Source organism: Amblyomma americanum, chromosome 7 (assembly GCF_052857255.1).
Source record: "Amblyomma americanum isolate KBUSLIRL-KWMA chromosome 7, ASM5285725v1, whole genome shotgun sequence".
Taxonomy (NCBI): domain Eukaryota; kingdom Metazoa; phylum Arthropoda; class Arachnida; order Ixodida; family Ixodidae; genus Amblyomma; species Amblyomma americanum.
Window position 1 is genome coordinate 19,389,587 of NC_135503.1, and position 288,358 is coordinate 19,677,944.

Consider the following 288,358-nt stretch of genomic DNA (forward strand, 5'->3'; position numbering starts at 1 on the left):
ACACAGTCGTGCGCGACGCGCGTTCCGCCTCATTGCTTCCACCAACTCGGATAACGTTGCGAAGGGAACTCGCCAGAGAGACGCACTTTTTTATGCCTCCAACGCAATTCAGCTTGCAAGACGCCATCTAGGTGGGTGATTGGCCAGAGAATATCAGAACATGAAAAGCAATTTTTGTTATTCCTCGTTGTACGAATTGCTGAGTATGTCATATGAAGGCTCCATTTGTTCAAATGCGTATGTCACAGCTTTCGAAGGGGCTGAGTACGCAGATTATTTTTTGACTCCTTTCATCTTCCTGACAAGCACTGCAGCCTAACTTTTTTTATCTTGAAATCATAAGTGCGAAGTTTTTTTATATTACGAAAACTCCGATTACTGTCTCGGATCCAAAAATAGGGAAGACAAATGAGATCAGGGTGATTTGAACAACGCGTCGTTTCTCAATCTCAATCTGCTTTTTTTAATTTTTTGCAGAAGTGAGAAATGGGACGTTGTCTTAGCACTTCTCTAAGATGCGTGGAGTAGCTGGAATAAATGATGCAGTGACACGGCGCAGTTCGCTTGTTCTAAACATGGCTCCATTATTGCTCCTTCGAAAAACACAACAGAAAGAGACGCAATGACACATTATGATATTTTCGAATAAGGTTTACCCAGAAAAGTGCGAATATGTCGACAGCGAGGCTGCCTTCTGCGGGCTCAACTTCCCTTCTGGGGAAATAGAGAAAGGGAAAGCGCAGAGAGCATCATTACAAATTAACACGGTTCCACGGAGGGCCCGCCATAAATATAAGCTGAGATCGAGATCCTGGGGCATAGCCTTTGCGGAACTGAAGAGCCGGAGGCGCAATGTAGTGCGCTTCCCGCCGACCCGAGTCGTCGCCGAGCTGGGCTCAAGCCTAATCTCAAGTTGACCACGGGGCTGAACGCTGTTGCACGCTTGGTGAGGTGGGAAAAAAAACAAAGAAAAGGACGCGGGGAACGTGTTTCTCGCCCCCTTGGAGCTTTTTCTGGGGTAATTAGCTCTCGGGCAGACGAACAATTATGCAAACGACGCGGCGGAGCCAGTGCTGGTCAAGCAAGCATCTCCGGCACCGTCACCACGAAGTCACAGTCCCGCTGACGCGAGCAGTGCAGTTGCCTTCTCACTCTATCTCCGAGGAATAAGAGACCCGAGTCAAGCACTGGAATGAGAGAGAGCCTGCTCTTCGCGCAGCCGAACATCGCGTTTTCTTTTCGCGACAATAAGGGCGTTGCGAAATGAATGTGTGCCATCTAGTGTGGCTTTCTGCAGACTACCAGCAAGCTCTATGCGCTTGGCTATTCTCTCCGTTGGACTTGGAGATTACTTGCGCTTTGTGATTGCGAAACTATTGCTTTCGCAAGAAGGCTGTATTCTTTGTAGCGTGAGAGACTCATACATACTTTTTAATGAAGGAGTTAGCGTAGAGGCCGTTGGGAAGATAGGGAATCTTGACTGCTTGAGTTGGCACTCATCGACGGAGAGCCAGTGAAAGCAAGGAAAAACGCAAGTTGTGAAAGTTATGCAACTAAGGGCATGAAAACTACATGTGTATGGTCCCGTAGAGGGGGCTTTATGCACCCGCGGTGTGCGGAGTGCGGGCTGAAGTGTGCAGGATTGTGATTTTTCTCTGTGTTTTCTCGCGTGGCCACCTGTGCGGAAAGTTCTGCACTTGCGATGAAAAGTGCTTTGTTGCCAGTCACCATTAAAGCTACTGTAAAAATCTATAGCGTACAGCTAGAACACCTAACGTGCCACACACAGTACGCATACACTAATAGGCAGTTCCTATTTCCCCGACATAAGCAGGCCTACAAATGCAGTTTCTGACAGTGGTTAGTATTCAAAACATTCTATGGTGGTTTTACTCAGGACTTCGTAAAGTACTGCAAAAAAAAGTTTCGTATTTAAGAATTCAACTACGCGCCATTTGGCGATGCACAATTGAGGCATAAATCAGTCCAGAAGTACGAAGAATGAAATGCACAAAAAAAGAGCTAAGCTATTGTCCGTGTCCGTGAACGCGTGCGTGTGTACAAGAGAGAAAGAAAGAGACAGAAAGAACAGGTTTTCCGCCTTTCTTCCTTCTTAGCTGTGACGTAGCGTCATTATCTCCTCCCCTTAACATTTATCGTCATCGTTTTCTATTCACTGCAGAGGTGTGCGGCTTTGAAGAACCTCAGGTTGTCTAAATTATTCCGAAGCCTTCCTCTACTGCGTACCTCACAGCCAATTTGTTGCCTCGAGACGTTAAGCCCCACAATTGTCTTTCTTATTTTTTTAGTGTTCTAGCTTTCATAGTAGCCGTTCTCTATATTTAGCCGTAGCGTTTTGCTATGTTTGTATGTTTGAAGCCTGCTTTGCGGCAGGCTGCTGACCTGCCCATCAGACAACTGCGATGATTGATAAGTAGAGCGAGGAATTGGCATCAGTCTGCACTCTAAACAGGTATACGCCTGTATGGGAGTAAAAAGGGGAGTAAGCTGTCCTCTAGCCCACTCCCTTTTAAAGCAAAAGCTTTACTACGCCAGCCAGCGAGCCATTTCGGCTCGTCGCGCACTTCAGCCTACCCGCCGCGGTGGCCAGTGGTTAGGGCCCTCGGCTACTGATCCGGAGTTCCCGGGTTCGAGCCCGACTGCGGCGGCTGTATTTTTATAGAGGCAAAACGCTAAGGCGCCCGTGTGCTGTGTGATGTCAGTGCCCGTTAAAACTCTCCAGGTGGTCGATATTATTCCGGAGCCCTACACTACGGCAGCTCTTTCTTCCTGTCTTCTTTCACTCCCTCCTTTATTCCTTCCCTTAGGCGCGGTTCAGGTGTCCAACGATATATGACACAGATACTGCGCCATTTTCTTTCCCTCAAAAAACCAATTATTATTATCACTTCAGCCTTATGCGCGGGCCCACGAACGATCTTGAGCAGCCGTTGCCCAGCAACGCCGCAGCCGCGCTCCAACAGAAGACGACGCCGCTGCCATCGCCGCTCGCTCCACCAGATGTGCTCCCCTGGGGTAGAGGGAGAGGAGGTGTCACCTCGCGGGGGGTATATATATATACGCTTCGCCTTAGTGCGGAGTGCTTGGCTTAAAGCACTCTGGCACGGGTCGGCCCGGTATTGCACTGCCTCCGGGATCGGCCCGGGGCATATTAGCGCGGCGCGTCTTTTCTTTCACTCAATACTCTATTATCCTTTACCCCCTCCTACTTTCTGCACGCGACAGCGAGCGGCTTGAGCCAGTAGGCAGGCCCGTGCACTTTCCTGTTCCTTTTGACTCTCGGCAACATCAGTCAGTCAGTCAGTCAGTCAGTCAGTCAGTCAGTCAGTCAGTCAGTCAGTCAGTCAGTCAGTCAGTCAGTCAGTCAGTCAGTCAGTCAGTCAGTCAGTCAGTCAGTCAGTCAGTCAGTCAGTCAGTCAGTCAGTCAGTGCATTGTAGTCGTTACGGAGCGCGCGAAAGGAACATAGCAACGGGAGAATGAAGCGAAGAAGATACAACGCGCTCAAGAGGCGCAAGAAGAACGCGCCGCATGACTCGAGAAGCGTCGTAACGAAGATGCAGCTAGAAGAAGTCGTGCCACGTCCCGAGGTGACTCTTCAAGTGCAGAAGAGACCGGTTTAAGTTCTCGAGAGCGTCGGAATGAGACGCTGCGTATACGACGTTCCGAAGAAACCATGCTTTAACAATTTAACTAGGGTTAACCAGAGCTAAACCAGAGCCATTTTTTTATAAAAGTGCTCTTCCTTTTATAAAAGGCAGTGTGGTAGAGCACAGCTTACTCCCTTTTTTACTCCTTTCTGTTTAGAGTGTACTGAAGACTGAGCTGCTCGTCGGCAGCTCACCAATGTAGAAGCACACAAGCCAAGCGCATTGCAGGCTCTTAGCGGTAGAATCTTATGTGCGAACGGAGTGAAGCTTGTTCTAAACTTTCACTAAGATATGCAATTTTAGACGTTCTATTTCAAAAACAAAAAGCAGGTTTTAACCATGGAAACCAAAGCACCACAAAAGGAAAGGCAAGGAATGTGAGCCAAAGATTTTTTTTTTTTTTAGATATCACCACACAAATCCAAGATTGGCCTGAGCGCGAGAAGTTATGTGCTAGACAGGCGTGAAAATGTCAGTGCAGCCAAAATATGCGCCAAGGTATTTTCAGTTCATGTGATTTGAACGGGATAGGATTTCACCTACACTGTAAACACCAAAAAGGGGTTAGAGTTTACGTTACAAAGTAATGTCTGCGTCACACACATGTCTGTGCACTATAAGCAATAATAACTGAGAGATGTAGCAATCAATCAATGAATTGCAGGAGCCCAAGAACAATCCTAGCGTCTTCGAACTGGTGTACCATAGACTAAGCAATGTAAAAACATATTCCCGGAAAGAAAAGTACCAAGGGCAGCAGGGATTGAAACTGTCAATAAAAAGAAAAAAGATTTGTGCGTAAGCATAACCTGTGCATAAAGAAATAGGCCTCACAAATAAGCAAAAAGCATCATAAAAAGATGAAGTGGAGCAAGGACCGGTACCCGACCGGAGCATAATTAAGGGCGCCAGCAAAAAGAAGGGATAGACAAAAAAAGGCATAATTCGCACACTAGAAAGGCACCTAAGGAACCTCAATTTTCAGTTTCTTAATAATAATAATAATAATAATAATAATAATAATAATAATAATAATAATAATAATAATAATAATAATAATAATAATAATAATAATAATAATAATAATAATAATAATAATAATAATAATAATAATAATAATAATAATAATAATGATATTATTAACAATAAAAGCGGTTGCAACCGGCATTTTAGCCGCCGCTGAGGCTCAGTGGCTATGGCGTTCGGCTTCTGACCCGAAAGACGCGGCTTCGATCCCGTCTGCGGCTGTCGAATTTTCGATTTAGGCGCAATTCTAGAGGCCCGTGTGCTGTGCGATGTCAGTGCACGCTAAAGAACCGCAGGTGGTCGAAATTTCCGGAGCACTCCACTATGGCGTCCCTCATAACCTTATTCGCTTTGGGACGTTAAACCTCCCAAAACCAAACAAAACCAACCGGAATTTTATACGACGTTTCATACCGGAGTATTATAAGGACTTATACTCTGCTGATAACTGCCGGATTTTTGCGCTATCCGCTTTCCGGGCCGTTCACGAATATCTTGATCAGTAAAATTGCCTTCGATACTGTAGCCTTCTTGTTGTCAGCCGGGGAGCGCTTATGCGCCGACGTTTCCCGGAAGCCTGATGTGGCAGCCGACTGAGAGCACGATCTTAAGCACTAAAGTTGACTGTCTTAGTAGAAGCAATTTTCATTACGAAGCTTCCTGGCTGTCAGGGCTGCTGAAATCGACTGGCGTAAAAAATTGTTTGTCTCATTCATCTCTTCATGTGTTCGCCAAATAACAAGCCCCCAGGAGAGAAGTCAAATTCCGTGGAGTTATGCCGGATGAAGAGGTTTTTCTGGTTCAGAGGAGCGGCCGTACGCAGGCGATGGCATCAAGACAGCTTGAAAAAAGCATAGGAAGACTATAAACTAAGTTTGGTGCGCAAGGACTGAGCGATCTCGTATAGGAAAAGTCAGCTCGTCGGCAGAAGCGCACAAAAAAATATCGTTGCTATTCAAGAAATGGGACCAGCAAGCGCTGATACGGCAGAGAGAGCAATGAAGCCATTTTAATCGAAAACGCCGATCAAGCTCTCAGTATATCGTGAGCTTTGTTGATTTCAACGCGATGAGATTTCGAGAAAGATAGAAGCATTGATTGAACTTGTTCGGTACACTTTGCGCTCAAAGTAAAGAGAGGTATCCCAGCCTTCAATCAGCCGACAACGTCTGCTACGCATTTCTTTAATTCAAATTTATTGCAGTATGTGCGTTTTTACAAACCATTTAATTAAATTTGAAAAGTTCACTGCGTTTTTTTATACCATACATTGTTTACGGCGCTATCCTGTGGCTTCTGAAGTCAAGTGAAATGTGAGTGCCTGATTAGAAACTGTCGAACTTGTAGTTATTCACCGTAAAAAAAGGTCTATGATGTCATTTCATGACATAATTTATTCATAGACCTGAGTAGATACATGATAAGAAAAAGTCTACGCACAACATTAATTGTAATTTTAAGCCCACGGTTTTCATATAGGACAAGTTTCTGAAGGCTGCTTCCACTAGGAATTTAGGAAATCAGGTTTGTGTTCAAAGTCACCGGGCAATGAATGGTCATTCCTGAACCACCAACAATATGGAAACATGTTCGCGCGACCGAAACCGGTGATGAGTCATGCAAAACATGGAGCAGCAATAGATAAAAATATGGGAGGAAAAAAAAGCAGTTGGCTCTTTTTGTTCCGCCAGCCCACAAAACTGGAACTGCAAGATTTCTGAGCAATCAGTTATTCGCTGGTCCAACATCTTCACCTCTAGCTGTACGAGATCAGCTTAATCGATTTGAGCGCAAAGCGATTCCATTCGTGAAGTTGATAGTGAAATGATTTATCGTCGTGAGGGAGGGGGGAGGGCAGTGCTGTGAGTGGCTGCAAACAAGATAGAATAAGGTCCGATTCTGTGCTTGTTTTTCTTCTCATTTTGCTTGCGCTCCGTGTGCGCTTCCGTTTCACTTGCTATGAAATAACACGTGCGAATGACGTGTGCACTGCGCTAGTGCGTGTGTGCTCGTGCAGACGTGCGGATACGGACGTGCGAGCTTCTTGTTTCAGGTCTGTCCCATGGAATACCAAGCCAGGGAGATAGAAGCACAAATATCTGTGAATGTCATTATCGTGTCACTATCTTATTCGACTAATGGCACAACAAAATCATTCGCCGCGTGTGCATCACTGTCACCCAGCGATGGCGAAAGCTTTCCACAATATTACGTAAAGAAAAATGACTAATCTAATCTGAGACATCTGACAGTGAAAACGAGTGTGAAAGGGTTCTCGCTGTCGCGAACACCAGACAGAAACAAAGGCGGGAAAAGAAATAAAGCTTGCCGCTTTTTTTTTCGGAGTTTGAGAGATGTTGCTTATTTATGACGCTTTATAGAGCCTCAGGTGACGCTTACTTTTCAGTGCGGGACTTCCACGCTAAGGCGGCCACCTCTGCTCGCAGCAGTGTGACACACGAGCCAACAAAAGCTCGTTCCTTTTTGGGCTCAAGCTAGTCCTTTATTTGGCTTTTGTTATCTGTTTGCGAAGCCAAAGCCGGGGAGTGCTCTTAGAGCAACAAAGCACAGACGATGAAAAGAAAGTTCATCTGGCAATGTTTCGCGATCGATCTGAGACCAGGCGCGACGGCTCTGGGCGCAATGAGATTTATTAGCACTCTATGGAAGCCAAACTCGATGCGTCCGATATTTCATTTCTCTTATCTATGATGCGTTTATTACCATGAGATGGTTGGTGGAACTCATTGCTAAGACTCAACTCTGCAAAAGTCTTGTTACTGTGCCTATCATAACGATGTGAGCTCCATTTCAAATGCGGAGGCGTTATTTATCAATGCGAAATCGTAGAAAAATTTGTTGCTTTTTCCTGGCTTAGCTACGCAGTTGCTGTTGATTTCAAAAGCTGGTCAACTCTCGATAATTTTGATTTCACATTGCCGTTCTACAGTTGTGCTTTTTTTAGACCTTGATGTTTATCTTCTGTTCTCCGAGGTGTGCACAAATTTCTGACCATTAAGGTGACCTATAGCGTCTGCACCTTGTCTAAGACAGCTGCTGCCTGCAAGATTTTAGACGAAGGTCGAAGACCTCCCCGCACCACCATCGCATCACCCGTGGCAATATAAAAAGAAAATAAAATGATATATCATGACTTAGGGCCAAAGAGATTTTTTTAAAATAAAAAATCTAAGCATGAAACGGATACGAAAAATGAATACCGGACTGTTGCAAAGGCAGAAACTTAAAGATAGTTATCAAGCAATGTTCTTGTGCTCGGCTTATTTAGGGTAAAATGCTTGTCAATGGGTCTTTGACCCGAGCTTGCGTAAAGAAGCAAAACCTTGTGGCATGAAGCTTTTTGGATTAAGCCGGATTTGCGCCATAAAAACCCATCGTCGCGATAAAATATCCCACAGTGATTGGGACTGATTATGGTGTCTCCTCTGCTTGCACCCCCCCCCCCCCTTTTCAAGTTTACTCGTTTGAATATGCATGATTGTATGTTGCTACTAGAGCACGGCATTTTGTATGAACGTTGCAAATGTCTGATATTAAAAGAACCCTAAAACGAAAACATTTTTTATTTCGACGTTTATGCAGTGCTCCCGGCTGGCAAGCTTGAGAAATATCAAAGACTAAAAAGAAAGCCATGCAAGAAAGAATTATTTAATTATTAAGAACCACCGAGCTGTCGATCAAAATAACAAGTTGAAGCCAGCGTTCCGCGGTACGTTGGTGTAAGAAAATAATGATAGAGAAGATGAATATACTAAGAAAAAACAACGAATTCCGGCCATAAAGATTGATGTGCTTAGATATTTATCGCGTCAATCCCGTATTCTTATAACCAAAGCTTCGCGGATGAATTTGTGTCCTTAATATTTGGTTAAAGCGCTCGGTTATTCGGTCTGATACATTGTCCTCAATACCAGACAGTTCTAATTTTCACGTTCATTTTATATGAGAATGCATGATACAACAGCGTTAAATTAGCTCTGATGAGCCTTCCCGAACGGAAAGACATGCCGAAAGTACAGAAATTCATCGGGTCAATGGCTGAACAGAATAAATCCGGCCGTTTTTCTTTTTTTTTTATTGCTAACAGATTGAAACATTCATGCTTCGAGCCCTGTCTCAACATCTTTAATCTGAAGAAATCTTGAAGCTCTAAAACAGAAACCGAAGAAATTATGAGGCAAGTAAAACGAGAATAAATGACTCAAATTTTTCCAGGTTGCAAAACTTAGAAGAACGGTCTTAGTTTAGAAGACCACAGGCCTACAAAATAAAAAATAAATGCCGGAGGCTTTATAAAAACACACAAGCAAACAGATTCAGCCCTTATGTTGGAAGCAAGTATTTTTGGTAATCAAAGTTTTCCTCTTTGCTCCTTTTTTATTTCTCGTCCTTTCTTGAGGGCGGAGAATACTTTAAAAAATAGAAAAAAATGCTGTTATTTCGGTCTTCCTTCTCTTCTGTGAGGGGTGATTTATTCCTAAAGTGTCATTTAATCACAGAACCATAGCACTTACCGTTGCATTATCAATCACACTTTATTAATCAGCCATGCTGCTACGAAATGCGTTTAAGGACGCATCATATGGTTTAAATAACTACATGATTATCACGGCCCTACAAGAAACGAAACATTAAGTTTTTTTTTTTTTACAATTTCTGCTGCAAGAAAGCTCATTCTCATCGAACAGCGCAACTACAATGCCGACTCAACCATATAATAAATGTAGTTTGCGGTTATTCATCAACAATGAAGCGCGTGTAGTCATGTTCTTTAACTTTCCACGCATAAAATGCGCTGTTCATTTTTGTCGTTATATTGCGGCATAATTGTGGAAGAGGAAACAAGTTCGCCACGATGGTTATGATTAAAACTCAGACTCCCGCACTACCGGCTATGAGGATGTTGATCCGAAAGCGTTAAAGATGCGAAATGTTTAACTTTTAAAAAAAGAAGAACGAGCTGCCAGTGTGACATGATAATGAGCATAAAAGACAGCGCCGAAGCCAAGAAACCTCGACGACAGGATTGCCGTCACGAGCGTGCTTTGTGAACTGTTGTCTATATGCGTTACGTGACTGCTGCTCATTTCCTTTTGTAAGGATTTATTTTGTTAATTTTATTTACCGTCATTTGAGTCGCACACCCTGTTTTGCTCTCTTTTCGTCTGATTTGTCATTCTGTAAGTAGTAGTATGGATGCAGAATAAATGATGCAAGAATAAGCCAATAAATATCGCAAGAAAAGAAAAAAAACCTGGCTAAGGGATGCATCTATGCCTCAACAAAAGCGATGATCACGAACAATGGCCTGTTATTTCGCGTCGCGGTGGCTCAGTGGTTAGGGTGCTCGACTACTGATCCGGAGCTCCCGGGTTCGAACCCGACCGCGGCGGCTGCGTTTTTATGGAGGAAAAACGCTAAGGCGCCCGTGTGCTGTGCGATGTCAGTGCACGTTAAAGATCCCCAGGTGGTCGAAATTATTCCGGAGCCCACCACTACGGCACCCGTTACTTCCTTTCTTCTTTCACTCCCTCCTTTGTCCCTTCCCTTACGGCGCGGTTCAGGTGTCTAACGATATATATGAGGCAGATACTGCGCCATTTCCTTTCCCCAAAAACCAATTATTATTATTATTATTATTATTATTATTATTATTATTATTATTATTATTATTATTATTATTATTATTATTATTATTATTTCGCGTCGCCCCTGGATTATCCCTTTTTCGGAAGCTACGATGCAAGGCTATCGCGAGTAAAAGAATGTAATGAATAAAAGCTAAAAGCGGTAAGTTTACAGCTGCGCTTACGGCTTGCCACAACTCACAGGACGCAGGAGTTGATGGAGAGGTTGCCGCGGAGGAGCAGGACTTGTCACTATTGCATGGCGCGACAGAAAGTACTATATAAGGAGGATAGGCTCAGTAGAGTACTCATCCAACTGATAAATTGACTGGTGGCAATGCTGGCACATGGAGAAAGAAACACAGAGGTAAAGAAGAAAAGGCAGTCTAACGCTACCCTGCTCTAGAAGAAAGGCAAAAGGACACACAAAAGAAAGAAGAAAAAGAAGTTACGGTTAAAGCTGAAAGATGTCAGTTAACGACTTCTATGTAGAGAGTCATAAGCTAGCGCTCATTATAGACGCTCCCAGGAAGCGGAACTATGTCTAACAAGCGTTCAGAGCTGACGAGCGCTGTGGCCGCAAGTTCGTGTATTTTCATCTCTGTTAGGTGGCGCGTATCAACACACCGCACTGAACAGCATAGCGATTGCCTACCGGCGCCGAATTCGGTCAACATAGGAATGCCGAAATGCTCTATCGTCTCCTAAGTCACAACCGCGGGTAGCGTACCCCTTCATGCGTCAAGCGCGCACAAGTCTGTAGACAACTTGTTTTGTGTTGGCTACGGTTACGGCAGCGATATACTGCACCCTGAATCGTTGGAACTTAAATTCAGAGGCATAGTCCAAGCTTTCAGGCCAACACTGGCCAAGATAAAGAAGGAACCTCGTCGTCCTGGCATTCCTGCGATGGATGAAGTGCTCTTTAAGAAACTCACATAGACGGTGGCGCCAGCATTCCTGCCAGGCCATTATTTAGAAACTCCATGACCACGGCAATGCTACTGACGTCATGTGGAGACACCCGCCCGCTACAGTCTGTACTAACGATTTTAGGACCAGGCAAAGATCAGAATAAAAAAATCGGAGCCTTATTCCAAGAAACGAAGCTGGCAAAGAAAGTAAATGCGGCTGCTTGCCGAACGACCTCTTGGTTACAATAGCTGCTCCAGGAAACAGATGCCATAATGAGCCTATGCTGAAAGCTGGAGACCGTTCACTTTCAAGGCGTTATTCCGAAGAAAAAAAATATATAATCTGCGACTGCGCAAACACCAGGAGCAATACAATACACACTGAATTTCTTTGTATAACGTGCGTATATTTCCATCTCCTTTCTGGGGCATTAACATAAGACGTTTAGCATTCTTACTCCACCAGTTTGCTTCTCTTTTTTTTTCTTTACGTTCCTTTGCACGCGATGCGATCAAGTACAAGCGCATTTGTAGGAATCCTATACAACTAGCGATCTTTGTGCTGCAACGTTCACTTCCGGAATAAACGCTATCAAGCATTGGCCTCTCGATGCAGCGTCTTCTGGGCGCGAGATTCGATTTAACGCCAGCCACCGGTATACTGAAAGACAGGGGCCTCGCCTTTGCCCATCTCCATTCCCGCTGTGCACAAAAAGCTGGTCATCTGCCGCTACCGACTGCGGATAACAGCCTCCTCCCGTTCACCCGGCGGAGGCACCGGCGTTAACCGACTCCCTTATCCACGCAAGCGCCATCTGTCGCGCCCCATTTCGCTCCCGCTGTGCCTCCGATGCGGGCCGTGCGAAAGCCTTTGGCAGACGGCAGCGACGAAGAAGGTGCCGGTATTGCTCCGTTATAAATCATCAGAGATTGGAGGCCGATGTCTCCAGCCGCATGGGTTGGCTTAGTGGAACACATGAGACAGCTTTGGCGCCCTAGCGGTAATATGCTTGATTGGAAATAAATTTTCTCACTGCAGCCTACCTGCTTTTTATTAATGCATGCGTTCTTTTTTGAGGCCCAGTTACCATTCTACACAGCAGAAAATTCGGACGCTAGGGCGGGAGCTGTCCTTGTGATATAGCGGTAGAAATTGTTTTTGAATTTTTGAGCAAACTTCGTAGTCATTTCTAATCGCTCTCCTGTCCTCCGCTTGTCTTGTCCAACTTCTTATCTTGGTTCCGTGTGGCTGCGCCTAGTTTTCATCGCACCGTTATTGTAAACGTGAACGTACTTGATGACACACCTACCTGAAACTAAAAGGAGAAAATTGACCACTGGCTGCAAGCATGAGTGGCCCATTCGCTAAAACACACTCGAAGACTAGAGTCAACCTGCAGGGTCAGTGCTGCACACCTGTGAAGTTTGTAATCTGCTTTAAGATTCCGTGTCGATTTAGTGCAGTTTTGAAAATGAGATCTATGAACGGAGGTCTAGGAACTTAGTGTGCGGTGATGACAGGGTTACTTGAAATGTCACTGCTCTTTCAACGGTACTTGTTCTCTCTTAACGGCAGAAAAAAATAATAGCAGCAGTTGACTAAACGCACTGAAAATCATGCACTGAACGTATAACTAAGGCAATAGCAGTGCAGCTGCGCAACATTCACGAACCAGGCGAAAGCGATAAAGAAATGGTCCAACCTTTACGCATTCCTCTGTAGCAAAGAGTTGAAAGCACTAGTGATGCCTAACCTCTTCCCCTGAAAAGGGGATCGCATGCCCATCACGACACACTCTGAAGAGTGTCCATTCCACGACAAAACTTCCTCATTGTCCAGCAGATTAACTTGGAAGTATTTGACTGCGACATCCTAAGCCGCGAACGTCGTTCACGTCACACAATGTTCCCCATCAGTCATTGGGTCTAAAACCGCTCGCAAGGTGCAGCTTTCTCGTGTTTTGACATTCGAGCGATAAGGTTGCAAGGCGCACTAACACCGGCTCTAACGACCCGAAATTCGGTACGCATAGCTAATAGCATCCGCCTGCTATACTTCTTGCACTGCTTGTACACGCTTACTTTAAGGCTTTCAGTAAGGCAGAGTTTTACAGCGTCATCTGTTAAGTGCGTCTTTCACGGTTCTGTGGTGTTGGCGTAACATTGTGCATGATGACAGGTAAACTTGCAATGCCACGCTGAGCGGCTCGCACAGGGTGACGTCGCAAATTACGCATAGCGACGTCATGCACACTCACTCAGACTTGCCCGTAACGCGTTACGGGCAATTGATCGCTTGTAATAAATTGAATTTTATTAGAATTTTGCAATGCATTTGATTATTTTTTTTCAAAGGTGTAACGTTCAAAGTAATGCAAATAATTTTTCAGCAAGGAATTACTAGATATATGTCATATCCTTTTTTTTACAAACGCAAGTTGGAAACAGTGGTATAGCTTCGAAAACCTGAACACGGTGGCAACCACTGGTGTAGCACGGAATTACCTCGTGTTCGAGCGGCAATGGTCGATCTGTGAAGAAGCCGCGCGCGCAATGATGTCTGCGCATGCAAGCATGAGCGGCCTGTATTTTATTGTCCCCTTGTTCCGCGCTTCGCATTTCACTTCGACGGCACAAAGGAATGTCACGTGTTAGTGAGCTTTGGCTTTGTCCCCTCAGAGCTGGAAGAAGAGCGAAGTGCGGCGCTCCGCATAACCTCGAGGTTATGCTCAAAGTCTTCAAATCTTAAAGCAACACAATGCTCTTCACCGCGTACATCTAGATTCTCTTAAATGTGATTACTGATGTGTTCACAAAGAAACATGAAAAAAATGCCGAAGAAAACTTCGAAAAACTACTGCATGTTAAACTACAAACGTGCGTACTGCAACAGACTATAGATCAAGCATACCGCACCAGCTCATTCTTGCCCGTGTATATTTTCGCTATGCTAATAAAGGATGAGTGACAAATAACGTAACAGTAATCGATTACTCCTGTAATTTTTAACTTACTTTTCATGGGCTGTAACTGATCACTAAAATCGGCAATTTTTGAGATAAACCTATTCCAATTGTAATGGGCTACTTGTTTTCTGGGACATGTCTGTCAAAAATATAAAATAAAAATAAACAAACAATAGTATATTCACCATCGCAAACAGCTGCGGCTTGGTATGTTTTATTGGGGCTTAACGTCCCAGAACGACTCAGGCTATGAGGGACGCCGTAGTGATGGGCTCCGGAAATTTCGACCGCCTGGGGTTCTTTAGAGTGCACTTGCATCGCATAGCACACGGACCTCGAAAATTTCGCCTTCATCGGAATTCGACCGCCGCGGCCGAGATCGAACCCGCGTCTTTCAGGCCAGCAGCCGTGCGCCATAACCACTGAGCCACCGCGACGGCCAAATAGCTGTGGCTGAATCTAGCGTTATTCAGTGGTAACAGTACTGTGAGTTTTTTTTTTCCCCCAAGTTTTGCCTACTTTCGTTTTCATAAATCTCAATTGGTATGACCCTTAATGGCTGACGAAGACACTCTAGGGACACAAATTGGTAATCTCCTTTTGCCCGACTTAGAGTATAGCGCACCTAACGCGCCGCTCAGCGTCCAACTTCACGCTGTACTGCAGTGCAGTCGATGGAAGCAGCCGCACGATACGGGTCCCGAGCGGGGAACCACTCACCCATCGACGTCTCCGCGGCGTGAAATGAGTCAGCGAGACTGCTAACACGGCCGGGTGATGAAATTAACTTATTAGTGTTGAAGCACCTGTGCTGCGTGATGAGGCTGCAAGGTGTGTAGAGATATTGCGGTGATGAAATTAAGTCGTTTGCGCGAATCGCATTCGGCTAATGATGCTAGAAGTATCGAATAACAAAAAAGTACTGAAAAGACCAGAGATGAAGCTTTGGATGAGAGCCTTCTCTGTGACGCAGAAGGAATACCGGCGTGAGTGGTCAAAAATGATACTCAAGAAGTGAAAACAAAATGGAAAAACCTTTGCTACGCTGCCATGAGCAGCTACTCGTTCAACTTCAGCACTGGCAGGTATGTTCTGCGTGTATAGGTGTAACCACCTTTGACTAAACACTGCATATAGGTGTCATCGTAGGTGCTAAAAGAGTGCGCTCACCTCTCGTGCGGGGTAACGCTTTGTTCAGCCAGCGACTACTGTGTAGAGCTGCGCTAGCATGTTTGTGTAAGAGAGTGAGAGAGAGAAGGTCTTTTATGGACCAGGAAAGGTCTGCCTGGTTGTCGGCCTGGCATGCTACTCCAGGACGCTAGCATGTGGTAAGCGCCCTTTACTCTCCTGGTCGTCCTCTATAGTGTCCGCCTCGGCCGCCGTAACATCGATGGGGCCACACGCCCTCACAAAATGTTTCGAGCAAAGTGCCCATTAAGGACATCGAAAGGAGACGTTGGTCAATTCATTCAGCTTTGAATGAACAGGGTAAGATGTGGTGCTGTATGCTCAAGCACACGCACGCACGCAGGCACACACGCAACAAGGAATATTGCACAATACACATCGCTGTTTATTTTCGCAAAGACAAACTCCTACAAGAACGCTTTTTAATGCGAAAGCACAACTTCTGGGGTGATAATAAAAATAATAATTGGTTTTTGGGGAAAGGAAATGGCGCAGTATCTGTCTCATATATCGTTGGACACCTGAACTGCGCCTTAAGGACGGGATAAAGGAGGGAGTGAAAGAAGAAAGGAAGAAAGAGGTGCCGTAGTGGAGGGCTCCGGAATAATTTCGACCACCTAAGGATCTTTAACGTGCACTGATATCGCACAGCACATGGGCGCCTTAGCGTTTTTCCTCCATAAAAACGCAGCCGCCGCGGTCGGGTTCGAACCCGGGAACTCCGGATCAGTAGCCGAGCGCCCTAACCACTGAGCCACCGCGGCGGGTCCGGGGTCACGCCAGCCAAGAATCTTGTGGTAACCCGGAATCTTGTGGCGTCTCTGACCATGAGCGCCCAGAAATATTGCCGCGAGCGGATTTCGAACCCTCGGCGGCGCGAACAGAACAGCTTCGCTGGTCCCTGCACGAGAGCACTATGGTATCGCCGCGGCCGATCACGCCTCGTGTTAAGCTGAGACACGCTCTCGCGCTGTGCATTGCACGTCGTCGTCTTCATCAACTTCCACCAGCGGTGCGAACAGGTCGAAGCAACTTAAAAGTCGATCAGTGCTTAACATGTGGCTAATGTCATCGCCAGACGTGCCGACGACCCGGCAAAGCAACACCGTGAGCCAACCAGGCTAAACACATGCTTTCGCACGTCTTCTCAGTTTAACTGCGTTGAAATCCTACCACTTTTTCTCCTGAATGAAAAAAAAAAATGAGAGAATGGAACGAACTGCTACGACTTCTTAACAGAACAGGTATTTTTTTTTCTGAGGCAAAGAGGCCATGAACTGTATTTCTAGTCTCAGTTTCTGTCATTTTTGTTGAGTACCTTCCTCACTTCTCACTTTTGTCTTTTGTCGTAATGCTCCTCCAAAAAGGGCCAAACTATTCCCCTCGTGTATCGTTAAATGAATAAGAAAGTGTAGCGCCCATGTAGGAGGAGGTGGGAAGGCAAGGAGGTTAACCAGACGAATAGCCGGGTTGCTACCCGGCACGGGGGGAAAGGGGTGAGGGGAGAAAAAGATGAAGGAGAAAAGACAGTTGCAGGAAAATAAGGTCACTATGTAAAGTCACAGCCTATCGTGCAGGCCACCAGTCTTAAAAAAGCGGAGCAGTGCCTTGGAGGCCTTCACCGCTTGACGACCGCCGCGGCCAGTGGCCGAGAATCTTCGTTTCCGTCAGTGGGCTCAGGTCGAGATGCTCCAGTGCATGGCAGAGAGACTGTCTTTCGGCGCTGTAGGCATGGCAGCCCCCCTGTGATGATTGCATAGTGCCTAAGAGCTGATCCTGTACTAAAGAAAGAAAAGGCCGAGGGAGAGAGAAGGACGGGGTGTTTCTGCACTTTCCTATTTATTTGGATTGCACCGTGTCGCACATGCAAGCAAAAAGGATAAAAAGGATAAGTAGTAGTAGTAGTAAAAACATTTATTTTCACAGAAGGAAGAGTAAGGGAGTAGGGTGTTGGGGATAGATAGAAGTGGAGCTGCAGTGGTCGGTATTCCCTAGTCCAGGATCCCGTTGGCCTCCGCCGCTGCCCTGGCCCTCGTCACCAGCATAAGCTGTGTGCTCGGGTCGGAGTCAGCCAGGAGGGCCTCCCACTGCTCTAGACTAGGGCTATTTATCTTTGGTAGTAAAGGGCTTTTTTCACAGCCCCAGGTGGCGTGGTACGTTGTGGCGTAGCCCCCACACCACACGCACTCTTTCGCATATCTGTTCGGCCACATTTTATGATACATGGCTCTGCTTGGGTAGGTGTCTGTTTGTAGTCTTCTGAGCGTGGTGGCCTGCTCTCTGTTGAGGATATCCGCCGGAGCCGAGTACTTCTTGCGCGCTCCCAACAACGCCCTCATTGCCTCCCCGTACGATTCTGGCGTGCTGAAGGGTTCGACCGGCAAACCCGCCCTCCGGTTCGTGAACCCTCGGACAACGGTGTCTGCCATGAGATTTCCCTCAACCCCAGTGTCAGGGACCCAAATGATGGTGTGTTGAATGTGTGTGTTGTTTGATCCATGTCTGTGTTGGTTTTGTGCGAAGAGAATCCTCGCGGCTTTTTGGCCGATCCTGCCATCTCTGTATGCCCTCGCTGCAGCCTGAGAATCCGTCGCTATCCAGTAACTCAGTCCCTGCCGATGGGCTTCAGTCAGGGCTAGAGCTATGGCGATCTCTTCCGCTGCTTGTGTTGTCCTTGTGCGCACTGATGCACCAGTAATTATCTTCCCATTGGCGTTCACTACTGCTACCGCCCTAGCGTTTTCCTTCGTTCTGTACTTGGACGCGTCAACATACAGAACCATCTGTTTCTTCTTTAGGAACCTGTCCAACTCCAATGATCTCGCCGCCCGTCTTCCTTCGTGGTTCTTCGGGTCCATGTTTCTGGGCACTGGTTTAACCAAGAAAGTGCTCCTAATTTGGCTGTCAATGTCTGTCTTGTCTTCGCCCTCGCCTTCTGCCGGGTATCCTAGCTTTAGCAGTAGTGCGCGGCCAGTGGCTGTTCTTTTAAGTCTTTCGAGTTGAAATCTGAGCATAGTTTCACTGTGCTCCTCATAGGTGCCGTACACACCCATGTTCATTAACTTTTCTGTCGAGGCGCAGGTCATGACGCCTAAGGCTTGCTTATACGCCTTTCTGATGCATGTTTCCATTTTGTTCTTTTCCCCTTTATTAGGTTGTAGGTACGGAAGCGCGTACGTCATCCTCGGTATGATGAGCGCAGAAGTGATTCGTAACGCATCTCGCTCCTTCACCCCTTTTCTCTTGTTCGTAATCCGGCTTAACATCCTGCATATCTGTTTCGTGGAGTGTTCCAAGAGCTGGATGGTATGGTCTCGTTTGCCTTTCTCCTGCAGCCACATTCCCAAGATGCGAAGCTTATGTGTCCTTCTTACGGGTTGTCCATCGATCTCTAACTCTATCGATCCCCTGTCCTCTTTGTTTTTGTGAAGTCTAATAAATTCCGATTTTTCTGGAGAGCACTGCATCCCGCTAAATAAAGCAAATTGACCGATCTCATCCGCCGCTCTTTGCAGTATTTCTTGCTTGTGTCCTGTCGATCCTTTTGTCGTCCACACTGTTATGTCGTCCGCATAAATTGAATGTTCTACATCTTTGATGTTTTTCAGTCTCCTAGTTAATCCAATCATTGCTATGTTAAAGAGCAAAGGTGAGATGATGGATCCTTGTGGTGTCCCTCTGTTTGGCGTCGTCTTCTTTTCTGACCTAATGTTGTTGATGCCGATCGTTGCTGTTCTGTTAGACAGGAAGGCCTTTACGTATGCGAAGATCCTCTCCCCACAGTTTGTTGTCGAGAGTTCTGCGAGAATGGCGTTGTGGCTGATGTTGTCGAAGGCCCCCTTGAGGTCTACAGCCAAGATTACGCCTTCTCGAGTCCCCGATATTTGTTTTAGTACCATGTCTCTTAACTGGAGCATCACGTCTTGCGTGGAGAGTCCCGTTCTGAACCCGAACATAGTATCCGGAAACAGACCGTTGTCCTCCATGTAGTTGCTCAGTCTAGTCTTGACCACTTTCTCGTATAGTTTACCAAGGCATGAAGTTAGCGATATCGGCCTAAGGTTCTCTAAACTGGGTGTTTTCCCTGGTTTAGGTATCACGATAATCTCAGCGTGTTTCCACTCCGCCGGGACCGTGCCCCTTTCCCAGTGCTCGTTGATTAGTCCGGTCAGGCTTTCCATTTGGTCATCACTGAGGTTTCTGATCATTGCATTGGTTACTTGATCTTTTCCCGGTGTTGTGGTCCTCGTGAATGACCTGGCAGCCGCGTATACCTCGTATTCTTTTATCGGGTCATCCAGCTTCGAGTTCCTTGTCCCTGAATATACCATGGTGCAGGGTGGCACCTGCGTGCTTCCGACGTACCTGGACCAAAGAAAATCTGTAATCTGGGCGTCCGTGCCCTGAAAATTGTGCGTGATACGTTCAGAAGGTGCGCCTTCTCTTTATGTCCATCTACTGATTGGCCTTAGGGAGTCGAACAGCCGGCTGAAGAGTGCTGGCAACCTTTCATCAAGCTCGTCAAGGAGCCTTTCTGAGAAACCTGCTGTGACTAGTATGCCAAGAAGTGGATTGTCTCATCTTTGCGAGGCCGGCCGAGATGGCAGAGAAGGCAAGAAAGGACACCGTGCATATCTGGGCTCCCGTGTCCCAATCACTGGAGGACCATCAGCAAGCGACGCACAGATGGACATCGCGTTCAGTGCGGCAAAAGCGGCGAAGTGCTGGGAGTATTTGTGTGCTTCGGATCATTTCCCCTTCACGATGAGTGTTCGTGTTTGACTCCATGCCGTTGGTGTCATAGGTGGAGCGCCCTCCTTATTTATGTTGCCGGGGTACACGTGCCTGGGATAGCAGCAACAAAGCCACTCGTTCTACACCTTCAAGGCACTCACAAGATAAGGTGTTTGTCTGCGTGAAGTAGAGGAAGCAGCTTTACATTAAGTTTGGGAGATCGCTTCCTGTTCTACGGTACGAGTGGAATTCGCATGCAAACTCTTCAGTATTTGTCGGGAGAATATAACTTAATGGCAGAACAAAAAATCTGCGCATGAGGCCAAAATACTCTGTGAAGAAAACTGCCTTAGTGTCGCCTATCTTGTTTCCATAATGTCTTTAGAAGATTGTCCAATTTTGCATCTCTGTGTAGTGTGTGAAGCTACTGCGTACGTGCGCGAACGATACATAATCCGCACAAAATCTCTTTCATAATAAGAGGCCTCATCTGTCGTGGTTGCTATTATTCGTAGCCGCAGAAAAGCAATGCTTCATAACCGCTGCGAAGAACTGGCTAAAAATCTTGCAGCTATGGAATACTTCCCTAAAATAAAAACTATCAATACTGAAACAGAAGATCTGTTCTGCTATATTTATAAGAGTAATTTTACTCTGGCATGGTGCATTGCAGAGAAAAGAATGAAAATAACGTTCAAAGTTACTAACAAATCTACGCCTTATAACTATAAGGAAAGAATTTAAAAATAAAAACACGGTAGCCTCCTTGATTCTAGCAAAAAGTTCGGCTTGCATGACGGTGAAGTAATTCCTGTGAGTGTAGAATAATGCGGTGGCTGCCTTTGGTAGTGCGGCAAGTTCATGAAATGCAGTATATATAGGCATGATCGACGCTCTAAGCGTAACGGCTCGCTACTCCGGTCTGCCCGCTTAATGGCCGCAGATGCCGCCGAAATGGACGACCTACCATGAGCGGGAGAGACAAACACTAACCCAAGCGACCACGCACCTCGAAAAGTACCCGCATCAGGGTTCGTCGTAATCAACAGCAGCGACAGCGAGTCTTGCCAGACGGTTAAGGCTCACCCACGAACGAGCTCACATGATCCACACGTAAACAGCTCGCCAGTGTATAAATCGCATATAGAATAAAGAAATTGTAATGGGCTACGTGTTTCCTGGAACATGTCTAACAAAAAGTAAAATAATATTAAATAAACAATGGTATATTTCCCATCGCAAATAGCTATGGCTTGGTTTGGTTTATTGGGGTTTAACATTCCAAAGCGACTCAGGCTATGAGGGACGCCGTAGTGAAGGGTTCCGGAAATTTCGACCGCCTGGGGTTCTTTAACGTGCACACACATCGCACAGTACACGGCCCTCGAGAATTTCGTCTCCATCGAAATTTGACCGCCACGGCCGGAATCGAAGCCGCGTCTTTCGGGCCAGCAGCCGAGCGCCTTAGCCACTCAGTCACCACGATGGAAAAATAGCTGTGGCTGAATCTAGCTTTATTCAGCGGTAACAGTACTGTGAGTTCTTTTTTTTTATTCCCAAGTTATGCCTACTTTCGTTTTCATATATCTCGTTTTCATAAATCTCGAGAGTTTTCATAAAACTCTCGGGACACAAAATGGTAATCTCCTTTTCTCGACTTTGAGTATAGCGGACCTAACTTGCCGCCCAGCGTGCAGCTTCACGCCATACTGTAGTGCAGTCGATGGAAGCAGCCGCACGATACGGGTCACTAGTGGTGGACCATTCTCTCATCTACGTCTCTGCGGCGTCAAATGAGTCAGCGAGACTGCGAACACAGCCGGGTGATGAAAATAGCTTATTAGTGTCGAAGCACCTGTGCTGCGTGATGAGGCTGCAAGGTGTGCAGAGATATTGCGGTGATTAAATTCAGTCGTTTGCGCAAATCGCATTCGGCTAATGATGCTAGAAGTATCGAATAACAAAAAGGTACTGAAAAGACCAGAGATGAAGCTTTGGATGAGAGCCTTCTCTTTGACGCAGAAAGAATACCGGCGTGAGTGGTTAAGAACGTTACCCAAGAAGTAAAAACAAAATGGAAATACCTTTGCTATGTTGCCTTGACCAGCTCCTCGTTCAACTACAGCACTGACACGTATGTTCTGCGTGTGTAGGTGTAACCTCCGACTAAACACTGCATCTAGGTGTCATCGTAGGTGCCAAAAGAGTGCGCTCATCACTCATGCGGGGTAACGCTTTGTTCAGCCAGCGACTACTGTGCAGAGCTGCGCTTGCATTTGAGAGAGAGAAAAGGTCTTTAATGGAACAGGAGAGGTCTGCCTGGTTGTCGGCCTGGCATGCTACTCTAGGACGCTAACGTGTGGTAAGCTCACCGAAAAACAGCGCGCTTACACGGGACACGAGAAAGGAGACACGCACACACACAGCGCTGACTTAAAACTGCAGGTTTTATTGCATTGCTCACAATAAATACTAGAAAAGAAAAAACAAAAACAGTGGAAGGCGAGGAAGAATTCCTTCTGCCGCATCATGTCGTCATAGTTATTCAAGATATTGAATCTCTTTCCTTGTCAATGCCATCGATGGTGTGCTAACGCATGACGCGGCTTTCCTATCTATGATGAAAGCTTCATACAGCTCGCGCTTGTGATTATATCGCCTCAAAATCTGGCTTCGTCCAAAGTTAGGTGTGCAGTGACAGCCAGACACGTGTTTTGGCAGCGTGCTGCCGTATCCCGTGCGGATGTTAGTGGCGTGCTCTCGTAAATGGTCGTTAATGCAACGTCCACTTTGACCCACATAAGATGCACCGCATGACAGCGGGATCTCGTAAATTACCTCCGTGTCACAGGTGGTGAACATTTGTTCATGCTTCTTACTGCACCGCACTGGTTTTGGGGCATCTTCGTTCACCAATCTGCAAAGAAAATCGTGTCCCGTGTAAGCGCGCTGTTTTTCGGTGAGATCATGTACCAACTGGCCCGGCAACTGTGCTTAATGTGGTAAGCGCCGTTTACTCTCCTGGTTGCCTTCTATAGTATCCGCCTCGACCGCCGTAACATAGGTGGGGCCACACACTCTTACAAAATGTCTCGAGCAAAGTGCCCATGAACAACATCGAAAAGAGACGTAGGTCAATCCATTTACCTTTGAATAAACAGGCTAAGAAGAGGAAGTGCTATATGCTGAAGCACACGCACGCACGCAACAATGCATATTGCGCAATAAACATCTTGCCTGATTTTCGCAAAAACAAACTCCTACGAGAACGCTTTTCAATGCGAAAGCACAACTTCCGGCGTCATGCCAACCAAGAATCTTGTGGCGTTCCTTACCACGAGGGTCCAGAAATACTGCCGCGAGCGGCTTTCGAACCCGCGTCGGCGCGAACAGACCAGCTTTGCTGGCCACTGTACAAGAGCACTACTCTATCACCGCAGCCGATCACGCCTCGTGTTAAACTGCAACACTCTCTCGCGCTGTGCATTGCATATCGTCGTCTTCATCAATTTCCATCTGCGGTGCGAACAGGTCGGAGCAACTTAAACTCGATCAGAGTTTAACATGTGGCTAATGTCATCGGCAGCCGTGCAGACGACCCGGCAAAGCAACACCTTGAGCCAACCAGGCTAAACACATGCTTTCGCACGTCTTCTCAGTTTAACATCGTTGAAATCCTACCACTTTTTCTCCTGAATGAAAAAAAAAATGAGAGAATGGAACTGCTACGACTTCTTAACAGAACGGGTATTTTTTTTCGGATGCAAAGAGTCCATGAACTGCATTTCTAGTCTCAGTTTCTGTCATTTTTGTTGAGTACCTTCCTCACTTCTCACTTTTGTCTTTTGTCGTAATGCTCCTCCAAAAAGGGCCAAACTATTCCCCTCGTGTATCGTTAAATGAATAAGAAAGTGTAGCGCCCATGTAGGAGGAGGTGGGAAGGCAAGGAGGTTAACCAGACGAATAGCCGGGTTGCTACCCGGCACGGGCGGAAAGGGGTGAGGGGAGAAAAAGATGAAGGAGAAAAGACAGTTGCAGGAAAATAAGGTCACTATGTAAAGTCACAGCCTATCGTGCAGGCCACCAGTCTTCAAAAAGCGGAGCAGTGCCTTGGAGGCCTTCACCGCCGACGAAGGCCGCGGCCAGTGGCCGAGAATCTTCGTTTCCGTCAGTGGGCGCAGGTCGAGATGCTCCAGTGCACGGGAGAGAGACTGTCTTTCGGCGGTGTAGGCATGGCAGCCCCCATGTCATGATTGCATAGTGCCTAAGAGCTGATCCTGTACTAAAGAAAGAAAAGGCCGAGGGAAAGGGAAGGACAGGGTTTTCTGCATTTTCCTATTTATTTGGATTACACCGTGTCGCAATTGCAAGCAAAAAGGATAAAAAGGATAAAGTATATAAGCCTGCCGCGTTCAGAAGGTGCGCCTTCTCTTTATGTCCATCTACTGATTGGCCTTAGGGAGTCGAACAGCCGGCTGAAGAGTGCTGGCAACCTTTCATCAAGCTCGTCAAGGAGCCTTTCTGAGAAGGCTGCTGTGACTAGTATGCCAAGAAGTGGATTGTTTCATCTTTGCGAGGCCGGCCGAGATGGCAGAGAAGGCAAGAAAGGACACCGTGCATATCTGGGCTCCCGTGTCCCAATCACTGGAGGACCATCAGCAAGCGACGCACAGATGGACATCGCGTTCAGTGCGGCAAAAGCGGCGAAGTGCTGGGAGTATTTGTGTGCTTCGGATCATTTCCCCTTCACGATGAGTGTTCGTGTTTGACTCCATGCCGTTGGTGTCATAGGTGGAGCGCCCTCCTTATTTATGTTGCCGGGGTACACGTGCCTGGGATAGCAGCAACAAAGCCACTCGTTCTACACCTTCAAGGCACTCACAAGATAAGGTGTTTGTCTGCGTGAAGTAGAGGAAGCAGCTTTACATTAAGTTTGGGAGATCGCTTCCTGTTCTACGGTACGAGTGGAAATCGCATGCAAACTCATCCGGAATTGTCGGGAAAATATGACTTTCGCTGTGAAGAAAAGTGCCTCAGTGTCGCCTATCGTGTTTCCATAATTTCTTTAAGAGATTGTCCAATTTTGCGTCTCTGTGTAGTGTGTGCAGCAACTGCGTACGTGCGCGAATGATACATAATCCGCACAAAATCTCTTTCATACTAAGAGGCCTCACCTGTCGTGGTTGCTATTATTCGTAGCCGCAGAAAAGCAATGCTTCATAACCGCTGCGAAGAACTGGCTAAAAATCTTGCAGCAATGGAATAATTCCCTAAAAGAAAAGCTATCAATATTGAAATAGAAGATCAGTTCTGCTATATATATATATAAGGGTAATTTAACTCCGGCATGGTACATTGCAGAGAAAAGAATGAAAATAACGTGCAAAGTTACTAACAAATATACGCCTAATAACTATAAGGAAACAATTTAAAAATAAAAACAAGGTAGCCTCCTTGATTCGAGAAAGAAGTTCTGCATGCATGACGGTGCAGTGATTCCTGTGACTGTAGAATAATGCGGTGGCTGCCTTTGGTAGCGCTGCAAGGTAGTCATGAAATGGTGTATATATAGGCATGATCGACGCTCTAAGCCTAACGCCTCGCTGCACCGGTGTGGCCGCTTGATGGCCGCAGATGCCGCCGAAATGGACGACCTACCGTGACTGGAAGAGACAAACACTGACCCGAGCGACCACGCACCTCGAAAGATACCCGCATCAGGCTTCGTCGTGATCAACAGCATCAACAGCGAGTCTTGCAACACGGCCAAGGCTCGCCCACGAACGAGCTCGCATGATCCACACGCAAACAGCTCGCCAGTGTATAAATCACATACAGAATAAAGAAAGGTATGTGAAAATAAATAAATAAATAAATAAATAAATAAATGAATAAATAAATAAATAAATAAATAAATAAATAAATAAATAAATAAATAAATAAATAAAATTTTGGCATGGGCCTAAAATATCGACATGGTCACGTCTGTTTGGTCTAGATTAGTGGGATTAGGTTAGAATAGTTCTCTCATCATTTCAATAAACCGCTCTCGGTATTTACCGAATAAAAAATTCGTATTGTCTCCAAACTTCTCTGTTATCTCTGTCCTTCAGGCAGCGTGTGCCATAAAATCTACTCAATTCAAGAAACATAAGTTACCGTAACTGCATATTTAGAGCATGGGCAACTGGGATCTCTTTTCAGTGCGTATATTATTCCGCACGCTGATAGTTTCTGTCATTGTCAACAAATGGACCGGAAAAATAGTTTACATTATTGTTGTGTTGCTTGCAGAGACTATAACCAGGACTTAGCATTTCACTGGCTTATCTATCGCCTTCTTACAATAACGAAAACTGTTACTGAGCACCCCACTTGTTACCGTTCACTAACTCTTTTGCTTTTTCATGAAATGTTTCCCTGAATACAGAGGTTATCACAAGGGAAGCATGCAGTAATCATGCAGTGTAAAACATTTTTAATCAGGAAGATTTATTTTTATTTTTCGAATAAACTTATTCTAAATGTCGGTGCGCGGATTTATCAGAGTAATACATCCCACGTAATGTTATATATGATACTGGGGGGAAAAGAGAAACATATGGCAATAGCTAGTACACAACAAGACAAAGTCTAGTCATTCCGTAGTTAAGAGGTAGACGAAGCTCTAGACGCAGTACTCCCGAGTGTATGCAGGATGCAGGATGTATGTGCTGCTTTTTAGATTTCGCTATGTTTTCACTGCTTCTTTATGTCTTTCGTTCCATAAAGTGTTGACCTGATTTGAATAACCAAAGAATGTTTTCTATGAAGTATATTTTTCTGTTGCTTTTTTCGTTATCGTTTTTTGTGTACGCTTCATTCCTTATTGTTTTTTCTAATGATGCGCCAACCGTTCTTGACAACCATTGTTTGTATTTTGCGTCGTTACTTGTGCATGTAATTGGCATGTTGACTGCTGCCTTGCAATGCATGCCGTGAGGGGTATATCAGGCCACAATTTCTAGCTTTTTTCCCTCGACCCTCACGATGTGCACATGGGAAAATAAATTAAATTGAATTGAATAAGAGATGGCTTAGTCTCTATGTTCTTTAACAGAAACCACAGATCTAGGACACCGCATGCCCCACATTTATGGAGAGCAAGCTTGCCCAGAGAGGGCAATATTTACTGCATTGGAACTAATGTCATATGTAGAAACTATACAATTTGCTTTCACTTTGGCAGATTGTGGGGATGTACCTGGCGCCTCAGCTAGAAAAATCAGTGCGCTTCACTTTAACCACTCTTGAAAGATTGCCTAAATACACCTTCTGGCTCTCGACATATCACTTTCTAATTTGGGCACCATTTCCTTCTTTTTAGCGGCATTTTCTTGTTCTCTTTATTTTAATTTGTACTATGTTGTTTCGAACAAACAGCGCTTATCTTTCGACTGCTCCGATCAGAAAATTAGACAACGAGTTCCAGGCACCTCAAGAACAACTGTTATTGATTTAAGTTTAAAACAATCAATATTTTCTCATTTTCCGTTCTGCGTTCATGGTTTACTAAGTGCAGCAATGTGCAACAAGTCCAGCTTTCTCAGGCAAAAATTTTGAAAAGTGGCAAATTTTGAGACATTGTTATGGAAACAATGAATGTCCATTATTCAGATATGTAGCTAAATCTTCCTTTTAAAGTGTTTCCAGCGATCGCATCGAATAATTAAAGCTACCATAGAAAATCAATAGCGAATTCTTTTGACGATATCAAAAACGTGAATAGAAAAAAAATACAACACTTGTATCGGGTGATTTGAGGTTATATTGATTGTTATAGTGAAATATCGCATTATATGAAAAAAAAATTACGTTCATAAACGGGTTCGCTCAAACATTATTTTGTCCACAATTGCTAGGTATAGTTAAACTGGCAAACAGTGCCTCTTCCTGAAGAAACTTTTTCTGCTCTTGCACCACCAAGGACGAGAAGAAGCCGCCTGGCTGAGGATAGCTCTGAAGCGGATAGCCCTCCAATGGCTGTCCTTTGCCCTGTAAGGGCAACTCCCTAAGGGCTGCCTCGTTTCATGTTAGGGGGTTGACAATAAATGTTTTTCACGACCACCAGCTCGAAAGCAGCGTTCCGATTGCGAACACACCCTCCTGCGCACGCGTTGTCGGCACGCCCCCAGGCAACCTCATGCACTGTCGCAGCCAGAAATAGTACTACTATTGCGCCGTCAGTCCATCACAAAGCTGTTGGGCAACCGCAAGCTGGAACAACGCTCGTAGCTATGGGAGCCACCGGATGCTTCGGCCACGATCAGCAATCGGATCTCATCCATTATCTGTCCCAATGTACAACACCCTATCATTTGATTCGGTTGCACAAGCAAGAAGCACACAGCTCGCGTGGACTGCTGTCGTCTGCCCACCAGCGATGCAGAAACTCAGCGGCGCAGAGTTCGATAGCTTCGGGTTACGAGAGATGCGGCTGCGATTTGAGCGACACGAAGGTCGATGCCTTTTTCCATTTTTGCCCCGTCCCTATGAGTTAGTGGGGAATTTGCGCCAAGCTGAATTCTTAAAAGTTTTGAAGCTCATATCGTGCTATTGGTGTTGGCACACAGCCCCTTTTATTTAAGTTATAGAGGGCGTCTACCTTTGCTGCGTGAAACTTCATAGAGGAAAAAAAAAAAAGCTGGAGTGCCCTTTGTTAATTTTTTTTTTATAAAAAAGGAGCTAATGTACGAACTGTGCATTTCAATTTTCCGTGAGCCACATGAACTTTTTCACGCTGTCTTCACCCCAGTTGAAATGTCCGGTACCTTCTGAGGGAACGCTCTCATGCTCTTGACTGAAAAAAAAAAGCGCTGTTTTCAAGTGCATTGGCCAAGCCGTTTTCAGCTCAGAAGATCGCGAAGACTGCAGCATCAATTTTTGACGCTCTGAGCTGCCTTCAGTTTGTTTCTTCAAAGATCCGTAACAAAGAATAAAACTAAGTCTTGAAACACTGCGCTCGTTTCAAAGACATAACTTGCGTACGTGACTTAGGCGAAGCTTTGTGGTTCTGGCTGCTTTTCTATGTCAAGAATAACGCTCCGATTGTGACCATCTAGCCCTTCGTTACGGAGATCATTATGGCTCCGGATAACCTCTAAAAGTCGTTCCAAGCTCGAAGACTAGCAAGACGACCGACGTGGTGATGTTTTCTTATCTCTGCCACTGACGGCAAACCCAGCCATTGGAAATCATTACCGTTTGTTCACACGTTTCTAGTGTATCTTGCAGCTTCTTCGTTGAAGCTTATGGGGTCACTCTGCGTCCAGCCGGCCGGGAAGGCGAGCTTCCGTGCAAGCTACACGCAGGCGTTATTTAAGCACGCAACACGTTTCCCCAACCCGTGGCGCAGGGTCGCAGCCACGGCAGGTCCGGACGAAATAGGCAACGGCAGGGCACGCTAGGAAATAGTTTATTATCCTAACGCGAGGTAAAGCACACTGCGGAAGAATGTTCTATCCGTAAAATAGCTGTTCAGTAGCTCACCAAGTCGTTGACGTCGACCGGCGTTGGTGTTCGGGGGCCGGCGGGCCTCGGAAGGGGTCCGTGGGGTAGTTAGGTCAGGTCCGGCGGCGAGAGAGGCCTTCCCGCCGCGCGATCACGCCTTTTATCCCCTCGGTCATTGCCTCCCTCGCAGCAAATCGTTACCGTCAAGCTTAGGCGTGCTACCCTCTCCGCAGAAGGCGACGCGCTGCCGTGACGTCACGTCAGTGCTGGGGCGGAAATGAGCAGAGTCGCGGGGGTGCCTTCTCTCCACATTCCTGGTGGCCAGCGCGCCCGTATAGGTCACGGTCGCCGCTGGCGCGGGGGACGAGGAGGGGATACCAGTGTATCCCACAAGCTAGGAGAGTCTTAGGCGGGTTTCGTGTCTTGCTTGAATAAAGTCCACACCTTTATATCTTCGTACTTCGCAGGACACTTTCTATATATTTCCCGAGAAACTTTTCACGCAAGACAACACAGAAAGAACGTAATAACGATCTCGTTCACCTGGTTTTCAAGAATAGCTTGTCTATGATGGAATACCGAAGGAAACTTGGCCTACAGCCATTCGCTGATACGATAGAATAGTGAACATCGACAAAGTGAACTATATTTTTAACATGCGCTTGCGACTTTATCACTAGCATTCGGATTCTGCCCGCATTGAAGCATGAAGATTGCGTTTTTGAAGGCAAATATTTCCTCAACGCGCCGGCACCGCTTTTATGGGTTTAGTTTCTCGGAATCCCCCTATGGCTTTCCAGCGGTAGCTCGGTTGAGAGTAGAGAAACGTCTCATATTTCACTGTGGTAGAAAAAAATGTGAGCACATAGCAAGCTTTGAGTGTACAAGAAGCTAAAGAAAGAGAGAATTTATTTCCGCTCCTTCGGGCTTTAATTTGCGTCTCGATTTCTGTTCAGCCGAAATACCCGTCCTCAGCAAGGTATCAGAAACATATGCAGCGTTCTTATCAAAATGCCGCGCTTCCTCAAACTGATCCCACCCACTGCGGTGTAGAGAATATCTTCGCTTAAAGCTGTTCGCTCACTTCACCGATCATAAGACGAGAAGAAATTTATATAATCTCCAACCGCTTCAACCCCTTCTTTGAAGTTTGCCATAAGCGTCGTACCCCCCCCCCCCCCCTCCTCCCAAAACAAAATGAAAAGAATATTTAGATAGTGCAGCCGATCGGCAGATTCAGACGACGGAAGTTTAAGGAAAGTTCTGCTTGGACACACCGACAGAGGGCGAAAAGCTGGGCGCGTCTTAGACAGGAAGACTATTCGACAGCACACTTCTACCAAAGACGCGACGTAGTGCGTTCTTTTACTTTGCGTGGTAAGGGTATACGCGAAGATCAAGCAAAGAGACTCTTTTAGTTGGGTTTGCCACGGAATTTTTTTCCTGCTCTGGAAAAACATCATACGCGGGCTTTATTTTTTTATCTGTTGAGAATTTGGCTTTCACTGTGTCTCTTAAAATGCGTAGCTGGTTGGACTGTGCATTTAAAATGTACAGTTTAAGTTTTAGGCTGTCGGGCTTACAGCATGTGTGGCCTTTACTTGACCTGAAAAAAAAAAACAGCAGGTCTAGCATGACAAGCGTTGTCTCGGCACATCTTAGAAATCCGATATCCTCAACTGAACGAAAAGAAATGACAAAAAAAATAAAGAGAGCGGGGGGAAGAAGGGGTGCATTCTTTTTCTGCATTTCTGCAATGCATCCACATCCCTTCAGCTTTACTCTACATTTAAGGTTACTACCTTGAAGCTGCATGTATGCATTCCCGCTCATATTTTAAAAACATCAATGTGATTCCCCGCCTTATTATTGCTCCCAATGACGCAGAGCAAAATGCTCGGACTGGACACCGCAACTGAGAGCCCTCAAGGCACACAAGCTACTGTTTGGATCCCTGACGGCGCCATGGTTGTGCGACAAACTCTGGCTTTCACGCACGGTCGCCCTTACATGGTATCTTTTCCCCTTCCCTCTCTTTTCTTTTATTTAATTATTTGCAGAAAAGCTGCGTCGCCTCGAAGGCATTATCGCAGGGGAGACAGTTTGAAAACAACGTCTACTTTTCACAGAAAAAGCAACAACATTAAGCGAGGTTAACGTCAAAGTAAAACAAAACAATCAGTGAACATTATTAAAGGTAAGAGAAAACTTGAACAATAGTAAGACAGGAGTAGATTCTCAGGAATACAGACGACAATAAAAATCGCGATTATCAAACACTGAAACACACTCTTCCGGCAATGAGTTCCTGTCTTTCACAGTTTATGGAAAGAATGATTTAGAAAAACTGTTTGATTTAGAATTGTATTCGCGCACCTTCGCGCACCGTCCTTTTACATTCCTTATTGTCTCTTTCCTATTGCAGGGTAGACAACCGAAACACCCTTCCGGTTAACTACCTCATCCTCTTTGGTTTTTGACCTCAAATCAAAAACCTGATTTTCAACGCAACATTCATTGCAATCAGATATAAGAAAAAAAAAGCATACGCCCGTCAGCTTTGTTTGCTGAACCCTTTTCCTTCCTTCGGGAATTTTTCCCAAACCTCAAGATTTACACATTTCTAGGAAACACGTTTAGGTTACGTGGAGCACGGTTGCTAAACGCGACACTGCGGCCTTAAAAAATGAAGTCATCTTTGGTACGACGCTGTCAGCGGGCAACCGCGAGATTAGCTCAGAGATTGTATTTCGTCGAAAAAAACGGCGAAAATGAGCCGTGGCATGCATTTTGGGGCATCTAGTCGGGGTCCGAAATGCCTATATGCTCTGCGTGGTGCGACCCACTCACTCGCTTTCCAGAATCACTGCTGTTGCTCGTGCAGGCTATAGTCATTTGCACCCGCACTGTTTAGAGCCATCCCGCGTAGCTGGTCTACGTCGAGAACCGGTCTCCCTACTCGGTAACTATCTCTGTAAAAGTGCGCAGTGTTATGGAAGGCACTCAGCTGCTGTGAAACCATCTGGAAAGCTATGTAATGCAGCGAGAAGCATCATTTCCTGGCGATTTAAAAACCTGAGTTCCCTTCATCTCATAGCGTTTTCTCAGCGCCGCCAATCAGCAAACCTGTTCACACTACTCTATTGTCAACTGCTTCAAAACTCGCTAAATGTTCTGATTGAATTAGAACAAGAGTTGAAAGCAGTGTAATTTTGGTGAAGAAAAGATTTGTTCCGAAGACAGGGTTTTGTAGGCTGCGTATAATTCAGTATGCTACTGTTTTGCGACATGGTCTGTCCAGTTTCCGCGATTACCACACGTAAGGTCCGTTCTGTTCATCCGAAGGAGTGATTTTTTTCCTGGTGATCCCACAATTAACTCGACCACACCGACGTTGTGCCGTAAGTGCAAAGCGTCGTATTCGAATTCTGTGCTCTTCAATATGAAAGCCAACGACTAGCGCACCAAAATGTTTTTTTAAGCTTTTAAAGCGATGAACCCTCCGGCTAAAAACTTTCTAAATGAAACTCGACGCTGTCATTAAGCGGTGCGGGACAGACTGGCTTTCTCCGCGCACCCCGTATTTCCCACAGCACAGCTCGTTTCTAACTAAACCGGGCGCGACGACACCATCCCACCGCTTACCTTCGACAGAGAGACGAGCCAGACGCTATCTGCTCCAGGCGATGGCGATGAGATGCCTAGCGAGTTCCAGACTGCGGCTGCAGGCAGACTATGAAATAGATTTCAACACTCAACGCCTAAATCTGTATATGCTGTTGTAGAGTGTGTTGCGTTCGAGCCGGGCAGCTTTAATTACCTGAAGTTTCGCTCAACCTAAAAGCGAGCTCTTTCAGTAACCTTCGATAATTGGAGTCATTTGAACGCCTCGCCTTAATTGGAGAAGTTGGCTGACCTGTTCGCCGGAAGGTCAGTGAACTAGTTTAGCGGCTCTTTGCGATAACTTATATTCGAAAACATTGAGGCACCTAAGCCATACAAGTATGTCGTTTTTTAATGTTATAGAGAAAACACCTTTCAGGCATTACAAAGTGAAGCGCAAGACCTTTCACGCTAACAGTACCAAACCACTTTCACGTCGACCTTCTCGCATCTTAAGATAGGAAGCAAAATGACAGGTGTGAGCATCAAGAGCGCATTGCGCATATACTGAGGTCGAGAGATCATAGACACAGATTTTCCTCCACGTAAATGTTAAATAGATTTACTACAAGGAAGAAAAACTGTGGAAAGAATCGAGCGACGAAGAGCTTAAAATAGAATAACTTCAACCATACCACCTTTCGTTGTGGGGACCATGTGATAAAAAGAGGGAGTTTTTTTTTTCGCTGTTAACAGTGTTGACCTACCAGCAAAGTTAGTGTCTTTGTTGTTCGGCTGCTGATCACGATGTGAAAGTTGGATCCCTGTCACGGCGGCCGTATTTCGATGGAGACGAAATATAAAAGTGTCCAAAGTAACACGAGGACATCAAAGGAAAAGTCGATACAAGGGGGTACTTTGCACTGGCCTGTAGAAACAATTGAACATCTTATACTAGAATGTGGCGGTATCTATACGGATGTCGATGCAGGCACAGTCCCTGAAGCCCTTGAGTTTAGAGACAACGAAGGATATGTGAATTAACCTGCGGTAGAGGTCAGCAAAAAGCTACTGGAAGGTTGCTGGTTTGGGTTAAAATTTTTTCACGGAAAATGTCGAAATTAAAGATGACACCGTTAAGTTCCACCAATTGCTTAAATAAATATAATTGTGAAAAAGAGAACGAGCGTGGTGGCTGGGTAGAAGATGTTGGCGCCCCCTTTGAAATGGGGTGGTGGCAATAGCCACCACCCCATTTCAAAGGGGACACACATATCATCCCTCCAGCCGTCAATGCATCCGTCCATCTCGCAGCATATAGAAAATAGATCTGGAAGCCGGGGTCACAAGCAGCTATGCAGAAGTGGCAAGAACGAAGGGAGTGATAGCAAGGAGACGAACAGTGAAAAGTCGACAAAAGTGGTCTATAGCAAAGCCACGAGTGGGAAATGACAAAACTACAGTCGTAGTGATACAAACAGCAGGCAGGCGGATGAAAGCAGGAGAGGTGGAGAGATTACACAGGCGCTTATCGCTGGTGACTGGAACAAGAGAGGATGCGCCGGTAAAGAGAGGATGAGCGAGTAAATGACGATGCGCGAATAGCACTCTGGATTTGCCCGAGGAGGACAATGAAGCTTAGTAAGGTGTGGGTGCGGGCTAGTTGGTACTGCATTGTAAGACGAAAAGCGCGAAAAAACACACGGACGCAAAGAAAGACAAAAGACAAGCGCTTGTCTTCTGTCTTTCTTTGCGTTCGTGTGTTTTTTCGCGCTTCTCGTCCTACAGGATAATGAACGCTGTGCTACAAGAGACAAAAAGCAAATTGTTGGAGAATGTTGCAGGGCGTAACTTGGTAATGGTAGCCGCAGGACTAAACGTTGTTCTCTACAGTCGCGCAACCAAAAGTTGAGGGATTAGCACTGGGTCTCCAATATACAGCACCGCAATAGCACGTCAACAGCACCGCAACAGCACCGCAGTAGCACCACAATAGCACCACGATAACACCACAACAGCACCGCGATAACAATAGCACCACACGGTCAATAGCACCGCTTGGGTCACACCAGGCGTGGTAAAAAGAACAGAGTACGTCCAGAGACAGGTGCGCCCAATAGGCTAAAAATTTCCGGGCTGCGCGTATAAGGCATTGCTTCACCTTGGTCGCTGAAGCGGGAAAATTGCTTTTTTCCAAGAAGCACGATAGACATAAGTCAAAAAACGAAAGTGGATCTATTACTTGGTTGATTTCCTTAGTCGGCGCACAGAGTGCCTTCTTAACAGCGTTAAGAAAAAAAAAACAGGGCCAGTTATTCCGGTATGGACCCTCGAGAGATAAATTCTCCCTTCTTCTTTTACAGGTATCTTACACTCGAAGCTATGCCTAAAAGCCATTTGAGCGCGCTCCACTCATCTTCCTTATGGGGCTACGATATATCTCCCATCTTTAATTTTTTTCTAGCCCGTTGTGTGGAAGGATGGCCCATACAGCCTTAATCTGTTTCGACCCACAACCATAAAAAAGTTTAAGCATCTTCTATTTCATCATTCCTGAGCAGTCTTCACAGCTACACTCCTGGGTTCTTTTACAGGATTATGCAGAAAATTAATTTCCCTTCTGGTGACATTTCCCGTTTCTTGTGCCCTAAAATAAAACTTGCCCAAAATTTTTTCTTGCTCTGTTTGTTTTATTGGGCACAAAAAAGTGAAATAATGAAATCTGCGTAAAAAGAAGGGCAGCATATGCGTCGGTCGAGCTTTTGAGAGCGCAGGTTAGTTCTCCGATAAATTTCGACCACCTGGGGATATTTAACGTGCACTGACATCGTGTGCTGTGCGATGTGAGTGCACGTTAAAGATCACCAGGTGGTCGAAATTATTCCGGAGCCCTCCACTACGGCACCTCCTTCTTCCTTTCTTCTTTCACTCCCTCCTTTATCCCTTCCCTTACGGCGCGGTTCAGGTGTCCGCCGATATATGAGACAGATACTGCGCCATTTCCTCTCCCCAAAAAACCAATTATTATTATTATTATTATTATTATTATTATTATTATTATTATTATTATTATTATTATTATTATTATTATTATTATTATTATTATTATTAATATTATTATTATTATTATCATTATTATTATTATTATTATTATTATTAATAAATACTGCTTTAGAAGTAAATTTTCTATCCACCATTAACAACTCGTGACCTCAAAAGAAGAAATAACACTCCTATAGTAATTTTAGAATTTACCTTAAATCACTGCAGTCATAAATGAATATTTACTTGCAAAGCGCATGCAAAACTTAATTTTGAATCACTTGCGGTAGCACGTAATAATAAAAATAATATATAGAGCGTACGGATTGCTGGGAATTTTCGGCTTGCATGTCGGTACGGCAGGAGAAAAATGAAACAGGTTGTTCTGCCTGTGCAGCATTTACATGAAATCGAAAGTCGCAATATTTACGTAACAAATTCTTTAGTTCTGAGGCTGTACAATATCATCGCTTTAACTTGCAGTCAAGTTTTACCTGCAGAATCTACTCAGACGGTAAAAGAAATAAGCAAACTACAGAAAAACTACGTTTCAAATCTATGTATGTAGCTAAGCTGATGATGAATGTACCATAGCTAAAACATTGTAGTGGATAACATTTTCTTCTGTGCAACGTTTTGCTCATCAAATAAAAGCGATTCTTTGCTGTATTCCTCTTCATGAAATTGACTTTTACAACTCATCCAAAAAACTAAATAAAAGCGTTCCTGTTATAGCAGGAGCGCTGTTTTGATCACTATTGATCACTACTGAATGATCACTATTTTAAGAGCACGTGCCGAGGAGACACGAATAGATGTAGTCTACCCGATCCGCATACTGCACTTGTCAGTTTAAAGTGCACATCAAGCTGTAACGGCTTAACTTTAAGCTTCTGCCCGTGTATGGGTGGAGCGCATCTAAGAGGGAGCAAAAGAAAAAAGGAAAATGTTAATACTACGTCTCTCACTAAAAGATCTGAGCTGGCTGGACAGCTTTTATAGTTTCTTGCCGCATACTTACTGCGCGGAGAGAAATGCTGGCGCGAGTGAAACGCTCTGGGCCAGTGTGTGAAACACGGCGTTTCGCTCAGCACCATGGACGACGCTGCCGCTTGCTGGAGCGCCAGCGGAATCGCTTCGCCCCTGACGACAGCTCCTTTCGGGCCCATCATCTCTGGAGCGGCGTTCGTTGAAACCTTGAAGAGTTTTCGCCTCCCTGCGAATTTGAGCGACGCGGCCTCGATCAACGTTCACGGAACGTTAGGCTCGCTTCGGTGCCGAATCAAGACTTGACACGTCAACATTTGGCGGTAGTTAGAAAATATTTCCACTAGAATAAAAAAAAAAGAACGACTTGCTGCTTCTCCGCGATCTTAGAGTTTCTGACCGCCTGCCGATATATCTAAAGCACTAAACATTTCTTACGCTTCAAAGTTTATTGACTGAACCAGGATAATCACGCGCACGGCTTGATTCTATTAAAATACTTAAGCGCAGTCGAGAAGCCTGCAAGTCTACGTGCCTCGTGCACTAGGCTTAGTCAAAGTGAGGCTTTATTTACTACCATGCTTTTCTTATTCTTTTAATTTGAATATTATTATTTTCTGAGAATCAAAGTGAGAAAGCGTTTTTTTTTCACCTCCAACGTGAACTTACAGTGCTCATAAGTGTGCACCAAGGTTTCCCGGCAAAAGATAGAATCCGGAGAAAAAGAAAGAAGGAAATAAAGAAAGAAAGAAAGAAAGAAGGAAAGAAAGGAAGAAAGAAAGAAAGAAGGAAAGAAAGAAAGAAAGAAAGAAAAAAAGAAAGTTTCGCACAGACAAACCTGGTCTGGTGGCGTCACCCCCTTCCGCAATTCGTATTTCAGCGGCCTGGTGACGTCACTGATGACATCACAACCAGAGAGCCAATGAGTGTATTTTATGACAGATGACACTGCATTTTTTCCTGACGAAGCGTTTGATGCTGTAAATTTAATAAGTAAGAGTGCAAAATGGGCATACGAGTGCATAGGGTGGGTGCAGGGTTAGAACTGCTAGTGGACAGATGCCTGACTACAGGTGAAATTCAGGTATGTATGGGGGCACGCAGACGACGAACCAAGCGCACGCTGCGAGCTGTTTTGGTGACTGTCTCGCGAGATAGCTTCCAGAGCAGGTGGCGCAGCGTTCTCAGTTAAAGGGTGAATACGCACATCATTCCATACATCACGCAGCTCGCACCGAAGGTAACTGAGAACGCTCCGGAGGTTTTCGAGAGGGACAACCTAGGAGGTACGACTTAAGTGGATCTCTTAAAAAAAGCTCCGCGGACAACTCTCACCCCAGTGATTGTAAAAATTCAGTGTTTTTGCGCTGATCAACGCCCTACAAGAAGCGGCAAGAAGCTTTTCGAGTTGCCCACCTCTGAAACTGATGTATTCGCAAAATAAAACAGAAAACGAAAGATAAAAATAGCTAACACGACGGTATCATTCCCTGGCTTGCAACGCAGATCAAAATAGTTTATAAATGTGGCCGGACTCTTTTTTGCCTAACCGTATATCCGCCGCACACATAGTTCATCTTGACACTCCTTCAAAATAAACGTGGCCGTACGTCCATATGACAGTTCAAACCTGCAGAAAATTTACATGCAGGCTTCCTAAATTTTTAACTCTTCCCACAAGCAACGCAAAAAGTGTGAGGCTCTTTATCAATTCTGCTGCGAATTAATGTGTATTATGGAGGTCTAAATTTCGCTGGCATTGTGAGCTATGCTGGCTGAGAACGCGAAGCGCGCTTGCGCTGCGAGGTTCAGGTGAATTCTCTTATTTTCGTGCAGTTCTTCAAAGCACACAGCCCAGTATTGTTCTAATGTGAAGCATGCACGTAATTATCGAGCTTCGCTTGCGTTATTTCTTACGATCCGGGACAGCACCAGCTCTTCCAAAAATATAGACCAGACAAGAAGCCGAGAAGCATGGCAGGTTAGAGCCGCCGACATAGAAAAGATGGGACTTATAGTTCGCTTGTCACAAACAGTACAAACAAGACAAGCATGTATCCTCCACAGTCGTACGCTTGTGGCGAGGAAAATTACCGACGTACGGGTTTTTAGTTAGCGCAGGTTTTGCCATGTGAAAGAAGAGAATGTAGGCTAAAGTTTCTTCTCAACTATCGCAAACTTGTCGCCATAATACATCTGTATCCTGGAAACGTTTCCCTCCTCTCCACTGGTCTCATTTTCTCAGCGAGCTTTAGTTTTCTTTTTCATTGTTTGTTTTTCTTGTTGCGATGTTTTAATATTTTCGGCGGTAATTTATCACAAAATATGCAAACGAGAACTCACGGTCCACCAACCAGAAATTGCTTTCAGCGAGAGGTTCATTACAGACGCTATCCCTCACTCTGTCGCAATAGACGCGAGTTGCCTAAAATTTTAATTGGGGAAGTGGAGGAGGAGATTGCCAGAGCAATAAAGGGCTTTGCGGAGAATGTGTACCGTATTCTGTCGTGCAGTTGGAAGTACACGAGAACCTTCTCAAGTTCCGAAAAATGCCGTGCGTTCTAGGAAAAAACCACCTCCTCGGAAACTTCCTCTACTCTATTAAACCATGCAGCCAATCAACCGTTCACTTATAAAAACAGCCTTTGAACTTAGCAGCCATCCTGCATATCTGTTCACTTGAGTGCCCACTTAGTTGCGTGACGTGAACATAAATTACATTTTGCATATTTTTTTTATATTCGCGTCTGCATTGTCGGTGACGAATTATACGTCCCGCAGAAGCAGGTAGCGCACCTGAAGTGTCTTATTCACAGTTACGAGCGATATGCATGGGGTCATTTCATTCGACTCCAATAACTTGATGTAATAGGCATTTTTAAAATTAAGGCGAACATCACCTGGAAAGAGTGGCAGACTTGAAGCGGAACATTAGGCCATGAATGGAGCTTAACATGAAGCCGACCTTATGAGAAACTCCGCCAAATTTGAAAATCTGTGGACCTCCAAAATTTGGAAGTTAGCGCAAGCCAGCAAATCCAATAATGTGGATTAGTGCGCATTAATAGATGGTTTCATGTAGAGTAGTTGGTCGCATTAATATAATCCCATATGATAATGCAATGGAAGGCACTAGAACAATATAGCAGGTGGCGACTCATGCATGCAATAAAAGAGCAATAAAAGCGGTCCGGTGCAAACCGGCATTTTAGCCGCCGCTGTGGCTCAGTGCTTACTGTGATCGTCTACTGACCCTAAAGACGCGGGTTCGATCCCGGTCACGGCGGTCACAATTCGATGGAGGCGAAATGCTTAAGGGCCGTGTACTCTGCGATGTCAGTGGGCGTTGAAAAACTCCGGGTGGTCGAAATTACCGAAGTCCTCCACTACGGCTTCCCTCATAGCCTCAGTCGCTTTGGGGCGTTAAATCCCATAAACCGAACCAAGCCTTCTGTAAAACACACTGAAACTTTCCATCCGAATGATACCCAGCCGAAGAATATCTCAGCCCCACGCTGAATTCAAACCAGCTTCGCTTTCTCATGTCTCAGACCACTTCTAAAACCTTATTTATGAAGGTCCCATGCCACGAACCCGTCATACATTCTCACACCATCATCGTCCCTCAGTCCAACGCCGCACCATCGCTGTTACAAATAGTCTTCCCTCGCACTGTGCTTTGGATATTGTCGTCTTCATCAAACATAGCTTTCATACGTTCGTTCCACGCCCCCAGTGTTTACGAAGGGCTCGGAAGAAAGGGCTAGCGTTATGGCACTTTAAACAGTTAAATATACCTCACAAAAGCAGTGAAAGACGTTGAATGCTTTGCCCTGTACCAAAAATAGAGAAGCGGCTCAAGGCACGGCACTGAAACCCCTTTAACGACCCACGTAGGATCGTTAGAGGTGGTGGGGCCACCAAGACCACAGCCACATTTACCGCGGTTCCTTCGACGTGGTATTCGGCAGGCGAAGGTGGTTGTTGTCGTGCCCATCGTGCGCTGCTGTGGAAACATGAACCACCATTAACCAGTGATGAGAATTAGCTTAGACGAACGACAGAATATTCTCTAGCGATGCAGCCACCACTGCAGCACACCTAGCATGCTGCTCAGATTTGAAGTGGCGCCTCAAACCTTTAATGCGACTGTTGCTCAGGGGCAAAATCAGATTTTTTTTTTTGGTTGGATGCTACGTCAGCTGTAATTTTTTTGTTAACATTTGCTGTAAGACAAATCTTTTTGAATCTCATAACATCAACGAAGAGGTGGCTGCTTATCAGTGATTTCTGTTAAAAAGGCGCACTTATGAGGTCGGTTGACCAGTCGTCGCACGTTAGCGAAAAAGGTGCGGGAGAAGTGATTGTTAGCGTAAAAAGAGAACATAATTAATCCAAAAATACCTTATTTTAGTCACTTAAAAGAGAATGAAGTAGCCGAATATTTGTTCAGCAGCGAAATAAGTAGCTGAATGTCGCATCTACATATCCTAGCATTGGACTGTGAATGTGAGGTCAGGGAGAACCGAGAGAAACTCCTCAGAAGAAACTATTTTTTGTCCTTATTGCATGAATATACACATCAATAAAATATCGTAGTTGCCATGCCCCTTGGCAGACAACCGTGTCTAATGGACTTTCATTACATCAAGTTGGTCCATCAGACTCAATACATCATCTGCATGGTGCTGCTGCTTCAGGACTTCTCTTATTTATACATATGTTCGACAAAATAATCACATACAGATCGTGCATCCAAGTCACAATGCCTAAAATCCATTCTACTCTTCCAAATCCAGTGAAGGCTCAATAACATAATCTGGTCATACTGTGCAACGTCACTTTCAGTGATCAGGAACCGAATTCCGCGCGGTGTCAATGGCAAGTCTTTTTTTAGGGTTCTTTGCAAACCATCCCAGTAGAACACCGCATCCCAACAATCCAGGAACACGTGTTCTACAGTCTAGTCACTGGGCACCTTCATATTGAGCTCATTTCTTCTCTTGTGTTAGTTCGGATGTGTACTCGCAGATGGTACAGAAAATCCCAGTGATGGCAAGAATCCATGTCGTTCTGTCTATATGACCTTAATGTGGCGCCAGTTTTCCCGACTACATTCGTACCAAAATGGTGAGCAACCGTTTGTCGTACAGCGTGCGGAGTGGTGTGATGCGGTTTCTTGTTGCATATACATTACATGTACTAGTCAAGTTAGAGGCTAGCTTGCGACAGGGATTCAAACCGACGAAATATGCACCTTCAGTAGCATGCGTTAACGGACTCATTTTATGTTTGTTTACATGCGCTGTAAAGTATATCGTAACTTTTGAGCTTCTTAAGCAAAAATGTAAAATTTAACATCAACTAGTTGAGGCTGCTAACTTCCAAACGTGTTGCACAAGAGGGGTAAAAGCCCGTTTGCGGGTTTCCCTGGTTCCCGATAACGATGGTTTTTCGTCCTGAATCTGCACCAATGCTGCACGGTATTAGCGAGAAAGGGAGTGAAGCGGAAGACTGCAGACAAACGGCATCTCTTCTGCTGCCGCTTACGAAAGTGATGCTTAGAATGCCCCCCCCCCCTTCCTTGCGCTTTACCGATTTACGGCTCTGTGTTTACGGGCCGGCGAGCTGTTGTACTACGCCTTCACCTTCACGGAAGATCCCTTTTATCTGCTTTTCTTCATCAGTGGTGCCTCCTTTTTGGAAAGCGCGGGATAGATCAGGAAGAGCTACGATAAATTTGACGGCAATGAAAGAGGGGTCATCAAGTTTTTACTGCAAATGGCGATCTCTGAGAAGACATGAAGAGCGCTTCTGGTCCTCGCTGCTGTTCCGGCCCGCTATTTCCTTCTTGTTGGTGGTTTTAGGCAACAGATAAACAAGCAAATATTCAGGTTTTATTATTTTTTTTGCTCGGTGGCTACACACCAATATGTAGAGAATACAGTATTTACATCAGAGTTACGGTTTACTGTGCGCAAGAAGATCAAAGAATGATTAGATATAAGTATACCGATATATCGCATTAGCATTTTATTCCTGCATAATCAGGCTGTGCGTTCCTTATTTCGTTCCTTCGGCGACTTTCTCAACAGCAACCGATAGGAAAGGCAACAAGAGACAAATTAACCTCTCCTTTTAGGCGCATATGGGGGCTTTTTTTGCGGATAGTCAGAGCGTAGAGGCACAACTTTTGGTTCTCCGTCAAAGCTGCCGAGCACATGGAAAACAAGTCTCTGCTTTCTAGGCCGTTAATTCTTTCTGGGTGCGTGCATCGCCTGCTTTCAAGGCGATAGCCTTTAATGGCTCATACTCGCGGTGACCGTCCGTCCGTTAGATCGCCACCTAGGTCACGTGACCTTAAGATCACCGAAATATCTATAATTTGGGTAGAAATTGCTCAAAAACGAGGAAACGTGGATGATGACGTCACATCAGACGAAAGGACGTCGAAGCAGTGTGATCCGCCTCCAAGCAACAACTGCAGGCGCGCTGCCCATGCGCAGCGTGACGTCACCGCTTCCTCTGCCACGCTCGTGCCAGCTGCTCTTCTCCTCTGTCGTAAAATTAATTCTAGCGCGCCAAATTCAAATCAGTGCGATGAGTCGCAAACGGCTTTCGCCTTCCCGCAGTTGAGAGATATCTAAGTGCCTCCAACGAATTTTTTTATTCATATACCTGGTCTTGGGATGCTAGGCATGGGGAGAATTTCTTGTTCTATATATTGAGGTTCGGGTTAATAAGCATACCTACCGTCCAGGTATGGTGCGTGGCTAACATCCCTTTTTCTGAGCAAAAACATTTCCATGTGTCGGATCAATTTCAAATCTTCAGCTGCTAGCTTTCTGCTCATGAACGCTACGTCAGTGCATATTCGTACCTAGAGCATTGTGCTCCTGTTTTGTAGCCTCTTGCCGAAAATAATTAGCTCTCCCCTTTATCATTCATCTTCCCGCCTTTGTCGTTAGAGTCAACCACTGGTGCTGCTTGATCGCCATCAGCCCTATCATAAAAAGCTGAAAAATAATGAATCAGAAAAATGAAGGTTGTCAAATGCAAGCCCCGGCTACGGCAAGGAATAAGGAGCCGAATAACACTGTTATATTATTCCAGCTCTGTGAGTTCTCAGAGCATTCGAAGCTTCCACGGTGTAGGTTTCGCAAATGTTGGTAGTCAGTGAACTCTAAAAGCGCATTCCAGAGGTGTCACCCAATGTTGACATGCTTCGCTTTTTGTCCTGTGGAAGGTGCTCAGCAGCAACTACACTAAATATCCACCGCTTAATTACAATTCCATTTGATTGCATTTGATATCCCACTTAATTCGATTTCATAACCAAAGAAAAGCGCCGAAACACTTCCAAGAACTTGACGCGGCCTAAGTTTCGTGCATACTATTAGAGTTAGTCCCGAATGAGTTTGCTTATTCGAAGCAAAATTTAGAAAAAGATAATGGTCATCGTCTAATTGCAGGTGGAGGAAATTTCTCACGTTCTTTACTGTCCGACTACAATACAAAAAGATATTCCGGACAGACGTTGCACAAGTCTGTATTTCTGAGGCCCACTTCCGGTGATGAGATAAACTTTATCACGAACTTTCTTAGTAATCGATTACAGCTGGCCATGAAGAGATTAAAGCCGCCCCTATTAAAGCAACAGCCCATGCCAACTCAAAGCCGCTTGCTTAAACCTGGAATCGAATACTGGTTTCTGGAATCCTTCCCTTGAAAGTGAAGGCATTATAATGAATTTATAATGACCTGGAAAGCCCAATCATGCCATCAGCTACCTCATCTTGTCTTAGCCTCATGGGCAATAATAAATCTGTATTGCCCGGGGGAGCAAATTAAGGACAGTAAAAATTAAAAAAAATACATTAGCCTAAAAAAGGGGGTGGGGGAATCCGCTTTTTAAATACATTTGCAGGTTCAAAAGGAATTGAGGCTGTCCCGCGAGCTCGACGATTTTCTGCATTGTTGCGGAGCTGAGTGCTGATTCTCTAAACATTTCAGCTTAGAAGATTAAAGGACGATGGATTTGCTGCCACGTTGAGTAAAGTGAGTGGACGATTTTCAGGGCATAAACGAAAGCGTCAAGAACGCGAAAAGCTGTGAAATCGAAAGAAAATCGCGAAGCTCAAATTAGGCAGTTTTCTGATGAAGCATTTTAATGAGGCGCTAATCTCCTCAGCCGAAACAACGCGCTGTGTATTGCGCGTTCTTCCCTCAACCCTCTGCAGGTGCGCTGTATTAGCCTTATTATTCTTAGCCACGCTTTATTTCGATTACAGCTAAAGAGCACGCAGAAGGATTCGAATGAAAGGTGCGTGTGCCCCAGGTTGAAGCAATATGCGTGTTTTTTCGACCGTTTGTCTACCTTTACCCTTTCCTTATAGTTTCTTATGCAAATACAGTAACCGCTCAGCCGCCCTTCCTGGCGGATTGATGATTGACACAAAGGTTCTTGTTAAAATAGCACTGTTCGAGAGAATAGTTACGTTCATTTGGCAACACGCGGCAATGCTACAACAAATGTTTAACAAAAAGCTAGGCTACTTAATGGGCAAAACAATGCCAGCCGGCTGCATGCAACCTGCGCCGGCAAAATTTCAGAATTAGCAAGAAAGGAAGAAGAAAACTACACCTTAACCCCAAGAGAATGGAGTTTCCATTTTGTATGTTTTACGAGAAAAAAACGCACTATTGAATATATTGCTCGATTAATCGATGTAGTCATTTCTTTTCAGCTTTCAGTGGTGACCTCCTCATCCGGCCTCCGCCAGCCCTCTGCATCACGTGTCACGATCGATGTGATGCCATCTGTGTCTCTAAGCGCCCTATGTGGAAGCACAGGAAAGCAGACCAAACAAGGGAGCCTGCTTTCATGAATACATTGCGATCCACGTTGCGGCTCCCCCTCCCCCCCCCCCCCCTAAATTCGCATGACGCAGTACGAACAAAGCGTGTACCTCCATATATTTGGTATTCCACAATGAAAATGCTATAGATGACGCAAACTACATGAGTTGTCAGTTAGCCGACAATTAAGGTACTGTAAAATCCACCACCAGTTACACCAGTCCATGCGTACGCCTGGTGCCGCCGTACTGCAGACAGCGTATCTGCTACCCGGCTTTATGAAAGGATGATAGAAAACTTCACTCCGATTCCAATTATCAGTGCAAGATTAAAAATCTGCTCACACGGGTGGAAGTGAACCATTAATCTTTTTCAAATATGCCTGAATCGAGCGAAAAAAAGGTGTACACGCACGTGTACAAAGTCCCCTCATTACTTCGTCAGTCAATCGAACAATGTATAAGCCATGAGAAAACCTTGTACATCATTGGGGCAAGTTCATGCGCAAAAGTGCGGCCTATCGAAACTCACCAACCAATAGCCAAATCGTCAAAGTAAAAGTGTTAAACTAAAACTATGAAAGCAAAAGCATCAGAGCAAAAGCATCGAGGGTAAATCCAACTGCCGTCGCAGCTTTCACGCGTCAGGTATCGTGATCGTCCAGCCAAATTATTTTTTCCCCGGTTGATAGATGGCCCATTGTGTTACCACCAAGCAGAGGCAGTGTTATAAGCCAGAGCGAGCGCTGTAGCAGAAATCCGGAAAACTTTTTACGGACTCCAAAAGCGCGAGTTGCAGGCCGCGAACAAACTTCTGCATTAAAATTACGGAATAAAGGCTCTCAACACTGCATCAAGCCAGCTCAGGTCTAGCGCAATTGCTTACCTGTTCACATTTCCATCAGTAGCTACCAAACGGCGTGCTTTATTTTACTCCACTGTTTAATTCACAAGAGGTGTCCACTTGCTTGGAAAGAGTCCGTGAAATTTTGCGTGCGAGTAAGTGCGTTTACTGTTCTTTTGTTCCTCAGCAGCACCTGCCTCTCTCGCTTGCTATAAAGATCGCTATTGTGAAGAACAGGAAGGTTGATTTCGCGTTTGACCCCGCATTCGTTTTCAATTTTTTCTCTCTTGTTGTCGCCAGCTTCTTTTGTTCTCTCCGTCCACAAAGTGTCGTGCGCAGATCGGCGTGCAAGCGTTGAGCACACCCTTAAGTACCAGGCTAACCTAATTACCACTGGGGGCAAAAACAAACTTGCCAAGAGTGAAACTCTGGTGCTGCGGCAAGGCACTGAGCGCTGGGCTCCTTAGCGGACAAGCGCATTTCGCGGACACCGGGAAACTCTCTTGGTCTTTACTGAGGTCGTTCAGGTCCCGCACTCTCAGCAGCCTCATTTCGTTTATATTCGCCGAGGCAGTGGTTTGGCTTTGCTCCTTGATTTCGTAATGCGTCGTCTTTTGCCCTCAACTTCTTTGTGTTAGTCTGTTGTGCCCTCCCTAACTGTGGCTCTGTCCGTTCCCGAAAGAGTGAAGCAGTCATGCATATGATATCATCTGTGCGACCAATACGGTCTGTGGCTGTTTCTGCTGTGTTGCACAAAATGTGTACTGCAGGATAAGAGGCGGTTGGGCTTCATATTTATGCGAAACTTTCGTGCCATTTCGGGGGTATTACGAGAACCATAGAATCCCAGATTCCGCAGCGGCTAAGAATCTGCGGGCCGCAGACAAGATTTATAAACCTTTTGAGGCCTTAAATCCAAAGCCCACAGCGCCTGGCAGCTCAAACTCGACATACCACAGAGGAGAACCAGTCCATCGCTGTTTCAGCATATATGGCCTCAATCTGTGTCATGACCGAGGACTTCTAAAACATGTCTATTTTATTCCTCCAGAAGCCTGCTAACAAAACATCACTGGAAGTGTTCATATTTAAAATGCCTTGTGGCCACACTCTCCCTTCAACTTTGCTTCTCTTTTGTCTCCAAGCAGGGCAAGGAGAGGGTCTAAAGGCTCTTCGCAGCGAACAGCCGCAAAAGGCACCAATATAGCTCCTGTGCTTAGTTGATGGTGAAACTAATGTGAGCGAGAAAATAACCAGAAATTCGTCAGAACAATAGAGTACTCGCTATATCTCGTTACTTACGGAGCGAAACAACAAAAACCTAGGCAGTGTCAAACCGCTTCGGTGTTGCTTTCTTACCATAGACCTCGTAACAATGGGCAGAGGGCTGGCCGCTTGCGCGTACAAGCACAAAGGGTAGAACTGAAGACCGGAGGCATAATGGCAATCCTGCGTTGTTCTCTCGGCGTGTTCGGTTACTCACCGATGCTACTGCTGCGCGGTGGAGTCCCACCGTCTGGTCAGCAGCGATAAAGTAGAGCGAAAGGGTGCCTTGCACGAAGGAGAACAAGGATGCCTTTTGACGTCATCACTGACGTAAGAAAGAAAGAGAATGGCCGAATGGCTGCAGAACAGAACGTAATAGGCTGCTATATTTAGCGGCAATGGATGTAAGCTGTCCCGACTTCCCGAATATACTGTTGGTAAGAGAATTTGTCGTTCCGCAATGGCTTCCGCTTAGCAATGCTATTATCCATCCTGTTGTTATTGTAGTGGCTTATGTCAACAAAAATAGACCGCAGTTCTATGCGAATTTTTGTCACTGGCGAAAATTACGACCAGGAAAATAGCTTTAGCTGTACGCGGTCAGAGAATGGTATCTTTTCAGCACAGTCTACAATGCACCATACTGTCCCTTGATTCTTGATACTACGCGCTCGATTCAAGGCGCGCATCTATACCGTATACAATACATGATTTTGATACTGAATAGCTATTATTATCGGGTAAAATTCGTAATATGCGGCTATTTTTCCAGACGTATTTTATACGCAATTTTCAACCTAATTAAGTTTGTGCAATAAAATGGACTTCCAGTGATGGCTAAACAAAACAGACAGGGCGATCATTAAATCTGACGCGAGAAAGCTGTGATAAAAGTAGGATTTATGCCAGATGGTTATTTTGAAGCTTGTACTCTAACGAATGCCTTTACTCAAAGCCGAGGCTTCACACACGCGACAGAATGTTTTTGCAAGGTGAAAGTGAGAGGCACTTTTGGAGCGTGGAGGTAGGATAGGGATGTACATAGGCCGTGGTGGTTGGTGGGTGGATAGCCCCCCAGCTAGGAAGGTGGGGTGGGGAATTGTCAGTTGGGTGGTTCTTCTGAGAGATTGAGGCTTCACTTACCGATGCATAACACTGACAACACTCGGCATTTCCGTCAAGGGCCGCTAGTACTGCTATCGCAGTAAAAGGACAAATGCGTACTTTGCTGTATACGGCACAACAGAGGGCTAAAGCTGTCTTTCAACCGGGGCCTTCCAAGCTGACGCTAAGAGCCGGGTTTAGCGCGTCACGTACCTAACCTGCTGCTCTCACGATAAACCGCCTATAACTGCGAACTATGGGCTCTGTTTCCCTTGCAATCGCCGGGGCATTAGTCTCGCTTCGCTGACTTCTCCCAACGCCCGGAGCGCGTCCCTTACGAAGGTGAGTGGCGAACGGCACAGAACTAACGATGCTGCCAGCGGTCCGATATCGATATCAAGCCATGAGGGCTTGACAGGGAAGGAGACCGGCTTAGGCAATCTATGACAGCTTACAGAGCCCAACCAAGCCTATCTGGTTTGAAACAGTTCCCTTTAGGAGCGCCTGTAGGCGAAAACGGAAGACGAAGAAACTGATATAAGAGTTTAGGGCTCACTGTGCTATCGAAGATTTCTATCTCTCATGCTCTGCTCTCCGTACAAAGTGCCCAGGATGGGCTAAATTATTCACTAACTTGGGCCCGAGAACGTCTACATTTTATTTTTATGAATAATGCTGGACTAATGAATTCATAGGGCATTTTATTGAAATAAACATGGAAGTGCTCGGCACATTTCTTTCGGTTATTTTTTATTTTGGTTATTGGTTATTTTTAATTTTTAATCATTTATTGCTACTATCTGGGTAGAAAAATTACAGAGGGGAGTGGGTTCAGTAAAAAAACACAAATATGCACAGTAAAAACAAACATATAAATAGCATGTAAGTTGTGGCGAGGTCCTCATTATAAAGAGCAACAATTGTGTATGCATATATAAATTATTGTAACATAATATAGGATAACACAGGCGCTAAATTCGAGGCATTTCAGAATACACGATGGCATATCCTCATGAACAAACATAAGAGAGGAAGATTTTACTAAATATTTAGGAATGCTTGCATGCACTATATTGAATACAGCAGAGAACACGTGAAACAGTGGCTGGTGTGAAATGGCATTATAATGCGGCTATGCTCGATGAACAAAAATGAACCTCCGGCCACGATTCCACGAGTACACGCGGCGAGAACTACAGAGCAGCCACACAGAATGCGGCAGATGTTTATATGGGTGGACGAAGGGCTGAAATCTGACGACGTTGCCTGCAACGGTTTCGCCAGCGTGCATGATGGATAGAAGCTGCTGGGATGTCCGATAGTTAGGGAGCTTAGACCATTTTGGGGTTGCAGTTTTGTTCCCTGCACGGGTGCCGCAATAGGGACCACTATGTCGAGAAGGGCACGATTTTTGCTTAAAGTGCAACTGCACCACTTTTTGAGAATTTCGCGATATTGAACGGTTTATATCTATATAGGCGTAGGCAAAGCATACCAAGCGTGTTTGCACTAGCATTTAAAATAATTACGTAATCGAGGATTGAATTTTGCGCTTCTTCTCAAAGCAGCAAAGTAATGTGGAGAAGTTCAAGGTGACGTCATAGTAGGTATGATTTCAAATTATCGCTGCCATCAACCACACCGTGCCATACCTCGTTAGATGGTGCCGAAAAAGTCTCGGCGGGCTTTTCCTTCGGTGGCGTTAGTTTTTTTGCCCTTCAAAGCAGGCTTTTATGCGTTGGAAATGTACCGATACCTTCGATGACGGCATCGTGTGGCCCCCCAATTGGCGTTGAGCGCTGCGGAGAAGCTTGAAGACTGTCGTGATTTTAATCGGCGATTAGGTCACCATTTCAAATGCTAGCCCAAAAGGATTTCGCATGCTTTACCTGCAAGTTTCACACATTCAAACCTTTTAACCTCGCCGATTTCTATAGCCTATGCAGTTGCCCTTTAAGTAACCATCCCACTCCAGAGTTTCAAGAAGCTGAAAACCACCACAATTATCATTCGCACCACAGAGCGATCGGTGCTACGTTAGAAATTATTAATCAGCTGAGTGTAACGCTTCTAGAAGATAATCAAATATATTCTTTTTTTGCGCTATAAGAGCAGCAGCCGATTTAACTTTGCTTACTTTGAGGACCGTATCAAAAACCTCGTTAGCAGAGGCTGTACATAAGCCGTCCTGGACAATACCATTCGATCAACGGGCTTTTCTTCTTACCGGTATAGCAGGGCACTCATGGGAGCCCTTAATCTGTAAATCTGTGTAAGGTTACACGAATAATTTTCCTCATCTTTCTGGACATATTGGTCTGTATAGGAGAGCCATAGGGACTTCAAGAAGCAAGACCCGTTGTCTGACACATGATCGTCGGTCAGTAATGGCTGGCCACAAGGCGGCAATAATATGAACGCGTAAGCCATCGTTTCCGGTAGGTCTCTGCGCTTCTGAAAAACAAACGCTTTAGAGACTCCTTCCACATGAACAACGCGATTTTTGCTCTTGGCAGCCACGAAGCAATTGCACAGACGCCATTCTCTCCTTGGCCATTAATGTCTCCTACAAACACTGCTGTATTTCGGTCCAGTCTGAGGATGCAATACCCAAGAATAGTTTGTCTGAATCAAAATTAATAAGACTGAAGCAGACCGCACTTCTTGGTACGCAAGCCGGGTAACCTCGTGACCACCAGGGATCTTCGAACGAAGATATTCGCTCCATCCGTCCGTAGACCCTGTTGTATATTGCATAACGCCACAATAATGGCTATAGTGCTATCGATGTATTTCCGGGTGTTTTGCATCCCTGGTTTCGACAGCGTTATCAAAATACCAGATGTGCTGAAAAAAAAGAAAACAAAACTGATCAGAATCAGGTCGCGCGGGTGATTACGTCAAATTAAAACATGTTTTGTCCATTTATTTCTATTTTTACACTCTCGAAAAAGAAGAGCTGGTTTTCCCAATAAGAATCGAGTCGTTTTTGTGTATTATAAACACATGACAATAAAGTTTTGGTTAGCCGTGCTATTACAATAACTTCCTATGTGATATGGCAACTGACAATGGTATATCATCGCTGGTAGGTGTAAAATGCTCCATTATTCATTTTGCATCCCCCGTTAAATAGTCGTACGTAGCTGTGGTCAAGCATGCCTCACGAAGAGCGGCTAGGAACACTCAAAGGGGGACCACAAAGGGCAAACTGACCATTCTCCCAGTGAAATGAGAAAAAGCAGAAATAACCCGCTAAAAACAGCACTGATCGAGGCGAGCGCAGAAGGGCCTTGCCAGCACAAGAGGCAGCTGGTAGTGAAGCCCCCCCCTTTCAAACCTGAGCGACGAACAACCAGAGGCTGCTCTGTATGTCATCGCTTGTACGGGGAAACGTGTGCTGGAAGCAGCAGCGGCCTGTTTACCGAGCAGCGTGTTGACAAAGGACTCGGCCGCTTGAGGCGCCCGTTGAGACGTCACTGGCGGTCTTGAACTCTCCCCCCCCCTCCCTCCTTCCACACACGCCCACTCGGCCTCGAGGCGTTTCCGTGAATGCCACGTTCACCATCATTGCGCAGGTTGGACCAGGGATCGTAAATAGCCGGAGCGTGCCCTGACTGCTATAGACCAGAGCACTTGATGCAATACGTCTGGCTGAGCACGTATTATTATTTCCGTTAAATAACTTCGCATGAATAGTAGTCATAATAACTGTACCACTGCTTATCCTCTGTGTAATTATCCATTGTTACTAACCACTCGCTTCTTGTAATACAGCTGGCCTTAAGGGGCCTTACGTTTCCCCCCCCCCCCTTTAAATAAGCCTACGGCGATAGTAATGACAATGAACCCAAAACACCAGTGAGCAGCGTAATTAATTAATTACAAACGATTTTGTACAGGCAGTTTCGGTCTCGGTTTGAGCCAGCACTGAAGCGCACTTTGAGGTCCTGGTCGACCGGTCAACCTGGACTACCACAATCTTGTTCGCGTCCATGTCGCCAGCAAGCAGTGGTTGTTCCTTTGAACAACAACTGTCTTCGGCGACGTTCCAGTGATTTGGGCAAGTGCACCTTGATGCCACTCGATGCGGGCAGAAATGCCGAGTGGCTTCTCGGACAACATTTACGATCATAATAAATTATCTTCCACTCAACGCCTGCGAATTAAACTTGCTAGAAGGCACTTCCTTTGGCCCATAAAACAAATCATGGTCTTTCTTTGCGTAAAAAATTTTGTGTTTGTACTTCTTTAGGTATAGAAGATTTTTTTAAGATTCAGCGGCACTTCGCGAGCGGACGTGGCTATTAGTTTACTTACCATTGCATGAAGAGGAACCTTCCGTGCCATGGCAGGGAAGTAAATTTACTTGCAAATAACTACAGGAGATAGTATTGTGATATTACACAAGACACTCCCATTTCGCAGGAAATATTTTACACAGCCACGCTGCTAAACTGGGAGCATTACGCCAAGGGTTCAAATCATGCTAAAAATTGTAAAAAGATATTCGTTAACGAGTAGATTTACACTAGCAGACGCCAGTTTCAACGATACAGGCAATAATTTTGTTTCCTTGATCAGCTGCCTCTAAAAGCTTGTGAAGAAAGTAAAAAAAAAATGAATGTGCGTTGTATCAGCACTCTAGCGCTTAAATAATCAGCATAAAGTTTTATTTATTTATTTATTTATTTATTTATTTATTTATTTATTTATTTATTTCAAAATACTGCAGGCCAGCGTTGGCCCAATCAGGAAGAGCATGACAAAACACCAATCACAACACAACAAAATTATACGCTATATTGAACAATTATCGGCTCTTGAGATAAGATCAATCTAAAATCGCACACACAAAAACAAAGTTTTCCGTTGTGTCAATATACAGTTTTTACTGGCTACAACTTTGGCGCCACTTGTTTATGCACCTAAGAACAATTTTTTTTGTGCGTGTTTTTTGACTTAGCAGTCCAGAAGTGGACGAGCTTTTTACGAATCTGTTCGGTACTGCAAGAGTGTGATAGGTCCGGACGCCTGAGGAAATTTTCGTGTTAGCAAGGCCAGCAGTCCAAATTTGCGCGCCAAGAAAATAAGGTCACTGCCGCCAGACGTCTTATTAAATAATGTGAGGATGGGCCCCGTGAGAACACCGCCTTTCTCCTCCGTCCGAGCCAGTTAATACGATCTGACCAAGGGGTCCAGCCTTTCACAGCGACGCAAGAAGGACGAAGACCCCGCAGACATTTTTGTAGACCACGGGTTCAGTGTTTGTCTTTTATTTTCGGCTCCCAGATAACAATGACAAGTGTCACATTGCACCGACAGTGTGCCCCGGGGGTTTTGCAAACAGGCTTCCTCAGGTCTCGCTCTTTCTTAGCGACTGGCTTTTGTTTGTCCGAGAACACCAAGCTACTTCTTTTTTTTTATTTCCTCAGCACCTTGGTCGGAACAGCTCATTCATTTTTTACGGCCCAGCGAATTCTATCTTAGTATGGACGTGGCTCACGATAGGGAACTCCTCGGTAACATCCTCGGTTATTGCTATAACCTATAACAAACTTCCTTCGCTCACATACACAGGGACAACAATAAGTAGTGTGTCCATTGTTGGCACAGGCTATTTTCCAGCACACAGGCACAACAGTATAGGTTTCATAGTTTGCTTCATTTTGCTACGTATTTTAGAAATTCATTCTAAAATGTGCTCTATTACACCTTGAAATACGCCTCTGAATTCAACTTAAACGGTCTCTACACATCGTAGATTTTGAACTGTTTAGAGGTGGCATAAAAGAACAGTTTGTTTTAATAAGCAGGGAGACCGCCCTGTATTTATTTCTTTTGTTATTAAAAATATGCTCAAGGCTATACGGCATTACAGAGGTGAGTGGTTATATAGATTAACAAAACATAGAAATATGAGCACAATATTAAAGAAGGTTGCTAGTTATAGAATGTTAGCTAATGCATTCTTGAAATAAACGGTGATCATTAATTAATGCCAGTAATGCGGGAAGATATATATCTTAGGAGGATGAAAAGAGGCACTGACGTCCACATTGACCTCATAACACGCGTCAAGGCACTCATTGTAATAACATGAAATAATTAAAATAATTTTTTTTACATTACATGCAAAACTAATTTTGGGGAGCTGAGACAAAACTGTTCGTTATAATAAATCTTCACAGTGTCTCTTACAGCTGCATGTAATGCCGACTAACATTGAAATGATATAATATTGATCACCGATGTGCGATGACAAAGAGGCCAGATTAAAAGCTCTGTCATACTGAAAAGCCTAGGGGCATTTTTTTATTGCTGTTTTTCTATGGAGTAGTTCCCAAAGCGACTGGCACAGAGGAGCTTAAGGTAAAGGTGACCCAATGCATAAAAAAATAATCAAATCAATCGTTCTTGACTGCTGTTCTGCTCTGGATGATATCCTGTCTGCCACAAGCTCACAGGCGCAATGCCGCGAAACACACATATTATTATTGTTATTATTAGTTTTCTTCCCTCTGTGGTGCCCAAGAAAATCTAGCGCCTCCCATATAAAAAGGAACTGAGAAACCCAGAGCGGTCATCTTCCGACTAAGGCCCTTTGGCTCCACACGACGATTTTCATTATCGTAACGTCCGACCTGCTTCTTTTTTTTTTTCAATAACCCACTCCTAATGGCTTTGTTCACGGTGCCTGCAGTGTGTCCCCGCGGTCAGGGACGTTTGCAATGACGACACGTAGCACGTAGCACAGGCCTTTGCCTTCCATTTCCGAGCATTTGCCAGACAACCTTGAGAAGGACTAAAAACCAGTCAAAAGACGGGACACAGCGAAGAGACGAGGCACACACACAACGACTGGACTAGCAGCTGTGCTTGTTAGAAGAAAACAGACTCCCAGGAAAAGTGGCAAAGTTGGCGCAGCTCAGTTAACAACAATCTACATCTAAAGATAAGCTGTGATCTAACGTCGTTGCGAAAGGAAGTCAAGTTCCTTCTGCATCAGGTAGATAGAAGTTCTGCTGATACAATCATCTCCTTGAATACTAATGAGGAACGCTTCGAGGATTTCGCGCTCAACTTTTCCCTTGCCTCTGCCGACAATACTAACATTGGAAAATAGCGGGTAGCAACCGCATTCCCGGCAATGTCGAGGCAAGTTAGCGCCGTCAGTAGGGGACAGGAAGTTGTGGTGTTCTCTTTGTCTGTCATTAATACATCGGCCTGTTTGCCCAATGTACATTTTTTTCGCAGAACACCACAACTCTCTGTCCTCTACTGACGGCTCTAACTTGCCTCGACATTGCCGGGAATGCGGTTGCTACCCGCTATTTTCCAATGTTAGTATTGTCGGCAGAGGCAAGGAAAAAGTTGAGTGCGAAATCCTCGAAGCGTTCCTCATTAGTATTCAAGGAGATGATTGTATCAGCAGTCCTTCTATCTACCTCATGCAGAAGGAACTTAGCTTCCTTTCGCAACGGCGTTAGATCACAGCTTATCTTTAGATGTAGATTGTTGTTAACTGAGCTGCGCAAACTTTGCCACTTTTCCTGGGAGTCTGTTTTCCTCTAACAAGCACAGCTGCTAGTCCAGTCGTTGTGTGTGTGCCTCGTCTCTTCGCTGTGTCCCGTCTTTTGACTGGTTTTACACCTGAACATGTACCAACTGACCCAGATTTCAACACTATTGAAAAAGGACACTAACCGTGAGAAGATTATTCAAAAAAGAAATAAGAATAAAATTATCTCAAAAAGTACAACGACGTATAGCGTGCTTCGACGGAAAAGGGGGGAACGGGCGAAGAGCGATCGCCCAACTGGGGTCCGTAGAAGCCCCCCCCCCCCCCCCCCCCCCCCGCCCCAGTGCGAATTTAAGCACACGGGTAGGGAGGAGGGGGTGATCTAATATGGATATTTAATCGAAGCGTTGAGTATGCCTTGGAGGGGTGTGTGTCCGCTCTAGTGTGTGCAGACAGTTCAGGCCATGAGCCAGAAGTTTTCACGGTGAACGCCAGCTGGTATACACAGTAACCTGCGCACAATTTGCATAGAATGTATGCTAAACTTCTCTAAATTTTTATTTTACCAATCCTCACCCGTCCCACCCGCATTTAAAGTGCAGAACTTCGGATGTTAGGCTTCTTTAATTGAACTGCAAGTTTTTCAGAAGACCTTAATTGGCGGCAGCAATCTTCTTCAAAATGAAGTGTAAGTTAAGCAAACAGGAAACGATAAGAAAATTTACCGGTGTAGCATTGCTAAGCGTGAAATATTGCGCGAAAGCGAAGAAAGCGCACCGCCATTTGTGAAAACAACACGTGTAGTGGCCATGCGCGGCATTGCTCGCACAGTCGTACCCGTTGACGACCACGCTTTATTACAAGCTGAGAAAGAAAGTGGGGAAAGTTATTTTCCCTTTTCTTCTTCCTTCTTCTCCCTTTTTTTTCTGCAAAGACAAAGAGGGGACTAATTTCACGACTGCATGAAGTACCCAAGCACGCTGGCGTCAAGTGGGTCGCCGCTCGAAAGAGCTTTGGGCGAACCGATAAGGAAAAAAGAGGCAGGGAAGACGGGAAGGGTGGGGAATGCTTCCCCATTTGCCGCGCTGCTGCTCTCCGCCGTACGCTCTTCTGGGGGTCGCGCGCAGTCAACGAGGCATCGCAAACGAAGCCGCTCGCTAGCAGGCAGGAAATGGCAGCGTCGTGTCCTCTGCCGTCATGCTCATGTGCCCCTCTCGTTGCGCCATAGTTTGTGAGTGCTCCCCCGTTTTCCCGATTCTTTTCTCTCCCTACTCCCCTCAAAAAGTGACTATACTGCTCTAGGGAACAGCAGCGGAACGCCTTCGTGCTGTAGCCGCTTTCTCATGTTCTGTTTCCTTTGGTTCATGTTTTTTTTCTGTCCTGCAGCTCGTGCCGCCAGCAATGGCTTCGCATTCCCACAGGAAGCACAGCCGGAGATGACGCAGCTCATTGAAGTGGCAGCTCGGAAGACCGGCTTGTTTTGGGGCACTGCTGACGCTGCAGTGCGGATATGGAGGGTCGTGTTAGGTCACTGCTTTAGTGATAAGAGGCTCTACACAAAGTGAACACCAGAAAAAATTGCAAATGACCTATCTCTGTTAGTGCAGTAGTTATTTCCGAAGGTAAGGGATGGATCAACTCTCAGTCTGTTTTATATCAGCCTATGTATCGCACTGAAGAGTTTTAGATACTTGGTATTTTTTAATTTGGCTGGCTGCCTATTTTGCCAATTTTGAGTGATCGTACGCGTTGCCACAAATTATAGGATAATTTTCAGGGTGGTATTGCGAGGCGGACACTAAACATTTGCTGTGGACCTGCCCCTCTTTGCGTGCCCTCTGGCAGAAACACCTGCTCCGGTGTGGACCGGCCTCAGGCCGTCCGCCGGTTGTAGAAGAATGAATTTTTGGACCGCACCACCGGACGTTACTGGACTTCCTTCGAAAGTCCAGTGTGTAACTATATCTGTAAATAATAATTTATGCCAGCAGGCACGCTGTCGCAATAAAGAAAAATTGCAGTCACGAAGCGGCCACTTTTTCGCTTAACCTACCTGCATTTTTCCTTCGCCAGACCTCAAGCAGAAAACATCTGCACTGCGACAAAGAGGACAGTGTGGCGACTCAAGAGAAGAAAAGGTAATCCGGCTTGGAAAACGATGTTCAATCGGCTAAATTTTGCTTTTATACAGTACACGAAAAAGCTTACAAGAGAACAGTGCTTTTCTTTCTACGCTAAACTAAGTGCATTAATGCAAAATGATGTCAGGCTAACGCGTTTCGCATCCTGGCGTTACATTTAAACCGAATGTTTACGTGTATTGTCGATAGAATTTGCCGATGCTTTAACTCAAGGACGATTACTTTCTTCTGCCGTTCTTTGCGTGGAATTCACCCCTACTGACATGGAAACTCTGTTCGCAATGAGATAGTTGCGCACTGCACTTGAGGGATTGCGGAGACGATGCGCAATAGTTCCTGATGGCGCGTAGGAACATGCAACCCAGCCTCGTGTCCCGCGTTCATCTCCTCGTGTCTTCTATCGTTGGCAGTCGATCTCTGTTCTCTACGCACACACTCGCTGAGAAACTATTCTTCTGATCCAAGAATATCGAGCATGCAGCAATACATTCAAATTAGCGTGTCTTACTAGAATCATTGGCGAATGGAATAAATTGCCGAAACGCGTTGTAGATAGCCCGAATATGAAAAATGTTTGTTGCTGTGTTGAGAGCTTCATGTGTTTTTATCTTAGTTTTATGTTCGTATCATGTGTATGCGCTTGTATGAAGTTCTTGTATGATGAGTTATGCTTATCATGCTAATTTAGGTGTTATTTGAGCTCACCTTTCCCGGAGTAGAGACCGAGCAACACCAACCAAAGAAATAAACCGATAAACTGCGTAGCTTTTCTCCTCCTTCCCACAACTCCACCGAGAGCCAGTCACACATGGTATCCTTCCACTCTCCGCAACGAAAGTTCTCTGCAGCACCACTGGTCCACACTGCTCGGCTAAAGCAGCCCTAAAGGGGCTATTAACCTGTCCATCACACCGTGCACAAGCTTCCCTACGCCCACACGTCTGTGACGGTGACTGCCGCGCATGCAGAGACGGGCATCAGGTCATTAAGCCGCCAGGAGGTCTGGGCCTTCTGCGAGGAAACAAAGAAAAGCGGAACCTAACAGCATTGCCAGCAGGGCTCGCTAATGGATGTCTGTGGGCAGCGTCCACTCTAACTACGGTACAGGCAAGCTGAGACTGCTCGAGGAAAGTTTAAACGCGAAAGGCGGAGCTGATTCATAGTCGCCAAAAACAAGCGCCGTAACCGACCTACGGACATAGTTTGATTCCGTAGGTCGAGACTCGAAAGTAATCGTAAGTTTTTTAGGATATTGTACGCAACTCGCAGGGACGCATGCAATAGATGCGATCATGCGTCGATTTAGATGGCACTGGGTCTAATTTTCAGCTAAAAGCAAACGAATTCATCTTGCGTGTAATCTACCAAGATTTACACGCACATCGAGATTTGTGGGCGCAGCCATAACGATAACGATCACACACGGCGTAGCGAGAAAGCTTTGTATTTTTTCCTCGAAGTTTGAAAGGGAACGGGGAATGGAACTTGAGCAGTGCAGACTTATGAGCTAGTTCTTAAGACACTTTTGAAAGCTAATAGCGCGTAAAGACAGGAAGAAAAGGGCAGCCCGCAGACGAAGCGCCAACTTGCAAAGGAAATTTACTGAAGAGGCTTTCCTGCATAGACATTATGAAATGGAGCAAAACTTAGAGTGGCTGGCGAAAATAAATATTTCTCAATAACGTAACCGGTCACAAGGAACTGCGGAAAGCGTCACTGAACAAGGGGAAGAGAAACGAATCACTATCGTAAAAATGTTAGAAAGGAATAACTAGGGATAACCGAATCAGGGATATCCAGTCTCAATGTATGTAACTGTCCTTGCGTCGGAAGAGATGTTTATTTTTTTACGAGGGCAACAGTAGAGGCGAACAGACAGGAACTGGACAAAGCTCCGAAGGAATATAGCCCACTTCTCGCGAATACCAGAAAGAAGTGCCTGCACATTTTTGAACATTTCTAGAAAGTATTTTACGTACCGTACTTCGGACTTGCGCTCCGGCATCCATGTTTGCAGCTAAGTTAAGCTCAGAGTGCTTGCTTTAAGGTGGATGTACATAAAGAATTCAAGTCGCACAGTTCTTGCCCGTTTGGTTCAGCCAATCGAGGCGCACTATGTGATTAAAATTCACGACTTGTGTCTTAGCACCCACCCTCATAATAAAGGTCTCATTCTGCGTGATTGTACAAATATAGCGCTAATAATGAAGTCCTCATCCTTATTCCCACAATTTGGTACAAATTTTGTTGAATATAACGGTAATTTAAAACCGTAAGAAAGTAAAAAAACAGGATGTAAAGATTTCATTTCTGGTAAGGAATTTGCAGTGACGCAGGCAACTTAAACTCCGACAAGCATGTGTGCGCAGCACAATCACACTTTGTGCTTCATCTGCACTTTCATCGCTTTGCTCCCGACCTTAGGCAAATCTCTCGGCGGGAGTAAAGACAGCAGCCAAAACTTAAAAGTGACAGCAGTGTCGTATATTTGTCTCTTATCACACTTCTGGCGATTAGGTCCGCTTCATAACCAATATAAGCTGTCGAATTAGATACTGCAGTGCTGGGCACGCAGGTTATGCATTGGGCTCGGTCGGTGCATGACTTCTTTTATTTTAGCAGCATGTTTCACGGAATGCGCATCGCTAGCGTTACTGCTACAAGTCATATACTTGCAGCCAACGCTTGTCCGCACTAAACAGTTATGCAGCGCCGCGAAAGATCTCACATCAGCAGTTTTTTCATACCGTTCTACCAAAGTTATCTGCTATAGCGGCGTGGCCCCACCCGTGGCATGACCGCTGCAGCTTGTTAACGCAAAAGCATTACTAGGCTATGTCCCCTGCTTCATGTGCGCAAAACCTGTCCACGCGATTACGTGGTTATGCGAAAATATGTGCAGACGTTTGATTGTGCTGATAGCGCCTGATGAGATCTTGCTGTGGGAAATGTTTGGTTGAGGAATTATGCTTAGTTAATTAATTAAACATGAAATATTATACTTAGGCGACACAATAGCCACGGATGTCGACATATCTGGACGTCACAACAGCCACGGGCTTCGACATAACACCTGGACGCCTTCCGATGACTTCACGGAGCGCGTACTGGAGTCTTCGGAAAAAACCCGCGCCCTAGAAAGTTCCATGACGTCACATACGCTTACGTGAGTGTATGTCTATACATTGAAGCACTTCCCGGCCACCTCAGTCGTTCTCTTTCCGCCGCAGACGACTGTACACATTCGCTCCTCGTGAGCGGAACAGTGTGATTTGCGTAATCATTGAGGCCTCTTGAAAACGACGAAGAAGTCACCAAAGACGAATTGTGGCTTCTAAAGTCGACTAAAGAGTCACCAATGTCGCCTAAAACCACTAATGTCGCGGTAACACTACGCTTGCGCATTTCTCCAATGTAGGTCGCCGCACTGATTTTAAAGTTTCTGCGTGCATAAGAGCAGATGTCTTGGCCCGAGGGTGCATGGTCAGATAAGATCATGCACCACTCGCCCAGTGGCACGCTTTGTTTACACAACCTCTTGCGCCTGCTCTACGTTTTTTTACGGGGGGGGGGGGGGGGGCACTTTTGGGAATTTAGTCACGGTTCTAAGTCCGATCTTTGCCCTGTGCACCTTCTTTGTCCATTTGAGCTGTATCTCGGCTGGTGCTGGTATTAAACGAGCTTTAAGATATGAATCATGCAGGAATGTCGGCGACAGAATGGCAGTTCCAAGCAGTATCGGGCAAAAAAAAAAAAGGTAGACTTTCTTCGCTTGAGCTATCCTTCCTGGTTCTCGAGAAATCCCATTCTTTTGAAATATGTATGAGTTCTGAGGCTGAAAACTATAAACAAAGCAACGACGATACGCTCCAACGCAAGGATATCGATCGAGTCACCGACTTAGCTCAAAAAGAACACTATGCCTGAAGAAGATCTCTGACTCTTGACGACATTGCGGATGCAATATCACACCTTGGCTGCCCACGCATGGACCCGAAGATATGCTGAGCCTTTGATCCTACCGTGCATCAGAACGTGGAGGATACCAAACGCAGTCAGATAGACTGGCATTAACGTGCGAAAAAAAAGGAAAAAGTATGGTGCTTTTACGAGAAAGCAGTCGCCCGAGATGCTAAGCCTCTTTGCATTATGGAAACGCACGCGTCTTTGACACAATATCTGGGTAAGGCTAAAAGAGCTTAACCTTTGCTTTTGTATTGTGCTTTTAAAGCGCAAAAAATAAGTAAACAACTGCTATGTGCTCGACTGGATACCCTTCTTTCAGAAATTCAGGGGGTTCGTGTTTCTCATTTTAAAACGCTTACCCCCGTGCGAATAATTTGGCTTTGTCGGTATTTAGTTTCAGCGCTTTCTAGTATTATTGTTGGTTTGTCTAGTTTTTTTCGCATATTAGACTCAAATACAGAGGTCACTGCTTTGTTCTTCGTAGTTTATTGTGCCTTTGATGACTTCTACGAGAAAAAATGTATTCCGGCGTCGTCGTGAAAGCAGTAGCATGCACTACGCTGTACAGCTGGACGAATTCTTTGCAGCGAGGAAAAAGTTCTAGCAAGACTGTTATAATGCGTTTGTTTACAGTATTAATACAATAATAAAGCACATAATAGGTTGGCCCAGCGCTATTTCATCGAAGTGGTAATGCTGTTGTCAGAACAGCACACCAAAAAAGCTCGTATGTAGTGAAGCCTTACCTTCCTTTACCAATGAGGTCCCTTGCTTCAGTTCTCATCACCTTCCCTCTTTCTGTATGGGATCCGCTGAAAACATTTTTTTTTCGTCAAAGATTATTTTTGGAGGAGATAATGGTCTTGTCTTTAAATGCAAAAAGGTCATCTTTCAAGTCTCAACTCTTTTATCTTTGTAGTTGTGCTCAATGCGTAGTAAACTGAAAGAGTTGGAACAATGTTATGAAGTTAACCCCAGCGAAAAGAAAGACGCAAGACAAGGTGAACAAGTTCATGCGGCAGCGCTGATACAACTATTGCGTTTATTTTGACAACAACCACGTATTGAAGCATTAATTTATGTAGCTATGTTGTAGAAGTAATAAATATCAGAGTGTTAAGGTAGTTAAACCTAGTAGACGTGTGAAAGCATACGTTTAGCCTCATTGGCTCATGGTTTACATTTCCAGGGTCGTCGAAACATCTGACGACGATATTAGACTAAGGTTACGCTCTGATCGAGGTTAAGCTGACCTGATTTGTTTGCGGCGCAAGTGGAAGTTGATGAAGACGACGATGTGCAATGAGTGTGTTGCAGCTTAACACGAGGCGTGATCGGCTGCGGCGAGAGCATAGTGCTCTCGTGCAGTGGCCAGCAAAGCTGATCAGTTCTCGCCCCCGAGGGTTCGAATCCCAGTCGTGGAAATATTTATTTCACTTATATACTTAAGGTCAGTGTCAAGGTAAAGGCTTCAGTGATGGCCGGCCATTTGAAACTTCGGTGGTGAAGTGTATCTCTCGCTCTAAAGAACTTCTTTTCGGTTTATGGGGGTTTAACGATCCAAAACGGCTCAGGCTATGAGGGACGCCGTAGTGAAGGGCTCCGGAAATTTCGACCACCTGAGGTTCATTACCGTGCACTGACATCGCACAGTACACGGGCCTCTGGAATTTAGCCTCCATCGAAATTCGACCGTCGCGGCGGGATCGAACCCGCGTCTTTCGGGTCAGCAGCCGAGCGCCATAACGACTGAGCCACCGCGGCGGCCTAAAAAAACTTCTGTTACTCTGTGAGGGTACTTGATCGTGTGCTTCATGACATACTTTTTGTAGAACACAAAGGCAGCTATCAATGAGCGCAGTATTGTGAAGGACATTTTGTCCCCGTCTCTGCGTGTTATTTTTTGAAATCTTGGTCGTAGATTGGACGCGTGTTTCACTCGCGAAAAACATTCCATCCACTGCGCTCACTAATGTTTTGATATCGTAACATGACTTTTGCACTAACGTTTGCCCGACGTTTTTAAGGCTCCTAGGACTCTACAGATTGTTAGCATGACATGCACGTGAGAAATTATTAAGGCATCCGACTAATGGTCTTCTGGTCAGCCACTATCAAATGAGAATGCATACACGCAGCGGTGACAACGCTAAAAGGAGAATACTTTCGTGATTTAAAATCAAAGGTGCTTATAGGGACGAACTTATGCTCTAAAAAAAACTAAATTACGCTGCGGGTATAGCAATACATCTGTCTATTCCTCTGCCGACGGGATTAGACGCTGCCCGTGGCTCTCAGCCCAGCTCGATTTAAGGGTTGCAAAAAAAACATTCAGATAACTCGCCGGAGATGCCAACACCAATATCAAGCTTCGTAGAAACGGCCTTGTGTGAATATGTTTTTTCTATGAAACTCCGGTCATGTCTCCATTAGGAAAGCGGCATGAGCGCGCATGCTGCTGCCGATAAATAACACAATGAAAGAATAAAGAAATCAAAAAAGCGTTTGCAGTAATACATGCGCTCTGAGATAAAGCTGGAGTCCGTTGGTTCTCCAATTATAGCATTTATAACAAACACTGGAGGAGGCTTTGAGGTAAAATGCTTTTTCTTATTAGGTAAGATTACGTTTATACTCGGTATTTATAAGGGATATTGATTTATGGCATGCAACCGGCTTCACGAGTAAGGCTGGGTTGAGAACTAAAATGCGATGTTGATCCCACCTTCAGCGCTAGTAAATGAGCAGAAAACCTAAAATAAAATCTCCTACGCTTTCTAGTATGAACACGTATCAGCACTTGCTCTGACTTTGCCTCTTTTTTGTGGATCATTCATCGTCAAACGCAACAAATTGAATCGAAAAAAAAACATCTTTTTTTACCATTAGAAATAATGCCAGGATCGCTAGACATGTAATGCCCACCAGGGACAATGCATTTCTCACGCATATACCGACAACGCGATAAATCAAATAATTCGCCAATAACTCCGAAAAGACCATCTGTCGTACTCTTCATGACATTTAACAACGCAGCGGAAGAGAAAAGACGAAACGAACGCGCCAGAACAAGACACACCACAATTTAGATCGATTAGAAACATCTAGGCCAGCTCATGAGGAATACATTGTTCAAAAATGTCCAGCGTTTTGCATAACGCGAAAAAATATAACAGCCAGCGACTACGGACTCAACAAGATAGGAGAGTAATGTAATACAACGGAGCCGAGCAAGACTCCTTCGATATCAGCTTCATAATAAATAGCTTACTCGGACGATTTCCACCCAAGCGCAGCCCACTAAAGGCATATTCCTATTCTAAAATAGACCAGAAAACCGTCTTCTCCGTGGACAAAGTTCTTGATTTATCGCCCCTGGTGGGACGGGTTCCTAGCTCTTGTGATAGCATCTCGAGAGGCCATTGATCGCGCTCTTGCTTTCATAGTACTGCTACGAATTGAAAACATGGAACCCAATGGAAATAAATCGCGTTCATTTGAAAACGATTTCCAGCGCACCAACAGCACAATATTTTTCCGGAATTGACGGCAGCCTAGAAAGCTAATACGCTGAAATATCAACTATACGCTGATAATCCTTCACAGTTCACTTTACGGTCAGGAATAGTTTGGGGAAGGCACCCAATTTGTAGAACTCATAGTGTATCGGTGCGATGCGGCGCAAAGGACGAGCAAAGTTGAACATATGTCTTTTTATACTTTAGTTATTCCAAATTTGCTATTCCAAGTACTTTTAATCTCCCATTGATAGAAAATTAATACATTCCGCTCGACTGGCATTAAAGTAACTGCAGCTTCAGCAACATTAACAAAAATGACGAATTTGACAAAATGTATCCATCTGCCGTGGTTCCTACTATTTGTTCTCTATACAATTCCTTCTCTTCGACTGTTTGCTTGTTTGTTTTCTGTAAGCAGTTTGTATCCGCTTTGGTGTTGCTAGTGGAACCAAGGCTTAGGCGCAGTCGCACAGGGCAATCGAGCTGTCAGGTTTAGTAAGGCGTCCCACAGTTTTAAAAAGACACATTTCCTTCGTTAAGCAAGACACTAGGTGTTTTTATTAAAGTTTTTCCCCTCCCTGCGTCCACAGCGTGTTGTCTACCTCGACTTAATAAAAATAAGGTGTCCTTAAGTTCTGTTCACCTCTTAATATCATGTGTTGACGATGTCTACACACAGACCAGGCATGATTTCTCCTGTCTAGAATGGAAATGAAATGCGGGATATGTCTCTGCTTTAATAATACAACTCGAAGTGAAATAACCTTTTGTATTTTTTGTTCTTTTTTAAGTATACTTACTGTTTTCCAAGAACAAACTCTGGGGGCATCATATGTTGCTTTTTCAGGTTGTTACTTTTAAAATTGCAGTTGAATGACGCGCAGGTTGCACCGGTTCTGTCGTGGGCGTTTTCGAAGTGGAGTTTCGTCACAGCGGGTCGGCCTTTAGGAAGTTGCCGTTGTACTCAATGTCACTGCCCCAACGCACTGTTATTTATTTCCGCCGGTCAACAGCTTTTGCTAAGCAGCTGCGGTGTGAACTGGAGATTTTCTTTTCCTTTGTACCTGCTTACAAAGTGGCAAGCAAAGGAGCAAAGTGGCAAAGTGGCAAGTGGCAAGCTAGGAGCTATGAGGCATGGTAAGAAGAACTTAGTACTTGCCAGCACAGCTGTATGCTTTCTAAAACGAACCGGCAGTCGAGCGAAACTACTGGCAACTGCCGAAGTACTTATTGCGCCACACACACGGTACGTCACCTCTTTGAGTGTCTTCAATGATATCTAGATTCAGTGTGTAGCCCGAGCTTACACATACTAATGCAAATCATATCTGCAAGTAAGCGCAGATTAAGAAGCCGTTTAACACACAATAAAGCAACACCTAGTTTTTTAGCCCCTTGGCGACATTCTTAACATTCAACGTCGACCTTCTTTTCGCGTGAGAAAGGGGGCTTACATCCGCGGCTTTCTTCCTGCTCTCTTCAGTACCTTTTCCTCTTTCTTTGCTTCCAGCGTCATTAGCCGAATTCGATTGGCGTTAATGCCGCAATTTCATCACCACAATACCTCCGCACACCTTGCTGCCTCGCGACGCAGTGCAGCAGCTTCTAAGGTAATCACTTAATCTCATCACTGGAGCCGTCATTTGGAGGCTCGCGCGATCGCTTCGTGGCGGACAGGCGTCGATGACAAAGTGGTTCCCGGGTAAGGGCTCGTAACGTTCGGTTCCTTCCACCCCCCGCGTTAAAGCAAGGCACTAAGGCGGGCTCTGTACAGCAGGTTTGGCACACGTTAGTCGCGAAAGGAGATTATCATTTCGTGTCGCAAGAACGACTACGTCAGCCTATCAGCGTCACGTCAGTCGGGGCTGGTGGAAGCGAAAGAAAAGCAAAAGTCAGCAAAGAATTCGGCTCCCAAAGAAGCGAAATCATTACCGCAGGCGCGTACGAATACAGAAGGAACTTGATGGCGGATGCAAAAAACTGCGCATACCGAAGTTAGGATAAACGGGGCCGGTATTGGGGAGACTTACTGCTGTACCACTGGAGCTTGTTCGGTTTTCTGGCAATGGCTCGCAGTGAATATCCTTTACATGCTTTGCGAGATCCGCCTCGTGGTAGGTCCTATCTCTAAACTGCCAAGTTAGTCTGCTGGCAAACAGCTCTACAGAAAGAGCCTTGAGTGGTCATGCAGTCTGTGTGGATCACGGCGGACATTTCTCTTCCTAAGGGGACATAGGCGAGACAACTGGCGCTGTGAACACTTCGTAGCGGATGAGTGCAGAGAGTATGTATTATTTTCTTTTAGTTTAGGGTGGTTTGCATGGACCTAGGCAGCAGTACCGCCTAGGTAGTAGGTTCGATGCATGGTAGTAGGTTTCGTGGATGATAGTAAGTTCTGTGCCTAGCAATTCCTGCCATCCTTTCTTTTTCCACTAGCATGAGAGCAACCAAATACCCTTGAAAAAAAAAAAAACCTCAACTTCCTTCATCCTCCATCGTTAAAAAAAAACAGAAGAAACCGTCGTCCCGATCAACTATAGAATGTACTAACGTCTGTAAGACAAGTCGAACCAGGCCCCAGTGTGAAACATGACCTCGCGAAAAAAAATAAAGGAAATATATATATATATATATATATATATATATATATATATATATATATATATATATATATATATATATATATATATATATATATATATATATTCCTTGAATTAACTATGCGTCTAGCGGCAATGTAGAAACAAAAATAAACTGCGCTGATTTAGCCATAGGTTAATCCTATTTAATTATAACATGCGTGAATTTATTTTTCGCAGGAAGGTACCCAACAGAGAACCCACGGGCAGCAGGGACCTGCAAGTTTAAATAGCGTGAATAGATAACGCTGTACAATGTGTATAGAGCTAGATCGATTTGATAGACACGCATGAGAAAAAAAAATGTTGAATCACGCCTAAATGAAGGCAAGTCCTATTGCCGACACTTTATGTAGTGCACTGAGGCTTCCCTGCGGCCGCTTGTTCAGTTTAGAGCGATTCATACTCCCATGACCAGGAAGAGAAATTTGCGGTGCGTCGACTCCAACCAGTCTCAACAGACTGGATCTGCAATGAACAACCCAGCTGACTGATCCTTGCATTTTGCTAAGCCCCCTTCATAAATGAGCGCGTTTTATACATAATAGCCGTCTGCACATTCCTTTTCGCGGTAAATTACCTGCGACGGGCAAACTATATCGTGGCGGTCTAATTTCTTCCGGCACTCCGCGTACGTTGACCAGGCTCCGTGGCGAGGCCTCATTAGCTCCGCTTCATCACGCATCTTCATTAGCGCGGAAAGAATGACAGTGTAGCATGCCCTGAGAGCTTTTCGCGCCCGAAAAGCTTCGCGTGATGAATTCTGCGGTCGAATCCGCATGCGCAGAAAGGCGTTTTTTTTTAATAGCAGCAGCGACGGCCATGACAGCTCAGGCGCACGAAGCAGTGAGCGGAGTAGCTTCGTTTTCGTTATTCATTTATATAAAATATGGAACTGCGTATTAGACGCTTTCCTGCATAAACCGGATGGTCTAAGTTCGGAGTTTTAGTTCTGCCAGAAGGCTGATCACACGAGGGGTGAGCTTCGCATAAAAGACGGAATGTTCTTACTTTTTTTTCACATTGGTTTTTGATACAAATAGTAGCGGTAACTACAAAACATAGATGCATATTAAGATGGCGATTTGCATGTTGTCCGCCTTGAAAAGGAAGTGTGAAATACGACAACAACACAAGTAACACAACAACGAAAAAAAAAACGCCGGGACATCTAATTCCATTATGTGTTGGCAGTGCGTTAGCGTTGGAAGCTGTTGATGCATTTGCCGGAAGTGCCTGGTGCAGCTAGTGAGACCAACAGTGCTGTTTCCAAGTAATGCTCTTCCTCACCTCTTTTCGTACACAACTTGCCAGGCTTCACAAATATTAGCCTGGACTGGTGACGTCACTGGTCATTTGACGACATCACTGCCGGTCTAGTGACGTCACTTTCATCAAGCCAATAGCATTCTATAGCCGGGGGACATCATGTCCCTTCAGCCAATAGAATTTCACCGCTCTGGTGACGCCACTCATGACGTCAGTGCCCGCTAGCCAATGAGAATTTTCCTGGACGACTCGGAAGGCGCCGGTTTTTGTTTTGTTTTTTCCGGTGTGGGTACTATGCTATCGCATAAAAGTTCAGAATTCCTCACGCAGTTAGCATTTTTTGCTTGCTATAGTTTTTATTAGCAGAACTTGTTCAGGTCTCATAATGGCGTTAAGAATGACTTCTCTGCTAACATCTGGGTGCTTACTCATATATGAGACAAATGGTCATGTCACGACACGCGTTGCTAATTCAGGAGATGTTCTTTTAGAATGAAATCGTATCCATCATCGCCCTTCATTAATTCTACCTCCCACTGGATTTCGACAAAATTGAAGTTGTCTACAATTTTTTACTTCGTTGTTTTCTTTACACGAGGTTCACAAAAATTAGAAGATTCCAGGGCCCATGTAGACCGTTTGGCCGACGTCATTTGTTGGTAATGCGTGTTTAAGCGAATAACGAACACTCCAGATCAACTACAAAGTGAACGACCTGATTTGGCTTATTTTAAACAGGCCAACTAAGCCAGCTCTGTCGCCACTGCAAGATCCATTCTAAGAAACGAGGCCGTCCAAAGCCGTGCATGCCCCTGTTTAAAAGGATCAAATTTATCAACCGCTACAATGATAAGCATGTTAGAGAGATTATTGAGGCTCTGAATATTTCGCTTGCAGTCAACAAGTGTGTGAGCGTGCCATCACTGGCCCTCTCAGCAAAAGAGCTCGCTTTTCTAAATCGATGGCAACCAGAGAAACGCTGAGTTGTATAGCTTGTATCATCTGACGTGGTGGCTCTGTCCCATTTCATGCTGCGGTTCTTGTATTTACATGTAGCAACGGCAAGAAATAAACCGTTGACCGTTAGCGCTCGTGTCGTTCTGTGTTCCTCCTCCTTTAGTCCTGTCTTGTTACGCGCTGCTCTATTATTATGGCTAAAATCCAGAGGCTCCCCCTTCCCTTGCTCAGCTTGTATTGACAATAAACTCGTTTATTTTCTCTCTCTCTACCATGGTCCTTTACGGGTAAGGCACGCTGAATGGACGGTCGATAGCACCAAAGGTAGCCAACATGCTATGGCCGAAATTCCGCTGCTGTAGTTTAGATATGCAAAACGAGCGCCGAGAGAGTTCTGAAGCGCTGAGGGCATCCATGCTCGTATATATTTTTGTACTTTTCCAACGACAACACACAAGATTTCTTTTCTGATAAGAAGGTTTTTATCTACGACCAACGCATGCACACGTAATGATAGGCCCAGACAGTGTCGTCGTAAGAACAGTACTCGTTTTTGTCTATTTTTTTAAGGAGGAATTTATGAACTAGACTTGTCCACCGAACGCTGCGAACGTCCTATCGCAAGCTCTTTGAGCCTTAAGGGCCTCCTCTTATTTTCGAGAAAAGCCAGTCATTATTGTTTTCTAGGCAGTAATGCGATCAGCGCACCGCAGCGGTGGCCTGGTCATTTAAGCATCCGCCTCGCAGGCGAGAGGTGCTGAGTTCGGCACTCTGTGCTACCGGGTACCCACCGGTGATACAATGGGTACAAGTTTTACCTTGGTCCGGTGTCCGGCTTTTTTGAGGTTAGATTGTTGTGAAATGAGACTTTGACCCCGCCTTGAGGAAACATAACAAATCTTGTGCTATGGCACTCGTTGGCCACAAATGCTCTTGCGCGACAAAAATACATCATCGTCAATAATGCCTTTGGATCGAAATCTGCAAAAAACAACTAGATACAGCGCGCACTGCATTTTGCTCGTCTCCACTGCACCGCAAAATGCGTGCAGGCGCGGCTGCGTAGGTCCAGCGATACGTGTTTCCAGGCAGCCGCTATCTCTGAAGTCGAAGTGCTCGCACATTCAGGCGATTTTGATTCGCACGAGTTGTCTACTTTCGTCTTGCCCGAGAAAAAACGGTGAACCGAGAAAAGGACGCGCTGTCCTCCTCGTTCCTATTTCGTGTTTTTTTTAGCTCGCGCCAAAAGAAGTGTAGGGGTGCAATGCAGGACCTTTTTGGAAGCGAGCGACGACACATCGATCCTTTTGCTGCTCGACAACTCTTCGGTTCCAAAGTTGGCTAGAAGTTTTTATAGATCGCCCCTTGAGTGCGGCACGCGAATTCAGAAGGGAAAAATAAAGCACCTACACCTGCAAGCTGAGAAAACGAACTAAATGTGGGGACAGTTCATTTTATTTATTTCAGACGAAAAGCAGGCGTGATAGCGGGATGACAGCAACCGCAAAGCGCTGTCTGCAGCCCTATTTCTCTCTGGGGCAATACCTATTCGGAAAAGGTTTGGAACTCGTAGTTAAGATTTTTTTGTTTTCAGAACCGCAAATGCGATGCAACCTCAGTTCAGCATAGTAGAAATTCGAGTGTGATTGCTTGGTAGTCGGTTCCCCTGAACAGACGTGGTAATGCAGTGCGTAACGAATGTGAAATGAGATATCAAGAACGGCATGAATGCTCGCTAAAAGCAGTGACATTTAAAACCTCCAGCGGCGATTGCACACGCATATAACCTAGATGGTTCATTTAGATATCGTCTCATCTTGGGCGGCGTATTAAAAGGGGCTGATCGATCCTGAGCACACTGCGGGTTGACTTCGGAAAAACTCACTCTAAATCTTCCCGCCCACGTTTAGGCTTAGTGAGTGATGGCCGCGGCCGCACGTTGTACGGCTGCGCAATTCTTGCCGAGGCTCACCGCTTGGCTGCCTTTTAAAAAACAAACAAAGAAACGCCTGTTAGGCATGTAGGCAAATATTGAACGCTTGTGCCTAGAGATACAGCACAATAATTGTATTCCTTGCAAATGTGAGGATAGATTTATATTGCTATCATCGCTAAGTCTCGTCCTCCTGCGTGGTCCTTCGTATAAACCTCGTCCTCTTACAGAAGCATTTCGCTGGGCTTCTTTATGCTCTGTCACCCGGCGAGTCATTAAATACGACCGGCTAGCGTGCACACGTCTTTTCTTAAGCAACCTTTCAGGCAGAAACTTCATTTCGGCGACAGACGCTCTTTTTCGCGCTAGGGACGCTTAGAAAACGCCCAGAACGGACTCTTACGGGTGACGCGCGAAAGTAATTTTGCCTTCTAGGAGATGGGTCTGGTTTTCAAAAGTCTTCGCACTCTCCTCTTTCTTCTCTCAATCTCTTCTTCCATTTCTCCTAGTGTTAAAGTGGGGTAGCCAACCGGAACACGCTTCTGGTTAAACTCCCTGCCTTCCATTTTCTCTCTCTCTCTCGCTACTTCGCATTGTTGGCAACTCCCTTCTGTGCGCACTCTAGATTGCTCTCGTTATTTGTGCGTCGGCCTCGACTAACAGCGTGGGCCCTCTTTTCAGCCGACGCGAAGAGCAGTCGCGCCATCGCGTTGCCTGGGCTGCGTCCTGTTAAACCACGCCACCAGTCGCGGGCACTCAATCTATACTTGGTCTCCGTAGTAGTACCGTGCACCATAGGGGACCTGGAGGAATGGAATCAGTCAGCTCATCAATCCCAAGGATAAGATACCTCAAAACTTAACCATATACAATGCTTGGCATGGTAACCGAGACCAGTATGGGGACGTAAAGGGAGAGGGTCAAAAGACGCTTTTAGCATACCGGAGATGTACTAGCGGAGGCGTATACCGGTTTACTGGGCCCCTCTGCGCATGTGCAGTGGCATTGCTGGGGCCAGCCGGGATCTCTGCGTGTGTGCAAGAGGGATCCGGTAAACCAGCGTAAGTATCCGCTAGTACGTCTACGGTGTGCTAAAAACGTCTAAAATCGGGAAGAAAAATCTTACCTAGGTCAATTGATGACCAATGAAAAGGCTCTGTAGAGTTCCTTCTCTTCAGACGTGAAAGTGACTAGCGGTTGGCTGACATTTAATCTAATGCAGTGTTATCATTTCTTATTGGCCGGTGCACGTGCCTAGCGCATTCATGAATGAGTCATACAGGCGAGGAGCTTTGCGAGGATCTTATTGTTTGAGGTCAGTCTTAGCTTCTGCAGTACTGCATGGTTATTGGTGTGATGGAGTTCACTAGTTGAAGGTGGGAACGCTCTTTGCTTCCTAATTGCTTCACTCTGCTTTCTTATTTAGTTCTTAGTAAGTAGTGTGGTGTGTGTTTTCCGCTCTACTGACTGCAAGTGCAATGTATCACAATTAGGCGCCGTTTCTTCTTCATTAACTTGTTCTCAGAGTGGCGAGCTATAAAAATTATGCAAGCAAATAGGAGTCTAGGAAACGTAAAAGACCGGGAAAGGCAAATCAGATCAGACTTTCACGCGGCCGCAGAAACTACGCTCTGACTTCTTTACTCTTGTTCTGTTTGTCTGGTGTTTTTTCTTTTAATTTTCCTGCTTCAACGTTTCTCGAATTAAAATCTTTTGAGCCATGACTGGAACCACGAATGTCTCAATATTGAAGAAAAAAAATGCCGATTTTAATTCTGTTCAGCTATTAACCCGAAAGGTTTCTCAATGTTCGGCATGTTTTTATTTTTTTATTAATAGAGGCTCATCAGACTGGCTGACCGCTGTTGCGTCATGATTGCGCATATAAAATGAGAGCGGAGCTTAAGGCCGACTTGTCTAAGGACGGAGTATCGAACCGAAGGACCGAGAGTTTCAGCCTAATATTGAGGTTGCAAGTTCATTCTTGAAGACTGAATATAAGAGTGTGTGATTTACACCTTAAATTTCTAAACGCATCTATATTCATAGCTACGAGTCAGTATCACATTTTTTATCTGACTGAAATTCGTCTTACAGTTTTCTTCAATCAATGGACGGTGCCCCAGCCGTCTCTCTACATTAGTTCGTGACGCAAAATAGCGTACAAAGCTACCTTCCACTCGCCACTTAATCGACAGCTCGACGGCACTTCGAACTCAGTAATTCTGCACTGTGTGGGTTCGCTTCACATTTTCGACATTTCTAGTGTTTTCAGGCAACATAGTTAAAAGCCTTTCCGTCTGAGCTCTCTTAAATATAAAAAAAATTATTCAAGTATAGGGTGTATCTACTAAAGAAAGCAATGCAGTTCATTGAAATTATTACGTTTCGCGTGGAGGGAGGAATTTCACCGACGGCCTTAAGCTGTTGGCTGTTCCAGCCTTAAACACACGATCAGATAACTTGGACATTTAGTAACATCTTAGTTGCAGGCGAAAGTAACATTAAAGCTAGATAGTGAAGTAGTTTCTTCCTGCGCTTGTGCATTGAAAAATAAGATGTCTGTTTTTAAAACGAAACTCACGCCCTTGCGATGCGTCTATCAACAAGTCTCGCAACTTTGAGTCTGAGCAGTTCTGCCAAAGAATCCACAGTGATAAGTCCATCATGAATAAGGCAAATTAAATATTGACGATGATGATGATGATGATGATGATGATGATGATGATGCTGTACTCAGGCAGAATGGCACATACCCACGGCGGGGGATATTCCAGGGTGGCAGAAGTACGTATCAGCTTCGTCTTCTCTTGAGTGCTAATAAATCTCACTGCACCCGGAACAGTTGGCATCTGATCTCAGATCGATCACCGATTATCCCCGACCAAGTTTCCTCTTCGGTTGTGGTGCTTATTTTTTCCTGTCGCACTGCGTCGCAAGCAGAAAACAGAAGGTAGCTAAAGGCTCGCCCGCAGTGCCAAGAAGAAAGAGCTTTTGTTCAGCCATGTGCCATACAGCTCCAATGCTATTGGCGGGAGCCTTAGCACAGAAGTCGCACATTACCAAGGAAACGTAATCTTGGACCCTAGAAAGCAGTTATAAATAAAGATCCACTAATAATCTCCGAAGAGTTAGCTGCTGATTTTATTTCATTCTCTCCGCCGTCGTTCACATCTCGCATTCGAGACAATGGGAACTCTTTTGCAGCCATTTTCAGCGTTAGATATCTAAAATGGGATGAGTCATTTCTCTTAATGTAGTTGTGCTGGAATGTTTCTCCAACGTCGCATGACAGTGATGCGCACGTGGCGAAAGTTTTTTTCCCGGCACCACTTGAATAAAGAGGCTGTCACGGAAACGACATCGACATTAGCCGGGGCTAGCAAAAATCTTTTCCTTCCTTTTTACTATTATTTTAATAAAAAACCACTACCACTACCACCACCACCAGCATGTCTATCAACACGCCTGGTTTGCTATTTATTTCCAACAATACAGTTAAGAAAAAGAAGCCGCGTACGCACGCACGCATGAGAGCACACACTGACACAGGCACACTTGCATTCGCACTCGTTGCTAGCTCAGAGGAAATGAAAGGAAAGGGAAGATGAGCACAAAACAAAATCGGAAGGATAACAAGCAGAAGCTTAGCCACTATTCCACTTTGATTGCGGCCACTTACATTGTGGTCGGCTCAATGTCCTCTTAATATCAACGTCACAAATGGCAATGGCACGCGTTCATTTCTATACTATTATTCCATAAAGCATGCACTTATCTCAGGCTTCAATTTGCCGCTGTGAAATCCAGTGATTTTTGTTTGATGGTGCAGGCGAAACAAAGCGGAATAAACTGCTCTTCTCTTGCCTCATATTGTTAGCTATGGTTTTCGGTTCACTTATTATATAATTGCTTTCTGTAGCGTGTAATCTGCTCGTTATCTTTGTTGCAGCTAGAATAAGCATCCTTCATTTCATTCATTTTTTGCTGTCGTTTAATTCAGCGGAAATATTGTAATCAAGCATAAGTTACTGCTTGCGTTCCCTGGTAGCCTTTATTCAAGTTTTGGTCTCTCTGTACCAGCGTGTTTTTCGCACTTCATTTAGACAATCTGTAATGCCGTAGCAGTTAGCACACCTGCCTAGTGTAAAGGAGGTGCGGAGTTCGATCCCCAGAGCCCTGCTTTTCTCGTGTCTCGGTGCTCTGCTTATCTCACGGAAAATGCTTAGAAAACATATCTTCGGCTCCATCATGTGTTCTGCACAAAACTTCTTGCGCCATAACATTCTTTGACCAAGAAGCCCTTGTGCCATTAGGATATCAGATTACTAGCGTGAATTTTTTATGCCACAGATTCATAGTGAAAGCGCCTTTTAGTAACGCACCCTATATATGAAATGTTCACTTCGAATTATAAGTAATTAATGTTCTGCATAAACATTTCCAATAGAGCACCGATACTGAGCTGAATCGGATAATAATTGATTGATTGATTAAATGCACTACTCGGATAATTCGTGTGATCTGGTTTGGTTTAGTTTGTTTTATGAGGGTTTAACGTCGCAAAGCGACCCAGTCTATGAGGGACGCCGTAGTGAAGGTCTCGGGAAATTTCGACCACCTGGGGTTCTTTAACGGGCACTGACATCGCACAGTACACAGGCCTCTAGAATTTCGCCTTCATAGAGATTCAACTGCCGCGGCCGGGATCGAACCCACGCCTTTCGGGACAGCAGCCGAGCGCCATAACCACTGAGCCACTGCGGCGGCTTAATTCGTGTGATCTCGTCTGATTTCTGGTTTCTTCAAATTCCGACAAAGCCCGTCTCCCTGGTTGGCTTCCTGGTACTTGACCGCCTTTCTGCTGGCTTTTTCTGTGGTGAACCTGTGGTGTAACCACATCGCTTACCTGACGATGCCGGGCCACGTCACACAAGCCATCATTGGCTTAGATGGGCCCGTTTCTTCTGTACTGATTTGTGGGTGCTTTATAAAGATTATTATTATTATTATTATTATTATTATTATTATTATTATTATTATTATTATTATTATTATTATTATTATTATTATTATTATTATTATTATTATTATTATTATTATTATTATTATTATTATTATTTATGAGCCTCACCTCGACCATCTGACGCCCATCAAGTTTCAATAAAGAGATGTACAGCTAGTTCTCAGCTTCAAGCACCTAATATGCCAGGTTCCGAACAGGGTCCAGTCGTCTGACTTCACGACTGGTTCAGTCACTAAACAGAGAGGTGCTGAAACTTTGTAGAACTACTGTAGCGAGCTTTATTTCCATCGCAAGGCTATGTGCTGAAGAAAACAATTGGCAAGAAAGAAGGCAACGAGTAGACAGGAAGAGGGCGACTACCCAGAAAGGAACCCAGTTTGTTGCAAGAAGCAGAGTAGGAGAACATTGTGCAAAACGGTTTGGGAGATAGGCGGGTGAAGAAAAACAAACACATGACTTAAGCTAAGTTTACACTATATCATTAAACCTTTCGCAACTTTCTCTTCAGAGTTGCACGTTTGTCGCCACTGTGGTGCCAACGAATTCAGGTGTGCTGTTTTTGTGGAGGCTTCCATTGTTTTTGTACTTTTTGCGAATATATATATATATATATATATATATATATATATATATATATATATATATATATATATATATATGTATATATATATATATCTATATATATATATATATATATATATATATATATATATATATATATATATATATTTAAGAGAAGTGGGCACTTCTACAAAGACACTTTTATTTATCAACGTTTCGACCGCGGTGCGGTCTTCTTCAGGACTGTAGTGGTCTCGCGTCAGATGGACGTTTTAAGTTTGTGAGCTCAAGAGGAGGGAGAAAGGAGTGTTACACGCAAATAGCAACAACGGTTCAAAAAACTGAAAAAAAGAAAATAAAGATGGGGGTGCGGGGAGCAGACCGGGACAATATTGGGGGAGGAAGCAAAAAAAATAGAAATAAAAGAAAAAAAGGGGGGAAAACTAGTATAGTAAGGAAGGGTGGGGTACAAAAGGAGATGGCGAAACGAGAGAAAGGGAGAGCAAGACGGTGCGGGGGACATGGGCAGCACGGAAACAAAACACACAAACAAAATGCACAAACACAAAGGGCGCCGCTGCAGATGCGTGGCCAAAGAGGAGCCGCTGCGCAAATGACACTGGCAGTGACGAACAGGCCAAACCAGGCGCCTTTTGGGGGTCTCACTAATTTCCGGTGAGCCGAGGGCTAGAACGTTAAGGAAGGAGTGGGCTACGTTAACGAGCACATGTCTAAGAACTTACTCACGGGGTCTGGGTTTCACTGAACGGTGCACCCCTCTCCGTGGGTAGGTCGTTGAACCGACCTCGCCGGGAATACTTGTTTGTAGGGGAGGAGGGCTGGGCTAGCTGTGTGCAAAGATTTCAGATTGTCGGAAAATGTAAGGAAAGAACGTCAAAAACTTATCAATACTGCACGAGGCAGGATAGTGTAAGTAAGGAGGGGTATGATTGCCTGGGATATACACTAGGAGTTATAAAAGGTATATCTGAGTTAGCCAATTAACGAGAAGTGTAGTATTATTTTGTTTGGAGGTCGTGAATAAAAGAAAGGGTACCAGGCTTTTCGTTAAGACCTTCTTGAATAGTATTAAACTTGTGGATAAAATAGGATTCACGTTGTTCACGTTCTCGCCTGTTTTTGAAGCCCCCTTGGATAATTGTAACTTTTAGTTGGTCAAATGGGTGTCCTTCTGCGTTTACATGCTTGGATAGGGGAAGGTTTGGGAGAGACTTGGCGTGTGCGCGGTGATTGTTAAATCGAATGCGGAATGCAGTGTTTGTCTGTCCTATGTATTGCTGGTTACACAAAGTGCATTCAAGAAGGTAAATAATGTTTGATGAGTCGCAGTCAAAGTTACCGTTGATTGAATGCTGGAAAACTGACCTCGTACTAGTTGCGGAACACGTAGTCTGCATGTGCTTGCAAACTTTGCAGCGACCCTTACCGCAGGGCTGGCATCCATATTTTGGGGTTTTGTGTTCCTTGGAGTGGACTAGGTGGTTCTGAATGTTTTTGGCACGCCTGTAAATCACGCGGGGTGCGCATGTGAATATTTTCGATAGTCGTTGACTTTGCTGGAGAATGTTAAAGTGCTTATTAAGAATTCTGTTTATGTTCGGTGCGTTACTGTTAAATGTGAGGATAAGGTTTGTAGTGTAATCATTTCGGTTATCTATTTGGTGCCCCTGGAGTATTTGACTACGGTTAAGATTTGAAGCTCTGCTTATGGCGTCATCAATAAGGGAACGTGGATAGCGCTGTGTTAAGAGCACGTTGCGCATGTGTTCGGAGTTTTCATGAAAGTCTAGGTCGTTAGAGCAGATTCTCCGAAAACGATGGGCCTGCGAATAAGGGATGCTGGTTTTGCAGTGACGGGGATGGGCGCTTTGAAAATGTAGATATTTTTGTGAGTCGGTTGGTTTTCTATAAACGGTTGTACGAACTGACCCCTTGTCCACCAGAATGTCAACATCAAGAAAATTGATTTGACTGGCTGAGCAGGTGTGCGTAAACTTTATGTTTGGGTGCACGGAGTTGAAACTGTCAATGAAATGGATAAGTTGTTGTTCTGTGTTTGTCCATATTATAAAAATATCATCCAAATAGCGCTTGTAAAAGTACGGCTGAATTGTACAAGAAGAAAGAAATTTTGACTCTATATGATGCATGAAGATATTGGCATAATTTGGGGCCATTCTTGTTCCCATAGCGGTGCCACTTACTTGCAGATAATATTGAAGATCAAATTCGAAGCTATTATATTCTAACACAATTTTGGCTAGTGTTCCTAACACGTTTGGGCTTGGAGATTCATGAGGTTTCTGCTGTTCATAAGATTCTAAAAGGGCTGCAATGCCGTCGGCATGGGGAATGTTTGTGTATAAAGATGTTACATCCATGGTCACAAGAAAGGCTTCTTCTGGTAATGTTATATTGTCTATCTGGCGGAGAAAGTGGTTTGTATCTTTGATGTAGGATGGATGTGTGGCTGGAATGTGGCTAATTAGAGTGTCAATGTACTTTGATATTGGTTCTGTGAGAGTGCCGATTCCTGAAATTATTGGCCGTCCAGGAATACCGGCTTTATGTAATTTAGGGAGCATGTAGAAACGCCCAGGAGAAGGATGGGTAGCCGTGAGTGCCTTGCATAGTTTCGGGGAGATTTCATTGTGTTTTATGAGGTCGAGGAGAATGTCAGATATAGCTTTTGAGTGCTCGTCGGTGGGGTCGCCATGCAGTTGTTTGTAAAAATGGTTGTCAGAAAGCTGTCGAATGCCTTCTGCTATATAGTCATCCCTGTTCAAGATAACAATGCCTCCGCCCTTATCAGCTGGCTTTATGATGATGTCGGTACGGTTGCTGAGCGCCTCGAGAGCAGTACGTTCTCTTTTAGAAAGATTGTCTGCTCCTAACCTGCGGTTCTTAAAATTTTCAACAATGTCATTTTGAACTGCCTTAATATAGATATCCAAGTGTTTTTCCCGCCCGATGTTGGGAGTCCAATTTTGGTTTGCTGGGTGGAAGTCCGTGTTTTGGTGGGGGTTTCCGGGCTTATCAAAAAAGTATTCTCTCAGGCGAAGTTTTCTGGCGAAGTCGTCAAGATCTTTCAGGAGTTGGAATTCATTGAATTTGCCTGTGCGGGGGCAAAAAGTCAGCCCTCTAGATAGGACGGCTCGCTCATACTCTGTGAGCGGTGTTAGAGATAGATTGGTGATGTTGTCTACACTGTGATGGCCCTGTTTTGAGAGTGTTTGCCCTTGGCTGACCTTTGACTGAGTGATATCGGGGTTGGGAGAATTCGATCCAACCGCACTTAGTACTTCTTTCATCCATTCGTCATGGGGAACTTTGTCCCGTGTAAATTTTCTAATTTTGATTATGCCAATTTCTGAAGTTTTTTTTGTTTTGAAACGTTCTAGTTCCTCGGCCTCCAGCGCGATATATATATATATATATATATATATATATATATATATATATATATATATATATATATATATATATATATATATATATATATATATATATATATATATATATATAAACTACAGTGTTCTCCGCGTACTGCTCTGGCAAGTGAGCGTAAAAAGTGTGCAGTGAATAGGAAGAGAAAATTTAAGTAGCCTTGCTATTTGTGTGCAAAGCACAAATTTGCTGCTGTTGGCGACAACAGCCAACAATAATTTCTGCTAATTCAGAGCTCCGTATGATGAATTGACGCAAAAAAAATTAGAGACTTTCAGCGATAGCTCCATAACTCTGCGCAGTTGGGGCTGAGTAGTCTCCGCAGTCTGAATATGTATTTGCATCGTGATGTAAAGATGGATCAACCATTACGCGAGGCGGCCACTAGTGCTACCTCTGTGAGCTTTTCTCTCCACCACCCTTCAAGCCAACACTGCAAAACTTGCCAAAGGCAAGCAAAATTTAGAGCACATTTTTTAGCACTTTACGCAAAAACATGGCAGCAGTTGTGACGCAACAACATACAGGGTGATCGAGACGACCTAAAGCACCTGACAGGCTGTCCCGTAGAGAAGCTCCTGCTAAAGGGTTTAGATAGGCTCTTGTGAAAACCATGCAGCACTGTAGACACCATAGGCACCACTCTCGCTAATTAAAGAGCTCACAACGCTGTTCGCAAGCAAGAACGTGCCTCTCACTGATCCGACCAATCACGACTAATGAGAATGCCCATTGATGGCCACGTTGTCGGCCATTTTCGAACCGTTGTTGAGTTCGATCGTTGATCAATTTTATGAGCATTAGTTTCTGCTTGGTTGACATCAGGTTTGGCTTTCCAAACAGTGCACGTTTATGACGAGAAAGAGCGTAAGGTACTGTGGCCGCGGGCTGACGCAAGTTGGTGAACGTGACATTGCAGAGAGCCAGAATCTTGCTGCGCATAAAGTGCGTTTTTGGCATGATGCGCGCACTCGTCGGGATGGCCTGTTGCATCACGATTGGGTGCACTTTAAACGGGGGCACGTCCGTACCGAACTTGCTTATCGCTGTTTAATTTTTTTCTCCTGCACGCTTGACTGGTGTTTAAGTCGGCTAAAAAAAAGTGTTACGAAAGCTTCGTTCCTGCTTTAGAACCTTCTATAGCCTAGCAGCAACTGTTCGAGGAAATTGATTTACGCGACAAGGTGCTTAAGACAACATATTCTTGAAAAGTTTTGCTTACACTGGCTATGCCTTTTTTAGTCTGTGGTTTTTTCCGACCATTTTTTTTATATCAGCTTAATGAGTGTGTCTCCGAAATTGGCTAGGTGATCTTGTTATTCTCTAAAAGAAAGAAGGAGGAAATTGAGGACAGGAGCGAGTACGAGGTGGAGTTGCGGCTATGTTTGCATCCCAGTTTTTTTTTTCCTTTGAGTCCCTAACGCATGGATGGCCATCGGCCTTCGTAATGAAAATATCCTGACCTAAATGAGTCCGTTCTAACGCGTGAGGTCCTGCTCTCCGCTGAGTGCCTCATCAGGCTTCTGGAAAAATGTTGGCGACTAAGCACTTCCTGGCTGACGCCGAGAAACGCTTCATTAACGAGGACAGTTTCACTGATCACGAAATTCGTCAGCGGCACGAACAGCGTGGTGCGAGAAATGGAACGATGTTTGTAAGTAAAATTTAGCTTTAGGTTTATGGGGGTTTAACGTCTCAAAACTAATCAGGCTTAAGGACGCCGTAGTGCAGGTGTTTTTAAGTAAAATGAGGTATCGGCTGTCACACTGGCGGTGTTTCTAAGTACTCAGTTTGTAAGTAAAATGGATACTTAGAAACACCCCAGTGTGAGAGCCGATACCTCGAAGTCCGACGTCACTCGCTTTATTTACGTAATTACGGTTGCGATCTTTGTAACGTAACAAGGCAGCCATTTTACGTTAGGCAGCAGTCAGGTTGCGCTATTTTATACGTACATAGGAGAGCAGGGTGCATATTTTGCAGGCACGTAATTTATATTACGTTTCCCGTCAAAACTTTTCCCCACCGTCTTCAGAAGAGGAGTGTGCCTTTGGAGTGAATAAAGAAACGTTTTGCGCAAACAGGAACACACAGATTCATTATTCTACGTTGAAGTGCGTAGAAACGTAAAGCAGCTCATATTTTCACGTTAATAGGTATACACGTAACGCATTATAGCAGGTTATTCAGCCATCAGTGTCGCATCAAAAGCTGTATTATTAATTACTGCCGGTTCGTGCGGCAGCTTATTGTGATAGCACGTCGCTTCCTTTAACCACCTCTATGTTCTATGGGCCTTCTTGTTTCTTTTTCTGTTTTTTTTAGGTAAATGTATAAGTTTGAGCGGGAAATACTCGGGAGGATCCCCAAAAGCTTACAACATGTCTAACAACGCACGCTAGTTTTCGTTTGCAGACTCAAAATAAATAAGCTCGCGCACTTTTACTCAAACTGAAATTCGTGATCGGGCCTCTCTCTGTCGTTCTCAAATGTAGCGTCGCTTTCGGAGGGACGACGCTAGAGGCAGGTGCACTTATAGCGTTGGCCAATCGATGCCGGCAGACGGTGAACACAGATTTGCCTCCGTGTCCTTGTTACTATGCGAGCTCCCCAGTGAGCAGCCGGTACTTTGCGATCCATGATGCACCAAGCTGAATTACACGTATGCGCTGAAGACATCAAAGGAGGTGCCGAACAGTAGAGTATTCCCAGTTGCGAGATGACTTCCGCAAGGAAACGAATAAAAGGCAGAATGGTTATCTCGATGTTATGCTACAGTTCTTTGAGTGGGAGCCGTCTGAAAAGGCATCAGCAGAAAGCGCAGCCAAGAGCTCATGGAGCCTGGCGCCCGGCTTCCCACTCAAGGCCTGACTTTGTTCGCAACACGAAGCACCAAGCCCTGCGCATTCCGACGCCCTGGGAATGGAGCAGACTCGGTTTGGATCTGATGTAGCAAGTTGTGAAACGAAAGCAGACCTTATGGGAGCCGTAACTAGTTGTATAATGAGCAAGTTTTTTTTGTTAAGTAGTGTGCAAGAGTGCCCAAATTCTTTTGTTGCTTAAATGCTAGTTTTCCAACATTAGAATTGTCATGTTTTCTTCTGCTTTTTGTTATTAATAATAATAATATTGTTATTAGGAGTTAATTAGTTACGATTAATATTAACGTTTAAGACACTCGTGTTAAGCTGACTCATTCCTGACACTTGTTTTTGTGTTCACAGAGTAAGTGGAGCTCGGTCGTTCAAGTCGAGCGAAATTTTTTGGAAGCTCCTGATTTTTTAGGCTAATCAGCACACATCATTTTGTGTTCTGCACTACCTTGAAATTGTGTGACTAGTTTTTAAAGGTATTCAATGGCCCACCTTATTTCCCCTCGCCGGGTGTGCCGCTTTGGTTCCAAAGGTTACAACGTACTTCTCGTGTTCGGACTAGAGCGTTTTATGTTCACAGTATATAGTAGGAGAAACCTTGAGGAAAAGTTTTGTGTTTTATAAATTCCTGTCTTAACGTTAGAGCCTGCGCATCTCGCTTCGCTTTTCTTTCAACTGCTGGCGAGCGCCAGCTAACCATTACTAACCTGATCGAGATGCATAAAGCCTTGTTACTTTCACATTATGGAAAAAACGCATTGTTATTCCGTATATACATCTCATATATGTGTGTGTGTGCTTGTCAGTGTGTGAGGACGCAGGCCATAGGCTACGAAGCTGGCAGATTTCACAGAGGGTAGTGTTTTTGACATCAACTACGAAGCGGAATACCCCTGGCGCACGAGAACGACTCCTGTTGAATGTCGGCCAGATCAAGAGGGGAACCAAGTCAATATCGCGGTGCTGCCGCTGTAGTCTTTCAGTGAACTTAACGATAAGGACTAGATGCCTTCCAAGCACCGCCTCTAAGCTCCGTTCTTACGGCGCTTTAAACCCGTGGCCTCTCGTAAGGGTGACCGCAGTCCAACAGTCGTGCCATTCTCTGGCGCCGTGTCGAACGTCAAGCATGTGCGCACGCTATCTGTCCCTGTAAAAGCCGCGCTCTTACAAGCCAGCTCTTCCGGTAGCACATAAGCGCTGTACTGGACTTTCAGTCAGTCAGTCAGTCAGTCAGTCAGTCAGTCAGTCAGTCAGTCAGTCAGTCAGTCAGTCAGTCAGTCAGTCAGTCAGTCAGTCAGTCAGTCAGTCAGTCAGTCAGTCAGTCAGTCAGTCAGTCAGTCAGTCAGTCAGTCAGTCAGTCAGTCAGTCAGTCAGTCAGTCAGTCAGTCAGTCAGTCAGTCAGTCAGTCAGTCAGTCAGTCAGTCAGTCAGTCAGTCAGTCAGTCAGTCAGTCAGTCAGTCAGTCAGTCAGTCAGTCAGTCAGTCAGTCAGTCAGTCAGTCAGTCAGTCAGTCAGTCAGTCAGTCAGTCAGTCAGTCAGTCAGTCAGTCAGTCAGTCAGTCAGTCAGTCAGTCAGTCAGTCAGTTTTTATTTGCAGGAAAATCACATCATCCTGCGGGTGGCAGAGACTAAAGGCATGGTTGCCTGACGAGGTCTCTGCCCCTGTAACAAAACAAGCAGCCTTCGGGAGTCCAGTGTGTACCTATATTTGTAAATGCTTTATGCCAGCAGACACCCTGTCGCAATAAACAAAAAAACTGCCGATCTGTAGATTGCCTCTGTACTCATACCGCCGCGGTGGCTCAGTGGTTAAGGCGCTCAGCTACTGATCCGATGTACCCGGGTTCGAACCCGACCGCGGCGGCTGCGTTTTTATGGAGGAAAAACGCTAAGGCGCCCGTGTGCTGTGCGATGTCAGTGCACGTTAAAGATCCCCAGGTGGTCGAAATTATTCCGGAGCCCTCCACTACGGCACCTCCTTCTTCCTTTCTTCTTTCAATCCCTCCCTTATCCCTTCCCTAACGGCGCGGTTCAGGTGTCCAACGATATATGAGACAGATACTGCGCCATTTCCTTTCCCCAAAAAACCAATTAATATTATTATTCTGTACTCATCTGTGAGTGAGTCATACCTTGACGATTAAAACCGAATAGGCAATCATGCTACAATGAATAAAAAAAACGATAAAGAGAAATGGGAACACAGAGAAAGAAACAAGATAGGAGAGGAGAGAACGAACGCTTCGTGCTTTTCGGATGGTGTATAGCTCTAGTGAATGCACCAAGGACTAGATAATAGTTATTTTCTTGGGAGGATTGGTTGTTTTAAGGTTAGGTTCTTTAATGAGAGAACTCTGCCGCTATGGGGCGACGTTTTTTTATTTATTTTTTTAACATTAAGTGGCGCTACAACGTAGCAAATGCCAGGAGTAATCGCAACGTTGGTGCTGCGTACAGCTATATCTACCTCGGCCTCGAGTCTTTGTGTATATTGACAACTGACTCTGACTGCAATAGTGTACCTTGGTGAGAGGAAATCTTTATAGAAGACTACAGGAAATTACAGCGCCTAGTAATGTATGCCTATTGTGTGTTAAACGTCGAGTGTAATATAGATCATCACTTTTTTTATGTCAAAATACGCCTTTGGTGAGCATTAACTTAAATACTTTGCATCGCCCACTCTGTGCAGGTTTGCGAACTGGTCGTCACCCTCGTAAATATAAAGAATACTTACCAGCCCATAAACTTGTATTCCACTTGTTCACATCCCGAGTACTCAGCTCCTCTACTGAACCATGTACGTCTTGTTTTAATATACGCAGTTGCTTAACTCACATTACTTCAATCTTTTCTTGCTTCTGCTAATTACCCGTCGTCCGTACTAAGTTAAGCAAGCAAGATTCCTTCTCTTCCGAATTATCTGTCCGCTGACTCCGTCATTAAAAGTGGGCACGCGTCTCAGACACAAAGATGAGTTCAACCCTATCGCAAAAGCACTAGTTTTACCTACGCAAAGCGCAAGAAACCTCCTAGTCTAGTGGAAAGGATATCCGAACGAACAGATCTTGCAGCTTGTCGTCAACGCGCCAGACTGGATGGCGCATATTCGTGTCGCAACCTGGCAAATATAGGTAGCGAACAAAATACGTTCCATTTCTGCGTCCGCCGGCAAAACAGGCCCGCCGTCATTCCAGTGTTGGGCTCGGGTCTTTCATCTTCTAGAGAGAGAGAGGGAGACAAGGAGGAAGGGAGCGAATGCAGCGTTCGCGTCGGCCCTGGCTTCCCACCGACCATGCCGGAGACGCTTGCACGGTACTTGCTCGGTCGCGTCGTCTGCATAATTGTTCGAGTGCCCAAGAGCTGATTACCTCGACAAAGCTCCAAGAGATGGGAAGCACGTTCCTCGCGTTCTTACCTTTTTTTTTTCTCTCGCCTCGCCATGCATGCAACAGCTTTCGGTCTGGAGGTCGACTTCGGATTAGGCCCGAGCACGGCTCGACGACGCCAGTTGGGAAAGATGAGGAAAGAAGAGGGAAGAGAGGACACGCGCACGTCTCGCACGTACGACGCACTTCTCTCTTTCCCTCGCGCTAGTCTGCACTGCTGTTCCCCGGAAAGTCCGCGTAGCGGGATCGTGGCCTCTCTTTAGTTTCATCACGAGGACTTCGTGGAAGGGCGTTAATTTGTAACAACGCTCTTTCTGCTTTCTCTTCTCTATTTTTCCACAGAAGGTAAGTTGAGTACGGGAAAGCTAGCCTCCGTGTCGACGGGTTATCACTTGTCTTGAAAAAACTGCATACGAAAACCTTCCTCAATACAACCATAACATCACTTTCTCTTATACCTTCCAAGAAAGCGAAATTGGGGGGCTTATTTTACCGCGAAGGCAGTTTCGCGTAACTGTAGCTTTTATTTTAACTGCTCCATGAAACTTTGAGAAATATTCAGCGAGCGTCAAATTTCTCACTGCGCCAGAGAATTTAAAGGTTGAGAGGCAGTTAAACAGCGCCTCGCCAACATCTAACTTGTTTTTACCGTATACAGAAGGAATAAAGCAATCCAAGTAGTGAAAACATCTAAAAGGTCTTCGTACTTGTAATTTACTAAAGGACAAAAATAGATGGAGATACTCGCTGCGATACTCGTCGGAAATGACAGTAGTCAGGAAATCGGCTCCCCATTCGGCTCCCCACGAAAGCTGTAGCGTACGAGTTTGAAGAAATGGCATCGCCATACGAGACTTCAGGCAATTCGTACGACGGGGTATATGATAGCAAGATTGACTTTTTATGCTTGCTGTTTCCAACTATATCGACCAGCTAGATGGCGGCTTGCGAGATGCATTCTGTAGGAGGCACCGAAAATTGCTTTCCTCATTCAGTTTCCTTTCGCGACGTTATCCGAAATGGTGAGACCACTGAGGTGGGGCGCAACTTTGCGCACGACCGCGGCGGGAAGACCACAAGCACGATCGATGGAAGGAAACCAAGGTAAGAAAAACAAGATTAGGAAAGCATGGTGATATACGCCCTACTATAAGGCACATTGGCAACTGGCATCCGGTGAGGATTTACGGTGCTCATTTCTCTCTCGGCTTTTTATATATAGTGTATGCAGTAGTACCTGCCGGGCTGTGAAACATTGCGAAAGCTTTGAAATCTGAATGCCTAACCGGTGGCCCTCTTGCCGACATTCTGAAATTTTTGATGCCTGTCCTCACGAATAATTCATAATTGAATCCTAGTTTGTTTGAACACAAGTTGACGGAGAAGTAATAAGTTATGTCGTAGCTCTGAACATAAATGCTGACCCAACGGCAAGGATGCACTACCATCATAGCCGCCGTCCAGGCTTTCACTACGCTGCCTGGAATTAGCTTGGAGAGGCTTGGCGGGGAAGTGAAAAGTTGTCGTTATTTCACAGTCATGGATGCTGGCATCTAGGCATTTCCGCGTCCGACTGAAGCGCAGACTGGGTCCCCATAATAAATTTTCGCTGTAAAAATGAGGGGCCACTGGTGGTGCCTTTTCTAGGCAGAAAATGTGAGAGCTGTAGTTGCATCTTCATGCATCTTTCTCTGTCGCAGACAATATTATGCGCTAATACGTGCTTAATAACTGTGTCTTATAAAATAATTTATAATAACATTCCGTTCGTCGACACGTACACATTTGTGATTGCGTTCCGTTATAACCTAAAACGCCTACTGTGCTATAACATTTATTTGGGGTCGATAAACAAAACAACCCGTGTAAATCGCTTTAGCGAATCTCTGGATGGCCCTGCTACTTCTTATTGTTCTGCCGTGTTCTTCCAGAACGCCCGAACACCATGCTCTACAGTCTCTGCAGTGGAGGCAACAGCATTCGAGAAAAATTGGATTTTTATTGCACTGCACGGCCTCGAAAACGAGTTTAGCTTGGACACAGCGAAAGAGGAGAACCAGTCCTCTTGCTTAGCCTAATGGGAACATCGACTGTACAGCGGCCAACACCGGGCTCAATTTGTCGGCGAGTGGCTTCGTTTGCAGCCGCTCGCTGGAGACATGGCAATGCTAAAGCGGCAGCTGCGTTCTAGAAAGAGTGGGAAAATCGCTCTAATGCTGTGTTAAGGGCCAACGCACCGTCATTGCAAGCGATGACATAGCTGTCGCTCTGTCTTGAATACTCTGTAATGCGAAACACATTAACCTTAGTTCGTCCTTTCCAAATAGCACTGAATACAACTATCCGCTTCCTTCCTACCCTCTATTCCTTGCAGCTGTGTGAAGGCCTAGTTATTGCATGCACCCCCCGCCCGCGTTATTCTTCTCCGGTTCATTTCTTTCCTAGTCCTTCGAAACTGAAACAGAGAATGCCCCGCTTGTGAAGCGTTGATATTCGTAGCTACACTGCACCCTTCCCAGAATCGAAATCAGTTTATCGGTACACAAAACAAATTATAAAATCGACAACTTTATTCAGGTGGAGTTCCTGGGCAACTGCTGTACGGAGACCTCCTCAGTGTTCACTGCCAAGGTCAGTGTTCTGATCAGGCGCAGTCTTGTGGTAAACGCTTGAATAGTAAAAAGGTAATTAAACAAAGAATGAGAATTAAGCGTGAGAGAAATGTAAACATCTGCGAATTATGAAGAAAACCTGCAAAAGCAGTTCTCACCGCAATTGCATGATGGTTTCGCATTGCCTTACGTTGGCTTACCGACCACCCGTTGCTGTTTTTGCTGCGGTTGAGAGCCACAGTTAGCGCCAGCTAATGACATTTTTCTTACTTTTCAACGTTTGCGGCTCGTCAAAGTCGTTTGTCACTAGCCGGTGCTCATTCTAACTATACGATAAGCTTGAAACTGCTAGGTGTTCACGCTCTGGTGCATAACGCCGTAAACTCAGCGAAAGCGGAATGATAATACGCTATTATAGCGTCGCTTTGCGTAAGATGTTTAATGTAGAAGGGCTGCCTTGCGATCTGTGAAATGAGCACTTATGTATTCTAACTGCTCTACTGCGTGCGATGTCATCTTTTCAAATTTCACAATGATTCGCAATGCTTGCAATTCAGTGTCAAGATCTGTGTAAACATATACCGGCTATTTCACCTAAGACGGCCTGCAATTTTTAACAATGGGTTTTGTAGTTTGAAGAGCACGTTTTTCGGCATTGAACTGTCAGCGGAATAGCGCATCAGAATTAAGATAAGACGTGCGGACTAGTTGGCTGGTTAACTCACATTGAGTAGTTAACTTTTCACTACTACTGTTAGTCTCCTTATTTATTGAGAGGCGTGTAGCCTACCCTAAGCGATAGCTACATCTGTTTTTGGAATTTCCAAAAGGCACTTTCCGTGGGCGCTGTGGTCCAAGAAATTCTATGTACATGCATGTCGCCAAAATATGTGCGCTTTAGACAAGCTTGCAGGCAGAGCAACCTACCTGATGCAAGTAACTCGTCGAAACCGCCAAATTTGTGGAGCATCAGCGCCAAGGGTAACTGCATTTGCGAAATTAAAAAAACTGATATAGATATTATTTACATTAGGCTTCACTCATCTCAGTGAATATAATAACAATAATAATTAAAAACTTCACTACTCAATATTCGTTAACCAGCCTACTAGTTAGCACGCCATAGCTGTGTTCTGATGCGCTACACCGCTGACAATGTTATGCTGAAAAAATACGCTCTTCAACCTCAAAAAGCCTATTTTTACAAATTGCAAAACATCTTAGGTGAAGCGCCCGGCATGTGCGGTTGTAGAAGATCAAGCTGCTCGCACCTGAAAGTGCTTTGCCGGAAAAAGCTCTATTCTAACTTCAAAAACCTATCTTTAAAAAGAGCAGAACATCTTACGTGACACACCCGTATATAGTTTGATTGCGCTTCACGAACAAACATCAATTACGATGAATTACAACATGAAGTAAGGAGTACCAGTCGAATCGTGAGTCGCTTCCCTCCTGCGATGAAGTGTCAAGCATTAAGAATAACATCCAAAGGCCTAACTGGAAGAAATATATATTTGTAAAGTGCTTTTGCTTCTTGGACGATGTTTTCTTGATGGTTTTTGTATTCTCTATCATAATATTTGTTCTTGACGCTTTTTGGATCTTAAGATTTTAGTGATATAATTAACAGATGGCGCTCTTTTTCTTTCTTTGATGATCGGTTCCTATTGTTTTTATGAACTCATTTTTATTAGTTATATTTAGTTGCCCAGTAGACGTGCGGTAAACGTTTCTTGTGACCAGGACTTCTAGTACGTGCCGTTCACTCCCCGATAAAATGCACAAGCAAACTCACAAACTCTAACACCAACAACGCGCATGAATTGAACGACAACAAGAGGCAAATAAGTCAAGTTTTCGTCATTTTTTTCTTTTAATGCCTCACTGGATTGTAAATTTCCGTACTACGTTACTGAAAGAGCTTTTGAAAACACTTGATATCGAATTCCTTTTAGGACGCTGTTTTGCATTGCAAATTTTTCTTTTTGTCGGCAATGCGATCTTGCAGGACTCCATTTGACCGAAGCATGTGGGGTATTTTGAGACCGCTTCCTCAGATTAAATCAGCAGCCTAGTCTTGGCGAAAGTAAGTACGGGTCCTTTATGTTTACGCTCTTATACAAAAAATAAAAACCAAAGAAACAAGAGAAAATTCGAGCTTATTGTCCAGAACTTATTTTGGAAAACTGTCGAAAAGTCTTTCGAGTAAGTTGAGAAACACGGACTAAACTAAGAGATCTGAAGTAAGAGCAATATTTTCCGAAAGCGCGCCGTCTTTCAGTGGGCTACCCCATCTTTGAAGGGGTAATGCGGCGTAAATGGTCTTTTGTCGTGGCTTATATGCGCGATTTTGCTGACGTGTACAGAAAACCGTGGCTGTCTGTTTATTAAGAAGAGCTTTAGCTCGCATCGAATGACGCGGTAGTCAGACAGTGCATAGAGTGAATTTCTTTTAAAGCTGCTATTTTTGGTGAAAAATTAGATAAAACAAAGAAGCAAGCGAACAAATACACACACAAAAAAATATTTGGCTTATCTGCGCAAAACGTGATGAGCATAAAACTCTAGTAGTAAGTACTACTAGAGTTTTCGGCTTCATCCTGCAGGTGGTTCGCATGCCGGTTCATATGAACGCTATTATTTGCAAAAGCTTTCATACTTGGTACATATAGGTCCTGCTTACTTGGACTGAGTGATGCAATGGGACCCCTTTCGATAAGAATTCTTCTGACAAAAGTAGGCCTTTGTTTTTGCTGAAAGATGTCCCAGCGCCTGCTCCATCAATAAAACGAAAGCCTCTGCTCGTTGCTATAAATCTGCCATATTTGTAACAGTAACGCGAAAAGAACAAAGAGGAGAAAAGAAGAGGAGGGCTGTTCTTACATTTAAAAGGTAATTGTGAGCGCAGCATTTGGACAGTTATGTTTTTCGTGTTTGCGCGACACCGTTTGAAATGTATCGCGTGTATGGTAGATTGCTATGATCTTTGAAGTTTACTAGGCAGCATCAGAGCAAATTTTCAGGTGTGTTGGTCATTTCCCTACAGTTCCAATTCACTAAATCCAAAGTTAAGTGGTACAAGTCCTCTTGATGACGTAGGTGTTGTGGCGGATAGCAAAGTTTAATCATTTTAAATTGTCCTTTGCTAATCGATCTTTCCTTTCGAGATAAGGGCCTGCCGTTATCTCGCCTAATATCTCGCCTAATATCATGCCTCACCACCGCGCTCATGCACCCTGGCTCACCGGTCATACGAATGATTTTTCATGCAGCCAAATATCAATAAAATTGTATTCACACATAGTCACGCTCAGTGACCGGTATTGTACACCCATTAAGTATCTGATGAAATTACAATCAATGCGACGACTAGTTCAAAAAGTAAAACTTGAAACAAAAGCAGCGAACCGACACAATTTTCGTGCTTCTAATCTCTGGAGCGTGTGCCTTGCTTGTCGAAGCTAAACAAATCGCCATTATTTTTTTTCAGTTATTGTTAAGGGAATGTTTGCCGGATTTCATACTCTGAGGTCATAGCTATTTTCGAAATACAGTACCTGCTTAATTAGCTGCCCATTTTCACATCAAACAGTAGGAAGCTACATTTCAACAGCTCTTCCGTGCCTTCTTCTTGAATGCGCTTATTTTATTATCATTCCAACAAGGTGCGCTGTCCTTTCAGTAGAAGTATGTTTAATCTGTAGGTGTTCTTAAAAAATGTGATAAAATTTTGACAAATGTAATATCTAACATGCAACCGGAGCCCATTCAACGAATCTGAGTTTTAATTTTGACTCCATTTACGTTAATGCACATCTCAAAACAGACGAAAAATTACATTATCTCGACTAAAGTGCTTGAGTGGAGGCAAAAAGCGCGACGGTACCTAGGAAATAATTGCCAACTGTTACCTATCCATCCGTAGTGCGACTCTCTGCTATGAAAAACAGCAGACTCCAAGCGCGAAGCAGCAATTGCGGTACAGCAAAAAAAAGGCAGGTTAAAAGATTCGCTTTATAACGCACACAAAACATTTACTTAGTGTTCACATAATGAGAGTTTCGCCTAGCGAGAATTGGTTTAGCGCGAGAGGCAAGTTTAAAACTTGGAGGTTCTGTTCCCCTTTAGATATCTACAACTGTACGCACGGATTGTAACTTATGTTCGCAATTGAGAGTGCGCAGTTGTGTTTTAAATAAATTGGCAGACACGCAATATGTGGCAACGGAGCTGTCATTTTAATAAAATGAAGTTACTAAATATGCTGCTCGTCCATTATAAAGTTGCCAATTAATAAAAATATTTCTTTGTTCTTTCGAAACTGCTTCGTTCAACCCTTATTGGAAACTACGCTTGAATATCTGAGCAAAAAGGTGGCGTACTTTCCATTTCGCTGAGTCGAGAAATGGGCCAAACACAGGCATTGATGCATACAGAAAATAATAAAAAAGGACACTGGAAACAGTCAGATGCAAACGCAGAGCAGCATACAACGCACTAGTGAATTTCGCTTCACTGAGCGTCAACAATGTCCGCTAGGAGATCGATTCTACTCCGCTGCTGACGTCAACTGAATACCAAGAGGCGCGCCGACCATGAAAAAGCCGACTGGCTTCTCTGGAACCACAGTGAGATGCGCGGCGATGAGTCTGCCTTATTCTCTATTCTGTTTTCATCGCCCAATCGATTACGCTTAGTTGAAGTGGCTGTTTTTCTTTTTCCCTGGTTTACATATTGCATTCGGCCAGCGTCTTTCGAGCCGAGTGAGTCAATTCCGATGCGAAGAACGCTTTTTGCTACTCCTGACTGCTAGTGTCAGGGACAGAGGACGCTCCCTTGCGGCACACATGAGATAACAACTGAAAGAGGACATGAGTAATTACTGGAAACCGTAAGTTGCTGTCTAATAGAAAGAGAGTTATGGAGCCATGAGAAAGATAGAGAGCGTAATCTGAGTGCAAAAGGCATATATATAAGGCGACAGTGGGGTATGTCGTTCAATGTTTTTGCGAAGTCGAGAAAGAAGTAATCACTTTGTAAGTTCATGTTGAAAAGAATCTCTGTAAAGAATTCCTATAACTATTAATCACAGGAAAAGAAATTCCTAATGCCTTGTTGGTTGAGAAACATGAAATTATTAGACTCCAGGTGACCGTAATTATGATGCCATGTTTTCTGTGGAACGATAAATTACCAACATGCCCAAACTTATTCACTATCATGAAAGCGAGACAAGATAATGTGCTCAAGCTTATTGCAAAACAAAATAATAAAGACGTGCCCTTTTCCATTTATTCGTTGCAAAGAATTGCCTACTAGAAGTCACTTATAAAGCGCAGAAAACGTAGGAATACATTCCAGAAAGCAAGAAGGACGTTCCCTTCAAATTTTTCAGGAAACGTTGCCCCGTCAACATGAAAACGAATGATTCGCATCGCATTGCGCATTACAGCAGACTCTGGAGATACACCAGAATTTCCTTGTCAAGGCGTCCTGTTGCCACTTGCTAGAAAAAAAGTGGCACAACAGAACATACGCTTGCGCTTTTGCACTTACTCACACAGTTGGCGCGCTAGATCATCTTAACTTGCCACGATACTTGTACTAAGTCCAATTTGAAGAAGATCACTCTTGATGCAAGAAATCGACATTTTGCTTTACTTTTTCCGGGCGCTGCATTCCTGTAATGAAATTCACGCATCAGACCACCGCGCTTAAGACGACTGAGAAATGAAAGTGTCAGAGCAACTCCGCTAGCGCCTCTCAACATCCGGCTGCCGATATATCCGCCTAACGTTTCTTCAGCTTGGATGATTTCTTCGCCCTGTACGTGTGAGAGCGCACGCACTGTATAGGGCACTTTTATGCTTGCTGTTTTCTTTACTTGATTACTCACTCAGGCTTTCCTTCATGCATTTTTCATCAGGACGATCCCGGAAAAGCTTGAAATCTTCGGTGCCGGTTTCACTGCGACTTCTGTGAAACATAAAGTTGATGTCGCAAAACACGGATCGAATGCGCGAAGCTTTTCGTAGTCAAAAACTGCCTGTGACTGGCTGGCACCTTGTACACCATGCCACACACCGTGCCATTGGCTGTCCTGATCGACTAGAACAGAGGCCCCGGCCAAACATCAGGCGACCTTACGTGTCAACAACTGCGCGATTTGGTCCTTCATTCGCTGATGCTTCTCCTAGCTTGTGCAATGCTGCATGAAATTAAGGAGACAGGATATGGAATTTCCATCGCGGAATAAATATATCTGAAGACGGTTAACTGACCCGCCAACAGCGAAGCTCGTCGAGCAAGCGTGTTCCGCAAGCATCACCTGTCACTTTTGGCGAAACGGTTAACTCCTCATGCTCAGGTTTAACGCTACGTGTGACGCCTTTTGCAGTTTTCTGATATCCGATCTTTTTTACAGACAAAGCTGTTAAGCGTCCTTTCCTGTGTTACACTTTGGTTTACTAGTGGCAGTAGTAGTAGAGAGCTACCACGGTGTCTTTCCACCACCACCACCACCACCACTACCAACAACAACAACAACACGTGCACCTATGAGTGGAGAGAATGACCAATTCCGCATATATGGACGATAACCCGCTATCGCAATCCGAATAACTGCCATCTGTGAACACTGGGTCTGAACACCGGAACCAAACGGAAAACCGAACTGCTAGCGCACTTAATTCCCATCTGTCCTAACTACGCAAATGAGCCATAATTTTTTTCTCATTCAGGAAGCACCATAAAAATGCAATTCGAATTCCAATAGAACATTATAGGGAAAGTACCGATGTGACGCAGGTTCACAGGCTAGGAATTTATCCGGAAATGTCTATCGGTCCGGTGTTCATATCTTCTGCGCCAGAGCTCGTTGATGCTTTAAATGGGGGGTTCAGTATTAAAGTGGTTAGAGCCCGAAGCCTGCTCGATGCCTGTTTCCGTATGAAACATAAGCGCGAAAGACGAACAAGAAAAGAAAGTACACCGAACAATGCTTTCGACGAGAAACTGCGCAGGACAAGTCCTTGTCCTATGTACTTTCTTTTCGAGAGCATCTTTCGCGCTGGTGGTTCATACTGTGTCACCAACTCGCTGGTCTCGCTATTGTGTTGAGCCTGTTGCAGCTATGCTGACCTTGCTCGGATATTTATATTCTTGTGGGAAGCAAAAACCAAAAGACGCAGTGACCTTTAAAAAAACTTCAGCAAACGCCAGTGGGGCGTCTGTACGCCAACACTAACACTGAAAGCACCCTGACAGATTACGCTTAACTGCAGCATCGGCATGTGTGCTATGACGGGAACAATGCTTTCTGTGTCAGCCTGCCTGAAATTAAAAGGAACTACGAACCAACCGTTAGCTCTCGATGGCAACGTGTTTTTCACATGCCGATTAGACTTATTTCAATCGTATAAGACTACGCCTTTAATTGGTAATCGGTTTGTTTATGTATAATCCTTTTAAGCCTGCGCGCTTGATTTGTCGCCCTTCTGAGATAACTTAAAAATGTTCTTGAATAAATAGTTAGTTGAGCGCGACCCTCAACGTCGCTGAAGTGCACAGCGTCTGCGATCAGAGCAAAAGACAAGGTCTGTGTAAGCAAAGATAAAGAAAAAAACTTTTATGAAAATGTCCGTCGTCAAAACATGTTTAGTTTTCTCCAGCGGGAGCTTTTCAATCATCCTCGCGATTTACTTGCTTTTCTGTCGTCTCTAATAGTGATCGCACGGCGTTTCTCCCCGTTACTGGCTCGATCCAAACCAACAAAGTCTGAAGCAAGGCGCTGGTCATGCAAATGAGCTTGTTTAAGCAGAGATTCTTATGCAGAACTTTGTGTTCGATCAAGCCAAGGGAGAAACATGCACGAAAGAAGCTTTCACTGGAAGCGAAAGAAATGAATTCTCTTTGAATGCACGGCCTGAAAATGCAGTAGGAGCACAGGCACGAGTTGTGGAAGTGCTTCATTTGTACGACGCGTGAGACTGCTTTGCTGCCTCGAGCTCAAGCTTGAAGGATAGCGCATGGTGTCAGCAACCCGGATTATGGAGAACTCTGATATTTCTTGAACTCAGCTTTATACCGTGGTAATTTGTAGTCTCCCTTCAGGGCAGGCTTAGAGCTGCAGTTAAAAGAGATCTTCCAGAGGGCTGGTATTTGTCTTGTAATTTACGACATAAGATGCTTATGTGAGCGAGGACATCACTGTTTTAGCCCCTTTCAAGGACAAGTGTATCAAAGTTTTGCCGGTGGCTTTTCAGCGCTGTTTTGTCAATGCGATTTTTACACCATTAAGGACTCATTATTAATTATGAAATTACTTGTGCACAAAAAGTGTGAGCCAATTACGCGGTGCTGGCAACCAGAAGAATGAAGAAACAAATTGGCATGGACGCTATGAAAGTTTTCCAAACCTGCAGGTTTTCACGTACCAACCTCACAAGAGTGCACAAAATGAAACACAGTACATTGCGATGTGCTCCAAGCCTGCATATTTTCACGTACTAGCCTTACAGGAATGTACACAATGAAACATAGTACATTGCGATGCATGTGCCCAATCCTGCACTAGATCTGTAATATTCCTTTAGAAATAAACATTTGTTCTCAACATGAACTGCAAAAAAGTCTTATAACTTCCCTCCAAACTCGGCGTTGCCGTGTGAGACGTCTTACTTTTAAGTGCGAGCGCTGGCTTCCGCTTTTAACGTTACCAAAAACAGGCACATCCAATAGACGCTTCCCAGCATCCACCCTGCTATTTGAGAGCTCATTGCAGCAGAGCCAAACAGTCGAAAAGAAGAGTGGTCCTCGCCTCCCCGAGTTCGGAAGTTCAAAGGACCTCAGAAAGAGGATTAAGATGAGTCCTGTGAAAAAGAAGGGGTGATACCAATGGGAATCTGCCATGAAGACACTCAAAACGGAGCATGTTCACCTGTGGTAGAGTCCGAAGTGTAATAAGCACTTATAGCGACATCGACGTGTTGGCCGCACCAAAGATAAAAGTTGTACACGGACGCTGCCAACCAAGGTAAAGTGCCGAGTCGTGTCTGACCAGTTCTCTCCTCTAGCTTCGTTCGTCGCGAGATAAACGCGTATTGTGTATCGCTTTGTTGCTGTTTTAGTGGACGTCATTGGCGGTAATGGTGCGTAGATTACAATCAACGGCCAAAGAAGACAGTGCAACAGTGCCAAAATGCTAGAAATATAATCTTAACTGCTAATTCGCTCGTTTTTTTTAATCATTTGAGCAAAAAGCGCATTGTCCGAACTTGCGAAGCACCGAAAATGGATAACCACAATGGGAGTGTACTGAATGTTACCGGGTTAATACACCCAGAAATTAAGCCATCCTAATAGAATCGGAAGGGTTTAGAGTCAACGAAGGAAGCCGTAGAATCAAATGAAAGGCACTTTTTGCTGCAGGAAATCGCTCCGTGTCTAACAATTTCTAAAAGGACTTACTCAGGTGCAGGATATAAGAAAAAACAGTGCTGTCAACTGTCTGTGTATGCAGTGCAGTGGCCGATAACAAAATCGCGTCGATTTGCGCCTTCTTCTCATATAAACGGAAGGCAGCTTAAGGATCTGGTACTTTTAGCAGCTCTTTGTTTTCTTTAAAACTCTCCTCCACCAGCGACTCAATCGCTGAACGGTATAACTTAAAATTTTCTCCTTGCATCAAGCTCCAGGTGAGACGCTGTTGCATGGTTGACAAGTTACAAGAAGTTTACGTCCCAATTATTCCCCACAGTGTTGGGCGACTTACTTTCTCTTGTAACTAGATTATACAAAGGCACTTTAGTATTTATCTATTTGCTGGTTTCGTGCTCAGCCTTATCAACGTGCGTAGTCTCCGCTGCACTTTAGCTCTCATACATTCTTCGCACGATAGGCAACCCAAGAAAAACTAAATATACAGAGCCAAAATAAAACGCCTACTTTTTTCGCAACGCATTCAATAGCAATGTCTGTTTAAGCAAACGCTTTTGCGACTGTGCAGGCGACTATTTCAAAAGCAAGCAGAGTAACTCGTTGCCTTACGTGATGACAACCCATGTCCTTTGGGATGAGAACGAATGCTAAATCACATTTGAGCCGTATCACAATGGCTGACGGCCGGGCCGCTTCCAGGAGAGAACTCTACGATACCATATATCTCTAGCTTGCAAATCACTATTGTATTTTACTTCATTCTTGGCTCAGCATATATTTCTGAAGCTGAAATATCCGAAATGACACTTCACATTGACAGCTCCTCCATGCATGACACTCCCGTCTTTCGCATCACTGAATACGACAACGCGACAGCTGTCAAACAAAATGTTGGTATTGCGTTTTCAGCGCAAAATTCAGGAAGGGGGTGGGGGGCATGTCATAACATATGTCAGATGTCGTTTGATAGAGTGGCGTAACGCGAGTTGACATGCCCGAAGCATATTGCATACGAAGACAGATACCCGCCGGAAAAACAGCCAGCTGTTGGCGTCTATCTTAAGCCGCCGAAAAATTTGTTGGGCACTCTCACGGCAGCTTCGTGAAAATTCGTGTGCTCCTAATGCGACTGGTCGCTTTTTTAACAGAAGAAAGAATTTCGATTCTCGTCTTAGGAATATAGCGCCTTCTGTACCTGCTCCAAGAAATAACGTGTACATTAAAATGTCACCTATAACCAGCAGCCTTTCAGCCTTAAAGTTAAATAAGTCGCCGATCTACCTGAGAGAAGACTGACGCCAACCAATCTTTATTTAACTTTACCCAACTTTTCGGGACGAACTCGGTCCCTTCTTCAGGGGTGACTAAAGTGTGCCAGCAGCAGCAGAGGGTTGCTGCCTTCGCTCTCCCTTTGCTAGCACGTGGCGCAGTCCACTAACGTACGCGGAGGGGAGCGTTCCTCGAGTCCTATCCATCGCCTTCCTTGTGAGCCGGATGTGCCATGACTCCACGTGTAGCCTCTTGAACAGCTTTGGCTCCACGGCCAAGACGCTCACCTCCTGGAAGGCTATCCGGTGGTCGGCTTGCTCGCAGTGGTAGGCGAGGGTGTTGGATTCAGAATTCATTAGCCGGATGTCATTTTTTTTTTTTTGGGGGGGGGGGGGGGGTTGCCTTATCTTTGGTGGAGGTTTTTTGTTTCGCCGATGTATGAAGCCGGGCACTTTGAGCATGGGATTTTGTAAACGGCACCCGGTTGTTTTTCTCGTTTACAAAATCCCATGCGCAAAGTGACCGGCTTCATACATCGGCGAAACAAAAACCTCCACTAAAGAATAAGGCAACACAAAAAATACTGGCTAAACCAGGCTAGGAGTAAGTTTAAACATTCGGCAAGACCTGTCATGTCCATTTCTCTCTTCACGACCCCATCCCTCCATTTTCTCTTCTTTCGAATTCTTTTCCTTGTCTTCTTTTCTTTCTTCTTCTTTCACTCTTAGCTCACTCGTGACTTGCCTCACACAGCTACCCTAATCAACGAGGTGCTCATATGCTTGGAACACTTTAGTATTCGTAAGAGGCATTTGAAAAATCTGCATTGTTGCATTTCTCCGAGATGTGTTGTAGGGTTGGGACCTTACCGAGGGATTTAGTGGTTAGTGGTAACTACGTAAAGCTATCTGCAGGTGCTCGTGCAACGGATAAATATTGTTTGTGTGTTTTTAATGTTTAGTGACTGGTTGAAGTCATTATCTGTTCTGTTGGAGTAGAACCCAGGTTCCTCGATGGCATCTTGAAAGAAAATAAAATAAGTGCTGCAGCTGGGTAATGGTGCACTTTGAAATAATGGCACCGCGATCGGGCTACATGGTTTAGTTTTGGGTTTGGATATTTACTTGGAGATACGTGCTTCACACGTCAAGGCGAACAATAGTCGACGTAAAATAAGCGACCGTGTCGAAAACCTCGGATCGCCAAACGATGGCCCGGACCAAATTTTGTAACTGCTTCTTTTGCGAGTAAGACTTTTGCATCCTTGCTATTAGTCACCAACACCCACAGCCTTCATATAGAGAGAGCTCCGCCGTTGGAAGCGGAATATATTTATCGCGCCTCATTGCTCGCAACATCACTTGCGGTATTAAAGTGCGCGGCAATTCCCAAAACAGAAACATTTTAAAGTAGGGTCCTATCAAGAATAAATTGCAACTGAAATTAAAGCAAGTTCTTAAAAACCCAAAAGTTCCGAACCTACCATTCTGCTTTGAATAGTTTAGCGACGTTTATTGAAACCTAGTCTACTCTTGCTCCTCGTCGTGCATTCCGGCCCGGCTTTTGCTCCGTATGATTGTTCCTTCATATTATAATTCGTGTTAAGGTGCACGCGTTGTAATAATGGCACCGGCTATTACACCCGCGCTCTTGCCATCCGACAGAGAAAATTACATACCCTCTTCCCCTTTTATAAATAGAATAGATGCGGCAGCTATTGCTGCAGTGCACATCATTTGCACTTTTTGCTAGGAAGAAAACGCTTAGTCGGCGTCATATTTTCCCACGAAAGGGCATCATTTAGGAAGCCTTGAGGGCTACCATGCGTTGAAACAAGCAGGCGTTCGCCATTAGGCGCGCAATAAATGTTGAGACGGAGATAATGAGCGTTCATTACTGCACCAAAATGCTGGGCGTCCATTGTTGCTAGGCCTCATCCTGAGTTTACTGATGCAATGGCCGAAATGTGCTCCGGTGCATTGCAATGCGCTCTTGAAGACTGACGCTTGGATGCCACGCATGCAGCCTTTGAAGTACCTGAATGTTTGCGTCATCATAGCGTTAGTCTGAAACTCACTAATTCCAAGCATCATTTATAAATAGCCCGTATTTTAAGGTACTTCATAATTTAAAGCTGACAGTAATGACTCCTTTGCGTTTTCGTGTTCTGGCAGTGCGTTTTTTTATAATGAATTGTTGTCTGCGCTTGATTGCGTGGAATTTCATTTCTTTTTCCTTTTATTGTTTCTCTGCTGATTGACATCTCGGGAAGAGGAAGCTCACGTCGCCACTCAAGGCTCACGAGCGGCGGCACCTGTCACAGAAGGGTATTGGCTTATCGCTTAACCACTGCAGCATTGCACCAGAAGTGGTACGAGGGCTCCCAGGGATCTATGAATGTGAAGCAGAGAAAGCAATTGCGCATATATGGGAATTAACCCATAACCCTATCGCATCCTACCCTTAAGGAGGAGATTAAGTGTCCCTACATTTTTTTTTTTTTGCAAATTATGTGAGCTTCTTTTATAAATCGGTTGTTTTAGTTGCGGCACAAAAACAAGAGCACCAACTTTTGGAAAAAAGTTGCCTGTTAACCATGAACGCGAGCAAAATACAGAGATATACACCGTTAGAGCTTGGTGTTAAAAGTACGCGCTGACAGAAGTGCCAAAATCTTGCTGTTCTCGAGCAAAGCAATGTATTTTGAAGTCGCCTTGAAGAGTGGAATAACTAGCGCAAGCTTAGCAATGAATACTTGTGTTTCAAAGCGCTGCACTTCTGCCTTCAGTCATTTTGTTCTCAGAACTAAACCATATACGTGGTGCTCCTTTTTATTGAAGTGATTCACTACGCCAGGTAAAGTAGTCTTCGGGTAGGCAGCACAACGAGCACGAACGTCCTTCAGCCCAACCAAGTATAGCCGTGTATGACCATATCCCTTGACCCCTGACCTTAATTCATAACCTTTAGTTGCCCTTGACCTTTAACCTTTCATATTTGACATTGGGTGACATTTGGGTTGACCTTTGACCTTAAGAACATCCTGTGGGGTGATCTGAAGCCACGTGATGACATCCGATGGGGGTGTCGTAAGACCATGTGATACCACGTCATGGCCACGTGGTCGTGTGGGTGTATATAAAACGGCTGTCGCGAGTGTGTAGAGAAGTTTCCATGGACGGGCCTCAGACGCTTAGCAAGCGTCCTTGCTTTTCGCTGAATTCCAGGGTGAGCCAAGTTAAGCCACTGCCGATTTTTGTGCTCGCGGGATTGGCGGAAATAAATGGGTCTCACTTTTGGGTCTCCTGTTCTATGCCAACATTAGAAGATTCGCCAAACCTGAAATCACAGAGTGGAACTCAAGAAACGCCAGGAAAGTGCATGACACTGGTTAATGGAATAATTCCAAGGAAAGAAATATGGGGAGTGTCAGTTACTCCGGGGGGTGATATGGCGCCAGCCGGTTGGAAGAGAAAATTCTTGGAGGCAGTGTCCGATCATCTAAAACGAATCACATAGATTCTTTTACTTTACTTTACTCAAAGCCTAGAGAAAATCAGAAAAAAAATCTCCTCTTCGGGCATCTTTTCTTGGTTCGCCTTTCGCGTGGGGTTGGGTGGGCCCTCCATTTTGCTCAGCGATTTCATTTCAAGGCCCACACAATTTAACCATCTCAAGGAAGGTTCACGTGCGTATATCTCACAATGCGAACCCGCCAGGCGCTCCTGTTTGAGCGTAGCTGTTCGTGCGGCATGTGCTCACCTTAACTCAATCTCGCTAAAACTGTGCAGTGCTGTGGACTCCACGTCTGTCATGCGCCGCGTGAACGAAGCTGTTTGCAAGTAAAGAGGGTTTATGAATGACCGGCACATTGTCCGTTATATTGCTGAATTAGGTGATTAGCTTACGAGTCACTTTATCCCGCGAAATAAGTTGAGAGATTCGGCCACTGATTGGCCGGCGGCCGGTATGTAGTGCCCGCTGCACTGCACGGTTTTAGCCAGAACAGGGTACACGGCCTCTTTGCGTGGTGTACTATACGTCTTTGATAACAGTGTACTCCTACTTCTCGAATTGACGTCGCATTTGAAACAGCTGTGATGCTCTTCTTAAAAACAGCGATTGGACGTTGTGAAGAGCTTGCCGACTGTTTGAGCAATTGGGCCATTTCGGTGCTCGGGCTTTGGGGCAAATATCTCAGATGGCAAAATATCAAAAACGGTATAGACTGACATCGAAGAAAGCACGAAGGTCTTGGAAGGCAGGGTAGGGCAAGTCTGGGCACTCTGAAGAGATGCAAGGCGATGGGAACCGCCAACAAACAGTGATCGTGCTTCCTTAGAGAAGTAAATGGGGTTTATTGCGGGAGCCGTTGCCAAGTTCGCATTGGTTTTCTATTGACCAACCGCTCGTTCTCTAGGCTAAACTGGTTATTTACTCAATGTTTGCATATGTAAGGTAATAATTACTTGTGTATTTGTTATTCAGATGAAACAGCTGTAGCCTGGGATGCGGTTTCCTGTTCAGCTGCATAAAGACAATCTCACCGCGAGATATGACTCTCAAATACCAGCAAGGCGAAAGGCTCACATTCCAATCAGTCGGCCTGCAGTAAGTAATAGAGCTTTGTTTGAAAACTGCGGCTGGATGATAAGCGTACTTTGAAGAACTCGATCCCGACTTGACTAGGCTATAGAATGCGCACTGCGCCATACTCGCTTGTGGCCTTTAGAACAAGCTCCACAGACTGCGACATAATACTAGCGTTAAAATACAAAGGGCAAAGAGCAGAAACACACAGGACAGACGCTAGACTTCAACTGCCGTTTATTTCACACGTAGGAGAAGAAATCACTATGTGCATCTGCGCATGCCCGATATGCAAGATAAATTTGATTAACACGATCGCTGGTTATCGCCGACATATAGAGTACAAAAGAAATAGGAAAGAAAAGTAAATTCACAATAGATTAAAGCGAGTGCTTTTTGCCAAGTATGCAATCTCTTTACTTTGGAGGGCTATTGAAGGGGAGCTCACGCATTTCTCTCCTGATTTATCGATACAGAAAGCCTCCAATATTAAAAAAGCCTCAAAATTATCGATACAGAAAGCCTAAAATTTCTTTTCTTTTTTTTTGTACTCTATATGTCGGCGATAACCAGCGATCGTGTTAATCAAATTTGTCTTTTATATCGGGCATGCGCAGATGTACATAGTGATTTGTTCTCCTACGTGTGCAATAAACGGCAGTTGAAGTCTAGCGTCTGTCCTGTGTGTTTCTGCTCTTTGTCTTTTGTATTTTAACGCTAGTAATATGTCGCAGTCTGTGGATCAAAAGCACCAACTAGCCCAACTTAATTCTTTAATTAGAACAAACGAACCAGCGGAACGCTTGGTCGCGCATTTGCATTTTTTTGTTCTGTCACATGCCTATTCTAGATCTCAGCTCAGCAGGAAAACGTGATATCTTGAATTTCACAGAGCTACTTTCGGAAATCGCGAATTTTGTTGGGGGGGGGGGGGGGGGCATAGTTAGAAATGTGAAGTTCAATGCTGAGGGGTACATCAAGTTCAGTTTCGAATGTGTCGTAAACCAGAGAGCAGAATCTATATCGTTGTCTTAGGTCCGAGAATGTAAAGAAAGAATGTTCTTGAAGTGTTTTCTGGTCATTTTGGATTGTGTTCATAGCAGGTTAGAATTTTGTTGCTTTGCTTCTAAGTCCACCTAGGAAACATTGAGCACTGGTACGAAAATAACTGCCTCGTGCGAAGAAAAGAACTGGTCCGCGCTTGATCATAAACCACGTCCAACACACATGCTCTGCATCTTTACTGCAATCGTAGCTGGAGCAACGGCGATGAGAAATGGAAGCCTTCATTGAGTCGGGTCTCCCGGTATGAGGCACGGGGTCCTGCAGTGACAGCTGATCAGACACGCTTGGAACTGTCATGTAAGACAAGCTGTACATCGTTGTTGCTTGGCTAGTTGGTGCATTCTGACATAAGTCATCATCATAGGCAGTCTGACTACGCCCACTGCAGGGCATAATGCCTCTCCCGTTTCTCTCCAATTAATCATGTCCTTCGCCTGCTTCGCTCACCTTATGCCTGCAAACTTCTTAATCTCCTCCGCCAACCTAACCTTCTACCGCCCCCTGCTACGCTTACTTTCTCTTGGAATCCCCTCCGTTACGCTTAAAGACCAGAGGTTATCCTGCCTTCGCATTACATGCCCTACCCAAGCCCATTTCTTCCTCTTGATTTAGACTAGGATGTCGTTAACTCACGTTTGTTCCCTCACCCACTCTGCCCGCTTCCGGTCTCTTAACGTTACGGCTATCATTTTACATGCCATATCTAGCTGCGTTGTGCCTAACTTGAATGAAGGTGCCCGAATGCGAAAGAACGGACAGGAAAGAGCGCTGAACTTCCCAGCGATCCATTCAGGCTGTTGGCTGTAGCATGCTATACGCAGCGCGTCATAAAGGCGTGTTTCATCCCCTACGGTACAAATGGATGCTCTCGTCAATATCAGCACATGTTCAACATGCCGTGCCAGGCACAGCAGCTTCTGCCTTAAGAAGGAATCAGAAGGTACCCTCTCCAATAAACGTTCTGTTCGGCGCAGTAGAGTCTTCATTTGGCCACGCAAAGAAGGTGTGTAGGAATTTACGTTAGGGGCTGTGGAGGCTAGTCCGACTCTTTTATGACGGTTTGCGTGTAGCATGCTACCGCGAACACCCTTAATGGATCGTCGAGAAGAAGTCCAGCGCACTTTCCAATGCCCTTCTTCGTTTTACCTTCGGGCACCTTATTCGCGCTGCTGATATATATTGCTTCCGCATTTTGCGTCCACTTCTTGCGGACAAGTCAGCTGCCGATGTAGCCTAGTAATGCTTTCGCATTAGTAAGTCATACTTAACAAATTAAACTGTTTGTGCACCCAGTCCTTCTTTAAAAATTCAGCAGAAGGCAGGAGATATTGGGCGCCGTATTAGCCATGAACAGAGGCCGGCCCAAAGCCGTCTTCATGCAGGATTGGAAGCAAAGAGCGAAGCCAGGGAATGCCCTGGACGTTTGAAAGCCCTGCTTTTAAATATGCAGTGGGCTGCAATACACGTGCCGCTGGGGCTTTAAGTGCCCAAGGTGCCTTAGAACGACGGCGTCTTCAGAGATGGCTTTCGCAGTGGTAGAATATACGCAGTTGGAGAGGCTTGGGAATTGACCGAATCGGCATGAGAGCCCGAGGTCACGAGATTACCGGGACGAATTTATATTTTCAGTGCTTGGTTGCTAGCATTCAGTGTCACAGACGGATAAAGATGATAGTTGACTAAGCTGGAAGTGCATGAAGAGGGACTTAATGCGAAAACAGTGGCTTCTTAATTTTGATAATACTCTGGTTCTTCGGCGCAAGGCGCCAATCTGACATCGTATATCAGTGTGAGACCGATAACAGTGCGTTAATGCATTGAATTAGTTTTAGCCGTATCTCCAGCCTCGACAGGCTGATTGCAGCACTGCAGTCTAGGACATAAAAAAAAATTGAATCTATACTACGGTCCCCTCGTTACCTGCAGATGCACGTCTGCAATATCGGTGCAAGATCTTAAAAAAAAACGCCAATAATGTTAACATTTTTGGCGTTTAGATTATTTTCTCTATGCGGTGTATTGTATTTCGTAGATATGCTCTCTTTTACTAAGAGTTCTGTCGCCATTTCTAACAATTTCCGTTCCTATGTGAACAGTAGTAGCCTGCACCGCTGTCAGGCACTAGCCTCTCTTTTGATGACAATTTTGATAATACACGAAGAAAAACAAAAAATAAAGTATATTCAAATATTCATCGTAGACTTCTTTTTGTTGGTCGTTCTCTTCCTGAACGCAACCACGCTGCGCCGCACAAAGTAAATTCAGTCACGTTGATGCAACGATGAAGGCAGCCGAGATCAATCACTAATTCATTTCCCGTGTCTTAGAAAACGAACGCAGAGCAGGAATGTGCGCCGAGAATGTAAAATAGGTCATTCGCAAATGAAAAAGAGAAAAAAATCGGGACTATCTGTTGGGCACTAATAGCCGGGCTGCAGCTCTGTGCGCTTGCGTAAGTCAGGATGTCGGATGAAGTTACACGAGAAATTTGCGAAACCTTCGCAAGGCAGGTTGCAATGGGTTTGGATAGTGTGCAGGAAATCTTTTATTCCTATGCATGCTTGCCTTCGTACATCGACTGAATACAAAGAAAACACTCAAATTTGATTTTTCCTGGAAGAAAATGACCACAGCAGGCTGAAATGTATGTGCATAATGTTGACGTGCTCCATCAGAGCTTTTTGACAGCAGTTTTTCTTTTTTCAGACAAGGAATAAGCAATGCTTTCCACGAAACAAAGTAGGTCAGCTTTCCCAAAGTTCACTAGTGGCGTACATATGACTGCCTGCGCCGTTGTTTGTTCACTTTTGCTGGGTAGTTAGAGCAGATGGCTGAGGCACGTACAATGTGTGCAATTAATAGCTACAGTGGCAAGCAACACCTAATAAAGTGAACAGAAAGATATCTACTCACGTAGAGCTTTCTCCCGATCTCACGAACTGCAGTAGAAGCTGCAAGCACGATCCATAACTTACTTGGTCATTGTCACTGGCTCATGACATACCCAACAATTCTGGAAAAAAATCAGTTTTGAACGGGAAATAGATTAGAAACGAATTTTTTCATGTATTGTAACATTTCACTATAACAACTAATATTTCCGCAGATCTCCCATCAGCAGCTTGCATTTCTTTTTGCTGTCAACGTTTTTTTCTGTCGTCAAAAGCGTTCCTCATTGGTTTTCTATGGCAGTCTTAACTGCTCGATGCGAGCAATGAAAAAACTTTAAAAGAAAGATGTTGCTACGCATCGGAAGAATAGACCATTATATTCAATATTTCCATAACAGTATATGACAATTTTTCAATATTCAAAATTTTGTCCTAAAATGTTGGACATGTAACTTATGAACAGCGTGCTTGTAGAAGCCTTGCGCACATTGTTTATACTGCAGTGATGCAAAAAAATTGTCCTGCACTACAGCGACAAGCAGGCGTTCAGGTTGGCATGATGCACCTGAACAAATGCGGGGTCATTTAGAATATATCTTTATTTTAAGTTATTTCAAATGTTTATTTCATCTAAGATAACATGCTGGGCTTATTTTCTTTTCCAGTGGTATTAGCAAGAAGGTGATTGTCCTTGCACCTTATCGTGATCGCTCGAGCTCTTCTTCACCCTTTAAAAGTTTTGAAGTGCGAGGTCTGGTGCACTAGCTTCCTTACCCTTCCGAGAACCAAGCCGTTGGCATGAAGAAGACAGTAATATAGCCACGCAACTTTGCTAGAACATGCGAGAATAGATGAGAATACCTGTTATACGCACATAATTATCAAACAAGAGTCTCGGGCTAATTTTAAAAAGCACCCGCTCACGGCCGCTTACTATTCTTCTTCGTTAATCGCTAGCACAAGACTAGAGCAAGATAAGAACGGTCGTGACAAGCAACGCAAGCACTCTTATCAGTCGTTAGAAATAATAACGGCTGCAAGTTCATTAATGTTCAATGAGATGCATGCAAGAGACTGAGGCCTTTTTCCGCTTCACTCCCATATCCGAAGCACTGCACAGCTCACCATAGCAGGCACTGTTCAATGGTTGAACCAAGGTCTTAATGTATGAATACACAGCAAAAACTATTCGAACAAAAGAAAACATAAATAAGATTTTTTCTCTGCAGAAGAAAGGCCTTCGTCACGTAGTCAACATTCCAAGTGAAAGCCCATTACATAATACCTATTATGAATACAAAATTATACTCTTTCCAGTATTATATGACTTTAACCTGTCGATGAGATATAAACATAGCTTAAAAACTAATAACAATGCATTTTTGTCTTTATGTAGTTTAAAAAGCCTTCCTGACAGGGGGTATGTATTTCGGAATAAAGGAACATGGCACGAGCCATTCACTAGGCTAACACACGGGCTAGATAGCGTCGAAAATCGCCTTCCAAGACTATTGAACAAATTATTAATGATGGAAATCGACCTGCAAACAGCCACTAAATGTAATATAAAACTTCATTTCATCAACCAGTTTCATGGGGTTTAACAGTGTCAACCATCTTCATAACCAAAAACAGAGCTTTTGTAACACGTCATTTCATCCCAGAGTACTCTAGTTGTATGTATTTGTCTTTACTATGTCTTTTCTCTTATATTCAGGCGAGTTTGTTTATTAACATTGTCATTTTTCAGGTCTGCTATCACGCGAGTGTTTGTTGCATTTTTGTTGTATTTTTTATATTGTAACAAGACTGCATTTGTAACATTATTCATTTCCTGCGCGAAAATCGCATGTGCTGTGAATTGTTCTCTTTTAATCATTCAACATTTCATGCATAACTGCTGCACAAACTGCCATGTAAAGGGGGTGGGGACCCAGTCAAGCTTGCCTTAGAGCAGCTTTTTGTCCCCACTCCCTGCATTTTTATTTGTACTAAAAATGCAAAATAAAGATTGATTGATTGATTGATTGATATCCGAAGAGTAAACTGCGGCAATGCTGCATTCCTCAATCGATTCCGTCAACAAGCAGAGCATAAGCTGACACATGCTCAAGGAAGACACACAAGATATAAAGCGAAATGATTACGGAATTTCTTATTACCCTAATTGACAAACAAGGGATGGGACGTCTGTGCACTAATAATAAAAAGCGACTAGTTCCCGGTTCGGCATCCTTTTTTTTTTTGCCCAAGAAGTCATATCCAGAGCTCTAAGCAAATGCGAGCATTAGCTGTTAGCGTGAATCCTCTAGACGATATCTTATCTGCAGCGCTGTAGCGCGCAGCCTACGTCCACCCGATTATGTTTAATGCAACGGCAGCTATTTATACCATTCAGATACAGCATGGATCATTCGACTTAGCTAACGCTGCGAGTCGGTCCGCCACTCAGTTAGTGCATAAGTGAGTGAGTAAATAATTTTCCGGCCTGTAGGCTATAGCCGGTATTGCCGCATACTACGAAAAAAATACTAAGAAAATCGGAGAAACGAACAACATATCTACGACTTACACGAGACAAGCCTAACGCGCGGCACTCACGCTTTCTCTGGTTGGCCGAGAAGTTTCGCAATCATAACCCTTGAATTGGAGCTCATCATTTTTTCCCCGTTATGGTGGCCAAAAAAAAAAAAACGAGCCGATGTTGAGCATTGCTTTTTTTTTGCTACGAAGCTTATTAACGCCTCCCTGAAATAATTCCGGTCGTTCCCCGCATACAAGGAAACAAAGCGAACAAACCCCAAAGCGCACAAACCCCCAAGACGTCGGCTTTAAAAGAAAATGTTTGTCTTAAAAGATAGACGCCTGGATTCGGGCTTCGGCTCCGCTGGTGCTCCTCTTTGAATCGCCCCGCCCCGTACGCGTCTCCCGAAGAAAGTCGCTTCCAGCACAGTGTTGCCAAACTCTAGAAACCTGGCCTGGCTGGATTCAGCGCACCAGTGTTTTGGCTGCGCATGGTCACGTCGGAATGGTCATAACTTTTCGCACCTGGTATCCCAGTGTAGTTCAGCATAAACACAGTAAATGTTTTGCATTCAATACCACGTGCGCTTTGTTCGGCCTCAACCTATGAGAAAGGAGGAAGCCTTTACGACTGGCCAAAAGTCAACAAGAAACACGATAATCACAAGCAAGCACGCGGAGCGCACCTTATGTTCTTTTCAAGCTCATGTCTCGAGTGCCCTTCGCTCTCCGTCTAAGTCTAATAAAAAAGCTGACTAAAATGCATAGCCCTTCCTCGAGAAAGTGTACAACCTCTAATAAAAACAGTCAACCGCAGAGAGTCCCAAACTTGGTCACAAACTCAGCTTCATTCGCAGGTTGGACCAGGGCCACTGTTGTTTTCGCTTTGCTGTACTGAGTGCCCCACCCATTATTTTTTTTACGTCCTCCTCGGAGTTGCTGTGTTTAGAGAGAGGCGGGAAAAGCGGTATTGCACGACCGTGACACTGCTACTTCCATCCACTGTTTTCCACGATACCCGCGATAACGAAGAAAACAAGGGCAAGTATATCCCTCCAAGGAAACGGCAGGAATAGGATTTGACTTCACTCTGAGCCGAGCAAGGGTCGTTTACAACGCCCAGAAAGAAAAAAAGAGAGGCCCAAGACAGAACGAGGGCAACAGCTGTTGTTTTTGTTGTTGTTGTTAGCCTATCAAAATAGGGCAACAGCTGCAGCGAATTGCACCTCGTGCAGAAACCCACATTGTCGTCCTCTTTTACGGCTCACCTATTAAACCAACGGGCATCTTAATTCTTTGAGCTCCGCAGGCGCGCACCTCTCTTAATCGTAAAGTGAAATGTCTCTCCGCCCATTCCGTACGTGGCTTGTGACCCACGCTTGCCCAAGGATTCTAAGTTTTGGAATTCTGTACGTGCGAAAGAGCATCTGTTCGGAAGAGTTAAATTCCGGAAACAAGCAGCAGTTGTACGCGTCTCGTCTGCAATGAGCACAACGAGTCCGCAGTGAAGTCGGCCCTCTAAGCCGCATAACTTTACCAAGAAGGCGTTCTACTCTGGAATTTTTCATACATTAATCATGCATGAATGGTTTCTGAGCTAAGCCAAACAAACATCGTTGAGTATTTAGGTGTAACACTTACGCTTTTATGGCAGCGAGACGTCCATATTAACAACACGCGTCCAAAAGCAGTTCAAACGATGATTTTTACGATTACAATTAGCCACGGCACCTCCTGATGTCATGCTGAAAGCCCACAATGCCCTAGTTCAACTATCTTTAGAGTAAGACATCGTAGTCTGGAATCCTCATTAACAGTACCAAAAAGATAGGGTTAATATGGTTCAAGATAACGCACTACGATTTATGTGCTTAATGTATTTTCAGTATGACAGTGACAGTGCCCTCAGAACACAAGCAGGCACCGCCACACTTGCCAGTCTACGTCACGTGGCCGCTACGACTTTCGATTTAAGAGCGCTAGCTCTTACTCATCGCGTTTCGAGATTTTGTGGGGTCTGCTACCACCCTTCATCACAGCGCTATATGTGGCAGCAACTACTCATCACGTTTCGAGATTTCGTGAGGTCTCCTACCACCCTGAGATCAAAGCGACATCTTTGGCTGCAACTAGAAAACAGCGCATCTCGCATTGAGATTTGTTCCGCTATATATATACTCCGACAACAACGGGCCAGTTGTGTACCGAATCTCGTAGGCAAATAAAACCCTATGGGTTGTGGTATAGAAATAAAACCACAATAAAATAATTTGTAAACATTGCACACATGCAATTAGTAATTGTGGCGTTACCATATCGCACTGCAAGTCGAATTCTACGCCCACCTTGACTCCCAGACGAAGGAAATTCTGTTTGGGACGTATCTTGAGGGGGTGCAACTCGACAACGGGTAGACGTGCATCGTAATTTTTCTAATAGATGGTGGTAGGTGGCGATCGTTCCGCTAGGCAGCGTGCGTGCACGCGTAGCCGAGCATGGTGGGAAACCACCCCGTTTGAAAACATTCCGTTTCTCGACACGAGCGCTGCGTTCTTTTTTGCTTTCTTCATCTAGTAAACCAAACAGCTAACACTCGTTACTTCAACGTCTTCCAGACGGTGGCGGCAATTTTTTCATGCTGTTTCACGGGTACGCCAACATCAACAAAGATCCGTGCCTGCAGCAACCACACCGTGACACTAAACGAAAAATTCGGGATAAAAACATCAAAACACACGCCCCGCTTTGCAATACGTTTAAGTTTCCTTTTTTTCTTCAATCGTTCATCAATGTTTGGATTTTTTTTTGCCACAGTATGCTGTTGACGGCGATCCTTCGAGTAGATTTGTCACTAACCATGAATCTTCCTTTCATTCGGCGCCATAACGGATAATTTTTTTTGTGTTTTTGATCTTTTCCAATCTAGGTAAAATTATATGTACGCTTCCGTTGTTACTTAATGTGCTATAATTCTGAACAGCGTGATTCTCAATCCACACCCTGTAAGGGCCAGTTGAGGTCCACAGTACTGCTAAATAAACAAAGTGAACCAATAAATATAAATAGCCTTTATTAGGAAAATACGCCCCTTAAATTGGTTCTGCAAATTTATGAAAGAAAGCGTATAAGGTACTGCTTCTTTTTTTCGTTTTTGAAGACATAAGCAGAAAGCATATATTTCCATGGCAAGTAAAGGAACAAGAGCTTGGCATTGCCAGCGGCGTAGCTCATCAGAATACAGCTAAGACATGCTAACTAATAGGCTGCTAATAGGCTCTCCCAAGCAAGTGGAAAGAGAGAAGGAGAAGAACAGGGCGGTTGGCAGACGTGCCAGTTGGCAGGTGTGACTATCCGGCAGGCGTGACGGCTTCGCTCACCGTGTTTCCACATCAAAGATGATTTTATGGTGTCGCATAATAACCATTTCCTGGATAGAATGTAAAACCAATCTTATCTTTTGCATCTGCCCCGGATCAATGCATTCAGTGCGAACGATGTGGCGTTTGCGTAATGCTTGAAACCATACACAAAAAGAAACCCATCGGATTGAACTAAAACTCTTTACTGTTTGTGAGAAAACGCATTTGGCGTGGACATACAGCCCTAACAAACCATGGCCCGGGCATCAGATCAGCCTTGCGGGATGCGGGTTCAGAATACTCTTGCCGTCTTTCTTTCAAGTTTAAAGGGCATTTCTTATCCAAGAAGCTACTGGACAGCGTACAAAAGTCCGGGTTCATAGCGGCTTAGTAAGAGATCAAGAGCTTAAGCATCTATTGCAATGATGGACCTTGCGAATGAGAGCAAAATGAATGAAGGCAGGCGACGTTGGGGTTGAGGACGCAGAAAACTGGCTGTGAAGAACTGGTGCAGGGACTCGGGGCTACAAAATCCAGAAATAATTCGGGTAATCCTCCGCTTTTTCTTCGCTCCGCCATACAGGGCTCTGCCATGAAGGACTAGTTCATCCGACGAAATCCTTTAGGAGGGAGGCCAGATTTACAGAATGGACGTAAACAAGAAATGGTTCCGAGGTCTCCACCGGATCTCCCTTTTGTCCGTGGGTAAACGTAGAGTAAATTCCAGTTGCAATAGGATAAAAAAAAAGGTATGGGCTGACGCGACGGGTAACTAGGCTTGTCGACTTATTTCTATTGAAAGCAAAATGGACAGCCGGCATTGATAGTATTTACAAGATAATAGAAGTGGTCGAGTGAGAATAACGCATGGGCTACTTCTATGGGTGCAAACACGAATTAAAAAAGCTTATGAAGTCAAGGGTATGAGCGAGTCCCGTGTGGCATGAGGGACTCATTAGCGAATATTACTAAAAAAGGTAAAATCGAACTTAGCTACAACATCGTTGAAACAATCGGCGTGAGCTTAGCTACAGGCATGCTTAGATAATAATTTCGTTCTATTTTTTTTTTCTCCAAGAGGGGATTCCTTTTTTTCTTCCCGTCGTCATTCCTTCTTGTTCTACGTCTCTTCTTTCCATTTTTCTTCTATCTATTTTCAATTAGCTTGCCTCTTGACTTGATTTTTCTTGACCTGATGCTAGTCCGCTGCAGCGCTAAGAGGAACCAAGAAAGAACAACTATAGTGGGCTTGATTTACACGCCTCCGCAGACTACGTTACCATTTGCGGCTGTCGCCGTAAAATCACGCATGCCGGTTTCAGCTGAGTTAAAACGGAGTTGTTTCGTCTCCCAACACAGGAGCCTTGTTCGCGGTGAAGTGAACACCAACGTAGCCCGTTTCATACAGTTTTCAATAATGAAGCACATAGTGGTTCGTGTTTCCACCGTTACGATCCAACTTGTGAGGTGTGGGTTGTGTCATAAGAGATTACAGATGCTGCCGTGATCTTGTCGGCCTTTTTTTTTTCGACGATTTCTGCCAAATTCCAGTCCATCCGATGGCTTATCGCGACCAGGTGCCCCGCGAGAACTTTTGTACGAGTGTTTTAGTTTTCGGCGTCGTGAGCATACTGTTTATAGGTCATTTTTTACTTCACTAGTGCGCAACTCACGGGCACGAAAACCGGACGCAAGAACCACACATACAGACAGGTCGCAAACTATCAACTGATTTTAATGCGCGGAAAATTCATTTTGTATGTGTACCATAATTAGCGCACTAATAAAGTCAAGCATGAAAAACCAACTAGTCCCATTTGGAAGTTCACTTAAGTCCTTTCGTATAATTCCCCTACTAGCCAATGTTGTAGCCTGCGCAGGAAATTCCGTAAACAAAGCGGGGGCAACTTTCTTTTGGTCTATTGTCCAGCGCGCTTACCAGCAGCTGGCACGTTTTACTGCGACAGAAGTTAACGAGTGCCCATCGTGATTCTATATATAACTGAAGCCCGTAGTGGTTCTTTTTAGTTGGCTTCGCTTGACTAGGCTTGGCGCACAGCGGAGCGGGATGGGGGGTGGCACCGGGGAATGTATGCCGTTCTTTTGAGCTGATGAAGGACCTTGGGCATACACAGTGTACGAGGTTGCTACGTACAGTCCTTAGCAATGTGAGAGGGAACAAAATTTTTGCATAAAATTGCGAATTTACTTGTTATTTCCCAACTAAATTTGAAAGTGACTTTCGTGTATCATACGCCAAGAGCTAAACTAGTCAGAAAAGAGAAAAAAACTGTGCTGATCACACATAATTACGCAGTAATCAATAAATTATTGCACAAACATAGTTCAATCTCATATTGTTCTCCACTGTAGACTTTAGGGATGGCAATCTTTGTAGAAGCAGACACAAAAAAATTCTGGCATTTTGATTGTCTATATATTCTGCGCAGAAATCTGTTATAAATTTGGCCTTGAGCTGCGAACTCAGTCCCAATGTGAATAACAATCTTAGCGTATTTTTTTAAAAATCACTCAACCCCATATTTTGTACACTTCGACACATGTTAAACGTCAGTAGAGACTATCATTTCACGACGTAATAAAGAAGTGCTAGATGACCAAAAACTCATAACAGAGCACTGTTCTTCAACGCCGTTAATTGTGCTTTGAAGCTGACAAAACTCGAAGGTATCAGTTGACTGAAGGTCTACAAAAGGTCCAGTAAATCATTAAAAAAAAGAGGATTTACTTTTTAACTTCACTGAATTCTGGCTGCGGAATTGAAGCACCCGTCCTTAAAAAAATTTCAACAAGCCCTTACTGCTTTTTAAAAAATTGTCTAGAGTCTTTACAAATAAAGGAAACGTTGTCGATCTCTTGAGAAACAAAAGTATCTTCAAATCTCAAGTGCGCAAGCAACCTTTCAAGTAAAGATTGACGACCATAACCACGGGATACAGAAGCAAACCTCTAAAGAAAAAGGAAGCAGCACACCTGGTTTTAACGTCGTTTCATTTTACAGAAAAGCAGTATTTCCTAAACTGAATTATATTACTTACCCACCAGAAACCAGAAGAAATAATGACTTTTCGGAACTATTGCCGCCAACAAAAATGTCAGCCGATTACTAACGTGGCCTCTTGGCAAGGACGGAAATAGAGATATCAGTCGCACTATTCCCGGGTCACGTACAACTAGCCTCGCTGCCAAAGTTGCGACAAGGTTCATCTTGTTCATATGTGTTTAGAAAGAAAGAATCTTCATCGAAGCAGAGCCCTCAGCTCGAAACGAATGGCTCTCAGTGTAAGGAAAAGTGCATCAAAAACAGCGGCCAAGAGGAACAACCGTGATCGGTGTATTATTCAAGCGAGAAATCGTCCTATAGAATCTACCAAGAATTGTTTCCACACACCATCCAGGTTCTATTGTTATCTCAAACGGCATTTTGGGGTCAAAGAAAACGTAACAGAGAAAGAAAAACGCGGTATCTCTCTGAAAGCGTAAAAATCAGTGAAGGAATCTATCTACGGCGCAAAAAATGCGAAGAAACTAGGGAGGGCCTCCAGCCCCAATGTGTTCGCATTTCCTCGCGGTTCCTATAGGCATCATAAAAAAAACTTAAATGACATGTATAACCAGGGCCGACCGAAAAAGTGCAAATTATATGGCTTGATAAACTACAAGCAAGGCAAGGATAGGGGGGAGCAAGGGTTGGGACTAAAGGGGTTAGTCAAGACGTGCCAATGAAAGAAGCCAACAGTCACTGAAAGCAAGAATAGCGTAGTCACTGTCTTGCATTTATATGCAAGGCAAAGACTTCCATCAGCTATTAACTGTTTGACATAATATACAGCTGCCTAAAGAAACTACTTCTTTTGTCTTACTGTAAATCTCAGTAAAGTTCTGATTTTGCATCAGTGCACCGCGGAAGCAATATTAATCTTTCGGACGAAGTGACCCGCAGATTGTCTTAATAAAACCCTGGTAATTTTTATGAGCGTATAAAAGCGCATTTTGGTGCCTTCCGTTTATTCCAGTGACGCCTGTATTTGAGCGGGGGGGTCAAGCTTACAGCATTTGTTTGAAGAACGATGCTTAGAATCCCTCTGCATAGAGCGATAAAAAAAGTTTATTCCTCAAACCAAGTCCATGAATTAATCCCGAGCCGATTTCAATCCAGCACGTTCAGTCATTTTTTACGCATTCCATGTTTTGCAGCCCTTAAGTTTCACCAGCCGAAAACAACTGAAGTATGCAGTGTTCTTTTTCCTTAGCACGGCACATTCAAGAAAAAATGTTTTCAGGAAAGCGCGTGCATTACTTTGGCCATAAAACCTGCCCGTACTTATTTCTAATGTAACGAACACGCTATGAAACTTTTGTTGAGTCATGTTTCTGCCTTGTGGATTGAAAGGCATCTTTTAACTATTTCAATCTCTGTGAAAAGCAAAGGACGCGTAAAGACAATTATTAGCGCAAAAACAAGACTATTGGCAAAAGAAGACACAGACAATGCCCTTAACTGCCCCAGAATGAAAGCACCATCAACGCAATCGGTCAGTGATTCAAAACCTAAACACAACAACATCATCATCATCATCATCGTCGTCGTCGTCGTCGTCGTTGTCGTCGTCGTTGTCGTCGTCGTCTTCAACATCATCATCATCAGCTTGACAACGCCCACTGCAGGGCAAAACCTTTCCCATGTCCCTCCAATTAACCCTCCTTTTTTTTTCAAGCTGCAGCCACCCAAACACACAAAGACAAATAAACTGAACTTCACTCAAATAATGTGTTCTAAACACCTTAAGCTGCCCTTTCTATCCACTTTCTGCGTTAGAACCTTTTGGAATCGCTATTTCAAATGCCTTTTTTATTCTTGCTTTTCAGCTTTGGTCATCGGTGCATATCTAACCTCGCAGACTGCCCCGCATTAAAGCCCTATTCCAATTATTGATAGAAAAGAATTCTTTCTCCACCCCCCCCCCCCCCCCCCCCCCCGCTCCCAATGTCCGGCAAAGGTGCTACTTTTCGTTACTCAGAAAAATGGAAACTCTTATTAGATGGTTTTTCGCACTGAGGCGAAATTTTTTATTTTTGGGCGCAAGATATGACACACTCTTGCAATTTCTTCTGACGCACTCTGTTCATGAACGACACTTGCCGTCTTAATGCGGTATTCCTTTTTTTTTTCAATAACGATGTTTCATATCCATACGCGGTTATGGGAATGGCGAAGCGTCGCTGTGCGATATAAATACCACATCTTAAACTTCAGTATTGGGCACCGATATTTGCGTTAACCACATTTCGCGCTTTTGCGTTTCGTATACCTTTAGAAACTACCGGTTATCACTATGGCAGAGTGCACAAGCGTCAACCATTTGGTGAACGGTTCATTTCACTGAACTAAAAGTACCCCAGCGTATTAAATGCTGTTAAAAATATCCACTTCGTGACCTATGGGAAAGTTGGGCACTCTGGTCTTTACGACAAGCAGAATTTGTACTTTCTTTGAAGACGACACTGTTGCGCCGCGTCTGCTGATCGAGCACCTTCGCCTTCTAGCTGCATTGTTCCAAGAACCATCACTATGCAATGAGTCTGTTGTAACCAACGCAAACAGACCCAGCAAGTGTGCATAAAACTACACCGTTCGCCACCATTTCCATTAGAGCCTACTAGTATTATCTTTGCAGGCGTTATGCAAACCATTCGTGTAACTCAGGTCAATATCCTGACTTACGTAAGCATACGGGACAATAGCAGGGCTCGCCGTGGTAAATATTACACACTGGAATCCTTTTTTTTGTTTTTTTTTTCGCGCCGATAGCATGTTCGTCGCACACTCGGGGCATATTGCTTCACCGAGTCTGTTTCCCGAGAGACGCGAAATGAGTAAGTGATTGATATCGGCCGGTTGCTGCTTTGCATCGATAAGAACTTTTTCTTGTTGCGCTGGAACATGTGTGACCTAACGTTCAGCAACAGTGGCCACAAAAGAAAAACGCATAAAACTTCTGTCTTTTCTCTAAGCGCGACTTGCCGTAGAAGAAATGTCGTACTGAACCTTTTTTTTCCCTCGGTTTTTCTCGTGCTTTAGCTTCCATAGCTGTCGAGTACAGTTTCTCTTACCTCCTTTTATTTTATGCCCCATCGCTTCGCTCTCTCTCTTCTTCTTTTTTTACGGTAGCAAGCTAGTGCGTCTTCTGGGAGCAGCTACCTGCCTGTTTTGTTTTTCTACTTTTTATTGCGAAGCAATACTACTTTAGGTCGCACTTCAGCCCGTTCCGTGGCGAGGCGGTGGTAGGCACCATTGACCTTTAGCGTGACCTCGCTGCGTGACGTCACACCACGTGACCTAGAGTGACGTCACACCAGCTGTGTAAAAACGGGGCCCCATCTCACGCCGTCGCGAGGCGAGGCGGTAGCCACCAACGGCGGCCTAATTCCCGCTCCTCTCACCAGGGGCGCTACGGTCAGAGTGACGTCACACCAGCTGTATAAAACAGCTCCGCTCCTCTCACCAAGGCAGTCATACAGCCAGATGTTACGATGGTGCCTACGAACAAGGCAGCTTCGCAATCACCAGGCTTAACCAAGCTAAGCCACGGCCGTTTTTAATTTTCCTGCGTATACAGAGGTTTCCAAACTTGATAATATTATTAACTGCTGAACTTTAACTTTTCTTCCATACCGCAATAAACTGCGGCCGGCGTCAAAACCCTGGTGGTGCACGAGATGCCAGAGGTAGTGGAAGGTGACTGCCACTGAAACCTAGTGTGACACTGTCTGCGTCTTGCAACAGCAAGATCTATGCGCCCGAAGAAACTGCAAGTACACTTCAGACCACCTACGCTCCAAAAAAAGACATCCGCCACATGCCGTCACCAGTGGGGGAAAGTGGTGAACGCGCTTCTCAAACGTCATCACGAGACCGAATCAACGGAGGATTCACTGTTTAAAGTTACAAACAATGCTCAATTGTTTATTACAGTGAAAAGAAAGGAACCACATGCCGGTAGAATAAAAGCGCTCTCAACATAATAATATGTACACATCAGAAGCTTGTGAACGATAAAGAGTAAGAACCAGCTAACACTGCCATTGTTCTTGCTCAGGCCATCTCAGAAACGCGGCATTTCTCTTCAGTATTTGAGTCTTCGAAGATCTAAGCCCAACTTGGAGGAGCCAAAGTGTATTTAAGGCCCGTCCGCCCTCATCTATCTTAGTTCGTGCCACTTAAGGTACCCCGATGAGCACGCGTATAACGGGACGTGACTCGCAGTCTTCCTATCCGGCGCCGCCTCTTTATTGCCCAGGTGAGGAAGGTAATCACCACAACGTCATTTGATGAGCTTGCCAGGAACCGAAGGGAACACGTGTCTCCTTGTACGAGTCCGCCAGTCCCGCGTACGTCAGCGCCTCAGCGCTAGCGTTCATCGATGAACAGAACGACGTGGCTTAACATCCTCCCCCGGCACCGCAGAAAACAGTGTAAAGAGACGGCTGAAGCGCCGACGTGACAGCAATTCCGCCTCCGTCTTTCCATACCTTTCATTGTTGTACGCTTTCAGGCAGGAAGAAGGGCTTGCCTGCAATAAGACAGGAAGCGAGTAATCATCGAAATAATGGCGCCTTAGAAGAGAAGGCAGCATGCAGCTTCGTCTTACGGGATGTCGACTGCGGTAGCTCTGCTTAGCTCATTAGGGCACCCGCTAGTGGTAGATGTGGTTCGGCTTAGGACAAGCGGAAATGCATCAAAGCGCTTTTCAGAACATAGCTTTATGGTGGATTCTCTGTGGAGAAAGCAGCATTGCTGTTATCGAAGAGCGTTTTCACAGAGTGTTATCGCCGACTGTTTTTACTTACTGTTGTCCGGGTAGAACTCGTGGACAAGGTCTGAGCCCGGAATTGGCTGCTTTCGAGTGCAGGCTACATCTGGTTTTATGACCAGGGCGTCCTTGCGACCGGGCGTCTTCCAGGGAGCTAGGTGTCGTATAAAACTATTGCGGTTGCTCTTCTTGCCGAATTATGTTGAAACGTCTTGGAGGTTACTGCAAACTAGCTCAGCTAAGAAGTGGAAGTTGCGATTTCGTGAACGACAAGTGACAACCACGAGTTTAATAAAGCAAGGAGAAAAATGACCCGCAATTTACTTCGTTGAACTAAATGTACGTTAAAGGTCCCCAGGTGGTCGAAATTATTCCGGAGCCCTCCACTACAGCACCTCTTCCTTCCTTATTTCACTCTCTCCTTTATCCCTTCCCCTACGGTGTGGTTCAGGTGTCCAACGATATATATGAGACAGATACTGCGCCATTACCTTTCCCCAAAACCAATTATTATTATTATTATTATTATTATTATTATTATTATTATTATTATTATTATTATTATTATTATTATTATTATTATTATTATTATTATTATTATTATTATTATTATTATTATTATTATAAATCTGATAGTCATATTCACTTAGTTGACTCTCATGGGAATGAAATTCGGAACGTCGCTGACGGCTTTGCTCAACACTTTTCCTCCGTGTACAAATCTCCATGTTGCGATTCCGTATGCCTTCCAGCTGGCGCACCTAATTCCGTTCTTCTTGACGAGAAGTTAGTAAGTGAGAGTCTTAAGTGTTTGAAACCATCTTTGTCCCCTGGACCTGATGGCATTCCAGCCGCCATAATAAAAGCCTTCAATAGTACCTTCGTCCCTGTTTTAACCACGATATTTAATAACTGTTTGAAAAATTCTGCCTTTCCCCGCGTGTGGAAAACGGCGCGTGTTTTCCCTGTCTTCAAATCAGGAAACAAATCTGATGTTTCGAACTACCGCCCCATTTCTCTTCTTTGTGCAACCTCTAAGCTTTTTGAATTAGCTTTGCACAAAGTACTTTCCTTCCACCTCAAACATGTAATCATACATAATCAGCATGGTTTCATAAAAGGTCGTTCTACTACAACTAACCTTGTGACTTTTATGACGTATACATCAGCTGAAGCCCTTCAGAGGAGTCAGGTAGATGCTGTGTACTGTGATTTGAGCAAAGCTTTCGACGTTGTTACTCACTCATTACTTCTTCAAAAGCTTCTGCTGCTTGAGATCGACGTTTCAATTGTAGCCCTCTTACGCAACTATCTTCTTGATCGGTCCTGCTTTGTCAGTGTAAATGGACAGACCTCATTTGTTTACACTCCAACCAGCGGAGTTCCTCAGGGCTCGGTATTAGGCCCGCTTCTGTTCTCTGTTTTTATCAATGACGTTTCCTCCGTGGTCAAAAACTCCTCGTTTCTCCTTTATGCGGACGATATAAAAATGTTCAAGGCAATACATACTCTTCATGATTGCTTGTCATTGCAATCGGACATATCCGCCTTCTCTGATTGGTGCTTGAAGAATGGGCTCACTCTCAATTCATCTAAAACCAAGGTTGTCTCATTTACGCGTAAAACGCACAGTCTTCTCTACTCTTATTCTGTGAATGGTAGGCCGCTGCCCAGGGTTGATGAAATTAATGACCTCGGCGTACTTTTCGACCGTAGCCTCAGCTTCTCCTCTCATACAAAACGCATTGCTCTACGGGCTATGCGTACACTCGGCTTCATCTGCAGGCTTTCGAAAGAGTTTCGATCCCAACTCCCTTTCTTAAAGCTCTACCTCTCCATATGCTTGCCGCTTTTGGAATATGCGTCTGTTGTTTGGAGCGGCACTTGCCAGTCGAACTGTGAAAAAATCGACAGAGTTCAGATAAAGTTTTACGCATATTTCAACATCGGTTTTCTTGCAAAACTTCTAGCTCTCATCTGAGACGGAGTAACTCACTGCAGCTTCCTTCTCTTAGCTGCCGTCGCGTGAGGGCAGATATAATTTTCTTGTATAAACTTCTTCATGGTCACATTCTATGCCCTCAGCTCCTAGCGCGTATCCTTTTGCGTGTACCGCGAAAGAGCATAAGGGAATTCAGTCCATTTCAAGTTTCTGCGCTCCTGCACTCCCTCTCCCCTCTGGACAGAATGCAAAAGTTGTTTAATTCTCTTTGTCCTCACCTTGATATATTCGAAAATTCTCTCCCTTCCTTTATATTGAATGTCCGTGACGTTCCACTTTGAGCACTCTTTTTCTCATACATAACTTCCCCTTTCATGCATTTTGTCTTTACTACACTTCTGCGTTTGCACCGGTATTATATTGTTTTTTCTCTCCTTAATTGTACATCACGTGTACTTGTTTTCATTAATATTATTTCTTTAATACTGTGTACTCACGCCTGATTGTCGGTAACGCGTTCACTAATTACATTTCTTATTGTGTATGATTGTATTTCTAGCTTGTATTTCAGAGATCTCTTATTCGTTCATATTAGTATTGGCTTTATTCTTGTTTGTATTTCGATATATGCTGTACTTGGCTGTTATCGGTCGTTCTTGTGTTCATTCTCTTTGTTTATTGTTTTATTAGTTATTTATATGTCTGTTGCCTGTTCTAGCTGTTTTCATTTACCGCTGTTCTCGCTGTTTCCTTGTTCTCGCTTTTTTGTTTCATGCTTGCTGTCGCGCCTAGTTTATGTGTCTTTTTTTTCTATCGCTTTGACTGCTGCATTACCTCCCCTGAGTGTCTTCCTTTGTAGTGAAATAAATGTACATTTTGTGCGTGTGAATGGTGTACCAGCACCAAGACCTTTGGGTTGTTCCTGGGCACCGAAAAATTAAAGATTGATTATTATTATTATTATTATTATTATTATTATTATTATTATTATTATTATTATTATTATTATTATTAATATCATTATTATTATTATTAACTAAATGCGACGTAAGTGATCTAGCGCAATATTTTATTTATTTATTTATTTATTTATTTGTACATACTGATAATCCCATTTGGGATTGTTGCAGGAGGGCAAAATAGGGTTAGTAATATAGTAATAACCGTTCAAAAAATACATCACTTTGGTGAAGATCGTAAAATAGACAACTAATAGTAAGGGTAAAGCTTATGTATGGATCCTTCGCATAGCTAGTTACTTATGGCGGTTTTACAAACAATGTTGGGGGCAGCTGGTGCGACGCGGTTTCTTTTGCACTTGGCTGCATCTGCCGCGAAACAGGTTTACCTCCTTTCCGCTAGGCTGCAGCAATGCTCTACACTCCGTCCCACTTGGGTGCAGCTGGCCTACACGGGTTTCGTCTTTTGCACGTGGCTATAGCTACCGCGAATAATATTCTTAACCTTACTCCTCTAAGCCGCTTTGATAATAATGTTGCTGTGAAGTCATTTTTATAACACTCATATATGAGTTCAAAAAACCCACTAGAATATTAAGCTGCGCCTATCAGATTTATAAGCGATACAAAATGACGGTCATAACAGTAAGAAGGGCAAACGCTTTTGGTTTCCTCTTTCCAAGCGCGCTCCTATCTTGGCTGTCATTAAAACTCCTGCAAAGGTTATAAAAATTCGTGGAAAGCTTTAAGAACCCTACCTAGTATGCTTGCGATGAAACTGTGCATGTGAAAGTAAGTTTCTACCCCAATTTCTCTGCATTGCACTGTTGTGCGTGAACACTCTTTTGAGTCTTTTAAAGGTTAGAGAATAGAAACGTATACCAGAGGGTACTAAAAAAACGATTTGCGTACCCAAGGTGCACTTTCGGTGGCGCTGATAACTGGGTCCAATTATTATTATTATTATTATTATTATTATTATTATTATTATTATTATTATTATTATTATTATTATTATTATTATTATTATTATTATTATTGGACACAATAATCAGCGCCAGTGAAACTACACCTCGGGTATGATGGTTTTAGATGCACAAGTTGTGAACCTTTTTTCAAAGAAAAAAAATCACCAACTGTATTAACTGAAGAATTTTTGTTTCTTTTTACTGCAATTAAAAAAAAACCTTCCTATCTTGGTGCCGTCTAGCACCCCCTCTGTAACGCCCTGCAGGCGTTTAGGGTATTGTAATAAATAAATAAATGAATAAATGAATAAATAAATTAATAAATAAATGCACATCAGCAATCCACATGTTGCTGTTGCAAATGCAAAAAAAAAATGTGAACATGCTTCAGTTCACATCCATTTAGCTATAAAATAAAACCAGACGTATATGCATGAAAATTTCATTTGTAAACATTATTGTGCCACCTTCTTTACGACGATATTTTATCCCCTCCAGAAGCATTACTGCACACCAGCAACGCTTTTACACTCACCGTGCTGGCCGCAGTACACAGACATTTCTCTTTTGAAGCAACAGTATTACAGCCGTTTCTGAACGGGTAGCTGTTCCGCGCGATGGCTGCACCCCCGTTATCAGAGACGTGCGTTATAAAGGTAACCATGCCCTCTTTCACCGTGCAGCATTGGCGAAGGCATAACTCCCGTCTGACAATCGTAAGAAAGGTTAAAAAACCTCCGCGCGCGCCGGAGACAATCGTGATTAGCCTGCGCACGTACGTTATCAAATCACAGTAACCTAGAGCGTGACGGGAAAGACATAGAGCAATCGCAAGCTGCTCTCATAAGCAACTCGCTTCGTTGTTTTGCTCCCTGATTTGCATGCCCTGGGCGTAACAAACAATGCACTGCACATATTTAGCGAGACGAAGTGGAAACCTGGGGCGTGTGCAGTCCGAACCGCGCCGCGAAAGCGGGAGGGCGTGCTCGCATTTCCGGATACTTGTGTGCAGTTTCCTCGTCAAACGTGAATTGCGCGCGTCGCGAAACCAAATCGCCGAACTAAATGGGGCGCCCGCCCAGCAGTGCGCGCGAAAAATAAGCTATTGCCCGGGGTACTTGCGAAATGAAGGTGTTTTTTTATTTTTTTTCGGCCAAGACCAGAAAAATGTGAATAAAAGACACTCTACAGCGTCAGAAAGGATGGAACATTGAGACTAAGGTCTTTACTCGCATCGAACCGCGCTAGATGGGCTCTTAGTGCGCCGTATTCTCCGCCACATTTTTGTACAGTAAGTATTCTCTGAAAGGTTCCCTTCAATCATGCATCAGGGCCTTAGCGTGTCTTGGAAAGTCGCCGCAGGACTGCACAAAAGAAAAAAAAACAAAAGATTTTTTTCGCCACACTCGCTTTAGAGCAATTTGAGAGGCAACTGCCGGACATCGAGGACGACGACGTCCCAGGCACTTCATCGTCATCATCAACGTCATCAACATCATCATCAGCCTGACTACGCCAACCGCAGGGCAAATGCCTATCCCATACCTCTCCCATTAACCCTGTCCTTTGCCAGCTGCGCCCGCCGTACCCCGCAAACTTCCTAATCTCATCCGGCCACCTAACCTTCTGTGGCCCCCTGCTACGCTTGCCTTGTCTTGGAATCCACTCCGTTACCCTTAAGGACCAGCGGTTATCTTGCCTTCGCATTACGTGCCCTGCCCAAGCCCATTTATTCCTGCTGATCTTGACTAGGATGTCATTAACCCGCGTTTGTTCCATAACCCACTCTGCCCTACCGAAATCCGCCATAGGCGGGTACCACAAGGCCACAGCTCGATTCAACGTCTTCAAGCCCCCGCAGCACCTCACAGACACCAGTGCTGATGAGGTCAACGAATCAACGAAGACCACTTCTACTACTCCAGTACAACGAAGACTTTATGCAATTGGCTTGACTCTCGATGGGAAGTGCGTAGCGCTACCATTCAATATCTGTTTCCTTTTCCTTTCCTGCTGAAACGAAAGAGCATGTATCGATATATGAACAATAGTCTTGCTAAGTGGAGAAACCACGCTGTCAAGAGAGGGCGGATACCTGATGCACATCACGATGCCTCGCATTTGCCAGAATCACCCTGTTCTGCATTCGACACTGGCGCGGCCCGAACATATAATATCACATTTGATGTGTGTGTGTGTGTCGGACTACAACGAATCCGTGCCCAACACATTGCCCCGGATATCCGCTGCTTACAAGATTAGATTATGCGCCCGAACTCTGCTGGCGCCAAAGACATGCTCCTATCATTTTTGGGCCTTTGTGCACGCTATCGGCCGCTGAATCCGACTTCTCTCCCAACTTCATCTCCCAATAACTAGGATACTGATCTATCTTACTCATAATAAAGGATTTCAATTAATCAATGAATCTTCGACCAGGACACCACGAGCCGCGCGCATAGATTTTGTCTCCACAGAGAAATAAATTGCGTCTCTTTTGAAAACGAGGTACTTACCCTCGACTGTAGCAGCTATTATTAAAACACGCAGTAAACGCAGGTGTTTATTCACACGTGCACCCAGCGTCGTGTCAGGTTTTAGCGTCCGAACTGTGCCACGCAGTCAATATATTATTCATTATTTTGGGCGCACATGTGCAGCACTCTTGGACAAAATTTTTGTATATTAGAACACCCTAAGGCACTGGTATAGAAATATTAAACCTAATTAACCATTCTTCCGATAGGCAGCAAAATCTTTCTTATAGTATTTCCATCGCTCACATTGAGCAGTTAAATGAGTAAAGACAACTAACTTTTGGGTGCGTGTTTTCTTGTTTGTAATGATGATTTTGTAATTATTATACATGGATTAGTACCTGGTATTCTCCTACGACCGCTAAATAGTTGATAATCAAATTTCTCTCTCGTTCTTTTTCGGTATCGGTTTCAACAGCTGAAAGGTGATTGTGACGTCCGAGAGAGGTTATACGTCACGGGAGGAATGAAAATCTGCTTTATAATCCTGGTTCCTCATTCGCTGTCATTCCGACTCTTGAAGAAGGCTGGCTTCAGCACTGTAGTGAGTTAAAACGGTGAAGCAGCGATTATATCGACGTTTTTAGATGTCTCACGTGACATAAAACCACCTTTTGACGTCACAGCCATTGTTCGGCTTTTGAAACCGAAACGGAAACAGCTTGACAGAAAAGTACGATTATAATTCATTTAGCGGTCGTAGATGAATACCGCATGTTGATTCATGCTTGCACGTCATTGTAGGGAAGAAAACATGCCACCAAAATTAGGTGTCTATACTGCTTAGGACTGCCATAGAAAACGAATGGGGAACGCTTTCGACTCTAGCAAAAAGACTGATAACAAAAAAAATCAAGTCTGCCGACGGGAGATCTGCGGCCGTATAGATTGTTATGAAGAAATCTTACAACATACGAAAAAAATTTCGGTCCTAAACTCTTTCCTATTCAAAAATTCTTCTCTCCAGAATTGTTTTTTTTGCATGGATATGAATATATAATTGAATTTTGTTCAGCATCTTACCCCTAATTTCATTTTTTGCATTCCGCTTATCAGTTTGATCAAGTTTGAGGAAGTAATCATCGTTATAGAAAGTATGGCTGTTAGGTAGTCGTTGTTTGTGGCCATGTGCGCTAGCCACATGGACGCCAGGTTTGGAGCACTCACTCTTGGATTCCTAAAGCCCGGAAAATTATTTATGTTTCTGCCAAAACAAATTTTAAAAGCCAGCGTAAGGCATTTTGTTTTTGCTACGTTAAATACGCTTCTAAGATGCCTGAAAAGATTTTCAAATTAGCTGTAGCAGACTGCACGACCACCGAAAACTAAGCACCAAGGTATAGCTCCTTTTACTCCTGAGCCGTTACTGGTTTTACACCGACGGTACTTTACAATTTTCTAAGCGTGTGACTTGAGACTCTGATAACAAACTGTAATAAATAACGTGAGAAAAAATGATATTGAGAATGCCCGCATAAAACTTTTCTAAGCCGCGTTAAGAAGAAAGGAGAGTGCGATAATAAGTACGCCACCTTTTTTGTATTTTCGGCAGCCAGTGCTCCGCGTACTTGGCCTCGTTCAGCCGGCACAAAAAAAGACAAAAACAAGAAGACAAAAGAAGATAAAGCCGCTTCTATGCTCGGCTGCGTGACAAACAACCCAAGTCGGATGCACTCCGGCGCCTTTCGAGCGAACCTCTGAGTGGAAAAAAACTCCAAGCGAGAAGAAGGGTGTGCTGCAAATACCCTCGAAGCAGCGGGCCCTACTTATTCCCTGCGCCTTATTCATCCATTTTTATCTTTGGTGAATTGAGGGAGAGGTGCAAAGAAGGTGAGCTGAGAAATGGTCGGTAAAAGTAATGGAAATTCGAGGAAGAACAAGTTGCCTACCAAGCTTTCGTGAGGAAAAGATCGCCTTTTCGATTAATCCTGGTTGCGCGGCCCGCCAGGTGCATGGCGAGGAATTCCTTGCATTGCCGCTGAATGTGCTCAGCTGTTCATTGTTTGGCACATTATTTCTCGAAGGGCAAGCAAGGGCGGTGGAAGAAGAAGAAGCGGGCGTAAGCCTAATGTGAGCAAAATATGCAGCGTGGGCCACAAGTAAGTGCATGCAGTTGTGGATTGGTCGGAACAGTGACCGTAGTGAATCTATAAAGCTCAAGTGACAACAAACCTGATTACTTCGTGGCTGCAAGCTCCAAAAAAGAAGAACGACGAAGTTTTTGCAATGCTTCATGTCGTTATGTTTTCTTTCATTTTTTTCGGTTCGTTTCCGAAATTGTGTAGCCTTTATGACTGCAACGCTATCCGTCTTATGCTATCCGTCTTATGCTTATGTTTCTTATGCTACCCGTCCGGGGTGGAAATTTTAGGCAAGCCTGACTTATTTTTGAAGTACTAATTACTAAAACACGTCCACGAACATTCAATAAAAATTTCATGGCGCAAAAAGAACAATTTTTTGGGTGTTTTTTCCTCATCCTGATGCTAACGCGACTTGACGGTAATATCGCTTACATAAGATTGTTTCATACAAAATACCGCACATAACAATTTTCAGTTTTCATGATTAATTTTTAGCGCTGACCTCATAGAAATAGAATTCATTGAAGTCGTCTGCTGCAGGTGCTTCCGCCTGACTCTGATGGAGTTTTCCTTCCTGGTACGCACCACATTTTCTTCCGACATCATGTGCAGAAATGAGCGTATCTGTTAGCTTTAGTTCTACACGAGAGAAAGACGTGGTTTGTTGAATGCGAGTTTCGCAGTCCAGTTTTGCTTCCTGCGATAACTTTTTGATGATATATCAATAAAAACCTTGAACTGAAAACTTTTACGCCTAGAAACCACGCCAAAGCGAATGCCCCGGAAGTGCTTTTTACAGTAAGGATAGTGTGAAAATGCACGTTCCTTTCGGAGAGTCTAGAATTACAACATCGATTGGAAAAAAATTTATTTACATATCTATGTTAAGGTTACCGAACAAATTGACATTCACAAGTAGGCATGACACTAAGCATGTAAGGCGAGCCGATTAAAGGGGTACCATAAGCATCTTTGAGTACCTAACAGGAATTGCTTGTGAGCGATTTAAGACGGGATAGCATACCTATTCACAGAATAGTGAAACAGCAATAGTCTGACACGAAAAAAAAAAAAAGACCTCAGCGCCAGTTTGGTCTAAAGACCAGAACAAGACTTCGTAAACGTGTATTTAAAGTGGAAGAGGGAGATGTGTAATACCAAAATCACGCCAGTTTTTGCACGTTCATTTTTTTTCTCTTGCAAATACTGACTACGTTTACGATCACACACAAGCACGCGCATACGTTTTAGCGCTAACATAAATTTCCGTCAGTAAATGCCTCCGCTTTACGTCGGGCACAAAATTTGAAAAACCCGATCTTTATTCTGCTCGGCACCTTTTCCTGACGTGATTTTTATTCCGAAGTTTCAGGATCCAATCATGGACTTGCTTCAATAGCAGCAACTGCGGCCACCAGAAGTCAGCTTTGATGAAAATACAGCTTGGCACCACACCCGCCCCGGTGGCTCAGTGGTTAGGGCGCTCGACTGCTGATCCGGAGTTCCCGGGTTCGAACCCGACCGCGGCGGCTGCGTTTTTATGGAGGAAAAACGCTAAGGCGCCCGTGTGCTGTGCGATGTCAGTGCACGTTTAAGATCCCCAGGTGGTCGAAATTATTCCGGAGCCCTCCACTACGGCACCTCTTCTTGCTTTCTTCTTTCACTCCCTCCTTTATCCCTTCCCTTACGGTGCGGTTCAGGTGTCCAACGATATATGAGACAGATACTGCGCCATTTTCTTTCCCCAAAAACCAATTATTATTCATTTACACCGCCGGGATTGATCACCTCATAACGAGTCCTTTCAACTAAGGACACTCAATATTTTTCTTTCTGATAATGACACATCGGCCCTTTTCTTCAGACTACTACTGACTAGTCGATAATGTGCGCCAGCGGTGACATGCAAAGGTATCGGCTTCAGCCCAAGGTCACGCTGAAAACTACTAGGACATCACGTCAGGGGAAAATTTCGATGACTGATCATTTTCTGCCTAGTCTAACAAGGAAACAAATTCGGTACTGCAGCCTCCTTTGTGCACATTAAAAATCTTGACAGGAGGAGATCATGTACACCTCCCCTCTGTCCTCTTCCTCTTTTCATCATAGTCAGAGGCAGCAGCGGTAGTAAAATAATTGCTAGCAGTATATAATTAAGGGCGCGTCACCATCTTATTATAGTGCAGTTGCGAAGCAACTAGGCATAAAACAGCAATCCAAGGTAGGCTAAAATCGGACCGCTGGCACAAAGGGAATGAACACTGGCCCGGCTGAATGCTATGACATTAGAATGCCTACGCGGTGAAAATGCATCCTAGGTAATAAAATTCGCCCATTGGCTGGAAGAGAGTGACGTCACTGGACCATTTATTGGGTTCATTAATGTTGACAACGTTGTAGATCCCGTTGATTTTCACGAAAGGAAAGGCGCACAACTGGCTCCTTGGGTCAGTGGACACCTCAATCACGCTTTCATGTACCATGTACGAGGCGTTGGTGTCCAACTGCAAAAACCTGCTTTGATTGCGTTCCGCCCACTGGATAGACATAAAGTAGTGTGGGCCATAAGAAGAAACAAAAATAATAGTGCCCAGCCCGCACCACACTGGATAGACAGCGCGCCCACCCTGCCGCTCTGGCAGGTAGCAGGTGACAGTTAATGGTCGATCGCGAGAGGCTGGTCACCCAATGAACGCTGCGGCCTATTGCTGCAGTGCCGCATGTCTGCCACAACGTTGTCGGCGCCAATGTATGAAGCCCACATCTCTCTCTCACCACCGCCACCACGTACCTTAAAGCGCGATTGAGCCGTCCATTATGCCAGAGAGCCAGTTATGCGCCCCCTCCTTTCCCAAAAAAATGCGGCTCCAATCTACGCTAGGAAGGTGGTTGGAAACCGAAGTTGTAAAACTGCACCCAATTACCCATTGCGACGTCACTTGAAAATTCGCACACGTGGCTCTACAAAGAGTGAAACCAGTCAAGTGAAATGTCCTTGAGCTATTTGCTGTATGCTTGATTTCAAAGGAGTTTGCATTTAGCCTGGCGTTTTTTGCGTACGAGAACGACGCGAAAACGCAATCGTAATTTTTACTGGGAAACACACGCGGGGAGAAGGAACGTGCTTCGTATTGTTTGCAGGCGCCGTTATCATGCATTAGGCGGTTTGCACTTCACAGGAGGGCTTCGAATGACGTCAAGCCCTTTCGGAGCAGCTGCAAACCTAATGTTTACCAGAACGCGTAGTCGTAATAGTCAGCACCCCGTATCGGATACATTCCATTATGGCGCGGTTTTGGTGTCCTCCGAGTTACGTGAGAGCGGCGTCATTTCCTTTCCTCAAAACCAATTTTCACCTCATTTTCCTTGCCTTACAGCCCGGTTCGGGTGTCCACCAATATATGGGCAACAGGTGTCATTTCCTTTCTCAAATTGTCCAACGGCCAAGGCGTCGCGCCGAACGGACGATGGCGTTCCGTGGACCCCTTGGCAACGCTGTAACACGCGGTCGCGTCCCGCTCTTAAGGACGAAGCTTAAGCGTCCTCGAGTTCTTTGAATATTTTTAATAATAATAATAATAATAATTGGTTTTGGGGTAATGAAATGGCGCAGTATCTGTCTCATATATCGTTGGACGCCTGAACCGCACCGTAAGGAAAGGGATAAAGGAGGGAGTGAAAGAAGAATAGAAGAAAGAGGTGCCGTAGTGGAGGGCTAAGGAATAATTACGATCACCTGGGGACCTTTAACGTGCACTGACATCGCACAGCACACGGGCGACTTAGCGTTTTGCCTCCATAAAAACGCAGCCGCCGCGGTCAGGTTCGAACCCGGGAACTCCACCCGCCGCGGTAGCTCAGTGGATAGGGCACTCGACTACTGATCCGCAGTTCCCGGTTTCGAACCCGACCGCGGCGGCAGCGTTTTTATGGAGGAAAAGCGCTAAGGCGCCCGTGTGCTGTGCGATGTCAGTGCACGTTAAAGATCCCCAGATGGTCGAAATTATTCCGGAGCCCTGCAGTACGGGCACCTCTTTATTTCTTCCTTCTTTCACTCCCTCCTTTATCTCTTCCCTTACGGCGCGGTTCAGGTGTCCTACAATATATGAGACAGATACTGCGCCATTTACTTTCCCCAGAAACCAATTATTATTATTAACCCGGGAACTCCGGATCAGTAGTCTAGCGCCCTAACCACTAAGCCACCGGGGCGGGTGCGTTTTACGCAGAACCCACTTTCATGAGCTGCACACGCAATGCCGGCAGACGCTTTCCCTCTTGAACGAAGGTCAAGGCCAGCGGTAATCGTCAAGTCAAAGGGACAAAGTCGAGATAATAGCTTTAACAGTCGTTGGTGTCGCTGCTATAGCTGACGTCATGTGCCGAACCTGGCCATCGCCATGCTCATGATTTTTTTTTTACCTATAGCGACTTTCAAGGTGAAACCTGCGGCCCCGCTGGGCTTTTTGCTTCTAAATTTTCTGCGTCTAGAACGCGTCTAGAACGCTGTGATCGCCAACGCCAATGAACACCGAAAGCTTTCGCTTTGTATATCACTTCACTTCACTTTATTACCTTAAAGACCCCACTTTGGGGGTGTTACATAAGGGGTGGGAGTACAAATATGGGTTGAATATGATTGCTTACATGATATTTATGAAATGCATATTTAAATTGTTCACAAAACTTGATTGGCAGGTGATGGCACATTGTTTTCTTTTTTACTGTGGTCCGCGTGTCCACCAATAAATGTGAGGCTGCTACTGCAGCACTTCCTTTGCCCAAAGACAATTTCAATCTTAGTTACTTATGCGCCATAGTAAACCATTGACAGCAACACGATACGATACGGTACAACACACGAGACCAGCGCTAGATATCCGAAATGGCCTAGGCGATTCGTGCAGAGTACACCTTTATTAACGCTCGTAACTGCGCAAACAATCTGGAAAAGATTGCGTCTGTAGTCTTCTTTGAGAAAGGAAAAAAACACGGAGTTCAAAGTATTGAAATGCGCCTCCCTTTCCACGCATATGTTTTAACCAACTATTTAAATAACGATATACTGTGTGCTAAAAGAGAGGCTTTCAGGTCGAAAAAGTATGCACAGCATGGCGCAGCCCAAGGGTTAATGAATAAACATGACCCCCTAGCCTCAAAAAATAGGGTTTTTGACGCAAGGGAAAGCGTTTTTCGGCACTGTAATACCACGTTTAGAGGGCGCTAAAATACACGCGAATCATGTTAACTAGTAAAGTAACTAGTTTCTAATAGTTACGTTTTAACTATTACCAATAGGCGCACGATTGCAATTACAGATTTCTAGCCGACCGTTAGTCATAGTAAAAGGAAAATTGGTTTTCGAAGAAACGAAATGGCCTAGTAATTGTCGCCCATATGTCGGTGGACACCCGCACTGCACCGTGAGAGAAGGAATAAAGGAGGGAGTGAAAGAAGAAAAGAAGAAAGTGGTGCGGTGGTGGTGGTGGTGGTGGTGGTGGTGATTTTTTATTAAAATAATAGTAAAAAGGAAAGAAAAGATTTTTGCTAGCCCCTGCATCTGCCATCGATACTGAATCACCTGAGCTGGGGCAGCGGAAATAAAGGATAGCAGACAGAATGAAGATATTAAATGAAAGAGGTGAAGGGACAGGAAGAGAGGATAGGGGGAGAAGTAATATGTACAAACTATTTATACAATAAGAAATCTGTCCAGGTTGTGCGCGTGATTAGTTCATTTTAGAGGAATTAAATCACACACGCGCACAGCACTGTGTTGGCTACAACTAAAGTGGAGCGTCCAGTTTTTAATCGTTCAAGGTAGAACTCCCGGAGCGTTCGGTCAGTGCGTGTAACTACCTGACGTAGAACAGACGGGACGTCAAGCCCCTGTACTCGAGGAATGCACAGAGGCTCACCAAACTTCGCTCACGAGTGCGCGCACTGCCCTGCGGCCACAATAGCGTCTTGATGGAGTCTGGTAGTATGCCTTGCGCCCTATAGGCCGCGAGCATATTGCGACGAGCATTGGCGAACGCGGCACAGTGAAGGAGCAGGTGTTCTAGTGTTTTCACTGCACCGCATCCGTCACCCACATCACTCGGCGCGATTCCGTGACGCACCCGTTGTTCCCCGGGCCACACGCAGCAATGTGCGCGCGGAGGACCATTGCACGTTGTGGCCGTGAAGTGCGCGACAGCCGGTAATTCTGCCGATGCGCTCACCTCCCGCGATGCGTGGGTCGGGGTGCTGCTTTCAGAGATGGTCGTGGATGTCCGCACGCACGTCCTCCAGCGCAAGGGGCAGATCGCTGGCAGGTGGTTGGTGTGCCCTAGTGCAGGATCCGGAATAATTCTGACCAAATAGGGATCTTTACCGTGCACGCCCCCGCCGCGGTGGCTCAGTGGTTAGGGCGCTCGGCTACTGATCCGGAGTTCCCGGGTTCGAACCCGACCGCGACTGCTGCGTTTTTATGGAGGCAAAACGCTAAGGCGCCCGTGTGCTGTGCGATGTCAGTGCCCTTTAAAGATCCCCAGGTGGTCGAAATTATTCTGGAGGCCTCCACTACGGCACCTCTTTCTTCCTTTCTTCTTTCACTCCCTCCTTTCTCCCTTCCCTTACGGCGCGGTTCAGGTGTCCAACGATATACGAGACAGATACTGCGGCATTTCCTTTCCCCAAAACCAATTAATATTATTATTATTATTACCGTGCACTGACATCGCAGTGCACACGGGAGTATTTTGCGTTTCGCCTGCACCGCGGTGGCTCAGTGATTATGGCGCTCGGCTACTGATTCGGAGTACCCGGTTTCGAAAACAACCGCAGCAGCCGCTTTTCGATGGAGGCGAAACGCAAAGGTGCCCGTGTGCTGTGCGATGGCAGGGCACGTTAAAGATCTCCAGCTGGTCGAAATTATTCCAGAGCCCTCTACTGCGATGCCTCTTTCTTCCTTTTTTCTTTCAGTCCCTCCTTTATTCCTTTCTTGCATGCTAGCAGGGCTTCTGGGAAGAAATAGGTGCCTTTAGAAAAAGGACAGTTTTCAAACGTAAACCTGAGCACGTTAAACTTGCATATCTAACAACTCCAGGAAAATCAGAACAGATGATGTCTGGCTTTAATATATTGGCTGCTAATATGAGGCACAACAATCTAAAAATTAGATTGTAATATAGCAAGCCAGCGCAGTCCCAATGCAAGCTACTGCCGAAGAGGAGAAAGGCGGGTGTATTCAATGCGGGAAACCTGCCCACAGAGGAACATAGCATCAAAATTTCGGCTCTTAATATGCAGCACAACGATTTAAAAATTAAATTGTAATATAGCAGGCCGGCGCAGTCCCAGTGCAAGCAACTGCCGAAAAGGAGAGAAACAGTTGTGTTCAATGCGCGAGACCTGGACATAGAGAAACATATCTTCACTATGACCAGCCTGCGGAACTTCCTTTTGAAGTAACTGGACGTCACGCTGACGTCGCCTTGATCGCTGCCTTGCCGCTCCCTTCTGGTCTTTGCCCAGAACCCCCGAGCCCACTTACAATATGTATGACGATTACACATTCGTAGTAGTGAGGATGATGAGCGCCAGCTGGTTTCTCATTTGGGCGAAATCGTGGTTTTGTGTAAACCGTATGTCTATATGATTTTCACGCGATGGTGGTGGTGAAAACTTTAATAGACACAGGGGAGTTTAGGACACGCAAGTCCTTGGCCCCCGGCACGGCCCCACTGCACTCAAACGTTCACGTCCCGGAGGCTCATGACGCTGGCAGCCCGGCCTGTGGCGATGGCTTGCTTGGCCGAGTCCTCGGAGAGCAGTAGGGTGTCCCAAGCCTCCCAAGTGGTAAGGTGCTCCAGCCTACACGGGGGAGGATCCGCCGGGCAGAGGAAAAGGATATGATCTAGAGTGGCTTTGAGGTGATGGCAGAGAGTACAAGAGGGGTTTGTGTGGACTTGGTGACAGCACGAGCGTATATAAGGGGGGGGGGGGGGGGGGAGGAGTGTTAGGTACGTGTTCGGATCCGCCTCTGAAGTGTCTGGTGATAATTTTCAAGGTAGGGATGGGGTGGGGGGTAGAGCCGACGCTTGGCTTTGCAGGCCTGCGGCAGTTCACAGAATTAATGCATGCGCTCTCGTGAGACCCCTAGATCAGAGGCCGCCGGTGCCCGGTTCAGAGAACCTCGGGCTAAAGCGTTGGCAGCCTCGTTTCCGGGATTCTCGGAGCGGACAGACACCCATATGAGCTCCATGTGGCGGGGCGGGTGCGCGGCGAGGGAGTTCAGTATGTGAAATTCAGGGACGTGAACTCTCCCACGAGCAAAATTTAATATGGCAGTTTTAGAGTCTGACAATATATACAGGGTCTCCATGCGCATGATGGCTAGGGCAATGGCGGCCTCTTCAGTCTCCTGTGAAGTGGCAGGGGTGGATATGTGAAGGGTGGCAATCGGTTGGAGGAAGGGGTTCGTGATGGCTACAACCGCATCCTCGCCTGTGCGTCCGGCATCCACCCACACAGCATCCGGTTTCATGCAATAGTGTTTGTGTAGAGCCCGTGCGCGAGCTCTGCGGCGGGGTTCGTGGTAAGTGGGGTGCATGTTTTGATGCGAACGCAACACTACGCCAGCCAGCTCGGCTCATCGCGTGGTCGGACTTCAGCCGTATGCCGTGGCCCACGAACGATTTTGAGCCGCCGCTGCCTAGCAACGCCGCAGCCGCGCTGCAACAGACGGCGCCGCTGTCGGCGTCGCTGCTGTCACCGCTCGCTCCACCAGATGTGCCCCGCTGAGGTGGAGGTAGAGGAGGTCTCGCCTCGCGGGGGTTACATATATATGCGCTTCGCCTCAGTCGGTTCTAATCGTTATGAAGAGCGCGAAAGAGAGGCAGCGACGAAAGAACGAAGCGAGGAAGAGACAACGTGTTTAAGAGACGCCAGAAGGGCACGCCGCACGACTCGAGAAGCGTCGCAACGAAGATGCGGGCAGAAGTCGTGCCACGTCCTGGAGTGACTCTTCAACTGCGGAAGAGACCGGCTTGAGTTCTTGAGAGTGTCGGAATGAGACGCTGCGCAGACGACGTGCCGAGGAAACGGAGAAGGAACGTGCAAGACTGGTGTCACGGCGGCTCGCCGATGCAGCTAAAGGAGCTCGCTTGCACTCTGCGGTAACCGAAGAAGAACCCTCAAGCTCAGCATCTTTACAAGAAGCTAGACTTGCGAGGTGCAACGAAACACAGAGGAGGCAGCGTGTAAAGAAACGGATGAAGAGCGGGCTGCACGTCACGAGAAAAGAAGGAAGAGGCCTTTGACCGGTTTAATCGTTGAGCCTGGAGACGTCCAAAGTCGTCGCCGCGCAGACTTTGAACAAATAGTGAATGAGCACGAGTCGGCCACGCGAGTTTCACCGCCGCTTCGCGAACAACCCCTTTCGAAATGCGTCTTCTGTGTGCGACCGGCCGCGGCTAAAAGACAAGAACTCTGCCAAGACAAGACAAGAAAGATAAAGACATGAACTCCTCCTTCGTCCAATCTGCAGAGGAGCGGATTCTACTGGATTTGAGCAAGCTCCAACCTGAAACCAGCTTAGACTTGGTTTTACCCAGAGCCTCGGCAGATACAGAGCACGTCGTCAGCAGAGTGCAAACCAAGTCCCACCACTTCACTGATCATCGCAGAGTCTTCATTGGTATAACGAATAAAAGCCTAGTCGTTACCTGACCAGTTGTCTTGTGTCTATACAGTAAAGCTAAACCAAACGCTTAACCACAAGCCAACACCACAAGCGTAGCCATGCAGCTGTTGCTTTCCCAATTCAACTAGGGTTAACTAGTAGTAGTAGTAGTAAAAGACGTTCGCTGGTACCCTCATCCCCCACTTTGTATATTTCAAACGCGTTGCCTTCCGGTGCCGTCATAAACCTAAGCCTCCCACCTGCACCCGTTGTCTCACTCTAGGCCACCGCGCCCACCAATGCCCCCAGCACAGCGTTCCGGCAAAGTGCCGTCGCTGTGCTGCTCCTCTACCCGCTGACCCTTCCGTTCATGTGTGTGCCCAGCCCTGGTGCGTTCATTGCCAGGTGAACACCCACCCCTCCCTCGACCCCACTTGCCCCTTCCTCCTTGCTAAACAACGCGAGTGTGCTAAAGCTGCTTACCTCCGACGCCTAGCTTTGCGCCGGGCCACTCAACCCACCACCCCCTCCTCCTCCTCCTCCTCCTCCTCTAAACATGAATATCCATCAGCTCCGATCACGTCACATCCACGCTCCTTCGCCGCCATAGTTAAAGGATCCTCGGTGCCAGCGTCCCTCTCTTCCACTACACCACCCTCTCCATCCTTGACTGACGCGAGCCGCTCCATCGACCTCCGGCTCGCAATGCTGGAACGCCAGCAGCGAGAGCAGCAGCGCATTTCCCACGATCTACAACAGCAGATGCATGCCTTGACTCAAACCCTCCAGACAACCACCTCCTCTCTTACTTCCCAGCTTAGCAAGCTAAATGAGCACCTTGCCACGTTCCCCACTCCCTCCTCCAGCGCCCAGGTCGCCCCTTTGGCTGACCTTGTCGAAACCACCACACAGGCACATCACACTCGCTTGGTTCAGCTGGAAACTTCGGTTCTCCAGATTCTTACCACCCTTCAAGCACAATCAAAGCAATTGGAATCTTCAACATCTATGCTCCAATCCGTCCATGAGTCACTGCCCCCGGCAAAAAAGAAGGAACACGTACCATCGCGTTCCTCTCCACTCTCATAATGGTGTTTGGCGAGGACCTCGAAATTGTGCAGTGGAACTGCCGAAATCTTTGCCACAATAAGACCCCCCTCCACCAGTATCTACTCACCCGCCCCTCTCTGCCTCATTTCCTCCTTCTCCAGGAGACCCGGACGGCCCGCAATGTCCCAGGCTACCGCGCCTACCATGCCACTACGGCCAAACCACTTGCGTCTATTTATGTACGCAGTGACGTGCTCGTGGAGCAAATTGACATCCCCTCCACCCTCCTTAAATATTTAGTTTGTGTGGTTTATTACCACCCTTCTTCCCGCATCTCACTCGTCCTTTTGTCTTTTTACAACCCCCCTGTCACTTCCTCTTTATTCTCTGCTCTGGGCAAATTCCTTCACTCTCTTCCTTCTACCTCCCATCTCCTCTTTGGTGGTGACTTTAATGCCCCTCACACACTCTGGGGCTACCCACAAACCCTCAAACCCGGCCGCCTCCTGCATTGTCTGGCCCAGGAACGCCACCTCACCCTTCTTAATACTCCTGGCTCTCCTACTCGAGCGGGCATTGCCTCACAACGCCCCTCGACACCCAACCTCACTTTCTCTCGGGGTTCACTTTCCTTTCACTGTCAGGGTTAACTAGAGCTACACCACAGCCAATTTTTGGGGGGTGAGGTTTAATCAGTAGTTCTCGGTGAGTGTAATGGGGGACCTGGAGCTGTGTGGGATCCGGGGCTGGTATCCTGATACCGAGGGTGTGTAGGATGTATCTGCCGGTGGTGGTTCTCGCGAGACGTTTGTATTGTGTCTGTCGGTGGGCCTCGATAAGCTGACCTATCGTGTTGTGTAGCCTTAGCTGGAGGAATTTTTCGGTTGAGGTATTTTTTCGTAGGTGTAGTGCTGTCTTAAATGCTGTTTGGATCATGGCATCCAGCGTGGAGATTTCTCTTCCCTGGAGTTTGATGTAGATGAGCGTGAAGAGAAAGCGGCTGAGGAAGAACGCATGAATGAGACGACATAGGTCATGCTCCTTTATGCCCTGGTGGTGTCCAGAAACTCGATGGATTAGGTGGGATATTGACACCGCCGTCTGTTTGAGTTTCTGGATGGTAAGAATGTTTTTCCTGTTGTTCTGGATGTGGAGGCCCAGTACCCGGAGAGTGTGTACCTCCGGGATGTACCGGTCTTCCAGTGTTACGGTTATGGGGGCTGTGGAGCAGTTTCTGGTTGTGGGGATGAGTATGAGGAGCTCCGACATATCCGGAGAGCATGAGAGTCCGATACTCCGCGCATGTGTTTGGGTGAGGGTAGGTGCCGACTGCAGTATATTCTTTATGTCTCCATCACATCACTGCCATGGGTGGTCCATAGCGTGATATCATCAGCATAGAGTGTATGCCGAAGGTGAGGGATGATTTGTAGATTACGGGCAAGGGGGATAAGAGTGACATTGAAGAGAAAAGGGGAGAGGAGAGACCCCTGGGGGATGCCAGTCCCACCTTCACGGGAAGCTTCAGCTTGGGAAGCCGATACTTGGTCTTGCCATCTCTCACCGGTGGCTTGGAGCTCGAGATTCCGCGTCTTGGTGCTTGAACGCGCCTTAAACTTCACCTCGGTCAATGTATTGTGGAAACCGAGGCCTCTGCACTCTATCGTAGCGGAAGGCTCCGGACTATTTTCGACCACCCGGTGATCTTTAACGTGCACTAACATATCGCACAGCACACGGGTGCCTTTGCGCTTCGCCTCCATCGAAGCGCGGCCGTCGTGGTCGGGTTCCAATGATATATTCCTATAATTGCATTCCATGTTTACTCTTTGAGCCACAATAATTGCTAAGTACGAGCCGCCGCGGTTCCTCAGTGGTTATGGCACTTGGCTGCTGTCCCAAAAGACACGGATTCGATCCCGGCCACGGTGGTCGAATTTCGATGGAGGCGAAATTCTAGAGGCCCGTGTACTCTGCGATGTCAGTGCACATTAAAGAACCCCAGGTGGTCAAAATTTCCGCAGCCCTTCACTACGGCGTCCCTCATAGCCCGAGTTGTTTTGGGACATTAAACCCCTTAAATGTAGATTTAAAATTCCAAAGTACAACCAAAAAATTGAAGGCATGCTGAGGTTCCGCCTTAAGGATATGACGCGGTAGCGTTGAACGGGTAATGCCCGTATATGCGGAATTGGTCATTCTCTACTTTACAGCCAGATATCTCTGGGTGTCCTCGTACCACTTCTAGCGCAGTGGTGAAGCTGCTTAGCGATGCACCACCACCCTGCGACGTTTGGTGCTGCCATCGGCGGGGCTTGTGAGACCCAGGTTTCCCTTCCCGAGCAACCTCTTGCGGCCGATCAATAATTTTGCTATCACCTGCCACGGTCGGCAGTTCGCTCACAATCGGGTGGGCGGGTTGTTATGACGCCAAGAGGTCACGTTACCTGGTGGCCCACCTAGGTTGGGCCGCTCCGGCTGTGAGCTTTAAATGGTCGCTGACGCCGGACAATTTTTGTTGTTGTTAACATGGGGTACTAAAGAACTCGCATTAAAACGTGGAAGGGTGACGGGATATCTTCGGTTTAGCAGTTGACGAAGGAAAAAGAGAAATAAACCGTAAATAGAGTAGGAACAGCGTCAGCATATTCTGCTGAACAGGCTTTGTTTCGTCGCAGGCTTCTTTTTTAGGCCGCAGGAATGGTCCCGCATATTATTGGACTTGTAAACACCACACTCTGTCTTCCTTGAGCCTTTCATGTCGCGGCATTTCTTACAAAGTGACACTTATCGATAAAGCAGAAAGTGAGGTCTCATATACTGAAACCACATCGTAACCTTAGAGAAACGCCGTAGTGAAGAATTTCTTCAGCGCTTCGTTTTTCATCTCGCATATTATGCGCGTGAGAGCTTTGAATAAAACACAAACTTACAGACTGCTCCATCAGAAGTGTGAATTCGAAAGCTTACAAACAGTCTAATAATAATAATAATAATTGGTTTTTGGGGAAGGGAAATGGCGCAGTATCTGTCTCATATATCTTTGGACACCTGAACCGCGCCGTAAGGGAAGAGATAAAGGAGGGAGTGAAAGAAGAAAGGAAGAATAGGTGCCGTAGTGGAGGGCTCCGGAATAATTTCGACCACCTGGGGATCTTTAACGTGCACTGACATCGCACAGCACACGAGCGCCTTAGCGTTTTTCCTCCATAAAAACGCCGCCGCCGCGGTCGGGTTCGAACCCGGGAACTCCGGATCAGTAGTCGAGCGCCCTAACCACTGAGCCACCGCAAACAGTCTCCCTCCTGTAAGTTTCATATACGTTGCTTCTTAAAGCTGTGATTTTAATAACTCAGTTTCTGAGCGCAGCGGCCTATCCCACCGTAAAGTAAGGTTCCTGTTGCGGTCAAAGGACCGAGCGACAGCCTTCAGAACACAGAGGGGACTTTTATGAAGCGTTCCTAGGAATGCCCAGAAAGGTGTTTATTCGGCTCTAGACATCTGTGTACGTCCAGCTCGCTCTTACTGCAGCGCGCTTTCGTTTCCGTGAGCAATATGCGTCAACTGCGCAGGAGCATCGCTCACCTTCTTTCACGATGCTCCTCATGTGCCAGATGTTTGGACACACTGACAGGCGTGCCCGCCTGTGTGCATTGAGCCAAGAGGCAATATCGATACTTCAGTTGACAGAAAGCGTGTTTCAAGTGGCAGACTGAGCTCTATTGGTGTCTCCGCATATGGAGACTGTCAACGTGGAACACTATTTTGTTCTATTTGGACATCACGTCATTCTTCTAAGCAAGACGGTTACGCTTATTTGATCTTTGCGCACTATCAAAATAGTCGCTTACATAAATTCGGCATTTCTGATGAGAAATGAATCAATCAATCACTCACTCTTTCAATCAGTCAATCAATCAATCAATCGATCGATCGATAAATCAATTAAAAATTTTATTTGCGTCAACCAAATATTAGGGAGCAAACAAAAAGATCGTCCTGGACCTTGATGGCGCCTTGATTCCCCCATACAAGATTACAAATATTGTTAAATATCATGTATTGGCAACAACATAACAAATTGCATTTGAGGAAAGATAAGCGACAGGCTGCGTACTCGAGAAATGAGAGATGAACCCATTAGAAGTAGAAAAAATAATAACAAAAATAAATATATAGTTCATGAGACAAACTTAACGAACTGAGCACTTCACATCCGTAATTGGTTCGTATCTGGGAAATTAACCACTCATCGTGATTTTGCATGGCAAGACTACGTTCTCTGCGTTTTAGTTGAGACAATAAAAACAGTAAAAACAAGAAAAGAAAGAAGACAACCGCGTTTCTATAACACATTTTCGAATACAGTGACCACTTTACGTATAATATATGTAAAAGAGCTGTATATTAACCCACTGTATCAACCCCCTCTCCTATATAATGCTTACAAGGTCAAATGAAAATAAATAAATAAATATCTATGTGGAGACAGAGCACATGTGTTGAAGGCTTCGTATATAGTAATATTACATGAACAAAAAGATGCTTTCAAATCATTATATTAGCAGAGTGAACAAGGCTGCCTGTCAAACGACTGAGTGAATAATGTCACATCAAGTGAAAGAAGTTATTTTCTTACATTCGGGTTAGACCTCCAAGCTTAGCAACGTTAATTCACTACACAGTAATCGTCCAGAGACGTCTGTTGTGGGCAGTTTTTTTTTTATACGTCACATTTATGTCTTCTGTTCCGCGCCCTGTTCCTCTGAGTAACATAAACGTCCAAGATTCTGCCATAGTTTAGAATAAGTGAGATGATTACTGACAGCGCATCGGCACTGACGCATTGCGTCCTTCAGTACGCACTATGGAAGTCGTTTCGTTTTTAAGCAAACATGAAGAAAATATTAACAAAATTCAATTCCAAAGTACGTTCAGCGCTACGTAATGCTCGAACACCGTCGGGATCAACGCCATATTTAAGAACTGTGCTGGAATCAGGTAATTTATATTCTTTAGCAACGCATTTGAGTGACCGTTTAAGGTGTGCTCCCGTCCTTCAGTCAAAGTTAAAACAAAGCCAGATGATTTCATAGTTTGTTTCTTTTGCCTTGCTGCAGGCAGTGTGTGTATGTGGATAATCCAGCGAGATCCAGTTTTTTACGTACAGTTGCACGATCCATCAGTGATTGCGTGCTCCTCCTACTGTGGACGGCACTGTATTCCGGCACCAGAAACGATATATCTTCTTGTTGGAACAGCACCGAGAAATCAATCATGTCCCGTCCGTTCACGCCCAGTACATCTCTTTGGCGCATCTGTCTTTATCGTAAGCGCATAAGACGAAACACAACACAGGGAGCACTGCGCTTTGCATTGGCCTTATCAGAGCAAGATAAACGACGGCTGCATAAAGTATAGAGGCAAAGAAGAACCGACTAAATTCCTATAGTTTTTTTGGGCCTTCCTTCAGTTTTTTTTCTTACCTTAAGCAAAATCAATTACCAGATGCGTAAGATGTATTCAGGCAACGCTACATTCAGGAAAGTGGGGTTTATGCAACGCCTGGCAAACATCTTAGATCCGAGGCTATTTGCTTAGTGACAGCAGCCTTTCTTGTCGCGTGGGTAGAAGTGTGAGGCAGCGATCGTTGGCTGATTGCACGCCCGTCAGCTCAGGGCTGAATGACTCACTACAGCTTTGAACCACACTTCTAGTATTTGTTTCTTCGCTCCGCCAATTGTTATTGATTGGTTTGTTGAAAACTTTATTGGGTGAAATAAAGGACTTGAGGAGTCGCTGGTCGGTATTCTTATTTCCGAGCGTTGGTGGCTGCCGCAGGGGTCTTGACCCAGTCGATGATTTGGCGCTTATCTTCCGGATCAGTGCCGGACAACGTTGCTTCCCACAGCTGGAACGGTGCATGTGGTGAGATGTGGAGAGTGCTGTGTCGTTACCACACAAGGGGCACGCATTAGGATATTGGTTATAGAAAAACGACCTGTATGATTCAAGTTGCGATATGAGCTTGTCGAGATCTATCATCAAGATAAAACTTCTTCCGTGGTAAGGTATTCATGAATAAGGTCTGACTTACAACGCTCGTAGATGGACTTGTCTGTGTGCCGTTTCTATGCGTTGCACTACAACTATTCGTCATGGATGACGAAAGAGCCCGTATCCTTACTGTGGTGAGGTTTTTATGAGGTGGGGAGCAAAATCTTTTGTTTAAGTATAAGGTTTTTACGTTGTCCCCGTAGTTTGGGGAGAGCTAGGAGATGATGAATCTGGTCCACCCGGCTGGTTGCCTCTCGAGGTAGAGCATTCGCCCCCTCGTTTCCTTCTAGGCCATTGTGTCCAAGAACCCAGATGGCGATGTTTTTCGAGAAATCGGATGGTACGACCTCACGCTAATCATCAGGGTCACTGCCACTTCCGGAATTCTGATGTTTGTGGAGCCTCAGCAGGCTTGCGTACAGTCTGAGGAAGTTGTTAGGGATCGTCCGGTCGGTTCCCCATGGGCGACGGTGAGAGAGATAGCTGCTGTCTCTGCCCTGTGTGCGTTACTTCGGGCTAGGGATGCGATGATTATCGCTTGGTTTAGGTACTTGAGAACCACCACCGCTGCCTTGTTTTCTGGACAGACAGAGGCGTCCGCGTAAACCACATCCGAGTCGGTTTTCAGACGCCTTGGTTGTCGTATTCTCACGTAGTCGCCATGACTTCCAGTGTGAACTTCTCTATGCATGAGTTTGCGGATTGGGGGATTATGCTCCTGGATTTTGAGGGAAGCGAATTGCTCCCAGCCATTAATTTTTGGCCCACAGGTGAGCCGATTCACTGTACGATTGTGTGCTTTTCTTTTGTACTTTAGAGTGGGGCCTTCTCAGATGATAGGAGATATCCCTTAATCTTATTAAAGGTGCTGGTGACACTAAGCGTTCCAGTCACTCGTTGGAAGTATCGAGAGGTAGCCCCAGCGCAATTTAGCTAGCGCATCTAAGGATGGTCTCCGCTTGATTTTGCTCCGTTTTATAGTGGCTGCGGTGGGGAAACCCTTATGCTATCTTAATGATGACCAGAGTTTGAACGACCCTGTGTGTGTCTCCTCTTCCTGGTGTTGCGCCTGACCATCCATGTGGTCTGCTGGGTGGTTGCCGGGGATGATGATGGAGCCTTACGGAGTGCTTTTGTGGACATTTTGAGCTTTTCTTAGCGCCGATATGGGTAGGATTTGGAAAAAAGTCCAGCGGAGCGTGGCGCTCACATGAGAATGTCGCATAATGACGTTCGGCATTCTCCAGGGCACGTGGTCATTGCCAAGCAAGCATGTGTGTTTTCGGGCAAGTCACACTAAACTACTGGCGCTGAAGCATTTCTGACTATGTGACATCTGTTGACATCCTCATGAAAGTCCTCAGTGTGATCTTATCCCCACTGATGGTATGTTTCCTTCTTATAAGCTTCATCGGGAAGGAAATGTATCGTCGATGATTATGTTCGCCCCTTGGCTGGAGGGAAGTGATGGCACCAGACCGGATAACTCCCATTGGCTTTAAGAAACTGACGTTACGAAACCGGAGGTTGCGCCACTTCTGCTAGGGCATCAATAGCTTCAACTGCAACCGCATTGCCAACAAAAGTTAATTAGATGACCTTGTGAATTTGTTTTTTGCATGTGGCACGCGCCAACAACGTGAATGGGGGGGCCTCTGTTCTGTCGGGCTCTATGGTAGGCTCACAATGCATGGTTGTTGGATCAGGAATAGTTTATAAAGCCGAGGGTTGTCTTTGGATCGGGGATTCGCGAGGGAGCGAATGCACTCGTTCAGCAAGATGACGCCAGCCTACAGAGCCTCGCGCCAGCTCTACCCCTCGCCCCACCGCTCCCTAGATAACAAACACACAACACTCTGGCGCAAACTACAGACAGACACACTCCCTTCACCCCTGACCCTAGCAACTATCACCCCTCCTTCCCCACTCCTGCCTGCACCTTGTGCCCAGAACCATCCGCCTCTTCCCTCCACATCCTCTCCCTCTGCCCGGCGGACCCTCCCCCGCGCGGCCTAGAGGACCTCAAGACCTGGGAGGACTGGGAGACCCTGCTGCGCTCGGAGGACCTGGCCGTGCAGACAATCGCCACCGGCCGGGCTGCCAGTGTTATGGACCTTAGGGACATAAACACTTGAGTGCAGTGGGGCCGTGCGGAGACCCAGAGGCGTGCCCTGACTTCCTCTCCAACAATAAAGTTTTTCTCTCTCTCTCTCTCTTTGGTACGAAGCATATGTATGATGTGTACGGCAGGACTCGGTGATGGGTTCGATTAACCCTGATCTTTCAGGGCACGCCCAAATCTCAATTCAAGTGCGTTTTCGCAGTTCTTGGACTTCATTGGAAAGACACCGAAAGAAACAAGGAAAGGAAAGAAAGAAATACAGAGCGAGAGAAAGAGAGATATAATGAGAAAAGAAAACAAATACAGAAAAGGAAGGAAGCAAAAAACGAGCAGAAAGAAAAAATTCAGGAGAGAATAAAAAAGAAAAGGAAAGGATGAACGAAAAAGTTAAAAGTATCAATAGAAATAAAGAAAGAAAGAAAGAAAGAAAGGAAGAAAGAAAGAAAGAAAGAAAGGAAAAGAAAGACAGGAAGAAAGTAAGAAAGAAAGAAAGAAGGAAGGAAAGAAGGAAAGGAAGAAAGGAAGAAAGAAGGAAGAAAGAAGGGAAGGAAGAAAGGAAGAAAGAAAGAAAAAGAAAGGAAGAAAGAAAAAAGAAAGAAGGAAAGAGAAAAGAAAGAAGGAATGAAAGAAAGGAAGAAGAGAAGAAAGAAAGAAAGAAAAAGAAAGAAAAAAGAAAGAAGGAAAGAAAGGAAGGAAGGAAGAAAGAAAGAAACAAAAGGAAAAGAACGGAAGAAAGAAGCAAAGAAAGAAAGAAAGGAAGGAAGAAAGAATGAGAAAAAGAAAGAAAGAAAGAAAGAAATAAAGAAAGAAAGAAAGAAAGAAAGAAAGAAAGAAAGAAAGAAAGAAAGAAAGAAAGAAAGAAAGAAAGAAAGAAAGAAAGAAAGAAAGAGTGGCAATCAATCTGCCGCATTGCTACCACCTCACCTCGCAAGGTCTCCATTGACGAGCTTATCCAAGTGCGTCCACTAAGTCTGAAACCAATGTGAACAAAAAGAAAACAGCAAGAAACATAAAGCATTACACTCGCTTATTTCCTGACGCCAAACGTCGCTGAGTCCTTTGGGGACACGACTGAGCACTCCTGCCGTGGACTCAGATTCCGATAGCAAACTTTCTGACGCCGATTCTGTGAACACCCTCGGTCACGCTGTGGGTGTTTGTTACTTTTCCGAATCTCCTTTCCGAAATGGCTCTTCGCATGGTTTTCCTAGAGCCGTCCAGTGAACTCCTCTTATTCATTCCCGCAGAACCCATTCGAAGATCCTGAAACTCTTGAAACTTCCGCCTTCGGGCTACATCGGTGACTATTCGCTTCATCTCTTTTCGCGTCGCTTGAACAAGCGAGTGGAGTGAGGGGTGTAAGCACGGTAACATACCCATAACAAGTAGGTACCTAATTTTGGGAGCCACAAGACAGCAGATAATGGCCAGTTTTGGACACGCTATGGGAAGAGGTTGAGTTCAAAAACTGTTAAACCCTTTCTATATTTGTGTTAAGTGTACTGGATGTCTCACCTAAGTTGTTCAATTAAAAAAAAATAGAATTTTTGAGTTAGACGAGCGCTTTTTCGGCATAGCACTGACAGCGTTGTAGAGCAGCAGGATACAGCTAATACATGCTAACTAGTAGGCTAGTTAACTTGTATTGAGTAGTTTACTTTTGAACTATTACTGCCAGTCTATTTATTGTGAGATGTGCTGTGCACCGTGTGTAATAGCTATATCAGCTTTACAATTCCGAAAACGCAATTATCCTCGTATCTGTGACTCAATAAATTTTACCTACATCGCGCCGAAATATGTGCGCTTACGAAAGGCCTGCGGGAAAAGCAACCCATCCAGTGTACGAAACTCGTCGGAATAGCCAAAATTTGCTGGGCCACAGCGTCGAGGGTTACTGCGCTTTTGAAATTATATAAAGTGACATGGATATTACTTACGGTGGGGTACACGCCTCTCAATAAATAAGGAGACAAAGAGCAATAGTTAAAACGTTAACTGTTCAATATAAGTTAACCAGCGTACTAGTTAGCACGCCCTAGCTGTATTCTGATGCACTACATCGCTGACAATCCTATGGCGAAAAAATGCGCTCTTCTAACACAAAAAGCCTTTTTTCTCAAACTGCAGAACATCTTGGCTGAAACACCCAATATGTGTAGTTTTTCAAGATCGAGCTGCCCGCAGCTAATCAGTGGCCGAATTCCGTATGCTTTTGCCGCATAACAATTTTTCGTTATTGGCTGATACATTTAATAGTTCACTGCTGCAGAAAGTGTGTGTGGTTTCTAACACCACCACAATGCACTGCCAAAAAATAGCCTCCATGTCTTTCGCTCCCGGGGAAAGAATTACTTGACAAGTTTTCTCCGCAGTTTGATGAAGTACAATGTTGCTGTCCCGGGCATGTGTTGAAAAAAAAAAAAAAGCTCATACGTATGAGCAGCGTCTCACTTTAAGCGCTAGTGGTTGTGCAGGCTCCTGAGATAGATAGCTAGAGAAAGGTGATACCACACCATCACTGCTTTAGAAACAACAAAAACTGGGCCTCACGAGTTTGAAAATTCTCCGAGGATTTCAAGACGGCTTGCCCGCTTCCCATGTCAAAACTTTTCTTTTGTTTTCAACTATGCCTACACTTGAGAATTTTACTTTAACTCTTAGCGCTGAGTTGCATTCTTTGCGGAAGGCGTGAGTTGCACTGATTCTGAACGAGTAGAAAAGCTAAGTGTCCAGGCGAAAATTGTTCATAGTACAAGGGATAATCCCTGGGCAGACGACGTAGAAGAAGTGCTTCGGTGGTGCGTGCGCTTTGTCCGGTGCTCCCTGTGATCGGTGCTCTGTGCCTTGGATGTGCTTGCCTCAGACTAGCCTTCGGGCAACGTAGCACTATGAACGAAACGTTTGTCATGGTCATCGCCCCTTGTAATTGCAGGCACCTTACTGGCGTAACAGCAGCACGGGGCTGTCCATAGTTTAAAGTTTCTTCGATATTCCACTCTGTTTCAAGCTGGTAGGTAAGCATGACAACGATGACATTCTAAAGCGCTCAAATGGGACTGTTCCTGATATTTTGTAGCGAGAGCTACACTACGCTAGCACTTCAAGCCTTCAACGTGGCACCCTTTGAGCTCCGTGGCTTTCCTTGAGATCCGTTGCCGCGCCGTACTGCGCCATTTCCTTTCCCCAAACACCAATTATTATTATTATTATTATTGGTCACGTGATTGGTCACGTGGTTGGTCACGTGGGGAGGAGCAGCTACTTCTTCCGGCGGCGCGGCGCGCCAGCGAAACCGAGCTGCAACAGCCGTGCGCATGCGCCGTGTCAAGTGGGGGGAGAGAGAGAGAGAGGGGGGAGAGAGTGAGTCCACGCCCAGGGACGAACATGAAGAAGGAACGTCCAGCGAAACGTAGCAGCGAATAACCGACTTTGCAACTTGACTGAGCGAGTTACACTGGGCCAGCTGTGGCTCTCGCGTCACTCCAGGTTTAACCAGAATTAAACCACAGCCAATTTTTTTTTGGTTACACTCAGACTTGTTTACAATGGTAAGTTGCTAAAGATACGTAAACAATTTCTTGTTTTCGCTTTATTCACAGACAAGAGTGAAGTGTGTTTAGTGTTTTTGCGTAAATAATGCGAAATTAAAATTGGTTTTGAGGACAGGAAATGGCTCAGTAATTGTCTCACATATCTCCGTGGACACCGGAACCGCCCCACTACCCGGAAGGTAGGAAGGTGGGAGTGAAAGAAGAGAGAAATAGGTGGCGTAGTGGAGGACTCCGGAATAACTTTGACCATCTGGGGATATTTAACGTACACTGGCACTGCACAGCACAGGGTGCCTTTTGCATTTCGCCTCCATCGAAACGCGGCCGCCGCGGTCGAGTGTGAACCCGGGTACTCAGGATTAGTATCCGAGTGCCCTAACCACTGAGCCACCGCGGCGGTAAACTATGCGAACAGCACAAGTTTTTGTCCATGTTAAATTCACGCAGAAAGTATAGAGGCTGCGCATTATAGTGTCTAATAACTTCGAAACTAAACACTACAGCTCAAGCAGGAATTCAAAGCGGAGAAGGAAGTATGACGTCAGATTATTCAGGATGCATATCTACTTTGTGAACTTGTTTCAGGTCTATGCTCCATCCAGAAGGCTGTTCGTGCTTTAACATCGCGTTCTGGCAGCGGTACCTGAATACGGGACGTCGGAGGCATTCACGAGTCTCGGCGTTTACATAGAGGGAGGGCGGACGTAGATTAACCCCTTGAGCTCCACCTTCTAGCGCTATGTCAGCATCTGCTATAATACACCCAGAACTACCGTATCGTGACGCAGTTCTGCTGATGCTGCTGCCTAACTGCTTCGTTCGACGACAACATGAGAGTGACGAGCGGTAAAGTGATCCGCTTGAAAATCTCACCGCCTTTGATGGCAGTGGGGCAATTTTTACTTCGAATCAACAGGATGAAAAAAACCATCCTGGTATTCGATAAGCTTGAATGATGCAATAACTAGCTGAAAGCGCAAGTATGCGCGCAGGAGCTAACACCACCTAAAATGGAGAAGCGACGTAAACGCTGGAGCATCGACGACGAGAGCACATACAAAAAACCAGCTTTCCTGTTCAGCTCAGGTAACCGGCTTTTGCTTCGTTAAAAGTGATCAAAAGTTCATGCTGGGCTCCATTAAATCGAGTTTTGTGAGAGTTTCGAGGCACGGAGTGGTGATGCTTGAACTTCATTTCACGCCACCGTGAGAGAAAGAAAATCAGATATTCAGTTTTTACGCATCAAGAAAAAGTTTGTTCAGATAGGTCGAGATATGAATATAAAGAAAGAAGAACAGTGCTAGTGCAGGAACCTTCAACAGAAAAGTGAGAGCAAAAGTACCTGTTTTGATATGAAACCATTTTTTTTCTTATTTCGCCTGGGCAACAGCCGGCCTTGCCGAGAATCTTTCCAGTATCCCCAAGGTCTGCAGGTACGCGGAAACTGACAGGAAACATTCGAACCGCTAAAGTTTGGCAGATTTTCTTAAACATTGAAAAAACAGAACGGTGATACTTTAATCTATGTATCATAGGCATATCGAATTTCAAGCATTACGGAATGTCGGTGAGCCCTGCACTCGGAATAGCGCGTCTGGAAGTTGAGTAAAAAAGAGTTAGTAGTTTGTGTGTCCTTGCTTAGAGCGAAGTATAGGGCACACTGGGAGAAAAGGACACAAAGCAACTGGTTTTATAAGAAAGGACCGAAGAGATATGTGAAATATTTAGGCGCGGGCACTCTGGCCCTGCAGCTGTGTAGAGTTCGTAACCATATAAAATGACAGTTTGTTCACTGCAGTCATCGACGATACAAAATATGTGGTTCTTTTCAGCGCTGTTCATTTTGCGACGACATTACTGAATAGTGCAGCTGCTATCAGCATTATCATCGTTTCTCTTTATATTAATGAGCTCTCAATCCAATTATCAACGAATGGGAAGTCGTTTACGTCATCACCTCGTCAATTGTGTTTGTTTCCGGGACATGATTAACCCATGCTAAATGCTTTCATCGCACACTACAATTATGCAGACATACCTACATACCACTGTGTACGCCCACATCTATCCCGAAGGCTGCATCAATGTGTGTAAGCTTTGCAGTGAACTTGCAAACCTAATCCACATTATATAGGAAGGTCCGCAAATATCAACCCTACGCTGCAATGTCCATACCACACAGGAGTGGGAGGCGCTTATTCAGAGCTCCAGTCCTGCCGTTTAAGCGGTGGTGGTGGCCTCCGCTGAGTCTCAAGGGCTCCCGGCCATCTGATTCACATCATGCTTACTTTAATTGCTGATAAAAAAGTGTTCATTAATCAATCAGTACAAATATGAATATGTAGAGCAAGTAGGGTTCTTTCTTACAGTTGCGTCACCTTGTATCCTGTAGGCAGACGTCATGCACCAAGAAGAATTTATGATTGATCTCTGCGCAACGCTATGGCGCCCGTGTGCTGTGCGATGTCAGTGCACGTTAAAAATACCCAGGTGGCTGAAATTATTCCGGAGCCCTACGCTATGACACCTCTCTCTTCCTTTATTATTTCACCCCCTCCTTTACCACTTCCCTTACGACGCGGTTCAGGTGTCCAACGATATATGAGACAGATACTGCGCGATTTCCTTCCCCCAAAAACCATCATTATTGATGTCTGCGTGAAAATTAAAGCATAAAGGGTGTAGAGTCCAGCTCAACCTCCTAAAAAAATTTTAATTTACCTATTTCAATGCCGTATGAATATTTGCTGCTTGCTCGGCAATTATACGGCACTGCTATTTACAGATCTTAAATACCACGCCATTGTTAGAAACGCTTGCTGTCTGTATTTATGCAACAGATTGATGCTCTTCTCGCATAACGCCGATCTTGCCACGAGAGTCCACAATGTCTTAGGCGTTAAACAAGAAAAAGTGGTCACAACCTTTTCATAAAGCTGGGTTGCCTATTTGATTAATCCACGTTTGATCGAAGCTACTGTGGCCTCTTAGGTGGTTTGAAAGTTTGTTGATGGAGGACCGCCATTCTCTCCTTCTGTCTGGAGAGATAGTTTAGAAAAGACAAAGTACGCAACAAAAAAAAAGAAATGCCATCGGCTCAACGAAACACAATTTCTGAGGATATGGTGTTCACCTCCTTCAGCTGGAACGTAGCCAAGTGGTCATTGTTGAGCGCTTGAATTTTGCACGCATTTTAGAGCCCTTTTTTAAGGTGTCTGAGATAAAAAGCTGTCTGTGAACGAAGTACGCCTTTCAACTTTTGACATTTTTAGGCAGCTGAAGCTTGGCGGAAATTTTTAGCCAACTTTTGCAGACACTTTCTCAAACAAAGTGAAAAGCTGCTGCAAGCATGCTAGTGCTCTAGTGTCGTCGCTGGCGTCCCTGCTGTCTAGGTTCTTTTTTGACTACGCAACATGGTTGGACTGCATGTGCCCATCGTCTATAACTGATCAATCCATCAGTACTGAATGCACCGAAATATTTCTCCAATTGAAAAGAAGTATAATAAACGGGCTCAAATTAGCACTGCAGAATAGAAATGTTTACTGAAGATAAGGATGGTATTCCTTCTATTTCTTTCGCTCCCATGCACCTCAAATGATGCATCCTCTTCGCATCCAGGCTAGACAGGGAGACATGCAGACTGAGACTCGAGACAGCATGAATTAGCACGGATTCTCTATTCTTACCATGAAGCCAATATTTTCTCTGGCTCATACCCTAAATACCCGCAGTGTGTACGTTTGCAGTATCTTCAGAGCCTACATTGTTTTACCTTTTACCCCATGATAAGCTACGTACGGTTGTCTTGATCACGAGGGCTTTCGATGGCCGTCTTTATGGTCCTAATGGCGAATCTTCACTCTTCCAACAAACATTATGATTAGCGTTATCAAGATACAATCTCCTCTTGATCTTCGCTGCAGTATAAACGAGGGGCCCTGAACAATTCAGAGCAAACACATCGCAGCCAGCGCCCGCGTGGTGTCACAACTCCGCCAGGACCGCGTGTCTGCCTCCCGCAGTACATCTTTGAAAAGGGGTTTCGTAACCCGCATTTTCGGGATGCTCTGACGCACATTGGCGATCGATATAAAGGCGTAATTTAGCCTAGCACAATGGAATGAGTCCCCCCTCCCCACCTCTTCCCCAGAGTATGCAGCAAAGCACAGATACCCACACCTCTGACTTTCTTCTTCGCACGTGCCACAGGCACGTCGAAATGGAGTGCTTTCCTGCAGCCTCCCCAAAGAAAGAGCCGACGTCGGGGCTTTGTCTATTTCTTTTATTCAAATGCGCACTGTCGGGATGCAAATAGATCGAATTCTCATTTGCCTGAGATCGAGAGCGTGTAGTGTTTTGTAGAATATACGTCTGATAGGAGAGGAGAAACGAGATGAACTCTTGTTTGAAAGGTCAAACTGTCTAGTTGTACAAAAAGAAATGTTCAAGCTAGGAACACCAAGGTAAGGAGAGAACTAGGTCAAGGAGAGAAGCCGTAACCCCTTGGACAACAACTAGATGGGAAGGAGAAGAGCTTTCTGCGGCCGGCATTCTTGAGTTTCTTTATTTTCTACCATGCATTCTGGAACGATTTTTGCCTTGCCCTATCCGTGTTTTGGCGAATACAAACTAAATATCGAAGTGGCCATGGCACAAACGCGATGAAGATGATGTAGTTCTTCATTTGCTGATAAAGGTACGAATTGTTTTTTTTTCTAGTTATGGCGCTCGGCTGCTGGCCCGAAAAACGCGGGTTCGATACAGGCCGCGTCCTGTATCGAACACGCTTGATGAGTGCTGTCTAACCAGGTACGCAGGCTAGACAGCACTCATCAAGCGTGTTATATCTCACATCCTTTTGCACTTTCTAAAACTGTTTCCTTCGACATCGGCTCATATTTGAGAGCAGCGAGGCTTGGCTTGATGTTGTTGATGGTTACAGGTGGGGTTAGCCTTGCGTTAAATGAGCCGGCATTTGCTCCATCGCAGTGACGCATTAAATAATATTGGAGTACAAGTGTTTGTGACACAGTCCTGATGCCTGACTATATGCAAGCGCGCAACCACAAGACTAAAAATGCCGCTGTCACTATTCAGAGTTTAGTTCAGTATTCGGAGCGAATTGGAGGAGAAGGCGCGCAGCCTCCGTCTTAACTGCACCGCACCCCTGCACTCCTGAAACAAGGCGAGCAGGACCCGCCACTCAGCGTCGTGTTCTTATGAACACATGAGATAAAGGTGTAAATCACCCCAAACACCGCAGGAAGAACACAGCGGAGAAAATGACAGTACTGTCTTCGGTCTTACGCCTTCACGCTCTAGTACGAGCAGAATCCGAAAGTGTGCGGTGTAGAACATTAACTTCAGGTCTCTTTAGCACCTGGTCACACAGGGCTATTTCGGTGGGTACCACAAAGATTTTAAATCGCTTATCATTAACTCTGTGAAGAAACGCCTAAAATATACTGGCACTTTTCTGAATGGCTCAGAAGTCTGGGTTTCATGGACAAGACTGGCAGCCACCTCTTTTCCCAAAAAGCCTATATATATGCGAAGAAAATTATTGGAAATGTTTTGAAAATCTTATGCGGCGCAGTTCCTGGACCAAATGCACCGAGCTGATGCAGAACGCGATAGTCCTTGTCGTATTCTTTTCTCATAAGCGTTTAAACTAGGCAATAATTCGTAGTATTGTCAGCATTTTGTGTGCATGTATTCCAAACACGTATAGAAAGCACGCAACAAAAGGTGTAGATTCCTGTCGTCACGTGAGAAAGAGTGTAACAACAAGCAGCACAGTGGTTGAGTAATATAGGTGCGATGCGGATGTGGGGAAATGGTCTACTCATGAATGAATGAACTTAGAACTTAGGTACACGCTCTTAAAAGTAACAACATCGTCGATGTCATCAGAGCACAGCGTAAATACTTTTCTCAGCTGTGTTTCATATGTGTTGGGCACTGGCAGATATGATTGTTCGTTTTATGCGGGTAAAATTCAGAGCTTAGATGTATTGTTTGTGCTTCAAAATTTTCTTGTCTTATATTCTCGACAATACTTTCTATGTTGTGCTTTTTTTCAAGCAGACATCGGAAAAGCAGACCACCTCATTGAAAGTCATGAATATCAATTAGGAACGCGCCGACCATGCAACGATAATTTGGCGCCTGTATAAAATGAGGTGACATCTACAGGGTGCTTTAAAAAATTCAACTCCCGGCGTATTTACAATATGAATCGCATACTACGCAAACACATGGTGTCGATACAGCATGCAAAACAACAGCGAACGCAGTATCTTAGAGCCTTTTCTTTTCTCGATGATATAGACGAGAAATAATTATGCTGAACTAAGCCATCTATAGCACAATCAATTTCATTTTTTTCCTAGCTTCTTGTTTAAGCTTGCTTACTTTCATGCCAGCGTAATTAGCTGTGTTCTTCCGACGCTCGCCCTTATTATGCAGCCCATGCAAGTAAAAGGGAGGTTTTGGAGTGCAAATATGGAGGAACATATTTTTCCGACATTTAGTGCAACACGCGCTAATGCTGTGCATAGGAATTTTCAGATCGTTCACACGAGAAGCAGTTGTGAAAGCGCCCTCTCTCTCGCCAGCTTCTTCCCCGTCCGCAATGAATGCACTTAACCTTGTTTACTCGAGAAATTTCTCGCATACCGTAGAGCAACAACTAAGCGCAATATATATATATTTTTTGCCAATACACTCTAGACATCCAGGACCAGCAGGATGAGCGAGCGCATTAATGGGAGTCATCAAAATTGCCTCCACAGTACTCGGAAAAAAATTGCGTTTGATGTCCACTTTGTTCTACGTTTAAGTATGTTTCTATGGAGCTCTAAGCTAGGTAACATGTGCATTATAGTGAGCAAAGAAGGTTGTTTCGATAAAATGCGTGAACGTTTCCACGAATACATACTTCGCCTGGCGCAAGACACGGAGACTTATCAACTTCCGCGCACCGTTAGAGGCGGGAGAGAACATAAGCCCGCACAGTGAGTTGGCGCATTGCAGGGTGCACCTGGAAGCATAGTGAGTCCATGATTTGGGCCAGCATGAACTTTGGGACACAAACGAAGAGAGACAAAAGTTCATGCTGGCCCAAATCATGGATTCATACCAACTGGCCCAGAAAAATGCCATTTTGCAGCATAGTGAGAAAGTAGATACCCCCCCCCCCCCGCCCCCAAAGAAAAAAAAAAAGAAACTCAATTACGTGTCCCAGGTCCTTTTCTTTGGATTAACGCGATACGACGGTTGTCCAAACACGCAGGTGATGGTGGCCACAAAGATCAGTAGATCATGGTGGGTTAAGAAGTGTGCACACTGATGTTCCAGGAATGGGCAAGGCAGTGGGAGAGGAGGTTGCGGCTTAGGCAGTGCTGTGATTAAGAGGCACGTAGGCAGTAAGAATAACAGGTAATGCTGAGGCATGTGCCTATTTTATGTGTTACATATTCTGCTTATTAGCGTTTATTGTGCGAATGAAGGGTGAATAAACCCTAGGTAAACAATATTATGTTTTTTAATTTATCGTTCGGTGTTAAAATGATTTTGTCGCCTGGGTTCCTAGGTTGTTTCTTTCATTCGCATTGTATTTCACTAATGCTAGTAAAGTATTTAAATTAATTAATAAATAAAAACACATCAGTATTCACTGGGAGAGACTTCGGCCGCACACAGCGTCATGCTACACTTCGTAATGCCCAAAGTAGCGGTCTTGCAGTTTTTTTTTTCCAACAAGCCTGGACGGCGGAAAGGCTCCTCAGCCAAGCTTTGTCGCCGGGCTTATACTCGACGCATCGGTTCCAAAGGCTGTAGTAGCGTGCAATCGTGCCCAGATGCCGTCTATGTGCATACGCGTAAGTAGGCGGCTTTTTTTTTTACCTCAACTGTTTCGTAACCCCTGCGACAACACCTATTTCATAGAAACTCACGCCTGTATCTCAGTTAATCTATGTATAGACAGTCAGCATCTTGTCCATCGCGCGGCGCTCTTTTGTTTCACGTTTAATGTCAGCCAGCAATCTTCATACAGGGATCGGAGCTCGCGCAGGATGTCAAAGACGAGCTGAATCAAGGCTGAATGGTGAGCCTGTTTGTAAGGCATGCTGAAGAATGTTTTGTCAGCCAAAGAAGACGCATACACAGGAGAGAACCACACAGGACAAGGGCTGGACTAACAACTGAAAACTGGGTGGCTGCGCAAGCACCGAACTGAGGTTGGCGCCGGAGAGGGCGGTAATCTTGCACGGCATTGTAGCAGATGCCCCAACAAATATTCCCCACGTTTTTTTTTTATGTTTCCATCCTTGGTGAATGCAAAACACGTAAGGCACGAGAAATTTATGAGGCCTTCCAGATAGCGAAACATGGCGATGCGTGTATCGGTTCCCCATCTCTTGCTATCACATATAAGGAATTTGATTTTTTGAACGATGTCGTCTACTTACCGGTACTGGCTTGGCGCATGCGTTGGTATATTACTGAGGGGTTTGTTTCCAGTAAAAAATTTCAGTTGTTAGTCCAGTTCTTGTCCTGTGTGGTTCTCTCCTGAATATGTGTCTTCTTTGGCTGGTAAAATTTCTTCCCCAGCTGATTGTTCCTAAATCTTTAGCTTTTTGTTGTTATCACTCAGCGCAGACGACCAAGTGTTTAACAAAGTTCAGAACAGTACCTACTCCTGGGTGCTGTGCATGTGCTCACGGAATAAAGGAATCTAGAAATAATTGATGGCCCTTTCTCAGTTACCATCCCGCAATAAAACGCTTTCTTTAGAGACGTACTACTGCTTTTCAAAGTGTAGCACCTCGGAGGAATCTGAGCATCTGGCAAACCGGTCGTTGGGTTCGCAGAAAAACCGATGAGTAACAGTTGGTGACGGAGTGTGAACCCAATACCTTCAGGTACGAGAGGGAATCTGTAATATTAGACCTTTAGTTGGGTGAATTTCTTCACCATTCTTGCCCTTCTACTACTACTTTAAATCTGACACATTTAAACCGCGAAGAGAAAGTTATCGATCTTTCCTGCTTTGCGTGTGATGCAACGTACTGACGATTTTCTTGATGCGGCTGATCCTAAACATTAGTATCAGGATAATAGCATAGCAGTGCAATGTTTGTTGAAGCGAACGGTAAATCTGTAAGATAAAAATAGAGGCCAAACATGAGGTTTGCGTAAGTCCGCATATTCGTGCATACAAACTGCAACAAAAGAGTCTGGAACGCAGCACTGCGCCTTCAGAAAAGGCACCCCATGGAAAAATTGTTCTCTTGCACCAGATTCTCTCGTTTAGGCAGCGCGCCACAGTTTGCTCGACGATCTGGACGAAGAAATTAAAATGTGATTTTTCGATTTATTTTTATTCTATTCCTTTGTGTCGTGGTACAAATCTCAAAGACGCGTATTTGCTTTTGCTGAGAGAAACTGAGAAAGCCGTTTCGAAACTGAAAATCCTCTTCAGTCGCCTGGCGTTTGTATAGTGGGCATAGCTATACAAAAGGAGAACTGGTAATGGAAGCCTGGAGGCAAGACGAATCAATTTCAAGCGTCCTTGAAAGGCGCTTGTGTAAGGAAGTGCTGAAAATAATCGCGCAGAAAACGGACCGTCAGCGGGAAACACGAAATCGGCTACTGTGCCATTTCAGCTTGACAATGCACCATTTTTGTGAAGGCATAGTTTGCCGCTAGTAACATTACGAATTTCTGCATTTCCGAAACATAAACTGATTGCACAACAATCTTTCCTAGAATTTTAATATTGCTTCATTTAATAATTATTATGCCACTGCGCGCAAAGTTATGCAAAGCCCTGCAAAAAAATTAATCGCTGCTGTACTGCGCTGAGAAACAAACAAATTGTTTTTTTTAGGTCTGAATCTACTATTTAAACCGAATAATGTTTCGTTTGGATGGATGCATAAAATGGCTTCTGAAAGGTTTAAGAAGGGTTCAGGGACGGATGCTACTCTACAACACTGAGAATTTGTGGGCACCTGGGCGATGTACAATTTCTTCCAAATCGACTCCCATGTTGGAACATAAAGGAAAGTGTAAAGAGCGTCGTTTAAAATTGGCGCCCTTCCACTAAGGGTTCGCGATGAGGGAGAGGAAGAGATGCCTGGACGCAGTCTTTATTAAGTCGCAGTGCTGCAGACACAGACTAGAGTGCGGGTGGGAAGGAAGTAGGCTGGGCTAGACTTGCGCGCGTTCTATGTTTCCTCTTGTGTGCCGGACCGTGCTCGGGCTTGACTCAATGTCGACCTCCATGCATACCTCTATTGTACGCCTGGCTAGGCAAGAAAAACAAAATGTTGCAGGGAACGTGCTTCCCAGCACCCCAGCTTTGTCGAGGTAATCACCTCCCGGGCACTCGAACATTCATGCAAACGAAGCGGCAGTGGACACAGCGCTGGGCAAGCGTTTCCAGCCTGGCTGCCCCCGAAGCCAGAGCTCTCATCAACGTGAGCGGTGCACTCTCTCTCTCTTTCCCATCCTTTTTGTCTCACTCTCCATGGCAGACGAAAGACCCGAGTCCAGCACTGGAATGACGGCGAGACTGCTCGGCACGCGGGTCGGCTGTGTGACTTTTTCAACTCGCAACATTAGCGACGTTGCGAGGCAAGTATATGCCAGACAGCTTTGCCTGTTACAGACCGAATGCCTGTGAGCTTATAGCGCTCGGCTAGTCTTTGCGCTAGATTTGGGGACCTCTTGCAGCTTTGTGCTGAAAGAACTAATGTTTTCGTAACAGTTCCGTGCCCACTCTCACGTGGAACGCGTGCAGAAAGAGTTATAATCATACAGCAGGACAGTAAAACGAATCTTGCTTACTATGCTTTGAACCTGACTTGTAGGTAACAAGTTAACAGCAATTGATCACTTGAAATAAATTAAATTTTCTGCGCTTTTTGAAAACCGGCGGTTGCATTTTGTAAGGTGCAACGCTTTCGGTAATACGATTATTTTCGGGTAATCAATTAATTGCATTTTTTTGCTAATCAATAACAGAGATAGGTGACGAGAGGGGTTTAAATGCTTGTGCGGGTGCATTTAGGTAGCGTTAAACCGCATCTAAAACGCGTCTTTATGGCTGCTCTATGTGGGATGGTTAGCAAACGATTGAGTTAGATAAAATAAAGCACTAAACTAGTAACCCCAGAGTAGTGAAAACAATGATCGCTTTTCTGCCCAATCGTTTTGCTGCATACTTATTGGTATCCTTTTTTTCACAGCAGTGAATATACTACTCCAAACTCTATACCTGTTTAAGGCAATCTGAGCCCTTAAACTCACCTTTCGGGACCTTTTGATCTCTAGACAATCAATAAGCGTTCCACTGCACCAGTGTGAAGCAAACCATGCAGCCTGGTTACTAAAAGACGGTCCATTTTAAGTCAACTTGATGAGCAAAAAATAGGTACATAAAGAGATGTACAACTTCACCTCGTATGAGTAATGGCCACATTGCAGGAAGCGAATAAATGTTGCATCTATACATGTGGGAGATATCTTCTACATGCTTTGCAGATTTCGGTGATAAGGAAGAAGAGTATTGAAAAGTTGAAGCGTATATACTGCTGCATGCGCTGGAGGCAACCTGTGGCAGGTGGGCCTTGATTCTCCCGCCCTTTTGATGTGCCCCCTGCCCCCTACCATTCCTGCCCGTTGAATGAACGCGCTGCAGACAAAAATCCACGCGCAAAGTTTTGCGATCAAAACTCTATCCTCAGAATGCCTGCTGTAGACAAAAATCAGAAAAGTGCAACCGCCAAAATCCTTTATTGCAGCTGCTAAAGTCGTTCATGACGTAGTCATAGTAAAGATGTGGCCAAGGCAACCAAGGAAAGCACGTGAAGGTACAGGGAGGTGATCGCAGCAGCATATTGGCTAAAAAGTCATATACTCGTGATCAGCTACTTCTTGAGCTTTTGAGCTTTTCGGGTGATTGGGTCGAAAAAGCACGTGCTGTTATGCTATTGCCTTTCTGAAGACAAACAGCAGTGTATAGCTCGTTTGTGCGCCTCAGGGCTTCTCGCTGTGCTCAACGAGTCACGAATGCGCCACTGGTTGAGTTTCAAGCTCCACGTGTTGTGCACTTGTCTACATTTTGGGCCGTTGCTCTTTCAAGAGACGGACTGCATACTTGAGATTCTCGTACAGCGTTGGGGGAATGGTGTATGGCGTTTGTTTTTAGTTGGTTGTCTCGTAAAAAAAAAAACTGGAAATACTGCACCGTTCGGCAAAGTCCTTTGATCCGTTTAATTCGCAAGTGCCGTTGAGCTCTACACTCGACGCATGAAAAAGCACAGGTACAAAGGTTGCCACGTGTTTTTGCCTTTAAGCCAATGAGCGAGGCTCAGCGCTTGCCGCTGCATCGATCGGTTGGCTACACGCCCGAAGTATGCAACTTATCCGTCGTCTGTACTTGAGCAACGTTACTCTCGGGAAGCGGAGAGAAAGACATCATTTGTACTTGTAGTTCGAGCCGAAGAATGCAGGACACTCACCTTCTGTTTGAAGCTTGCAAATTTAACATAATACAGTCCCTCTAAAAACATGATTATTGGCACATTGATTGAAAACAAGCCGCAAGGCATTGTTCCAACGCAAACAGTAAAAATAGAGCAAATAGATAAGAACCAGAAACGCTGGGCGAGCACTGTCCCGTTTTTCAGGTGTTGTTCACTACAATATTTCTGTCGCCAACCAGCCCAATTTGCAACTGTGGTGCAAATCAGCATGACTATCGCATGCGATTTACTTGAAAGCACAGCAGGTATGTTAGTCACGTCGCGGGGTGTGCTCTCGGCATCGTGAATGTGGCTAAAATAGGTTAAATATTATATACCTGCAGCCTTTAAACAAGTTGTTGGTTTTCATTGTCATCTACTAAGCCATATATGACTATCACATATTGACATGTTTACTCACCGAAAAACAGCGCGCTTACACGGGACACGAGACAGGAGACACGCACACACACAGCGCTGTGTGTGTGCGTGTCTCCTTTCTCGTGTCCCGTGTAAGCGCGCTGTTTTTCGGTGAGATCATGTACCAACTGGCCCGGCAACTGTCCTTAATGACATGTTCAATCACGTGTTGTGAAGCCTTTCAGTGAGGTCGGTGTTAATGACTGAATTTTTGCCTCTCTGATGGCCCCTGGCGCTTCTTTTAATGTGTCCTGAGTGCATTCTGCGTTCTGGTTGTGCCGTCATCAGTTACAGTTGTTCACTTTCGGAATATGCTTCAAACTTCGTACAAACCATATATCGCTATAATACACTGCGTTTATTCTTTTTTGTTCATGTACTCACTTTCTGCGTAGTATTCAGATTCTTTGTTGTAATCATTCAGTAATTATCAGTAGGATTTGTTGGATAATTAAACAGTACAAATAAATGATTTAGATATCTTATCACTATTCGTTGTCTTATTATTGCTCTAACAGTACTGTACTCCTCTGTTTAGCTCTGCTCGAGGAAAAGGACGAAGTACCAGATGAGTCCGCCACGCTGAAGATAGCAGCAGGCTGGCTCGTGCGTCAGGGTCGACAGGCATGTGCTTTGCTTCCTCAATAAAGCATGTCTGCCATTGAAGCGGATCCGCTATTGTTAACAAATTTTGTACACAAAGCCGAATGGTTGCTAAATGCAAACGGGTCGATTATTAGGCGCTGTCATCACAGTGTGTTGCCAACAAATTCATCTTTCTTGCTGCCCCTCCTTCCATCAGCCCTTTTTCAAAGCGAAGATCGATCTTTTGCCGGAAACGCGATGACCTGGAAGTAAAGATGGCTGGCCGCGTTTTCTCTGAACGATTCGGGCTGTTGAGATATCTTTGCTGTCAGAGAGAGAGCGCAGATAAACACTTAAACCTCATTAGCATTTGGCGCACAATTTGAAGCTTCTGCTCTGAACTGTTATTATGTTTACGGTCAGACAACCACGAGACAAAATCTTCTCGTTACCCTTCATACCTCAAACATATTTGTAAGGGCAATTTACCTGTTGAAAACTGGAGAACAACTTTTGTTCTGTGACATGCTGCCTAGTGAATACATTTCTCGCTGGAAATTTTACAAAGCTAGGACGGGATAAAGGAACTAACCATATTCCTCGCAGTACGCGCGGTTTTAGGTCACCACAGAATGGGATTTAAGGTGCGGTGAAAGGAATCCAAATATCCACAGCGGTGGCTTTAGACTAAAGGATTCTACAGTGAAATAGTTACGAATTGATAATTAATTACGTGATCATATAAAGAAAAGTTAACGATCACTGTTCATTTACTACTCCCGCGGACATAACCGCAGCCCTCAACATACTTCTTTCACAGCGCACACGTGTGCGTGCTACATCTACACCTCCTGGCTATATACTTTCTCGTACCCTCTCTTTCCTCTTTCCCTCGTTTTTTCCACATTTTCCTTGTTTGTTTTTGAAGGGTATGGAGGCCAGAGTCTGGTTAGTGACCTTCTATTTGCTTTAACTTCCTGATTTCTTTTTTCATTGTTGTTTTCACGTCTAGTGAGGCAGGCTCAACCAGAGCTGACGTCATTGCTGCTTCCATAGATTAAAATGGCGTTGTATTATATAGTCTACCATTAGCTATGCTTTGAGAGTTGGTTCCAATTTTTATTACAAATATTACTAATAATTTAAAAATGTAGGTCTTCTTTATTTTTTTCTCCCGCAACAGCGCGAATGCGCAAAGCAGTTTGGCGCTGTTGGACGCGTGAAACTGTTCGAGGTGTTTTACTTTTCAAAAAGTGCCGTTTCATGACCCCTCTTGCTGATCTTGTGCCAAACAATTTCGGCCTATTCGTGCCTTTTTACCTCCGACTTCTGGCTCTTTTCGGTCATTTGACGGTCTATTGTTCATTTTATACTCAAGAAAAACTCGCCCAAGATTTCGAAAACCGGTTGAGTGAGTAACTGAATGAATGAAAAGTCATAAAGCTATGAGTTTTACGGTGGACACGGTGAAGCTCTTGTTCGAACAAACATGCGACATCAAAGCGCAAAATGGTAATCAAACAATTTTGTCAAACGGAGCAAATTATGCCGGCATGCGGTACATAAAATGTAATCCCGCTAAAGTTTACTTAACGACACTGAATAAAAGTGCACACGCAAACTATAGTTATGCTTGCGAGTAACGCTTCCTTGATAGCCGCCTTGTAGGCCGACAGTCCGGTGGGCGTATGGGATTATGAAGCTTGCGAGGTGAACGCGGGCGCAGGTGGCACAGGACGGACTTAATTGGAGGGCAATTAGGGAGGCATTTATCCTGCTGTGCCCGTAGTTAGGTTGATGATGAACCCGCTTATTTTTCACGAGTTGCTGATAGCGGTCGGCAGCAAAAGGAAGTGTTGTTAAGAAATGAGCCGTGTTTCGAAGAATTAGCTGAAATTAGCTTTATTTAATGTTAGCCAGAATTGAAAAAACTCATATTGGACGAGAAAACTATGTCGTGATGAATTAAAGTGAGGCAAAGAAACATACAACATCCCGTAAATGTGCCAGAGAAGAAATAATTTATATTCGGCATTATGGTTTATGGCTTATGTTTTATGGTTTATGGAGGTTTAACGTCCCAAAGCGATTCAGGCTATGAGAGACGCCGGGGTAAAGGGCTCTGGAAATTTCGACCACCTGGGGTTCTTTAACGTGCACTGACATCGCACAGTACACGGGCCTCTAGAATTTCGCCTCCATCGAAATTCGACCGCCGCGGTCGGGATCGAACCCGCGTATTTCAGGTCAGCGGCCGAGCGCCATAACCAATGAGCTACTGCGGCGGATTTATTTCGGCATTAATAACACCTGACAAATGCTAAAGAATTTTTCGCGAAAAAAAGTTTTCTTTTTGTCAAGCTACAGCTCGCTCTTATTTTTACTATGCGTGCATTATGTTTCACGAAGTACTTATAATCAGCTCAGAAGGAGGTTATGAAGTTATTTTCCTTATCGACCTTTGTATTTTTTCCGAAGAGTGACGAAATTGTACGCTCAAAAGCTTACATTTCAGTGCATCTGCTACATAAAAACGTAGTGTCAAAAGTAAAGGTAGACTCACATGCCTGCTCCGTTCCCTGCGTATACAACTCCGTAGCAGTGCCAAAACTATCTTCTTTCTCTTGTCATCAATCCTGGCATATTTGAATACGAGTACACGTATTCCCTTCAGAATTTTGTCAGAATATGAGAATGGACGCAAAAATTAGGACAAGAAAAAGTCTACCTACATTTGTTGTCAAGTAAGTTCCGCGTGCGCAAATGTAAGATTTTTTGGATCGTGTACCCACCCTACACCGTCCGTATTTCGGCCTCATTCCCTAGCAGACCGGTATTAAGTTCGCTTTGGCTTTTACTCTTTGATTTCAAACTTGAAGCCAAAGGCTGTCGATTATCACACCAGAATGAGACGGGGGCGGTGCCAAGGCAAGCGAAAGCTACCGCCCACCACGTAGCACTCAGTGACTTGCACTTTCTAGACGGCGAATAAAGCAAGTAAGATAATGCACAGAAGGAAATATCTTATGTAGGCTCGGACGCATACTTTTATCTTTTGGCACAAAATCCACTTCAGTAACCATTCTTCATGCTCCGAATGTCAGCAAGTTATTTTGTAGAGAAAAATAATAGGAAGACGAAAACAGCAGAAAAGTTCCCTCCCTGTCTATGTTCCGTAACAATGAAATAAAAAAAAATTGAAGGGATGGTAACCAATGGTTAATGCGAGGTTCGGTGACAGCTGTCAAGGTATTTACACTTTATAGTATGTGTTGGTTGCGAATATACAGTGACCTCACATCTGCACACTTCTAGGGCACTCTTTTCAGTTTTACACAAAGGCTTCTTTCGTCTAAGTCTCCTCTCATGTCCGCATCTCTAGGGTCGTCGCCCATTGGATTCTATACGGCCGCCGTAGTTCACCAGGACCGACACATTAACGGCCTCTCATATAGAGCTCCAAATACAACGACAGCCGAGGAGGTAGTCATTGCGCTTGCCGCTTCAAACCCGAATTCGAAGGTAATCATCACAGATTCGCGTACAGCCTGTGAACACTACCTGGCTGACGAGGTTTCATATTTAGCCTACCATATTCTAAAGCTGGCAGTAAGGGTATCGGACCCTTAACCCAAACGCATAGGTAGGACTCCGGGTCATCAGGGCCTTAGAGGTGACGAGGCTGCGGACGCGGCCGAACGAGCACATACCCACCGGGTCCCTCATCCAGGCTCCACCGGCTAAGAGATTAAGCAACCGCTTCTGCGGTTCAGGAAAATTCTGGAATTCTACTGCGAACGGCATCGGCTTTTCCCGGTCCCTGCTAAGGGCCTGAGTAAAGCCGATGAGCGAAGTCTCAGGCGCCTGCAGACCAACGCTTAGTTGTGTTTTGCAATAGCAAAACAATTTGACCCAAAAACTGGTGGACGCTGCCCTCACTGTGGGGAAGTGTCCGATAACTTCCACATGGCTTGCGCCTGTAAGAAGAATGCTTCCCCACCCCCAAAACCCTTCCCCTTGCCGAGAGGCATGGGAGGCAGCCTTGCACAATTGCTCGGGGCTGGAGTCTCAAAGCGCTCTTGTCCAACGGGCACGAGTAGCGGCCTCGTCCGTCGGGTCCCGTACTAAGGACTCCACCTATGTTAAGGGCCATTTTTGGCCTGCGGACTATCTTCACTAAATAAAGTTTTCATCACCACCACCACTGTAATAAGCGGCGCACGCCCTTGGCGTGTTTCGCGAGCTCCATGTCGCGTTGCGGCTTTGCCTCGGTCGCTGTCGCCGGCTCTTCAATGGCATCTGTCACTCTGGTGTTGTGTTCCTACAAGCGTTAATAATCTCAGGTCAGCAACAGCTTCGTCACTGTTAGGTTTTGTGCCCGTGACCTTCCAAATCCTCTCCTTTCTCGTCACCTCCCCGCCTCTATTTTGTGACCTGCGCGACGTTCTGCAACCGTGAATCGTCTGGTGTGTCAGCTTGTTACAGACGACGACAGTGGCTGTGATGGTTACCTTTGTGCTCGTGGCTTTCGTGTGCGGTAGGACTCGTTCACCATTTCACCGTGAGACGAGGAAAGTGTAACCTGTCCCGCGCCGCCTTCAATGACCACACTCTAAACAGAAGTACACCTATATGAGAGTAAAAAGGGGGTAAACTGTCCTCTAGCGCACACCTTTTTTTATAAAAAGAGAGCGAGCTAGAGGACAATTTTACTTCCTTTTTACTCCCTTCTGTTTACAGTGCCAGCGTCAGCGAAGAGCGGTGTTTTGTTCCGGACGGCGTCGCCTCCGCTTCTTCCTTTTTGCAAAATATTGCATGGATACAGAGACACAGTAATCAAATTAGGCACACAGAAGAGCTGATACGTCGTAGGAGGCTGAGCGCAGTGATGCGAGTGTATGTGCTCAACGGCAACAACAGATGAATGAAAATGTATACATTTCGCTTTGTTCTACTGAAACGTTTTGCAGTCATGGAATGTGTGCAGTACTTTAGAGCGGATACCAATGTTATTTACCATGAAAGTCCTGTCTGAACCAGTGCAGTATGATATTCAAACAACTTAATTATGTTTGTTCATTTGTATTGCATGCAATTTCGCAGTGTCACCAAGGAGTGTTAAATTTGTATAGTTGGATTGAGTAGTTAACTTTTCAACTATTACTTTAAGGCTCCTTAGTTATTGAGACGCGTGCAGCCCACCGTGATTAATATCCAAATCAATTTGTAGAATTCTAAAACGCAGTTGCCCTCGGCGCAGTGGCCAAACAAATGTTGGCTAAATGGCGCCAAAATGCACGCGGTTTCGAGAACCTTGCACGGAAACCAATTTCTGCAGCGTACGTAACTTGTCGAAATAGCCAAAATTTGTTGCACCACAGCGCCGAAGGTAACGATAACCGCGTTTTCGAAATTCTAAAAACTGATATGGATATTGCTAACGGTGGGCTTCACGCGTATCGATAATTAGGAGTCTTAAAATAATAGTTCAAAAGTTGACTAAAATATTAGTTAACCATCCTGCTAGTTAGCACGTCTTTTCTGTCTTCTGATGTACAACACCGCTGACAATACTGTGCCGAAAGAAGCGCTATTCTAACTCAAAAGCTTTTTTTTTAATTGTGTAAAACCTCAGGTGAAACACCGTGTATTTTCTCGACTCATAGCGAGGAGAGAGAACCGCACATCGTTTTCTGCCGTTGCGATCGTCCTGAAGAGAGCACGGTGTGTTTGCATTCACCTGCTACTTTTTAAGCTCTAAATTTCTAAGCTTTAACCATTGTGCCGTCACTTGATCGATGGCGTCTCGCTGGCGCTGAATTTTTGTTTTAATCCCACGTGATATGCTTCTCGGTAAGGGCCGTCTTTGAGATAAGTACTCCAAGCGCTCTACTAATACAAGAGGGACACTTTCTCGCCACGTGACAAAGCAGTGAGAAAGCAAAAATTAAGGCACAAAAAACAACGATCCTTAAGGCGGTCACCCAGTCTCATTCGCTCTTCGGTACCAGGCTGCGAAAATAACTGGAAATTCAGCTGCTGCTGAGCTTCAAATGGCCTCATTTTCAACCTGGAAGCTGCGCCGTCTAACCACTTCCCCGGCGCGACTGCCTCATCTCCTCTTATTTTTAATGAAAAAGTGGAAAGAGTGAAATATCTTTTTTTCATTTTTAGGGGAGAGGAGGAAGAAGAAGAAGGTGGGGCACGTGCCAGGGGAAGAACTGAGAGGGTGGGAGGTCCTGACGCCTGGCGGAGGAATAAGGAACATGAGCGTGGTTGACACGGGTGCAACCCAGCGGGTGGCTAATTTGGAAGGTGTAGGGTGAGGCGCTGAGAACAGGAACTCAGATAAAGCACTGCGCATGCTCCACACAGTGAACGTTAGCCTGAAAGGTCATACAGCCGCCAACCAACATGGCCCCCTTTTTGGAATTCCTTTTGGCCTCTCTCTTTGCGTTGAGAACAATGGAAGCAAAAAAAAAACAACCGACAAAAATTTACCCCCATATTATAATGCAGACGTTGAAAATCACGCCCCGGTTGTCGCTTATTCTGCTCCCTTCTTGCTTTATTCCTCTTACTTCTAAACTGCACAATGATCACTGGAGTGCACACGACTCGGCACATTTGTCACGCTACGCTGAAGATTCATTCTTTGCTTTTCCCTTTACTCCGAAAGACCTTGAAATTAGCCCCATAAAATTCATTAAAAGAGAAAGAAGGCTTTCTCCTATTTTGGCTTTCCTGCTATTTTTTCTTTTACAAGTCCTGAAAGAATCCAAACCACGCTCTTTGCTCCCCTTTATAGGCACGACTGAGCGCAACAGCCTTTTTTCGACTTTTCGCTAAATAATGGTGGTAAGGATTCTACATAGCATAGAAATTCCACCTTGCCTATGCTTCTCCCTGGGGCGGCAAAAGAAAGGAAAATGGTTGTCAGGATATGTTAACCCAAGTGTATTAGACGGTCTGGTGAGCTCGCCCGAAATTTCTACTCTTTCTTTTTTCTTTTACTCTGCGATCGAAGGCTGTATTTTTTTATATAAATATAGATGAAAGCAGAAGCTGCTAGCCTCTTAAACAGTTCTATTTTTGCCCCCATCTGTTTTTTAGGGGTTTAGGGATCCATTTGAAAGAAGACCGGAGTTTTCTGTCTCTGACGCCTCGTAGACGGGCTAGATTATATTAGAGAGCTAATTGTGTCGATGTCGTTTGTGCCTGCTGGCCTTTAGTTACAGCACAGAACACAAGCAACGGGCACGATAAAATAAAGTTCTATGCGTTTATTTCGTTCGTAATTCATTGCTTGATCAGAAAACGTAGATGTCCTCCTTCAACTCATTGAATTCTATAAGCACCTAATAAAAGTTAGAGAACCTTGTGTAATAATAAGCAATAAGAGATTACTATCCTAACCTTAAAACCAATCCAACCTTCTGGCAGCGCCCAATGTTAGGAACAGAACTGAATTTCTAACGACCAGCGCAGGAAGACCGGAGTTGTACTGTCTCTGATGCCTCGATGCCTGATAATATATATCAAGCGGTCACCCAGATAACATGCCCGGCTTATGAAGAGCGGCTACCTTTTCGTAGTGCCCAGATGTCATTGTTAGACCATCTACTGGAGTTGTTCAAAACGGATGCAAGTTCAATATAAGTTTATAGGGTGAATACATTAAGCATAATTTTGCAGACTTGAAATGTAATTTGATGCACTTGGCTGTTTATAGCATGCTTTTGATTTATGTAACCAAGTTTTTCGCTGTATAATGACTGTCCATGAAAGCAAGGTCATCTGCTTTGGCAGTAGCATGAAACGGTACCTCTTGGTACCTCTTTCTATGATTTGGGGGCACCTGCACCAGGCAATGAGCTTTAAAATTATCAGCTTTCCCTTTTCTACTACTTTTCTCTACGTCCTTATCCGTGTTTTTGATCAAATAGACGTGTTCGTTCAAATGGTGTTTTTGAGGTAAAAGAAACGAGTAACACTGTTCTTTCTTCTCTGCACTGCGAATTGTAAACGTTGGCACAGATTAAAATCCGTGCTGTCCCTTAAAGTATGCATCTGTCGGTATCTTCTTTCTTGAAGAATAAACTTCAAAACCTCCGCTGTGTATTCGGTGCCCGAGTTTTTTATTCAAACTTCACCTCAGCAGTTTTTTTAGCAGATTCGCTGTACTGATTTCATGTGCTTATATGGAAAAATAAGATTAACTGGACTGAAAATCAAAACTGATAAACTGCCGCTCTAATTTCGACAGGCTTCTCTGGCGTAAAAACGATATGTTCAACTAACCTTGAAATAGGATACAACGTTTAAAATTCTCACACCTTACTGAATTCCACGCCGACTTGGCTGCAGTGGACTTCCTTTCCTTTTGCCTCCTCTCTCTTAAACACAAAGCAATAGAGATCAGGGGCGAATCACAGTATGATCTTAATCTGAAGGCAGTCGCAAATAGGGCGCGACCAGGGGCTGGCCGAAGGAGCAAGGCTACGAGAGTGCTTTGAGACTGTCTGCAGACTGAGATAAGTAGCGTAATTCGGTCCCTGCGCAGACTAATACATGTCTGATGCTGTTCGTGTTTCTTCATCTTTATAAGAATAACAGTGCGCACGAAGGTACGTATCATATCAATGAATAAACGAACATTGCAAGGCACAGAGCTGCTTGTGTGCCTGCTGTCTCAGCTGAGAAAACTTGATCTTCTGCTTAGCAGTGCTCTCAATGGGTTCGCTGCGCATTATCTGTAAGAGTTCACTTTCAATTTTCTCCTTATATTCCTGAAAAATAGTCATAAACGCATGATGTTAAACGTGAGCACATGCTGCTTGCGAAGTGCGTGTGCTTGTGCGTTGCTACCTTATCTTTGGCGAATGGAGCAGCATGCCATGCGTGCGGCCAAACAGACATTTCTGTGTTCCGTCATCGTTTCTTTTAGTAGCTTTAACCACGACAGAACAAATTTATTCTCGTTCACATTACTGCCTCGCATCCCTTATGCAGGTAGAGTGCTATATTCATTAAATTGTACGAGGAAAACTAACCATGTGATTTTGACCATCTGGAGCTGAAAATGAGAGCAAAATTTTGGTCCTTTCTGCAAAAGCAACACCCAAACAGTGGTATAAAAAAAACTCACGTGCCATTCTTCTAAACGTAGGACCTTATTTATCACCACCTTCCAAGAGGTGAAGATAACTGGCCACGTTGCCTTGTGGAACGAATACGCTAAAGGTGCTCCCAGCTTGATGGTCATGGGCGCAAGAGGAACAAAAGCTATTTTCTCCTCAGGATACGGCTAGACCATTAGCCGGCTTTTGCTTCTTGCTTGTGACGAAAGCAGCAGGAGTACGCTCAAAAAAATTGAGCAGTGATGCCGAAAGGAAGCTCGTCCAGCAAAGCTCCGATACCGATCTGAGACGGGCGTCATGGCTCTAGGGAACGATGTGATTTATAACCACTCAGAAAAAGTCGAACCGGATCCGCACTTTTTCTTGTAATTTTTCATTTATCTCATACGCGGCGCGCATACAGTCACGGGACACCTGTCAAACTGCCAGGTTTAAATTCTGATAGGTCGTTATACTGTAGATACCGCAAGGGGTTCAGTTTGACTACGCAAACGAGCATGACATTTATTATTATCAACGAGCACTAAAAAATCTATGCGTGGCCTTCGTTCTGCCATAACTTCCCCTGACAACATTGAAAGCTGGAATAATTCGGGCAATTATGATCTTACTTTCATCTTAGAGAATTGCAATTTTTCTTTGAGCTTATTTTACTTCCCTTGCATGAGTTTTTTCCAGGATAGGTATGAAAGCTGGCTTGAATATTAGATAAGCCTTTGGTATACTCACTACTTCTTGTTTCTTAGGTGTCGTTTCGTGTGGACGTGAGGGCATAGGGGTACTCAGCGGAGTGAAAAACATGCGCACAGGCAATGCCCCGAACCAGCCACCACTTACCGTGGATCCCTCATTTGAATGCATTCATTCTTTGTCTCAAGAAATGTAATTTCTAGCAATACAACGAGTATTACAGCGCAAGGTTGTTCAACCACCTGGAAAACGTTCTGCAATAAAGAAGCCTCAGCGTAAGAGCTTTTGAAAAGGTGATGCGTACGGAGCGTTCCGTGCAAGGCAGCTGGAGAAATGTGGCAGATGTTTCACTAGAACCAAATAGGTGGGAAACATCAAGTTCGGAGAAACGTTGAGCTGTCCATCAAAGCAGCGAGTTGGAGACAGGTTCGCAGAGTAGTTTGTGCTGACAACCAAGGCGAAGAAACAGTGCGGCCATGGTTTTCTCTCGGCGAAAAAGAAACAGAAAAATGAATGAATGAATGAATGAATGAATGAATGAATGAATGAATGAATGAATGAATGAATGAATGAATGAATGAATGAATGAATGAATGAATGAATGAATGAATGGAGATAAAAATTCTAAGGACAATTATTATTCTTCCTAATGCGAAATTTGAGCACAGCCCTGTAGGTATCTCAGGCTCTGTAGGCTCATTGTTTTTCTTTGCAGAGTCGTTGGCATGTCTGGCGACGATATTAGTTCGCTAATAGTATAAGTTTAAGAAGACGACGATGTGCAAAGCACTGCGCGTGAGTCTGAGAGCGAAAGTTTCTTTTAAGTGCATAATCAATTTTAGTCTTCAATGTCATAATGACATTTGAGTCAAGTTGCGGCCTACTAATAACAATTTATCTTATGTTTTAATCAATTTCAATTCTGTGTGACGTCATGACCCTGCCTGTAGACCAACAAGGGGTTTCGTTCTCCCAGCAGCGGACCTGACACCGAGCAAACTTTCGTTCTCACACCGCTGTCGCTGCAGCCGAACGTGTTCTCTAACGCTATTGCGTTAATATGCATGCTGGAACAGCAACGTCCCCAAGCGAACAGAGATAAGGATGATTAACACTGGCTAGCCGCACAGTTCCCGCGAAAGGTTTAACTCGATTTGTTACGCTCTCTGCCCGCTTTCCTGGTAATCTATAAACCATAACTAACTGACCGAAATTGTTCGCGCAAGGTTTGTGATTCGCCAGTGTGAACCTTCCTATAGGAAAGCTGGCGTGCCAAGTGTATAATGCAAGAAATGTAGAAGCATAAAAAATTATTAGCGAGCAATAAAGCCAGCCAAAGTAGAGTGAAATCATCGGCGCGTCTTTCATGCAATAGAACGTGACAAAAGAAAAAAAGCATAAAAAAAAGCGTCAAAGAAAAAATTGCAGGCGATTTAGCTCTCCTTAACTGGTCAAAAGCAAAAAGCTGCATCTCCCTGGCTACTTTCGTGGTCGAGCGACCGGCGGTTTTCATATATAGCCATACTGAAACACACACACAGTAGTAGGCATTTTTTTTTATTTTCACATCTTGCTTTGTTCTAAACGACATAAACTTCGCGACCATAACAGCTACCGCAAGCGTAGAAGCAGTAACTGCAACAAGACCTACAATGGTCTTGGGCACGACCTTTAGAGCAAACGTTCCAGGTGCTTTGGGAACCGTGCTTAACGTGCTGTTAACCGCCTGTATGACTGCACACGCAACCCCCTCTATGGCCCGCTGCTAGATGCAGCAGCTGCACCGGCAACGTTAGCGTTGCTTAGCGCAGTGTTCGTCACGGCGGTAGCCACGCGTACAAACTTATTACACCATCTCTGCTCTCCACGTCATGCATCGCATCGATCATACCTGGCGTTCCGCTGAACGCATCAAAGTGCATCGGCGTTTTATGGAGAACTCACTTTCATGACCTGCCCATGAGATGCCGGCAGACGCTTTCCCGCTGGACCGAAGGTCGATGTCGAAGGTCTAGGTCAAATGTCAAGGTCAATGGTCAGTGTCAAATGTCAAGGGTCGAAGTCGATATAGTTGGTGTAACAGTCGCTGGTGTCGCTGATGTAGCTGACGTCATGTGTCGAACCTGACTACCATCAGTTCTGCTCATGGTTTGACCTCTACCTACATTCAAGGTGAAACTTGCGGCCACCCTGACCTCTGGCTAAATTCAAGGTCAAACTTGCGGGCCCGCTGACGGCTCGAAAAGCTCAGGCAGTGAAGCTTTTCGCTTCAAAAAACATAATCCTAAAATTGAATTCTCGGCTACTGATCCAGAGTTCCCGGGTTCGAACCCAACCGCGGCGGCCACTTTTCGATGGAGGCGAAACGCTAAGGCGGCCGTGTGCTGTGCGATGTCAGTGTACGTTAAAGATACCCAGGTGGTCGAAATTATTTCGGATTCGTCCACTACGCCCAACAATATATAAGACAGATACTGCGCCATTTTCTTTCCCCCAAAAAAACCAACCAATCTTTAATGTGCACTGACTTCGCACAGCTCACGGGCACCTTTTGCGTTTCGCCTCCATCGAAACGTGGCTGCCGCGGTCGGGTTCGATCCCGGGTACTCCGGCTCAGTATACTCCATGAAAATTCAGCCGCACAAACCTGGTGAAGAAACTGCGAGGTTCGCCATATGTTGCTTCAAAGTAGTTCGGCAGGTGACATTCACTCTAATCCTTCTCCGCCCTTCTACCCTGGTCTCGCTGTTTACGAAAGGGCATCGCCAAATGTTAATTCCTTTCGCGCACAATTTCCACCCCTGTCCACGCTGAGCACAGCTTAAGGAAGGACAAACCTCGGTAATTCGGGAAACAAATGGCGTTTCAACACGGCGAAGAAGATCAGAATATACACAACTAGCGGCAAAAAGAAGTGAAATATAGGATGAAAGAAAACAAAAATTTGGAGGACGCTAAAACTTCGCCTTTCAGTGGAACGCGACAGCGTGTTGCTGCACTGCCAGGGAGTCTACGGAACGTCATCGCCCGTTCGGCGCGACGCCTTGCCCGCTGGACAAATCGCTCTGCTATGTACGGTGAAACGGACGCGCGGAGCGGCAAACCACGTAGAAGCGCTGCCAGGCGCCTTGCCGAAAAGCGCGGGACTTAAGTTGCAGTCGTAGTTCGTCGGCACATCGTTCTCAACAAACCCGATGCCACGAACGCCAGCATAGCTTCCGCGCCGAACGAACGGGCAGCAAGCCGCAAGCTTCTTGGTGAACGCGCTTTGGATGCGCGCTGCGTTGTTCTCCGCTCACCGCGTGATTCCCACGTGCCCGCACGACCCCACTGCGCCCGAACGATACGAGCGGGAGGCGCGGCCGTCACGCGCTATCTAGGGTGCCTCGATGCCAGCGCCGCCTAGGTGGAAACAACTTCAGCGGCACCGCCATATTGAATCACACGGGATCAGCGGCGCTAGCGTTTATAACGCCGCCGTTCATGCTCTCGGCGCGCTTCAAAGTGCTTTAACTTGAATGGCCTTTTGCAGCGAGAGCTACACTGGGCTACCAGTCGAGCATTTCGCGGTACATGGGAGAGGCCAGTTGGGATTCAATATGGCGGCGTCGCTTGTCTCCACCCGGTGCTGGCATCGAGACGCCCTAGCGCTGTCTGTTGGAGCAGTGGCGTACATTGCGAGGAGGAGGAGGAGGGAGACGAGGGATTTTTCGCTCACGGCCAACGCCGCCGACCCCGACAACACCGGCTTTTCTTCGACACAGGGCCCTTAACGCTGTCGCGTTAAAAACGGGCACTTTCCCTGCTTATGACCACTGTACTTTTAGCAGCAAAAGCTGTGCATCCTGGCACCTCCAAAAACTTGGCGTAAGCGTATCAGGTGCTGCGATTCTTAAAGCTATTAGTGCGCAAGGCCATCAGGCGTTATTGGACGGCGCTTGTGTGCTAGTCAGTAACAAAAGGGAACGAAGCATGACATCGATAACATGAGAACCCTTCTCATATGAAGAAACATTTATTTATATTTATGATTTTCTTATGCCCTATTTTTGTTGGCGCTAGTGAACATGACACGGGCGATTTCCTATTTTTCCTTCCTATCATTGGCTTTATGCTCCTCTCCAAATTTAGGACGCCCATTTGGAAACCTTACTTGGGATAACCTTTCCATACTGTTTTTCTTCTATTCTTTACGAATGACCCTAATAAGCCAATTGTTGCCAGGGCTTCAGCTCCCACGACGCTGCACAGTTTTGACGAGGCATAGCATAGCAGGACCATCCGCGTCTGGCGGTGCGATTTAACAAGACACCATTAGTTGCAACCGGACGCCTACGCATGCCAGACACCACGGCAGCGCGCGTGGGGTTAGCGTTGGTGCAAGCGACGGTCTGAGTACCCGTTGTGGCCGACGCATAAACAACGGGAGCAGTCTAGACGATGAAAAAATAAAGGAGCGGGCTGAGTTAGAATAAAGCGAAGTTCACGGAAAACTTTTGCACAGAGCCGCCACTTCAGAGGAGGCGAAATTCCATTTTGAGGCTACCGCTAAATGACTCATAGTGGTATTTCGTGTTCGCCCCCGGCGAGAAAAGGAATTAACGCTGGTACCAAGAAAAACGCCACGGCCGCTGCGGTTTCCTATACAAAAAAGCTGCGGCCTGAGCCCGTAGCTTTCAACGGGGCGTTATACAGCCGCTGGGCTCAGACATGGGTGGAAGTCGCTCGCGATAGCAAAAATCTAGCTCTAACTAGGAAACTAAAGCCATTAGTGCGCTAATTCTGGTGACCATGGAATTCTAATCTGCCATAATTGGCAGTTTTCTTCGTCCAAAGGGCATGCAACCAAACAACGAGATTAAGCCGGCTTAATGTTAATGAAAGCTTTGCATACACATTGGGAACCACCCGCAATTTACGAGGAAGACGATGGCAGTTGCTCATACACCACAGTGGTTATCCTGGCGTGTCTGACTTTTCTCTTTCAGCTAGTTTTACCACAAATGCGATCCTCGACAGTGACGGTATACAATTAGTCTGCTGCTTTCTTTAACAGGTTGGTTTGGTTTGTTTTATGAGGCTTTAACGTCCCAAAGCGACTCAGGCTATGAGGGACGCCGTAGTGAAGGGCTCCGGAAATTTCGACCACCCGGGGTTCTTTAAAGTGCACTGACATCGCATAGTACACGGGCCTCTATAATTTCGCCTCCATCGAAATTCGACCGCGGCGGCCGAGATTGAACCCGCGTCTTTCGGGTCAGCAGCCGAGCGCCACAACCACTCAGCCACCGCGGCGGCCTTTTAGCAGGTTCAGTGTATTTAACATAAAAACTACCGAAATGAGCAATAAGCATCACGGTCTTTTATTTATTTATTTATTTATTTATTTATTTATTTATTTATTTATTTATTTATTTATTTATTTATTTATTTATTTATTTATACACAGCGCCAAGCGACATTACAGTGTGGGAGGGTATACATCAAAGAAAACATGACATATGTAGCGTCAGCCATGAAAAGAAGCCAAACTCAAAACATATATGTTCTCTATAGCATAGAAAAAAAACATTATCGGACATAACACAAGCAGTGTCTGAAGGCGGTTTGTTCCAATCGCGTATTGTTTTTGGAAGAAAAGACAATCAAAATTCTCCGGCTTTTGTCACCATAGTGCTCTACGTCATGACGAGAGTACGAGCGCTGTAAAATACGCATAGCTAAAACGGCTATGCTCAACCACCAAAGCCAACACTATCACCATCATTCACATCAGCCTGGTTACCTCCATGGCTCCAAAAGGGCCAGCCGCAGTCATCCTTTCTCCGGAAATTTTCTGATCTCATCTTATACCCTGACACTTTGCCGCTCTTGGCCACGTCTTCATTCCCTTGGATTCGTCGTGTTCCCCTAAGCGACCATCGATTGCCGGCCCTTAGAAAATGACCCCAAGATTATTTGCTCCTATTGATTTCGACTAAGACACCGTAAGTTCTGGTTTGCGAGCAGTTTACGCTTTCTTAGTTTATCTCTAAACGTTACCCTTATCCCAAAGGACACGGGTGAGCCGGTAGCGAAGGTGATATTTATCAGTCTACGTAAAACTATAAATTATATGATATATGCAAGATAAATTATATGAATCGTACTGCGAGCTTTTCTATATATCGTTAAGACATTATTCTGATAATAAGTGTGTGAATAACGCGGCAAGTGGAAAACAATTGCATTTCCATTGCACATCAAAGTGAATAAGAGAGAACAAAAGGACAATATACTTTGGGATGGGGAAGCCAAACGAGCAGACCCATCCTCAATTCGGGCACTAGTCAGAGGCGATCAGTAAACTGGACTCTTCAAGAGAACACGGACCGCTTGATGTCAGGCCATTGGACAAATCCCGCGTTTACTGGGCAGCCTTCACCTCCTTTTTGTTGCGAGTACATTGAGAAATACCACCTGCGAATGTTTTTCTCAAAGTGAAACAGATTATCTTTATTTAGCTGATTAAATGAGGATTTAATAAATCATAACTACTGTCGTAAAATTTCATTCAATATATTATTCAAAAAGGAATTTAAACTCGGAATGACGTCAAATCCTAGCAAACTTCTAAAACGTAATAGTGCCGTCTGCCTGGACTCCTGACGGCCTTTCAACCTCAGCTGGCATTTATAACAATCTCCAATGATAAGTCCCGTTCACGCCACATAGTAGTTAAAAGACGTGTTATACAGAACTCGTGTAACAGCTTTTTAAGGCTAACTTCTTAATATCGCAGCCGCTGCTCCAAAAGAATAGAAAGGAGCGGGATCCACACTTCATGTCAAGGCGATATGACAAGAGAGCCAAACGGTCTTTGTTGTCTTCACCCTCATTCCTGCTATCTGTTATCAATCTTATCAAGCCTATTTTCCGTCTGTAATTGAAAGAAAACAATATTAACAACCACACTACATTCTTGTTTTTCTCTGCTACCCGTTGTACTACTGATTTTTCTTGTCAGTCTTCAACTTGTCACTCGAGCTGTTAAAGAAGAAAACGCTAAAACACGGGCTTTATTAAGAAAGCGAGTTTTCTGATAGGCGGCAAAAAGAGGACTGGTTCTGATCCGCTCTCTCTGAAAGGGCGTGACATGGTGCATTAGGCGCCTTGCGATGCATGCTCGCGAAGAGAGGAAGAAGGCATCATTTGCTTTTATCGTCCACAATTTTCCCTCTTGAGAGACGAAGGTGGGCAACTCGTATTGATCGGCACTCCGTGAAAGCGAGAGCACTTCCACATGGGAGTGAAGTGCTCTATGGGAACACGTGTCCCGAGATCTGCGCGGGCACGCCTCCTTGATTTGGGGGACACACGGGAACTAGGACACTTCTTTTGAATAGAGTGCAGTGCACTCCTTTTGATTCCAGGCTGTTCGAAGATGGGGAACAAAAGATATTCCTTCATAGGGAATAAAATTTGGGGTCTGTGCACGGAAGAAAAGACCGAAACTTGAGATGAAAGAGCGTGGATCGAAGTCAGCAGTCGGCCTCACCGATAGTCGTCCATTTAACTCAACGCGGCAGACATATTTCAATTGCTCTAGAAGAAAGAGATAGAGAAACGAAAGAAAGGAATAGCGGTTTTTGATGTCGCTTGCGCACATATCTGCGTCTGCATGGATTGCTCGTACGCAAGAAGGTTAACGTTTCTGCAAATGCATTTGTCCCTCTGCTAGAAGAACTGATTTTGATCAATTTTTATTGCGCAAGAATATCTGTTTCCAAACAGTTCCGTGGAACAAGGTGTTTTCGATTACTCAAGGCAGGGCCGAAGATTCATTTCCCAAGTATTTCACCGCACTGAAGCTGAGCATCAGGCCAGGCTAAAGTTTGTACCCATTGTAATACCGGTTAGTATACCCGCCGGACTGGGGAGCCCTACTCCTCCCTCCTCCCGCATGAGAGGCGGGTGCTCAAACCACAAGGCCACGGCTGCGGCAAATCTGAAACTAATCTAGCCATGAGTATTCGCCATTGTAGCGACTGTATCGGCAACAGATCCACTGACAGAGTCATTCGAAAGGACGCCACAATAGGCGCACACTGTACTCACCTCCTATCCTCAAGAAGGGCGCCAAGCTTTCAGTCGTGCAGTTTAACCCAGCATAATAATTTGGTTTCTCTTCCGCACGCTCTAGTATCTTGTTTAGTTGTGTGCAATATTGCTGACAGCCAATATTTAGCACCTATGACCAAGTTACCATACCTACCGTACCAAGCCTACCGCAAGTTCGGTCGACAGAAAATTGCATCCGTGTTTCTCGTTAAGTGGCTATCCAGCAGTATTGTCTTCACATTTCTTCGCTGCTCTGTTTACACATCGTCTACTGCGTTTTGACAAGCGCGAGATAGGCTTTGCAGAAACAGGAATGATGAAGCGACAGTTCACAACCTTCATAAAATGAGCTTACATTCACTGTTTGACAAACGCGTCTTCTCGATTTAATTATCTCGATTTATGTGTAAGCCTTATTGGAAACTTAGCGAAACACATCAAAAGGAATGCTAACACTTGATCAAAGCAGGGCGTTCAACTAAAATCGCAGAACACGCGAAAACCTTACGCCCGTAACAAGTACAGTTCGAACAGTGATGCAAAAATAAGCACAGAAAAGGAAGCAAATAATAAATTCGTTACAGAGACAGCACCCAAAGCGACTCAAGAATCGCAGTTAGAAGAACTGAGTCAATGGTTGCCATTTTGGCTGGGAGAATCGGGAAGTGAGTGGTGTTTATTGATATATTTGCTTTTACTCTGTTTAGCAATTCAGGCTGTCTGGACTCGACTTCGCTTAATGGGGCACTTTCTTTGCACTCGCGTTTTCCGCGGCTTCTCTTCCACATTTCATTTACACCTGTAAGTGAAAGTTCTGGTTCCTCCATTTAGCTGCTTTCCTCTGTCACAAGTTAAGATGCATTGCTCTCATTTGCCGGCTTTTCGTCTTTCTTCAAGCAGAACTTGTAACGTCAGTGGACACGAACAAGCCTTTGGGAACTTAAGGTGTCGAACTAATTTCTCTAATCCCTTAAACTGGCACCACGAAGGAGATGTTGGAAGTTCTGGGAGCGAGTGCCCCGTGATAAACTTTACCGTTAGGAACTCACCATAAAAAACTGGAAGCGCTTAGGAGAAAAACTGGAGCGTTTGTTGAGCTTGTGCTTTGTTTTCAGAAGAAGAAACCTTAAAGGCACCACCGCATCCCGCAAGTGTTGCGACGTGACTGCGAGACGAGTTCACGGCGCCAGAAATCACAAGCGCAACTTTGCCCTATGTGTTTAGCAGTCCATTACCACAGTGAATTTCTTTATTTCTCATCGTTACTCTTTGTCATATTTTTGTGAAAACGCGCAGTTCTGAAGTTTCACAGTTGTGAATACGAACCTTACCACCACTCTAGACGGGTCGAGTCTTCTGTTAGTACTCTCTTATGGTGAAGCACAACAAATACTGCTCACTTTGTTAAGAGCATTGGATGCAGCTTCCTTCGGGTTGAGCATTTATTGAAGAGGCCGCATAAAGAAAAGGATTAGCTCGCTTCCGGTAGAGATATCATTAAACTTCACATAAGAGGTGGCAGGCCGAATACGTTCTTGGTGCACAGCTGACTGAAAAATGTGGCCAGGTAACGCGTTCAGGATGCTTAACCCTGAGGCTATCATGTTCCGTGCTCAGTCAGGTGCCTTATAAAAGCAATTCTTAATATTGCAGCGGACAGTCGACAAGGACAAAGAGCACACGTGGCACGTCGTCGAATCTATGTGCGTCATGCGGGGACGTTGAAACGATATATCACTTCGTCCTCTGCAGTCGGCGGTTTGCACGGCAGAGAATTCAGCTTTTTTTCAAAATCTTCCCGCCCAATTAAGGCTGCCGTTTACTCTTCCCGTCCCCGTCTCCTTCGGTGCAACCGTCAAAGGGCATGCCATTAGGCAGATGTGTCGGCTTCTTCACAAGTATATCATTGAAACCGGGAAATTTTTGTGTTAACTTCTTAATGCCTTTACTTTTCTCTCAAACGTATTTTCTTTCTGATTATTTTATTAAAATTTAGATATTCAACGCACACCGCTTTGTTTCCTCGATTTTTATTCCAATTTCCTCAAGTCACCGCTTTTTGCCGGTTTTAGCGTAGGAAGAGTTCTTACACATTGCCTGCCGGTCTGCTGAAACTCATTAATGTCCCTTTGGAACTTTTTTATCGCGTTGGCTTCGACCTTCTCGGCTCTTTTCCCGCATCTCTGTCCGGCAGCAAGTGGATCGCGGTCACAACTGATTTTGCGACTCACTACGCTATCAGACGTGTTTTGGCGACAAGCTGCACTACAGTTGTCGCGGATTTTCTTTTACAAAACGTAATTCTTCCGCACGGCGCTCCTCGCTATCTACTCACCCACCGCGGGCGCCATTTTTCGTTGAGAACCATTGACAACGTCCTGCGTTTGCATCCCTCACGGCACAACCTCGCAACACCGTACCACCCACAAAAGAACAAGCTTATCGACCGGCTCAACCGAACTTTGACAGATATGTAATCTATGTATGTCTACCTAGACCACCGAAACTTGGACATTGCATTGCCTTATGTGTCCTTCGCATATTCCCGGCATGACACAACGAGCTACTCTCCTTTCTGCCTTTTGTTTGTTAGGGATTGTACCTTGCCCTTGGACGCTCTCATGCGGTCTTTTTCAGTCCCCGCCACCATTTACGCACGTGACGCCATCGCCCAAGCCAACCAGGCGCGTCCCAGAAGTCCGCCTACGACCTCCCAAACTGTGAAGTCGACTACGAATCCGGGTTCCTCGTCTTTCTGTGGTCCCCTTGTGTCACTATGCGAAGCTTTTTTCTCTCTAGTGTTCCTTACCGTGTGGCTCGTCTCAGGACCCATGTCAACTCTAAAATCGCTCCCCTTGCGTCCTCACCATCGTCCACTAGCCGACACCGGCGTCATCTACGTAGGCTGCCTTAAACCCTACATCGTCGTTCATACTCCCTCACCCTGACGCCGGGACGGAGCTTCTGCCGCCGGGGATCATGCAGCGGGTAGGCGACAACGATTAATAGGACCCATGCCATAAGTCGAAGGAGGATTTTATTAATTGAACTACAAGTATAAGTTTAAGAATTTCGTAATCCGCACCAACCTTGGCCTTTTCATCCAGAGGCGGTGCGAGCAGGGCAACTTTTAATTAATTCTTTTTGTCTTGTCTGCCTACCATTTAATGAAAGATGTGAATACGTTTAGTTTCTGGTGTGCGCCAAATGTGTGCTTCCTATAAGAAGCTCACGTCCGAAATCGGGAGCCTGATCGGAGAAGTAGTGGCTGCTCTCCCGAAGCACGCTGCTCTAGTGTGATGACACGGTGGACGCTGTTCCATCAGAGGAAATGTTTGTACCTTATCTGAAAAATTTTTCGGCCGCTTCGTATGAGGACACTTCCGAATGTCCTCTAAGCCACGATGGGCATCCCCACTCACTGCGCTCATAACTTCTCAGTCCTAAGCGGTGCTGGTAAAACCACACTGGGTTGCGTGAGCTGAAGCTGGTGACTGCAAAAGTGGAAACCGGCTTCTGGGAACCCTGCAACCATGAGCAACTGCTGACAGAGGTTCTATCTTGTGGACCTTTGCATGGCTTCAGGTAAGATAAGTAGGCCGTCGCGGGCTTTACTGGCCATCGCAAAATTAACAGAGAAAAAAGGTAAGACAAAAGAAAAATTGAAAAAGATAGGTGCTCAAAGCGCCGTGCAGCACTTCGTTAGACAAACACTCGCAAAATATAGTAATAATGAACCGCTTCCTTGTAGGTCCTCTTAGACTGTTTTTTTCTTACAATTCAATACAACAACGCGAAGCTCTTTTGCACGGCAGAAAACTGCATCAGGTTTCTGGACATTTCTTTAGTCAAGAACAAATATTTGTTGCACCATAGAAAGGGAACCGTAAATCGTGTATTTCTGCCTTATTTAATTCGTGCGCCGTCAGAACTACCCCTGCAGACTTCCGGATCGTTGTTTCATGCTAACTTATAGCGTTTAATTTTCTTTTTATTTTTGCAATACCTTCAGCATCGCGTGATGTACGCCACAGTGTCGAGATTCATAGCAGCATGGCCAAGAACAAGACACGCGCAAATATTCCTTGTAAGGACAATCCCCTTACGTGACGTCACTTTGTGAGCTTCAAATAGGGCTTGCAAGACAAGGAGAGCACTGCATCCTACCGCATCTTCGCACTGGTTGCTGTTCAAGCTGCACGAATGAAACAAAAATAAAAAAAATCAAAGTGGAGAGAAAAGGCCGCGTTTGTAGTGCTACAAAAACTGTGCGTGATTGTGAAATCCAAAGTGACAACACAGGGACGGGTGTGAATGTGAGCGAAGAACGTTTACTTCTCCGGCAAAGCCAACAAACAAACTCCCGCAGCCTTCACCCTTTAATATAGTAGTTGTTGTTGTTGTTGTTAGCCTATCAAAAGATGGCACATACCCACACTGGGGGATCGGCCAAGATAGTAGTGTGGACGCTATAAACCTGCCCCCACTTCCTCTTCTCCCTTTCCGAATTGCCGCGCCCGCTCGAAGTTCGACCCGGGAGAACACCCCATTGGGACCAGTATGACCACATGGGGCACATCCAGAGGGCGCACCCGCCCACGTGGACAACATTAGCCGAAAAGAGAGTGCGGAAGTTTTTCGCTTACGACATCGTACGACGCCAGCGCTGCTCTTCGAAGAGAAAGTCCCAAATCGGCCATCGCCCTAATACCGAGCAAACACGGAGGGTAAACGGTGTACTTTTGTTTGTATCATGCTGATATTCCTGCGATGAGGCTTCAACCCGACCACAAAAGAAGCTCCGGTGAACAGAACTAAGGCGCGCATCGTTGTACGCTTCTCGCCCTTGGCTTCTTTTGTTATCCTCGTACGCGCTTACCTTCAGTGCTCAGGTTGGGTTGTTTTCTCCTCATATTGCTCGTTTTAGCCCCAGAGGTCTCTGATGGGAGGACGCTGAATGGCGGACTAACTCGCTCTTGCGACACAAAAGAATAATGTTATTGGGCTTCTTGAGGTACGCCGTGCCCAAAATACTCCTCACAAACCGCCTTAGCGACATGCCTTCACTCAGTCAGTGGAATCAGCTTGTCGTAATGGGCTCTAAACTAGGAACCACTTAATCCTCCACGTTTTTTCATCGGCACATAAGCCAACAAGCCTCTCCCAACGACAGATGCGGGATGAAAGTAATTCATTACAGCAGGTGTTTCAGCTCTCCGTAATGAGAAAGAAAAATGTGCAAAGATGCTGCGGTGATGAAATTAAGACGCGATAATCACATACGGCTAATTACTTTCAAAGGTGCAGCATATCAAAAGCTCTATAGTGAACCAAAGAGGAAGCCACGGACGTGAGGCTTAATCTTACTGAGGAAAGAAAGTCGGTGCTGGTAGGCGCGAGTTGCGAAAAGGGACTTACTAATGAATGGGAGAAATCTCGGCTTTTGCTTCCTTTGTTGTCTAATATTGCTTCTTACTGTGTCTTAATCTCCAGCATTGCCACATATATGGTGCATATAATGGGGCCAGCTTTGTTCACATCAGCCTATATACTTGCGGAAAGAGCTCACCATTGGTGCAGCCTAAGAGTTTAATCGAAAAGCTAACGCTTTTTTGAACAAATCCAGCACCTGATTTGTTAGTCATACACTGTCCTCTTTATTCTGTGCACTCTCTTTAGTTTTTATGACAATTCACCAAGGCGCAGTGTATAATGAAACACAGCCCTCATTCTTTGTCATTTCTCAACAGCATAGCTTTTGGCGACTGATGATATATTAAAATATGCAGATACAGGATGAGCGGTAGAGAGCGCCGGCACATTCTCTTCAACTCCGACACAATTTGAGGTTCGCGCAAAAGCAAAAAAAAAAGGTATACAATCATGCAGTGCTCTAAAAGCGGTTTTTTTTCCCTCCATCTCCTTCTTACCGATGTTACCTAGAGTGCAACAGCCCGATAACAGCCCGATGTCCTATAAAGCTCCTGACGTCTCGAAGAAACTATTCCTAGCAAGTTCTTGTCAATGCTGAAAACAGAAGTAGATCGCCTCCTCTGTGCCAGGTGCGCGAAGAAGCGAGGAAAAAAGGCAGAAGCCATGTGTGCCCGATAACTTTCTGATTCTGTGCTGTGTCTCAAGGTCGTCGAGAGCCAAGGGCGGGTGACGCATGGGCGCAGCTGGTACTGAATTCAGAGACTCTTGTATTGGTCAAATGTTTTACCGGAATCCCCCAGGGTGGAGTAGATTTGTAATAAGGGAGTAATTACTAATTGGCACCCACCCAAGCGCAGCCATAAGGCTACAAAAGAAAGCTATCCAGCTTTCTCAGAAACTTCGTAGTTGAAGAAAAATTCATCCTGGTCCGGGGTTCGAACCCGGGACCACCGCATCACGAGAGCAGTCGCTCTAACAACTGAGCTAGCCGGGACGGCAAGAGAGCTTTAGAGCTTTCCTTTGTAGCGGTATGGCTGCGATTGGATGAATTCCAGTTATTATAACTACTCTCTTCTAACAGATACTTGTATTGAACGCGCAAAGGGATCGCGTTTTGACATAGTAAAGAAACGACATCTCTAAGAGAAGAATATTTCGTGTCTTTTAATGCGAGCGATAGCATTAAAGGTTTATCGGAAGAAATGTCGCTCCGATCATAAATTTTCTCATTGGCTCAAGGAAAGTGACGTCATAAGACGATCATTCCCTCTGGCTCGATATAAGAGAACAAGACCCGAACCAATCGTCAAGGACGCCGTTTACACGCACACTGCTTCCGCTGCGACGAAAGACTAGTGCGTAGAGTAGTTTCTCGAGGGTACAGTTATAGAGACTCTTTCTGTGCGGCTACGCCAAAGCGCGCGCTCAATATATGCCCAGTGTGGCTGGCTAACTTCGCTTTTTTTAAGGCTGTTGGGATCACACAGTGGCTTGGAGCAAAACCACTCCATCAGCATTGCAGAAGCGCAGCTTCTTTTCGTTCCGAGGTCAATTTATTCGCCTAAGTATTGTTTACTTTGTATATTTATTTAATCTGATTCTATCGATAGCCTAGAGCAGCAGTCGCTAGCTCCGCTGTCTTGTTGCTTCTTCCTTTTTTTTCTTTTTGTAAATATGCCCTAAATATACACATTACGCCAGCCATTATCTCTGTCTTCCTCGCCTGACGTCGCCCTAATGTGACAGAAACCAACTGCATTTCTTCGCGAAAAAGAAAAAGGAACAGTAGCACTGCAGTGCATTAAGAACAAAATGAATCTCTAGAGGCTGAACGAGCATGGATCATCGATTAATCCTACATAATTAATTGCGCTGAGTGTGTTTCCCCCAGCGATGCTTCACAAGAAAGTATTGGTATCCTTCTCCGTTTTTCCATTGCTCCTGTACTTTGAAACCTCCAGCAGACATTCCTGCCTACCCACAGCGCCTCTTTGTGACCCATCGTATTGTATTGCAATCGCGCTTAGTGCGGCAAATGTAAGCAGGTCACCAGTGAAATTCACCGGAATGCTCCGTGGTAGGAGCATGCAGATGTGCACGCTTGCCGTCGAACACAATTTTAAAGCGTTGCAACAACAAAGCGGCGTCAAATTGTCGTCTTCGAGTTCATGTAGAGCTACCATTCCGGTCCTATTACCAATACGCGTATGAGACACAAGGCGCATACCTAATTTGGAAGAAGTGCTTTCTTAAACAGATTGAGCCTACGATGGCTTCCTTCCCTTCACGAACTCCCTTTCGAAAACTTTCCTCTCTGCCTCTCGAGCTCCTTTCGCTCTCGTCTGCAATAGAATTTTGCAATCTCATTTCAGGCTCCAAGGTAGCCCCGCGCAACGTCAAGCTCAACGACACTTACGGTCGGATATGCCGCCTACGCTGCTGCTTGTTCGTGCAGGGCTGCTTTGCAGCTCGAGGGCAGATGATGTTCGGCCTCATTCGTTGAGCTTTTCCGTGCGACCCACAAAACCTCACACCCAGCGATATGCCTATGGTGTGCGGCCGCCAAGGTCAAGGTGTCAGGATCGAATCCCGGCTGCAGCGGCCGCATTCCGATGGAGGCCCAATGCAAAAAGGCTTTCTACTAAGGTGCAGTTGCACGATAAATAATATTCTCCCTCGTTCTTTGTCTTTTGCCAGAGAGTAATCAGAGCGGGTGCGGGCAGCAGAAGAAAACTCAAACAAAAATGTACGCTCGCAACCTTACACAGCGCCGCTCTAGTTTTCGTCTAGCTCGATCAATCTGAAATCTGAGGGAACTGAGATTTCTTCGCGCGTCCATCGCGAAGCTGTTGGGAAACCGCAAGCTGATACAACGCGTGCTGCTATGAGAGACACACCAGATGACATTGCCGCGACGAGAAAGCTGACCCCACCTATTATCGGTCGTAACGGGCCCTTCGTAATCGTATGCGGTTGCGCAAGCAAGAAATACATGTCCCCGTGGACCGCAGTCAGGTGTCACCAGACGCTGACTAGACATAGAGAGTTAACCACGACTAGCTAGACAGCTTTGTATAATCCGATGCACTTTCTGAGTACGCTGCGCAAAGGTCAATGACTGTTTCCATTATTCCCGTGACCTTATGAAAACACCACAGGGGGCCATTGCCACGGTACTTTCCTTTGAAGGCGACTTTAAGGGTGTGTATCAGGCCGTTCAGGCCTGACATTGTGATCTCGTTATGCGCAGACAGGACGACTACAAAGGAAAGGCTTTGCCAGCCGCTAGTAACTTCACTTTTTTTTCTGTATCAAACAACGCTATTCTCATGTAGTTCAGTTCAGCGTGCTGACTGGGCCGTGATGGGAATAACTCCGCAATAAAAAGCTATTCAGTCTAGACGCTTCAATCTAGAACCTCAATCTAGAAATTTTGGAAACATGCTGCTGCCTACTTTGCAAAAAGAAATCATTGTTAAAAACAGAGCCACAACGTCCTTGTGTAAGCGATGCATCTAGTACACGAACTTTACCAGTCTAGTGCTATCGCACCTATACGGATATAAGATGTTCTGAGCTGCAGATGTGCATACCGTAGGTAGTGCTGGCTTTATCTTTCGTTTATTCTCCATGGTTTTCCAGTCCTCGAGCAGTGTTTTGCGTCTGAACTGCGCTGCAAGATATTAAAACTAAACACCGTTCGAACAACAAAAAAAAAAGCTCTGAGAAGATCTTGACCTATTGCTGCGGATGCAAGGTTTTCTTCGCTCCTAACCACTGTAAAAAAAACGTGCTTACAATATGATTCACAGTATGATATAAACTGTCGTGTATCTGTCCGGCTGTTTACATTAGCGTGTAGTGGAGGGAAGCGTCACGTTGCACGATCGGTTATACGAACAGGTCTTTGACCTGCAGGAGGAGAGTGATGTAGAAGACACTACTGAGTTACGGCAAGACATAAACCGGCCAAACGGGCGACATGTGAATGTGTGACTTAAGAAAAACGCCATCTCTCTAAACGATGACCTTAACAAACATATTATCACACACTGTCTTAAATTCAAGGATTGCTGTCCGCGATTAGGCGCCACACCAATTTTGCTTTGTCACTAGCAAGTAGAAACTACGGAATTGTAAGAAGCATACTTTATTAAAAAAAAAAACAAAAAGACAGCTGTGTAATTCAAGACAGCTTGCGTGAGTGAGAGCTTGCAGTTTTAGACAACTGCTGTTCAGAGCTTTAGGTGCACTGTAATGCTGGCTTCAGACAACACAGTCCATGCTAGCAGGGGTTACGCTGCTTCAGACATTTACACTATATATATTGGCAAAAATACATTAAACATCAATAAGCACAATTGTAGATGAAACCAGACTGTGTTAACGGGCGTAACGTTTAGGCACTTTTGGGCATCTTGGTAAAGGTCTCAGCTAAGCCATGTAGAACACCATTTTTTTTTCACCCTAGCGTATTTCCTTTTTACAATCCTCCTAGTTCAGTGTCCGTGCTGAAACCGTCGTCTTAACGGAAAGTTTACATCTCTCCACTTGTGCTTTCCCCTGACTTCTTTATATTGTGGACCACATTTCCCACGGGGAAGTTCTGCTCTGTAATATGGCAGCATCAATCGGAACCTTAACGTAACATCACAGTTTACAACTGCAAATTTCATGAGGGAAACTCGAAACTAAAATAGTCACTTTTTAGAAGAAAACTTGAGACAACGCGGTAACTAGAAGCTTTAAAAGAAGAACACTATTAGTGAACAGTGGTCTTCAACAAAGCGATGCCGTTACCGTTGCACGCTCCGTGATCAGAGGCATCCCGCAGCCTTAAGCTGTTCTCAAGTCTCAGAGGCCAGCTGTTCGCGGTGTTGTGACCGTTTACGCTCCTGATTAGAGACTTCCCGCCACCTTTAATTGTTCTCATGTCTCAGAGGCGAGCTGTTCGCGGAATGATCGCCTATTGAAAGCGACGGGTCATTGGTGCTGCCAGCAGGTTGCGCGAAATGAGGAATTGATTCCGGGTCGAGGTTCCCTGCATTGGCTGGCCGGATCATCTAAAAAGACGACCTCGGAGGCTTTACCTCGTCTTCGCAGTGGTCCGCAGCGGTAGAAAGACGTCAGTGCAGTTTTTTTAGCTCTACGGCTCGTGAACACGTTTTGGAACGTACATAGTTACTCCGTTTTAACCAGTTGTGAAAAATGAAAAAATACACCGTTTACGAAACGCATCCAAAACTGGCTCCTTTTTCGCCGCGTTACTGTAGGCAACTGTTCGTCCTCTGATTCACTCTAATGGCAACTAGCTCTAGCTTCCCACGAACTTTCGTCAACAACGCCACGGCGCGGATTGAAGAGTGAAGACGCAAAACTTATCCAGGAACAGCTCATGTGTGTCGAGATGAGGCAGTAAACATGACCGGGAGATTAAAGAAAAACTACTTCAGAAATTCGTTCATCAAACACATCAGAAAGCAACAAGGATTCCTTGCACATACCAATATAATATACAGCGGAATAAATAAGTTAAAAGCTAAAAAATTATTTTTGCAATCTGAAGTTGCGAGGAAAGCCAGGGAAAGGTGCGCAAACAGCTTGAAGGATCCCGACTTCCTCTTTACAGAGCAGCATTGACGTCAACAAAAGCACTCCCGCAGAACGAAAATCGAGAAAAATAAAAAATAAAATAAAGTGACAATTCTGGACTTTGGAAAACATAATTCATCTGCATCGTGTTATGCACATAATGAAAAACGAACATCCAAGAGGAATACAAGGGAAGATGGAATCAAACAATGAATAAGACACGAGTTGACAAAGTGGCATTAGCAGCATGAAACTAGGATGGGAATATTTGGAAAAATTTTTTGGAAGACTTCACTTAAGAATACACTCAAGAATAATTATATTACGTGTCTGGTTTAATGAGCACCTTTCGAGGAACGTGCTTGTTTTATATCTGCTAAAATGCGACAAAATTGTTGACTGTCTTTTTGAAATCACTAATCAGATACGCACTTGACTCAATATCTCAATGTGTTATGAGAAAACTTGAGGAGGCACTTAAGCTCCACCTTAAGGGTATCACCTGATAGAATTAATAGGTTCCTGCAGTGATCTGGCCCTTATAAAAATGACTGTTAACTTTCTTCAGAATTTATATTAACTTTCTTTTGAATCTATTAACGTGGTATTAACCTTTACGTCCTACCAAGATTTGTTAATACCATGGTGGCAGAAAAAGCAGAACCAACAGCGTTTAAAGCGCTTGCAAATAAAATTTAAGAACATTTTTAAATGACTCAGTGGTTGATAAGCCGCCGCGGTGGCTGAGTGGTTATGGCGCTTGGCTGCTGGCCCGAAAGACGCGGGTTCGATCCCGGCCCCTTTGGTCGAATTTCGACGGAGGCGACATTCTAGAGGCCCGTGTGCTGTGCGATGTCAGTGCACGTTAAAGAACCCCAGGCGGTCGAAATTTCCGGAGCCCTTCACTACGGCGTCTCTCATAGCCTGAGTTGCTTTGGGACGTTAAACCCCCATAAAACCACGAATCAGTGGTTGATAATTGCGCAATACTAGCTGATAGCTGGTTCCATTCACGAATAGTCTTCGGAATAAAGAAGTTTTTAATGTTTCCTTATGACACAAAGAATATATTTCTTCTTATTATGCTACAATTGGGTAAATGCCTGTACACTGGCTCGATGTACGCCCCCTTATGCCCAATACGTTCACTGTGAAGCGGTAAGTACATGCATTATAACCAACCTTGTTGGCATTTCTTTTGTAAACGGACGGCCTGTGTCCTTCCACAGGACCACTCACGGAAGTGCTTACATTATATGTACGCTATACAAATCAATCTTTAGAACTGACTCCTGACGTTCATGTTGACTCTAGTGCACAGGTGCCAAACAATTCATCCTATTTTCTATAGTTTCTTCTTATAAAACAAAAGAAATGAAAATAACCGGTCGCATCGCAGCTGCCGGCCTCAATACTGACACCTTGAATATCTATCTGCACGCAGTGGCAAGAGAAATGAACGAAATAAAAAGGAATGCGGCGAAACAGGATAGAAGCAAGAAAGGGTGTTAAAGAGTGAAAAGCAAAGAGTATGCATAATTGATGTTTTGAATTGTATATATTTTTATGCTAACTACGTGTGTACTTCAACTTTTGCTTCTTTAGCATTTTTTTACCTGTCAGCAAGCATGCACTGCAACTGAGTTCGAGTTAGTGTCTGTTTATCTTGATGCGTAAAGTAAGGCCGTCTCCAGCTCTCTCACCTGCTCTGCGAGAATATTGTCTGTGGGAATCTAGAAATAATTCCTGTCGGCGTTCTATAACACAAGTTAGAATCCACACTACTGCGTGAAGCCTGGCTGTTGCCACATTCGGGGGCTTTAATTCCAAAGTTATGTTGCTCCGTGGCGCGTTGATAGCCAAAGAGAGGACTGGCAAAAGCATGACGTCGCATTCAAAAACAGGCGGTAGCAAACGCGATGCCAAACAGGTATTTTCTCAATTTTTTAGGTTGGCTCAACAGTGCTTCAAAAACTGCTGCCATATTGTGAGGCCACCAAGCTGTGGCCCGGACGCGCTCAGCACAGAGGAAGAGTTTCCACGTGGTACAGATCGATGAAGGGGTGCGGGCACGACAAGACTTGCCGCCAGACTGACGCTGCCAATCGCGGTACCCGAAGAGGGGGCTGAAGCGCTTTCGCACGGCTGCTAATTTGATCGACGCGACGTCTATCGATCCTTTTCTCTAGTTTCTTTAGACGGGAGCTGCAAAGCCGCTGTGGTCTCATGAGTGAATGAAGTCCTTGGCTATGATAACACGTCGCACGCAGTTCCATCGATTCTGCGCATGCGGTGGCCGTTCAACCACCCCGTAGCTTGCAACTGCTAAAGAGGCGCACTGCAGAACCTTACCGAGTTGATGGATTCAATTAGTTTGTCAAACTTTGGGGGAAAAGATACTAAGTCGTCTTAGTGATACTGCTGCCTCGTGGTTAATCACGCAGCTTTCGGAAAGTTTAAATCTTAGGCATTTTGAGAGATAACGGGATCGTAGATAAAACATTTTTGGGTGAATCCTTTATTTTCTCTGCAGAATTTTTTGCCTTTACTTGACTGGCCTCTATTTTTAATGTACACTTGTTTCGACTGGTTAAGGTACACGTCGTTCTAAAATATGGTGCTGAAATACTGTGTTGCGTTGCAGGTGATTCGAAAAAGCGCGGAAGATGTTATAAGCATATGACATTCCCAAGCGGCTTGCAAATGCGCATCCTCTATTAAAAGTCCATACATGGCTAGAGGAGCTCAAACGTAACCCAGAACACTCGCGCCATCCAAGATTGTCCCTAGACTAGCAGAGATCTGTTGAAGAAGAATGATGCTTTCAAATATTGAAAATTTGTTTTCAGAGCAACAGCTTGCTTCAGTAGATCTCTCCTAATCTAGGGACAAGTTTGGATGGTGCTTTCCACACAAACTCTGGCTTAGTAAGGAAGGGTGACGAGCTTCATGCAGACGTAGTTTTTGTAAACAATGCTTGCTGAGAAGTTCAACGAAGTTTAAATACAAAGTTTTTTATATAAATAAAACAATGTTTTTTACTTCGTTTTCCAGTGTAACAGCGTGTTTGACTAGCGCGCGATGTTACCCCACGTCATTCGCGGCCTTATCCCTGTCACCGGTAGGCGGAGGAAACTGCTGAAGTCGGAGTTACGGAGTCTGATTTTACCTTCGTGTAGTGGTTATCGAAGAACGCGCCACCCGCGAAACGAGCCGGTCCCCGGTAACGCGCCTTCGAGCGCGGGTACTGGCTACTGTCTTCACCGCGATGCGGTTAAAAGGCAGCTAATGAAAACGCCTGCAGAATAGCATCAACGCCTATTCCGTAGTAGCTTTTGAGCGAAAGCGTTTTCTCTACTAAAGGGCAACCCAATAATTACATACCGCTCATGGAGCGCACTTCGCAGCTCCCCGCGATAATTAAGTTCAGAACAGCATTCAAGAACTGCCGTCCTCATTGTTTTCCGCCCGTAAATTGTTCTTTGCTTTCTAAATGCAAATGCAGAGGCAGCCATGCCATGCACTTCGAGAGCAGTCACTAACATAATGACCGTGATGCAGAGCTCCAGGCTGGTTGTTTCGAGGAATGGACAGGGCGGGCCCGGCGTTTAATTCCGCCCATCCTTTGTGACTAAAGCGCATTTGTCAGACACAGTGGCGCCAGTTTCCGAGAGTCGCCCCTGCAGCTGGCACGGGCTGGTGTCATTAGCACTCGTGGAGCTTATAAAGCTACCGTGTATAGCGGCTGAGAGCTTAGAGCCCGCGGTTGCACTCCATAGATGCCTCGTTAAACTGTGCAGTGGTATAGAGGGTACTCTGCCGGTGTGACCTCATCCGAGAGATGTAGAATGTAGTGACGAGCAGCGTTACTATGGTATCTAAGCACCTGAGCGCACTACAGCACTGCGATGCAAACATATTGGTGATTGCAAAGCACTGCAAAAACTAGACCTGTTCGCAGTGATCTTTATCCTTCTTTGTCCTCGAAATACTTCCTTCCTTGAAATACTCCTTGAACGTCCTTGAAATACTTCGTCGCTGATGAAGGATAGTCAAGTAAAATCTTTTTTGAGTAAGGAAGTGCAAGCCTAGAAAGCGTTATCAAAGCAAGTATCAGTCCTAGGCAAGGTCATTGTAAGATGCGCGTATTTCAATCTGTTGCTGTTTGCTTCATGCTATGCTGAATTTATCTATGCCCACAAAAGAGGCGTGCTCATTTGGTGTAATAAGCTACGGAGTGAAGGGGGGGGGGGGAACACATAATTCACGCAGCCGCCACGTCGTTGTGTCCTGCGAAGCAGCTTACACGTTCTCTGTTAGCCACGGTAAGCGTGGATAACGCTCCATCTTGCTTAACAAGCCAACAAAAAACAGCACATAACTTCTTAAGATTTAGCGACGTTCTGCGGCGCACTACTAACTGCCTCTGTGGTCGTCGTACTTTACACAGCAATACTCGCGGCTAATTACTATACAGGATTCGGTAAATTCATTTTGGCGCTTACTTTCTCCAGAGATGGGATCCAGTACTTAAGCGACTCAGGCATCGGCGCAAGCATGCCTAGCCGCTTTGAGTAGGCAGTAGTTCACTGAATGCTGATTTCGACACCAGTCACCTCAAGGTGCAAATTTCACCGTAGAGCGCGTTCCGTTCAAACATGGTAGATTTAGTTATCTGCATTTCGGCTTAACATAATGAAAGAAACCTCTTCCAGAACGTTTTATAATGGAAACGCATGGGATGTTGCAGATTAATTGAAGAAGTTCGTCGACTGGTCGGTTGGCCCGTCACTAAAAGGTTATAGCTGTTATCCGAGCAACCTAAATGTAGTAAAGAGGTCTATTTTTATGTCGCTTTTCCTAAGCACACATACCAGATCTTCCGACTGGTAGACTGATCCGTTACCAACGACACCCGTCTGCCAGTTCAAGCACACGTTCGCACCTATGGAACGACGCAAGATTCATCTCTAATTTAAGATGAAAAGAATAGCCCACTGCAAAAGAGCAAGCACCACACTCTGTGCTCTTTTCTTGTATTACGGCGTTTTAATACAGCCTCAGTAATAGTGTGCAGCGTAGAAAAAGTTAAAGGCATCAGTCAACCAGAAGCTCAAGTCACGGTGATGCTCATACCTGTGGATATCTTCGTGATGAGACGGATCGTTGGCTGTTTTTTTTTTTCAAAGTTTTCAATAGTTGTCAGTTGTTTTTTTTTTTTTCAGTTTCAGTTCTCCAATTTTAAATTACATGATTAACTCTCTGCGATTTGAGCCCCTTGGCAACGTATTTACGTTTCATAGACCATCATCGTTAAGAAGCTATACCGAACTAAACATTTCACCTTGTAGATTTTGTACTGATTTGCGCCAATGCAGTTTTTTTTTTTCGTGCTGTACAGAAATTTGAACTCCCATCCCGGCCTCACATGTACTCTTCTTTGGAAACAATTTTTCGGTTCTGTGATCTGCAGCTCACATATTGTTCTGTGCGTTCCCTTGTGCTTTCTGATACGAAAGATGTGGGTTCGACACCAGCCGCTGCGGTTGCATTTCGATGGAGGCAAAATGCTAGATGCTCGTGTACTGTGCAATGTCAGTGCACGTTACAGAACCCCAGGTGGTGGAAATTATCCGGACCCCTCCACTACGGCGCCCATCGCAGCCTGAGTCGCTTTGAGACGTTAAAACCTATAAAACCAAAGCAAACTAAAGCAAACCTTGTGATTTAAAAATCTTTCATACGATGCTGACTGCTACGATTGATTTGTGAATTCTTTTTCTTCTGATGAAATAACCTCAAGCCAGGCTTCAATACGAGAAGATAAAACAAAGAAAATAAATCCAGTGAACGACTGCAGACAGGATGCGGTACTCAAAGAAGGGTATTCAAAAAGAGAAACACACTCCAATAATCGGCAAGAGTAGGGTTGTAAAATAAACCTTGTGCTTTCGTAATATTTCATACGATGCTGGTCGGTACTATTTGTTTGTGCATTTTTTATCTTCTCATGCCATAACCCCGTACGAGGCTTCAATTAGTGGAAATAAAAGAAATAAAATAACTTCCCTGAACGCCTACAGACAGGATATGGTATTGATGATGGAAGGGTATTGAAAAAGATAAACGCTCGAATAATCGGCAAGAGTATGTGCTGTGGACGCCGAGCACCGCCTCCGTGTAAGTGTGTGTACGAAGAAATGGGGTGGTATAAATAGAACACACGCGCACTGCCCAGCTGAACAAACAATGACGGGTGCGGGAAAAGCCACGTTCCTCTCTGTGCCAGAACAAAAACATGAGAGAGGGCCCCGGGAAACTTTTCTCGCCAATATGCTTCTTCTGTGTCGGCACTTTCTCGACGTGGCCGTTGGGAGAGGCGACTCACTGAAGGATCGCTACGGAGCACTCCCACTTATCCCGGCACCTGGCCGCGATGGGACCTTTCACGGCGAATACAGGGATGAAAGGGTAAAGAGCGGTTGTCCGTGCACCAAAGCGCTGCATCTTTGCCAATATGGTCGTCCTCCGTCGGGATGAGACAGACAGTATGACATCTATAAAAGGCTATGCAAAGGCTTCTTGCTCTTGCTCCTGAAAGGCCACTCTGGAGCCATCGTCGAGCGATGCTTCAAAGCAGTGGCGCAGGGCAGCTGGCGTTACGCCAGAGAGGAGCTTCCATGAGCTCTCATAACGCCAATTTGCAACGCTGAATATAAGTCCTAGCGGTTCGGGGCAGACCACTTCTGATTGATCAGCGCGTACCCAGACAATGAAAAATTTTCACACCCTGTTCCGCAGAAAAGAATTTGAGATTTTCTTGAACATCATTTTTAATTGTGAGGGAACTGAGAAGTATTGCAGGTTACTGTTACGGAAGTTTTGAAGGTAATGGTCTAATCTTCCGATGCGTAGGAAAATCTTTATTTTAAAGTTTGTCCTTCACTGTCATCCAGTAGTTATGGGTGCCTTAACAAACCAATGGGGAACGTTTTTCACGATATCAAGTACGTTAAAAGCAACAAAAAAATACAAAAAGCCTCCTGGGCTGACATCAGAGGCTATATTAGCTGTCACAGCAGAATCTTACTATACGTGAAAAAACAGCGCTCGTAAACAACTTCCTGTTGAAACATGCGGTTGTACAGAATTTGAGGGTATGCATTTATAAATACTTGCGGCTCGCACTATTTTCCATCGCGTTGAATTGGAATTACGCGAAAAGATGTCAAAAGCCAGATTCACGTTCAGGTGGAACACGAGCGAAAAATACGCACACAAAGCTCGTTTAGCAGCTCCAGATTACTTTGGATTGGTTTTGATCTGTTCCCACTATATACTCAATTATTCTACCCCTGACATGGCACTTGACCACTCTGTTCGCCACTTTGCGTTGGTCTTTTAAAATCACTGCTTATCCTGCAGATGGCGTTCAATCAGGGTTATGAAAGTACTCATGGTGAGACAAGTGTTATATGCTCAATCCAATACAGTAGCGCAGTTTGCGCGCTCACCTTCTTTCATTTTTATGCTCGTGCATAAGTCGCACCGCATCTCTGAAGAGAAAACTTCAGCCCCACTCTGTTACACATTAAGACCTTACCGGCGGCTTAACGGCGGCGGCCATACGTTGATGCCCGCATTCAGTGTTACTCTGGAAAACAGCACAGTAAATGCGCAGGATACAAATAAAAAAAATAAAGCAGTTTGACACGGCGGCTTATACAGAAGTGGCTGAAACACGGAAATGCGTTTCTGCACAAAGGGCGCATGGAACATGACAAAGGAACCTCACGCTTCCTCATAAAAAGCAAATCTGAAAGGTTCGTAATACTCTGTGCTGGCAACAACTAGGTGGCAAAACAAAGGCTGAAGAATAATACTCCGCGCCTGCGAACGAATGTTCCTGAAGAGCGCTGAATTAAGAGGACTGTTGCAAATTGCTTACTTTTACCGCCTGCTTTCTTGTACGCTTATTTAGTTTAGAATAAAGTTTCGCTTTGCATTCATGTCGGTATAAGCGCTGGATGAAACTCAGCGATCGGTTTGTATCGCAAAAGGATTAAAGACTTGCTGCCCAGCAGTTAGTTTAGCAAAAAAGAGAGCAGGGTGTTTTCGAAGTCGTTTACGTAATGCGTCTGATAAAAATGGCAAACGAACACCTCGTTTAATGCACACCTTACTTCCTCCAGCAGATCGCACTCATAGCAAGCACATACTGACAAAAAAAAAAGGAAACGATTAACAGTCGCCCGTAAAGAGGCCGCGAGCATGATTACAAAGCATCGAACAAAACTCGCGCAGAATATTGAAGTTTTTTAGCGAGCGCTCGCGAAGCTTCTTGTTATGTTTTTGTACAGCCGTGGGCGGTTGCTTGTTGTTTCGCTGCGGGCGAATTCACATCAATGACGAGGGAACCAGATTTTGCCGCTGGTACGCAGACTGAGCATGAGCGCTTCGTTGCGGCGTGTAACTGAGAAGCGACGTGTGCGTTTGACGGGAATTGCTCGGCAGAGTGGACGGAGGCGTCCCGCTGCTGCCGTCACCAGCCGCGAACTTACTTTTCGGACGCAAAAAAGCTCGAGTGAGATGGCAGTTGCATTTTCTGTCTCGTTTTTGTTTTCGGAGAACAACAGTGGCGGGACGGAAGAAACGCGGTACCAAGCGTTGAATGACATAAAAAGAAAGAAAATAAAAACTTTGTTGCGATGAAGGCATGTCGCGCTCATTGGCTGGATCCACCACACATACTTCCGGAGTCTTAAAAGCCGCAAAAAACACTTGACGGTCAGTAGCTGGGCAGCGTTACGCGAGTCCGAACCGGACCCCTGAAAGTCGTGGAGGAGCCCGAGGCAGCTGCCCCGGGTTAGGATTCCCTGTCTCCGAGTCGGAGCTATTGCGTCGTTGGGTGGTCGGGCATCCCGTGAGTGGAGCCGCACCATTGGACAACATCGACGCCCTCCCTGTCCTGGCCGGACAGGAGTCGAGCGATGATAAAATGAGGGTCAATATCTCGCTGTCCCCATTCCCATCACATTACCCATAACCCTTCCCTCAGTCCCATTCCCACAACCTATGTCCCACCCCCTCCGCTACGTCCCAGGGGAGATCAGGGGAGTCTCCCCGGGCCCGCTCCCCCGGCTGTGGGTCGCTTAGTAGCATTACCCCATTTTTTTTATTTTCCCACCTGCGGGTGGCAAAAGCACAACATTGCCTTCGGGCCTTTTCATTTATATTACGATTGGGTTAAGCCTGTGATACTTTAGTGGTACAGGCAGGAGCTTATTGGTTTACGTTTTTTTATTGCAGCTCCACCATACTCTTTGTTCTCAAAGCAGTGACCTCTTGTTTATCTTTTGTTCTTTTTTTATTTCCCCTCTCCGCGCCATTGTCAGAACTGCCTTCAAAGGCAATAACTGCAAGAAAAGAAAGCGCTTCTTAGCACAGCTTGCATTTTGACAATTAGAGCTTTCGAAAACCGTTAATAGCCCAGGAGGGGGGGGGGGGGGGGGGGGTGTTGCTTCCAAGTCGTGCAGTGGTGCTCTAGAAGAATCCGTAAAAGCTCGAAATATTTTCAACGCTAATGATGCTAAGGAGCCATAGGGCGTGGCCAAAAAAAAAAAACCCTTGGGGCTCTAACAAAGAGTGTACGCAGGAAATAAACGTCGCCGATGCTTCTTACGGTTAAATTAATCGTAATATGACGCGTTCCGTCGTAAATTTCGAGAAAAAGAAGCAAGCAATTACAATAGGGCGCTGTGTTAACGACTACCAAACACCATGTCGTGGATATTGTTTGCACCAGTTTTAACTATACTCGGTCTATGGTGTAGAATATGGCAAATAAGAAAAATATTTCTTTCTTTACTTTGTAGGTGCGTTAGGCACCGCATCTGAAGGGGCTTGTAGAGGTGTCGGGCTGAGTAGTGCTACCGCAACTCGACGACAGGGCGTTTGCATGAACTAGGTCATAGCGAGTTAAAGGAAACGGCAAGTGACTAGAATGTATGATGAGATTATGATAAAAATTAAGAGAACTTGCTTGCTTTATAGAATGAGAATGAAGTGCTTTAATACCACAGACACGAGAGTATATGATTTCATTTGGAACTGAGAATAGCATAACGCAAGCTGGAACCATATATTTTCGTCAAACCTTGCCCTTCCTTATCTGTGCATCTACCATCTGAGCAGTTTTCAGTAAAATAGTACTCATATGCTACGCGCATCACGTTATTTTTTCTTTATGAAGTGTTCGTCATATGATATTGTACTTTACGCTATCTCATATGCGCCATTCAGTAGAAAGCAGCGTTCCTTACCTTCATTCATTCTTAATTCTTTCATTCGTCAATCTTTATTGGCAAGCGGTTTGAGATTTTGTTGATAGATGGCGCCAGTGTTTTTTTCATTTCCTGGTTATAGAGTAACCACGTTCCAATAAAACACAAAGCTGCTGCAGCTTTGCGTGTCGGAACTGGAATAAATGCCACGGTTCTTTTTATTTTTACTGTGAAATACGTCTGTCGCGGCAGCTCTTATTCTTGCTTTATTATGTTCTTGGAAGTTGTGAAATTTACGGGTGGCAGGTACTAATGTTGACTTTTTATGCTCCACTTGGCGCTTAAAAATTTATAAGGCTCTGTATATTTATGTTTTACGATTGATAACGAGGCGTGGAAAGTGATCAGGGGATACGTCTACTTGAGGCAGATAGTAAGCGTAGATACGGACCGTCACAGTGAAATAACAAGAAGAATAAGAATGCGGCGGAGCCCATTTCTCTGGTACACTCAGCCAGTAACTCCTAAGAGCAAGGTATATACAACCGCTGTGCCTTACCGGTGCTCACCTACTGGGCAGAAACGTGAAGGATAACGAAGAGCGTTCAACTTAAATTGAGGACAACGCAGTGACCTATGAAAGGGAAAATAATGGTAACGTCAAGAGAATAGAAGACAGGAGAGTGGGTGAGAGAACAAACGAGGGTTGATGACATACTAGTGGAAAACAAGAAGAAGAAATAGGCTTGAGCAGGGCATGTAATGCGAAGGCAAGATAACCGCTAGTTATTAAAGGTATCAGACTAGGTTCCTAAAGAAGACAAGTGTAGCAGGGGGAGGAAGAAAGTTGGGTAGGCGAATGAGGTCAAGAAGTCTAGGCTGATAAGGTTGCCGCGATTGGCTGGCAGTGGACTAGGTTAATTGGAGATGTATAAGAGGGGTTTCTGTCCGGCAGTGTGCACAGTCAGGCTGATGATGAAGATGTATATACACTGCGCCTTCTTACATGTAATTCTTTCAGTGTTTCTTAGCCCGGTCCTGAAACAGCCTATCTACTGTCTGGCGATTGCGGCTGTATTAAATTTCAGTTCCTCGCCTTTCTGCAGACGTGCAACCGCTATTGCGCCCGCTAATCACGGTTTCCAACCTTGGAATACATAAAAACAGGCGCATCCAGTGATTTAAAAATTCTTGTTAAAATGTTTCTACAATTTTTTTCCAAAACCGCTGTGGAATAGAGAATCGTTGATACTAAGTGTCGTTACCACGAAAAAAAAAACTGGATCCTTAAAGGTCAATCGTCGATCACATTAAGCTCGCCACTGCACGCAGCGATGTCCAGCAGCGTGCTGGGCTGAGTAATCGCGAAGAAATGGCGCCCAAGGCCGTAATGTGCTATTATTATTATATTTGCATTGAGCACAACTACGCTTGCTACCAACACCCCCGGCTTTCTCGGATGCATCAAGGAAAGACCCAAAAAAATACTTTCATTTCTCCTATCTCCTGCTGTAACAGCAGTGCTTAACTGGACACCTTTTACATGCATTTCGCCGGTCAGGCAGGGTGACTCCACCCTCAAGATCACTTCGTCGTAATCAGGTGATTTAACAGACAGCGCTTTGATAAAATTATCAAACCTATAAGACCTCAACACAACAGCAATATCTCTTCAAAACGGGTCTTTTATTACACTACAGCAGCTCCATATACAGTCAGGAAAGTTGACAATATGAATAACCTCCCCGAACGAGTTCATTCGCAAAAACCTGTTGACGTAGAGTACACTATCTACACAGAGTTTAGCCTTTTTAAGTACGCCGTACATAATGTAGAGATTTACTAAGAATTTAATACGATTATAGATGTCCTGAAACCGCTTCTTTGCGCTCGAGGATATATTAGAACTCTCCAGAAAGTTGCTGCTACAAATCCAAGTTCTCCCTGATGTTGATGATGGATAATTCCTTAACATTTTCTGAATTGTTCCTTTGTTTCACTATCACAGTATTTTATGTGATGGATAATTCCTTAACATTTTCTGAATTGTTCCTTTGTTTCACTATCACAGTATTTTATGACACGCATATAATTGAAATCAACTCCTCTGATTCCAAGAAGTCAACAAGCGTACTGCCACGGGCTAGCTAGTTGTTGATAGTTTGCGTACGGCGGCTGTCACCACAAAGTCGATCCTACTTTAAGCTTATACCTGTTGATTTTGTTATTCACAAATTTCACGTGCATAGCTTCGCTCAAAAATTTAGTACGAAAAAGTTCATACCGCTATTTGTTAAGGTCAAGTGACAAGTATACGCTGGGGCGATTCTCTGGTTTTGCCACAGCTCATTTCCCAGATCGAAAATTGGCCGCTATCGAATCTCTTCGGACGAGATAGCGAGACCCAGTTTCCCTCAGAACCGTGAACGGTGTTGGTGCCAATGCTGCCAGGCCGTCACCTGAAAAAGAGGTTCTAGTGCCATCAGCTGCAACTTTGAAAGCTTTTCGCTTCCAAGTACATCTCAGCGACGAAACTCACATTCGGGTTCTCGGTGCATTAAGCTTATGTTGCTGCGCTTTGAAAGCTTTTCGGGATCTCTCGGTGGAAATATGAAAAAAATTTGACCATAACAGGCTTGTAGCTCCCACTGTCGAAAAACCCAACTGACATGCCTCCCACCCCCCTCCCACCCCCCTCCGAAATAAATACGATATTGATGACAGTACCACCGGCCTGCAAAGCTAAAGTTTACTTTTGAATTTTATTTACCTGAAGAAATTTTGCCAGTCACTCCAAGCGGGATCCGCATCGACACCGGCAGAAATTCATGGCCTTCGTCGAATGTGTTTACGTTTATATTATCGGATTATTTTCGTTCCTAGACCTGCCCTGAAGTTCTCCCTCGCTAAAAGCTGTCCACAATGATTGCTAGCGTTTTGCAACAGTCTTTATCGAGGTAGCATGTTTGGAACACTCCGAAATCTATGATCTCATCAATATCGCAACGTTAGTCCCCCTATTCTCACGAAGAATAAACGCACTTGGAATGCGTGCGGAATGTATCTCAGTAGCCTGAGCATGTAGCGATAAGTAGGCTTTGAAGACCTCATTGGGATCTGTCGGAGCTTCAACTAAGACTGCCTCCAGAAAGTCGCGACAAGAGGGAAAGTTTGGGAAGGTCGAGCCAGTCGGAAACCTGGTATTACTGAAGTACCCCGCTGAAAGGAGCCCTGGTACATATCTCTTAGTGAAATAATGAAAGTAGTGCACCACGCAATTCTGCGCACTGAGGTGGCGAGCCTCGCGGAAGGCAAACCGGAGGTGCAGAAGCCTCCTACATTCCACATTGCTCTCTACCGGGATGGAACGGCTTCGGAGCTCCCGGATATCGATTAGAGGCTATTTTTAGCCAACCTTCTCGGAAGTGTTAGCGGTGAGAAAACATCGCTAAAGGGCTCGTATTTTACGGCTTGGAAATATTGCCGCCAGCTTCTCGCTTGTTGTCGAAGAGCCTCGATACCATGCGAGATGTGAACTTGCAGTTATTTGTCACCTCTCGATAGACTCCAATGGTTGCATCCCTAATCTTGACGCTGATAAGGATTGACGCATTATAATCTGAAGCTGCGTCGTTGTGTCGCTTTATTTTTGTTTCCTCACGCTGAAAAACAACTTGCACGAAACAGAAAATTCATAAATCAGCACTAGATATAGAGCATCACGAACGTGATACAAACAACACAGCGCTAAAAACCAGGAAAAGCATAATCGATATAAAAGTCAAGAAAATATGCGTTGACCACTATGTAAGGTCCACAACCCCGCCGATACTGTAATCTTAAAGTAGCCGTTCTTACCTCTTATATTACCGACGCATGAAGGTGCTTGTTAATTTAGTGTATCGTGTGGTGTCTGATCAGTATTTTGCGCGAAATGGATGGCATTTTCACCGCCCTTTAAGGAATGAGACATAACATGCCCTGCAGTCAGACCAAGTAAACTACCAATATATCGCTATAGTTATCCCCAAAATGAACTTGATAGGTTATCTGTCTTTGGGAGAGTCACGCGATAATTTTTGTGGCCGCGTCCGAAAGCTGAGAGAGTGGCGGCCTCCCGCGTCGGTGCGATAGCACTCGACGAATCCTAAGCGGAAGCACACCGTTAATCTGGAGTCAAAGGGTGGTGCATGCCACCCAAAGAGAATGTGAGCGGTCTTCCTCTGTGAAACAGCCCTCGAGAGCGGAAAGCAAACCTAAGCTGGTGTCATTTATTCCTACTCAAGTAAGACGAGAGTGGAGCGGTTTGTTTACCGGCTCGGCTGTTGACGAAGGACTTGTTTGCGGCGCGCTGATGAGCAGGAAGTTACCGCCTTTCTCGCTCGTTTCGATGGAAGCAAAACGCAAAATGCGCCCGTGTGCTGTGCGATGTTAGAGCACGTTAAAGGTCCCTAGGTGGTCGAAATTACCTGGAGCCATACCCTATGGCGCCTCTTCCTTTCTTCTTTCACTCCTATCTTCACCCCTGAAATACGGTTCGAATGTCTACAGAGAAGTGAGGCAGTTCTTTCACTCTTTCTTTTCCTCAACATCAATTTTCCTTAATTACCGCAGCCCACTCGGGTCTGGTCACAATCTCACTCTGAGGCCGCCTTGGATATTTCTACCAGCACGACTCGCGCCCAAGACCATGTCAGGTATGTGTGTACCTCGATTTCTTCGTTACTCTCTTGGTGACTTCTCCCATAGCGTAGGCCAACTGTCCGTCCAGAATGAGACAATTGCCATGCCCTTTCGTCCCTTTTAAGCAAATAAAATTTAACACAACTTTACTTCTGGACCTTGTTCTGTACCTTTTGCAGCGTGCTCATGCCAAATAGAAAAAGAAACGTTTGTGCATTATGCTCAAAGAGATCCTTGTTTGTGTGCGGTGACTTTTCAAGTTCACTTGTCGTGTGGTCTTCGCCTCGTCTCCCGCTAACCGTTGCGTAGTTTCCAAGTGTTACCACGTTAAACCTTCAGCTGACATTTTGAGATGACCTTGCACGTGGAAGGGCTGTCATCTTCAAAGATATCGGCTAATTCCCATCCTATGCTTTCAGACCAGCTCACTGTGGTTCTTAGGGGCTGATCGAAACTAAGTTCGTTTTGACCACTGAGTTATTCGACGCCAAACGCGCCAGACGTTGCGCTCGGCCGTCTGCAATTTATTTAAAAATTCAAAAAAACTTATCCAAAAGTGCGTTATCAAAGCATGAAATATTTTTACCGAAAAATATTTATTCTTGAGATCAGCGCAATTTGAATATTTAGAAAAGGCGAGAAACCAGACAGTGCCCATTAATTCATAAAAATTTCCAATTTTTAGAAAACACTTCACAATTTTTTCACTGAGATTGGCATAGATTTTGACTATAGCATTACTTCCCATCTGAAATATGAGTAAAAAGATGGATCTCTCATTGTTTTCTAGTAACGTGAACCAAGGACATAAAAGCAAATTACCCTCTTACTGCCTACAAAGTTTAACCGGTATTTACAACGGGTGCCAAACGCAGGCAGAGCTGTTCTAATTTCATAGATACCTAAACAATGTGAAAGCGATTTACATTTTAAGGTTTTTCGAACGATGCGCAGGTTGGCACGGAGGAACATTTGTGTGTGTTCACTGCTACGAGGTGTGTCAAAGCAACCACAAATATTTGCTTTCGGCTCTTTACAAAACAAAAATTTGAATGTGACCGCTCGACATGGCCTGTAATTTCAAGAATGCGTTTGTGACATCTTTCCTCGGCAGGGCAGCCAATCGTTTTGTTTTCGCGTTTAAGTCTTCTGAAATCGAAAAAAATGTAAGCGAACTTCAAGACCTAATTATTTCTTGCAGGTAACGAATAAAAGCGCACGATTCTGTCAGAGCTCCGATATTAATCTTCTATTCACTTGATATCCGAGATATATGGTGCAATAATGGATACGAGCGATAATGGAACTTACAGTTAATTAGGTACATGTACTAATAATTCTTTAAGGCCGACAAGCGTAGTTACGCACGCAAGGCATCATCATAAGGGCATCGTTGCGGCCTCAATCGGTCTCCACAACATCCCGAGGGAGGCCAAACGGGGGCAGAGGAGAAGGCGGGGGCGGGGGGGGGGGGGGGGGGGGCAAGGTTAGGGCACTCGGTAGCGTGTCCTCTTGAGCGAGGGTTCGTGCTCTCGTGGACGCACGGATGGCTCTTCGATTGCGGTTCAGCGTTCCTCGGTGAAGGGTTCGCTGAGGTGCTTGAGCCCGCAGAAGAGGAAGAGGGCAAGATTGATTGCAGTCGCCTGCGGCTCCGATGCGCGTTTCGAGATCAATACTCCTCCTCCGTGTGCTCTCCCGCCTTCTTCGTCTCCGTACCACGAAGGCTGCTTTAACAAAAGTCATTCTTTGATTTCCCGAGTCTTCGCCTTCCAAGTAGGCAGCTTTGATAAGAAATTTAATGACATCAGTGAACTCCTTAATTTCTTTCTTCTTCCAAGTAAGAGGAATTTCTATGACAGCCACTACGTGCATTCGCCCACAAGTTGGCGAAATAAAGCGCACGGTATCTTCACCGATAGATGCAAAAAGTTTTTTTTACTGCCCTGATGACGGACTCAAGTCGAAAGTTCACGAATTATACGAAGATTCTTGCGCAAACGCTTCCTGACAGGGGCGGGCATGTGGTGGAACCTCGAACGTGACTAATTGGACAACGGGCAATAGATACATTGACATACGTTTCGGCTTTTTTTAGTAAAGCTTGACTGCTTGCCATCCAACTACCGCCTACGGACCCCTCCCCCTTCCTAAACATTTGACTTGCGGCACATACGATATTAAAAAAACACTTCCTCCTGGCCAAATGGCGTATTTACAATGTGGCGACACCGGAAACTCACGCTTCTGTCCGCTAGCCAATCAGGGTTCTACCAAAGCAGAGTAGGCCGTAGGCGTGAGCGGTGTAGAAAAAATGTCGTGCATAATCATTTAACCTGGGGGTAGGGCTAGCCAATGTATGCCTTAAGTGACCAAGCGGCCGTTCTCTTTTTTGTTTTTTTTTTGTTTCTTTAGGGGGGCGGGGAGGCAGATGCGGAACTCTGAAAAGAACGTCGCTGCTCGAGGTCAGCATATAAGGGACGGGGGCGTATGTGATGCGCCCAAAACGTGCTCGGTGGGGTGCGGAAGCAGCCGCCTCGTTTCCCACGCGTGCTAACTTGGGAACGTCGCCGGAAATGGATTTTGAAACGATATTGCGGGAACTGTGCGCGCGCCTTGGATTCAAACAATGGCGCCGCAAACACTGCCTCACGGGTGCCTCTCGCGTTCACCTTAGGAGTGGGCGAGGAAATTTTTATCGGGTTATGCCAGCCTGCAACGTCTACTTTTGATTGATTGATTGATTGATTGATTGATTGATTGATTGATTGATTGATTGATTGATTGATTGATTGATTGATTGATTGATTGATTGATTGATTGATTGATTGATTGATTGATTGATTGATTGATTGATTGATTGATTGATTGATTGATTCCAACGACATTAAAAGGTTTCCCGCCTGTTTTCTGCAAAAACTGGTGAAATTTTATTCAGATCACATGGAATTACATAGCCATACACTCGAATTCATTTTACTAATGCCTACGGTTGCTTCTGTTTGACTACAGATGTGCAGTTCTGACCAGTGGTTTTGTTAGCCGGAATGGTTTCGTCTGTATACGTGTTTATTGCGTAGGTGTTTGGATGTATAGAGGACGCCTTTCACACAATAACTGAATCCACTTGCGATTTGCCTATGCGTTAAAAACTGAAGAAAAGGCTAAACACACAACTCTAACGTAAGGAAATTGGCAGCAGTGCTTATAGGAGGCAACGGGCATGCATGCCTATCAGTATACCCTGGCACTCCGCTTTTAATTTTACAAATTGAGAAATGCAAACTCTTGGTAGAAAAGCGTCGGTTGCTGTTCGCCTGTGTAAACCGGCAACTTGCGATCATCAATTTCGGCTGCAATTTTTTTTTGTATTGGATGACTCGCATATAGGCCACATCTTGGTGATACTTGTTAATAAAGAAACCAAAATGAAAACCCGATTGTTTGTCGTATGTGCTATACGAGAAAACGTTCATGCGTTCGAGTATCTACTATATCGATGGTTTTCCACGTTATTGAAATTTGCAGCATTAATGCACAGCTGTTTGACGGTCAAGAAAACAAATATATCTCCTCTCTTTTTTCTTTGTGAACATGGAACGCAAGAAATGCTGTAATTGCTCCTGTTTGAATTTGTATTTGCGAAGACAATTTTTATGCCCGCGTAATTAACTCCAGTCCTACGGACAGGCTCAGCTTTTGACGCTCCTCCTAGCTTCGTATTTTTTTGGAACTGGCTCCGTTCTGCCACACCCTTCTCGTTCATTTTACTTTTTATTGTCACCAACACCGCTTGCATAATGTGCACTAAATTTTGACTGCGATATTGAGAGCGGCGCAGACCCACCCAAGTCTTTAGGATGAGCAGCCGAGATACATAACCATAAGGCACCGCGGTGGCTTGAAGTGATCTTAATGTTCGTATTCTAATGAATCAAATCTGTAGAGGTTGTGTTTGTGAACATTCGAGTCAAATTTAAAAGCCTTGTGTGGACGGTATAATTTACAATTTTTTTTTCATTGCTGCTCGCTACCGATTAGGGCCACACCTTGCCACGCTTTCCTATAGCCGCAACTCCCCCTCTCAATTTACTCCATCTCATTAGTTCCTTGCAGCGCTACCAAAGCTGCGATGATTGCGCAGGCCACGTTCTGGCGCTGCACAATGTTGTGCCAGTGTAAAGTGAGAGCGGAATCATGAATGAGAAACCGGAAATCAATTATGCTTCAAGCAGAAATATTATGCAAGCGAATGCACAAACTAGGCGTGTGAGCCAGTATGCCTAGAAGCTAGGGCCAAAGAACACATGAAGTTTTCTTTGTGCGTTAACTGCACTTTGTTAAACGTGCAGATGAGCAGGCTTAATGACACAGAGGTACATTGAAGGAAACATTGATGTGATTGGAAAGGCTACCTTTACTGGGTCCATAATTAATCGCTGGTCCATACGATAATCACTTACGTTGCAATTCAGCTAATCGTAGAAGATATATAAAATAAGCAAAAAGCCGACCTTCTTCGGCTCCACGGTATATAGCCTAGTCAATGAAATCAAAATGTTTACAGAAAAGACTTAACCACTTTTTAACCCACAATTCGCCAAGCGGGCTAGTAATTACTTGGTCGGCCTACAGGAAGACCCAGAGCACACCGAGTTCTTAGAGGTTTGTCTTTGCAGTAAATGTGCGCTCTACCACCTGGTTCATTGCCGGCGAGTTATAGCAGCCTTTTTTCTGCTCCCTTTTCGAAGAGGAGGCAATACTGCTAATAAAAAACACAAAAGAAACGTTCCAGAGGAAATGTAGGGGATAGGGGTATACAGCACAGCAGCTCAGCACATAATAATAATAATAATAATAATATTAATAATAATAATAATAATAATAATAATAATAATAATAATAATAATAATAATAATAATAATTGGTTTTTTAGGGAAAGGAAATGGCGCAGTATCTGTCTCATATATCGTTGGACACCTGAACCGCGCCGTAAGGGACGGGATAAAGGAGGGAGTCAAAGAAGAAAGGAAGAAAGGGGTGCCGCAGTGGAGGGCTCCGGAATAATTTCGACCACCTGGGGATTTTTAACGTGCACTGACATCGCACAGCACACGGGCGCCTTAGCGTTTTTCCTCCATAAAAACGCAGCCGCCGCGGTCGGGTTCGAGCCAGGGAACTCCGGATCAGTAGTCGAGCGCCCTCAGCACATAAACCGAGAACCGTAAATCGGGAGGAAGCCGCTTGCTCCACAAGCCACTTTCGTGTACGGCGGTGCTATATCTACCTCTCTTCCGCTGTTTCTCCTTTTGTATTCGGTCTCAGTAAGTAAAATGGTGCAGTGTTTGCAAAGTTCCAGACGAGCTAAGCCCGCCGCTAGGGTGCAGCAACGGGTGACTCCGAGTCTATACATTGCTAATGCAACGCATCTGCGACGTAAAAGGCGTAGCGAAGTACATTCACGCCGAGTATTTGACGTATGATTTCGCTCGGGACACCGTGTGAGCTATTGCTCTAAGCTAAAGGTGATAGTTGTCCGAGTGCCGGTGCTATAACTCTCAACACTGCACCGTCTTAGCGATACAGAATAGGGTACAACAGTCGGCTGTATTCATTTGTCTAGTTGTTTACCATCCATCCATCTCTATTCTTCCTGATCATACTTATGTTCTTCCAAGGCAGCTGGGATGTGAGCCTCTACGAGCGAAGCGTTACGTATGCATGCCTTCTCGAATTCGATAAAAGCGGCTGAGCAAGTGATGCTAGAGAATGGCAACGAGGCTAGCCCGAGAAAAGTGTAGCGAATCACTTTACGATACTACGCTGACTCCAGTGCTTGCTTGGATACTGTGCTATGTGGTGCTTGGAAAGAAAAGAACGGAATATCAAAACAAAAAATGCACGTTGCGTTATCGTTTTGCAGCTGCCTGGAGCACTCATTATCTCACTGGCTGTAATTGGAAAGGGTTAAAATGTCAATGCGAAGGAGTTTTCTGTCGACTGGCTCCTCTTTTTAGAGAATACTATAAAAGTGGCGGCGTCCGTTTCAAACCTAGTTGTCAACTATCCTCCAAAACCTGAAGTCTGTCATCGGCCTTCGTGAGCACGAAGGAAGAACACAGGCCACACAACGCCGATTCTTGTACGTGACTGAGCAGCTTGCTTGTCAAGTGATATTTTCTGCAGCTTATTGTTCAAACCGTAAATAGTATTTCATGCGATGTAATGACAACCTCACTGGCTATTAATTCCGGATGTTCGCTTGTCGAAACACCTAGCCTCAGCATAGATGCCTCGATCCACACCACTTCATCCATTGAACAATTTTACGCAGAGGGCCCATATGTCTCTAAACTAAAATTAAAGAACAAGAAAATTAGTTACGGTGGCGCTGACGGTTGAGGCACGTTTTCTAGAAACGCAAGTCTATCCGAAAAAGTTGCGTAGCAACATTCGCCGTGTTCACCTCTGCACACTCTTCTGAAACCTTCTTATTCGTATGCACACTACACTTTAAATACAGGGTGTTTCCTCTAAGATGTTCTAATATTTTTAAAGAAAAGTTTTTTTACCTAGAAAGCTCCTTTTTTTCGGAATAGCATTGTTAGGGGTGCAGTGCAGCAGATTACAGCTAAGGCGCGCTAACAAGTAGACTGGTTAAATAATACTCAGTAGTTTATTTTTATGTATTGCTGTTAGTCTCCTTATTTACTGAGATGGTCTGAGAAAATATTCGTATAAAGGGCATGCAAGAAAGGGGCATGCAAGAAAGTTTCAAAGCAATTTATCCCGGTGTTCGCTATGTAGGCCCATAAAACGTTCAATGAATAGCACTGCTGCCCAGGCCAGGATGAGGCACCTAAAGCGCAGTTATTTGTTTAGGGCATCAACAAGAACTTGTGATAGTATACTTTGGTTTAAGCTGGTTAGTAAAATCAGCGTCAATTGAAATGCGAGCGCAAGCAATGAAGAATACTAACGGCCTTAGAGGAGATACAGGCGTATCTTAGTAACACTTCCATGGAGCGATCTGTACGCCGTAAAAATGAACCACTCTAGCATGTCTTAGTTCTGCCTCCACAGTGTAACATCTCCCAGTTTTGCACTTCGCATTTCGATTCTTTTGTTCGAGTTTCATTTGACGCTGATAGTACATAATCCGAATTTAGGAGTTTGGCACAAAGGACGAGAACAAAGGGCACATTATGGCAATTATTGGTCATATGGCATCGCGCCAGTCATGTATTACGTGCTCTTAGTCCGCTTTCTTTGCGCCAAACTTTCAAAATCAGAACAAACATTTATCGCTGTCAAGTTTACTAAAAGCTCAGCTGCGGCAGCTGAACCCAGTTATATTTAAGGCCACCTGAGATTTCATACTTCGATCTCGTATGCAAATGTTTGCTAACCATGAATAACATACCACCTTCCTCCGCGTGCAAATCTTTGCTAAACATGAGTAACACACCACCTTCCTCCTGCATCATGTCTTCACGGCACCTCCCCTTTGTTTCAATATACCGAACAAGCGCAATTTGTCAATACCGCGCCCCATCTCCTGGCTTTTGTTTCCACTGCTCAAGACTTGCAATCTCAGCTGCCTTGCTTCTTTTATATGCGCCAATCCAGCGGCCGCGCTTTGTTCTCTTATTGCACTATACGTCATTATATAACATCGTCGTATTTAACTTTTTCATTGCGGACGCAGCTTTTACATCTTTTTCTGCTCACATACAGTAAAGCACACAACCTTATGCGGCTTTCGCATGTGCGATGCATGTTCGTCTTGTTGCAGCTCTGATGCAGCCGCAACATGTCCAGCCTCGACGCGCAAAAGCCTGAATAAAGTCGCCATCGCCGAGTGGAGACGATGATATGAAGCTTCGTTGCGAATGCAAGAATATCACGAGTGCTAAAACTTGTCACATTGTGCTGCCACTATGCGGCCGCGTGCTCAGGCTAGTTTCATAATCGGCTTCGTTTGTTGACTAAAAAAAAGCTCCCCTCTATGCATGTCATCGCTTGGCAGATAAAACAGGACGACAGACGAGAGAAACGTAGGGTGGTTTCATAACGTGCAACTTTGAGTCAGATGTTTAGTGCAGGCTTTCTATAAAATGAAAAATATAAATGATAGAAGTGAAATTGCGCAGAACATTGGGGACTTTACACTGTGGCTTTGTGTGCCCGATTTCACTAGGAAGCTGCGGTCACATAGAGTGATCCCCGAGCGTCTGCTAAGCAGCGATAACGTTCTCGGAAAGCGCGCTTATCAATGCGCACACGAATTCAGCAAAGCGCTTCCTGTTCAGCGCTTTTACATAACCGCAGCCACCGCCATTTTTCAACACACCGCCTTGCAAGTGCTGTTCACTGCTCGACTCAGGGAGCAAGAATGACACGGCCGACCACGAAAGAACTGAGCTTCAGACTTTGTTACACAACAATCCGTCATTTGGGCTCAACTACCGGGTTTGAAAAGTGCAAATCAACAACGAGCTCCACACAACACCCACGTTTCCACCGCAAACGTGGTTCCTCTCAGCGTCGTTAGAGTGAAATCTGCCCTAACTATAATGCACGCATGCGCGGAACACGTGAGATGAGGATCGGGTCTCTGAACAGGTAGTACCATAAATCCAGGGAAGTAGCATAAGAAACCAAATCGCAGTCTGTGTCAACGTGGAGGGGATTTTGACGCAAGTGTGGACTCACAAGTGCAGCAAAACGTGACGCAGGAGTGTACGTGGCACGGACTGGTGTTTGCCGTGTTACAAAACACTTACTGGTGCAGAGCAGTCACGTTGGGCCGACTTACAAAACACTGTCAAAGTTGTCACGTTACCGTGCGAAATATTCGCCTGATATGCTTCCGACAGGCCTCCGTGAGCAAGCACTGACGTTCTTTTTTTTTTTGGCCAAGAATTTTTGTGCTGGAACGTGACCATGGTCGAAGCGTTTAAGGCACAAAGGATGGCGTCTATTTTTTTCTTTTTTAGGTAGCGGCGAACCCTCCCTGATAGTTTCCTGAACTGGAAAGAAGAGCTTTGTGAAGAGCTCCGTCTAGAAGAACGCTCCAGCTGTGTACTAGCTACACAGCAACGGTGTTTTCGTGAATGTGTGTGTTTGGGCTACGAAAACTGAAAGGAAATTGTGATCATATGTCAGAGATTCACTCAGATGCACTGTTGCAGAATGAGGTTAAAACAACAATGTCTCTCGAATGTGTAAAACAAAGCCTCACTCTCAAAACAGCCTTCCGTCGTTGTAAGGCGGTGGCCTGAGCTGACAAAGCTGCAGGTCCACAAAAGTTTTTGCACATTAACGCGCTTCAAAACTAACGACTTTAAGAGTATTGCTGAGCCTTGGCCGCCTCAAAGATGGGATTAGAAGACAAACTACTAACCACGATGCATAATGAGGTTAGAAAGATTAGAAAATCGGCCCATGTTTCGAACTTAGGTCACAGGGGAAGCGACGAAGGAATGTAACAGGACGACCGCCTTTGCCAAAACAGGTAGCGGGATTTATTTATTAAGCATGTAGAGAACCACTTATGGCAGCTCTTAGGCTACGAGTCTGCGTGGTGGTGATGATGATGATGATGATGATGTCCTCAGTCTGCGTGCGGTAAGGAGCACCGTCGTCCTCACATTTCGAGACTTTTATGCCTTTAAGGGTGCCGATATGATGTCTACTCAATTTCTGAGAATAATACCACGGTACCTTATAACTACTGGCAAAGTCGGTACTTCCAGGGCCGGGGGAGTAGGGTAGGGAGGTGGGGGTTGGGGGTGGGGGGGAAGGGGGGGGGGCCTCTGGAAAAGCACAGCGACAGCAATACCTATTTTCGATTCAGAGAAGAAATAATTTAACACCTTTAATTAAACGTTGGTTTCAAAGCACATGGCTTCATAATCACGGCACAAAAGGCTGAGGAGGCTTTCAGCATTATTTTTTTCAGCGAGCGGACACGGATGCAGAATTTGTTATTAGTGCATTTATCCCATTGAGGGTAAACTCAATTCGTTGTTCTCAATCATTCTTAGCCTCGTTCCGTGTCCACTACGTTTTTATTGTTGTTGGGAGTTGCACATAAACCAGTTGAGCGCTTGTTTCGGACCTTTTTTTTTGTATGGATATGAAGGCGTTCGTTTAAACACCGTGTGACAGTCAACGTTCAAGCTAACGTGCCTATTTTCTTTCAGTATGCCCCCTCCTCTCCCCCTCCCTTTTACCTGCATAAATGTGGTTCACTATCTCTGCCAGGTAGAGAAGTATAATTCCTGACTACGTTTTATACAAAAGAACTACCTTTCATTGAGTACAGTGTGCAAGTACCGTAATTTGCAATGTCTAAAATTTCTTTTTTACCTTTTCATCAACTCGGTCCCAGCCACCATCAAAGCCTCGAAAAGTAGAAGTGATACGCGCAGGACGCATATGCTTTTGTGCGTGCACTAGATGTTCATTTTCAGCTGTTCTGCAAAATAACACTCAAGTAACAATCATAAAGTAAATAGAACAATAATTATCGCTGCTTAGTGCAAGTGCATCCTCTTTCATGTGGTTATTTTTCATACTGCGCAAGCGAATATTTATATTCTACGCTTTGAGCCAAGAGAGGGAGAGAGAGAAAATGATGAACGAAAAGGCAGGGAGACTAACTAGTCGACGTATACTAATGGGCGTTGAAAATCTAGTTTCTGCTTTATACAATGCCTTGATAGCGTCATGCCGCACATTTTGCTAGCTTATAACCCAGCTGCACCTCTGTAGTCTCTCATAGGAACGAACACCGCCGTCCAAAGTTATACAGTTAATGCAGCCTCAGTAGTTAACTTTTGAATTATTGGCTCAAGGAACAAGGAGCATCTATAACCTCTTAAAGAGGTTATAGATGCTCTTGAAAAACAACGGGCTAAAATGTTCGCACCATAGCAGTATTTTCACAGCTTCATTCACAGGAATTAAGAGAAAGCTACTATGTGACATCGACTTGCGCATTTTTATCGCCCAATGCACACACAAAGCGCAGTCGGGGAAAATGCTCCAGAAAAAAGCAGATACTTTTCTTGAGATGCGTCTTGGGACACAAATCTGCCTTGCTGTCAAGTGTACATTATTCTATTTCGCGAGTTACCTTCTAAAGATGATAAATAAAAAGCATCTTGACGTAAAAAGTACGTGGATGAAGACATTTAATTCAATTTTTTTTTCAAGACAATCTTCAACTTGGGAATTAACACTTTCTCCCTAAAACGAATAGTTAAAATTTTAGCTTATTAGTCTTTACTGATTATTTAACTCTGGAGATGAAACAAATACTGCAGACTAGGCCACACGGCTTTCAAAAGCACTCAGCTAGTTTGACTGGTGCTAGAACACTCCATCTTTTTAAAAGCTTGGTTGCATTTTTTTAACGCTACAGCGTGCCTCCTGATATTAAGTAATAATTTGCACATATAGGTAAATCTTTAACTGGGACACCCGGTATATATACTACTGATGATGAATCTCCCCTTTTCGTTCCTGTGAAAGAGATGTGCGTGAAATTCCCGCTGATAGTAATGACAGTACTTCGCGTAATGCCAAGTTCCTCTCACGTTTACCTCAGGCCACAGAGGTGACAGCCGTTCGTGGCTATGCCTCCGCGATAACAAGCATGGGTGGCAAACAGTGGCTACGAGCCCTTTACGGAAGGCCACGAACAGCACTCAGTCCATTCGCCTAACATAAATAGGAGGAAAAGAACATCAGCCTTAAGCAAACACGTGCGACCGCATAAAGGTTTCACAGTCAAGCGGAGCAGCTGGCTGTGAAGCGGCCCTTCAAACTCGAGCAGCGAACAACCCCAACCGAGTCCACTTGCAGCCCCTCGTAAAGGGTAAACGTTCGCGGGCAGCACTGGCCTGTTTACCGAGCAGCGTGTTGACAAAGGACTTGCACCTAGCGAGACGTCATCCCCGGTCTAGAAAGAGCACTTTCCGACGCTCTTCCGTCACCACATTCTGCTCTCGCGGAATTCCTAGGCGAGTGTCTCGCTCTGCAGAGTAGCTCTAATTCAGGCCTTGGGGAAAGCCAGAGCGTCTGCCTTCGCCCACCCACTGCACACCGACAACTGTAGCTCACCCACACCAAACTTTAGCGGCTTCTATTGCGTGGGCCCAGTGGCGGATTTCTCACCATCACGTGACTTTAATATTTAAAAAAAAGAACAGAGACTTTGTGATGCTGTTTCACTGAGGAAAGGAAAGCTGACTCTTTTTGGAGAAGCTAACGCACCAAGCCAGTGCATAAAATATTATAAGAAGTATAGTGTTGCGATGTATTCGGGAAGACCAGTCGTATTTAATAATGCGTGAGCATTAGAACAGTTATGTGAATGTCCGACGTACCAAGAGACTAGTTTAAATACCAAGAATCTAGTTGTTTGTCCCGACATATACGGCTTACGTGTGCGTTCGTGGGTATGTGTGTGTGTCCGTGCGTGCGTGCACGCACATTTAGTACTTTTGATGCAGCTGATTTCAGCCTCTTTGAGAATGATCTGCGCTACCTTCACGTAAACTCGTTTTTCTTTTCTGCCTGCACCATACCGACATAATTGGACCCCTCCACGTTTTAACAGTCAGTGTTTCCAGATGCACCACTCGTTCTAATCTTATTTGCCAAAAGTCAGACGCGCCTATCAAGCTGTCACTGTCAGCACGGACACAAGGTACCCGTCCCGCATCCGTGTGTCACGACCATCTCCGCACGTGTAGCGGCGGGCCCAAGGTCATTAAAGGCGAAAATGGTTTCCTGGGCTCGTTGGTCTTTCATGATGAACGGATGCGGCACAAGCAAACGCGGACATGGAATAAGAACAGACACCACCAGCGCGCATCATTAATAACCACATACGTTCGTCATTAACGCATCTCAGGTATCGGCGCTAAGCAAATAAACGAAAAAGCAAGAAGGGAGGCAAACTGGACTGCCAACAGGAGCCCCTAATGGACGTCTCTGGGCTGCGCGCGCTCCAGTATGCTACAGGGCAGCTCACGCTGTCCCCTATATGCCTGCACTGCAAACGCGGAGCGTATCTACCAAAAACCAAAAATCAGGCACCGTATCCAAATCGTTCATCTATATGTTATCACGGTCAATAAGTGACCGCAAGTCTTCCGGAAAGATGTGTGCCAAGGCGAAGGTACGGATGCAAGAGTTGCGATAATGTGTCAGTATTCCATTCGCTTGTTTCTTACAGAGAGTTGAGCGAAAATATTTTTTGTAAAACACAGATAATCTGCGCCAGCTTTAACGTTGGAGCTTTTATAATTAGGCGAATATTTGTCAGATTTTCTGGGCATGTTGGTCATGAATTCTGGGCGTCAGGTTGTTCCGTATCTGTACTCTGACATCTTCGGGGACACTTGCACAACGTATTGAGCGCTATTTCTAGAGAAAGAGGAAAAAACGGCCACTTGGCTATACTGAGGACATGCTGTGTCGTGAACTGCACCCAATAAAATGCAAAGGAAGCGCAATCTTGAGCAAGGGTACCGGGTTGAAAGCGCCGACTTATACAAGCATGGGCTTTTACTGACGACGGAGTTGCTATGAAAAACGTGAAATTGCATGTTCCACTAAGTTCTCCTTATAAACATATTTATGCAACTAAGTAAAAGTAGGCATGTTTTTGCATCAGACGCATGAGGGCCTACTGGACCTTCAATGCTCTTTAATGCCACGCACAAACATATGCATTAGAGAACAATATCTAGCGACGATAACAGAAACTGAGCTTTTTTTTTCAATTTTTTTATAAGATGATAGATTGGCGCGGCTCTTTTTAGGAAGGACATTGCTTCCAGTATTGCCTATGAGGTGTCGACAAGCAAACAGTAGCCCACATCTGTGCGCGTTATCCATCAGAAGATACAAACTAAACTCTGCGTTTTGCTGCAGCTCAATCAGCAGTTCACTTAAGCAGCGCTTCGCCAGGGATTGAAAACGTGTAAATACAGAACTGTCATCGTCCATTCATTCTCTTATTAATTTAGGAGGTGTTTTTGCCTGCAGGCATTGACTAAACGAAGATGCTTCAATAGTGTAGTTGTGTTAAGAAATGTATTCTACATGCCTTTCTCGCTCAGAGGTATTGCGTCGAGACAAAGTGTTGTGTACTGATATCGTATGTACTTACTGATATGGCATTTCCATTAATATCGCTTATCAGCCACACAAGCAGCGGTCGGCGGATCACATGTTCATCCGCCTATAAAAGGAACACTGCATCATTAAACAACTGTTCTGTTCCACTCTGGCTTCCGACGGAGACACAATTGGCGACGAGGATTTTGTGAAGACCTCTGCTCAGCTGCTTCTGCATGTAAAAAGAGGAACGACTGTGTACCCAGCCGTGAGACCACAAGAGGCAAGGAGGGGATGGTTGTTCGTGCCTTTCGTGACGGGTGGCTCATAAGGTACCTACGAGTGACGCCATCCTTTAGCCCTGTTCCTTTTCCTTTTGGAGCCATCATACCCAACCTGGTAATCATTCCCTTCATCTTAGTGTGCCACATGTGTTTCTTTCTTTCTTTTGGCTGGACGTATATATGTGCTGAACTAGCCATAATGATATCATTACTGCGTCCCGCATCACTTTCACACCGACCCATAATGTATAATCATTTATTGGCGCAGCATGTTATATTCCACAATGAGACCGATGTGAAGCAAGTGGTGAGCATCAGATAACGGGATTGCTGTTGAAGGGGATGGTGGGGAGATTGTGGTAAAAAAAAAGATCCACCCTCCATATGCAATGTCTTATGACCACGAGCGTACCGGAATATTAGAAGAACGCTAACATTATCTTAATTGATAAAAAGGAGACGTCAAGTAGTTGAAAGATTAGAGACAAATCAGCTGACTGTCTGGTGGCTACAACGTATTGCAAGCTTCGAACTTCAAATATTTTATTTCTTCTTTACGAAGAAAGAGGAAGCTGAGGCAAAAGTCCTGTAGCGCCTGACGAGGCCTCAGCTTCCTTGTACAGTTTGCAGTAAAGTGCAGCGGTAAAAAAAAATTGGACATGTTACAAAACAAACAAACATTCAACGTATTACAGAGAAAAGCAAAAAGAAGGAGGCTCGCGCATTGCATTAAACGTGATCATAGCGGAGCAAAATGATATAAAACCAGACTTCGCTTGCGCACAGAAAAGAAATACTTAGGTAATTGCTAACAGAGTAAATACAGCTTGGACTTTTATCAACCAAATGATTAAGCAGGCTTTCGCAAAGGCTACAAAAAAATATACCACCTTAACACTATCAATCATGTGATAGAGAAACGCGCAGCATTAAACCAACCCATAAATATAGCCTTAATATATAAGGAACAAACATTTGATTCAGTCGAAACCTCGCATTCATGCAGGCATTGCGGAATCAGGATGCAGTGGACCCTTACGTAAAAATACTGTAAGATATCTATAACAGCTGCGCAGCTACTGTACTCTTCCATAAAGTCAGAAAAAAATTCCAATAAGCAAGGGTGTCAGGCAGGGAGACATGAACTCGCCAATGTTATTCACCACCTGTTTACAGGAGGTATTCAGAGGCCTGTATTGGGAAAGTTGAAGGTAAGAGTTAATGCGGAATACCTTGGTAACCTGCGACTCGCTCATGACATTGTCTTGATAAGTCGATCAGGAAGTAAACTGCAAAACATGATCAATGAGTTAGACAGGCAGAGCACTACTGTGGGTCTAAAATAATATGCAGAAAACCAAAGTAATGTGTAACAGTCTCGGAAAGGAACGGCAGTTTACAATTCGTGGCAAGGCGCTAGAAGCGTTAAGGAAATACATCTACTTAGGGCAGGTAGTGACCGCAGGTCAGAGTCACGACAGTGTAACTAGAAGGATAAGAATGGGGAGGAGCGCCTATGGCAGGTTTTCTCAAACCATGAATGGAAGTTTACCTGTATCCCTTAAGAGAAAAGTACACAACAGCTGTATCTTATCGGTACTCACCTATTGGGCAGAAACACGGAGGCTAACGGAAAGGATTAAGCTTAAGTTAAGGACAACTCAGCGAGCTATGTAAAGAAAAATGATAGGTGTAACGTTAAGAGACAACAAGAGAGCAGATATGGTCAGAGAACAAGCGCGGGTTAATGGTATTCTAGTAGAAATGAAGAAAAAGGATTGGGCATGGTCCGGGCATGTAATGCGAAAGCACGATAACCGCTGGTCCTTAGGGGTAACGGGCTGGGTTCCAAGAGAAGGCAAGCGTAGCAGGGGGAGACAGAAAGTTATGTGGGCGGATGAGATTAAGAAGTTTGCTGGGATAAGGTGACCGGGGCTGGCACAGGACAGATGTAATTGGAGGAATGTGTCCTGCAGTCGGTGCAGTCAGACTGATGATAACGGTGACTATGTGCGTGTGCGATGCCAAAAGCTACTCGATGATCGGGCATTTCTGGCGCACCGTTTCTACTCATCTTCGAGCGTACTAAGCATGTATGTAAAGCACAATCGTCAAGGTAATATTTTTTTTCCTTAAATAAAAAAAATATTACAGAGGAATGCTTTTTATTAAGGAAACCAAGAGTGCCCAGCCTCCACACTAGGTTTACTGAGTCGAATGAAGGCGCCTAGACTGGTTTAGGAGTAACAGTGGTAAAGGGAAAAAAGTAGGAGAAAACAAGGAAAGAAATAAGAACTTGTTCCGTAAAGTGTTGGGAGTGCGCCTGCAAAGGGTGTTTTACTGCGATACTTTAGAGCGTCAGAAGGAGAAAACTTTACAAAACACAGATTGCTGCACTGCACTAACAAGATTCAATTGCTGAAATTTGTTATACACGAAGAAAATAATTTTAGGCGGTCACTTTCAAGAATTGTTTGTTTTAGCGTTTCCTCATCGGGTAAGTGAGTTACGTAAACGAGACCATTTTCGCTTATTCGGCCGTGTGCCTGCAAGGATTATTTTGCTGCAGAGCTTCAAAGCTTCAGGAGCGGAGGACTTAACAAAGTAGTGATTGCTACACTGCACTAACAAGGGTGAATTGCCGAACTCTTTTTTTTTTGGCACAGACAGAAATTCTAGGCCATAATATTAAAAATGACTCGATTTTGTTGTTCTTCCACGGCTGAGCGAGTACCTTAAAATTCACACCGGTAAGACTGCCAAATAAATGGAGTGTGCTAGAATGGTTGTCAACCCACGGATCCCGTTCAGCCTTATCAAGAATTGTGGCCGGTACCTTCTGCCAAAAGTGACATTAATGGATGGCGACTGCAGCTAATTGAAAGCATAGATAGAGACTGAACTAATCAATGACGCCGAAAATAAGGGGGATATAATTTTAACCCATAGTGCTGTCGACACACGAAAAAAAAAGGCACTTTCGCTTGATGCGTGGTTTTTTTGTTCTTAAAACCTTAATTCCATGGTAATATGTTTAAGTACTGCTGCAGAAAACTGCAAAAATTGGCGGCAGTATTCACGAGGAAAAAGGTACTGATTGATTATCCGTCTTCGGAAGACTACCACACCTTGCTCGTTAAGATATCTCCGGCTCTGCAAGGCATAGAGGATAGGACATTATTCCTGGTGTGCCGGCACACTTTCTGAGAGAAATATGCTTTCTTTGGTGCGACGCTGGGTCTAAATACGCCGCAAAACTGTGCTGTAGCTGTACCGGTAAATATGTGATCCTGAAAATGAAATAAAAAATGGTGACTCAGCGGGAATATAGAGACTGAAGTGCGAAGCCTCAGCGCATTAGTTTAGAGACTCACACACTGGAAGAATATGTCTATAGGCTGAAGAGCCTGCAGTTATGTTTCATTCAAAACAACAGAAAAAAATGTAAGCTGTTATTCTGCGCTTAGACTCCCTCTTGCTTTTTTTGACGAATATAAGAAGGCTCTTTTGTAGCATTTAAAGCTATCTGATCTATGGCGCAAAATTTGGTTTGTCGTTGTTTTATCTTGCAGCGTAGCATTTTTTCTATTTATATTGCTTTCGACTACTTGTAGTTTGCTGCATTGTTTTAGAAAAACCGCGCATTTCCGCGTTGTCATAGAAGCAGTGCTGGCAAGCCTGCCGTTAGATGTATTTTGTGAACTGGAGAACAAAAAACTCTAAAAATGCGAGAATTAAAATAATTATCAGAGCCAGAATTGCCAAACTGGTCGCGCTGTTATCACGGTGCACTAAGCAAAAGCTTTCCCCAAGTTAGTTGCTAAACTTTGTAGTGGAAAGGACGACTGTTGTGCGCAGGGCAGTATTACTCTTCCGACAGAAAGACAGGCAAAGAAAGACAAGGAGAGAGACGGACGGACGGACAGGCAGTCTCTCCCCCCCCCCCCCCCAACCCCAGCCTCAAAAAAGGTAATCAGAAACATACTCCACTTTATGGACGTGGAAAAGATAAGCCACATATATGTCCTGACATCCACAACGTAGCCATTGCATTAGACCCTCGTACTGTCGCCATATTTCTTCGCAAAGTGCTTAATGCCCACCCGTCATATCTTAAATGACCCCAACTTTGCCTAATAGTCCTCGCTCACAGCCCACTGATCACAACACCTCGTCGCTCGGCCGGGAATATGCGATAATGGTAATCGGTACGTGAGGGACCAAAAAAGAAAAAAAGGCGCGTTTCCAGCATGAGCTGTCCATATACCTGCATAATAAATTTGTAACACGGCCAAATCGCGGGGAAAATTTACGCTTATGAGAGCCCTAGCTACGTTCTTGAGAACTTCTGAGAGAGCTCAACATGCATTCCTGTCGTTGCAACTATGTATTTCGCAGACCTCTATTGAGCCAATGACAAAAGAAAGAAGTTTTCCTAATGCAACCTGTTAACACCACGGGCCTTTTTATGCGTGTCATACCTGCTTATGGCAACGACTCGCAGCGTTGGCCTTTCTGTAGAGAATACTGTCACTAATTTATGAGTCGTTCCCAACCACTCGCCCTGTTCCTAAAAATTTATTTCGCCCTCTCGCATCCGAGCGTAAAGCCTTGAGCTAATTATATACTTACGGTGAAATAAAAAAGACGGTAAGTGCAAGAGGGCAGTGAGACGAGAGTAAGATGGCGCACGAGGGCAAGAGAATGCATTTTTCTTCTTTTTCTCGTCCTTCCTTCTTTTTACCTTTTTTCTTCATTTGAGCGGGGCCTTTCGAAGTTTTGTATTCAGTGGAAGTTACATCGCTTCGCAACAAGTATAACCTGCGCGGTGTGACTCCGTGTCGAATAAAAAATACACAACGTATCGCTTTCGACACTTCTCCCAACCGATATATCGGAGAATAAAAACAGGAGATTGGCGTTTCTTCAAAATATGTAAACTACCGTAAACACATAGCTATCATAGAAACATTCCGTAGACTAAAACAATGTCGTCCGCATGACGTACTGCTTTTACTATGATCACAGCTGTTGCCTTATCAACGTCGTAAAGCGAAAAGAAAAAGCTGCGCGGAAACCATTATTACAATTGAGTAGCATTTGTTGGAACCAAAGCATTCGCGTACCTTTGCTTTCTTAAACAGAGTTCCAATGAATGTAACCGGTTACGGTGCCGAAAAGTCCGTTTAAAGAAGGACCGACTTTCAGAGCACGGCCTCTGCCTCTAATCGTCCGCCACGTGCACAAGGGACGAAGTTGGTTAAAACCCTAATGCATAGCTCACGACTTATTCATTCATTTTACGTCATGGAAGCTAACGGACGACGCAAATGTGCTTTCAAAATCTGTCCAAAATCTCTCGGCGCTCTTCACCAGAGGCTTCCACGAAACTAAACATTTCACCACTTTGCGCAAATGCACATTTCTGCGAAGACAATGCGCAACGACTCCTGTAGCCACGTGCGGATGTCGGCATCTATAGAAACCACTTCTCAATCCCTTTTTGCTGCACCTGGTGGCAAAACTCAATTGCAACACCGCAACATATTGAGGACGTCGAGTGGGAAAGCATCCATCCAGGATCTACCCATACGCCTCATCAACGAGAGCACAGTTTCCTTCCGTGTCGATGACGACAATTTCACGAATGCGTGCACTGCTGAGCAGGGTGTCTGCTCGGCATCGTTTGCATAACTTGATCGAGTGACACGCCACTGAAACTAGAACACTAGGCCTCGGGTTCTTTTTTCCCGCAAGCGGTTTGCCCTTCGCCTCTCAAAAGCTCTTGACGGTACAGTGCGCAATGGTCTCGGAACGGATTAGGCCCTATCGACGCCTCACCCCACTGGTGTACGCATGAACGCTAACTTTTCGAAGTCACTCTGTGTTCTCAGAGTCCCGGGCGTTCTCAGTAGGTCTTTAAGCATTACTTTTGTTTATTCGTAATAGCGCCCTCGGTTCGTGTGACAGCTAATAAGCAGTGGCGCTGCTTATACATGATATACTAATTATGAGAGGGCTTGCTGCCCGTGGAGCGAAACAGGCTAATTGGCATTTACATGGATCTCCTATGCTCACGAGGGTTTCGTAATGCGGGCCTGTTTGCTTTTACTATTAGATTAAGAAAAAAAGGATATCGTCTGGCCTGATAGCATAGTGCTCTCGTGCAGTGGCCTGCGAAGCTGATCTCTTAGTGCCGCCGCGGGTTCTTCAACCATTCGCGGCAATATTTAGTTTATTTCTGCATTGGCTGTTGCTATGCTGGGCTTTGCAAAGGTTACCTTCGAGGACGAGCTTCACACAAACTCGTTGAGCCAGTTAGAGATCCTGAAGTAGCGGTTGCGGACTAAAATGAGCGGCGACGCAAAGCGAGTTTTTAAATTGAGGGCCACAGCGCCTTCGTTCTTTGAGCTGTTAAAGGTGTTCTCGTACCCCATACCTCGGCGAAAGAGATAACGCGATAAGTAAGAAATCAAGGTAACTCATTCTTTATCGGAATCGTAAAAGACGCATACACTAATAACTCTATACGCGTGCTTTGAATAGATGAAACTAGATATTTCTGACTTGACGTTCCTCAAAAACGAATATTTCTTATATTTCAAAGCAGAGCGGAGAAGTGTTAATGCAAGCATCTCCAGGACTTTCGGGAAATGAAGGGTATTTCGCACTCTGCTTTTATAAATTAATTGAATCCTGTAGCCGCAGACAGGAGTTAGAATGCACTGAGTAATTTTTTTCCACTAAGGTAGTTGAATTCAATGCGAAAGATGCGCGTTCTTGAAATAAAGAACAACTTGCTGTTTATTACTCTGTGTACTGTATTCAGCGGTAGCATTCTGGACTTTTTACTTCTTGAAAATTTTGCTCCAAATGACGCAAGCTTTGTTTCTCTTTCGCTGATTAAGAAACAACCGTTGTTTCCTTTTCACACAAATGAATTATTAAACTGGTACTGGCAGTAGAAAAGATGAGTAAAAATTCACCGCAGTTTGCGCTTAAAATTGCCATCATGTTTTGAAGCTTTTTCTTTCGCTTTACTTGTGTTGCGTGAAATTTATTGAAGTTCAACTAGGAGGAGAATGAGACAAAAAAGTTAACGGTGCTTGGTCTTCTTTGTGAGTGATGAGGGTCGGTATTCTCGATCTCCTAGGGAACAAACCTGATTTTTAAGTTATTCCTCTCCAAAAGAAACTTGAGAAACTTGAGCCCATAGAGAGAACTAACGACCATTTTAGATTGCAAAACATCCGCACTTGACCTTCCTGTAGTGCTCTTTATAAATAAGTTAATCTTGACAAGCGTTCATCGATGCGAGAAAACGAAAAAAGTGCCGATTCTAATTTTGTCATTGGTGAGTAGCGCTTCTTGTATCTTCTTTAGATTTCGAAAGCTTCGCGCTTGCAGAAGACGTTTCAATACTTTATGAAAGTGCAGAAATCAAGCAAGCCTAGCGATTTGTTCCAAAAAAGGAGTTCCATAATTCCATATGTTTTCGGTACGAATAATACGGAGCCGTATTACGTTGCTGTTGCGACTGAAGAAAGGACAAAAAGGAAATTGCACGGGCCTGCCCACTGGCTCGACCTGAGACACAATCGCTGCCACGAGCAGAGAAGAGGTGCAAGAGACGTGAGAGGAGGGAGAGGAGAGATTGCAAGAGGAGACGCGTTTCGCAAAACCACGTCCGCCGAAAAACACGGTGTCGATATGCACGAGATGGACGACGCATATCAAAACACGACGTATTTAGAAACTATATAGAGTATTTAGAAAGTACGTAGAAACTATGTAGAGAGGGTGTAGAAAACTTGCGAAAATATATGAAAGCATGTGAATTTTCATGCATTTTTTTCATAACCTATTTACTCCGTATTCTCACAGATCCTTCTACGTGACTCATATTGAACTTTCAGTAGAAAAAATCTCATTACTGCTGCAGTTAGACGCCGAGGTACCCTAATGGATGCTGCAGCTGCCTTGGCTTTTGTGCAAAAGCGATATTTATGTAAGGCATTGTTGTGTAAACATATATTTTGTGTAAAATTAGGTTTCTTCAAAACTGGGTAACATCTTTTCTTTGCGGCAGCTGCATACGAAAATTTAAAAAAAATTAGACCCGAAAATACAGTATTTTCAATTCCCGTACAAACACACAAGGCTCCACTCAGAACTGCAAGGATGCAAATTGCCAAAAGAACTTATTTTTGTCGGCCACGAAGCCACAAACCGAAGCGCGCCTGGTGCCGTCCACAGTAAAGTAAATAGGGCGGCTTAGAAATCAAGTGCATTTGATTTCGTTTAAACATCGAATGGGCGAGTACATCGGTACATGTACTACGCTATAACTTTCTAATTGTCTCGGGGAAAAAAAGGAACACAGCCTTTCACGGATGCAAGAATGCAACGCATTAGGAGCGCAGCAATGTTCTAGACGGAGCGGATGCTCGCGAAAAATGCTGATGCGAGAACAGGACTCACCCTCGTCACAAAACCATGAGATGCGTAGACAGTGCAATAACAAAGTTGGGGAGCGAGAAAGTCTGTGTCATTATGGCCACTGCCGCAAAAGAAAAATAATAAAGAAAATGATGCATCAGCGACAGAAATGAGAGGACAGGCAGGCGGGAGACGGCTGTCAACTGGAGCTTAATTTAGCCCAGGCTTCTCAGCGCCTGGACAAACAAAAGGACCCGGCGACGAGGATGCACGCGCGGTAATAGCACAGGCTGTGGCATGACTATCTCCTCTGTGAGCAGACGCGTCATGATTCATCACAGACGGGAGACACAGAAGTAAACGCAGGAGTGTGTGGAGCCCACCGCGGTGCAGTGTTCCGAGTCGCTGCTCGCTCCAGGGGCATTCTATATCCGTCGGGAATCTGGTTTCTCAGGCAGGTCGTAATCAAGACGGGCCATGCCATCGCTCACAAAGGTACCCCTCAAGACATTCCAAGCCCCCTTTCACCCGACTGCCTGTGCACTTACTAAGTTGCAAGGGCGTCAAGTATTTGCATAGCAGTCGTTACAAAAGGCTGAGTGGCTTCCGACAGTACAGCTTAGTTTTGTGCAGCGGCCAAGAAGTTAATTTGTTGCTAAGTGGCTTTGTTTAGGGCATTGCAGACATCGGGCTTTGTTTAGGGCATTGCACTTGACAACTGTCGCCTCTCTTCGGGTGGATCTTCGAAAATCTTTATGCATACAGAGTGCAAAAAAAAAAAATATTGCCCAGGATGCACGAGAGAGGATGACACGCCTACACACACGTACACAGATACATTAAAATAACGCTTGCAACAACATACTCGTAAAACAATGCGTGAAGGGGGCTGTCGACTGCAGCCATATCCACGTCAAATTAACTATGCGGCTGAGCTCTCCTTCCGGGTGACTATGCAGTGCCTTTCGTTCTCTAGAGGTACACTGACTAAACCTTTTTCTCACAAGTATTTAGCAACGGCATAAATTGTTTCATTAACACAATTTTCATGTTTTTTTTCTTTTTGACACTGACCATCAGGTATGAAATTATGCAGAGACCCGTAAAATATCTATAACGCACTTAGCCGTACGACAAAGTATTCTTACCGTTACATTAATATGCTGTGAAGCCAGCAGCATCGTTTAAAGAGAAATAAGAGAGATATATTGCATTACAAGAATAAAATGAGCAATAAATAGTGAACAAGAGTTAATGTAATTCATCTTCTTCGTTCTGTAGCAGCTTATATTTCATCCCCTAGAAATCACTTTCATGACGTAGGTGTCCCATTTTGTCGAACTAACACATTTTGTTTTGCTTATATATTGTCAAGATAAGCAATCAATAAAACCGCCTGCCCCTCCCAACTTTCACAATTACCGACGCGCCGCCATTAAAATCTGTCATCGAAGTTTAGGTTCGCTTTCAGTGATCTGTGTCCTGGGCTCTTGGGTTTTTAAAAAATCCTCTCTCTTTGCCGCATTCTTTTGTTATATTTTGTACTTCGTTCATTTCATGCCTTTACGTAGCGCCCCTGGGAATTGAAGCCATTTAGGTAAATAAATATACAAATAAATTCACTAGTATTGATTTCTGCCATGCAAATGAATTCTTTCGGGTGAATACAATTTCAATGCCGCTATTCCTAGCTTTATTTACCTCAAAGGCGGTCGCACCCAACGTTCCTCAAAGCGGGAAATACAAAGTGGCAAATAAAGAGAAAAAATGCACAGGTATGTAAGCCGCCGACAGATATGCACTTCGTTTGGCAACGCGCTAGGAATAGGAGCCACATGTGCGCAGTACTTAACCTTTAGCTGGAGGGGAGCCGTGCACAAGCATCAACGGTGCTGAGTAGCGGGCCAAGGAGTGGAGTGCCACTTCCGTCGACACATATTCGCTCATGCAGGGGAGCCAGTTTCACCGACAAAGGTTTTTGCTAACAGAAGTTCACGAACTTCGAAGTTCACGAGTCGACTGCGGCCTCTTTTTTTTTTATCACGTACTCTATGTGTACGCATCTACGAGCCTAAAAGCTGGCGGCCGCTGCGCGCACTGTGATCTTCTTCAGGCCCTTTCTTGACTACAGACAGAGGCCGTCGAAAAGGCAATATCTCCTTATAGTTTATTTAACAACGACCTCAAATCGGCGCTGTTATCACCGCCCTAGACCCATCGAAAAGGGAGCTGCAGAATCTTCATACATAGATAAGCTCCTCCTTTCTCCTGCCATCTGCTATTCACTCGAACTTTTCCAGGATGACAGAGGTCAGAATGAGCGCCGCACCCTGTATAAAAGTCGAAAGGCAGTGTAATCAATCACCCCATGTGTTTACCAGCAGCACGCTGACCGTTTTCTAACCGCATGCTTGTTGTGTTAAGTCGATCTCTCGAATAAATCAGGACCCGGAAGTTCTCCTCGACACACAGATAGGCAAGCGAGCGCTCTTCATTCGCGGTTTGTTGTTTGCATGGTCTTATAGAAAACGAACAAAGGCTGCATAGAGACGCACAGTATGTTTCGCTGGACCGCGTAGTGGTGCTATGGCGCTATTCTCGACGAAACGAAAAAGCTGTCTCGGCGTGCTAAGATAGCATCGACATCTGATCGTTGGGGTGCTTACTATGCTGCTAATGCAGCTTTTAAGTAATACATCACGAAAATTAATGTTTTGCCAGCGAAGCTTACCGTCCCTGCTTAGTGATGATCCAAAAAAATGATGGTCGGTTTGCGCAGTTAGGCCCAGTGCAAATTCGGTGCGCCAGCGGTCCGGTTTTCATTTCGATTCCGCTGTTCAGATCCAATATTCACGGATGACAGTTTTTCGAATAGCGATATTGGGTTAATGTTTATATGTGCGGAACTGGTCATTCTGTTCATTTGTCGACCTCTATGAGCCTTCCTACCCGTCCTGGCGCAGTGGTGCATCACAGCCCTTCTATGGCAGGTGCTGCTATTGGTGGAACTTGAGTTGCTTCGGTTGGGTTGCGACACAGGTTGCTCTTCCCACCGAGCAGCCTCTCATGATTAAATAAGCTATCGCATGAGAGGCTGGACAGTCCATGATCAAATGAATGGCGACGCAACTGTGCGCATAACCAAGCATAACCGAGTATAACGACTCTTTCGCTCGTTTAACTTGGGTCAACGCTTCGCTTTTTTTGTTGTTTTTTGCTGCCCCGCAAACCCTCACCTAAGAGAAGCGCATTTTTGCTCTCTATTTATTCTTCACTCATCTTGCTAGCAAGACCTGAACAAGAATTTCAAGGGGAGCAGCATTCACGACAGGAAAGCAAGCATGCGCAAAAATTATTATTACGTTTAAAACTCTTCGCTTTATTTTAAAATGCCAGCTTAAGGTTCCCAAAAATTGTGGTTTCGCCAAAGTTGTTAGGACTAGTAAGGTGGTTTGTGCTTGTAAGGCTACGCTCGTCAACCATCTTTGGTGCACTGAAGACAACGCTTGTTTTCTTCGCAATCATCGCGTCTCATCGTGTTTCTAGTGCGTTTTTCATCAATATGCTGCTGTTGGAGCTGTTCAGGCGCTTAAAAATCAAGGACGTCGTTTTGAAGGGCGCTGTTTAAGATTTCAAATGTACAATCACCTGTGTCGTTTTGCTTCTCAGAATTGTCAGCTGAGAGCCACAAACAGCATTTTCTCGAAGCTTTCACGGGGGGTGTTGTTGTAGACACCTGTATATATTTTATTTTACTTTTCCTTGTCGTTAGACGGTGCTTTGCACGAAACTTAATGCAGTTCTACTCCGATATCTGCATTTTGCCAAAACGTTTCCTCAACTGATTAAAAATAAAGCATCAAATATATATTTAAACTAAAGGAGGAGATTATGCACGCACCAGCGCTGGATTTCTGACGCTCTTCAGTGAATTAACGAAACGGCGGCAACATATTAAAACTTTCTGTGTCTTCCTGACTTAAACCTGTGCACTTTTCAGACAATGAGGAAATCGCGTCTCTCTTTCCTTGCGTGTTTTTTTTTTGCCTAATCAAAAATTCGCTCCCTCTCAAAGTGGCTATGAAAGCCTCGCGAAGAAATATTAAAAGCATTTTCACGTCGTTTGATAACTAGCCTAGCTAGATGCGTTAGATGACAATCGATAGTAATCGCTTTACCTTCTTTTGGATATTGTGAAACAATAACTCATGAATTAATGAAGCAGGGGTTCAGAAGGGTATCACGGTGATCCATCTCGACATTGCCAGCGTTTCTTCACCGAAGCTCACAGCAGTGGGATAATGCAGTGGTTGGACCGAGCCGGAAGCCAACATTCAGGAAAAGAGAAGTAAGAAGGACGGCGCCTAATATACCGTTCCTATCTATATTGTGCAGAAAAAAAACACCAGCAGCAAATTACTGGTTATACTTGCCCGTTATTGGGCCATGAACCGAGCAAGGTAATACACCTTGTCTCTTCTGCTTATCTCGAACATACTAGCAGGGTGCGGTGCCGGTTATTGGGAATTACTGGTTAATAACTACCGATCTCGGCGACCTCCCTTCATATCTCCCTTCAGACACGAGCAAGTAAAAGAAAATAAAAACCGGGGTGAGGGGGACATATGAAAAAGTAAAAAATAATGGGGTAATATAATGAATGTTCGATAGGCATCTGACCTCAGCCGAGAGGTTTCTCATCGGTACCACGAGCGACATGTACTTCTCGTCTTTCACTCTACAGACGTTTCTTTAGCTGTTCTAAAGCCCGAGAAAAAAAAATAAACGAGCACACATGAAAATAAATGGCGGCGTTTTTTCGTTTGGTGCCACACCTTTCTTCAGGAGGGCAAATTTTCCTGTGCACTGGGCTCGTTTCCTGTATTGCTTCCGCTCTGTCACCAGAAAGAACATTTGTGCTGTCATGTTGTTCCCGTTCGCCATGTGTAACGGTCAACTAGACCGGCCAAAGCTTCAACACACTTAATTACTTTCCTCGACGTTGCTCACCGTTCTACCACTGATGAAATAGGTTGTTGGCGTATTGCATTCTCTGTTCCTAATTAGGGACGCCTGGGATATAGTTCGTAGTGTTTTCATTCATTCATTCAATAAATAAATAAATAAATTAATCAATCAATCAATCAATCAATCAATCAATCAATCGATCAATAGATCAATCAATAAATCAATAGTTGCACAAATTGCATAGACATGGCTTGGGTGACACGCCTTGGCAAGAATATAAACACAGTTCAATATATATTTGTAGAAGGCGTTCTTATACACAGCTGTTTTTAAGTAGTAATTGGATACTTTTTATAGCACACAGAAATCACTCCATTTTTCGCTCATCGTTTGGTTTACAGCTCTTTTATGTGAAGCTAAACGGTTAAAGTAAGAAGAAGCGTCAGATGCAAAGTGGCATATTCCGCCTACTTCCATTTCTGCGACGCGGTCGTGGCGGGTATAGCCACTTACCTTTCTGGTATGCAAGGAGCGATCAACGATAGCTGGTTCGTAAAATGATTAATACAATCCCGACGTCTCGCATTACTAACATTGCCACTGACCAAAAATACAAATAGTCACAGTAGCCCATGAATGGCTGGGCTGAATCATGGCTGAGGTGAAGTATAATCTGCATGATGGGTCCAGGTTAGAGCCTGGGAATCGAATTCGGTTGTCCGGAGGGTGGAGACCAGGGTAGAGCGGTCGTGCTCTCGTACCGGCAACTGTCTCATTCACTCTGAATCTTCACGTTCTGATGCATCACTCCGATGAGGGGAATGGGGCATGCCAACGGCACACCGACGAAGAACACCAAAACAGCAGTGACCACAACGCGAAACCGCGGAAACTACGCAAATACAGACAGCGCTGTAAAAGAAAGTCTCGACGACTATGCCCTCTTACTCACAATAAGAATGATAAGCAGATGGAGGGGTAGGAGGCATTATTTATTGCTCACTGGGGATGTTAGCCTGGTAGTCCAACAGGCAGGCTACTCAAGATGAGGTTTAATGAGCCAAGGTATAACTCTAGCACACATATATACAGAGGGTTTTCACAGGTTTCGTACCAGACCCGTGTACTTGAGAACATTTAAGAGGAGTTTCATGCCACGCAACTATGAAACAGCGTTACGCCAGGAAACAAGTGCAGTCTTTGTCAAAAGTATACAGCCCAAGATTTCTGTTTCTGAGACCTCCAGCACGGCTCCTGTTGCATACACAAGGACACTAATCTCACAAAATCTAGAGGAGTTCCAGTCCTCAACCATATCAAGCTTTAAACCACCAAATATGCTAAAGAGCCCCGCTCCACGGCTTGGAATTGAACCCCTTGGGCTGTGTATTTTTCACAAAGACTGTACATGCCCTAGGGAGAGAGTTCACAATTCTGTCGGAGACATAATGCAGTTTTCAATGTGCTTCGAGATACTGAAAATTACTGTAGTTGCAGATTTAGTGCTAAATGAATTTTATAGTAATCTTGTAGCATCGAAGAACTTTGAGTGATCGAAAGCCAGAGAGCAGCTAATGGCGAGTGCGATACACAGTGGCGGTGGTCAACTGGCACCGCGCTCAGTCGGGCTACGCCATAAAAGAATCGTAAGAACAAACACCGGCAACAGCGGCCAAGGGGCAGCATATTTCTGCTTGAAGTCACTTAGTTGTCTTTGTTTCTGTTTTTTTCATTCCTTGGTGTCGCATTATTACAGTGCCCATGGAACACCGAGTTACGCGGGATATTCTGCTGGGCTGTTGTAAAGCAGGTGTCTGCGTTGTGCCGTCGCTAGGATCGTTCCAAAGCTCCCACGTTGCGAATTGTTTCCGTTCGCAGCACTTGGTTGGACGAAACATGCGCACCACGCATAATCCGAGCTCGGCCTTCCACCCAGAAGTTCGGCAAGCCACCGCATCAGCGCTGAAGCTACCCATGTAAAGAGGCACGACAAACAAAGGTAAGGTGATGCAAAAAGCGCTGCCAGAGAGCAACAGCCCCAACTTTGGCCGAGGTGAACGCGAAGAGTGGCGATGACTGGCCCTCTTTACGGCTCTGCCGGGTGCGCCCTCTTTATGGTCGGGCGGAAGGCTCGGCACTCTTTTCTTCCGCCAAGTTCTCCGCGCTGCGTATTATCCATCGTCGTTTCTTTCTCTCCTTCTTTCTTCCTTTCTTTCCTTTCATTATTCCTTCCTTCCTTTCTTTTTGTTCTTTTCTCTCTTCCTTTATTTCTCCTTTCCTCTTTTCCTTTATCCTTTCTCTCTCGAATGCTTGCTTGCTTTTTCCTTCTTTCATTCTTTCTTTCTTTCTTTCAATGAAAGAATGTTAGACTAGGTATTCAATGTGATAATACAGTGCGGGATTCATACAATATGGTAAATTGCCTCAAACTTGAAACCATTGCGCGACTAGGTGTACAGTTTATCTGCAGATATCTCCGCATTCAATCCTCAACTGCGTTCTAATAGCTGTTTCGCCCTCGTCGCTTGAAACCAGAAACAGGTATGAAACATCAAGATTTATGATCCTTAATATTCGCAATTGATTATAGATAAAAAATCAAATACTTATAATCCAGTCAGCGAATATAAAATTAGATTGTTCCAATACCGGTGGCATAAAAAGAGTTTCATTGTGAAGCTAATGTCTGGACCAGGTTGGAAAGCTTGTTTATGTCACTTTTTCAGAACATAAGGACTTCAATATTTTCAATGACATATTGGTTAAAGTTGGTTCTCGGCGTGTCTTTCATTATGAGTTTTAGTGCTTATCAGATTACATTTCTGTCCGTTTTACGTGTGCAACTTATGCCCTTGACGTTTTTCCTCCTCATGCATCTTTTTATCATGCAGAAGTTTACAGTCTTTATTTTATAATTTTCCTTATAGAGACGTCTATTAGCTGGCAGTATTGATGAACAGCTTATAAAGTGAATCTAAGAAGGAATTTTGCGGGTAAACATGAAAACGTTCTGAAATTTAGTCCTTATTTTTTTCTCTTTGCTGCTTCTGCAGTGAGTTCATTTATAGGGATTTTGAAAGCACTAACTTGAACAGTATTTTATGTGAGTTTATAGTAAACCAGCAGCCTCTACATTTCTGTATAGCTGAGAAAAAATAAAATCAATTACGGACGCTCGTCTTTTCTGTTTACTGTTATTGTTTCATAATATCTAAAGAAGTGCACAAAGAAAGGGGAAAAATGATGGTGCCCTTCTTCCGCGGGAAAAGCGCTTTCAGGGCTAAAGCCTCCAGGTTCAGAAGAATGATTTGGCTTTGTTCTCGACCAAAGCCCACAGAGTCATGCGGATAGTGGAAGGTCTTGATTAAGGTCCCCCCAATCGATTGAATGGTCTAGAGAGTGCACTTTAGCCAAAATTACAAGAGGCGCGATCGGAAGCCTCAATCCGGATGTCCTCTGGCAGTTCTGCTGTAATCAACGTTGCGACTTTGATGCTGCCACCGTGGTGATAAGAACCTGCGCCTAAGGTTGCCAAGATGTGTTTGAACGGATGCATTAGGATAGCATCGGGGGCACAAGAAAATGTTTCTCACTTGATGCTTTGAGAGAAAAAGGTGCCCCCCCCCTCCCCCCCCGCAAACACCTTTCCTTAAGTACACTTTCAGATGGTCCAAAAAGAGACAGCTGCTTCTAGACAGCAAGGAAAAAGCGCTGCAGACTTGAAGGCTGCCGCTGGCTTGAACTCATCAAAGTTCATCTCAAAAGAATCAGAGCCTCATGGAGCGAGCCGAATATATTGAGCCTGGGCTACACTCCAAATCCTCAATCCATCTACATTAAGCCGATGTCTAATGTGAAAACGCTGGCAACTACGCGTCATTTGTTTTGATTTTTTTTCTGGATAGGCTTCACGTCGCTCGACGTTCCCGAATTAAATTAGACGTCTGCCTGCTTATAATTACTCCCGTAAACTTTATTTTCAGCTAGGCTGTATTCTCTCACCTGTCTTAATTGAATCCAATCAAAAAAATTGGCGGTGGCTTAGCTCTGGTTAAACCTGGGATGACTCGATAGTTACAGCTGGTGGAGTGAAACTTGCTCAGTTGAATCGCAAAGCCAGTCTTTCGCCGTTCCGTTTCGCTGGGCGTTCCTTCTTCATCTTCGTCCCACTTCACACGGCGCATGCGCACAGCTCTGGCAGCTTGGTTTCGCCGGCGCGCCGCGTCGCCGGCAGCAGCAGCTGCTCCGCACCACGCGGCTGGTCACGTGACCAACCACGTGACGAAGTACGTGATCAGCCACGGCGCCGCGCTGCTGGCGGCTGCTCCGCACCGCGTGACCAAGCACGTGACAGCGTGGCGGCGCCGCCACGCTGAAGGCTCGAAATGGTACCGTAATGTAGCTATCGCTACAATGCACGTCCGTTACAGCTGCCGTCTTCAGCACAATGCGCATCGTCAGCATCTGTGCGGCCGTGTGGCTAGGTCGTTGTCAGGACCAAAAACAATCGTACCGTCCAGTCAGAGAGCTATATACTTCTCGCACGTTTATTCTGATTTTATTTGCCGTGGGGAACGCACTTTAGAATAAACACTGCCATTATACTCCCGACAGGTTGTCGTTGCTCCAGCACTCTAAAACCAGCTTAAGTGGTTGCCAAAACCGGCTTTTATGATAGCCAAAGCCATTGGATATCATAATGTTGACGACAGCGTAAAAACAACAAACTCTTTCCCTCTCTCTTTCATGCTCGTGTCGTACATTTGGTCACGTAATGAAGTTTGTCTTTTGTAGCGATAGCTACATTACGGTAGTATTTCGAATCTTCAGAGCGGTGGCGCCGCCACCCTGTGGCTGCGCCGCCACGTGATTGGTCACGTGGTGCGGAGCAGCTGCCGACGGCGTGGAGCCGTGGCTGATCACATGGTTCGTCATGTGGTTGGTCACGTGATGAAGTTCCCCTCGGCCAGCTGTAGCTATCGCGTCACTCCAGGTTTAACCAGAGCTAAACCATCACCAATTTTGTTTTCATGCGACAGAATTAGAGGTCTCGTTCTCGAGAAAAGCCGTCGTCCATCCGTCCGTGTCACGAAAAAGCAGGTGGAAACCTGCCCACCTTGACACTGCGCATTAGCTCATTGGTCAAGAGGTAGACAGCCTCCCGAAGAACTACATGTAATAAAATTAACCTTTCAGGAACTAGGGAAAGCAGTCTGGGTCCCCACCCGTGGATGTGCTTGAAGCAGCCACCTGTAAAGTCAATGGCGCATCGCTTAACCGCTGCACCATTGCGCCAGCAGTGGTATGAGGGCTCTCCACAATCTATGAACCTATGAAAGAGAAGGAGTACTTGCATGGGAGGGATCCCTAATGCTGTCGCATTGTACTCTTGAGGGCAGGTAAAGCGTCGTCCAAGTTCTTTTTGTACAGGGTTGTCGTCCCCTTTGGCTACCGAAAACACACACACGCACTTAACTGGGTAATTTATTTAATCTCTACAGATTGTTGTCTTAAATTAAGTGAGAGAGAAGTCGGTGCGGTCTGTGCACGTGGACTGTACAGCAAGGTAGGCATTATGTACGTTATAGATCTCAATTAGGAGTTTAGTGCAATTAACTTAACAGGTTTATAATATCCGGTTTCAGGAAGGGAAGATTTTACTGCGGAATTTAATGCAGTCAATATTTCAGGCGAGCAGAGTACTTTAATCTGCTTAATCGGCATTGTGGTTCGAAATATCGGAGTTGAAATATCTGCCTTTGAAAGCTCATTAAGATGGCTTTCAGGCATTGCACATTGATAAAATGAAGTCGCTTCCATTTCTAAATCAGGAAACACAGACGAAGTTTGTGTATTTAGTGATTTAAAAACAGTTAACGTGGTTTCGGCTACCATACCGTTCGTAGTGAGCCATTTCATAAATGTGCGTAGCGAGAAAGCCAATTTAACGAGATTTCAAAAGCCTAGTTTTGACGTCCGATATTTCGAACCAGAATTAAACTTCAGGAAATCTAAAAAGTGGACTCACCTTCGACGCTGATGACCTTGTATTTCGCAATATAATCTTGCGTTCTGAAGGTAGAAACTAAAAAAGCCCATTAGATAATTATACTAAACACGTAGTCTTTTATGAGGATTATCTTGAATATTTATGGCGCAAGGGCGTCTATGGCCAAAGAGCGCTTGGCACAAGGTATTTTTAGATTACTCGAGGTGGGGTCAAACCCATTTTCCAAGCATATCACCCCTGATGAGCCGAGCACCAGGCCAGGGAAAAGCTTGTACCTGTTGTATCACCGGTGGGTATCCGGCGGCACTGGGGATCGAGCCCCGCACCTGCCGCATGCGAGGCGGATGCTCAACCACTTGGTGGTACTCTTTTAACTGAGCTTGTCACTTACACGTAACTGAGCTTGTACGTACCGCAGCGACGCATCTCTCCTGGGTTTTAAGATAATGATCTGTACTTGGCTAGAAGAATCGCCCCGTTTACTTCAACATTCGTCTGCTAATCTTCACGCCATGACACCGTTGCTTTTTTATTTTTTATCTTTTCTTTAGCCGGCACTCCAACTTTTCCTCGAAGACATTACCACCCGCCGCCGTGTCGGCCGCGCAGTACGCAGAGGATATCAAGTATCGTACCGACAAAATGTTTAAAGTTGCCCGCACCCGCTTCTCAACATTTCAAATCCAGTAAAGTTCGTTTTACGACCGCCAACAACAGAAGGTCCACTTCATTCAGCAGAGGCTCGTCCTCACGTTGTGCCGCTTGACCGGATGAGCCAGACTGCACCGGCGGCAATTGCTTTGCGACTATGAGCAGAAACTTGCTGCCAGTAAATCAGTACGAGTCAGCAATCCTGAAGAAGAATTCATTTTTGACATTGCTTTATTCCAGGAATTTTAATCGCGAGAACAACCAATCTTAGCACGCATTTGTGATGCTGGCGCCAAATATCTGCCGTAGAAATGGTGTTGGCTTGGCGGGGACGGCTTCTGAGAGGTGCGGTGGAGTACAGAGGTGAACATGGTGCTACCAACGGATGGAGCCGTCGGTCGGCACAGTTATATGCTGCGTTGTAAAAAACTAAGATATTTGCAAATACTGGCTCGCTCTGCCAATCACAGTGTCTCATACTTTGCTGCACCTATGCGGCCATTGACTGCCATGACCGAAACGGGTGGTGACCCGAGTGACAACAGCGAATCGCGATTCGCGATAACTGCAGTGACATTTGGTAACAGCGGTCAATCATAACTATTTTTAGACTGCCATCACTAGGGTATAAGTCGATGCGTCACAGTGCAGCAAACCCGCAGCAAACTGATTGTGAAAAGACGAAGACAAGAGCAAAAATGACTAGAGAGAAAAACCGCGACTTTTCACAAACTGTCTGGCTAGGTTTACCTCCGTAATGAACAAAGAACTAGCGTTCGTTTATGCGCTGTCACCGATACGTCGCAAGCACGGTACGCCGGTATAGCCGAAGAAATGCCGGCTGTAGACACGTGTCGCAAGGAGTGTAGCTTGACATTTCAAAGACTAACCAGACGCGTCAAACTACCACGGAGTCCCCGTCGAGGTATCGCGCAGCCTTCACCTCAGGAAGCAGCCGGACACACCGAGCCGACTTCCACATATCGCACCCAGGAAGTCAAGCAGTCGTTCTGGAAGCGGGATGCATGCAATACATCATTATTACATTGTTTTTTTTTTCATATTTATAAACCTCTGCGCGCTTCCTAACTTCAGTCTAATAATAGCAGTCTTCGGACCCACACCTACAATCTGCGGACCTTGATCAGATGTTCTGGCTTCCAACCGGCCATCATGAAGTGAAGCAACTTCATTGTGTCACCTCTGGCTTGGTGTCACATTCACGAACCACTGCTTTTCTGTTATTGGTATGGCTGATGGCCCTACATGTACTTTCTTCGTGTGCGGTAAGACTATACACATATTCTTTTGTGTATACCCTGCATACAGTGGCCAAAGGCAATCCCTATGCCGTGTTCTGGACCGCCTTGAGCCACGGCCGCTGACGGAGAACAAGATGCCCGAGCAGTGCCTTCGGTGATAATCGGCGATGAAGCTCTGCCAAGCACCGCCCTGTTTCTTGAGAGCGTCGGGCCTGCATGATAGCCTATGACTTTGCACCAAGCTTTTGGCTTGTGGAATTTCTTTTCCTGCTATTCCCTTTCCTCCTCTACCTTTATATCCCCTCATCTCCTCCGCCAGTGCAGGGTAGTGAACCGGTTTCTTCTCCCGTTTAACTTGCCCGCCTTTCTCTTTTCTCCTTCTCCTCCTTTAATCTCTCTGTGTTGTAGATTTCTCCACTTTCAGCTCCCCTGCGCTGCACAACTTCCCTAGCCGGCGTTACTTGTCACCTGACGACGCAGTTGTAATGAAAAAGCAGCTGTGTTGCTCGCGCCACAGCTCTCTACCAACACCTGAAAGTTTGCAGTCCTACCTGCCGGAGGGGTTGAGAGTGAAATGGCGAAGAAAAGTGGGTTGGGAAAGGGACACATTAAAGGAAAGAGAGGAGAATGTCGATTCCCCTTTTGGTCGGCCCGTGGCGGCAGACGTCACTTCGAAAACGCTTAAGCCAGAAGCGGTGCAAACTGCACCTCATGGGCATATCGTTGCCCATAAGAACGACAAGAAGGGACACCTGCAATCCTCAGCGTTTGTTCTGAGTGGCGAGCACGTGTGCTCTAACAAAACAAGAAGAGCGAACAATGTTCGAGTTTTGTTCCTCTTCTCACGAATGAAGCACTACACGAAATTTCACAATGACCCATTTCCGAGCATTTCAGCCCAGATAAAGCGAGCACCCGATCAGGGGAAAGCTCGTGCCCGTCGTATTACCGGTGGGTGTCTGGCGGCACTGGGGATCGAACCCCGCACCTCCTGCACACGAGGCGGATGTTCGAGCCACTGGGCCATTACTGTGCACTACACGAAATTTCTGAGTGGCGAGCACGTGTGCTCTAACAAAACAAGAAAAGCGAACAATGTTCGAGTTTTGTTCCTCTTCTCACGAATGAAGCACTACACGAAATTTCACAATGACCCATTTCCGAGCATTTCAGCCCAGATAAAGCGAGCACCCGATCAGGGGAAAGCTCGTGCCCGTCGTATTACCGGTGGGTGTCTGGCGGCACTGGGGATCGAACCCCGCACCTCCTGCACACGAGGCGGATGTTCGAGCCACTGGGCCATTACTGTGCACTACACTAAATTTCTGAGTGGCGAGCACGTGTGCTCTAACAAAACAAGAAAAGCGAACAATGTTCGAGTTTTGTTCCTCTTCTCACGAATGAAGCACTACACGAAATTTCATTGCTTTCAAACCCCGGAGAGGCGGCCTGAGTGATGTAATATCGGCCGGTTCTTCTGAGCCCTGTTAGATATCGTCAACAAAGGAGATTTGGCAGCAGCGATGTCTTCAGGACAAGGGTTTTCTTTTCTGGCCCGCTATAAAAAAGAAAAATGAGTTCCAGAACGAGTGAGGATAGCGTAAAGACAATAAAGAAAAACGCCGAATACCCTCCCTATTTGTCTTGCTTAAGGAAAGAAACACGTCTTCCTTAGGGCTGTCGGGCGGCTTGCAGAATCCAGCCGCTCGGTAATCCAGAACGACTACGCCTGACGCTCGATTCCGCTAACAACACGAGACTGAGAACAACTGTGTGCTGGAAAAAAAGCAACCATACAGACAAAGGGAAAGAACGGTAAGTCGCCTAATGAACCATAAACTTTTGATTGTGAAGGCACAGGGTCGAACGACAAGTCTTGGACGAAGGCACGTTCAAACAATCTGTGCAGTGTGCCTTGCTTCTTTTAGCAGGGCAAACTTTTCTGCACTTTTGTTTGATGCCATTCTAGCGGAATTGATTTTCTACCAATGGGAACTTGAAAAAACTTAGAATGGCTCAATATCAAACAAAAAGTGGCACCGCAATAGTGGCCCAGTGGCTCGAGCATCCGCCCCGTGTGCGGGAGGTGCGGGGTTCGATCCCCAGTGCCGCCAGACACCCGCCGGTAATACGACGGGCACAAGCTTTCCCCTGTTCGGGTGCTCGCCTTATCTGGGCTGAAATGCTCGGAAAGGGGTCATTGTGAAATGCTTCCGCCAGGCGCTCTTTGGCCCCTGTCCTTTGCACCGCAAAAAATCATCAAACGATAGGATCTATATCGTTTTCTTTTTTTTCAACTCTGCTCATTCTCTGCTCCAGATCCTTTGCGAATCAATATTACAGTTAACCGACTGGGGCCACCATCGCTATGTTCTTCTCCTGACTATGCTGAGAATTGTATTGGACTATTAGCGTATATAAGAGGTTCCGGCTTGTCACCATGCTCCCAGGAGGCTGCCTGTGCCGAGGAACACTGTTACACTCTCGGCTTGCTGGAAATCGTTCTCAAATGAGCGTAATCTATTTTCACTGTGTCTTACATTTTCGTGTCATACCAGCGGTGCCAAAACAATGGTATGATCAATGGCCTCTCGAGATGCTCTCACATAAGCTGAAAGCCGCACTCTAACAGCGACTATAAATCAAGTTTGCCCAGGAAGAGAACTGTTCTGTGATCTAGCTGCGTATAGGAATAGGCTTTTAGTAGCTTGTTCTAGGGTCGAATCATGAAGCCAAGCCGCTATTTCTTCTTTTTTTCCCCGCATATCAGAGACTTTTTGCTTCGCTCCGACCTGTTGCTTTACTTTCCTGTCTCTATAAGTCCATACTACATGGCCGCTATGCTTTTGGCGCATTATTCACGACAGGATTTTTAGGCAGTGTTTTGACAACGGGCCAGCTTTTATTTCTGTAATCGTGCTACATGTTTCAAGCATCTTGTTTTGGTGTGTTAGTTTGATCTTTGTCGTATAAAATAGCGCAACAGCAGACAAGGACATGAACGAACAAACACGAGCGCTAACTTGCAACAGTTTATTGCGGAAGAGAGCCTGTAGATATATATGACATGGCGATACATTGCGCCAGCGCGGCAGACAGTCAAAATGTTTAGTGGCTTCTGAGGAAATCTAATTACTTACTAGATAGCCCAACAGAGGGTTTCGCTATGCACTTATTGGGCTATCTCGTAAGGAATTAGATTACCTCAGAAGCCACTAACAATTGACTGTCTGCCGCGCTTACGCAATGTATCGCCATGTCATATATATCTACAGGCTCTCTTCCGCAATAAACTGTTGCAAGTTAGCGCTCGTGTGTGTTCATTCATGTCCTTGTCTGCTGTTGCGCTATTTGATACGTCATGCACTATACCAACAAGCCCAAACCGCCACCTTATTTGATCTTTGTACTTTTTAAATGGCTATAGAGACAACAACGGATGATACTTTCGGTATATTAGATAATTTGCTTATTAAAATTTCAGTAGGAGCGTGAGATATGAATTGCGCCAGCAGCAGGTTAGATTATGAAGCGCTTCTGACCGTTTTCCCAATAGAGAAAAAAGCTCATATTGCTTGAGTGTGTTGAGCTCGGAAAAAGGATTATACTCGCAAGATGTGGAAAAGTTGTGATACGCATGCATGTAGGCAAAGTAATCGAAATTAAATTCATGTTCTTTGCTGACCTACTTGCGGTGAAGGTAACTTCAACGTTTGTGTTTTAATGCGCACCTTAGCTTTCCTTCGGAAGCCTGTTGAACGTGGTGCACCAAATATTCTTCATAAATATTGACTACTAAACTAATAAAATAAAATAAAATAAAACCGTTTTATCTTGAAACCTCTTTGACTAACGTGTTCCTCTTTACTAAAGTTGTCAGAACAGAAGAATCTTTATCGTGAAGCTTATGTATTACGAGTTTATAGTGACGAATCAGAATGCCAATGAACTAATACCAGGGTATTTTCTCACATGACATCCATGACATCTCACATGACAGCGAGACATGAAGACCTCGCAGTCCTAAAAAAGGGGAGAGCCATTCGACACTCATAACGATTGTTTTGTTTTGTTTTCCTCACTTCAAATTGAATATAAAAGAAAAGGTTACGCTCTTTCAGCCTCATCCAGATATTGTGCCACCACTATGGGCTTTTCCCTAATGCAGAGAGGCTTTGTCCGTTAGGTGACTTTTTTTGCTTAGAGTTAACATTTTTTTTCTCTGTCTTTTATCACAGGTTTTTGCGAGTTAAGATGCCTGCGCCCCGTATTCATGACGTTCAGATCCACTGTAGGATCAAAGGCACAGCACATCTTCGAAAGTGGCCAGGGCCACTGCAGGAGCGATATTGTACCCACATCGACGCGAAGAGCCACAGATCTCTCCCGGCCATGGAGCTCTTTTCGCGTGAAGTCGGTGAATCGATCGTCGCCCTTCCGCTGTAGTGCATCGCAGTCACGTTTTTTTTTTTTCATTTTGTAGGCCGTAGCACTCATGCATATTTCAACAGAACCGGAGGTCTCGTGAACCAAGAACGATGGATCATGCGAAGGTTGTTTTGTTTTTTGGTGATGGTTGACAATAGGCTTAGCGCTGACGTTCGGTAAACAATGTTTGGCCGCGATTAATCAGTCCACGCTCATTTCAAACTAGCAGTCAGTAGCAGCGGCTGCCCCAGGAGCCCGGCTATGACACCTGCAGACACCGTTTCGTAATAGGGGATGAAGCAACTTTTGACGTGGAACTTTTCGTGCAACCACCCAGTTGTACAGTTTCACTCCCCGCTTGCAGCTGTGTGGCAATATTCTGTTTGCAACGGCAACTCGAGAGATAAAGTGAACGCATTCGATGAGACATGTTCATAAAGTAAGGTGGCGCGTCGACCGAGTCGAATGCGTCGTCTGCCTGCGCAGCGCTCGAATTTCAAACGCGAGTGGTTTGGTAGCTTACAAAAATGACGCAATCTTCAGCAGTGCACTCTGAGACAACAGCGCACCATTGCCGCCACATAGCGATTCTTGAAGCTATAAGTTCTCCTGCAGCGTGAAATTTCTGTAGAGTAGTGAGCAAACTGGCGACAGTACGAAAACTGAAGGCTAACGAAGCGTCATGCATTGCGTCCACATTTCTGGACGCAATGCAAGATGCTCAAGCCGCTGGAGGGGTCGTGTCAGATATAGACTGTTTACACTCTATGCTGCATCTGACTTTAATGCGGTATCAAATAACGATTATATGCAATGAACACACGTTTAAAATGTAAGCAGGTATGCTAATTCAATTATGATGGTCATTTTCATAGAGCAACGCACAGTGACGTGAGGGCGGTTGCTCCTGCGTCGGCCGAAATGATTTCCTGGACAGTGCGCTGCGAATGACCTATTCAAGCATAGGGAGATATATTGAGCTCAGCTGTTTCCCCCGAGGAATGAAGACGCTGTTAAATGAAACTGGGACCAGGAAATCAAGAGTGTGGGCAAGAGCTACGTTAAGAGAACCTGGCAGAAATGTTCAGGAATATTAAGGACTTTTGGCGCTATCTTTGATGTGACCTAAAAGCTGTGGTGGAGAAGTGATGAAGAGCGCAAAGCAGCCTCAGATACGATAAGAACAACAACGCCGACGTGTAAACGAAGACAAAGAGCAAATAAAAAACTTCTGCGCAGTGACGGCGTAAAATATATGTACGCGCATCGTAATTTTTGCGCAAAATTGGGCCAGCATGCACCTCACGTTGAGAACCGAGCCATGTGAGAATGTCCACAACAAAAATGTTGACACAAAATTATACGTTCTTCTTGCAAAGCTTTGACTCAGCCTTGTTAATCTAGCATCGCCATATCTATGCTTTGAATTTGCCTTCTTCGAGCGCTCTGCAGTGCTGCCGGCAAATTATTCTTTACAGGCGCATGAAAAAAAAAAAAGAAACAGTGTTCTGCGTTTAACAAAGCCTGGCCTATATTCCCTTTTTTTTTCTCCTATACACCCTAAACAGAAATGGGCCTATGTGGGAGACCCGCCGCGGTGCCTGAGTGGTTAGGGCGCTCGGCTGCTGATGCGGAGTTCCCTGGTTCGAACCCGACCGCGGCGGCTGCGTTTCGATGGAGGCGAAACGCTAAGGCGCCCGTGTGCTGTGCGATGTCGGTGCACGTTAAAGATCCCCAGGTGGTCGAAATTATTCCGGAGCCCTCCACTACGGCATCTCTTTCTTCCTCTCTTCTTTCACTCACTCCTTTATCCCTTCCCTTACGGTGCGGTTCAGGTGTCAGCCGACATGTTAGACAGATACTGCGCCATTTCCTTTCCCCCAAAACCAATTTTAATTTGCTAATTTTTAATGTGGGAGTACAAAAAGAGCAAGCTGTCCTTGAGAGCAGCATTTTATAGCCTTGTATGCATATACGTATGCATATCGTTTATCCTAGTTTTTCAGGCCAACCCAACCAGTCATACCACGCCACCTGTCGAATATGAAAAACACCTTTTCAAGCCCACGTTCGCTATCTCTCCACGCATGACACCCCTGAATTCCTTTCTGCTGAGCTGGCCTATTTCTTTTCAGAGTTTTGCAGGTTAAGTGGTTAATCCTCATTAGCAGCCGTCACGCCCGGGCAAGATTGACATTCCGCATCCTAACACTCTTCCTACTTCATGCCTTCCTCACCTCCTCGTCAAGAAGGCCCTATCTAACGCCGCCAATGACGAACACTTTTCCCAGCCAAAGGCAAGTCCTCTTGTCGTGGGCAACGTAAAATTTCACATACATCACTAGTATTAGGTAGTCGCCCCTAATATAAAACAAAGAAAACTAACGATTCCCCTTTTGCTGCAAAGCATTAGGAAAAATTTGAATTGAAACATACGTACATAAAACGAAGGCTGGTTGGTTGGTTGGTTTATGGGGGTTTAACGTCCCAAAGCGACTCAGGCTATGAGAAACGCCGTAGTGAAGGGCTCCGGAAATTTCGACCACCTGGGGTTCTTTAACGTGCACTGACATCGCACAGCACACGGGCCTCTAGAATTTCGCCTCCATCGAAATTCAACCGCCGCGGCCGGGATCGAACCCGCGTCTTTCGGGCCAGCAGCCGAGCGCCATAACCACTCAGCCACCGCGGCGGCTATAAAACGAAGGCATTACCGCAACTTTTTCCTCCTTGCCTTCGCTTTTGTGCTCATTATTTTGAAGAATTTTTGAAGGTAATAAATCAGCGTAAACAAATTACGTACGAAGGTCCAGTACGTCGCTTGGTTTTGGCCGACCGTGGATCAGTTCCGCCGTTGGCACTCAAACTTTCCTCGTGCAGTCTCAGCTGCCCTGTACCGTACTGGAGTGCGTGCTGCCCGGAAAGGTCCATTAGCGAGCCCTGCCGCCAGTCCAGCTGGCTCCGCTATTTCTTCCCCGTTCATATCTCCCGCGCTAAGCCCAGACCCCAGGCGGCCCTAATGACCTGAGGCCTGTCGCTGCATACGAGGTGATGATCGTGACCGACCAGAGCGTGTAGGGAAGCCGGTGTCCGGAGTGTGACGGACAGGGTAATAGCTACGTTTGAGCTTTCGCAGAGCAGCAGACGTTGGTTGGGAAAGAGTGGTGGGATTTGATTCTCGTTTGGCTGTTCGGGGAGGTGTTGGGAGAGTATATGTAAATGTGCATATATGTGTACGTGGTATGTGTATATGTATATGATGATGGTGAATTTTATGGTGCAAGGGCGTCTGTGGCCGAAAAGCGCCATGGCGCAAGGTTTCTTTTACTAAAGCTTCGACTCATTTCTCAAGCGTTTCTCGTTAAATAAGCCGAGCACCATACAAGGGAAAGCTTGTACCCATTGTATCACCGGTGGGTACCGGGTGGCACTAAGGATCGAACCCGCGCCTCCCGCATGCGAGGCGGATGCTCAACCGAGTGTATATGTATATGTATACGTATACACGACTGTAAAATGTTGTATGATGCATTAACTTCATACAGGCTTTGTTATACTTCTTCACAATTTCAAGAAAATTGTATGACATTTGTAAGACACCTATGATTTTTTAAGAATGTATGGTATTTGTAAGACTTATGTTTGATAACTGTATGAACTTCGTACGACAAACCAGTGTGATCTTACTGCATCATGCAGCTTTCTTTTACTTCGGTATGTATATGCATATGTATATGTATATGTATTTTTGTTTGTATTTGTATTTGTATATGCATATGTATATGCATATGTATATGCATATGTATATGCATATATATATGCATACGTAAATGTTTATGTATATGTGAAGCTCCAGAAGGTTTATCCAAATGAGGAGAGCAAGGAATAAAGATGAAGCGGAGACATTCAGCCTGCTTATCCGCGCCTGAAAACTGCACGTGTGCCTGAAAATATTTTACAAAAACGCCTCTTCTTACCTCTCCACAAACGTCACACTCTTCCCTTGGCGTCACATTTTGAGCATAAGACTGACTTTCTAGTTCCACGTCATGATCCCTGAGTTCTGTGCTAAAGCCTCTAGGGCGAAACCCCTAAGTGCGAGGGAAGGGAAGGGGGTGGATGCGCATTTAAAAATTAAAAACAAAAATTGAAAGCAAAAAGAGAAGAGCTCCACTGTGGCAGCCCAAGACCAATTTTTTCTGAGACTTTGTCAAGAGTTCACCGGGCATCCGAAGAAGAAGTGGAGAGCGGAAGGTTGTACATTAAACTCTCATAACAGCTAAGAGGACGAAACGGAGTCGCGTGCTGTGTGCCGTATAACCTGCCAGCATGGCAGGCTTGCGTGTAGTTTTTCGGGGTTTTTTCTACAAAAACGTTGTTTCGAACTCTAATATTGATTTCTAAAAGCGTATACGGTATTACATAATTAGCTAAAGAGGAAGCGAGCACAATTGAGAGCTCTGAAGAGCTGAAATGCCAAATTTTGAAGTCACCATTAATCATATACAAAGACCTCAATATAGGTTTAACAGGTTTGGTACAGCTCACATTAAAACAAATATAGTGAAAAGTGAGTTTAACGCGTTTTACAGCATCACACCTATCTCACGGAAGGTTATGCGTCAGAAACCGCGGCTTTGTTTTCAATCTTAATTTTTTTTTAATTATTCCTACTTCAAAAATGCTATGAAGCGTGGTAAGGCACTAGGATAAGCTTGGGAAATACTTCCCGAACATTCTCTAAGAAAGGCTACTGCTTGGGAGTGGCGCTCATTTGGGAGTTGTCAGCTTTATAGCGGGCCGGTCACAAATTCTTCTTAAATAAAATAAGAGCAGCCTCCCAATTCGCTTCGCACAAATGTAAAACTTCAAGGTTTCTCCTTTAGCCAGCTTGTACCTTAGATAACTGCCTTTTATATTATTGATTATAAGGGCGAATATTCTACCGTGACCCTTCTTCGAAGTCATTTCAGAATTAACAATGCAGCTTGCCATGATTCTTTCATCCTGGCTTTTAAGCATTATTGTATGTTTCAATAATAGGCTGAAGAGCGTGCACAAGTGTGCGAGCTTTGAAGGACAATTTTATGTGCAAACTGAGCGCATGTTTCAATAGATGTACATGGTCGGTCAAAAAATCCCAGGCCACAGGGTCTGCTTTTGAGCAATATATTCAGGCAGTTACGACATCCGCGAAGCTGAAAATAATTGCAGAGAATAAAAGAAGTGTCATTCTAGCCTCTGACAACCTCGATAGTTATATCGGCATCTAAAGTGAAAGGATATACCTAAGAAGAGCAGACCCTGTGTTCGTGAAACTTTTGACCAACTATGTACATATTTAAACATTTGTGCTAGCTGGTACAATTTTTTAAGGAAATTAACACCGTAATCAGCTTGACAAAGCAGAAGTAGACACCCGTCTTCACTCTGTCTGTATATCTTAATTTCTGTTGCGTCCTGTTCACTGCACTGTAAATTTCCTTTAAATCCAATAGCTTATCCATCGCTTTGCTACATTTGCTACAGGCTGTCATTTCTTATGGCGCCTAGTAACAGCTATCGCCACGAACAAAGATCTCTAACTTGTCAGTTTTTGCCTTTTTTTCATGTCCGCGTCCATTATTTTGAACGGCTGTTATCGGTAAAACAACAGACCTAAAGCGACATTCCTTGACCGCGCTGCAGCGCCAACAAAGCACAAACACAAGCAATGTTTCCGACTTGCCGCTTCGATGAGTTCCGTCATCTCCGGTCGGGCTACTATCATGAATGCGAGGCCATTCCTGTTGGCGCAGGCCACAGGATAAGAACAAAAAAAAACAAAAGAAAATGGAAATGGGGAAACTGCCACAGAACGAAGGCGTTCCTCTGCTGTTTCCCAGAGCAGTATAATTACTTTTTTTCCCGGGAGGACGGAGGGGAAAGAATTGGGGGGAATAGGGCACCACCCACAAACTGCATGACGGCAGAGGACCCGACGCTGTCATTTCCGGCCTGCTAGCGAGCGGATTCGTTTGCGACGGCTCGTTGACTGCGCACGACCCGAGAAGAGTGGGAGGAGGAGAGCGATTGGAAGGGGAAATGGGGAACGAATCCCCAGGCTTCCCCTGTTCTCTATTCCATCGCTCCTTATAAGCTAGCTCAAAGCTCTCAGGAAAGACGACCTACTTGACGCCATTGCGCCGCGTACCCCGGGCAGCGGTGAAATTAGTACTCACATTGTCTTCACCAAAGGGAAAAGGAAGAAAAGAATTTTCTGAAGCGAAAAGCTTTACTAGGCTAGGTAAAGCAGTTGTCACGTAGGCCGGAGAATGACCTTGAACGACCTTCAGCAGAACCACGTTAGCCGTGTATGATCATATGTGGTACAGTTATGGTGTCGAACCCTTGACCTTTATTTGACCTTTGACCTTTGGCGAGCTTTGAGTTCACCTTTGGCCTTTGACCTCAGAAACTCCGATGGGATGATTTGAAGCCACGTGACGACATCTGATGGGGGTGTTGTAAGACGATGTGATACAACGTCATAGCCACGTGGTCGTGTGGGTTAATATAGAGCGGCTGTCGCGAGCGTGTAGCGCAGCTGGCATAGACGAGCCTCAGACGCTTAGCAAGCGTCCTTGCATTTCGCTGAATTCACATGAATTCCCTTTCTATACCCTTACCACTTGCAGGGTTGCGTACCGGCCGTCACCTAGTTAACCTTCCTGCCTTTCCGTTCGTCTTTCTCTCTCTCTCCCTCCCTCTCTTTTGCTCTCTCTCTCTCTCCCGGGTGAGCCAACTTAAGCCACTGTAAGTGTTCTCCTCTTTCAACGTCTAGCGCCTAATAACCACGGGTAACGCACACGAGTTAGCGAACAATGTCGTGCGTGGAAACATCCCGCGCTTTCTTCACAGATGGCGCCATGGTCGGGGAAGAAAAGTTTAGATTCAATGCTAAAAAGCCCGCAAGATAAAGCAATCGGACAAATGACGTCCATTAACCTTTACTGAGGTTTTGTTTTGAGGGTCTGACGTGAAAGTAGATGGATTTCATTATAGCTGTAGCAAAGATTTCTCCGATTGCTGGAAAGGGCGGCTATTCATATTAGCACTTTTCATTTCAATTGTATTGTTGACATAATTCCTATTACCTTGCATTGGTGAGCTACCATCGTAGGCCAAATATCCACCACCTTTACCAAGCCATAGTGAAGTTTCGCGCTTTAGCACCGGTAAAGAGACCTGATGTTCAGCTCATGACGGTCGCATCTATATCGCACCGAAGAGGGAAAACACATTTTACCCGCCGTGGTGACTCAGTGGATAGGGCGCTGGACTACTGATCCGGAGTTCCCGGGTTCGAACCCGACTGCGACGGCTGCGTTTTTATGGAGGAAAAACGCTAAGGTGCCCGTGTGCTGTGCGATGTCAGTGCACGTTAAAGATCCCCAGGTGGTCGAAATTATTCCGGAGCCCTCCACTACGGCACCTCTTCTTCCTTTCTTCTTTCACTCCCTCCTTTATCCCTTCCCTTCCGGCGCGGTTCAGATGTCCTACGATATATGAGACAGATACTGCGCCATTTCCTTTCCCCCAAAACCAATTATTATTATTAAGAGAGAAAACACACGTGCGCACAAATTTTGATGCACTACAGTGAGCTCTCTGGGTCGTCGAAATTATTACCGAACCGCACGCCTCAACACCGTCCGGTTTAGGACGTAAACGCCTGCCAAGAATGTTTTATTCCCAACTGAAAAAACTTTAAAGCAAAATCAGGCCCACAGTCAACGACTGCATGCTCATAATGCGGATCAGATGTCAGCACGAAAAAGACATCTAAGTAAATATTTGCCGTTGTCTTAGGAGGCTGTTAAAAGGCCTACTTTGTCTGACAAATCGAGCAACTAGATTTTGTTGACTGCAGTGTGTATGGGTCTCTTCGAGAGAGGTTACAAAATGCGCGCACGCCGACGGGAGCCGCAATGAAAGCTTTTGCTTCAAGCATTCGCTTTGTGGCGTGTTCTTCAGTAGTCCATGGCAAGTATTCTCTTGGGTATGGTTCTTGCACGGCCGTGGTTCTTGTCAAGTCTCTCGAAACCAGCTCTGCACGTGCAACGTATGAAACCAGCAGTGACAGAGCACCGCACTTTAAAAACAAAGGGTCCACCGCTTTGGCTTAGGGCTCAGAAATTCGAGGCGTTGTTCACAAGAAGTGGAGGACTGCGTAACGTATGAATAAAGATTAAAAAAACCACGTATGCACTATGCTAAAGCGCTTACTCTCGCATCGTATGTTCGGCCCACGGTACAAAATAACTCCGTCGCAAAGTTGCAAGCATTGAGAAATTGGCAATAACAACAGTGCCTCCTCCGTTAGTAACCGGTGACTCAGGATTTTCGGCGGAGTTATTTCTTGCCGCACACACCCAAAAAGTGCCAACGCGATCGCCGCCAACGCAGACTCGAGTTCAAAGCATTTGCTTCTACCGGAAACATTGACAAATGGGCAGACTAAAGCATCGGTCTCTGCACCACCCAAAACAGCAACCAAACGCTAAAACGATTGTGCTGTTTTTTGACTGCAGGCCCGATTTGGCTGTAATGAATGAGCCAACTGAGTAAGCGTAAGGAAGTTAAAAATTCGGAAGTGTTTTTTTTTTCGAGAACATATTTGCTTAAAGCAGCATAAAATTTGCCCAGAAACGAGAGTTAGATTAAAGTTTGATCTGTAATCTCCCTTGTCTCCTTGCACAACACCCTGGCGATTTCATATCCGGGAGGACAAAGATTGCGTTTGAAGCAAGTTTCATTTAACTTATCTTTGTGTCTTCCTTTCTCCTACAAGTGCTAGAAACAAACTTGGAACTACAAAAATATTATTAGAATGGTTGAACAGAAAGAATAATGCGCCTGTGCATAAAAAAGGTATAAAAGAATGGTGTAAAACGTGGCTGCACTTTCCAGTTGTTTCTGAGTTGTATCGCATCCACCGTCAGGGTTATGGCAAATTTAGGCACTTGAAAATTCCTGTTCTTTGTTGACATTGTTTTCTTGTGCTTGCTTCAAGCAACCTCTAGTACTTTTGAATCGTTTAATAATTTACGGTGAAACGGCTGCTTATTTTTTTTTTCTACATAGAGAGCTTTTCTAGACTACGTGCGCAAGATACTCTAACTTGCGTAATACATTCCCTTTGACTGCGTGAGTTGCCTAAGTGTACTCTTTCTATCCTCCTTCAAGAGATTTCGTAGTCTTGTCTTGAACATTACCGGGAGTCATTTTAAGCAAAAAACTGGGGTGAGTAGCGAGACAATTCGGCATCTATAAATTAGTAGGCCACTAAATTTATTTCAACGCTTTTGCAAGACCGCCACTATTCCAAGAATGAACTTGAGTAGCAAATCCCACAACCGAAAATGGGAGCGTGATCGATTGCACGGAAGTAAGTTACCACTCTTTTACTGTTCGCGTGATTTCTTACCTTTTTTTGCTCTATTTTATATGCGTATTCTTTAGTTTTTGACGTTTACTCAGCTATCCTTCTTTCGCCATATTATAAGCATCTTGCCCTCGGTAAAGGCCATTTGGAGAATTTTTAGATTGAAAAAAACAGGGATGTTAATGTTAATTAGAAAAAACTATAACGTCCAAGCGGCTACACTAAATGTCTACGTTAGGTGGGGAGTTGGCGAAAAGGAAATAAAAATTTCGAGAAGAGTGCACAAATACTCAGCACAGCTTGTACGTAAAGTGTGGGCAGGTTATGGCACCTACCAGCTGGCAGTCAATGTAAAAACGTTTATAAATCAGTGTCCCAGCTGCGCCTGTGCGTCTTGAACTAGCCCGCAGAACAGCAGCTTTCGCAGAAAACACTCAACAACACTTCAACATTGTTTCATTACTTATTTTGTTGGTTTTGCATTCGCGCAACATTGACAAATCATATTACACTTCGTTGCTAACGTTGCACGAACCGTTAAATGCCCTGTGAATATATATATATATATATATATATATATATATATATATATATATATATATATATATATATATTAATATGACGAGCTTGAGCGTTGCTACCTTCCTAATTAATTTATCAAGAGAAATGAAAACAAGTTAATTTATTTCACCTCAGCTGATAATAAAAGAACCTTGTAATGCGGCTAATGTTTTGCGCCAGTATTGTCGCGTTTGCCAATCCTGCTAAGTTATATCTCGCAGTGTGCAAGCACTCCTCTACATTGTATAAGCGGCAGCGACTTCCCGGGCTACTTAGATACATTGTGCTTTTGTACTACCTATAAGCCCTAAAGACGATCACTGCTTAGAGTGCCCGTTTAAATTTAATTCATTAACGTTAAAGATCCCCAGGTGGTCGAAATTTATCCGGAGACCTCCACTACGGCACCTCTTCTTCCTTTCTTCTTTCACTCCCTCCTTTATCCCTTCCCTTACGGCGCGGTTCAGGTGTCCAACGATATATGAGACAGATACTGGGCCATTTCCTTTCCCCAAAAAACCAATTATTATTATTAACGTACTTCACAGGGTTAGACAGCGCGTTTGAGAATAAATGTTACAAATATTGCGCAACAAAAGCATACTAGAAACCTTGCCCATGGTGCTCAAGTTTTGACACACGACCTGTGCCCAAATTATAGTAGTTCTTGTTGCCCTGTGTATATGACCCAAGCGAGTTTTCTAAAGGTTACAGCAACAACCGAAGAAGTTACCGAGAAGCTCCTTATCATGAACCACGTCCCAACCAAGATGGCGTTCTCTTAGCCGTGAAAAATGAATGAGCCGTTCCGACCAAGGCGGTGAGAAAACGACACAAACAGGTCGCTTCATGTTCTCGGACAAAGAAGGCAGTCGTTAAGGAAGAGCGAGATCTGAGGGTCGCTGGACGTTGCACAACACTCGAGCACCCTGTCGGTGCAGTGTGACATTTGTCATCATTATCTGGGTACCGAAAACAAAAGGCGAAACGGCGAGGCCGTAGTGTAGAAAAAGCAGACCGGGGTCGTCGTCTTCCTATAGCCTCGTTGCAAAACTCTGGACGCCTTGGTCAGATCCAATTATCAACTGTGGAGATAGAGGGACGACATTGTTATCTGTGGCCGCTACAGCACCCTCCTTAAGATAGAACCCCTTGTGGCAGTGACCATCTTTCTTTAGTGTTGACACTTCGCCTGATGACCTTACTAACACGACAATTTCTTCAGGCGCCCTGTCCTGAAGCGTTCTTGCAGTACCGAGCAAATTATTTTTTTTTTTTGCCAATGCCCGCCGTGGTGCCGCGGTGTCTAGGTGGTTTTGGTGTTCGGCTTCGGAATCAAACCCAGCCGCGGCGGCCGCATTTCGATGAAAGCGGAATGTAAAAATACCCGCGTGGTGTACTGTTTTAAAGAGTCGCAGGTCGTATAAAACATTCCGGAGTATTCCACCGAAAGAAGAAAGGAAGAATAGGTGCCGTAGTGGAGGACTCCGGAATAATTTCGACCACCTGGGGATCTTTAACGTGCACTGACATCGCACAGCAAACGCTAAGGCGCCCGTGTGCTGTGCGATCTCAGTGCACGTTAAAGATCCCCAGGTGGTCGAAATTATTCCGGAGTCCTCCACTACGGCACCTATTCTTCCTTTCTTCTTTCACTCCCTCCTTTATTCCTTCCCTTACGGCGCGGTTCAGGTGTCCAAAGATATATGAGACAGATACTGCGCCATTTCCTTTCCCCAAAAACCAATTATTATTATATTATTATTATTCCACCGCGGTATTCCTCAAAGCCCATGTGTCGCTTCGGGACGATGAACTCCTCACAACCAGCACAACAATCTTTTTTTGGTAATGTTTGTTTCTTTTTGTTAACTCTATTTCCTTAAGGTACTGTGAATCGAACACTAACAAACAAGATATTAGTTCTTCGCTGAACAAAACAAAGCAGCCAGTCATGACCGCATGTTGGCATAAAAGAATTGTTTGGCTTGGTGTGTGCGAAACAAAGAGGAGAGAGAGAAAGAGGAAAACAGGGAGGCTAACCAGAAGGATGCTGCGATCCACTACCCTGCTCTAAGGGAAAGGGAAGAGGGGCTTAAAAGGGGAACAAGGGAAGAGAGCAATGAGGACAGGAGCAAGGCCACTAAGCAAAGGCACTCGTGCGACAAAGTCACAATCCGCTGCAGAAGCAGGGCGCGCTCAAGAATTCAAACAGAGCTTTCTAGTTCTTGAGGGCTGCCGATCGCTGTCAAAGAGGGGGTGCTATACCTCATAGGGCGGGCATCGAGGTGGTTTAAAACAATAAACAGCGTTTGTCTTTCGATGGTAAACACATGGCGTTCACGCAGCAAATGTTCTGGTGCCTCTTCACAGCTGCGCTTGTAATAAGTAGGGTGGTGGGCGGTACCAATTTAGGATGAGTGTACCGCTTTAATAAAGCAACGTCGAGCCATTCACAGCAACGCAAAGCTTCTTAACGTCGCGGTAGATAAGGCTGATAAGAATAGGTGCTTCCCTAACTTGTTTTCGGAGCGATGAGGCTCTAAGAGACATTGCGCCCGCTATTGAAGAGGTGAAAGGAGTTCGTGCTGCTGGCGTGTGTAGGACAGAGAGCCGCACACGCGTGGTTTTTGTAACGGACTTCAGTATTACTATAGCTTGCGATAACTAGCTTTAACTTTGATCGGACCTTGGCCTTTTGTCCGATCAGCAAGAGAGAGAATACTTTATTGGCAGCTTTTGCGCTAGCCACGAAGTTGCTAGCGGGCTTACAGTATTAGGGCCTGGCTAGTGTCGCAGCTGGTCCGACGCGAACTATACACTCCATGAACCATTGAATGGGTAAGGCTAATGTGGTAATTATATGGCTGATGGACATTCAAAGAGACAGTGAGAGGGATTGGCGTAGCATTCTGGGCAGTTGGCGGCATGAAAGTGTGGCCAGATAACGGTACAGATATGCCCAAGCCGGTATATAAATGATGTTAACCTGATTGTCACGTTGCACATGAATGGACGTAGCGGAGAGTGCGGGGTGGTGCGCTGGAACGGTCTGCTAATTTTCTCGGAGGTTATCGTAGTGTATGTTTATTTGCTACCGATCAGAAATAGGCTCAGGTGATTAAGGGCGCAGTGCCCGCATGCCTTCACTAGAGCTGGCCAACTCCCTTCTGCAGCAACAGTTGTGGCTTCACCAGTCATTAGTCCACGTTCTCTACTGCCCCGATATGAAAAAAAGCAAAGTGCACAGTATAGAATTTAATTCTACCGAGACGTTGCCCATTTCGTATTTCGTTAGGGTTAAGATAATTCCTGGTATTTTACATTGTTACATTATTCACGAGGGTTTAAAGACTGCTGGCGAAGAAAATTTATTTAAGGCCGGTAGCGTACAAAGTGGCGCCTTCTCTTGTGAAGCCAAGTCTTCACGTGGTATTCACAGAGGAATTCCAAGAGAGCCGTATCTTCATCCCAGATACGAGTGGGCATGTGTGTGGAAGTCGGAACGGGAAATACCTACTCGTTGAAGACCTGCGATGACTTCTCAAGAGACGCTGCAAGCAGGCGAGTCCTTTGTCAACATGCTCCTCAGTGAACAGGACGCTGCAGCCTGGGCACATTTCCCCACAAAACAAACCGCAAATGGATACGCCTATGGCTGTTTGCCGCTCGAGTCTCTATGGTTGATTCAATGCCAGCTGCTTTGATTCATGGCGCGGCCTTCCTGAGATCCTGCTTGTATTATCGGGCTATTTATATTTAGTGTTATTTTGTTGTGTGAACAGTCAGTTTGCCTTTTGTGGTCCCCACAGGCATCTTCTGGGCCGCTGTCTGTAAGACATGCTTGGCTATGAGATCGCACAGTGCGGCACGATCACTTCAACAGCGACGCAAAAGGAACAAGGAGGAACCCTAAAAGGATCGCGACCTCACGCACAGAGTACCACAGACGGTGCTCTGCGCCAGACCGCTCATTCACAATTGTATTCGTGGGTATTTTTTCTTCCTAGCCGCAATGACTGAGTGGATTTGGCGTACGGCTACTGATCCCAATATAGCGGGACCGAATCATAGCCACTGGGGCTACATTTAGATGGCGGGAAATCGCAGAAACACCCGCTGTACTGCGCGATGTAAGCGCACGTTAAAGAACCCCAGCTGGTCTATATTACTGCCGAGTTCTTCACTAGGGCGTTTCTCGTAGCTCAACTCGTCTCTTCGGGAGGAGAAGCCCCGAAATTTATGATTTATAATTTGTTCAGAGAATAGGCGGAAATACAGCACTGGTCGTCGGAGCCACTGCCGGGCAAGGGAGCGATAGCACCATGTAGCGGTGCCGACAGTCGGGCTGGCAAAATGACAGACCAGAAACTGTTTATTTGGGTGAAACTTTTTATTCGCCCAAACCGGTGTCCACAAACAGAAAAGATCCAGGCATAGAAGCAGTGGGCTCGGAAGTACCAGAAGATCAAAATCACTGCCGCTCTCAGCCGCGTGCCATCTAAACGTGAGGAAAAACTATCGAGGTAAGCCGCGAAAAGCACTGACATCAGCCTCGAACGCTGTGTATATTGTATCACGTGGTTAAAATCTCTCCAGATAAATCCGGTCACGTCTCGCGCGACCAGCATAGTGAGTGGACTGAGTACAAGCAGCTAGAAACCAAAAATACAGCGAAGTAAATATCGCCAACTTCGTCGCAATAGCGTCTTTAAACCTGCCTCGATGTTAAATGCAGAAGCTACATCTGTCAGGAGACAAAAGACTACAAATCTTTTTTTTTTAATGAGAGGTTACTGAGTGCGAAGTAATAGTGGCTGGGTTGTTGACTGTTGTGATTAAGCTAACCACTCGCTGCCCACACTCGCTGAGTGGCCCACGGCCAGCCATCAGCCACGCTTGGCTCTTACGAAAAAGACGATAAGCAGATACGGTCCCCGAAGCGATCAAAGAATAATCGGCTGCTACTACTCTGACGCCAAAAGAAAAAAAAACGATCTCAATATCTTTCAAAGACTTATAGTTCGGCTGGTTGCGAAGTTCTAATAGCAGCGCAAATCACACTTTGTTGCACTGGACGCTTTAGTTGAGGTGCACACTATGAAGCTTGCGCAATTAATCTGCATCTAAAGAGAAAAAAACGCGGCCTCTTCTAAGTAGTCACGGTTACTCAAGCATACGCGCTGCGCCCAACGATACAACCCGAGGCAGGCTGAGCTGGCTAATTATCGGGCGTCCAACCAAAGCCTATCCATCATCCACGCTTGCGCAGCACTGGCACGCGACGTCGTCGCCCTTCCACCGGCGCGTCTATCCTCACCATCCGTCGCAATTTGTGTTGCCGCTTTGTAGTTCTCGCAGCTTGCACTGATGCATTGTTATTCTTCTCTTAGTACCATCACGTGCTAATGCCATTTCACTGGGGCCAGACCGCAACGCAGTCTGCAGGAGCATGGTGAGAGCCCTTTGTTCCAGAGGCGTGCACTGATGCTCGTCTTGGACGAAGTAGTGTTTTGTACACTCTAATTTCAATAAAGCAACAGTAATTCTCCTGAACTGTTCGATACTAATTTCAAAAGGAACACACCATGAATTTCTTATTGCATTACTGTTCTCTACAGTATCTTTAAATTAGGCATTCTCAGTATAAAACGCGTGAACCCTTCTTTGCACCGTCGCGAGCTTAATTCGTGTTGTAAGGAGCAGAGAACGGGTAACGCAAATATTAATGCGATAGCGTTAAAGGCCCCGTTGTCTAGAAAATTCGGCACTGTCGGCGTTGTCGGCGTTGTGAGCGAAAAATCACGAGCATGGCTCTGGCAGGTGGTGCCCAGAAAAAAAAAGTAGGTGGCAGGTGGGGCCACGTAGGTGACGTGGCCTTACATGGTCATCATCAGCCTGGCCACCAGATAGTCAGCAAGCTGTACACCATGGCAGGTGGCAGTTAATACAATGATTTTTCGCTCTGGAACAGCAACCGGGGCGCACAAGGTCTGCTGCTGGGAGCACCTGCCATCGCAGGGAAGTGGCGCACTGCTTAGCCGCTGCACCACTGTGTCAGCAGAGGTATGCGGACACCCAGGGATATAGGAAAGTAGTAGAGAATGACAAGCCTGTAATAATAATAATAATAATTGGTTTTTGGCGAAATGAAATGGCGCAGTATCTGTCTCATATATCGTTGGACACCTGAACCGCGCCGTAGGGGAAGGGATAAAGGAGGGAGGGAAAGAAGAAAGGAAGAAAGAGGCCGTAGTGGAGAGCTTCGGAACAATTACGACCACCTGGTGATCTTTAACGTGCACTCACATCGCACAGCAAACGGGCGCCTTAGCGTTTTGCCTGCATAAAAACGCAGCCGCCGCGGTCGGGTTCGAACGCGGGAACTCCGGATCAATAGCCAAGCGGCCTAACCACTGAGCCACCGCGGCGGGTTATGACCTTGTACATATGTGGGAATTAACTAAATACGCTGTCGCGACTTACCCTTAAGGTTCAATTCCGATAAGGTGGCGGTTTGGGCTTGTTGGTAGTTCATGACGTATAAAATAGCGCAACATCAGGCAAGGACATGAAAGAACACACACGAGCGCTAACTTGCAACAGTTTATTGCGGAAGAGAGCCTGTAGATATACAAGACATGGCGATACATTGCGCAAGCGCGGCAGGCAGTCAATTGTTAGTGGCTTCTGAGGTAATCTAATTCCTTACGAGATAGCCCTACAGAGGGTTTCACTATGCACTTATCACCTAAGCTATCTATCATTTCATCTTCGATTAGTTCTCGCGTGAATTGCAAGTGTTCCTGGCAATGACCGTGCATGCTTGAAAAAGAGGTTTACTCTCGGATTCACATTTTCTGCAGTGCGCATCTAAAAACCACCTTCTTTTTCTTTAACATTGTAACGATGTTCACGAAGGCGCTCGTTTAAGCACCTTCCACTTTGACCTACATACTTCTTTCCATATGTCAATGGTATGCTGTATACAATGGATTCCGTACATTTAACGAACTTAGTTTGATGATTCATCTTGCACCCAATAAACTGTTGCAAGTTAGCGCTCGTGTGTGTTCGATTCCAAAGTGACCCATAAGCTTTCAAATCATTTACACTTTTTTTTTTCAGTTACCAAGACTTCGAACGCGCCTTACTGAAGGGCAGATAATGTTGGCCTGTCTCTGTAAGCTTTCATACATAACCTTTCATGGTACGCCCTCACGAGTTGAGGTCGATTGTGGAATGCTGCCAGCATCTTTTGTCGCAAGGTATACAAGGGACGCGGTCCTGGGGCTGGAAGAAGGCGGCAAAGCGAGGGCTAAAGTCCCATCGAGAGGAAAGGAAACAGAGCCCGTTGTTCGCACTTAGACGGCTTATCGTGGCACGGTCAGGTTAGGTACGGGATGCGCTAAGCACTGCTCTTACCGCCTGCATGGAAGGGTTCAGTTAAAGGAGAGTTTTTTTGTTTTTTTTGCCGTTAAGTGCTTCGTATGGAAAGGCATGAAGGGGGGCTTTTATTATCCTTGCAGTGAAGGTGCATTTCATTGCAGATATTTATATAAGCTCCGAATTATTTCATTAATGTGCTCCTTGCATAAAAGCTATCATAGAAAAGGTTGCGCGAACTTCACAGTTCTGGTATTCCGGATCTCAGCCAGGTATTTGCGCCTATAATCATGCCCGGTCAACGCGAAGAATGATGTTCCTTGAACTACCTTCCCAGTCTTATTAAACATCAGTGACGGAGAAATAACGTATGATCCATAGCGCAGCAATAAAAACACGTGACAAACACAAGCGCTACATTAGCGCTTGTGTTTGTCCCCTGTTTTTTTTTTTTTTTTGCTGCGCTGTTTTTTTTTTTTTTTGCTGCGCTATGGATCATAACGCATACCCACTAGCCCGAACTATCACCTTGTGAAGAAATAACATTTGATGTTTTGCGCTCCCCTTTGGCAGAAACCACTTTAATTAGTGGTGCTGAATTTGTTTTTACTTGCTGAATTTAGATACCTATGTTGACGAATCTTATTGGACGAATAAGAACGAGTAATTTCGTCACGAACATGAATCGCAAACACTCGCAGCTCCAAGCGAAGCATGGAACTGGTTACTGCTGAATCTTTCTTCGTTCCCGCTTCCCACAGCCGTAGTTAGCTTTCACAGTGAGCCGTGTATACTCTCAAAGGGCTTTTTTTTAGTGACAAACAGCGAGTTTTCGATCGGTTCATGACAAAGTTAATCCACAGGCATACAGCGGGAGAGAGAAATAATTTTTAATGCGGACGGGAAAGGCTTGCCAGACTGTATGTCTCTCAGGCTTCACCTGGCGTGTGGGACAGAGGCTATAACAAATAAAATACAAAAGAGACCAGCACACGTGTGCAGCCCGTGCAAACACGCTAACAAGCACTAGGTTTTGCACAGCAAGCGGATGAGTCCTGCCTCTGAGAAAAAAAACTAAAGCCTTGCTCGTGCAAGGCAAAAGTGGTGCTCCTGAAGTTAACTAGGAAACACTGGAGAAAATTTATATCAGTGTTTAAGGTTCTGAAGAAAATTTGTATGTCGGGCACGTTGAATACGAAGTCTTCATTAAGTTAAATGTAAAGTTATTTGGTGAAAACGACGTCTGAACAGATGCCATCAAGGCTACAGTTAGAGTGGCCGTGCTTATCAATGGTATGAGGAAGTTAAAAGTCTCGGATAAAAGTTGCAAAAGAAGGTGTTCCGCGACTTCAAACTGTCCCCATAGGACCTTGATAGCACTCATTCTTAAGGTCGTTCAGACAAGATCCGTAAATTCAGTCAATGTATTCTACCATGTTCACAGTAACGTACAGCGCTAGTCGGTAAATAAAGAATATGCGATAAGATAGCAGACTGACTTCGATCATAGCGTTGCTTTATTGTGCTCTTGGGCCTGTGTTATGGATTAGCTCCAAGAATAACTCAATGCTTTCGCTGGGCGCTAGCGCTTCCTGTTGTCATTAATGATATGAAAATTGGTTTTGGAGAAAGGCAAATGACGCTGTACCCGTCTCGCATGTCGGAGGATACTTGAACTGCGCTGTAATGGAAGGGATAAAGGAGGGAGCGAAAGAAGAATGGAAGAAAGAGGTGGCGTAGTGGAGGGCTCCGGAATAATTTCGACCACGTTGGATCTTTAACGTGCACTGACATCGCACAGCACACGGGCGGCTTTGCGTTTCTCCTCCACGTTTCTCCTCCACCCCCACCCCCGCGCCGGGGGTGGGGGGTGGGGGGGGGGGGGCTCATTTGACGACCGCCTTAATCACTCAGCCACTGCGACGGGTTCATCATTAATGTATTAGTGATTTTCACACCAAGCGTGCAGGGTATATGCTTTTCATTTATATCAGAAAACTGAATTTAATAGCGTTATCTCTTACTCATCACGTTCCGAGATTTCGTGAGGTCTCCTACCACCCTGAGATCAAAGCGTCATCTGTGGGTGCAACTAGAAAACAGTGCCTCTCGCATTGAGACTTGTAGCGCCATATACAATAGCATTGTAGGAACAACCACCTGCCGCGTGCCAATGATGACGTCACGGTCCAATATGGTGGATAGAGGTGGAACTATGAAAGTATGACGTCAGGGGACGAAACGACGGCATAGATTCGGTTTCTCTAATCCAAGATGACGGCCATTACATTGCTTGTGCCCTTTCATTCCTTCCCCCCCCTCACCAAGAAATATTATAAAACGGGTAGGAAAACTTTCCTGTGAAGGGACCGCTACACATGTATACCTTCGTTCCACTATATACACTCCAACATCAAGGGGTACCCATCCGGGCACAGTTGTGTACCGAATTTGGTAGGCAAATAAAAAACTGTCGGTTGTGGTATAGAAATAAAACCACAATTAAATAATTGGTAAACATTGCATACATGCAATTACTAATTGTGGCGTTACTATATCGCACCGCAAGCCGAATTCTGCGTCCACCTTTATCGCCCAGACGATGCAAATTTCGTTTGGGACGTATCTTCAGGGGGTGCAACTCGACAACGGGTAGACGTGCATCGTAATTTTTCTGATAGATGGCGCTAGGCGGCGATCGTTCCACTAGGCGGCATGCGTGCACGCTTAGCGGATCATGGTATCAAAGGGTATTACATTCCGTTTCTCGAGACGAGCGGCGCGTTCTTCTTCGCTTCCTTCACCTAGTAAACCAAACAGCTAACGCTCGTTACTTCAATGTCTTCGAGACAGTGGCGACTATTTTTTAAATCGTTTTCTTTCTGTGTTTTCATGTCCTATCAGTAATTTTAAGGCTTCCGTATCTTTTGCACCTGCGCCTCTTTTTTTTTGGCTGTCGTTTTCTTAAATTGCCTCCAGTTATTCTTCATGACCAACATGTACGAATGTAGGCATGTCTAACATCATTTCAAAGGGCATGAGCTAGTGTGTAGAATGGTGCAGGTTAATAACAGTCTAAAATGATTAGGCGACACACGAGCAATTTGTTGCCATAGTTGTGTCCGCAGTTTTTTGTGCATAACCAGTTTGTCTGAGTCAAGGCATGCGCAATATATTTGTTGAGTGCACACGCAGACAGCGGGAATGATATAGGTTTCATTTTGATGCGAGAAAGGCGATACTTTATAAAGCGGAAAATCACGATAGAAGAGATCCATCAGCGTCGACGACAGATGCTCGAGCGCAAGGCATGAAAACGTTTCACCAGTTAATGTCTGCGCCTGCGTGACGAGAAAAGCACATCGTGCGGTTATATAATTCGAGGATGGTGGCGCGCTGTATTACAACATATCGCAGCATGAAACAAAGAAAACGCACTGGTCATGCAACGTGTCCTACTTTTATCATAACAGCCGCAGTAGGGATCATCGCAGTCAACTCACTGCAACCTGTTTACAAGCCACACTAAAGAAACCTATTTTCGACAAAATCCGATGGCAGACAGTCAGTCATCCTCAGTTCTGTAATGTAACTACGACAGCTCTCACATGCTTGCTTATATCCCTGTCAATATCCGTCCTTAGTGTCTACAAAAGACACCAGGCAATAGGTAATTTTTTTATGCTTTTGTTGAAGGTGGTACGAACAAGAGACGCCGCACAGACACGAAAACAAGGTTTTGTCACAGAGATAATGGAGCAATGGAAGAGGGGTCCGTGATGAACGACGTTGTTGTCTAGTGGCCATTCTGGCTCGGAAGGCGGCTTTTAGTGACCCATCACGCGTCACCAGTGCGGTGACCTCCTCTTATGACACCGTCTGGCGACGACCGCGCTGTTTGCAACCTTTTCCCACTCATTACGTGTCATTCCTCTGACATCCCGGACTTCGCCAACCGACTCTGCGCGCCTCCATCAGGGGCCTAACTCTGAGGGTTTCACAATGCCTATCATATGATCCTTAAGGTAAATGAGGGAATTTCAAGTGAGGGCAGGTTTGTGGCTGAGATTAGGAAAGTGTGGGGATAAAATGGCTGCAACTGTCGTAGGACAGTGTTAACTGGAGAGATATGGGAAAGGTATTTGCCCTGCAGTTGACGTGTCTAGATCGATGATAGTAACCACCATCATGTGATTAGGCTAAATAGCCTTCACGCTGGTTCACGACGACATTATTGCCCACAGCGGGGAAGGAACAGGAGGATGTTATGAGCGAATCAAATGCGCAGTGATTGGCACAACGTGAGGGCACTTGAACATGACAGCGAGCGTTTTCACAGCTTGTGTGAATGTCCTCAGTTTAATTTCAAACTTTTTTGCTTTCTCTGCAACTTTCCGCCCCATAGGTGAGGATTCGCAAGATACAACTGCTATAGACTCTTTCCTCTTGACGGATGCTGGTAAGCTGCAATTCATGTTATACGTGTGCCTGCCAAAAACATTCCGCGCAATTCTTAAGAGTGCCGGTTATGTCGGTCTCATGGTTAGGGTCTCCACTTAGTAACTAACTCAGATATATGCACTCACTTGCAATTTCCGCTACCTTACTGCCGAACGTAAATTCTTCTCCGGTTCTCTCACGGATAGAGACAGCTCCCAGGAGCTCACCGTTCAATCCATTTCTTTCCTAGCCACTACACTTGAGAGGCCAAAGTGAGGGACCGGTTAAATTCATAGCTCCTGTTTGGTAATGCAAGACCTAATGACAGCTTTCATAAACAGCATTCAGTTGGTTGATTACCACACGAGGGTAGCGCTTCTACGCCGGCTAATCCCGCACCGCCAAGATATAAAAAAATGTGAGTTTGTGAGCGGATTATCTCGGTCCAGCGCACCAAAGCAATGAACGTGAACGGATTACAAGGAGTAGTGCTCGCGAGATAACAAGGCCGGTCACAATGTTCCTCATGAAGCTTTTTTATCGTTCAATCCCAAACATGACAGGAATGTTTGCGGCCTTAGACTATGCTCTCGGCGTTTCAGTGTTTCAATGCTTTATAACTACAGAACCGCATCGAGAAAAAGAAACTCTCCGCACCGTATCAAGTGAGACGTTCACAACAGACTTCAGGAAAGTGCATTACAAAATGCCAGCAGCATGAGCAACCATCCAAGCCCCGTGTACGCCGCTATTTTGACGTTATGCGTTCATAAAGACTGTTCGTTGTGCCCTGGGTCACATTCCATTACGCAAAATCGCGCTCTCAAACACCCTCGTAACGTGCTTGCGGGCAACTTGTTAGTACAGTACTGAGCGGCTGTTTTGCAATCAGCTAAGCTGACAGCATTGGCCGTGTTTTGTAAACAAGGGCTTAGCCGCTGTGGCATATACATAACTCTGGCAACAACACTCTGAGCCACTGATGTTTTCCGCACCTTTCCCTGCTATTACGAGCTTGGGTTATTGGTTTGGATTATGGGGGTTTAACATCCCAAAGCGACTCAGGCTATGAGAGACGCCGTAGTGAAGGGCTCCGGAAATTTCGACCACCTAGTGTTCTTTAACGTGCACTGACATCGAACAGTACAGGGGCCTCTAGAATTTCACCTCCATCGGAATTCGACCGCCGCGGCCGGGATCGAACCCGCGTCTTTCGGGCCAGAAGCCGAGAGCCATAACCACTCAACCACCGCGGCGGCCCTTGGGTTATTAAGCCAGAATCTCGTGCATTTGATGTTGACGAGAAGTGTTATCTTTATAGGTGCTGTTCCTTGTGTATGGCTCCACAAAGATTTGTCGCACGCGTTTTTTATGCCTAGTTCTTTGCTTCCTGTACCACATCGAGCTATACTGAACCCATGATGCTGAGAACAGCGTTGCCAATGCACTGCAGAACACGCAGTTTAAGCACTAGACAGATATGTGGAACACAGTGTACTTTTCAGACATAAATTTCATCTGGCTTGTTCCTTACACGCGTCCTCATTTTACGATCACTGGGAGCTCTCTTCGTTGAGAAAGAAAATGTGGTTGCGTAGGCAACGCCCCTGCCAGTTGGTTTTCCCGCAAGTGCGTTGTTGGTCTGCAATGTTTGCCATGTACCTTTGCGTCTATGGTGCAGACATTCCCCTTCAGTCGGGAGACAAGTTCTTTTGTAGCCAACACTTACATACATGCCCTAGGGGGCTGGAATGTAAGCCGCATCGGCATCCTGTCGGTAAATCGGCTGTTTTAGTAAGGGGAAATAGTAAGGCCGCGGGCGGCGCTGGTATCGGTGTTCCCCTTGGTGCGTGTGCTTTCGGGTGGCCTTATCGCTGCTCAGCACACAGAGCTTTCCCACACAACAGAAGCTTTGGGGAGAAACCAAACCCGAAGAGCGGCAGCGCAGGATCCCCATTGTGCCTCCGCTCTTCGGTCCTATTCTCTGTGCTCAGTCGCGCAAGCGCCCAGTCCTCTGTCTATTGTTACGAGAGCTATTGTAACAAAGTGACACAGAAGTGGTTTTGACGCTTCGTGGGTTTTCTGCTCCGCGAGTAACAAAAGATCGCTAGCAACGAAGTGTTCTAATGAGAATATGATTATTTTTCCGCACTCATTAGTTCCTTTCTAGACTTAATACCGCCTCTCTGTTCCTGCCTGCTGCGACTGTTAACTGCGATGCGGCTTTCGACCTTCTCGGTGACCTTCTCAGAAACAAAAGAAAAGTAAAAGCAGGGAGAGAGTGTGCGACCGAAAGGCCTTTCAATTCGAAGCTGCACCAGTGTTCTTCTCTTAGCGGCTTGCTGTGCTGCCTGAAAACACACCCTTACAAAAATTGTCTATAAACAGTCTACAGATTTCTTATAGACTCTGTTGCCTTCCTATAGCTATTTCCCTTTGTCTACTCGTATTATATACACTGCCTATAGACAAAAATCTACTAAAAGTATATGGCCTTAAATCTATAGATTGTCTATAGACGGTCTACAGAATTTGCATTGCCTATAGATTGTTCTCTAAGGTTTGTCTATAGAGAGTCTATAGACTTTATAGGGAGAAGCCTATGGACATTTTATAGACTGTCTAAAGAAATTTTTGTAAGGGCAGGACCATTGCTGAACAAATCGTAAGGTTAGTATATGTCCAGTGATGTTGTTTTTTTTTCACTCTCCAGGGCGGGATAGAGAACTGAAAAAATAATACCCCACTGAAACACTTTTTTTAAAGCCTTCTCTAAATGAGCAGTTCGAAGCCATACACTAAGATCTCGCCTGGATTGTGCCCTGTTAAAACTGCCCTGTGTTGTGGTGTCGGTGAGGATATTTTGCGTTCAAGGCCTAACTGTTTTGATAAAGCTTGTCTGCGATCCTCAGATTCTCTCGTCTGTGATTCCAAGAACCTTAACTACAACAAGTGGCGTTCTTTTGTACTGGTAATCTTTCTAAAATTGCAGTAAAGCTTTGTATCAAGTGACACAGCCAGTTAATTGTCTTGCAGTAGGAGCTCTGCTGTGCCACACAGCCTGTAACCGCCCTAAAGCGCAGTGTTCGCAAAGAAGATATTACATGCATGACTGCTTCACTGTTTCCGAAACTAGCAAACACACAAATTCCGGGCACACAACGGGCAAATATAAAGAACGTCGCAGCAAAAGACAACACACGGCACTATCAAAGAGCAGAGCAGGGCCGCTAGCTCAGCGAATATAAACGAAACAAAGCTGCTGAGACTGCGTAACCTGGGTGACCGCACCAATGCCCAAAAGGGTTTACGCGGTGTCCACAAAATGCGCTTGTCCGCTAAGGCGCGCAGAGCCAAGGGACTGGTCGCAGCACCAGCGCCCCGCCCTTGGCAACAATCAAGTTAATTTTCGCCCCCCCCCCCCCCCGCCCCTCCCTTGCCGAAATAATTAGGTTAGCGGGGTACTTAAGCGCGTCCTCGGAGTCTGCTCGCCGATCTGTGCACGGCTCTGGGTGGACGGAAATAGCGGAAGAAGCTGGCAAAAATTAAGATGAAAGTGGCTGATCAGCGTTAAGGTAAGAAGTTGGGCTAGTTGGTACGTATTCATGGTTAACGAGCGCAAAAAAGACGAAGACGAAGGCAACCAATAAACGTTCAGTTGCGAGTGAGCGCTTGTGTCGTGTGGTCTTTTTCTCTTCGTCTTCGTATTTTTTGCGCTCGTTGACCATGAATGGAGTGGATGATCAGTCAAGGGAGAAATCAGCATGCCGCCTCGTCACAATTGCATTCCTTAAAGTAGACAAATACATCTGATATTGAAGAAAAAAAAGACGCCTATTCGCACTTTTCGGTCGTCAAAGAATCTGCGGCTTCTTATCAGCAACTAGAGAGAATATACGAATAAAGTAAAATAAGACACGCATACTCTTTGCTTTTGACGGAAATAATGTCCACAGGTAAGCAAATCTGCTTGAGCCGGCGTCCTTCTTCGCTCTCTTTGATCGTTCTGTTTATAACTGCCTTTTCATAAGAGTGTTACTCATAAACAAAAATGATTTGAAAAAAGGCGCATGAAACTTTGTTTAAAGAGACTCGCATATAACTTACGCAACCTCGGGCCTCTGTGAGCAGCGTAGACGTTCAAGCTGTAGACAAAAGAAAACACAAGACATTTAGGACAGCTTTTGTTGAAAGGCATATAGCAAACCGTGAAAACAAAAAGAAAAACCTGAAGAAACAGTCGGAGGCTGCCATGACAAAAACAGGAGTACTTCTTTTCTTTTGTGCCTGTACCGTACGGTGACCATTCTATTGTTTAGGGAAATTATTTTCCCTGCAAACATTGCCGATGTGTTGCCTATATAAGTGCTATAAGTTGCGCACTGTAACCATGCCGCTTTGCACATTATGTTGTTAGACTCGGTGCGTTTTTGATAACCTTTGTGGCAGGAAGAAGCCGTTGTGGCTCTCACAAGCCATTGTCTCCGTATATGTTCTTGAAAACAAAAAAAATTGACAGCGTCAGTCTTGAGTAAATAAGGAAAGCCGCTGTTATTCCCCAAGTGTGCGGTTCTCAGCTTCTCTGTATATTTTATGATTAAAAAATTTGCCGTAAATTCTTTACGATGTTGCGAAAGGCAAAAGTAAGAATATCTCGGCGAATCATATCCACAACTGTGGTGCAATGACTCAAGCCTTGCTTATTGTCTCCTTCTGACCCGTATTGAGAAACATGTGGAGGTTCGCAAAAATATAAAAATCGTGTTTTTTTTCTAGGATGTAAATGTGAAGCGTATTCAATAGTCTAAATTTTTATTTTCGGCGCTCTTATCGATGTTAAAATTCTCAGAAGGGGCAAGAGCTGTTTTGGGCGGCTGCTGTATTGAACTGGGTTTTAGGGCATCTACTCGAGCACTAAGGTTTGCAATCATGAAATTCTCGTGAAAAGAAGAAAGTGTCGCTTATATTTACCCTGAGCTAGATTTGAGACGGGTTTTTGTCGTTTCCAGTGCCCTCCCCCCCCCCCCCCCCCCGCCCCTGGCGAAACCCTTTAGAGAACAAAGTTGCTGAGAGCAGTGATAGGTGAAAATAGAAAATAGAGCTGAGCATCTCTAAAAGAAGCTATGTCGCCAACTTTTGCGACGATTCTCTACAAGAGAACATCAAAAAGTAATAAAAAAGAAGCAACTTTTAGGCCGCCAATGGACACAAGGTCATGATCAAGAAGATATGCAGTTTCAAAAAAAAAAACGAAGCACCAAGGTTTTAAGATATAGGGCGCGGTTACAGCATATGGAAGGGGGATTTGTTTCGTAGTTCTAATGCAGAAATGCATTCGTTTCCTAAACCTTGCAATTTTTTAATCTGAAAGAAAAAACGATCGGACTTCACCTTAATTTCTTCATCCGACTAAAACACTAGCTACTGTTAGTAACACACTCGGAATGCAATCCTGCGGCACAAAAAAAAAAAAACTTTCTCTAGAGGTGAACGGAAATGAACCAAATATCTGGCTGCACTAGAAGAATAAAATGCAGGATTTCCTCAACCACAACTGCAGAAAAGAAAAAACAAGGACTTTGAGAGGTAAAACTTTTTACACGTTTCGCAGAAAGGAACAGATTGTGTGACACTGGAGGTGCAGAGATTTCCTCGTCGAAAATATTTTGGTCGCAAAAAAAACAAAACATTTTTCGAGTGAGTGGTCACAAAGATTTCATGCCAAAAAAAAACTTATCCAGGATGAAATGTGAAATATTTATCGAATGCTAATTTGCGTATAACGCCACACAACTCAATGCGCACAAGGAATAATTACTTCATTGATAACGTCTTTATTGGCTCGTTTCCGGAACAAAACAACCAGACGAAAAACTGAATTCTCAGGGCTCCTATAAGTCATAAATATACTGCGTATCATGCATTAGGTGCACAGCTATCAAAGCAAGCCCTCTTGTTAGCGCCGCCTACATCCGCGATCAAAAAGTAGTGCGTTCCTTGTGGCTAGCGAAAAATAACAAATACTTTGCCTGCAGGCTTATTACATGACACAATTGTCGTGAGCGTGAATAAATTCGTCTCACACGTTGTAACACGTCTCACTTCACTTATACATGCGGACTACTTCCGTACCTTTCACAGCGCTGCACATGATGCATGACATAGAGTTTAGTATTCATTTCTCTATATTACCCTCTGGCTGTTTGTAGTTCACTGGAACGTGTTGAATGAAGCGTTCTAACATTTTTATGCGCAATACGCAGCCCAGCTTTTCTTTAGCATTTCCTGTCGCATTTTCACGAACAGCAGCTTGAGGGTAACTCCACTTGAACTATGCTCTTCTTAAATGAAAGTTTATCTAACTTATCGGGCCATCAAGCATGAGGCCTCAGCAGTTATTGCGTATGTGTAAAAGCTGGCAAACAAAAAATTGCAAAAACGGAGAAGGGAACATCGGTATTGCGCATATGTGGAGTATTTGTGTACCATGTTTCACCAGACTTTTTGTTCTCACTTCGTTCTTCCAGTCAAACTAAAAGCGCAGATGTGAAGATGGCTAGCACTTCCCTAAATTGTGTCGTCGAAAAACCGCCTAAACAATTTAGAGAAATTTTCTTTAGCTTTCAGAACATTTTCCCCACTTTTCCAGTACTGCACCAACTCGATGTGTCTTTAATCTACTCAGATAAAGCCCATAGAAAAGGCCTCTCACCACTGCGAAAATGTAGAAAACCGGAAAACTCGCTCTGGAGCCTCAATTCCTATTTTTAATCCTTTTTTTTTAAGTTTAGTTTGAAAGTTTATTGAAAAAGGTGCATAGGTAAGATGTACATAAATTGTGTATTACAGAAGGTGGTCCCAAAGTGGAAACTGTCAGGGGGACCTCCTGTAATTAATTGCATATTTGAAGTAGGATAAATATATGGCAGATAGCAATTACAAAGCGGAACACAGGTGCAATGAAACGTAAGATCTGAAATAACAGTTTAGTCATGCTAAATTTTAAAAACACATTTTGCAAACACAAAAAGAGAACATAGAACAAGCACTCAGGCAATAGAAGTCGTACACAATACTAACAGGTTTCACTGGCGTGGCAATTGAAGGCAATTATGCAGTACATAGTTTTTCAAGTTTTTATGGAATTGTGCTTCGGTGCGGAATGATTTGATGGTTGCGGGTAGCGAGTTCCAGACAGTGATTGCTGAAAATAAAGCGGACTGTTTGCCATAATTAGTTTTGACATTCGGAAGCAAAAGATTATGTTGTTCAGCGAATCTAGTATTATTAACGTTACACAAACAGGAACCTGTAAATATAGGGAGAGTAGTGCTATTGTGACGGGCGCGATAAATTAATAAACCTAGGATGTAATTAAAAAGCTCCCTCCCCACTTGGCACTAGTATAAGTACGGAATTATAAATAAAGTCTCCGCATTTATCCGATTTGACGCTAAGAACCTTCAACCAGAAAAAGAAGACAGAAACACGTCGACGTCAAGCGAGACCTCCGCAAAAAGCTTCTCGAACTCATCCCCTGCTGGGGTACTCCACAACTTAAATTACAGTAGTTTTCAAAACTAGCGTTGAAATAATGTAGTCATTTTATTGAATTCTAATTCGCTTTTAAGACCGAGCTTTTATTTAATAGCGTTTATTGTTCTGAATAATTTTTTCCGTTTTGACGTTAGGGCTGACACAAAGTGAACAGAGCCAGCGATTGACTCTACTTGAAAGACGGGGAAAAACAGTAATCAAGTAACGAGAAAATTATTTTAGATTACAGTTAGAAAACACGAACCTAAACGTACTAAACAATCACGACGGACCGGCAAGATGGCGGCTGAAAATCGCAAACTGATTCTATGCATGTAAAAGTTCCAGAACCATTTGGTTTGTTCCAGTACCCTTTTCCCGAGTATTTCACCCCAAAAGAGCCCGGCACCAAGCTGCGGCAAGTCTTGTACCCATTTGAAAATCGGTGGGTACCCGGCGGCACTAGGAATCGAACCCAGAACCGCCCTAATTAACGGCAGATTCTCTGCCACCGGACCTCTGTTATTTTTTCCTCTTCATCACAGGCTTAGGGGAAGCCACATAAGCCATGAACATGCTGTCATGCTCAATCTGTTGCTATGCGTATTAACGAGAACCTGATAGCATCCGACAAGAAAGGCCATTCACTGAAGCCTCAGGCTTCACAGGCCAGTTGTGACAACAAGAACAAAAAAGAAACGTTTATGTTGCGGCCACACAATAGGTGATGCACGCACTAAGCGGAAAATTAGCAGCGTGGCAACAAGACAGACCTGATTGTCACGCGATCGGCCACTTTGAGGGAGAACCGAAGTTTCAACTGGCGGGTATCTAGATCCGAACGATGCCGTCGGCATGCGTTTCAACGCGAAAGCTTTACTGGCCGCGAACTTGCGATTTCGCCGTGGCGGTACTCCGAGGAGGCACATGACGTCACAACGCGCGCCTCGCCGCGGATATTTCTCTCTCTCTCTCTTGCTCTCTATTTCCTACTGCGCATGCGCCACTAATATCACCAAGCCACAGGTGTTCCGCCGCTGCGCAGAGCCGCGCCTTTTCTCAAAATCCAAGTTTCAATTTTCAGTTTTCTCTTTCTTCGTTTCCTCCCTCCTTTATTCCTTCCTTTGCAGCGTGGTTCGGGTGTCCACCGATATATGTGAGACGGTTACTGTGCCCTTTCCTCAAAAACCAAAACAAAACAAGTTAGCCGACGGCGTTCATAGAGTTCATTGGCGTTGACAACTTTGCAGAGGCCGTTCATATTCACGAAAGGAAACGCGCACAACCGGCTCCGTGGGTCAGTGGAAACCTCAATCTCGATTTCATGTATGTGGCGTAGGTGCCTAACTGTAAAATCATGCTTTGATTGCGTTCCGCGCACTGGATAGGTAGCGCGCCCTCCCAGCCACCCGATATGGCATGCAGTTAATAGGTGATCGCGAGAGATTGATCACGAAATGAACGCTGCGGCCTAGATATTGCTGCAGTGCAGCATGTCAGCCACAAAGCTGTCAGCGCTAATGCATTCAGGCCACATCTCTCTCTCACCACCAACACATGTATCAAAGCATGAATGGGGCGTCCGCATATGCAGGGAGCCAGTTATGCACCCGTCCTTTCCTCAAAGCCATCGCCGTCTAGAATATTGTCAATATTGGCAAATCCTGGATTAGCTGAGCTTACCCACATTAATTTTTCATTAAGAACGTCGCTGAGTCCACGTTGAGGCGTCGGCTTATGAAGACAGATCGGCTTCTTTCTTTGCTCTCTTTCTAGTGCACACTGTTAAGAAAAGCGCGCAAAGAACAAAAAAGGGAACGGGACACTCAGTAACGCCCCGCTGCAGTTGGTGCGATAGAGTGGGCTAATTCTTCGGCATAACTTTCTGATCTTGACATGCAAACTAAATAGTCCCTCTAATGGAAATGCCCTTCAGCCAGCCCATTGGTATAAAACTCACTGAGAAAAAATAATGTAATAAATGTGTTGTTCTTCTTTTTGACGCATGGCGTACAACACGTAATTTCCAACCTATCGACAAATTACTTGAAGGAACAGCGTAAATGACTCGAACCTTCTTTTAGTCTTTCTGGAGATCGGTATTTCGGACAAGAGTTTACTGCCTCCTCGTTCTTTTGAAGCAAATTTATCGTCGCCTCTTTATTCTCTTTTTTGTCTCCTTCGAAAAGGTAGAACCACTGTTGAGAAGAAACGACAAATAGGGTAGCTGCGTGAAAGTAAAGGGGGCGCGTACGACAGCTCGCTGGCCCATAAATAGACAGCCGTAAACTGGGAGAACCCGTGCTGAGCGCACCACTGCGCCATTTTCGTATGCGGCACCAGAGTAGTCCCTGTTGTCCTGGCGTTTCCCCTTTAGCTTCCTTTCTAGGTAAGATCATGCAGCCTTTGTGGAGCTATCGCTGTTGTTGGCGAGCAGCAGAAACCTGTGGCCGGGTTCCTATAATACTTGTGCAGTGTATCCTTAACTTAAGAGGCTGGCCAGAACATTTTCGCTATAGACCTTTAAGCCTTGGTCCACTGTGCACACTAGCAACCGCAGAAGACAAGCTCTGGGTTGCGTGGACCGCACAGCAACGCTTTGCCCTTCGTCTAAACTGTCATTATTGGCTATTGCCAGATGAAGCGACCACGATACTGCATGATTTTATTGAGTCCTAGTAAAAGACGAGCCCCGGACGGACTTTGTAGCTCGTCTCTCTATCCATCTGTCCTTCTATTCTGCTCAAACTTCTGTTCTTTCAATGCTGAAAGCAAGCCGCAGGAAGTAGAGCCTGGTCCGCAGACCATGGCAGACCACCGCAGATTAGACCTGACGAGACGTCTCAATTCCGCTCCTTGAGGTTCGCGCCTGGAGACCCATGACGTTGAAAATAGCATGGCGAAAGTGTGCGCCCATTTTTAATCCACTTATCGCCACCTGCCAAGGTGAATCTCTGAGGAGAAGCGATAAGCGGATTAAAAAGAGGATTACACGTGCGCGCAGCCATTTTTCCTGCGCGGGCCTAGTGCGGAACTAATAATAATAATAATTGGTTTTGGTGGAAAGGAAATGGCGCAGTATCTGTCTCATATATCGTTGGACACCTGAACCGCGCCGTAAGGGACGGGATAAAGGAGGGAGTGAAAGAAGAAAGGAAGAAAGAGGTGCCGTAGTGGAGGGCTTCGAAATAATTTCCACCACCTGGGGATCTTCAACGTGCACTGACATCGGACAGCACACGGGCGCCTTAGCGTTTTGCCTCCATAAAAACGCAGAAATGGGACGCCACGTGGCTTCTAGTCTACGGACCGATGGTCGTTCATGTGAATCCATCTTAATTCAGCTTGAGCACCTCGACAGTGGCTGCGACAGCCTCTGAGCGACGATGGTGCATAAAAGGCACAGTTTACACGCCGGCTTTACGGAACTGACTGGAATTGCTTCGGGGATACAACAGTAGTGGTTCAAAATAAAGAGATGAACCGAACGACAAAGCAATGCCGAGCAACGCCCGCCTGAGGTTCCTTAACGCGCACTGACAGTCCTCCAGTCCAGTCCAAAGTTAAATTACAGAGTTCAATTCTCCGCAGCTTCGGAATAAATTTTATTTTTCTTCGATACCCCAGTGACGTCATCACGGATATTTGGCATTAGTGCTGCTGGTCGACGTCGACGCCGGGTTTCGTTGCCGATAAACCATATAATGCTCACGTTGTTATAATGCTGATGTGTTATTCATATGATGCTGTTGCATTAATAACTCGTAAAACTACACGCAGTGCAAGTAGAGCTTCAAGCAATGAAACCACCGTTGCCTCGGGAAAGTGACACGCAGGAGAGCTCCTACATTAAAAAGTTGAGTTTTAGCGAACCATTCATTCGCTACGCGCTTGAAAAACAAGCAAAAATGAAGAGTGGCATTGGAAGTTTGCTGCGAGATGGTTGTTCCCTGGAAAACAGGGTAATCCTCAAAACTTGAGCGAGTTTCCGTGTACTGCCGTCTGCACCGCAGGATACGTTATGCATCCTCTGGAAACCCCTTTATTGCCACGTCAGCCTCCTACTGCGCTGAGCTAATTAAGATTCGTGATGAGTCGGAACCAGTGCGAGACCGCGAAAATCTCGCGCCCGTAATGGACCTCACGCTGTAAGGACTTTCCGGTTCGCGGACCGAGAGTTCATGTTTTGATTTTTGTGGAAAAATTACAGTGTAAAAGGACAAAAGTTTAAAACGAAAGAAAATAACGAAACACACATTCGCAAAGAAGAGGCTGGTTGCGAAAAACAGTTGAACAAAACGGCCGTTTTTTTTTTTGTAAACTTGAATGTTGTATGTCGGCCAGTTTTGGATATATAAAGGAAGTACAGTACACCCTGACTCTGCTTTCTTCACGCAGTCGGCCTCTTTCTTTACAAAAATGAGCTCAGCCTTTCTGATTCCTTTGTTTTCCTTCCTATTTCTTGATAAGACTTCCTAAAGACTTCTCCTTTCTTCTGACCAAAAGAAGTTCACTTTGCACGTACTTTTTGAACTTTCATCCGTCGGCAGGCAGCTTTCCTGCGGCATGTCCAACCCCGGCACTCTCCCTCTACCCTCGTATCCAGTTTTCTAAAATCTTACTTGTACCTTTCGTCCACACTCCGCCTCTCCTTTCTGTGAAGATTAGAGAAACTTATCGATCGCAGGATTCGGCAATGCCCGGGTATGTCCTATCCCCCACCCATTAGCCTCCTTGCACATAGCTCATGTGAGAGGCATGTGTATCCAGGAGAGGCTAACCTAAGGGATCAATAAAACAAATGATTACATCTTTCGGAAACACCGGAGACTTTGGGTGCACCCAGAAGTCAGCGGTAATTTAGTTGTCATCAAAGTCTTCTTGTCTTCAGTAGAACTGTCCCTATCGACCATCAAAGCAGACAGTGAAACGGCTGCGGAGGTGCAGGCTTTATAAAAACTTGAGCCTCATGTGTCAATTAAGTTTGGGAGAAGTATGCAAGCTTGTTGCGCCTTAAGCCCACTCCAAAGAACATACGCGCGAACTTTAGTCTATTGGGCACGAAGTCGGCTTGTTGCCTCATGAAAATCAGTTTTGAATTTCTGATTCCTTTGTTTTCCTTCCTATTTCTTGAACGGGCTTCCTATAGAGAGAGAGAGAGAGAAAAAAACTTTATTGTTGGAGAGGAAGTCGGGGCACGCCCCTGGGTCTCCGCACGACCCCACTGCACTCAAGTGTTTATGTCCCTAAGGTCCATAACACTGGCTTCCCACAGACTTCTCCTTTCTTCTGACCAAAGGAAGTTCACTTTGAACTGAATTTGTTTAGGCTTCCGTCGTTTAACAAAACAAAGTTCACATTGAATCGACTTTTTGAACTTTCATCCGTCGGCAAGCAGCTATCCTGCGGCATTTCCAACTCCGGCACTCTCCTCTACCCTCGTATCCAGTTTTCTTAAATTTTACTCGCACCTTTCGTCCATTCTCCATCTGTCTTTTCTGTGAAGATTAGAGAAACTTATGGACCTCCTTCACCCCGCGACGTCACGAAGATGCGGTGGCGCTGATGTTAGCAGCGACTTTCGCATGGTAGGCAAAACAGGTTCCGCTTGCCCGTGCCTACCGCAGCTGCCGCAGCTACCGGCGGCTGCTTCAAGCCTGTGCACTGCAGAAGCAGCATGTATTGACCAGCTGCGTCACTGCTGGATCCGCGTAGTAGCATAAAAAAATATTAAATTAGCCTCGATAGGTTTCTCGCGCATAAATGTCGCATTCGGAAACTGGCTAACAGGCATTGGGCCACGGTAGTAAAGCGCGAAGTCTGGGAGTCGATAGGCACTGCCACTCAATGCACTTAATAGCATGCAAGTTACTGCGTTCATTCACCTGAACTTCAGGATAGTAGGCTGATAATTGCTCAAGGAAAAAAAAGTCAAATGTAGCTGCACACGTACTTATCACCTTGAGCCGGAGTGCACGGGGCGCCGACAGTTCACTCGCCCCAAAGGAATGCGTTTTTTTTTTGTTAATAGCACACCATGGTTAAATGGCGCGTTTTGTGACATTTAATAGTTACTTGAAACTGTTTCTTGATATGACGACGTAATTATTTCATTCGAGTAGAAAGAAGTCTGGTAAGTTGTGTCAATCTTGCGCGGTCGCGTTGGTGTGCTTAGAATAGCGTACCTTAAGTGTGCTAAACGCCATATGCTTTTTCATTGCATCATGCATGTGTCATGTTTC